The sequence below is a fragment of the Leguminivora glycinivorella genome, chromosome 19 (genome assembly GCF_023078275.1).
Source record: "Leguminivora glycinivorella isolate SPB_JAAS2020 chromosome 19, LegGlyc_1.1, whole genome shotgun sequence".
Classification (NCBI taxonomy): domain Eukaryota; kingdom Metazoa; phylum Arthropoda; class Insecta; order Lepidoptera; family Tortricidae; genus Leguminivora; species Leguminivora glycinivorella.
The window spans coordinates 13,791,978-14,080,335 of record NC_062989.1 but is presented as its reverse complement, the minus strand read 5'-3'; the positions used below and the strand labels follow the sequence as shown (position 1 = coordinate 14,080,335).

The window sequence follows — 288,358 nt, the reverse complement described above, 5'->3', positions numbered from 1 at the left end:
TTCTCAATTATAAAGGGACCGAATATAATTAGAGGCCGAGATAATGTTTGTTTTGTAATGAAAAATGTAACTCTGTAACTTTTCAATGTGAAAAGTAGGTAATTTAAAATGGTACTGTGAGGACCTAAAACATCAATAGCGCCTATAGCACATCTCGGACACTGGCGATCAAATGTATGAAAGAGACGCGTTCCTAGCACACATTCTAAGCTCGTGTAGGTGAACGCGTACCATGCTTGTATGAGTGAGATATGACAGGTCGACTGTTCACGTTTTTGACAGGCGGTAACTGTGAGATAACCGAGAGGGGGTGGGCGGCGCTTTCAGCGGGGAGCGGGAGTGGCCATACTGTACGATAGTACTCTTTATTATACTGTGCCTATAGTAGGTATTTCTAAATGATTAGGCACATTCGCGGTTTAGAAAAAAATACATCATTACTGACTAAATACCATCCATAGAGGTTAGTCGCCAAGCAGTTAACTACTTAAATAAATAATTTGCCTTGCACTGAAATAATACTGTTAGATGCAATATTTTTTTAAATATTTCGCCACTTAGGTACTAACTACAATTGAATAGAAAAGGCAGAAAAATAAAATAATTTGAGTGCATTGGGGTAATTTCGAAAGTCACATCACCATTATTTCCATTAAATAAGTAAATAAATAAAAAAATAATGTTATAGGACGTTCTTACACAGATTGACCGAGTCCCACGGTGAGCTCAAGAAGGCTTGTGTTGCGGGTACTCAGACAACGATATATATAATATACAAATACTTATATACAATTATACATAGAAAACATCCATGACAGCACAGATCAAATAATACTAGTACAGATACCTAATCCCATACTAAAAATGGGCGCCGTCCTAAGTATTCTAGACCTGTAGGCTAAATTTAATCCACACTCAAAGAGCTAGATGGCGCCAGTAGCCACGCGTGGCCAACAAAACTCTTATCAGTATCCTACGTCGAAATAGTCATCAAACTGCAACATCTTGCGACATCTGTTTTAGCTTTCACGCACTAAACCTATAACGTCACAATCGTCACATGGACGTTTAAAGTCGAACATTACTAGATGGCGTTGCCGTGCGGCTTGTATGTGTGCTCGCCGCGTACGTATAATATACTCGCTCTGTCCGCAACACATGCAAGCGGAATTGAATGAACGAGATCCGCGGCGCCCCACCCCGCGCCCCACGCCCCGCGCTCCGCGACCACGGCGCCGGCGACCTTGAGTTGAGAGGCCCCAGCCCCCGACCAAAGGATGCATTGATTTGTTAAAATTTAAAGCACTCGAAAGCAGGCGCGTAGTTAATTAGAAATATGGAAATGAATATTATTATGTAAGAAATACATAAGTATAATAGTTAAGAATGTACATGTAGTAAACATAATGAACAAAATGTAAAGTACGTATTTGATAAAACATTTTCGAGAGTAATATTTTTACTCATAAAATTGTGCAAACACTACAAACTTAATTTAAACTCCGAAACTATTTATTTTCTGAAACATGGTATGAAATGTTGTCATTACGTCCTTTTAAGTTAAAATATGCTTCCCGGTACCACAACATAGTGTAATTTAAAAATACAGATATAAAATTAATACTTCGCAAATAAATTACGACTATAAACACATAAAATTATTAAAACACCAAGACCAGACAATTTAAGCCTGGCGTCCACTAGGCGCGCCGAGTCGAGCCTTGGTAACCCTTAGGCCGTTTTTACATTATCCGATCCGATATCGGATGTCGGAAGGATTTCAATGGAAAGAATCCAAGATGGCGCCTGTAATGTATGGGATATCGGTCCGACATCCGATATCGGATCGGATAATGTGAAAACGCACTTAAATGCATGCTTTTTTTAATATAAGCATAGGTACTTATGTGTATGATAGGCGAAGGTTTCCTGTCTGGGAAAATATTTAAAAAAATATTTGACATCGATATTACCTCTAATACTAAATTAGTTGTACTATAATATATTATGTGGTTAGAAGCTAAATAGGCTAAATCATTTTTATAAAAATATAATGATTATTGGTTAATTATATTAGTATATGAAAAGTTTGACTCGGGTTTTACTGACTATTAGAAAGGTACACTATTCGTGGAACCCCTACAGTAAAATGTTTAAACTTAAAATAATTACTGACTCTGAAAAAATCAGCCTAAATCGCATACATACTAAAATCACCATTTCATCCTTAAGACGATACAGGAGGAGTTAATTCTCCATACAAACCATAGATTTTCTCTGATATCGATAAGGTTTGATTTCGCATGCATCGCATCGGTCGTGCATGTGGCAAATGTCGGAAGGATTTCAAAGGCAAAAATCAAAGATGGCGGCTTCAATGTATGGGATATCGGTCCTACATCCGATATCGGATCGGATAATGTGAAAACGCACTAACGGTTAATGCTTAGGCCGTTTTCACATTATCCGATCCGATATCGGGTGTCAGATCGACATCCTACATCCGATAAACGCTTCCGATAGTGTCGGATGTAGGTCCGATAAAAAACATTGTTCCAAATAAATGAAGTATGATTTTGTATCAAAAAGTATTTAAAAAATGTTTTATATTTAATAATTATAAGCACTATATTCCAAATATTATATTGTAAAATTAAAATAACGGCATAACAAATACTCAAGAGTGTCAGGCAAAATAAATAATTTTACATTCAATTATATCTACTAAAAGATGATAAAACTAGTATCCGCAATTCGGACCGATGCATTACAAACTTTTTTTTTTTCAATGGAAATTGTTCAACTAATTTGAATTTCGATCATTTTTTTGTCACGCACGCTACTACAAACATATACCTACATTATTAACGCACACAAACAAATATTATCGGCCGACAGCTGAATATTCTACGAACACGCGAGCGGGAGCGAGGCTGACGGGATTTTGGTGACGCAATCATAGACTAAAAAGTTAACCGCGCAGATGTGCCATTTTCATTGTTCCTACTAATGTGTTTCACCTCTAATAGATTTGCGAAATATATTTATTTCAATTTGGAAAATTATTAGGTAACAACTTACTACTTTATGAATTATGTTACTATAATATAAAAAAAAAGTTAATTTGTTTATTGATTGTTAATAGTTATTGAGTAAAATTGTATTTTTAGCACGCTCACTTTTTGCTGTTTTCCTTGGCCTGGTCATGAAAAAAGAGAACAATGGATACGCTTTGTCCAAAAAAACTGACCGCACTATATATATATTATTATATATAAGTATATATTTGTATTTTAAAGAAGAAGATAAATCTTCAAGAAAAGAGCGTACACCCATTTTAAAGGCCGGCAACGCACCTCCAACACCCCTGGTGTTTCGGGTGTGCTTGGGCGGCAGTGATCGCTTACTTTGTATTTTTTAAGTTGTAAATAAATAAATAAATAATTTTGACAGGCGGAATATAATAATGTGTCACATCTGATGGTGGACTTACTACTCTACGCGTAAATTACCGCTTCGCGCACTCCGCGCGTTTGTCAGCTTGTACAGAGTTTCCGTCTGGCAACGTCGCCTATAGTACGTAGTACATATATCTCAATGAACGGAACGCACACAATCGCACCGTTTCGTTGGCAGTATACTGTAGATAGTGGCAGCTCCATCTAGTGACAATATGCAATAAAATTTAGGTAGCTCGATACTGTCGCGCGCAGGTTGTTCACGTTGTTGCGTCATAGTCAGTAGCAATATATTACGTGATATTATTTCTTTGAAAATTTCTAAAATAATGCATTAAATTTGTGTTGTCATCGATGTTTGTATTTAATTTATAATGTACTTAATTTATGACGCTTCAAATACCTTTAAATCTATTTGATAAAAAAATAATGATCGTCAATCGTGACACTTGGCGCCATCTATGATTTCTATTTGGAAATAATTTTGCACTGTTCCGGATGAGACCCCATGATGACAGTAACAAATATCTGTGCTCATCACACAAATAAATGTCCTTACCGGGATTCGAACCCGGGACCGCGGCTTAGCAGGCAGGGTCACTACGCGCTAGGCCAGACCCGGTCGTCGTTCCATTATTATAAAAATTCCTGTTTCGAAATTACCCGAGCATCTGTGCTTCGAAATTAACCCGATGCACCCTGATAAAATGAGAAGCAAAGCGCCGATTGCTCCGTCAGTCATCCTTTAAGGTAATTTTCTTCACATTTTTCACGACAGTAGACATAAAATAAAGATTTTTTTAATACATCTGCTCAAAAAGTGCCCGTTTTTTGGCTGTTTAGCGTGCGAGAAGTTGCATTTTACGAACTAGTGCGTAAAAAGTATACGTTCCATTTTACGACTACTTACCGAGCTGTTTTCATATAAGTCTAGTTTACTACGACGGAATAAAACTATAAACATACTATTAAGTGATTAATATTTAAAACGTTAATATTTCATAATTATGTAATTGTTTACTTTTAGTCATACTAAACATAATTTATAAAATGGTTTATACTTTGAAAAACCGGTCATAATGAGTCGTGTAAACAGAACATGATTGGAACGAAACGCGTCTTCTACTGTCAAAGTAGAGGCGTCTACCATGTTTTAACTTAATGCACGTTCAAAAACCTCTATATGTTACGCGATTTGTCATAATTATTTTACGTTATTTGCAATACGTCGGGGCATAAATGGATCGATTAAATTAAAATGTAGTTGTACATTAAACAATTGTCCCAAATCGTAAGTTTGTTTTTATGGCACTCAATGAAATAAATTATGTTAGATGAATAGCAAACTCGAAAATATGCACGCAAGTTTAAAAGCTTCAAAAATACGCCTTTGAATTGTCAAATAATCCGTCAATGTCCATGCGAAAATTGATAGTTCGGATTATTTTATTTCGTTGTAGTAGTGTTTTTTCGCAACTGTATTAAAAAACGTCGTTCGTCACACGTGCGAGAATGTCATTCTTCACTCGTCCCGAGATTTGCCACTCGCGTGCCGCTCGTGGCAAAATGTCTCGGGACTCGTAAAGTAATGACATACTTCTCGCACTTATAACGAAATGTACTATTCTCGCACCTTACTGACGTATTATCAACTATTAGTAAAATATGAGGCCTATCTAGCAGATTCGATTGCAAAATTGAAAAGGGCAAAATGATAGCCTACCTCGGACGCTGGCGATCAAATATATTGAAAGAGGCGCGTTCCCAGGACAGTCTAAGCTCGTGTAGGTGAACACGTACTATGCTTGTATGAGTGAAATATGACAGGTCGACTGGTCGCGTTTTTGACAGGCGGTAACTGTGAGGTAACCGAGAGGGAGTGGGCGGCACTTTCAGCGGGAGCGGGAGTGGCCATACTGTACGATGGTACTCTTTATTATACTGTGATGATAGCATTACCACAGATCATATAAGCATTACTCATAATACTCGTGTATAAAGTATATGGGTTACCTATTTGCCTAGGGCTGTTTCGGGAAACAGTGTTAGCTAAGTACGAGTAATTCTATATTTCTGCATATGCATCTGCATAATATAGATCCCACAGTTTCAATTTTTGTTTTGCATGGAATCTTTATCGAACACATATATTATTTAAACTAGTTTATGTACCTACATTATTTAATCTATTACTCGTACTATGCTATTTTTTTCACCTGACACTTCTAGAAATTCTGAATTACGCATACTGTGTTCGCTAAATATTATTTTTGAAAAATAATTTATTCTTAGACAAACAATAATGAAAAAATATTTAAAAACTATACTTTTTGAATATATTGTATTAAATAGATTCCATCAAATACGAGAGAAAAATGTAATGTGACTTTTTATGTTTAAAATAGACAATGCAGGAAACGGAAAATCCGCCCCTAGTATTTTCCGTTTCATGCATTAAGTTATTTTTTTACCTCTTAAGTTGTTGTTTATACTTATGTTGTTTCCTGTATTGAGGTGTGCAATAAAGAGTATTTGTATTGTATTGTATTGTATAAATTTAATTTATTTCTTAAAAAATACTTCACTTATATTAGTTTGAATACTGTAATATGATGTTAAATAAAGTCTCTGTCTATGTCTATAATCTTAAATAAGGTGACGACCGCTTCTTCCTGCACAGTTCCCATTTTCCTCTCTGGAAATTGAATTACATGCACTTCATCCAGTCATTCATTTCAATTGATTTAATTTAATTCAATTCATTTAATTTTGACCCAATTCGCTCTTACCAAATTTTTAATAGTCATAAGAGCTAGCAGTATTTAAGATTCAACTTTTCTTCGCTCCATATTGTACTATAATGAGAAAATCATATTCAGATTATTAACGTCGAGTTATGTAAAAATATGTTCCATTATATAATTATCTATAAAGACGAAAATTGAGACTAAGTTTGTATAGCAGCGGTCTTTTCCCCTAATACGATCATACACAAAATGTCATGACAGCATTCAGCGGAAACCATCCAGTTTTATGAAGACCATAAGAATAATACCAATGGCTAAGCCTCGAGAGATCCTCGCGGTGTCACACTTATTATTATTTATGGGCGCTCGGGGTCTGACAGACCTCGGCAGTAGGAGAAATGGTAGGGATGGGAAGATAAGACGAGGTGCGAAAAGTCTCGAGTCAAAAATCAAACAAGTTGGGTCGAGAGTAAAAGAGTTCTGAATTTGTTTAATAATTCGTAATAAAACTAAATGAGTAGACACTAATTTGGATAAAACATGTCTAAGAACAGCCGCTAGAAAATCTATTTATTACGAAATAAAAATATGTATCTAAATCTGTTCAACTATTTAATACTTACGGGATTGCCTAAGGAATACGATACCACACAATCCATGCTCTTGGTATCTGTAGTAGGAGAAACAATAGATAAACGACCACCAAAGTACATTGAAGAGAGGAAAAATACGACTTTTGAATAGAATAGAATAGAATAGAATAGAATAGAATAGAATAGAATAGAATAGAATAGAATAGAATAGAATAGAATAGAATAGAATAGAATAGAATAGAATAGAATAGAATAGAATAGAATAGAATAGAATAGAATAGAATAGAATAGAATAGAATAGAATAGAATAGAATAGAATAGAATAGAATAGAATAGAATAGAATAGAATAGAATAGAATAGAATAGAATAGAATAGAATAGAATAGAATAGAATAGAATAGAATAGAATAGAATAGAATAGAATAGAATAGAATAGAATAGAATAGAATAGAATAGAATAGAATAGAATAGAATAGAATAGAATAGAATAGAATAGAATAGAATAGAATAGAATAGAATAGAATAGAATAGAATAGAATAGAATAGAATAGAATAGAATAGAATAGAATAGAATAGAATAGAATAGAATAGAATAGAATAGAATAGAATAGAATAGAATAAACGTTTATTCGTGAACACAGGTCAGACAAAATACACATAATAACAACAAGACAGAAAGGAATGAAGTGCCACGAAATGGCCTCATCTCAGCGTGTTGCTGGTGACTTCCAGCGCTGATCTTCCGATGAGACCATCAAGTGAGAAAGATTCACGGAGGGTAACAGACAGAAGAAATACAAAACACATACAAGAACGTGGTCAAACAGTTAAGAAAGGGTTTTGGATGACTATTCCCACGTTCTGCTAATTGAGACTCTGCCGAGAGACCAAGACCAAGCGAATCTTTCCAACGAATACATAAGTACTAAGTAGTCCATAGATGTTTCTCCTTGTATATTCGCACCTCTCGCAAATTGCCCTAACTCCAAAAATCTTGGTCTTTTCTTGTTTATAGGCACAGCATCATCATATTCTTGCCGATTTGTCCGCCTTCAATTTCACGGATTTCAAGAATTCCGTTCAAATTAGCAAATTCTCGAGTAGTCAAAGCTCTCGAGTTTCCAAACCGCTCGAGTGTTACATCCCTACAAGTAACGTGATTTGTTTGTAAAGGGAGCGGTTTCTCGGACGGTTAAGATGTACTTAACATATTTTTCTCTCTTTTCGCTTAGTAATCGAGTTTTGGGTCCAATTATTTTTTATTCAAGTGCCATGGTGGCAAATACCTAAACGCGTGGTTCCTGTGGTGGTAAGCCGTTACTTTTGCATAGGAGCACAACGGGTATTGGAAAAACAGGGTACGTAGCCAAATGGCTCAAACGCTCACGAAACGCTCAAGAAACGAAACGCTCGTAGATATCTATCTCTATCGCTCTTGCGTATTGGCGGAACAAAGCCAGACTACCTTTCGCGGCGTTTCGTTTTCGTTTCGCGTCGCAGTAATGCCATTCGGCTACGGCACCAGGAAAAAAATTGGAACGGTTAGGAATAGCTACCTACAGTAATACTTAAATTATTAGTAATAGGACTTTAATTATTGGTTAGCCATTCAGAGGTCACAATAATTTTGTTACGTCATAGTTAAGCTATGACGTGTCCAGTATAAAATCGGCTAGGAGTGGAACAACAATTAAAGTTCATGACCGTACAGTCAGCATTAAAATTATTGGTTTAAACAACGCTTCAGAAATAAGTACCATTAAAAAAACATTAGCGCGATGTAGAAATTACTGCTAACGTTACAGCGCCATCTCTCGTGTTATTTAGTATATCTACCTAATTAAAGCGGGCCTAACAAAGATAATCTATAGAAGTATATACCGGGTACCCGGTAATTAATGGACAACCTTTTAACCACCAAGAGGGCACCTTATACTGGTCTAGAAAATCGACTTTTAGGTTTAGTAAAAGTCGCCTGGTTTTCGAGATTTTCACACTTTTTAAAATTTTAGGTAGTATTAAAATTTAAAAAATTGTGAAAATATCGAAAACCGGCGACTTTTACTAAACCTTTTTTTTGACCAGTATAAGGTGCCCTCTTGGTGGTTAAAAGGCCTGTCGCCTGGTTTTCGAGATTTTCACACTTTTTAAAATTTTAATACTACCTAAAATTTTAAAAAGTGTGAAAATCTCGAAAACCAGGCGACTTTTACTGAACCTTAAAGTCGGTTTTCTGGACCACTATAAGGTGCCCTCTTGGTGGTTAAAAGGTTGTCCATTAATATCCATTGAAATTTTAAAAAGTGTGAAAATCTCGAAAACCAGGCGACTTTTATAAAACCTTAAAGTCGATTTTCTGGACCAGTATAAGGTGCCCTCTTGGTGGATAAAAGGTTGTCCATTAATTACCGTGCACCCTGTATAGTTGCCATCAGATGCATCAGGCCCCGTAGACGAATGGCGTTTCTGCGACGCCAAACGCCGTAGAAATGCCGTCTGGCTCTGTCGCGCCAATACTGTACTAATATGTATTCTGTTCCGAGGTCGTATTTTTATTAGAGTACTAAATAATATAACAAGAAATAACTAGGTACTTTTGACATGGATGGATTAAAAAATATACATTCATGTATTTGAAAATTATACGTAAATATATTTCGTTATACAGAGTGTAACAAAAATGGTGGTGATCCGTTTAAGGGCGTACTCAGTATCGTATTCTTATCCGGAAAAAGTAGAAAAAAAATTTTTTCGCTAAAAAAATTTTCACTTTTGTATGAGCCGGGCCGCGCGAATCGGTCGAATCTCCATACAAAGATAAAAAATTTTTTTGCGAAAAAAAATTTTTATCCTACTTTTTCCTGATGAGAATACGATACTGAATACGCCCTTAAACGGATCACCACCATTTTTGTTACACCCTGTATACTGCGAATCAATCCACTGACAGTTTTTTAAGAATTTAATTTACTGTTTGACCAATTGGATATGCAATATATTTTCAGATAGCCCATCGTATGAGAGAAACAAATAAGAGCTAAAATAAACGAAAAAATATGTAAACCATCCTCATTACACAAAACCGCTGGGGCTTAATAAATATTCCCCGAAATGGTAAAAACTCCCTAAAATTTGGGGAAATTTTAAAAACCACATAAATCTCCCCGGAATTCAAGTTTGACAATATCAGCCGACATTAAGAGTGGGAGGGTTTTAATTAAACGTGTAAAACGGAAGAAACTGTGCGTAGACTTTGTGTAAACGCATTGTGGTTGAGGACGCAGCGTTTTTACACCAAACAAGTACCTTTTTGACGCATTTTTGGTAAGGTATAATTGAAAAAAAAAAATGCACGGGCGCCCCGCCCATCTACTTTTCCACGTGTTTCAAGGACAAACAATCTATACTAATATTATAAATGGGAAAGTGTGTGTGTCTGTTTGTTTGTCCGTCTTTCACGGCAAAACGGAGCGACGTGACGCGATTTTTTAGGTGGATATAGTTGATGGGATGGAGAGTGACATAGGCTACTTTTTGTCTCTTTTTAACGCGAGCGGAGCCGCGGGAAAAGCTAGTAGTTAATAAAGAGAAGATGTAGTGTAGCTTATTAATGTATTGTAAAAATGAAATTTCCAAGTTACAAGATACCCTCATAATCAGATACAGGTTATTGCCCCTTATGCATGACACTTGTCTTTCACATTAATATTCTGCTATGGAAATATTTAATATAAATATTTAATATCAAACTATTTAATAGCATACGATGGTAAATCAAGTGATGGCTTTGCTTAATGCACCTAATTATCAGCCGAAGTGAAGGAGAGTTTGAGGATTATTCATTTATTGTCTGTATAAATCTTTACAATTTATGTTTTTCAGAGCTGGAAAGCTTGTTGCCATTTATTGAATAGATCGGTTAAAAAACGCGACAAAAATCCGCGTGGTTTCCCCCTCAGTGCGTACACCTAATAATTGCGATTCAGGTTTAAGAGGTGATTTTCGCCCAGCCGCGCTTTAACAAATTTATGACGCTTCATAAAACGCTGAGCCGTCTCACAGTGCGTATTACATAAATAATGTTCTTATTATCTAGCTTTATTAAAGCAAGTTTTAGGTAGTTTTACCATGTTTCATTTCTACAGTTCAGATATAAGTAAGTACCTAGTGTTTTATAGCTCATAGATGCTCATAAATCATTCTACTTCGTACGGTAGGCACAAGTATTATTTCGGTAAAACAGGTTATTCATTTACATTAATAGCAGAATCTAGACCTAGTTTCCTTGCTGTACAGTTTCAATTTCACAAAAACTCTTAATAAAATAAATAGTACAATTGCGATACAAGTGTAGAAAAGAGGAAACGAATGGCGATAAATTAAGTATCATCGCGTCTCTTTTATCATAGATTAAACATAAGAAGATCATACCATCCCATTAAAATGCGACCACCTAACAACGCGCATTACACTACACCACACATAGATGGCGCCACAAAAAAAATGTCTTGTAGCTTTCGATTATACTTGTAGATGGCGTTAAGTGTCACTTTTGACATAGATTTATGGCTCGAAAGTGACATTTAACGCCAATCCACAAATAATCGATGGCAACAAGGCATTTTTTGTGGCGCCATCTATGTGTGGTGTAGTGTATGCGCGTTCTTAGGCGGTCGCATTTTAATGTATGGGATGTATGATCTTGTTATATTTAATCTCCGACGGCCGGTCTGGCTCAGTCGGTAGTGACCCTGCCTGCTAAGCCGCGGTCCTGGGTTCAAATCCCGGTAAGGGCATTTATTTGTGTGATGAGCACAGATATTTGTTCCTGAGTCATGGATGTTTTCTATGTATGTATGTATTTATCAATTTAAGTATGTATATCGTCGCTTAGCACCCATAGTACAAGCTTTGCTTAGTTTGGGGCTAAATGATCTGTGTAAGGTGTCCCCAATATTTATTTATTTATTTATCTATGCTTTTATTTACACAGAAACGACTATCTTTTGTCCACTTCTATCGCTGATAGCTCATCGCTCACTCGCATTTGATGTGACAAGTGCCTGAAATACAATACGTAGGTATATATATAATTATATTTATAAAAAAAAAAACATTTCAGAAAACAGGTTCCATAATATGGTTAGGAGCTCTAAAACTTAATAACTATATTAGACTAATTTAGTAAGTATATGGGTATATATTATATAACCTAGCGTTATTTATGTAAAAATAGTATGTAATTGTATGTACGTTAATATATTATATGTCTATGGTTTTGATTGATATTTCAAAATTGGTCTCTTAATGCACCGCCTACAATGTTCTCTGCTTTGCCCAAAGGTTGACTGGTAGAGAATGCCTCATGGCATTAAGTTCGCCTTTTGTACATTAAGTTATTCTTTTGTGCATTAAAGTTTAGATAAATAAGCGATAAGCCCGCCTGTTGTCACCTTAGTTTGCTAATTTCATTATCTTACTGTATCTTATGTTTTGTAGTGTGCACTGTGCAATAATAGTTATTGACATCGCATTTTTTGCGTTGTAGTTTCCTCGCTATAGTGAGAGGAAAAGTTTTGTGTTACACTCGGGTGCAAATGTATTTTACTTCTCGTGTGTTAAAAAACTGGCAAGTTCAGAATTCTATTCTCGAACCACTCGCTTCGCTCGTGGTTCAACTATAGAATCCTTTCACTTGCTCGTTTTTCAATTCTACACTCGGCGTTAAAATACAACTTTGCCCCCTTGTATAACACTAGTTATTTGTTATACAAGGGGGCAAAGTTGTATTTTAACTCCGAGTGTGGAACTGAAAAACGAGCAAGTGAAAGGATTCTATAGTTGAATCACGAGCGAAGCGAGTGGTTCGAGAATAGAATCCTGAACTTGCGAGTTTTTTAACACACGAGAAGTAAAATACATTTGCACCCGAGTGTAACATAAAACTTTTCCCCTCACTATAGCGAGGAAACTACAACGCAAAAAAATGCGTTTATGACTGCTTCCATTAGTTCCACGGGTGGTAAATCATCTTTATTACTAGATTCACCTACTTTTATCAATTTTAAAGCAGTTAATTTGACTTTATTCAAGGTCAAATTACTTTACCCACTAGTGGATAAAATGAGTTTTTACCCGCTGGTATTAAAGGACAAAACACGTGTTTCCGAGCTAGTGAGGGGAAAAAAACTTTTCCCCTCACTATAGCGAGGAAACTACAACACAAAAAATGCGTTTATCACTGCTTCCAGTAGTTCCACAGGTGGTAAATCATCGTTATTATTAGATTTACCTACTTTTATTAATTTTAAAGCAGTTAATTTGACTTTATTCAAGGTCGAATTACTTTACCCACTAGTGTATAAAATGCGTTTTTACCCGCTGGTATTAAAGGACAAAACACGTGTTTCCGAGATAGTGAGGGGAAAAGTATTCTATTATTAAATAAACACGCACAACGCTATCTCTTCCTTACACTGCGCCGCTATTAGCACTACCGACATTGTTAATATGCCATCAAGTATAAACATTATGATACACCTCACCATGTTATCATTTTTTCAAAGCGCGCACCCCATTAAGTTTATCTCCCGGATGTTATATCGCGGCATTCGCGGCAGATCTCAAGTTCCGTTGCGGTTCCACCTGCAGACTGTTTCCATTTGACCACAATTGTTTTCCCATTTACCCCAGCAGCAAATAGTACTTAGTGTAGGTCAGAGGATTGAGTATTATAGAGGGTTACTGTCAAAGTAAAATGTGTAATCACAGTGCATAGACTGGCATCTCTCGATACAAGCTTAAAACTTTTGAACCTGAGTTTTGACAGTTTGGTCCATATTGTTAGCTTGATATGTGTTAAAATGTCAAATATTAGCGCCATCTAGCCGAGCGTTCCTCACAGGTGTAACGCCATCTAGACCATCGTACCTTTTTCTCTATAGACGGAGAGCTGGCAGGATTTTGGAGTAGGTCCTTGAGGCAACCTGGAAAGGTGCTCAGATGCTTCTCTGATCATAGCCAACATCAGGTCTGCAAGTCTGGCAGCTGGGGAGCGGGGCTTTATCGAGCTATGAATTTTTGAAGATTTAATTTTTTGAGGCCCAAAAAAGGTGTTTGAGGCAACCTGGAATTATTAAAAAGTGAAAATAGAGTTCCTCAGAAGTCGCATAGTATTTATGCCAGATCATTTGGCCGGGTCCTTCACCGTGCCAGAACGGTACAAAGTGGTAAAAAAATATTCCAAAAAGGTTCTTGAGGCAGTCTGTCATTTTTACCAGTGAAAGATGAGGGTCTAAATAGCCATGGAAAAATAATGCCATGACATGAGGTGGGGTCCGTACCCTGCCATTCGATCTTGGAAGTCAATTTTTAAGTTTTTCGTAAATAACTCGTAAACGGTGGCCCGCAGCAGAAAAATATGTTAAACAGAAAATATCTACATAAAATTTCCTACAAGAAAGGTTATGTACGTTTTTTCGATAGGATCAATATATAAATGGATAATTAAGTAAGAAAGTTTTTTTAATCGATTACATGCTCCGTTTTTCGTCAATACCTCGTAAACGGTGGCCCACAGCAAAAAAATATGTTAAACAGAAAATATCTACATAAAATTTCCTATAAGAAAGGTTATATAAGTTTTTTCGCTAGGGTCAATTTTTTAGTTGGAAAGTATTTTTAAATAGATATTTGGGCCGTTTTTTGTTGATAACTCAAAAACGGTGGCTCACAGCCAAAAATAATGTTAGACAAATTAATCTACATAATATTTCCTACAAGAAAGGTTCTATAAGATTTTTCGCTAGGATCAATATTTTAGTTGGAAAGTATTTTTAAATAGATTTCATGGGCAGTTTTTTGTTGATAACTCGAAATCGGTGGATTACAGCCAAAAATAATGTTATACAGAATTAATCTACATAATATTTCCCACAAGAAAGGTTCTATAACATTTTTCGCTAGAATCAATATTTTAGTTAGAAAGTATTTTTAAATAGATTACATGGGCCGTTCTTTGTTAATAACTCGAAATCGGTGGCTCACAGCCAAAACTAATGTTACACAGAATTTATCTACATAATATTTCCTACACGAAAGGTTCTATAACATTTTTCGCTAGAATCAATATTTTAGTTGGAAATTATTTTTAAATAGATTTCATGGGCCGTTTTTTGTTAATAACTCGAAATCGGTGGCTCACAGCCAAAACTAATGTTACACAGAATTAATCTTCATAATATTTCCTACAAGAAAGGTTCTATAATATTTTTCGCTAGGATCAATATTTTAGTTGGAAAGTATATTTAAATAGATTTCATGGGCCGTTTTTTGTAAATACCTCGTAAACGGTGGCCTACAGCTAAATAAAATGTTGACGAGAAAAAATCTACATAAGATTCCCTACAAGAAAAGTTCTATACGATTTTTCGCTAGAATCAATATTTTAGTTGGAAAGTATTTTTAAATGGGCCGCTTTTTGTTGATAACTCAAAAACGGTGGCTCACAGCAAAAAGTAATGTTGTACAGAATTAATCGTCATAATATTTCCTACAAGAAAGGTTCTATAAGATTTTTCGCTAGGATCAATATTTTAGTTGGAAAATATTTTTAAAGGCATATAATTAACCGGGCAACTAAAATATTAAACGGGAAGTGAAGTCGGGCATACAATAATATAATTTGGCTGTGTTTTAATATTGTGGCGACAAAAATAATATATGAGCCTCAAATATTAAGCATCATTATTATTGAAAAAACGGCAGCAAATTTCAAGCGATAAAAATATTTCCGAGGAACATTAAACAATACTTTGGCGACTAAAATAATAATTGGCACCTAGTATTGTAAAGCGTAAGATTTTTAATATTTGTAGTCATATAGATGTTAGCACCTAAATAATTATACTTAGCTCATCGTTTAAAGTAGTATTTAAACTGCGGAGGCAACTAAAAAAATTAATGGGAAGTATGTCTTTTTAAAAACACATATAAAATCATTTTTTTATGAAAACGGGTTGATGGTAGCTACGTACCGATGGAAGTCACCAGCAACACGCTAAGGTGAGGCCATTTCGTGGCACTTCATTCCTTTCTGTCTTGTTGTTATTATGTGTATTTTGTATTGCCTGTGTTCACGAATATATGTTTATTCTATTCTATTCAAACATCGTATTTGCGACCCGTAAACCACGAGTAGTATTTAAATATCTCGAATCCGGAAGACTACGCTGCGCTCAAAAACTCAGATAATTGATGTGGCTCGGAAAGCGGCCAAGTTAAAGTGGGACTGGGCTGGCCACGTCTGTCGCATGCCGGATGACTTATGGGCCAAGACTACCACGCAGTGGGAGCCCGTCGAGTCAAATCGAGGATCCGGCAGACCTCGTCGGCGATGGCGGGATAACTTAGACTCCTTTTTGAGAGACTGGTCAGTTGTCGCACAAAACCGAGAGGAATGGAAAAAGAGGGGGGAGGCCTTTGCCCAGCAGTGGGACACAATAGGCTCATAATAATAATATAAGGGAACGCGTACCATATCATTTTATAATAAGTACACAGCAAAAAGGAGTGTATAACCTTCTAATGGGTCGGTAACGCGCATATGATATCCCTTGAGTTGCAGGCATCCATAGGTTAAGGTGACCACTTTACATCAGGCCGATCGTATGCTTGTTTACCACCGACATGGTATTTAAAAAAATACCGTGATAATCGTATAGTATAATATTAGAGGTACAAGAGCAGAATTATTTTCTGCTAGCAGAAAAGTGGTTAAGGTTAGATTATTTTTTTAGTACAATATATTAAGTCCTACCAAATTTGCTATGGCATAATTCTTATAGGTACTTTGTATGAACAAAACAACGATAGCAAAAAAGAAATGAAATACAGTCCCAGAGGCACCGTTAGGTACGACGACGAGCGAAACGAGGAGGAGTGTTAGGTATTTTGCAAGCCTCATTATCAAAACAGAAATAGGAAGAAGATGGACAATTTTTTACTGCCTAAATATTATGCAAACAAAAATCTACGGAAATTCTCTTAATTTAGAAGATTATTTTGCTCATTAACATTATGCCAGCATAAGATTCGATATTATAAAATCTGCGGAACGATTTATGAAAAGGCATATTCTGAGTAAGGTTTTCCTGCCAAAAAATGAATCTTTCAGAGTGATGTTAAGACTGCGTAAGACCGACCTTAGATTCGATAGAGTAAACGTCATGAAAAGTTAAATTCATTGTATAGAGTCGAAGTTGCCAGCACTCCCAAACAACTAATTTCTTACCCATAAGTATAATATTTTGTCGACCATTATATTTTATAAGAGTTCTTTTTTTTTATTAAAATGACAGCTCAGGTGATGAGTGCCGATGTATAAATTTTAAATGTACTTTTTATGTTAATTTGGTATATAAATATTTTAAAAGAACTGTATATTTTATATTAACAGATAGCCGTTTTCCGATTAAACTGTATCTCTTAAATTGTTTCCAATATAATAATTCAGTTGCCAAATAAATACTTGGTACTCGCGTCTGATTAAAACCGTAGCCGTAATGACATTAAAATGCTACCTCATATTTAAATAATTTGAGGCCCCATTTTAGTCGCCAAACTATTATTTTTGATACCCATTTCTATGGTTATTTAGTCGCCCGGTTAAATACGTGCCATTTTTAAATAGATTTCATGGGCCGTTTTTTGTAAATGCCTCGTAAACGGTGGCCCACAGCTAAATAAAATGTTCACGAGAATAAAATCTACATAAAATTTCCTATAAGAAAGGTTGTATACGTTTTTTCGCTAGGATCAGAAATTATTACCAGAAATAATATTAAACAGAAATAATCTATATAATATTTGCTACAAGAAACGTTATGTAAGATTTTTGGTTAGGATCAATATTTTAGTAGGACAGTATTTTAAATAGATTACACGAGCCGTTTTTTGCAAATAACTCGAAAACGGTGGTCCACGGCTAAATCAATCTTCAACGGGAATAACAAACATAAAATTTGCTACAATAAAAGTTTTGTACGTTTTTTCGCTAGGATCAATAATATTTAAATAGATTTATTTATTTATTTACACAAAGAAAATTACACAGTATGACAGTATACAAAACTAAAGCACCGTGAATTTTAAATAAACATTACAACAAGTAACACAAAATTAAATATTAAATAAACAGCAAAATCAAAACATTACATACCAAAACATAACTAATAAATAACAGATGAAGGCCTAGCATCCAATCCCACACAAAACCTCATGCATTCGTCACGTATAAACGCCCATCTGCTCGCAAGAATATCAACATTAGGTGCCACGTCTAAAAACTCATTCACTATTTGCAGTGCACGAACTAGCGGTGACTTGCGGAAAAACACGGTTCGAGCGGCCGGCACCACCAGTAGGGGGTGCCTACATTCACGAAAAGCATATTTCGTCACAGGGGGAACAAATAGACGTACCAGCTGGGATACTAAAACCAGGCAATCTGACTCCCCCTTCAAAATACCACATGCATCAGACATCAGCACGACATTACGCCTAACTTCTAACGAGAAGAAACCCAACGTCCCCAAAAGGAATTTTGTTGGGTACAAGAATCGGTAATACCCGTACATTTTTTTATAAAAGAAACGCAAAAATGTTTTTTGGACCTTTTCGAGCAGCAGGATGTAGGGCACTTCATGGGGATTCCAAACGGCTGAGGCTGTCTCAAGCTTACTTCTCACGAGGGCAGTATAAAGAAGCTTTATGTCCCTGGGATCGTCAAATTCTTTGGCGTTGCGGACAACAAACCCAAGCCTGCGGTAACAGTCTGCAGCAAGCATTGTCATGTGCTCATGAAAGTTAAGGTGGGAACCTAAAACAACCCCCAAGTCCCGTATCGATGTGACACGGGCGATGGGTTTCCACCCCAGGAGATACTGCCTACACAGGGAACTACGCGCTTTACAAAAAGTAATAACCGCACAGTTGTCAACATTGAACTGAAGTTTCAGAAGTTTGTTTACAAGACTCAAATCATAAATTTATTTATTTAATCTTTAAGAAACAAACGGTCATATACTGTTAGGGCATATAAGAAAACACTAGTTTTGAACACTATTTGTAACGATTTATTGATATTTAAACAGAGATGATCTACAATACGACAATCAACGCGAATGACAGATTGCGACTGGTTTAACGTATACATGCATACATATTAGGTACGTATAGACAACAAGCTCACGGTTCTTCGCATATACTTTAATACCTCCCCTCGAAGAAGTGAGCGAATCTGATTATTTACATACATATCATACCGAGATTACGCAAGCATTCATGATGTTTCATAGCAGTCAAACCCTTCGTTAACACATCTGCTGGCATATCCTCTGTACACAAATACTTCAGACAAATAACACCTTTTTCGCACATATCTCGAATAAAGTGGTGCCTTACGTCAATATGTTTGGTGCGGGGGTGAAAATTTCTTGTATGAGCAAGCTTTAACGCCCCCTGGTTATCATTAAACAATGTCACAACCTTGCATTCCATCCCCACGTTCCTCAATACATCCTGCAAATACATAGCCTCTTTGGTGGCTTCGGAAAGTGCCATATATTCGGCCTCAGTGCTCGAGAGAGCGATAGTCTTTTGCTTACGTGCTTCCCAACTCACTGGCGCACCAGCCAAAATGAAAGCAAACCCAGAGTAAGATTTACGATCTATCGCATTTGAGCCCCAATCAGCATCAACCACACCAAATAGCGGTAAATCAGTTCTCTCATACACCAAACCATACTCAAACGTGCCTTTCAGATATCTTAACACCCGCTTTGCTGCCTTCCAGTGCTGAACATCATAATTAGTATTGAACTGACTCAGGTAATTGACAGCGTAAGCAATATCGGGCCTTGTCGATACAGCTAAATACATCAGCGCACCTATTAAGCATTGATAAGGATATTGCTTCATAATTTCATTATTCACACTTTCAGGCTTCTTCAATTTTACAAGATTATCAATAGGTGTCATAGTAGGCTTACAATCTTGCATACCAAATCGATCTAAAACCTTTTTCAAGTACATCTTTTGGCACAGATACACCCTATTTTCATCATCTCGATCAAATTCAATACCTAAACAAGTACTAATCTTGCCTAAATCTTTAATATCAAAAGCGGTTTTTAATTGCATTTTCACACACTTCAACCATTCGTCATCATTCGTGGCTAATATCATATCGTCAACATAAACGGCAATCAGCATTATTTGTTCATCTCTTTGTGAGACAAACAAACATGGATCTTGAGGCATTTCTTCAAAACCTATAGACTTTAATTGACTTACCAATTCTTTATGCCACTGAAGACCTGATTGACGCAAACCATACAAAGACTTTCTTAACAAGCACACAGTATCATCACATTCACTCATCTGTTTCTTCCACATCTTAGCTACTTCTATAATTTTCTTATCTTGAATTACTTTCTGGCTTGCTCCAATCCTTTTCTTTGTCAGTATCTTGTTCAATACATCATGTATGTGATCAGGTATTTCCATGTAGACATCTTCGTCTAATTTTCCATTCAAGTATGCTGTCACGACGTCCATTTGATGGATTTCTAGTCCTAGTTCCGCTGACAAAGCAGCGACTAATCGTATTGAAGAAGATCTTACAACTGGGGATGATATTTCATGGAAATCCTCCCCTGGTCGTTGAGAGCAGCCCTTAGCAACAAGGCGTACTTTCTTCCCTGTAGTTTTACTAGCGAATACCAGTCGGTTGCCAATAACTCTTCGATCATCTGGGCGTGGTACTATATCCCACGTTTCATTTTTGATTTGTGCTAAATATTCATCTTCTAATGCGTTTCTCCAATCAATTGCATCACTCGTCATTTCCGCTTCTTCCCAGGATATTGGCTCAATTATTGCAGTTCCTGCTAACATTTGTGTGATCTCTTCTTCATCTTCTGAATCATCTTCTGTCGTGTGTTTGTTATACTCATTCGGAGTTCTTTCCATACGTATAAGTCTTGATCTTCCTTTTCCTCTTTTTGCTGGTTCTATAAGCCTTTCCCATGATACAGTCGAACTTCTTTTTCTGGAGAGCATCCCATTACTTTTCTCATTTTCAGTATCTATATTTTGATGTATATTCTTAAGCGATTTTCTCACTCTAGATTCATCTCTCCGTATTCTAATATATGGTCTTTTCTCCTCTTGTTCTTCTCTCTCTTTTACTTGTTCTTTTTCTAAATCGATTGTCATTTTCTTGTCTTCCTCTTCATTCTCTAGAATTTCTTTATATTCATGGTCAAATGCAGTTTCCTTCATGAAACTAACATCCCTAGTTACAACAATCCGCTTATTCCTGGGATTATGTACTCTGTAGGCTTTAGATTGATTGTCGTATCCCATAAATATGCCAACTTCCGAATTATTATCGAATTTACCTTTTTGTGTCCCTTTCTCTTTGTAATAAACCTTTGCACCAAACACATTCATATACATTACTGTAGGCGTTTTGCCTTTCCATGCAGTATAAGGTATTTCACCTTTTAGTGCAGCAGTGGGACATCGGTTTCTTATATAATTGGCGGTATTCACAGCTTCAGCCCAAAAACTTGGTGGACTTCCAGCTTGACGCATCATACAACGAGCCATCTCAATCAGCGTTCTATTTTTTCTCTCTGACACGCCATTTTGCTGTGGTGTGTGTGGCACCGTTAGTCTTCTTTTGATTCCTTCCTTTTTCAGAAAATCATCGAATTCTTTATTCACGAACTCTTTTCCATTATCAGATTGCAAATTCTTTATTTTCTTTCCAGTCAACTTCTCTACGTATGATTTATATTCTTTAAATACTCCGAAGACGTCAGATTTGTTTGCAATGAAGTATACTTCGCACCAACGAGATTTGTCGTCAATAAATGTGACGAAGTATCTCTTCTGTCCAAATGATGGATGTCTCATTGGACCGCACACATCTGTGTGTATTATCTCCAGTAAATCTGTTGTGCGATCTTCACTTCCTTTCGGGAATGGTTTACATGTCAGTTTCTGACTTATGCATATCTCACATTCTGACAATTTTTCACTGTCGTCAAATGTTAAACCGTGTACTAAATCATTCTTAGCCATAGCTTTTAAGTCACGTTCATTAATGTGGCCTAATCGCTCATGCCACATATCAATCGGCTTCTTCAGCACTTCCGCATTATTAACGTTCTCTTGTCCCATTCTAACGTGATACAAATTCCCTACACGGTCGGCCTTCATATGAATCTTCTGGTTTTCATCAATCACAATAGCATCATCTTTTCGAAAATGCACTTCAAATCCATGATCAGTCATCTTTGCCACTGACAAAAGGCTTGTACGTAAATCTGGCACGTAGAACACTTTCTGAATGTCTACTAGGCGTTCTTCACTGCCTGTGTTAACTGGGATTCTAACTTTACCCACCCCAGTTATTTGCGTACTTTCATTATTTGCCAGATTTAGTTCATTTTCCAGTCGCGTAAATCCTTGCATTAGGTGTTTGTCGTTGCACATATGCCCTGTGCACCCACTGTCGATACACCAAGTCGGATTTATCTGTTCACCCAACATCGCCTCTTCGGTTGTACTCAGCATTGTCGTATATCTCTCTCGATCATCACATCGCCCTGCCTGCTGCTGTGCACTTTGTTTCGCCTTATTAGACAATTTAGTTTTACATTCTCTGGCTATATGCCCTCGGCGTCCACAACGATAACAATTTGCTTTATTTTTGTCATTGCTTGTGAAGTGTTCATGCACGATATTCTTCTGAAAGTTTTTCTTAGGAGCACGCTTGACGAACATAGCTCCCTGATCAGGTACAGCTGCGCCTTTTCTACCTTCATGGTCTTCCACAATCTTTACTTTAAGTACTTCGGTAGATGGCAGATCGTCACGCGATTCCATTGCAGTACGAAACATAGCAAATGAATCTGGTAGGCTATACAAAAGCAATATCGCTAACAATTCGTCAATCACCACTAACCCAATTTCCTTGAGTTTCTTGACCGCATCAAAAAAATCGGCAATGTGTTTACGCAAGTCGTCGCCTTCTTGCATACGCGTCAACACAAGCTTCTTTAACAACGAGGCTTTTCGCGCAGGTCCACTGGATTGATACAGTGATTTTAACTTTTCCCATATCGCATTGGAGGTTTCCAAACCGTCTAACGCTGCTAATTCACTTGGACTGACGGCTAATAAAATATCAGATTCCGCCTTTCCGTCCATTTTAATCCATTCTTCATACTTAGAATCCGTTTTTGCCGGTTTCGCGATAGTACCTGATACGTATCCCCACAAGTCATTTTTCTTCAAAATTGCTCTCATGTGTATCTTCCACGTATCATAATTATCTGCAGTTAATGGATCAATCTTTATTGTAGCAGCCATAGCGTTTTTTCAACACTATTTTTTCACTTAAAAACAATATCAAAAAAGTACGGCGAAATGAATGTAAACAACTAAGGCGAGTCCACTTTTTCTACATAACAAGCGGCGGCGGCGGCGGCCGGCGACATTCCGCCACGATTAGTCTATATCGAGTTGTTTACTTCACACATATTTCACTTTAATTATGTCCAAAACTCACAGAATCAATTGTTTGTAGTTGTCTGAGCCCAAAACCTGTTAGGGCATATAAGAAAACACTAGTTTTGAACACTATTTGTAACGATTTATTGATATTTAAACAGAGATGATCTACAATACGACAATCAACGCGAATGACAGATTGCGACTGGTTTAACGTATACATGCATACATATTAGGTACGTATAGACAACAAGCTCACGGTTCTTCGCATATACTTTAATATATACAAAAATGTCTACAATGATACTGTCTACGCTAAAGACCTACAGTTTCCTTAATTAATTATAGATGTGCTAATTTAGATATTACCTATATGTATATTAATATTAAAAAAATTACAAATCAACAACGGAGAAAACTATGACAGTTACACATGGTTTTATAAAATGTAATACTTAATTGTAAGTAAGTATATGGAATCTAGTGGTTTTAAGTAACAATGGCAAATCGTAATACTAATCATTGGAACAATCTCTTCAAAGATGTTATACTCCCGTTAAAAATATCAAAGTCTGTTAGTGTATCACATTTATTAAAAAAGTTGCAAGCGCGTCTAATAAATATATTACGGGCATAACATGTTTTGCTAATAGGGATTGAGAATAATTCCTTTCTGCGACATTTACGTATACGGGCACGAGGGACCTTGAGAGAAACCTTTTCAAGTAAGCAAGGGATTTCTAATTTTGAATTTAAAATTTTTTAAAGAAATATGAGTCTGCACAGTCACGCCGATTACTGAGAGGCTGCATTTTATGACGCTGTAGAGAGTTAGTGTAATTAACATACTGATTACCAGTTCTGAAATCAAGTGATTTTATAAATTTATTTTGGAGCTTTTCAATTCTATTAATATGAATAGAATGAAAAGGCTTCCAAACGGTGCAAGCAATCAAGTCGGCTACGGACATAGCTGTTGTATAATATTTTATAAGTTGATGAATTTTTGAAGGGTTTTCCGACACGTAATATAAAACCTAATTGTTTAAAAGATTTTTTAAAAGTATTTTCTATATGAGGAATGAATGTCAATTTTGCATCTAGTGTTACACCAAGGTCTCTAATTTCAGATACTCTACTTAACATTTTATCACAAAGTGTATTACGATACTCAATATTGTTCTTTTTTCTTGAGAAACTAATTATATTACATTTATCATTATTTAAAAATAAATTATTGTCCAAGCAATACCTTTCAAAATTTAGTAAATCCTGTTGCAATAGGTCACAGTCAGAAACATTTTTGATTACTCTAAAAAATTTATTATCATCAGCATACAGTAATATGTTTGAATATTGTATATACTCTGTGATATCGTTTATACATAACATAAATAGTAAGGGGCCCGAGTGAGAGCCCTATGGTACCCCAGAAGTTATAGATTTGTATTGTGATGTATATCCAGACAAAACAACAGCCTGAGTCCTATTTTCTACATAGGATTTTATCCAGCGAAACAGATCGCCATGTATACCGAGTCGCCGAGTCGCATAAACCTGATCAATATCACTTTGTAAAAATTGTAAGTCAGAATCTTCCTAGACCCTGTAAATTAGTTTCAAGTCGTCAGCATAGAGTAGGCATTGCGCATGCTTAGGCACCAAGGCCAGATCATTGACCATAACACCAAAGAGCAGAGGACCCAGAATAGAGCCCTGACTGACCCCGGAACGGGTGGGGTAGGCACTCGACACAAAGCATCCGTGCTGCACATATTTCCGTCTATCACGTCACGTAGATAACTAGCAAAAAGGCAAAGCAGTTTTGGCGAGAAACCAATGCTGCATAATTTGCTTAAGAGTACGTCGTTATCTACGCGATCAAAGGCTTTTTTGAAATCAAAGTACAGCACGTCCACCTGCATCCCTCTATCTAAGTAGCGCGAAACGGAATCAACCAAGGTTAAGTTAAGAGGCCTTATTCCTAAAGAAGAGCGTTTTTTGCAAAATGTAACATTTTTCATTCAAAACTATAAAGAAACTATACTACTATATTATTAAAAAAACTGATAATGTTCCTAAAATAACATATCTTAAGCTAGTTAATCATAAGATAATATTTTAAAATATGTCTTTTTATACTTAAAAAAATCAGTTTTTTCGGAAGACGTTTTCAAATTTTGTAGTGGGATAACTCGTTTAGAATCGTGATTGTGCTGTTAAATATGTTATTTGGGGTAATAAAATGATCACAATCCTATTTGTTATATCCAGCACGGGAAGCATGGTCGTGCGATAGACGATAAAATAACAGGCCGTCCCTATCGCACCTACAAATAGTGCGATAGGGACGGCCTGCTATTTTATCGTCTATCGCGCGACCATGCTTCCCGTGCTGTACGACGTAATCATAGTTTGACATTTTAAGATTTATTTGAAATGGTGGATAAATAACCTTCCGTATCTTCCCCATTTTTTCGATAAAAAGAGGTTTTACATTATGTATTTTTCCTTTAATTCCTGCCTTTATTGTAATTCTTAAATAATATTATCCTAAAGTAGAACTTCTTGTTGACATGTAAGAAAAAAATTATACATACCTTTCTGTCAACAGACATTTCGGCAACGCGTATGTGCCGCTGTTTGAATTGCAAGCGTCCATAGGTTACGGTGACCGCTTTACATCAGGCGGACCGTAAGCTTGTTTGCCACCGACGTAGTATAAAAAAATTCAGATTTTCAAATTTGGTTCCGATTGATTAAGTTTTAGAGGACGAAATAGTCGAGAGTGGCACCTCGATTGTTTTCTATAAACCTAGTTAATAAATAACAAGAGTATATTTAACAAATATTCCCTATTCGAAAGGGGGACATTTCCATTTTAGGATTTTCGCTCCTGTTGTCTCTTAACAAACTACGTAAAGAAGAAGTTTTTGTATTCAAATTTGAAGATCATTTGTTTGGATTCTGTTTTGAATTTAAATATATTGGATACATTTCTTTTTAACATTAGGAGTTTACCTTTATTTGTCAATACACAGAGATAGGTAATAAAAAAGGCTTGTATGTGTAAATTAAGAGGAAACGTAGTGGGATACATCATTGCTGCATATTAAACGAGTCGATGATAATGTAAGGTTTGATGGCTACTAGAAATGTCACGAACCAAGGGTAATTCATTAATGCAAATGAAAATTTACTTTTGTAAGACTAACATGGACATTAACATTTCTTTGTAGTTGACTGTACATTGCAGACCTTACGCGAGCATTTCTTTTTTTTGACAACAAAAAAATTTTGATTGTTTTAGGAAATTTTAGGTCAATTGTACTCAGAATCACGAGTACTTTCAATCTCACTGGGAGACAAAAAGTGTCCCAGAATTTCCATACATTTTTGTTACTTTCCTCTTTTGTTACCCTATACAACATGTACGGAAAAGATGAAGAAGATTTCAAAAAAAGTTAAAGCGCGGAAATTTAAAAAAATATACCTATATTTGCTCGGATTTATCAAATACCTATGCTTTTCAAATTTCAAAATGAGTTCAGACAAAAGTGATGTGGATGTGGATTTAAACTGTAGTAACCTATAACTGCAGTAACCTTTTCTTATAGGAAATTTTGTGTAGATTTTTTCTCGTGGAGATTTTATTTAGCTGTGGGCCACCGTTTACAAGGTATTTACAAACACGGCCCATGAAATCTATTTAAAAATAATTTCCACCTATAATATTGCTCCTAGCTAAAAATCTTATAGAACCTTTCTTGTAAGAAATATTATGTAGATTAATTCTGTATAACATTATTTTTGGCTGTGAGCCACCGTTTTTGAGTTATCAGCAAAAAGCGGCCCATGTAAAAAATACTTTCCAACTAAAATATTGATTTCTTGTAGGAAATCTTATGTAGAATTTTTCTCGTGAACATTTTATTTAGCTGTGGGCCACCGTTTACGAGGTATTTACAAAAAACGGCCCATGAAATCTATTTAAAAATACTTTCCAACTAAAATATTGATCCTAGCGAAAAATATTATAGTACCTTTCTTGTCGAAAATATTATGTAGATTAATTCTGTCTAACATTATTTTCGGCTGTGAGCCACCGTTTTTGAGTTATCTTCAAAAAACGGCCCAAATATCTATTTAAAAATACTTTCCAACTAAAAAATTGATCCTAGCGAAAAAACTTAAATAACCTTTCTTATAGGAAATTTTATGTAGATATTTTCTGTTTAACATAATTTTTTGCTGTGGGCTACCGTTTACGAGGTATTGACGAAAAACGGAGCATGTAATCGATTAAAAAAAACTTTCTTACTAAATTATCCATTTATATATTGATCCTATCGAAAAAACGTACATAACCTTTCTTGTAGGAAATATTATGAAGATTAATTCTGTGTAACATTAGTTTTGGCTGTGAGCCACCGATTTCGAGTTATTAACAAAAAACGGCCCATGAAATCTATTTAAAAATAATTTCCAACTAAAATATTGATTCTAGCGAAAAATGTTATAGAACCTTTCGTGTAGGAAATATTATGTAGATAAATTCTGTGTAACATTAGTTTTGGCTGTGAGCCACCGATTTCGAGTTATTAACAAAGAACGGCCCATGTAATCTATTTAAAAATACTTTCTAACTAAAATATTGATTCTAGCGAAAAATGTTATAGAACCTTTCTTGTGGGAAATATTATGTAGATTAATTCTGTATAACATTATTTTTGGCTGTAATCCACCGATTTCGAGTTATCAACAAAAAACTGCCCATGAAATCTATTTAAAAATACTTTCCAACTAAAATATTGATCCTAGCGAAAAATCTTATAGAACCTTTCTTGTAGGAAATATTATGTAGATTAATTCTGTCTAACATTATTTTTGGCTGTGAGCCACCGTTTTTGAGTTATCAACAAAAAACGGCCCAAATATCTATTTAAAAATACTTTCCAACTAAAAAATTGACCCTAGCGAAAAAACTTATATAACCTTTCTTATAGGAAATTTTATGTAGATATTTTCTGTTTAACATATTTTTTTGCTGTGGGCCACCGTTTACGAGGTATTGACGAAAAACGGAGCATGTAATCGATTAAAAAAAACTTTCTTACTTAATTATCCATTTATATATTGATCCTATCGAAAAAACGTACATAACCTTTCTTGTAGGAAATTTTATGTAGATATTTTCTGTTTAACATATTTTTTTGCTGCGGGCCACCGTTTACGAGTTATTTACGAAAAACTTAAAAATTGACTTCCAAGATCGAATGGCAGGGTACGGACCCCACCTCATGTCATGGCATTATTTTTCCATGGCTATTTAGACCCTCATCTTTCACTGGTAAAAATGACAGACTGCCTCAAGAACCTTTTTTGGAATATTTTTTTTTACCACTTTGTACCGTTCTGGCACGGTGAAGGACCCGGCCAAATGATCTGGCATAAATACTATGCGACTTCTGAGGAACTCTATTTTCACTTTTTAATAATTCCAGGTTGCCTCAAACACCTTTTTTGGGCCTCAAAAAATTAAATCTTCAAAAATTCATAGCTCGATAAAGCCCCGCTCCCCAGCTGCCAGACTTGCAGACCTGATGTTGGCTATGATCAGAGAAGCATCTGAGCACCTTTCCAGGTTGCCTCAAGGACCTACTCCAAAATCCTGCCAGCTCTTGGACCACTATGGCTTTGAGGTACGTTTTTATCTTAGACTTTATCCGTCTATACGGAGTTACATATGTCTCTGATTGTACTTATCTTATTATGACGACCGGTCTGGCTCGTCGGTAGTGACCCTGCCTGCTAAGCCGCGGTCCTGGGTTTGAATCCCGGTAAGGGCACTTATTTGTGTGATGAGCACAGATATTTGTTCCTGAGTCATGGATGTTTTCTATGTATATAAATATGTATTTATCTATTTAAGTATGTATAATACTCGATCCTCTTTGGTACAATGGAAACGCATCATGTTAAAATAACTTGCAGAAATAGAGTACATTCCATATTTTCTGCCAGACGTCGGCTTCTCATGAAATTCAAGCAAACATTTTTAAGAAGTCCCTAGCAATGACCAAATTTTCATGAGATTTGTATGGCAGTTACATCCTTTCGAAATAATACCAGCTGTTGAAATATTTCTATCTTACAGAATAAATAAATTATGTTTACCGTACGAATGGTACTTTTGCAAATGGAATGCATGTGAGAAGTATAAAATTACTTTCATCTAGGTACTTTTTCCATTTTTTTTTCCATTTTAAGTGACAGACAGTGGATGTATTAGAACAAAAACGTGTAAATTTTTGTAAGAAAAACGTCACCTTCAAGCGTAAATATTTATGTTGACAAACAGAGCACAGATATGCATACTTAATATTATAAATGGGAAAGTGTGTGTGTCTGTTTGTGCCCGTCTTTCACGGCAAAACGGAGCGACGATTTTTAGGGTTCCGTACCAAAAAGGTACAAACAGGAACCCTTATGGTGCGACTCTGTCTGTCTGTCACATTCCTAAATATCTCGAGAACTACTAATGCTATCAACTTGAAATTTGGAATAGTTATGAACATTGTAAACCTCTATAAATAGAAAGTATATTTTTTTTTTATTTATGAATTTTAATTGTAGAAAATGGCCAAAATGAATGGGGGGCAAACTGTAAATTTCAAGTTACTAGGTCAAGTGGGATATCGTTAGAAAGAGCGCAAATTGAACGTAAATAAACTATTTTTTATAATTTTTTTGTTGTCGAAAAAAAAAGAATTTTGAAGGAAAATGTAAAAAAAAATACCGTTCCCCCCCTTATCTCCGAAGTTTACCAACTAAAAATTATGAAAATTTTAATAAACATTGGTTTTATGCTAAATATTACAGGAAAAATATAATCGTGTTTGTATCTTGGAAACTTTTTTTTAATTCACAAAAAACTTTTCATATTTTTACTTTCAAGTTACCCACCCTTGCGAATGTATATCGTCCTTCAAATTAATACGAGATGTTACGTAAACCGTCTTCTTTCCAATAAAGTAAAAACTGTTTAAATTGGTTAACATTATAAAGAATTATCCCTGAAAAACCAACATAGTATACAGGTCGCGCAAATTAGTTAGCGAATTCACCAAGAGATGGCGCTATACACAATAATGCTCATTAGTACCTATACTTTGTCTTCTAGTCAAGTCATTAGAGTTATATGAAAACATGAGATTATTTTAGGTAGTTTGAAAGAAAGTTTGTACGGGACCCTCGGTGGGCGAGTCCGACTCGCACTTGGCCGGTTTTTTTTTAAGTGGAGATAGTTGAGGGGATGGAGAGTGACGGCTTCTTTTTGTCTCTTTCTAACCCTCCATTTCCCTAAAATGGGGGGGGGGGGGGTGGAAGTTTATATGGACCATTCCACAATTTCCGAATTTAAACGCGAGAGAAGCCGAGTTTTGTCATAGAGCAGAGAAAAATATTTCAATGTTTTTAAGTCCTGCGGCCGGAGAGCGTAAAATTTTACAAAATCTTTGTTTGTTGTTAATGTAGGCAAATGGGACAGATTGATATGTACAATCGACTGCAAACTGGATACATCTCTCTCTACTTTTTCACCTTATTAAAATGCAATAATAATCGTAGTCGACTGTACAGTAAAGTTGTGACACAAGTAGAACTCTTAAAACTATCCGGCTGATGCCTTTTTGTTTGAGCGTAAGTTTACGGAAAATACTTAAAAGAAAAATTTTATTGTCAAACAGTGAGGAAGAAAACTGAAAACCGGCAAAATCCTCTGTCCCAAGTTCCTAGTGACACGCCACACTTTCACCCTTTTCATTTCTTAGTATTACACCCTCTTAGCTTACTCGCAAGACCGCATTTCCGGCCAGCTTTCATCTCTAGGATTTACCTATCTCTACTGTCGAATTCATAATTATGTGTACATTTCTTCAGCTTAACCCGTTGCAATAAGGTGAAAAAATGTACACATATTTATGAACTAGACTGTACTGTAACTTCAAACCTTTTCACTGTGTTCTAAGTGAAAAGAACTTGTTCCGGATATCCGGAAGGGTGGAAAGTGTAACTGAGATTTATGGGTGTACCCTTCTGAGTAGGGAAAGGGAATGTATACTATCTATTCGTAATGTACGAGTAGGAGTACATATTTTATGTTTGTGGGTTTTCAAAACTTCGTTATGAAAAGTTTTTAGAACTAAATTATGTGTGAAATTTTATAGAGCTTAGCTCAAAATAGGTTCTCGTATCTCGGGATTTAAAATCCAACAATAAAATTTAATTATTAATTTCAAAAATAATTTTCGTGTTTTTTTTTATCGGGCAATTTTTATATTTAAGGTTTATATTCCCTTACAAATATCGTTGTATGTTTCTTTCATGCGTTCTTTATTAAAATCAATATAATAATTCGAATTTTGAGTTAGCACCTTCTTAACTTAGCAAGGCCATATTTCCGCCATTTCATCTCTGACTGAAATGTACTGTTAACTTTAGTCCGTTCTCACTGCGAACTTGGAACTAAGGATCAAGTTCTGTTCCGGAAATCCGGAAGGGTGTCTAATACAAGGGTGTAACGTCTGTAACTTAAACTTATAGGATTGTACGTTTGTACGTTGGTAATGTATTAGACTTATAGGGTTAGATAAACTTAGTATAGTCTGTCCGACGGTTTAAGAGCTAAAAGCCATAATAGTTATTTGTTATACAAGGGGGCAAAGTTGTATTTTAACGCCGAGTGTGGAATTGAAAAACGAGCAAGTGAAAGGATTCTATAGTTGAACCACGAGCGAAGCGAGTGGTTCGAGAATAGAATCCTGAACTTGCGAGTTTTTTAACACACGAGAAGTAAAATACATTTGCACCCGAGTGTAACACAAAACTTTTCCCCTCACTGTAGCGAGGAAACTATAACGCAAAAAATGCGTTTATCACTGCTTCCAGTAGTTCCACAGGTGGTAAATCATCTTTATTACTAGTTTCACCTACTTTTAGTAATTTTAAAGCAGTAAATTTGACTTTATTCAAGGTCAAATTACTTTACCCACTAGTGGATAAAATGCGTTTTTCCCCGCTGATATTGAAGGACAAAACACGTGTTTCCGAGCTAGTGAGGGGAAAAACTTGTTACAATGGCATACAATGGTTAACAATAGATGACTAATTAGCTTATCTTTATGGCTTTTGGCTCTTACACCGCCGGACGAACTATACTTTAATGCTTGAATGTTTTTTATTTAAGTAGTAGTTTTAGTAATTTTTTATTCACCGAGGAATGATAATTGATAAATCATACTTACGCCAGTCCCCAAGATAATGTAGGGAAAGTATGTATTGTAAGTTTGATGGAAGGGTAATTTTCTTAAATGGCAAACAAATACTGCACTAAAAATAACTTATGCTTTTACAAGCTTTTATTCAACTTGCCTTGTTAGTGTGCATCAAAATATAGAAGCTAAATTTGACCCACTTCCCGGTTCCGATTGAGTTGAAATTTTGCATACGTATGTAAATCACGTGACAATGCAATATTATGGTATCGTGGAGCTGATCTGATGATGGAGCAGAAAAGTGGTCATAGGAACTCTGTTATGAAACGTCGTATCCCGATCGAGTAAGGGGTTTTTAGAAACGTCTCGTAGAGCAGTAGGAGACTGTTGAAAGAAAGGTACAGTCGGCGATGAAAGCTTGTGCCAAAAATGATTTTTTAGAAAAAAAACTTATCTAAGTATTATAGTATGACAACATTATGGTGCCTTTGCATTATTGTAAGTTTTGCTACAAAATTAAAATATGCAGCGCTGCTGATTTGAAATACATTTGCCATATTCAAACGCATCATTTTTTTTACCAAAAAGTTCTAAAGGGATTTTCTAAATGCCTTTTCGTTTCCTCTTAACTTCGGCACAAAACCGTATTTCCGGCAAGCTTCCATCTCTGACTGGAGTGTACTGTGAACTTCAGACTTCACGCTGTGAACTCGGAACTTGTTCCGGAAATCCGGAAGGGTGTTACTGGAATTTATGCGATGGCATTGTGAAATTTATACTTAATGTACATTTGTTCGTTATTAGGCTGATATATTCAATATTAGTACTTAAATAGGTACTTGAATATGTTATTTAGTAAGTGTTTTTTTTTATATATAATATATTATCAAGCGATGATGATCTGTACTTACATGAAGGTAGAGAAGAAAAGTTTGGTGGTGGCAATATTTTCTAACTAATAATAAGAAATTTTGGAAGTTGAAAGTTGGGTACATACGTAACGGAGAAGAATAGTCTAAAATTAATAGGATGTCATGTTTTTACAAAGTTAAACAAGTTTTGTTTGTTGTCATTTAAAATAGGAATTCAAAATATAAGTAGTGCTTACTACACCTTTAAGACTGTGATGATGACGTCACTCAACTCCATTTCAAAATCAAGGTTGGAAATCGTTCAAATTCGTTTACACAGTTATTAAAAAGAAGAAAGAAAGAAAGAAAGAAACGTTTATTTGGCGTATAAAAATAAAAATAAATGAAAACTTAACCTATTACATCTTAATTTAATAACACTTTATACACCAAAATGGTTGCCACTCAGCATTTGCCGATGACTAACTAAGTTAGCCATGGCGCTGGTTTTCAGGGCAACCAAATAAATAAGTTTACTGAATAGAAACATGCAAAAATATTTACAACATGAGGGAGAGGAGGTGGAGGAGGAGGTAAAAGTGAGCTATAATTTACAGAATAACAGTATAGGTAAATGGTACTTAGAAATGTAACGAAAAGAAAGGCAAGTGTTATCATTAACTGAAATTAGACATATAATCTAAAGATTAATAAAACTAGCATAGTACGACTGCTTATGTGTTAGAAGCTGATTCGACTAAAAGGAAAGCCTATTCGGTTTATGTCCACACAGTAACTTCATAAGTGCAAAGTCTTGTGTCTCAAATCAAATTATACTCAACCAAGTACACCGAGACTATGTAATTAATAATTAACAAAGTCATTAACACCGTGTCATTAACTTTCGTCTATTTATTTCGCTTACGTATACGAGTGTATTGTAATTAATTAGATTCATGTCTCTTTTCAATGTTAACGACCTCTCACTTACTACGTACTTATTACGTGAAGAATTTTCTTTTCATTGAACTGATTAATGTTATTACCCTATAGGTAATTAATCTTTAACAAGCAAAAACGGTTACATTTTATGAGCTTAAAAAATACGTCTTGGATAAGACTTGAATTCGAGTGGTAGTCGCATAACAATACATATAGTAATAACAACAATTCATTAAGAGTTTTGAATGATTCACGGTTATTTTCATTTGACTTATAATGACCAGGATATACATAGACCGTGATTACCTTTTTGATTTTTGTCGACCTCCCGATATTTAGACGCAGGTGCATGCATCATGATCACGGATAACTGAAGAAGGTGGGTGGATGTCAAATTCAGAAAGGAGAAAGGAATTTTACAAGGAAGTGAGGAAGGAGGGTAGATCGCGCGCTGTCTACGCAACTTTGACATCCACCCGCCTTCTTCGATTTTCCGTGATCATGATGCATGCAACTGCGTCGAAATATCGGGAGCTCAACAAAAATAAAAAAAACCGGCCAAGAGCGTGTCGGGCCACGCTCAGTGTAGGGTTCCGTAGTTTTCCCTATTTTTCTCAAAAACTACTGAATCTATCAAGTTCAAAATAATTATCCTAGAAAGTCTTTATAAAGTTCTACTTTTGTGATTTTTTTCATATTTTTTAAACATATGGTTCAAAAGTTAGAGGGGGGGACACACTTTTTTTTCCTTTATGAGCGATTATTTCCGAAAATATTAATAATATCAATTAACGATTTTAGTAAACCCTTATTCATTTTTAAATACCTATCCAACAATATATCACACGTTGGGGTTGGAATGAAAAAAAAATCAGTCCCCACTTTACATATAGGGGGGGTACCCTAACAAAACATTTTTTTTCACTTTTTATTTTACCACTTTGTCGGCGTAATTGATATACATATTGGTACCAAATTTCAGCTTTCTAGTGCTAATGGTCACTGAGATTATCCGCGGACGGACGGACAGACAGGGGTAATTCTCAAAATAGTGGCATCGTACCCTGCCATCACGTTTTTGAATAGAAAGTATGCGAAATATATAATTTTTACATATAATTAAAATTTTCATAAGGAGACATTAACGTGACACATCGAGGCCAAAACATATTTTTTCAATAAATAGCAGCGTTTTACCTTACAATAAAACGCATATTAAGCGAAGTACCTTATTTGAAGCCTATTTTATTATATTTGAGAGAGCAATCCTGTTAACAGATGACGTAGCGGTTCACATATTAGCTGACAGTAGTCGCCATTATCCCCACCACCAGTTTTACCCTTCCAGTTTTATCCCCTCACCACCGGGCGGTGGCGCCTACGGGCGCCGTTTGCCTCATTGGTTCTCAAATTATAACCAAAACAAAGTTGCAATAAGTGTACAATTTACTAAAAAGGTTGCAATAATTATTTTAATTATGTACATTTTAAATAAAAACAGGGACATATCAGTATACATTGGAGTGTATAGGTGTTGGATTTTGCAACCTGAATGGTGAAGGTGATAAAATACATTAGTGAGTTAAACCTACCCTCCATGGGTGTAATAAAAGTAAAGTGGTGTATTGCAACGGAGTACTTTAGCCACTGGCGGCCTAAAAACTATAGGCTTCAAATAAGGTACTTCGCTTAATATGCGTTTTATTGTAAGGTAAAACGCTGCTATTAAGCTTCCTACCGTTATTTGAAGCCTATTTTATTATATTTGAGACCTGTCTGTGACCGCCTGGTGGCCAGCATAACGCCAATGTGATTAATTCCTCATCATTAGTGAAACTGGTGGAAACAACTAGTGCACTTAATAATCTGCGTGTGTGGGTGAATCATTTCAATTCAACCAACTAAGTGGAATCTGCAGTGATACATGTTACTATTTTTGTGAATACTGTATTTTTAATAAATCAATGTGAATCAAGTTATAAGATTAAATCTTATTTCTAAAAGCGAGTTCATATTTTTATTTCATTTCACCCATCAAATCATAATTTTCGGTATTGTCTGTTTCAATTAATTTCAGGATCCTTTATCATTATGTATCGATCTACTTCGCAAAAAGAAAGTGAAATCTTGTTGAGGCATTACAAGCCACAATGCTATTTGTCTTTATCACAGCAAAGCATATATGTTAGATCTATAGATCTCAGTATAACTAAGGCATAATACTGTTTAGGTTACGTTACAGACACAAAATTATCTTCATGGCTTATTCCTTTGTATTAATATTTATTTGAAAGTTCTTATAGTCTTTATGAGGAATCAAGTGCACTTATACAACATTTTACAAAAAACAACGGGATCTCCCTTGAAGATATATAAAATCGACTACAATATTTCCTTACTTTGTTGTTAGCATATAATGGCTAAACAATGTCAAGTGTGTACGTACAAATTTGAACAAAGGTGATCATTGCGTGATGTCACAGTATGTACATGCATTGTATTTCCAGGCCGATTTAAGTTGGCATATACGAACAAAAGACGAATTTCATGTGCCTACCTAAAGGTGAATAATAGTAGTATACAGAGCGCAGCTATTTAGGCAATAAATAATCTTTTAATTTATAAGATTTTCGTTTCAGTCCATTTTTAATATGTACCACCCTATAAGTGGTTTCATTTTGTTGTACATATACGTATTTGCAATTAGTTGGGTTGATATGGTAAGCAGCACTACCTTTGCTAATAAGTTGTAGTATAGCTAGAAAAACACTGGTTTTCACTTATCATTGTAACATATAAGTACCAACTATATCTGCTGGATACCCATTATGGTAAGATAAATAAATAACTTGGACTGTAGGCCTAACTGAAGTTTTAGTTATATTTGAAACAAGACTAAAAATAGTTCCAAAATAGATTTTAGCATTGATTTGGCCCCATAAATTAGTTATGTCACAGGCGCATAGCTCTAATATTAGTACATTTTATGTATTTTAGACGAGTAGCCAAGCAAGACACTAAATAATTCATAACTTATTTTTGTCAAAAACAAGGGAAGAATGTAGGCAGACTCGGCGATCAGTTCTTGTTGAACATTGGTAATATTCTTGCAGCAATAACCTTCGCGGTTATTTGCCTGAATGAAGCTCCCAGAATAATTAGTGTTTGATACTAAAAATCTTAAAGAGCCGTCTTTTAGCGTTAGGAGCAGATTCAAGCTAATGAAGAGGTACATGTTGTATGTACATTCTTCTAACGTCACATTTAGGATTACGGTGCATCCCTTTTCTCGAAAAGAACTTTGGCCTCCTTCTTACCCAGAGAGCGGGTTTGTTGACAAGTTGTCTAGGAAATCTAGAAGGTTCTTGATTTGGAATCGATATCAATCATTTGATTTAAAAGCCTTGTATAGCATGGCTTATTGTCGTTCGGACAGGTACCGTACAGATAAATTTTATTCATCTCTGATCATATCATACCCTATGTGGGTCATAGGTATTTACATACGGTAAACATCCAAATTGTTCTTATATATATTATACGTGGAAGGTTAAAGAATTCCAACGTTATATTCACATACAGCGGGGTACAACCTTATATATTATTATGTCCACAGAAGGAAGTGAAGTGTCTAACTCATAGGAAATTAATAAAGGGTTAAAGATCTGAGTCTTTGATGACGTGAATTTGATAGTCAACACAAATTGTCAGGTTTTTGCAAGCCAATTACTCAGTTCCAGTATAGATTACCACAATCTTAGATATTGGAACAATTTGGTTATTTACCACTTTTACCAGGCAAGCTGGATTACGAAGATTACACCCACTAATCCAACCTTTATTTAATAAGGAGCTAGGCTCATCCCGTTCCACGTGACTTGTATTCAAAGTCATTGATTTGGTGCTGGCACAGAATATATAAAAGTACAAGTACAGAAGGCTCACTGTCAACAACCTGTCAATGGACTGCATACGACATTGAGTTCTATTGCGCAGCGACAAGGTCGTCAAACTTTATGAGCCGCGAACTCGCGGCCGCCGGAATGTATGGAAGAAATGCGGAGTGAGCCGCCCTTGGTGCTGGTTTCAGCGCTAGTGCGAGCTTCACGCTGCTAGCGGAGCCGGCAATATATATGTGGTTGAAAGGAGCCATTGACCGGTAAGTTCGCTTAGCTAGTCGCTGGCGGCTGAATAGGTTAGGTTAGGTTAGATATTTCATGAATATGATGATTTGTATTTGAAATGTATATTTACTTAATAGCATGCGTTTTCGTGGTAGTAGCCCGATACGCAATAATACACAGTATATAACTTATGGTTGCTTTGCGGAAGCATATATTTATGTTATTGTAATATGGCCAGACGCTTAATTAACCACTTTGCGGGTCTTCCCTATACGCAGGGGCTATGCTAATATTCTGTCATTCCAATTTAAGTATATGTACTGCCGAAGCAAATACTACTTGCATTATCAAAGCACTTGTTTATCATATCTTGCTTACCTACTTAAACCCTGCAAAAACAGTTTAAGAATGCTGTTTACATTAATTTAAGAATATCCGGTTCCTGATAGTTCTAGCAGGGAGCTGAGTTGTAAGTTTAACACGCCCTGCGGAGGCTATAGCCGTGACGGCCAAAATCTCTTCAGAGATTATGTTTCGTTGGCTGAATATTCACAATATATTCATAATATTCACACGCCTTACGCAGGCAAATTATGAATATTATGGAATGGCAGATAAAATTTTATAAAAAGGCAAGTTCTATGATCACGCTACATTGCGCAGGCCAGGACGGGCTTGCTATATTATTGGTAATTCATTACACTAGATAGATAGTCTCATAGGCTCCTTTCTTTTATTTCGTCTGCTAGTGTAGCAGTCAAATAACAAAAAATAACAAACAAAGGCCTTGCGCAGGCTTGTTATTTGTTGGGTAAGTAGAAATACTTACACGTCTTGCGCAGACGGAAGTACGAGTAATTACGATTAGATACATAGGCTTGGCGGAAACTTTCCTATTTACACGGATTTCCCGCTAACATTTGCCCAGCCTCGCAAATGGTCTCAATGGATATCCCAAGCAACAATGTTATTATAATGATGTCTCTTTACGCCTTGCGCAAGCGAAATTATTAGAGTAGGTATTCGAATAAAAAACAAATTTCGGGTCTTTTCTTTGTAACGCCAAATCTAGGATATGAGCTGATACAAATACTGCATAGTCAACACATCTGCTTGCGCAGCAGAATAATAATAAATTTATTGCACAACAACTTGTGTACTTAAATCAGCAGACAGCTACTTACTATTTATTTATAAATCCTATTTGGATAGAAGCAAAAGATCAATAGTGACTCCCCTGTATGTGGTAATTTACAACAGAGTAGGTACCTACTTTAAATAATAATGGTTATTCTGGTAAATCTCAGACCTCACACTATAGACATAGGGTGAAATAGCCATTTTTTAGACATAGAAAAGCATGTATATCACATTACAATTTTATATCACATACGGGTGGTTTCACTCAAAATCTTTTACTTTAGCTAGAGTAGCAAATTTCCAGTAAGTCTATTATTATTATTAGTACCGGGATTTTATTCAACGCTTACACTTAGAACGATGCATCAATAGTAGGCACTCTTTAATTAAGAATGAAGAAAATAACATAATAGACCGGACCCCAATAGGGAATCCAATATGACACTAGAACCTTTACAAGTTGATACAACAAGGTTTTAAACGTGTCCTAGGTTTTATCTACTTAATCGTTAATGAATTGCATCTTAGCTTCTTGCGAGACTATCAAAATTTTGAAAGCAATCACTGTTACACGCCATAGCCTGCATAGTAATAATACTGGGGATATGCACGGAAAATATCAGGTCATAAAAATTTAAGCGTCCCTCACAAAATAGTAATCAAGTATCCTAATAGGATGCACTTTATCCTTGCGCAGGCTTGTGCAAAAAGTTTAATTACTTAGCAACCGTTAAGAACGTAAACTTTACATCAAACAGACATTTCTGCAAAATATGCTCATTCAGGAATGAGACCGCGACCATTTAACAACTTATAAATTATGACGCCTTTTTATAACTAACGAACGATTTATGAAATCGTGGTCTAATTTAAACTGTCTCAATTCTCAATGACCTGATCCGTGCTTATGGCGAACCGATTCACTGTAAATAAAGTAAAACAAATGCTCGTCGCTTACTTACCGCGACGCCTTCGCTGCGCTCGAAATGGCAGCTTATCTAAAAATATTGCGACGGACAAGGAATGTCCGTCACATTTTATTATTTATAATCGAACGGTAAAACCGTTAAAATATGAAATATTTTGTAAAATATTACATATTTTTTACTTACAAAAAATTCTAAGAATCTCAGAAATTCTAAGAATTTTTTGTAGTGAACCGTACGCTCCGAAGAACAGAACGCCAATGAGGCAAACGGCGCCCGTAGGCGCCACCGCCCGGTGGTGAGGGGATAAAACTGGAAGGGTAAAACTGGTGGTGGGGATAATGGCGACTACTGTCAGCTAATATGTGAACCGCTACGTCATCTGTTAACAGGATTGCTCTCTCAAATATAATAAAATAGGCTTCAAATAACGGTAGGAAGCTTAATATAATACTTTTGTAAAAAAAAATTAAAGAAGACCGTTTTCTACTGTACCCTGCCTTGTCACAACGCGACACTGCTCAAGTTTTCGCTCTATAGATTATTGAATTGCAGTTGTATGATAATAAAATATCGTTTTTTGTAGAGAATAGACTACTATATTCTTAAATATACGTTGCACGGGATGTTTCGATTACTTTTGAACACAAATTTTCACGTTCAAAGTTTGTCCAGCGATATTTTCTCCATATCCTGTGCGTCCGCAGTATTGCACCTCACTCACACACAGAAAGTCTTATTAAGACCCTAATATACGTAAAACACGTAGCCAGTATGGTTCTAGCCGCCGGTGTAAAGGTCTGTGTGTGAGGTGCAGCGGTCTTGTGGTTAGAAGTTTTCAAAGTGTGACGTTCGGAGTTTGTAACAGGTATGTCCACTTTATTCTGGCACGATTATTTTAAAATATTAATACGGCAGTTTTTTTACTAATAACATTTTAATGTTGTATTGAAGTATAACTATTTATATTAAAATTATGACAGTTGTATTATCAACAGTTTCGGAGATAATATCTAGTTAATCGGATTTTCACTACACCCTGTGTAACTTTATCCTGCCATCACTCTGCAGGGTAAAGTGACTGTTGACAGGATAAAGAAACACAAGTAAAAGAAAGCTATTTTGACATGGTTTTTACTAACTTGCAATGTATGTATGTATGTATATTTGTATGTATGTTGAGGTCAAATCTTGCAACCCAATTTGAAGCAAAAATTTTCAACCGACTGAGCTGAAATTTTGTATACACGCTGCGGTTGACGTTCGTATATAAGCGCCGATATGGGGCATTGGGTCCTTCGATATTGGGCAATATTCTGCCCAGCGCCGAAGCAGCCCCGACGAGGCTAGGAACCAATTTGATTAAATGTTCCTCGGAGTCCCAATTTTGCTTTAAATTTAAGCCCAAGTACTTAATTTGGGGCGCAAACGGGACCGCCTCACCGCCAACAGGCAACATTCCTATCGCTCTTGCATATAGGCACGTCAGAACCAGATTGCGTTTCGATCGGCGTATAGCGTCAACGATTGTCATTTTGGCTAGGTCGGCAGCGATCACTTTCTTCGGACAGAAGCCAACCTTACCCTCGAAAACCACGTCATCGGTCACATCATCGTCATGGCAAGTAACACCGCAAGCCCAAACAAATTAATGCGCCCAACTGTGAGCTCAGTTGCCACTGTGGCTCTCCTTATTATACTGGTACTTTCTTCCCCTCACGGCTACTATTGTGTCATCGGCATAACAAATGGTGATCATGCGGAGAAGTTGGACTATTCTGATAGCCAAGTCAAAGCCAATGCTCCAGAGCAGACGCCCAGTACCGACCCCTGTGGAAAACTGTGGGTAGGTTATGATTATTATGATCATATGCATGTGGATAAGAAGAAGAATAAAGAAGTCAGTCTTGAATTGAGCACGTAGTCTCATTGACCTGTCCCTATACGTTTACATGGCGCAGCCGGTTGGAGCACCACACTCCATTCGTCTTTCTAGGTATCTTCCTCCTGATTCATTGAGCACTACTCTATGTGCAAGGTGAATGATGATCTTCAAATAGAAAGGCGCATCGTGGAAGCAATGCGCCTATTTTATTACCACATAAGGAAGAGAGCCGAAGTAATTGACAATGTCAAGAGATACTGCGATGGCTGCCTGCCTTTTCTCTGCTACCAGACCGCTGTATTTATGCAGCGCATCAATTGCGTCTACCGCTCCTCCCAGAACCCGATCTCTGATGTTTGGGCACGTGTCTTCCAATATGCGTGCACAGCAGTAGATGAGACTTACGATGTTGCGCTCAAACATCGTGCCAGTTTCATCTAGGATGGCAATGGTACGGTATTCTAAGGGACAGTCAGCTGGACTACCCTTTTTCGAAAGGCACAGTCTGCCCACCTTCCAACGAAAATTTATACCCTCACGGAGGCAGTCGTCAATGCCACGTGGCCACGTAATCTACATCTAAGATGTTTTAAGAGCCAAGGCACACCGTCCGGCCCTAGAGTGGCCCTCATTTTAAATGCTGACCTCATTATCTCGACATCTGTTACCAAGGGGACATCAAGGAAATGAACCGACTCCTCCACTGGGGCAGCCATTGCAGGCATTACATGCACAAGCACAACTCACATTGTGAATCATGATATGTGCTTTGTTGTTTTACAAGACTGTGATTATAGGTACTTATTTATTTATTCGTTATTGCACATAAAAAATAAGTACAAATGGAGGACATAATGCCTTAAGGCATTCTCTACCAGTCAACCACTGGGTCAAAAAGAAACATTTGATACGTGCAGGCATCGTGACAGAAAACAATAATCAGATATCACTTACTATACTTCAACTGTTTTGAATAAAAAATAATGGATTATTGTTTAAAAAATATATTTTTTTTTGTTTTTGTTTCTACTTAAAGAAAGTAATTTGAATCCTAACAAAATCATAATAGTCGATATATGTTGAATTATTAGTGGTAAACTGGTTTTTTTCATTCAAACTCTCTTTATCCTGCCACGTTTTCCCTGCTACCCTGTCTATTCACTTTCTCCTGTATGTCTAAAATTTCAACTCGCCATAAGTTCTACGTTTTTACGACTATTTCATTCCCTTCCGCAAATTCCGTATCATTGATGCACTCAAAAACATATTTAAATCCAAAAAGGTATGAAAAACCATTTTCATTTTTTTCCATTAACTTTACCCTGCCGGTGCCACTTTTTTGAGAATTAACCACAGACATGGCGAAACTATAAGGGTTCCTAGTTGACTCCGGAACCCTAAAAAGGTAATCGCGGTTTTATAAGTCTATTAACAATTCGTTTAATTTATAACAAAGCAAAGCGGATCCCACGCGTACATACGCGTACATACTGTACATACAGTCAAGTGTAAAAATATGGGTGTACACATCTTACTCAAAAATATGTCCCATAGTAGCACCTTAGTCCGGTGTAATAAGAGCGTAGTACCATATTTTTGAGTCGATTTTTTCGATACTTATTTTTGCACTTGACTGTAGGTACCTATGTGTATGCACGTGAGAATGACCTAGTGAAACATCGGGGAGAAAATTCAATTTGATGGTTTCATTGATAAAATAATACATGTATCTCGTCTTAAGTAAAATTGAATCGAACGTCTTGAATGCCTTCCAAACTATTATGGTTGATAGTTCCATTTAGTTAGGCTTAGCAATAATCCTATGATTGTGTAGGACCGACCGGTCTAGATCGAGGCTCAGGGGGGTTACCATGACGTACTAAAGACGTTCAGTTTACAGAGAAAGGGACACAGCTATTAGCAGTTACATAGCTCCGTCCCTCTCTCTCAACCTAAACTGAACGGCTTTAGCACGTCATGGTAACCTGATCGGCATTCAGGAAAGGCCCAATAATAGCTACGAGTATTGTTTTTTTTTATATACTACGTTGGTGGCAAACAAGCGTACGGCCCGCCTGATGAAAGCGGTCACCGTAACCCGCCTAGATAGACGCCTGCAACTCAAAGAGTGTCACATGCGCGTTGCCACCCCATTAGAAACTTGTACATTCCCTTTTGATGTGTTAAATACACAGTAAAAAGGAGTGTACAAGTTCCAAGAAGGGTTCGGGTTGCCGACGACTCAAAGGACAATAGACGGAATAAGTCAGTTCCGTAAGTCCTCCCTTCATCAGCACACCGCACCCTCGTTGAGCTCTGGCAGCCTTACTCACCGGCAGGAACACAACACTATGACAATATGACACTATGATAATTATAATAAATTGAATGTTAAAACGATTTATAGTTATTTAAGTCATTAGAAATAATTACGTCTATACTAACATGCCACTGCATTCAATTGCAAAATTTTAATACGCGCACGTGGGTATTATATAATACACGGTGTAACATGAGAGAACCGAAAGATTTTAACTACGCATTTCTGAGGGCAAAATAAAGATAAAATGTTAAGTAAGTATACAGCGTGTGGATTCCATACGGGCGAATAATGTAACCACTTATAGTATCTGATCGCACGAATCGTATATGATAATCATTTTGTTAAAAAGTGTACTGAGAGAAAATCCAACCAGTTTTCATGTTCGTTCAACAAGTTTTTTGGTTAAAATTGCGCCTACGTGCTCTTTGGTTCAAACAACAAGCTACTTGTCATTTGAATCGGCAATATAATTTGAATCAACAAGTCGATTTTATAAAAACAACCTGACACATATTGTTTTAAACATACGTTTGGCTGATTCAAACGGATAAACCGCAACAAGTCGAACTTGTTAAATTCATAATGCAAATTTCTCTCAGTGTGTTATCAATTAAGAGTAATTTTTTTTTTAAATCTGACTAAGCGGCAATGTACGCCGTCCAACTTCATGTCAAATGACATAAACGTCATGTCGTAATGACGGTTAAGTAGGTACGGTAATTGATGTGGACGTAATACATTGCGTTCTGAATTATTATGTATGAAAAAAAATCTCATCTATTCAAAAAAAATAATAATGTAATCAGGCTCCTTAGGTCCGATACTAATGGTTATCAAAATATTCGACCGTATGGAATACACACGCTGTATGACGTCAAGCAAATTTCGCAATTTTTTTTGTGTAATTTTTTTATGTATTTTCACATAAAAAGAAAATGTTATTCGTAAAACTGGCACTTAAAACAAAATAATACTTTTTTTTTCAAAAAAAAAACTTTTTTCAATGAGTTACTAGTTATTTTTTGACATCTATCAACGTCGCTATCAAAATAGCGTTTTGTTCTGAGAAATAATAAGTAATTGTTGTTTTTTAGGGTTCCGTACCTCAAAGAGGAAAAACGGAACCCTTATAGGATCACTCGCGTGTCTGTCTGTCCCTCTGTCACAGCCGATTTCTCCGAAACTACTGGACCGATTTACTTGAAATTTGGCACACGTATGTAAACCTGTGGCCCAAAGACGGACATGTAATTTAATTAAATGAAATTTAATTACAGGGGTCACTTTTGGGGGGTAAAATTGAAAATTAAAAATCAAAGTTATTAAAAATATATTGTGTTACATATCAAATGAAAGAGCATTTTATCGGCATCTGAAATATATTTTTTTTATATTTTTTGTTTTGGTAATTTAGAAGTAATTTAAGAAAATAAGCAAAAAATTACCATTCCCCCCCCTTATCTCCGAAACTACTTAGCGTAAAATTTTCAAAAGAATACACGAGATAGCCCTCTCCCTGTAGATTACAGGAAAACCTATTAGAAATGTACAGTCAAGCGTAAGTCGGACTTAAGAGAAAAAAACTCAGATTACGAATTTCACTCACTGCTGCTGCAAGTAGTTACTAAACGTCTTAAAATTGTGTAAGCGAGTTGGACAGGTATAAAGAAATTCATTTCTGTCTTTTTCCTTTTAGAACTTGATCAAAAATTTTTTCATTTGTACAAAATGACTTAAGTTCCTACTAAAAAGGAGGCGCTTAAGACTGTTTATAAATTGACTGAGCAAAATTTTATTCAAATCGGTCCAAAAAAAGGTGTCTGTTGACGAAAACATAGAATTTGTGCCACCGAAAGCCCAAATCTGAAGTCCATTTTGCTCTATCTCTTATCGTTTCCGAGATATATACGTAAAGTCTTGAAAGTGCGAAACGTTAACTTTGCCATTATAGTCGTTCAGGCGCTCATGAGTTCTTTGTATGGAAAATTCGAAAACCGACTCGCACTTGACCAATGTTCAAATTGTTCATAGAACGTTGTGGTTTTTTTTTATTAGCAAAAATGACTTAAGCGCCTTCAGAAGTGAAGGTGCTTAAGACCGTTTGTAAGTTAAAGTTAGCTGTGATGGCTCAACGAAGAAAGAAGATTTCAATATCCTACTTATACATAGTTCATTAATTTAACTATACAGTTTTTATTACTCAAGCCAAGCGTTACGTTAGCTATTGCTATTGAAAGGAAAACTTGTGTATAAAGCTTGAAACAAATTATGGAACGCGTCTGACGGACGCGGCTGACGACCGCGACTGATAAGCCGATGGCTTGCGTGGGCGACGGTCGCGCGATGGTCGCGCGACGGCGATGCGACGCATACGAAATCAAACCTTATCGATATGGAAGTAGACGATGCGATGAGACGTGAAGGCGACGGTCGCGCGACCGTCGCCCACGCAAGACACGGCGTAAGTGTGCACAGTCTTAAAACATTCAGCGCCTCAGATTGCGGTAGGACACCATCCGATTCATCCGAACGCTCAAGGCCACGTCCACGGTTTATGTCCAATAGTTTGCACAATTCAGTGTCATATTCATTATCTAGATCGCGGCAGTGGACGGCGTTCGTCGCGTTTTTAGGTGATTATCTGATTATCGATGGACTATCGCATCGTTCTAAACTACCGCGCAGCAGCGCGAACTGAATTAAACTTATGTTGGTTGCAATAAGACGTAGATTTGTTTAAAAATATGCACACTTGCCACCTGCGGTAATAAAAATTTTATGGCTTGCGCGATGATCACATTTATTAATGTCATAACCGCCAATTACTTGCATTTGAAATTGAACTTTAATTACTAAGAAATAACGTTGTTTTTGTAAAAAAATGAAAGTAGTTTTTACTACATTGCGAAGTTTTCGTTTGTCAACTTGACGCACACATTTGCAACTAAGCGATCGGACACTTTTGAGTGTCGAATTTGTAGGTGACAGTGTATCTAGTCTCGTGGCGCCGAATGTACTTTCTAAAGTACATAATGGTTTCAATGGAATTTTAACTCTCATAAACAAATAAAATATAATTTCTTTTGTTTATAAAATTTTTCGAATAACTGAAATTGAATTCAATCTCAAGTTCAATAAGAATCAAAATTCCCTAGCAAAAATTTTGTATGGTGGGCGCCACGAGGCTCGGGAAGTTTTTGAATTGATGTTATCGCATCGATCTACTGAGGGGGGCGGTGCCTACAGTAGTTGTAGTTGTATGCATACCTAGCTCACGCACACAGACGCGTCCACTGGCGCCGCGCCGGTGTCTGCGTGCGCTCTCTGCAATGTCTCTGCAAATTCTATGCACAGCGCAGAATATGCAGAAACCACATGGTGGTCTGTGGCAGAAACTCAATAGAAGTATAGTATGAATTTTTTGAAACGAACGTTTCTAAACAAAGGTATTGTTCCTTTTGTGTTGAGCGGGAGCTTCTGTATTTGCACGCGCTAAGACAACAAGAAGCAACTGTATCCTGATAATTGTAAGGTTCAAATCTGTACAGCAGCAAATTTGAGATAGATTATTTTGGAAATGCGAAGCGATAGACCACACCGCTATAGGTGCGAAAATACAGCGCTTCTAATACTTTGATACTTGGTGGTGTAAGTATAGTACATATAGTTATAATAATCATCGGTAATATGTCAGTCTGTATAATAAAAATAACACGTTTAAACAGCGAAACTGCCAGATTAAAAGGTTGATAAGCACCTGGCACCTTAAGGTGTCATCGCAAAGTGACAATAAACACTGATAAGGTTTTTCAATCTGACCGCCATTGTTATGTTTTGTTATAAATACGGTTTACGGTTTGTTTAGTTATTTATGTTATTTTATATATCAAGACTTGTACCTAATATTTATGTAATTACTATTTATATATTGCTATATACAATTGGTGATTGTTAACAAAATCATTAATAAAAAATAACAGTGATAATATACGTGTTTCATTACTTACAGCACCACCACCAAGTATCAAAGTATTAGAAGCGCTGTATTTTCGCACCTATAGCGGTGTGGTCTATCGCTTCACATTTCCAAAATAATCTATCTCAAATTTGCTGCTGTACAGATTTGAACCTTACAATTATGAGGATACAGTCGCTTCTTGTTGTCTTAGCGCGTGCAAATACAGAAGCTCCCGCTCAACACAAAAGGAACAATACCTTTGTTTAGAAACGTTCGTTTCAAAAAATTCATACTATACCTAGGTACGTGAAGAAACATGGTAAATTAAAAATTATCATTAGATACTTATTTGCGGAGGTGTAAACAATTTCCTTCGTTTTGCCATATATCAATAATTACCTATCTATATTAAATTAATTAATCCGTATACATTACATTTTTACAATTAAGTGTATGAATTATACTTTTTATCGTACGGTCAGCTACATAAATATCTATACACCTCTATTCATTCAATTTTGAACCTTCTTCTTCAGTAATAAGTTTCGATATGTAAAGAAATTGAAGGACGATACACAGGCGGGCGGGGCGGAGACACCGCGCGCCGCTGCGGGCGGGTGGGAGGGAGGAGGGGTGTCGATGGACGATGTCACGCGGGATTCGCCGCGCGAACTCATCATTCGCGCGGTCGGCTCCCTTGGCTGCCTGCACACATTCGCTGCTGCAGGGTGCCCGGTAATTAATGGACAACCTTTTAACCACCAAGAGGGCACCTTATACTGGTCCAGAAAATCTATGGAATATGGGTTAAATTGTGGTGTAGGCGAGAGGCTGGCAACCTGTCACTGCAATGCCATAGTTTCGTTTTCTTTTAACCCCTTATTTGCCAAGAGTGGCACCTTATATTGGTCCAGAAAATCGACTTTAAGGTTTAGTAAAAGTCGCCTGGTTTTCGAGATTTTCTCAATTTTTAAAATTTTAATACCTACTACCTAAAATTTTAAAAAGTGTGAAAATCTCGAAAACCAGGCGACTTTTACTAAACCTTAATGTCGATTTTCTGTAAGGTGCCCTCTTGGTGGTTAAAAGGTTGTCCATTAATTACCGGGCAGGTGCACCCGATATATTTGTCAAGCAATTTCTGACGTAAGAAAGCGCGACTCATTCGCGCAGTCGGCTCACTCACGTCTCTCGTTGTCGTACAATCTGACATTATTCAGCTACCTTTTATCGCTTGGCTTTAGTTCGCATATACAAGAGTACCAGAGATGCGATTTATTTGAAATACTTCTATTTAAAATGCAAATACAAAATGCAAAATACCTATTTTGTATTTTGCATTTATATGCCTTTTAGTAAAAAACATTTTGTATTTTATTTGAAATACTTTTTGAGATGAATTTTGCATTTTTAATATGCATTTCAAAATGCAAAATACTTTATGATTAAATTAAGTTTAGCCAACATTACCAGTCAAACAAAATGTGAACAAATGACGCTTGTATTGCCGAATTTGACCGATAGAGGCGCCTGCTAGCCATGCGCGCCTGACTGACTAGTGTCAAATTTGACACTGTCAATGTCAAACGAAAACGAATATTATCTATGGAAAACGACGCCACTGACGTCGACGATTTAACGGATTTATTGTTTGCTGGACTGCTGGTGCTGAGTGCTAATGACTGATTTTGATTTAATTACCTACCTACTTTTAAGTGTTGAGTTATTATTCCTATTGTAAAAATCCTAAGCTATAGAATGAAAATAAATAAAGAGCATTTAGGTGATATAGGGATGAAATATAAGAACTAGATGCACAATCAACAAAATGGAGCCATGGCTCTCTTTTCGTTAGTCTAGTTTTTTTACATTATTTAAGTGAGTAGGTATAATAGGTATAATAGTACCTAAAAATAGTAGGCGATCAATAAATTCTGTTATGTTATTAATAAATAAAATAACATAACATAATTTATTGATTGCCTACTGATAAATATGACCAAAATGTCATTAATTACTTTCATTAGGTGCCATGTTATTAGACGTTTTTGTTCGGCATTGTGACTCTATTTCTCATGATTATTAATACAGAAAATAAATAAAAATATCTGAGATTTGGTCCAAAGGTATTTTATTTTCAAAAAGTATTTTGAAAATACCTATTTTGCATTTAGCATTTGAAATACAAAACTCAAAACTATTTTGGTATTTTGCATTTGAAATAGTAAATCTGAAAAGTATTTTGCATTTTGTATTTAAATGCTTTTTTAAAACCATTTTGTACATCTCTGAAGAGTACCTATAGGTACTACAAGGTCCAAGGCAAAATACAACAATAGATAATGTATTTACTAAATAATATTTTTAAATTTAAAAGTGGAAAATGTCTGCCTTGGGTGAGACTTGAACTCACGGCCTCTGAATCGATACTCCAGCGCAGACGTTTCTGCTAATCAGAAGTTAAAATTTAAATAATATTTATTTAGTAATTTCCCGCTAGAAACTTGCGTTATACTATTCTGTATACTTTTTCAGCAACCATAACCAAATTTGGATTAGATTAAAAAAACCTTTAAGTAAAACTTAGAACCTTTCAGATTGTTTTACTCACCCTTTCTGATGTTTACCATACTTACTTACCCCGTTATTCATAAACGTACACTAAAGTTATCAAGCCGATAAATTTCGTTTCCGACGGCGTATTTTTGTGATAGAAAGGGACAAACGAACTTTATCGGCTGGATACTTTAGTGTATGAATAAGGGTGTTAAAATTTATAGCTACGAAATTTTACATAAAACACCTACTTTAAAATAAAATAAAAAATGTTGAATTTGGTTAACATTATAAAAGACCTCACGCAAGCTGTGCTAATTAGTTCGCGAATTCGTCTAGAGGTGGCGCTAAACACAATTATGCTCATTAGAGAACCTATACTTCTAGCCTAGCCCAGTCTTTAGAATTATGTGAGTAACGTAAAAATTTTGTAGGTACGGAACCCTCGGTGTGCGAGTCCGACTCGCACTTGGCCGGTTTTTTTTAATGTTTATAACTCTGAAAGTAGGTGAAATCTAGAAAAGTTTATACCTAGGTATGTTATTTTGCTCTTATAATAATTATGATGAGGAATACGCTGTTAACATTTTTCAGCTTTCTCATGTTACACCGTGTAGGTATATATATCTCCTTTCTCTGATATTTGGTGGCTCGACCGCAAAAACAAACTCCGAAATTATAAAAAATAGGGCATTTTTTTTAAACATCTCTAATTTGTATAGGTAAACTTTAGATACATAGTGGATTGAAATATTCAAAACTTTGAATTGAAAGCTAACCTAACCACAAAATTAAAATTTTGAAAAAACCCCCGACCGCGACATAGTAGACCGATTTTCATGAAACTCCCGACTAACTCTGCTTTCAGACAAAAAAAAACTAAATCTAAATCGGTTCATCCGTTCGGGAGCTACGATGCCACAGACACACACACACACACACACAGACAGACAGACAAACAGACAGACAGACAGACAGTCACGTCAAACTTATAACACCCCGTCGTTTTTGCGTCGGGGGTTAAAAATTTTAGTTTTACCTATTTCCTCTAATAAAATACATACATACATACGCCTGTATCCTATAAAGGGGTAGGCAGAGCACATGAAACTACTCAAGTTTCAGTGCCACTCTTGGCAAATAAGGGGTTGAATGAAAAATGAAATTGTGACATTGGAGTGACAGGTTGCCAGCCTCTCTCATACGCCACAATTAACACATGAATTACCCCACAGTCGACTTTTACAACACCCACGGGAAGAAAGGGGGTGGTTGAAATTCCAAAATCATCACTTAAAAACGATCTTTCTTCATCAGCATCCTCCATGCGTTATCCCGGCATTTGCCACAGCTCATAGGAGCCTGTGGTCCGCTTTGACATCTAATCCCAAGATTTGGCGTAGGCACTAGTTTGACGAAAGCGACTGCCATGTGACCTTCCAACCCGAAGGGTAACTAGGGCTTATTGGAATTAATCCGGTTTGCTCACGATGTTTCCCTTCCCCGAAAAGCGACTGGCAAATCACACACTCAGGGTGGCTAGCCGAATGGCACAATCGCTCACGAAACGCTCACGAAACGAAGCGCTAGTAGATATCTATCTCTATCGCGCTTGCGTATTGGCGCGACAGAGCCAGCGGCGTATCGCTTTCGTTTGGCGTCGGAGAAATGCCATTCGGCTACGGGGCCTGGCCACGCCAAACGAAAGCGATACGCCGCTGGCTCTGTCGCGCCAATACGCAAGCGCGATAGAGATAGATATCTACTAGCGCTTCGTTTCGTGAGCGTTTCGTGAGCGATTGTGCCATTCGGCTAGCCACCTAGGTGTTTTTAATTTAATTTAATTACTTTTTTTTTCTAAGGTACTGGCAGAATACCAGCGATGTGGCTTGCCACATCACAACGCTGAGCCAGCGCCTTTTTGTACCACGACACATGTTTCTTTTTAATGTTAATTGTTTCTTTTTCTTTGGTTAGTTAAGTTAAGCGGTGTACTCATATTTCTTTTTTTTCCTGTTTATTTTAAGCCTTTATATGTTGTGGTGTGGATACGAATAAAGTTGCTTATATATCTATCTATCAAATATCAAATATCATTTCGCACATCTGCCTATCACTCTCATAAGTCTCATACCATTATAAAAGATTACTTGATACGAAATATTTTGAAAATATACTTGTTCTATGGCGGTAATGTAGGCGGCGCGGGTCAGGGGGTCCCATCCAGGTGGAGTACTGAAAACACCTGCTTTGCATACAATGCCGGGTACCGTATAATGCCGCTGATATGTTGGTGGATAGGGAATTTGTTAAAATTTCTAGAATTTCATACTACAGGATAAATAGATTTTTCACCACACCAACTGGTTGCTATTCTAAAACAGATACATAAAAAAATAAAAAATCTTTAATACATTTAAGATTTTTGCATGTATTTAATAAATAAATGTAAAGAGAACCTACTCGTTGTGACTAATAATATAAAATAAATTAGATTAGGTTAAGATCTAAGCATGTACTTTACTCATAAAAAAAATAAAGAAATAAACAGTTAATTTTTTTTTGCAAAATTGCATTTTGTCTACAATAGTGCAAAATAATTTCTTTTAATAATTTGGTTTTGATGATTTAGATAGGCTGGGGTTTTACCTATAAATGAACTTTGAATAATAATTATTGAACGGGTAAATTGATGGATTTGATTTACCTAGTTCGTACCTTGAAACCATCACAACGCTCAAGATTCCACTTTTTGAACCACTCGCTACACTCTTGGTTCAATATTGGATCTTCTCTTCATCTTTCACTTGCTCGGGTATCAATATTGACTCGTGCGGTTAAATAACAACTTAGCCCCCTTGTAAAACAAATAACTAAATCGCCGAAGAGGTGACTGAGTGATAATTGAGTCATAACTTTAGCCATTACTTAAAAATTCTTAAAATGTTAGCAACTGTGACATACAACTTGAAATCCAGCCTGAAGTGAATACATACAGGGGGTTTATTTATTTTCGAGTTTTGTGAAAGTGTCAATGAACTTCCAAAGCATATTAAAACACCCAAGATCAGAGCAAATGATCACTGGATCGTGTAATAAAATTATCATTAAAAATTGGTGAATTTCATTGCTTTAGTGGCAAAGACACAAATGTCATATATACCATAGATCAAGCAAACGTATCTACTTAGCGTGTCAAATGAACTCAGTGAAATCCACTGAGTTGTCCGTCTTTACTCGCAGCTTGCAGCTTTCGGGCGTCAATTTTTGTAAGTTGAAGTCAACCAAAACATAAAAAATGCCTCGTTACGTGATATTCAATTGCAACAACACAAAAATTATGAACAATCAAGAGCCTGAGACATATTTAAAATTACAGGCAAGAATCAACTTCAGTACAAAATTTGACACGCTCGGCCCCTATACAAATATATGAATTTGTTTCTTCTATCTAAATTAAGTTCTGTGGGCAAAGAGCACCGAGTGTGTGTGAAAATAACTGTCAAAGTAAGTCTGTAGTCACAGTGCTTCGACTGCTACTTTCCCACCTAGGATAAAAACTTTTGTTTTTTTTTGTAGATAGGTATGTCTGAAACCTATAACCAACTCATACTCATACTCATTTGTAAAGCCATTTTACACGTCAAGATTTGGAAGACTCTAAGTGCAAGCAATGTGTCCTTTCGTGTACATAATATCTATTACCGTTATCGGAGTGACTGGACTACTCAAAAACAACAAACTAAAAAATAATATTTAAAAAAATAATTCGATTTCTCCCTAGTTGGGCAAAATCTTTAATTAAATTTCAACCAAATCCTTATCCAACAGTCTTACAAAAAAATCTAAATATTTGTAATTCATATTGGTACAAGATAAAAACCGGCCAAGTGCGAGTCGGGCTCGCGCACAAAGGGTTCCGTAGCAGCAAATATAATAAACCAATAACTTAACCAAAATTACAGTTAAATCAACCTATCTCAAAAACTATAAGAGATACTTTGATCAAACCAAAAATCGTTGAAAGAGTTAATTAGCATGCATCACCTCTATTTTTTTTAGAATTTTATACCCCGTAGTTATAAAAATAGAGGGGGGGGGACATACTTTTTACGACTTTGAGAGCTGATATCTCAAAAACCGTTCACTTTAAGAAAAATGTTTTTTAGAAAACTTTATATCATTTTAAAAGACCTTTCCATTGATACCCCACACGGGTATGTACATCGAAAAAAAAATTTTCATCCCTCAGTTACATGTATGGGGGGCCCCACCCCCAATTCTTTTTTTTACTATTTAGTGTCATAATTTTGTAGCGGTTCATACAACACATATTCCCATCAAATTTCATCACTGTAGTACTTATAGTTTCCGAGTAAATCGGCTGTGACAGACGGACAGACGGACAGACGGACAGACGGACAGACGGACATGACGAAACTATAAGGGTTCCGTTTTTGCCATTTTGGCTACGGAACCCTAATAAAAGCTACACCGCAAAATATTCCCCCTTTAATCCACTACTAAAATATACATTACATTTTCCATCCAAACCATTTCTAAAGTAAACATAATCTTGCTGATCTCGCCAAGAACTAAAATGCTGTACCTACCTACAGTGTGCGTAGCCAAATGCATAAACGCTCACGAAACGCTCACAATAATATTTATTTATTTATTTAAACTTTATTGCACAATATAACAAATAAAGTACAAAAGGACGACCGGTCTGGCTCAGTCGGTAGTGACCCTGCCTGCTAAGCCGCGGTCCTGGGTTCGAATCGTGGTAAGGGCATTTATTTGTGTGATGAGCACATATATTTGTTCCTGAGTCATGGATGTTTTCTATGTATATAAGTATGTATTTATCTATTTAAGTATGTATATCGTCGCTTAGCACCCATAGTACAAGCTTTGCTTAGTTTGGGGCTAAGTTGATCTGTGTAAGGTGTCCCCAATATTTATTTATTTATTTATTCAATAGCGAACTTAATGCCTAAAGACATTCTCTACCAGTCAACCAACAGGCTAAACAGAAAGAGTAGTGGGTGCAGGCTTAAAAAAAATAGGTAACTGAAAATGAAACATAATTGTAGCAAATAATACATATTGTCAATGATAAACTACACACACATAATATGTGTGTGTAGTTTATCATTGACAATATGTATTATAAACTACACACACATAATATGTGTGTGTAGTTTATCATTGAATAATACATATTGTAAATAATACATATTGTCAATGATAAACTACACACACATAATATGTGTGTGTAGTTTATCATTGACAATATGTATTATAAACTACACACACATAATATGTGTGTGTAGTTTATCATTGACAATATGTATTATTTGCTACAATTATGTTTCATTTTCAGTTACCTATTTTTTTTAAGCCTGCACCCACTACTCTTTCTGTTTAGCCTGTTGGTTGACTGGTAGAGAATGTCTTTAGGCATTAAGTTCGCTATTGAATAAATAAATAAATAAATATTGGGGACACCTTACACAGATCAACTTAGCCCCAAACTAAGCAAAGCTTGTACTATGGGTGCTAAGCGACGATATACATACTTAAATAGATAAATACATACTTATATACATAGAAAACATCCATGACTCAGGAACAAATATCAGTGCTCATCACACACATGTAAGTTAATGTAAATTTATAGATATATATTATATATCTATAAATTTACATTAACTTACATGTGCTTACATCGCCGTGTGCCTGCTACACGGCCACAATTCAAAAAACCACTTTTTCGAGAAATCGCGTCTCAAAGTTTTGAGAGTGTAGTTGAGGCTGTTAAATAGGATCTTACTTCTTGCGTTTTAGGTCTATGAATTTGAAAGTTAGCTATTTTTACTCGGAATGATATAACCCTCCATATGATCACGCCACTTTTCGCAAAAAAAATCTTTTTTTTAAGATAAAATGCCTGAAAGACAGGTATTTAGAGTTATGGCTGTATTGCAGAAACATTTTTTTATGATTTTGAGATGCGTCCAAAATTAAACGATATTATTCGATAAAGGTATCATGCAAATATATATGAAAAAACACCAAATAGTTAAAATAATTTTCTTTACGAACTTTGACAGTAACGATAGCAATAATTATGTGTAACTAGCTTATAATTATATTACGTCATTACCAAATAATATTAATTATTTAAAATTGAAACAAATAAAACTTTGTAGCTTACGTATCTTGGTGTCACCCTGGATAGAAGCCTGAATTTCAAGGAACACCTGACCAGCCTCTCTGCGAAGCTCAAGACCCGGAACAGCGTCATTCACAAGCTTACTGGTACTACCTGGAGTGCCAGCGCAGCAACATTTCGGACAACCGCGCTATCCCTAGTCTACTCCTCTGCTGAATACTGCTCAGCGGTGTGGCTAAACAGCACCCATACTACCGCGGTAACGCCCAGCTGAACCACACTATGCGACTCATCAGAGGCTGCCTAAAACCAACTCCCACACACTGGTTGCCGGTGCTGACTCATATTTTACCTATCTAAACTTCCGCCGAGAAAAGTGCCTATTTCGTGAAATCGCCAACCCATCCACCGAGACCTCGACGCGCTAAAGGCTCTCAGACTGAAGTCTCGACTACCCCCCCCCCCAAATTGAATTCCACTAATTTGGGTTACAAGTAAGCCCCTTAGAGGCATGGATAATGGACTGGGTAGCCAGAGCTCTTCCTACAGATCTGTACGAGTTCGATACTGGAGCCCGACCGGTGTGATTTAAGGAGCCTCGATAGGTTTGGTGTTGGCTGAACCTGATTTGTGGTGCAGATGGAGATGGTGCGAATCTGGCCTGGCTGGCTGGTCTGGTGTGGCCAACCAGATCCGACGGTGCACCATATAGCCTTCGAGTGCCCCATAACCAAGTTTAGCGGAAAAAGGGCAGATCTTAAGACACTTTCGACAAATCATCATCCTCCTTGCGTTATCCCGGCATTTGCCACGGCTCATGGGAGCCTGGGGTCCGCTTTGACAACTAAGACACTTTCGACAAATGCCGTTGAATATCTTAAGTCTAGTTTTTTAATAATTTAAGTAGAGAGAGAACAACGTGTACTGACTGGTAAAAATAATTATGACCTTAGTAATGAGACATATTGAACTTGTAAGAAAACAAAGTTGAGATTTGTTTAATCATTTTGTGTAGTAGTTTCGGCGTCGGGCTGGTAATTTTGTAATAATAAGTGTGATACTGACTGTTTAACACAACATTTAAAGGGATTTATCGCAATTATCACTCAAGTTTTTAGGACGCAACTCAAAACTTACATTTAAAATGTGTGCTATACAGCCACAACTCAAAACGGCCGTCGGTTTACATGCGAACAAACTGGCAAGTGGCCGTATTGCAGGGAATCTTCTGACAATTTATGGTCAATTCCATACGGCCACTTGTGAGAAAAAGGCTCTTAAGGAAGGTTTTTGCTATGGCTCTCGAAATAAGGTCGTAAATTGAACGATTTTGAATACGAATCTGCAATAATCCAGAAAATTAAAAATTTTGAGTTGTGGCCGTATAGCAGGCACACGGCGACATATATATAATTGCATACATACGTATAGATATACTACATATCTCTTTTGTAGCTATCTATCTCTATCGCTCTTGCGTATTGGCGCGACAGAGCCAGACTACATTTCTGCGGCGTTTCGGTGGCGTTTCGCTTGGCAGAAATGCCATTCGGCTACGCGGCCAGCTATAAAATACAATGTTACTATGAGCACAATTCAGATTCAACACTTATTAAGTTATTACACTTGTCACTTGGTTTTGATATTCCTTTTTATAGGTCTCCGTGTTTGGCGCTTATCTTACGCACAAGGTACTTTCATTTATTGTTTTCATACACATAGGTACATACATACAATCACGCCTGTTTCCCAGAGGGGTAGGCAGAGATCACGGATTTATTTATTTATCCTGACATACCACTTTCGCTTCACACACTTTCATAACGTTTCTCATACACGCTCGTCGGTTTCGAGTACTTCGTCTGACCTAGCCTTTTTGAAATATTTCCCCGATTTGTTCGAGAAAAGTTCACCTAGGTCTTCCACTTCCAACTGACCCTTCCACTCTTTTTTCATATACTTTCTTCGTTACTCTCCTCTCATCCATCCTCTCTAGATGCCCGAACCACCTTAACATACACATCTCAATCTTTGTCATTACATCTACATCCACTCCACACTTATCTCTTATCACGCTATTTCTGATCCTATCACTCAACTTCACACCACTCATGCTTCTTAACGCTCTCATTTCCACGGCATTTACTTGACTTTGATGTCTTTTTTTATTTATATCTGAATAACTAGGCTACTTCAAAACTAGTTTAATAATATGAAAACGATAGGGCATAGGTACATACATATAATAACGCCTGTATCTCATAAAGGGGTAGGCAGAGCACATGAATTTATAAGTTTCAGTGCTACTCTTGGTAAAAAGGGGTTGAAAGAAATCCAAATTGTGACATTGCAATGACAGGTTGCCAGCCTCTCGCCTACGCCACAATTTAGCCCATATCCCACAGTCGACTTCTACGGGACCGTCCCCTCAAGAGACGTATGTCCTGAGGCGCGGAACGGACGTCCGCGCCACGCCGCCTGAATTTAATTTAAAAAACGTCTCCTCAGTACATTTTGTATAGAAAGGACGCGCAAGGGACGCGCAAGGGTCGCGCAAGAGACGTCTACTCTCTTGGCGCGCTCCAGGCGGCGCGGCGCGCGCCAAGCGACGCGTCGCCTGGGGGAGCGTCTTACGTCTTTCCTATCCATAATGTACTGAGGAGACGTTTTTTAAATTACATTCAGGCGGCATGGCGCGGACGTCCGTTCCGCGCCTCAGGACATGCGTCTCTTGTGTGGAGATGATCCCTACGACACCCACGGGAAGAAAGGGGGTGGTGAAATTCTTAACCCGTCACCACACGGGGGACGATAGGACAACTTTATCTAAATAAATAATATAAAAAATCTGAAAACTGAATCGGTCTGTACGTCTAGTTCGAGATCACTAATCCAGCTTCGGGGCGTAGTGTCACGTATAACGATATCTGTTTTAGTTTATAATTTCTGTAGACGTAACCATACAATAAGTTCGAAGTTTGTCTTTGGTAAAGTTTGATATGATTATTTTTGGCTCTAAGATAAGCCAACCGATCTAACTTTGAAGCTATACGCTGACCTAAAAGCAGCTTTGAAACGTTTTTAAATAATTAAGGCTATGTACCCTGCCGTCAAAAAAAATTACCAAGGTGGATCATACGAAACGTCATATACATTACATTACAGTACATTGCGATACAAGTGCGTAAAAAAGGAAGTTCGAAACGAGTGGCGGTAAATTAAAACACGACCGAAGGCAGTGTTTTAAATCGACACGAGTTACGAATTTCCTTTTCGCACGTGTATCGTACGACGTTTTTCAGTACAGATGAGCCTCCGAAGTTTCGGCCTGGCATATAATGAACCACTTCTCGCACTAGTGCGTAAAAAAAACACCATCTGTACTGAAATAGTACATTACGATACAAGTGCGTAAAAAAGGAAGTTCGAAACGAGTGGCGATAAATTAAAACACGACCGAAGGGAGTGTTTTAAATCGACACGAGTTACGAATTTCCTTTTCGCACGTGTATCGTACGACGTTTTTCAGTACAGATGAGCCTCTGAAGTTTCGACCTGGCATATAATGAACCACTTCTCGCACTAGTGCGTAGAAAAATACCATCTGTACTGAAATAGTACATTACGATACAAGTGCGTAAAAAAGGAAGTTCGAAACGAGTGGCGATAAATTAAAACACGACCGAAGGGAGTGTTTTAAATCGACACGAGTTACGAATTTCCTTTTCGCACGTGTATCGTACGACGTTTTTCAGTACAGATGAGCCTCCGAAGTTTCGACCTGGCATATAATGAACCACTTCTCGCACTAGTGCGTAGAAAAATACCATCTGTACTGAAATAGTACATTACGATACAAGTGCGTAAAAAAGGAAGTTCGAAACGAGTGGCGATAAATTAAAACACGACCGAAGGGAGTGTTTTAAATCGACACGAGTTACGAATTTCCTTTTTGCACGTGTATCGTACGACGTTTTTCAGTACAGATGAGCCTTCAAAGTTTGGACCTGGCATATAATGAACCACTTCTCGCACTAGTGCGTAAAAAAAACACCATCTGTACTGAAAAATAATTAACGATGTGGGTAGAATTCGTGTAATATTTATTTAGTTGCACGTTGGCTAAGAACGCTGGAAAGGGTTCGAAACATCGTGATCTATTATAAATTCACTAAACGTGATATAATCCATTTGCATACTTTTACTTCCCAACTACCATTATAGTAACCACACCTCGGGCACTGGCGATCAAATATATGAAAGAGGCGCGTTCCTAGCACACATTCTAAGCTCATGTAAGTGTATGCTTGTATGAGTGAGATATGACAGGTTTTTGACAGGCGGTAACTGTGAGGTAACCGAGAGGGGGTGGGCGGCACTTTCAGCGGGGAGCGGGAGTGTCCATACTGTACGATAGTACTCTTAATTATACTGTGCAGTAACCGAAGACAAAACCAAGTTTTAACTTAGTGATACCGCCATTGTTTACAAATCACCCTGTATGCAAATATTTTTTAATTGTCCGTTTTATAAACATCGTCGGACGGTGCCAACGGTCATACGAGTAGTGGGTGCCTGCCGGTGTCCACGTCCAAGGTTCAGTTCCAGTTCAGTTCTGTGAAAGTTTTGTGATTTTATAAGGTTGGTTTTAGCTTTACGGAGTGTGATAAAAGGTGTTACATACAGTGTGTAAGATTTATACGGGCGATAAATTAAAACGGACATAGAATTCAGTAGTGTTATTAATTAAGAGGTGTTTTAAAAGTTACTCTTAATTTTCACCACATATTATTAACTAGCTTCTGCCCGCGGCTTCACTCGCTTAAAATTAGAAAATTCTGGAATACTTCATACAAACTTCCACCACCCATTTTAGGGAAGTGGGGGGTTAGAAAAAGTAGCCTATGTCTCTCTCCATCCCCTCAACTATCTCCACCTCAAAAATCACGTCAATTCAAAACTGACACACTTTCCCATTTATGATATTAGTATGGATTTCTAGAAATTTTCTCAGGACCAATGTATTGTAAATATGGGTGCGAAGACAGTTAATGACATTATATAAGTGATATTAACTTGTAAAACTAACTGTCAACGAGCGCTTAACGTAAGTGTGTTTGCATTACATTGCCAGGCGAATTATTTTACATAGAAAACATTTGAATTTCAATTACAAGTCAAATTAAACACATATTAACTTTGATTAAAGTAACTTTAATCAAAGCATATTAAGAGTATAAAATAACTAATAAAATTTCGTGTGACCTATATTAGCCACCGACCACCGTTAAGAAATTCGCTCGTATTAGAATTACACACTGTTTATCTATAAATATAGGTGACTACATCCAGCATCAAATATACATAAAAAAACTAGTGAAAATGAGGATCCACGCCTTTAATTTGGCATCTGCATATAAGGATAGCGGACTAAATAAAACGTGTGACTTATTTTTAACAAGCAGAAACGTCGGCTAACGATTCTAAACATTTTTATATTAAAGGAAAAAATGGAAAAATTTACGCTTCCGGCGGGACTTGAACCCGCATCATTTGCAATCCGTGCAAGGCTCTTAACCAATTGAGCTACGGAAGCCACGCCGGACATCGCAAATCTTTCCATGCCTTTCCTTATGTACACACGTCTTGGGGTGACATCTAGCGCCATCTACCGACAGACTATTACATCTTGTAACGGCACTGGAGTCTCAAGTTATATTGAGAATTCACCAGTAACAATGTGCTAACCCATACTAAATTTATTTTTAACAAGCAGAAACGTCTGCTAACGATTCTAAACATTTTTATATTCAAGGAAAAAATGGAAAAATTTACGCTTCCGGCGGGACTTAAACCCGCATCATTTGCAATCCGTGCAAGGCTCTTAACCAATTGAGCTACGGAAGCTACGCCGGTCATCGCAAATCTTTCGCCTTTCCTTATGTACACACGTCTTGGGGTGACGTCTAGCGCCATCTACCGACAGACTATTACATTTTCGGAAGCGTAAATTTTTCCATTTTTTCCTTTAATATAAAAATGTTTAGAATCGTTAGCAGACGTTTCTGCTTGTTAAAACACAACGTGCAATAGTAAGACCGCCTCTTGTTTTACCTCTTAAGTGGTAAAACAAGAGGCGGTCTTACTATTGCACGCTTTAGGCCGGCGTCACAGTATAAAAAAGAGTACTATCGTACAGTATGTCCACTCCCGCTCCCCGCTGAAAGTGCCGCTCACCCCCTCTCGGTTACCTCACAGGTACCGCCTGTCAAAGACGCGACCAGTCGACCTGTCATATCTCACTCATAGAAGCATAGTACGCGTACACCTACACGAGATTAGACTGCGTGCTAGGAACGCGCCTCTTTCGGCTACGGCACCAGATACTATAACTGGATTCATTATTCGCTCGTATGGAATCCACACGCTGTATAAATTAATTTAATATGTACCTACACCAACATTAGTCCAATACCTGAAATAAATGATTCAATTCAATTCAATAAATACAAAATGTGTCCATGGAAATTTAAAGTTTGCTGTACCATCTACTCCATTAAAATGAATATGCCAGAGCTACTAACCTGAGCACTTTCCTGCACCCTAGCCTGAAAATGCCTTTGTCCCATGCTCGTAACCTGAAAGTGCCTTCAGCCTTTGAATACAAACGTCCTCTACGTTTCTTTTCGCAAGATGCCTAAAAGCTTTTATTTTCGCGACACTTTGCATCCTCTTCATTATAAAAGGCCAAAAGATCTTTCGTAGTTCACTCGATTCTGTCGCATATTAAAAAACTTAGAGTCGACATTTTTTTTTAAATCTTTATGAAGTTATACTTTTTTGGGGAATAATTCGTTAGGTAAGTAGCTTTCTTGCTTATGAAGGCTTTTGCGTTAATTGTCTATGTCTAAAATTAGCTGTCATTGTTTTACAATTCCAACCCTTCTGGTGTTTCGGGTATCCTTAGGCAGCAGTGGTCGCTTACCATCAGGTGACCTGCCTGCTCGTTTGCTTCATAAAAAACGCCTGATACGATTAAATGAATGATTTACTAATCCATACTAATAAGGTACAGCGGGGCAAACCTCGACTGAGGGGCAAATGTAACTGGTCCATTTTTTTTTCATGTTTTACAATGTTTGCATTATTAAATAGTGTCAAATCATGATTTTTTTCAGTAATTTCTATTGAAAGTTCACTGTTTTGATGTTAATTAACGTCCCTTAAAATATCCGTGACTAATTTTTTAGCACCTTATATATGGTAGGATCGTTCAGTGGATACATGTAGAACTCAACATCATAGTGTATAATAATAGAAGAAATGGACTAGTTACAATTGCCCCCCAGTCGAGATTTGCCCCGCTGTACCTTATACTATTTACTATATTTTACTTATATACCTTATAATTTACTTATCCATACTTTATACTTAATATTATAAAATGGAAAGTGTGTGTGTCTGTTTGTTTGTCCGTCTTTCACGGCAAAACGGAGCGGCGAATTGACGTGATTTTTAAGACGAGATAGTTGAATGGAAACAGAGTTACATTGGCTTATTTTTTATCTCTTTATAACCCCCCCACTTCCCTAAAATGAGGGGTGGGTTAGTATGGAGCATTACTCAATTTTCGATTTAATGCGAGCGAAGCCGCGGGTAAAAGCTAGTTGAAAATAGACTGGAAATATTTTTATATTAAAGGAAAAAATGGAAAAATTTACGCTTCCGGCGCTTCTCAATATAACTTGAGACTCCAGTGCCGTTACAAGATGTAATAGTCTGTCGGTAGATGGCGCTAGACGTCACCCTAAGACGTGTAAAAAAGGAAAAGGCATGGAAAGATTTGCGAAGTCCGGCGTGGCTTCCGTAGCTCAATTGGTAAGAGCATTGCACGGATTGCAAAAATGGTGCGGGTTCAAGTCCCGCCGGAAGCGTAAATTTTTCCATTTTTTCCTTTAATATAAAAATGTTTAGAATCGTTAGCAGACGTTTCTGCTTAATAAAAATTACAATAGACTGGAAGTTTTTAAATGCACACCTTCATACGTCCGAAATAGCATTGGGGAAATAAATAATGCATAAGTCTAGGGATTGTTTTTACACGATTTAAATAAAATCAAGGAATATTAATTATTTAAATGGTTCGACGTTGGAGGTCATTCACGTGTAAATAATTGGTGGTTTCGATCAAAATAAAAACTGTTATTGATGGATGTTTAGAAATAGATTTTGGTCGGTTATTTTTAGAATATACATTTAAAATGTATTTTGCTGAAGGAGAATTATCTATCCGTCGAATGTTATTGACATCTTTAAACGCCTAAAAAAACATAAAAAAACCGGCCAAGAGCGTGTCGGGCCACGCTCAGTGTAGGGTTCCGTAGTTTTCCGTATTTTTCTCAAAAACTACTGAACCTATCAAGTACAAAACAATTTTCCTAGAAAGTTTTTATAAAGTTCTACTTTTGTGATTTTTTTCATATTTTTTAAACATATGGTTCAAAAGTTAGAGGGGGGGGCGCACTTTTTTTCTTTTAGGGGCGATTATTTCCGAAAATATTAATATTATCAAAAACGATATTAGTAAACCCTTATTGATTTTTAAATACCTATCCAACAATATATCACACGTTGGGGTTGGAATGAAAAAAAATATCAGCCCCCCACTTTACATGTAGGGGGGGTACCCTAATAAAATATTTTTTTCGATTTTTTATTTTTGCACTTTGTTGGCGTGATTGATATACATATTGGTACCAAATTTCAGCTTTCTAGTGCTAACGGTTACTGAGATTATCCGCGGACGGACGGACGGACGGACGGACGGACGGACGGACGGACGGACAGACAGACAGACATGGCGAAACTATAAGGGTTCCTAGTTGACTACGGAACCCTAAAAAACTTAGTAAAAACTGACTAAAAGCTAACTATAAATTATAAAATCTGTTACACTCACTATGGTGAAATATTAAAAACAAAGTCATATTAAAAAGAAATAAATAACATTAAAAGGTTTTGATTCACTTTTTCACTACATTTTAAGCTCAAAAAGAATTATACGGGTTTAGTAAAACATTTCAATTGGTTGAAGTAAAACTTGATACTTTTTTTAATCAAGTCTAATTCTATGCCCATATTTTAATGCAACAGAGAAACTAATCTGATTAAAATGAGACCTAAATAGACTGCAATAAGAACTTAATTACATTTTATTCCTAGCAATGAAAGTAACACTACTTATGACGTGCGGACCTCAGGGTTAAAAGAACGTGAGCATATTTTATTAATTCGACTAAATCTACATTGATTACTGTAATCTATTGTGTAAATAAGTTTATTATTGTTGATTTAATGTAGGAAACAAGTAAATAACAACGCAAAGGACTAATAATGGAATCCGTAAAAAAGAAAATGGAGGTTTAATATTGAATTTTCCCATTATCAAAAGTAATAGCCATCAAAAGATTTGCACAGAAGAATTTATTTGCAAGTACCTACCAATTACAAAGAAAAATGGTAAAATATAAAACAAAAACAACAGGGTGGCTAGCCGAATGGCACAATCGCTCACGAAACGCTCACGAAACGAAGCGCTAGTAGATATCTATCTCTATCGCGCTTGCGTATTGGCGCGACAGAGCCAGCGGCGTATCGCTTTCGTTTGGCGTCAGAGAAATGCCATTCGGCTACGGGGCCAGAAATTTTAACGTTATGTGACCAATTTCGTATATTTTTGAGAAAACCAAATCTTTCGTCGCAAATTTTGTCGTCGTCGTTTCGTCTTCGTCGTCTATCGTCTTTTGTTTTCTCGAAAGCTTGAAATTTAGATATTTGCAGTTAAACTTTAGGACCCGGACCCGTGTGGTGACGGGTTAAGAATTTCACCACCCCCTTTCTTCCCGTGGGTGTCGTAGAAGGCGACTGTGGGATATGGATTAAATTGTGGCGTAGGCGAGAGGCTGGCAACCTGTCACTGCAATGTCACAGTTTCGTTTTCTTTCAACCTCTTATATTGCCAAGAGTGGCACTGAAACCTGAGTAGTTTCATATGCTCTGCCTACCCCTTCATGGGACACAGGCGTGATTGTATGTATGTATGTAAACTTTAGATACTGGCACTAATTTAAACTCATCGTTTTTTTCCTATGTTTTATGTCTAATCGGTTTCATGTGTCTCGCGCCCTATTCAGGCCCGAATTTCAGGGGACACATATCGATCTTAAGTGAATAGTTACTGTATAACATCATTATAACATGGAGAATATTTCGATTAGATGAAATTACCGGCCAGACGAAATTCTCCCAATGCACCTTACACTATAATCTACTAAAAATGTGTTTTACTAATAGTTTCTAAATTTCCTCCATAGATGGCACCGACCACCAAAGTCGAAGATCGCCTTGAGTCCGGACATCGGCTGTCGCACCCGCCCCCCGGCGATGAGGTCCTCATTTCAGGAGTGTCCGGATATTTTCCGGATTCCGACTCCGTTGTGGAACTGCAGGAGAACCTGTTTAACAAGGTATGTAAGAGTAGGCTATGAAGTCTTTATTACTGGAGTATCCGGATATTTTCCGGACCCACCCTTTGTAGTATAAGAGAACTTGTTGAAAAAGGTACAGTATAACATCAGCTGTCGCACCAGCCACCAGCGATGAAGTTCTTTTCACAGGAGTGTCCGGATATTTTCCGGATTCCGACTCCGTTGTGGAACTGCAGGAGAATCTATTTAATAAGGTATGTAAGAATACGCTTCTCCTAGGCTATGAAGTCCTTATTACAGGAATATCCGGATAATTCCCGGACCCAGGTGCTTGTGTAGATCATGTAACAGTAACAAGGTATTTTGATAACATTAGCTGTCACACTTTTCCTGGACCTCATTAATAGTGTCCAGTGATTTTTCCGGATTATGATATCCGGAAATTTTAACCTGTAACAGATATGACTATAAACGTAGTGCAATAGCAAAAATACGAACAAAGGTGTTTGTGGCCAATGATGATTTAACTCTGTTGAGAGCCTTGACTTCACATACTAATTTTCCCGTGACCAGAAACCTAATTTCCAGAATAAATTCTGTTCTAAGTTCAGTATCACATCACAAAATAATTAAATTAACCCACGGTAACCGCTTTCCATCAGGTGAACCGTACGCCTCTTTGCCACCGACGTGGTATAAAAAAAATCTGTTCTAAGTTCAGTATTGCATCACAAAATAAGTCAAAACCCAGCACGCTTTAATTTTTATTCTTTGTAGTCCAAGTTCTATTCCATCTGGGAATCCCGTTTGTTTTACCACTCATCACGGTTTTTAGTCCATTTGGCATAGGTTCAATAAGCCTATTTACAACGATCTCATTCCATTGCTCCTTTCCGTCCACAGGTGGACTTGATCTCAGGCGACCCTCGCCGTTGGAAGCTAGCTCACCCCGAAATTCCGCAGCGCACAGGCAAAATCAACCACGTGAACAAGTTCGATGCCTCGTTCTTCGGCGTCCATTACAAGCAGGCCCACACTATGGATCCCATGTGTAGGATCCTGCTGGAGAAGGCGTATGAAGCTGTCATTGATGCTGGTAAGTATTTTTGCTAAGTTTTAGGCGTAAAATGATGTGTCAATTAGGATGGGTCATTTTTAACTTTTTTATTTTCTTAGGTGGCAGTTTTTCTTCTAACAGTCACAAAAATGTGCCATTTTGTAATTAATGAGTGTACAATTTTATTTGAAATTTTTATTTTTCATTTTTTGCCTCCGGATTTCAGTTGAAGTTTTGTATTTTGTATGGAGTACGGTGTAAAAAAGGTTTAAAATTTTGAGGTTTTTTCTTCATTTAGGTATTTTCTTTGAACCTTTAGCATGCTATTGCAATACGAATCCACTGTATATCTTTATATCAGTCCACTGGTATATCTTTATAACAACATTTTTAATTAGAAGACAATACATAGTTATACTTACTCCGCACACCACACAAAATGTACTAAAAAAATTGATGAAAACTTCAAAGTGGATCCGGAGGCAAAAGATAAATTTCAATTGCAAAATAATTTTGGTAAGTTTTTGTAATTGTGCCCAATGAAAACATAATACTTTTTTTTCTCCATACAAGAGTGAGCCACCTAAAATGACCTAAGACAGATAGAGACCGAATCAAATAAGATCTAAGTAAAACAAATTTTGTGAATTCTTGATTACACCTGTCCTCTGTCTAAGTAGTAAATAGGTATTTTGAGATGGCCCTGCCAACGATGTGCTTTCTTTTTAAGAGTAGTTAGTAGTTTCCACACTTGTATCGTAATGTACTATTTTGTGACGTTTAGCCACAAAGAAAATCATCGCGATATTTACCTGAAGCGAGCAGAAAGGCACAGTTATTTCAGGCACTCTTCACTTTGTGTGCCAACTGAAGTGAACTTTAAGGTGAAGTTTCGGTTGCTTGGTGACCCAGTTGCACTGTTGAGGTACAGTCGGCACCAACAGTGGATGAATCGTGACTGAAGTATGCTAATCTAAAGACAACTTTTCTAAGTAAAGTCGATTTTTCCTTGAGATTGAAATAGTTTTTTATGCAACTAGGGTTGCTAGTCAAAAAAGAGGTTTACTGACGTTTCGCCAAAAAATGTTTCCCAAAGTTTCACATCCCAAACTATTATTCCCAAATTATCATTTCCCAAATAAACGTTTGGCAAAACAACTTATCGCAAATTGACATTTAGCAAAACTTTTTTTGGCAAGTATTTGTTTCCCAAAATATTTACTTGGTCAAATTTCATTTTACCAAATATTATTTAGTCAAAGGTATTGTTAGGCAAAATTTCCATTTCCCAATAATCCCAATATATTGTAATTAAATGGCGCACTGGAAATTTGTTATTTGATTTTATACTTTGTAGTTTGTGTCCAAGATTTGTGTGAAATAATGTGTATCTCGTACTTTTTTTCCTCCTGCTGCAAATGTCAAGGCTGCAAGGATGACATTATCACTTACATGTCCGGATACATTTTATTAAAAAGAAACCTGATGTTTTCACGACCATTATGTTCTATTAATTTTTAATTACTTTAAAAAGTAATTTCCGGTTTGCTCGCTGTCAACCTAACACGCTCCTCCTCGCTTCGCTCGTCGTCGCACCTAAACTGGCTTTGTCACACACGACTTTTCTGTTACAATACTAATAAAATTATTACATTTATGCCTTGTAATATTTATTGTCAAACGTGGCTTTGCATGGTGTAATTTGTAGAATAATTTTTTGACAAAAAAAAAATAGTTAACAAAATAATTTTGTCTAGTAATTAATTTGACAAAAATAAAGATTAGTAACCTTCTTTGTCCTTCTTGTCCGACTAAAGCACTTGGGAATAAAACTGAAATTATCATTTGACAGATTTTAAGTTAAAGGCAAATAAATCTTCGGTAAAATACGATCCCGTAGAAATGAAAATGCAAATGTCTAAATATATTCGAAATTTGCGATGTGAAATTTTGATCAAACATGTTTTTGGGATATAAGTTTTGCCATTAAAAACATTTGCGAAATAAAGTTTTGTCTAAATAAAATTTGACTAAGTAAAATTGTGCCAAATGATAATTTGACCAAACAAATTCATTGCGAAACATATCTTTGCCAAACAATACTTTGGGAAATGAAACTATTGCGATATGATTATTGGGAAATGAAATTTGACGAAAAGTTTTTTGGCGAAACGGCAGGACACCCAAAAAAGACGAGTGGCGTGAGTAACAATTTGAGGCGAAGCTGAAAATTGTTATTAAAGACGCCACGAGTATTTTTTGACTCAGTTAAACACCGTCCCATTATATACAATACTTTTTCTACGACCATTATTTTACTTATTTTTTAATAGTTTTCTAGAATTCATAATTTTCGTGAAATTCACATTGTTTCCTGTTGTTCGCGCCCTTTTCATTCATTATCATTCATATCGTCCATCCCGCTCGCTCTTCCTTATGATAGGTTCAACCTCATTTTTAATTGTCATGTCACCCGCCTCTTTGCCAAACTTCTTAAAACATATAAAAATACGTCAAGTGTCAATCCGCAAAAAGAAAGTCGTTGTCAATGGTGAATAAAAATATCCGCAACGAATTAAGTTATTAATTAATTATATTATAATAGAACGATTCGCGAGTGTGCAGTGCAAGGAAAGAGAGAACCAAGCTTTGCAAGGGTGGCCACCCGATAAACTCTCGAGACGACAACATCGGTGAGTTTGGCTCCCCATCAATCTCCATAATTTTATTTTCCGTTTTGTTTTATTTTATTACAATAGTTCGTTAGGAACTTCGTATCCGCAGGTCCTTCAACATTTCTGGTCTTCGAACCTGATTCTCTTCCCTGTTCCCCTATTTTCTCCTCATACATTCATTGCGAATCGTTCTCCTCCCGCACCGCCCGTATAAATATTACCTAAATTATTCTTACTTACTCGCTCCCGCAGTTTAGGTATTTATTTATACGTGTATAACTTTATTCGTCGCTCCGCCCTTATAAATTATTTACCTAAATATATATTATTAACCGCACCCGCAATTTAGGTATACGTTTATAAGAGTTTATCCTTCATAGGAACATAAATTGATTTACCGCATATTTAACCCTTCTCATGCAATATGGCAAAAGAAACAAAAGCCGAAAGCGTTGACAGCTGGTGTTATGAAGACGAGTTGTCAATGCTTGAAGCAAAACGCAACGTCTTCTTTGAACTCGTCCAGAGTATTTATAAAAAGTCGCTAGTTGCCGATACAGATGCAGTGAGTCGCGAAAGTTTTCTTGACGCTGCTGACACTATTGACGAACTTCGGACGGAGTTCAAAGAAGTGGTAAATGAGTACAACCGCACGCTACTGAGGACTAAGACGGCTGCTGTCCCTAACTATCAGCCGCTCATAGCCTTTGAAGATTTGTACTGCCGCATCAGGAGAGTGGTCAAGCGACTGCAACCAGCCGCACCGCCAGCCTCTTCGCCGCCTTTATCGGTGGAGAGAGCTAGACCTTCTTTGCCAACGATGGAACTGGTAGCGTTTGATGGAGACATACGTAACTGGCCGCTGTTCTACGCTAGTTTTAAATCGAGAGTGCACGACAATCTGTCACTTACCGACGAGGAGAAGCTGTTTTATTTAATTGGGAAATTGTCACCAAAAGCTCAAGCCGTCTTTGCAGGCATAACTCCGAGCGCTGACAATTATCAGCTTATTCTAGATAGTCTACTTGACAGATTTCAAGATAAGCGCACTCTTGCCTCGACTTACATGGATCAAATGCTCAATTTGAAGATTAATGGTCCCGCTTCCTCGTCTAACTTCCAGACATTCATTGATAAGTTTGTGACAGCTGCGAATGCGCTTAAATCGCTTAAGCTGGATGATTTAAGCGATTTTATGCTTATGCATATAGCTTTAAAGAAGTTAGACCAGGAAACTCTTCGAGCATTTGAGATGCTGCATCGAAATACGAAGTTGCCTACATTTCGCGATCTGTCAGATTTCATGAAAAGTCAGTTTAGGATTTATCAAAACTCGCAACCATGTACCGCCGTCTCCGCCGCCGTAAATCCATCGCGCGAAAAAGGTGTTAAGTCGATTCAACCGTGTAGTGCCGCACCTAAACTACAAAGCTACGTTGCTTGCGCGAGCACTACTAAATGTATTTGTGACAATATTGTCCATGAACATTTATTCAAATGTCCTTCTTTCAACGACTTAACGTCTTCTGATCGCTTCAAACGCGCTAAAGAGCTTAAAGCATGTATTAACTGCTTAAGCATTAAACACCGCACCCGCGAGTGCAATTCCGAGGTGAAATGTCGAGTTTGCCATCAAAAGCATCATACTCTGTTGCATTTTGACAAGAACAAGGATGAAAAAGCTTCGACATCTGATGAGTCAAATGCATCTACGAGCAACGCAGCTAAAACATCCTCGCCACCGGAAAGCACGTCTTGTAACACGTCTATCGCGACGCAAGCACTTGCAGCCTCTAACAATAAAATGTCAAATCAAGACATCTTCGTGTGACACGATTTTGCTGTCCACCGCAAAGGTCATCGTTCGCGACAGTAAGGTTGGGTGAAACGCAGGTTATCAAATGTCTGCTTGACACCGCGTCACAAAGTAACTTCATTACTGAAGAATGTTGTAGGCGCTTAGGTTTAACTTTTGATAGGAAACCAAGCTCTGTATTTGGCATTGGAAAAACCAAGAAAATTGTTAAGGGGAACGCAAACGTAAAAGTATTTTCGCGATTCGACGATAATGTCAACTTCGACGTTTCGAGTTTGGTGGTCGATCGCATCACCGACGACCTGCCGTCAGTGCCCGTGGACATGTCAGCACTGACACATGTTCATGGTCTCCCTCTAGCTGACGACACGTTGGATACGCCCGTCGCCATTGATGTACTGGTGGGTGCAACTATATTTCCACATTTGCTGCTGCCGCACATCGTCAAAAGCGAAGTGGACTATATGCCACCAGCTATACAGACGGTACTGGGGTATATTTTAATGGGTTCGGTGCCTGCTTTACAGCCACCGCGTAAATATACTTCAGCTTGTTGTACTTCCGTGGATTCCATGGACCACCTCCTCAAAAAGTTCTGGGAACTTGAGGAAGTATCCGCTCCGCCCGCTCAAAGCCAGGATGACTTTGAATGCGAGGAATATTTCCGCACCACCACTACGCGCGACGCTAGTGGTAGATATACTGTGGCATTGCCTTTCCGAGATGACGTGTTCAAGCTCGGAGAGTCGCATTCGGCTGCTAAGAGGCGCTTTCTTGTGTGTTACGTGCCGCCTATGACGATATAATTCGTGAATACGTCAGTAAGGGTTATATATCGGACGTGACTAACTCTCTCAACGCGAACACCTCTTCAGCCCTCGCATACATAATTCCTCATCATGCTGTCGTGCGTGAGGATAAGACCACTACCAAAGTTCGTATGGTCCTGGACTCGAGTAGCAAGACAACTACAGGCCTGTCGCTGAATGATGTCTTGCACTCAGGGCCCATGCTTCAAGGGGATTTATTTTCAATCCTCTTGAACTTTCGCTTATTCAAAATAGCGCTTTCAGCCGATTGTCGCCAAATGTTTTTACAGATTGGTGTTCGCGAATCGGACCGCCAGTTTCAACGAATTTTATATAGATTCCGCCCGGCAGATCCCATTTTGACATACGAATTTAACCGTGTGTGTTTTGGTATGAAGTCGAGCCCATATCACGCGCTCCGCGTCGTTCGCCAGCTGATGGCAGACGACGGACATAAGTTTCCAATGGCAGCAGCGATCGCATCGTCCTGCACATACATGGATGACGTATGCTTCAGCATTATGTCAGATGATTCGCAACAGCAGGATGAATCTGTTGCTATCGCTGCGGCTAAGGAGCTTATTGACCTATTCAAATGCGGTCAATTTGATCTTGTCAAATGGACCTGCAACTCAGAGACCGTGCTACGTGAGATACCTGCTTCTCATAGGGCTTCCGTAGACTTGGAAATAGACCCAGGAGTCTCGCAAAAGGTCCTTGGCTTGTGTTGGAATAAATCTGGCGATTATTTCCATTTCAAGGTGACAGAGCCAGATCCAACGTGCACTAAAAGGACAATCTTGTCTGCAGTGGCTCGCCTATGGGATAACGTCTGCTTAGTAGCTCCAGTTGTCCTTTACGCAAAACTCCTCATACAGGAGCTTTGGTTGATCAAATGCGACTGGGATGAGACTCCCCCGACCCATTTTGTAAATTTATGGGAACGATTTTGTTCTGAGTTGCCAAAATTGAATGAAATTCATATACCGCGTCATCTCGGGGTAGTACAAGGTTGTACTATAAACCTCTTAGGCTTCGGTGATGCTTCCGAGCGGGCATATGGAGGTGTAGTTTATCTTCAGGTCATAAACGGGAATGAAGTGACAGTTCGATTGGTGTGTTCCAAGTCGAAGGTCTCTCCCTTGAAGACAGTCTCTGTAGCGAGATTAGAGCTGTGTGCTGCTGTCCTCCTGGCAAAGCTCATGCGGAAGGTGCAAGATAATTTCGAGCCCCGTTACAACATTAACGAGATCTACGCCTTTACTGACTCGAAAGTTGCGCTCTGCTGGATTCAGTCATCACCACACCGCTGGCAAACATTCGTTGCCAATCGCGTTGTTAAGATAATTGAAGCTGTACCGGCCAGCTGCTTCCATCATGTTAGGGCTTAGAAAATCCCGCGGATTGCTTGTCGCGTGGCCTGACGCCTGCTAAGCTTGTGGATCATCCTTTGTGGTTTACAGGACCGGCTTGGGCATCCAAGCATCCATCAGAATGGCCTTTAAGGGAGCTCGATCGAGAGTCCATCGGAGAAGTGCCGGAGCTTAAGCCTCTTGCACACGCTACTACTACGGATGTGTCAGAGTCACCACTTTATTCCCTCGCGCAGCGATTATCGTCGTGGTCTCGATTACTGCGCATCGTCGTATACGTGTACCGCATCCTTAATCCGAAACCGCTCCCCACGGCCCTTACCCGATCCGACTTAGAGTTTGCTGAAGGCAAAATTCTCTCATCGTTGCAAAACGAACATTTTGTGACGATATTGAGAAAATTAAGAGCAAGATATATTGCTCACCTGCTTTACAAAAGCTCAAACCGTTCTTAGACAAAGACGGTCTAATTCGTGTTGGAGGCAGGTTGACAAATACAGACTTGCAGTATTCTCAGAAGCACCCAATTGTGCTCCCACGACGTGATCATGTAGTCAATATGATCGTTGACTACGTTCACAGAAAGCATTTGCATGCTGGTCCCGAGTCAATGATGACTATACTTAGGCTTCAGTATTGGATTCTGTCGGCTCGTCGTGTCATTCGCGACCGCATTGCCAAATGCAACACTTGTTTCAGAGTGAATCCACAATCGTCTTTTCCGCTCATGGCAGACTTACCGGGCTGTCGCGTGAATCAAGTGGATAAACCGTTTACGCATACAGGGTGTGATTATGCAGGCCCTCTGCAATATACGCCTACTCGTGGCAGAGGAGTGAAGAGTCGCAAGGCTTGGTTATGTATTTTCACTTGCCTCACTACGCGCTGTCTTCACATTGAGATAGCGACGGAATTGAGCACCGCCAACTTCATGGCTGCATTAAAGCGCTTTTTGGCACGCCGTGGTCCCGTCCAATGCATGTATTCGGACAATGGAACTAATTTTGTTGGCGCCAATTCTTATATGCGTGACCTCTACAAGTTCTTGGATGCTCATCGTCCACTTATGGAGATGGAACTAGCGGAGAACCGCATTGATTGGAAGTTCATCCCTCCTGCTTCTGCTCATTTTGGAGGCGCATGGGAGTCTATGGTGAAAATAGTAAAAAATCACCTTTGCAAGGTGATCGGTACGCAAATACTGACGTACGAAGAACTTCTAACGACGCTTGCTCAGATAGAAGCGCTCGTTAATTCCCGGCCTCTAACAGCCTTGAGCAGTGACCCCGCTGAGCCATCAGCTCTTACTCCTGCTCATTTTCTCCATACTGCTCCACTGTTGTCGTTACCTACTCCATTGGTCGAGTCAGGTAACTTACGTGAACGACATGCCCTCCTAGATAGGATAGTGCAGTCTTTCTGGAAACGATGGCGAGCAGAGTATCTGCATCAGTTACAATCTCGAGCTAAATGGACAACGCCATCAGTTCCCATCGCAATTGGCACAGTAGTCGTCATTAAAGTAGATAATGCGCCGCCATTCTCATGGCCATTGGGTGTTGTAGACGCAGTGCATCCTTCAAAGGACGGCTCAACCCGCGTTGTTACTGTCAGGACAAGTAAAGGAAGTTTCGTCCGTCCTGTCGTGCGGTTGTATCCTTTGCCTAACCAGTAATGGAATGGGTATTATGTTAGAATAATATTATTTTTTTCGCTATTATTTTACTCGAAGAAAAGGGTCATTATTTATTTATTTTATTTAGTACTTCTTTCCTTTAAAGGAACCCTTTAAGGCCGGGGAGAAATGTTCGCGCCCTTTTCATTCATTATCATTCATATCGTCCATCCCGCTCGCTCTTCCTTATGATAGGTTCAACCTCATTTTTAATTGTCATGTCACCCGCCTCTTTGCCAAACTTCTTAAAACATATAAAAATACGTCAAGTGTCAATCCGCAAAAAGAAAGTCGTTGTCAATGGTGAATAAAAATATCCGCAACGAATTAAGTTATTAATTAATTATATTATATAGAACGATTCGCGAGTGTGCAGTGCAAGGAAAGAGAGAACCAAGCTTTGCAAGGGTGGCCACCCGATAAACTCTCGAGACGACAACATCGGTGAGTTTGGCTCCCCATCAATCTCCATAATTTTATTTTCCGTTTTGTTTTATTTTATTACAATAGTTCGTTAGGAACTTCGTATCCGCAGGTCCTTCAACACCTGTATTTTGACGCGTCGGCCTCCCCTCTGTTCCTTCACTAACGCTGTCGCTTGCGTTTTTATAGTCATTTTCTATGACATATTTTATTCAGTCTCTATTGCTCTTAAGCGAAATAAACTATCTGCCCTTTACACCAATTTACTTACTGATAAGCTGATTCGCGTAATCCTCTTTTTATGCCGACAGTACACTTCCTGTTTACCAGCAAATATTCTCAAGTATATCCTGTATATCCGGATTTGTAGGTTTATTTGATTTCTTGTTAGTTTCCGCCCCAATTTCCAGTACGCACTTTGCATTGAACCGAAAGAGGGGAGTTTACATTCGGTTTATATATTTCATGTGAGAACTTATTTTATGCTTATTTTCCTGTATAACTAACTAATATGACTTTGCGAACAAAGAGGATCTTAGCCTCCAAAACGAGAGCACTCCACTACTCCCGATCCCTCGAACCGTTCACATTTTCCTACATGTGACACGGGCATTTTGGAGAAAAAAGGATTCAAAAACTTATTTTTCTAAAATAGGTAAATTTAATGTTTTTCCTACTCAGAATCACGAGCCCTTTCGATCCTACTAGGCAGAAAAAAGCGTCCTAAATTTAATTTTTCCACCTTGTTACCATTTTTCAAACACTTTGTACAGCGGTTACAAAGTGGAAAGTATGAAAAATAATATAAAATTTTGGGACCATCTGTTTGTCCTGGATCGATAGGGGTTCGTGATTCTGCGTACGAAAAACACAAAATTCACCTACCTTAGAAAAATATTATTGGTGATTGTTCTCGCGAAAATGCCCACATATGCCTATTTCTTACGTATTAATTTTAAATTCACTAGGAACATAATTATATATTTTCGATTAATTAAATTTAATGAACTACGAGTAACAAGCAATCAGACATATTTAACTTTTTTTTAACGTTGGGGAAATGCATTTACGCATGCCATCCGGTCCGGGGGACCAGGGGCGATGACGGACTAACCAGAATAGGACTACCGTCTAAAACCACCAACGAATTCCGTCTCCGCCTTGGGTGGAGTGTCGCAGGGTCACTATTGTCACTATAACCATTCCACCAGTTTACCTGCTGATGTGCAAGTTCTGGACACTTTCCAAAGAAATAGAAAAGTTCTTAGAAATTTCATGTGTTCACAAAGTGATACTTGTTAATTTTATGAAATCGTTAGTTTCAATCTTCTAATACCTATACTATAGTGCTATGTTGAATATTTCGCATTTTTTGAATGTTTCTTTCGGCGCAACAATAGATATTAATGGTAAAATACGAAATACGGTTAAAAGTTAAGTACTGGGGGGTTACCATGACGTACTAAAGACGTTCAGTTTAGGTTGAGAGAAAGGGACACAGCTATAGCAGTTACATAGCTCCGTCCCTCTCTCTCAACCTAAACTGAACGGCTTTAGCACGTCATGGTAACCCCCCTGATGTACTTATTTAACAACCTAACCAAAAAATTTTAATTTAGAAAAAACCCCGGACCGGGACATAGTAGACCAATTTTCATGAAACATGGCTAAGAACACTCCCGGCTTACTCAGCTTTCAGACAAAAAAACAAAATCCAAATCGGTTGATCCGTTCGATAGCTACGATGCCATAGACAGACAGACAAACAGACAGAGACAGACATACAGACAGACAGACAAACAGACAGACAGACACACACAGACACGTCAAACTTATAACACGTCGTTGTTTTTGCGTCGGGGGTTAAAAATGGCGGACGTTAATATTCAAAAACTTAATGTTATAGGGAAAGAAGACACCATAGCGAAACGTCGCAATCGGTTGCAAGCGTTCCTTGTCAGCTATGTGGCAAAATATATATTTAAAAAAATATTTAAAGCGGGTTACTCACGTATTAAGTCGATATAGCGTTCGACATGTTTCGAAACAAAAAACATGTTTCGAAATAGCGTTCGACATGTTTCGAAACAAAAAACATATTTCGAAATTGGATCGAAACATGTCGAACGCTATATCGACTTAATACGTGAGTAACCCGCTTAAAATATTTTTAAATATGTATGAGTCTCACGGGAGTTTTATAGTTAAAAGTGGCAAAATATGTCGCTTTCGCATATGTCTCAGACATCAAAAGCGATGTCTCTCGGACATTGCACCATGAATCGTCTGAAATAGACGTTAAGGTACTTAGTAATGTTATTGAAAGTAAATATAGACGTTCAAATTGTGTGAGATATTAATCAAAGTAACCCCAAATTAATGTGTTAATCAACTTTTATAATTGAATCGTACGAAATGTGTTTAAAAGTTTGTGACGGGCCGTCAGTTCAGACGTGCAACGATTAAAAAGTAAGAACAGGGGTTGCCTGCGTTTCGAATAAATTAATTCATACCATGCATGAAATTCACTACGAGCTTTAGACCCAATCGATACAGAGTAACATTGAAACATATATTAACTAGTTACATTTGCCCCCCAGTCGAGATTTGCCCCGCTGTACCTTATAGAATCCATACTAATATTAAAAATGGGAAAGTGTGTGTGTCTGTTTGTTTGTCCGTCTTTCACGGCAAAACGGAGCGACAAATTGACGTGATATTTTAAGTGTAGATATTTGAAGTGATGGAGAATGACATAGGCTACTTTTTGTCTCTTTCTAACGCGAGCGAAGCCACGGGCAAGAGCTAGTTATGTTTATAAAACAAGTGATGTATGAATGAATAAGTTATATGTTTTAGACAAAAGTATGAATTAGTTAATGTATTAAATGATTAAAGCCCCATTTAGATGGTACGAGTTTCTCGCCTCGAACGTACGATTATCGAAGTACGAGAAAAAATATCGATCCATGTAAACTATGCGTACGATATCGCACGAGAGGGGGCGATAATCGCCTCGCCTTTGATATTTGTATGTCTCCGTGTAAACAAAACTCATATGCGAGAATCGTATACGAGTTTATACGCTACTCAGTCGAAATGAATTCAGTAGAAATCATGTAAAACATGGTGTTTTTATATTTATAGCTAAGTACCTCTCAGTAACTGCTAAAACCAAAAATGAATTCGGCTTATTAATATTATAGAGTTAATACCTATGGGGCAAAATGCTTACTATCATTTAAAATGTTATCTAAGTTATATGTTCAATAATATCTTAAACCTCATCGCAACTAAGATTTTATTAGCTAGGTAACGCCACGGTCGAATTAATTATTTTCCCTATTGTATATTATTGAGACCGTCATAAATCATTTATAGTGTTTTTAATATTATTGGGTACTATTCAACTTAAAGTCAAATAAATCCAAGGTAAATTTACCCCATATTATAAAAAAAGCATATAATATATGTGTTTATAATTAATTAATTAGCAACTAAGCACGCAAGTTGACAGGCAAAACTCGTATGAAAATCGGTTCGCTCCGATTCGTGCGATAATCGCACGTTCGAGAAAAAATGTCATACGAGAACCGGTTTAGACGAGTCGAGAAATGTTATGGAAATATCTCCCGAAAATTCTACTCTCCGTCTAAACTATTTCGCCTGGCGATAATCGCCTGGCGAGTCTCGCATACGATACTCGTATGCGAGTTTTTATTTCTCGCACGAATGTAAACGTTTTCATACGATACTCGCCAGGCGATTATCGCATACGATAATGTCATACGAGTTTCTCGACCAAGACGGGCGAGAAACTCGTACCATCTAAATGGGCCTTAATCTTCTTTTTTAACCCCCGACGACGCAAAAACGACGGGGTGTTATAAGTTTGACGTGTCTGTCTGTCTGTTTGTCTGTCTGTCTGTGTCTGTCTGTGGCATCGTAGCTCCCGAACGGATGAATCGATTTAGATTTAGTTTTTTTTGTCTGAGTTAGTCGGGAGTGTTTTTAGCCATGTCTCATGAAAATCGGTCCACTATGTCACGGTCGGGGGTTTTTCAAAATTTTAATTTTGTGGTTAGGTTATTCCTAGTCTAAGATATTCACTTACCCGGTCGTTTTAAAAGATTGGTCTTTAATTTGATATTTTATTATATGATTCATATACCAAAAGCTAAATAACTCAGTCATTTAAAATAATATAGCGTTCCTCACGTGTCGAGCGCGTTGTAAAATTTCATCGCCCGCCCATTACAGTTTTTTATGAAATCCTAAAAAATCCCGACATTTTGTCCACGTTTTTTCCACGCAATTGTTTTTACCGTGGGCAGTGGTCTCTTTTTCGGCTTTCAAAAATATTAGGTATTTCGTATCAAATGAAACCTGTAAGATACCTTTAAACGAAATCTGAAAGGGGACAAGAGACAAGTCATAGGTACAATATCGTCACTACTTTTAAAAAAACTTGTATCTTCGTCTGTCAATGAAAAGAAAATTGTAGTAAGTATGTATGGAATGCATATTATAGACTTACTGCGTTTTAACTTTGAGGAACAGCGTGAGATACGAGATTTTTTAAAAGTAGTGACGATATCTAAGTTTTGAATGATTCACGGTTATATTCATTAAAATTATTTGTATATCTTTCCCATCACGAAACAATGGTGTTCTGGACCTTTGGGAGGCGAATCCAACGCGTAGAGGCCCTTTCGACACTTGAATGAAATGTAAGGGGTACACCGAGCGGATGTTGCCCGCATCATGGGACACACGCAGAGGCAACACCCCGCCAGGGTGTAAGGACTATTTTGAGAGTTAATGGAATCTAAAATGAACTGGGCTATTGGATGAAAGTGATGGACTAAATACTGGGCTATGGGATAAAAAACCGGACGCCTGCCTAATAAAACGGTATCCAAGAATTATTTTATTATTAACCTCCGACGCAAAAACGACGGGGTATTAGACGTTTGAGGTGTCTGTCTGCTTTTCTGTCTGTCTGTCTGTCTAACTGTGTGTGTGTCTGTCTGTGGCATCGTAGCTCCCGAACGGATGAACCAATTTAGATTTACTTTTTTTTCGTTTGAAAGCTGAGAGTCGGGAGTGTTCTTAGCCATGTTTCATGAAAATCGGTCCACTGTGTCGGGGGTTTTTTTTAAATTTTAATTTTGTGGTTAGTTTAGGTCGTTTCGAACTTTCTCTTTTTCGCAGTTGTATCGTAATGTATAGTCAACCAATTGCAACCCTAGGCCACTCTACAACTATGTCAAAATGACAAGCAGTAAGAGATTTCTTACAATCTGCTTTATAACGTCACTATGACGTAGTTCTACAGTGGCCTAGGGTTCCAATTGGTTGACTGTACTATCTCGCTTCTCTCTTAATATGCACTATTAAAATAACTACCTCTGTCCACAAACTAGACAGGCAAAAGCAGAAATCCAGCGTTCAGTGTTCCGTAAGAAGGGTTCCGTAACTTATGTACGGAACCCCGAAGTGGCCCAATTAAAGTGTCGTTTGCGGTCTAATTTAGTGCTCTCTGAACGAATGGAATGAATGGAACGAACGGGCGAATGGTTTCGTTATTGTCTTACGAAGCAATTGAAAGTATTTCAATTACGTCCTTTGTAAGGTTTTAGTTTGATTAAATTGAGATTTAGGCACTTTAAGTAAAACAGAAAGTTTTGGAATGAGTTGTAAATCAGGTTTTGGTGTTAATATTTACAATATTCTTGCTGTATTAGATAAAAATATTAATTTAAAGACTCATCGACATCAGATTATAGAGTTCTTTGGGAGGGATATGATTTTCGTTTTCTTTCAACCCCTTATTTGCTAAGAGTGGCACTGAAGCTTTAGTAGTTTCATGAGCTCTGCCTACCCCTTTATGGGATACAGGCGTGATTGTATGTATGTATGTATGATTTTGGCCACTTCCAGGCTGCGAACAGCGCCATCTAGTTTTAAGCCTAAAAGGCCCAAACATTTCAGGGGTACTGTAAGAGAGTCGGCCTATCAGTGGAGAGCATCCAAACATTTAAACAACGCTTTGAATCAATATTTTTTTATATTTTATAAGCTAAATAACAACCGTTCACTCTCAATCGCTGCTTCTATATGAATGCCCCATTGAAGTGTCTGTTTTCCTTGACGTTCTTATACTGTTCCAATTTTAAATCAGGGACTGCCAGTCAGCGACCATGACTGCTGTAAAAGGTTTCATTCTGAATGCGAAACCTCTTACATATCCCTCCCCCTTATGTTAGAAGCAGCCATTGTTCACAATACTACACCCTATCCTATCCTATTCTACCCTAACTACCGGTTGGCCCTACCTAAGCCAGGCCCCCCTACACACAAAAAAAAATCTCCTAACACCCAATAGTGACAGCCTCATTCAAGGTAGCCAACATCTAACGCTCTTTGCGTGGTTGCCTAGTCCACGGTTGAGACCGCCATAATTTGGATAGTTGGACTATAGCCAAGGTCCTCGCAAATTAGTCAGATATGGACTATGGTTAGGAAAACCAATGGCAAAAACCTAACCCCTGCCCATCGACTAAACCCTTTTATTTTGAACTTTCTGACAGCTAATTGTCTGTGGCCATGACTAGATGACATTGACATGACAGCTGTTAGCAAATTCACCTAACTTCAAGTAAAAAAACAAGGCAAAACGTTTATTTCACATGAAAAAACATAATAAATTTTGAAGATGCCGATTCTTGTTGGCGGTGGCGTTGAAGTGGGGGCTTCTCATGGCCGCCAATCTTCCCGCCGCGCCGGTTGCGAAGTGAAGTGGAGCCCGAACGGCTCATGAAGATTGCTACAGCTGTAGTGTGCTGCACGTTGGTGATGACGACGAAGTGGGGTTGCATATGACCGCCAGCCATCCCGCCACACCGTGAGCAGCTGGATCATCTGGTCATCTAGTCGGCCTTGTCTTGATACATGTAAAAGAAATGTGTATGAACGTTGTTCTTTGTAGTCAGGAAATTATAAGGGTGTTGTGACGTATTACTCTATAACTTCAAACAATTATATCTATATATTAAATATTTACAGTTTGGGGTGTGTTTTATTCCACAGTTTACATATTTTCATATAACTTAGCCTTATTGGTAGCTATAGGAAAACATTATGGAATAAATAAGCCTATCAAATAGTTTTTATTCTAATATAAACATTGCATAAATAATATGTATAGTATTCTACATGTTATATATTGCGCCAAAATAATTAGTTCTATGTGTTTTTTTTGTAAATCCTTTTTAATATTAGGGATAGGCAAATGACATTTTCTGTCACAAGTCGTTTTTCCTTTGAAATAATGTACATTTTAGTTCACTAATCACAATTATTCCGTAAGTTCTACAATATAATGTATAATTAAAAGATTGAAACTAAATTTACATTGCCTATCTAATGTAACCTACATATCTAGGAAGATTTACTGCATATGTGTATGATTAAGTATATAGGTATGATGGAGCTGATGTTCACGCAATTTGCGTCGACGCCCATGGTCACCGAAGAGGAGTCGTAGAGTTTCTTGAACAACACAATCTTGAGCGCCCGTTGCTCTGTTGAATGTCTCGCATTCCATTTTTACGTCAATTCTGCACAGCTATATTTTAACTACGGAATGGGTGATAATGAGTATTAGATAATATAAGAAGTATATCACCCGGAATATCTCGTTGTACTGGAGATGATGGTCAATATGTATTCCTTCTCTTTACAGCGTCTTAAGCTTATCGCTTGGCATGTGCTTCCTCGCGCTATGAGGTCGGGGTTCGTTGTCTGAAAACTCTGAAACCGAAACTAGGGGAAACTTTCAGACGTTAGCTCCTCCACCATGTAAGAGAGTCGGCCTATCAGTGGAGAGCATCCAAACATTTAAACAACGCTTTGAATCAATATTTTTTTATATTTTATAAGCTAAATAACAACCGTTCACTCTCAATCGCTGCTTCTATATGAATGCCCCATTGAAGTGTCTGTTTTCCTTGACGTTCTTATACTGTTCCAATTTTAAATCAGGGACTGCCAGTCAGCGACCATGACTGCTGTAAAAGGTTTCATTCTGAATGCGAAACCTCTTACAGTACGCTTCTTGTTAGTCATAATTTGGTCGCGATACTCTCTCCTCGGCGGTGGGGCCTCAATTTACGTGTAGGATATCGTCACTACTTTTAAAAAAAACTTGTATCTTCGTCTGTCAATGAAAAGAAAATTGTAGTAAGTGTGTATGGAATGCATATAGACTGACTGCGTTTTAACTTTGAGAAGCAGCGTGAGATACGAGATTTTTTAAAAGTAGTGACGATATGCGGTCGTGTATGTCGCTCCCGGATAGGCGTATATAGTCACGAGAGGCGTTGTATCTCGCATTCAGACGCTGCTTAAATCATCTGTTAAGATGTAAGACGCCTTACGATGATGAATTTGGTTTTTCTTAGAAACGCGTAACTTTCCAGGATTGCCATATAACAAACCAAACCCAACCTAGATGGCCTTAATAAAAACTCGGAAAAGTTAACCGTTTCAGAATTTTTATTAATGATAATCTCATCAGGCAAAAAAGGGATCCTCTTGGACTACACTTACCCCCTTATTTATAAACGTACTCTAAAGTTATCAAGCCGATAAAGTTCGTTTGTCCCTTTCCGACGTATTGGTGTGATAGAAAAGGACAAACGAACTTTATCGGCTTGATAAGTTTAGAGTACGTTTATGAATAAGGCGGCCCCTTGTATGTATAGTTGCGAAACTATTCCAAGATGGCGTATATTTTTCGTGAGTTGTTTCATCCGATACTTGTGATGCTGACTGAATGATAAAATGTCTACTAGAAAACTTTTGTGACACCTGACAACACTGAAAATCCACTTTCCAAATGAAAAAGTTTTGTTAGTTCTTGGATACATTTTGTCCTGGAGTCCGATTCTGATGTAACGAATTGCTATGAATTTGTAATGTGATAAACTCGCCTCGTAATAAAGGCCTGTTAAAAGCTCCTGTGAAAACTTGTTAGAAATTTCACCATCCGTGCGTGAGAAGTCGACTATGGGATATGGGTTGCATTGTGGTATGGGCGATCCGCTGGCAACCTGTCACTGAAATATAATAGTATCGATTTCTTTCAACCCTTTTAGCCCCACATCCAACAACAACGTAGCGTTGGGCCAACTGTATGGAAAAAGACGTTGGTCCGACGCGGCGTCATGCTTTGCCATACAGTTGGCCTTACACTGAGAGAAAATACAACCAGTTTTCATGTTCGTTCAACAAGTTTTTTGGTTAAAATAGCGCCTACATGCTCTTTGGTTCAAACAACAAGCTACTTGTCATTTGAATCGGCAATATATTTGAATCAACAAGTTGGTTTTATAAAAACAACCTGACACATATTGTTTTAAACATACGTTTGGCTGATTCAAACGGATAAACCGCAACAAGTCGAACTTGTTAAATTCACAATTCAAATTTCTCTCAGTGTACGCTACGCTCGCGAGACGCTAGATGTGGGGGGCTTTATTGCCAAGAATGGCACTGAAACTTGAGAATGGCGTGCAGTGGGGCAGGCGAGTGCGGGTCCACTGCAGCGTCGACTCAGGACACTTTATATGACCTGCAATTGTTTGTCATAGACGCCTCACGGCCCGCTCCGCTGCTCGCCCAATATAAGCGTCTACTCAGGTCTTACGGCCCAGCCACGACATTTGTCTAAGCGCGACAGCGGTGAGCGGCAGCCATACGTGCGAATGAAAAGTCCCATCGCTGTGTCTCGCTCCAATGTATGGCCGCCGCTCACCGCTGTCGCGCTTAGACCAATGTCGTGGCTGAGCCGTTACACTTCATGTTAAAACCAATTCAAACACAATTCTCCCAATCAGAATTGAGCTCAGTACACTCCATTAGCCACACAAGTCCCCAGGTATCAGTATATTCTGAAGTGCAAAAGTTTCTGAGGTTTATGTATAAGTTTAACAAAGAAAACCAACAAATTTATTTTATTGCTTAAAGCTCTTACAACCAACAAAAGCGAAGCGCTTTGCTTCTTCTTTTCTTATGCGCACTGCCAAGGAGTGGAATTCCTTGCCGGCGGCTATATTTCCGAGCTCATATAACCCGGCAACCTGGTAGCCTGGAAGCGCTGGTAGCCTAGCGGTAAGTCCGTGCGACTTTCGTTCAGGAGGTCGCGGGTTCGAACCCCGGCTCGCACCAATGAGTTTTTCACTTAAAGATAAAGATAAAAGATAAAGATAAAAATCATTTATTGTATAAACCATTCTACATATGGCGCCTTAACCTACGTTACAAGAACAACTTACTCTCTAAACATTTAAGGTACTAGATACTGATTACACCTAAAACCAGTTACACAAAGATAAACGCAAAAATAGATGGTGCATCAGTAGAACAAAAAAAAAATAAAAATAAACAGGGATTGTGGAAGAAACATTGGCGCCTGTGTAGTGGCAACAAAAGGACGCCACTCAGCATATGCTATGATATGAGTACCACAGCGCTGGTCTTCCGTAGCGCCCCGGGTTGAGGGGTAGCTTTAGAACTATTACCTAGGTAATGGCAAATCTATAATATTGCAGAGCACAAGAACACAGATATTGAGGGGAACAGTTGTAGTTGGAAATATGCATACACAAAGATACTAGTTATCGAAACAGTTAAGGGCAGGTTTATATAAATTTTGAGATACTGACGTGACGGTTAGGGTTTAACTTTTATGTACCATTATTATTATGTATAAAAGATATATTAAAATAATATTTAATTATAATTGAAACTGTATATTTTGGTTTAATGAGGCAATAGAAAATACGTATAATATTATATTAATAAGAATCCACGGAACGCAGCGAGCAATCTGCAGACTAAAAAGATATTTTTTAAATTTTAATTTAAAAGTGAATATAGACGTGGCATTACGAATAGGAGGAGGTATGTTGTTCCAGCATTTCGTAGCAGAGTAACGAAAACTGCCACTTATGTGCGAAATGTCATTTGATATTTGCCAGTCGCTTTTCGGTGAAGGAAAACATCTTGAGGAAACCGGACTAATTCCAATAAGGTCTAGTTACCCTTCGGGTTGGAAGGTCAGGTGGCAGTCGCTTTCGTAAAACTAGTGCCTACGCCAAATCTTGGGATTAGTTGTCAAAGCGGACCCCAGGCTCCCATGAGCCGTGGCAAATGCCGGGATAACGCAAGGAGGATGATGATAACCCGTCAACCTTCAAATCTAGGGTGAACAGGCATCTTCTGCATAGGGCGCAAAAAAATCATTTAATTGAAGTAAAATAATTTTATAAAACTAATTAGACGGAAAGAGTAGGTATTAGGTAGGTACTTACGTTAAATGGTATCGTACAACGGTCGGTCCATTTTGCCGGCTAGTGCTTATCAAGTACCATTAATATTGGCTTTGTTGCCATGGAGACCGCCTTTTACACTGTAGTGTAATGGTGAGTACTATTAAACACTTTATTTAAAAAAAATATTACTTGCATATCTATCTGTGGTAGGTATAACGAAATATTACGTAGGTAATATTGTCTTCGGTAAGCGCGATGGTTACTTATGAAATAAAACGGACGACCGGTCTGGCGTAGTCGGTAGTGACCCTGCCTGCTATGCCGCGGTCCTGGCTTCGAATCCCGGTACGGGCATATATTTGTGTGATGAACACAGATATTTGTTCCTGTCATGGATGTTTTCTATCTATATAAGTATGTATATCGTCGCCTAGCACCCATAGTACAAGCTTTGCTTAGTTTGGGGCTAGGTTGATTTGTGTAAGGCGTCCCGCAATATAAAAAAAATATATATATTTAATTTTAAATAAAAAATAGAAACTGTGAACACGGATTATATCGCGTATAATAAATTTATAATACATCCCGACGTTTCGAACTCTTTACGGCATTCGTGGCCAACGGGTCACCCGTTGTTTTATTTTAGATATATTACGTAATTAAGTCAAACCATAGCAAAAATAACACTTTGCATCAATATAAGGCACTAATCCTGATAAGCTATCGGTGATAGAATAGAATAGTACATTACGATACAAGTGCGTAAAAAAGGAAGTTCGAAACGAGTGGCGATAAATTAAAATACGACCGAAGGGAGTGTTTTAAATTGACACGAGTTACGAATTTCCTTTTCGCACGTGTATCGTACGACGTTTTTCAGTACAGATGGCTCTCCGAAGTTTCGACCTGGCATATAATGAACCACTTCTCGAACTAGTGCGTAAAAAAAACACCATCTGTACTGAAAAGGATATAAACGAACAAGAGATAGTCGCCCCCGTGTATTACACACTACACACACACTTTACCCTGTAAATACGAATAAGAAAGACTCAGATCACATGTTCGGGGCTTCGCTTCGGCCGATAATTACAAGTGATTTGAGACATTTCTTATATACTTGATTAGTTACGCTTCGGTGTGACAGCCGGCCCATTCATAAGATTCACAACGAATGATGTTCTCAACCGGACTTTTCCAATAATTAAGATCGGACGTGGGACGACTATTGTCTTGAAATACTATTATAGTTATTCCCTCCTTCTAATCATTATACATCGTGTCCTTAACGAAGGCGCGCGCCTTGACTCGCAATTGCATGGTGTTAAAGGTTGTGTTTAAGAAATCTGAGCGTCTTTCTGCATGACATGAACTAGAAACATAATGTTACTCTATTATTCTACTTAATAGTAATAATATGATGTTATGATAATTACCCGTTTCTGTTACTCATATTCTTCTTGTGTTATTGGTATTGTAGGTAGGTATTATTTTATCATGTGTAGGGGATTTATAAGGATGTTGCGGCAAAAAATATCTTTTGACGGTGGATAAAGAAGAAAATAGGCTAGTTTCCTACTCGTAAAATCAGCTTCCTTTTAAGATTTGTCAAAACGATTTGCTAATATGGAATTACTATGAAATACTGAGGAAAGGAAAGGAAATATTTCTCTTTGACTTATAAATGATAATATAAATAATAAATAAATATTATAGGACATTCTTACACAGATTGACTGAGGCCCACGGTAAGCTCAAGAAGGCTTGTGTTGTGGGTACTCAGACAACGATATATACAATGTATAAATACTTATATACATAGAAAACATCCATGACTCAGGAACAAATATCTGTGCTCATCACACTAATAAATGACCTTACCGGGATTCGAACCCGGGACCGCGGCGTAGCAGGCAGGGTCACTACCGACTGCGCCAGACCGGTCGTCTAACTTACCTATTAATAGTATTAGAAATTATGTTTAAACTCTGGTACCTATTGAGACCTGGCGGTCTAGCACAACTTTCACTCGCCCGCGAGTCGACACTTGAAGTCGCGTTTGGACTCGCGCGCGAGAACCCAAGTTGTGCTAAGCCGCCTGGTATTAATGAGAAAACGTGACATTTTTAAGTCTTCTAAAATGTACTGTACCAAATTGTGGCTTAATGAATTTGAAATCATTGTGCGTGCAGCTATAGGGAACTTGACTGTTCTTAAAACAAAATATTTTATACCATGCACGAAATAAAGCATCAGATAATTATTAGAAAAACATGGACAGAAGTTATTTTTAAATAGAATTTCTATTTCATAAGTCAGGTAGAAATATATAAAGTAACTGAATTGACCGTGACGTCACTCATTCGATTTCATATTAATTCCATATTAGCAAGTCGTTCAAATTCGTTTTGACAGTTCTTAAAAAGAAGCTGATTTGACTAGGAGGCAAGTAGCCTATTGAAGTTCATACAGGTGTCCTGACTCGACACTGCATAGGGTGTACGCACGCTAGCCCGCTCCATTGCACGCCCCGCCGAACGTTCCGCTCCGATCGTCCGCTCAGGCCTTACGGCCCAGCCACGACGTTTGTCTAAGCGCGACAGCGGTGAGCGGCAGCCATACGTGCGAATGAAAAGTCCCATCGCTGTGTCTCGCTCCAATGTATGGCCGCCGCTCACCGCTGCCGCGCTTAGACCAATGTCGTGGCTGAGCCGTTACACTTCGTAATCTTCGTATACTCCTCACGGGTGTGATTCAGACCTCACATGCCGAATCACTTATTGAAACCCCCAACCATAATGAGGGCAATTTGTTTGATCCTTAGATTGAATTCCCTATCATTGCCCACCAATTCCTTCCCTTAAGACGATACAGGAGGGGTTAATTCTCCATACGAACGCTCTCGACTATTACCTAACTAGTTTTTGAATATAGAGCAATGATTATTATTATTTTTATCTGTGTCGACCGTTTTGATTTTTTTTGATATTCTTATTTTTAAAGACTCTAGAGTCCATCAAAATTTTCCAAAAATAGCCTTATTGATTATGGCGCAAAACAGGGCATGTAGTCGAATGGCACAAACGCTCATGAAACAAAACGCTCGTAGATATATATCTCTATCGCTCTTGCGTATTGGCGCGACAGAGCCTGGCCCCGTAGCCGAATGGCATTTCTCCGACGCCAAACGAAAGCGATACGCCGCTGGCTCTGTCGCGCCAATACGCAAGCGCGATAGAGATAGATATCTACTAGCGCTTCGTTTCGTGAGCGTTTCGTGAGCGATTGTGCCATTCGGCTAGCCACCCAGACTACCTTTCACACCGTTCCATTTTCGTTTCGCGTCGCAGAAATGCCATTCGGTATTCAAAATTGGTAACAATCACCCAAAAAAACTAAACGGTGCGACACAGATTATTTTATTGTTAAAATTCAGATTCTCAAATTTCGTTACGATTGATTAAGTTTTGAAGGAGGAAACATTCGAGAGCGGAACCTCGATTTTAAAGATTTTTATACGATATCTTTTAACTGAGTTGTTCTGAAGAGACAATTTTTTTTTCGATAAATATAGTTAATTTTCCATTTTAGCATTTTCGATCCTGTAGCGTCTTAAGACCTTTCACATTAACCGCTGAGAGTAGCGAGTGGTTTTGTATTTAGAAATGGCGGAAATACGAATTGACATTTCACAAATGTAATTGGGTAATTTACTGGGGTTTCCAATATTTCTTTTTTGCCGTTTCTTTTCTTTTATTCTATTCAGGAGCGCGATTTTAAGAAAACGATTTATCGACACGTATTGTGCTGCAATTTATTAAATTGTTGGATCATTTAAGAATATATTCAGTATTTTATTCTGATTAGGAAGAAGAGAAATCTTTTGACATCAAGTGTCATTTCGGGGCTTACGCAAAAGTACAAAATATCCGCAAAACTAAGAATTTTGGTCTTTTTGGACTGGCTGACTTACCTATGTAACCTATAAGTCAGCTAGTCCCAATCATAAAGAAGAAAAAACAGGATTTTCCACATTTTAACCCAAATATGTGTATATATTTTTATAATTAAAGGAAAAATTGAAAAAATCACACTTCCGGCAGGACTCGAACCTGCGACCTCTGTCCTTCATCTACATTTTTCCTTTAATTATAAAAATATGTAATATCGCTCGCAGACGTTTCTGCATGATAAAAAACAAATCCAAATATGTGTATAATCGTGTATGTGTGTAGGTAATAATAATATTTGTATTGGTATTTTTGAGAAATTTGTATTTAAGAATGCAAATAGTAATACGGGGATAGTCAACATGATAATCGTACAATTAAGTTATGTAACTAAAACCGAAAGCAATAATAATTACACTTTATTTATAACAAAGAAATATGTCAAAGAGGGCCCCAGGGAAAGAGCTGTGGTGAATACCGGGATAACGCAAGGAGGACGTTGATAATTATAAAACAAAAAAACTCGCACCGAGGGTTCCGTACAAACCTGCAAGGTTTACAAAGTTCATTCATTACGACAATCGCGTTTATGAGGAAATGGGTAGTAAGGTTAAAATTATTAAAAAAAATATATTATGTGATGTAACTATAAATTTATGGTTTTCGTAATTTTTCCTTTATCTATGCTATAAGACGTTGCTTCGTACCAAATTTCAAGATTCTGAGTTCACGGGAAGCACCCTGTAGGTTTTGATTCCCTTGCAAGTGTCGAAAATTTGCGGCATAAACGGCTGTATCTTTTGATTGCGTTGGCTTAGAAGTTTGATTTTTTCACAGCTTCAAGGGACAGTAGACCTGAGTAATTGATATAAATTTCAGCTTCATACCTCCACGCGTTCCTGAGAAAAAGGGTCTTGACAGACGGACGGACGGACGGACAGACGGACAACAAAGTGATCCTATAAGGGTTCCGTTTTTTCCTTTTAAGGTACGGAACCCTAAAAAGTCATGTTTTATTACATTAAAATCATTTCCTATCCCACAGTTATCTTGAGCATAATCTTTGACCCTTTTATTCTCTAAACGAATATTACATATACAATCTTTGCTATAAAGTCATTCACCAAATTGCGCACCTAGAAATAAAACTCCGTCGTCTCAGCGAAACAAATTCCAAAGTAAAATTTGCATCCCCCATTTTTCCATAAAACCCCAAAGTTGTCCACAGCTATCTCCGAATCCATTAGAGATATAACTGATGATATAACTTCGTATAACTTGGTATAACTTTGTATAACTGGTGATTATAACTCAATATTGCGGACCAGCCAAGTACCATTCGGATTTCTTCATTTTATATTCGCTGGGGTGCGATTTTCGTTAGCTTTGTTTAATGAAGTCGCTTAAATGACTTTTGAGATTTGGGATTTCGAATTAGATGAAAACAAAAGATCTGGGCATTTACCATAAGGTTTTAACATTTTAGAATACATTTTGTAGATTTTTGAAGTGGAACTCTTTATAATGCGACTTCAAACTGACAGCGCGTTTTTTTTTTTTTTTATTATGGACTGATCGGCGATTGACCCTAGTCACACCTGATGGGAAGTGAAGACAGAGTCTAAGATGGAGCTCACCGATTCAGTAATAGCCTATTCACTCTACGTTTAAAGAGACCGAGGTCGTATTTCTCTGGGAACACCGATGCTGGGAGCGCATTCCACTCCTTTGCAGTCCGCATTACAAAGGATGAGGCAAATCGCTTTGTGCGGATAAATGGAACACTAACCGCAGCGTAAGTGCGTTTTCACATTATCCAATCCGATATCGGATGTCGGAAGGATTTCAAAGGCAAAAATCAAAGATGGCGGCTTAAATGCAAGGGATATCGGTCCGACATCCGATATCGGATCGGATAATGTAAAAACGCACAAACACTCAGTCAGTGTCACGTTGCGTGAAATGCCGACTAACTCAGTGCGTAACATTCTGTTAGTGTCGTCGCGCTGAACGCGACTCACTCATTCCATTCATTCACTTATTCATTCAATCAGTGACAGAACAGAAATGAATTGGAATGTGTGGGTTTTATATTTAGATCGAGTGCAAAATGAGTTTTGTTTGTTTTTTTTTTTTTTTTTCAATAATTTGAGCAAACAGCAATGTAAAATATTTAAAACTATAAAAAGATGGACGAAACTAAACTCAAAAACGTGATGGTCACTTGACAAAATGTTTTTGAGCGGATAATTATACAAGTTTACTTCATTATTCTACATATTATGTACTTCAGCTAAATGGAAATACAAACAACCGTAACTAAAACCATTATTAGAACTCAGTGAAAATTTTAATACCTTTTGAATAGTAAACTAAAATGTTGCAACATTGTAATTGTGGAAATGTTTAAATGTTACTACCTTTTAACAGATTGTAGTTTCAGTGAAATCGTTTATATTCTGCCGACAATTAATGGAATATTAAATGGACAAAAGTAAATTTCAATTAATAAACCGATTACGCACTCAAAAAAACAGGTAAATTCATTTTGTACGCTTTGAATTGCTAAAATTTACATTTAATGTCGTTAGTTTTGTGAAAAAAACATTTTTTGTAGGTGTTCGAGCAAAGTTCACTTACTACCTAAAAAATATTACATACATACATACAATCACGCCTGTATCCCATAAAGGGGTAGGCAGAACACATGAAACTACTAAAGCTTCAGTGCCACTCTTGGCAAATAAGGAGTTGAACGAAAACGAAACTGTGACATAAAAAAAAAATTGTTCAGTCGAAATTATATAGGTAACTTGTCTTATCCTTACTTTAAAAATCTTTACCCGTAACAATTTGGGCGCCAGAAATGATAATCTAATGTAATGTGTCAGTTAATAGAATAAACGGAAACGAAGAAAAGTCATCTGCTGGATTTTGAACGAAATTTTGATATTGTGGAGTATTAATATCGTTGTGGATTAGAAATTCAATTTTGGCGTATTGTTAGGTATTGTTAGGAATTGGCGGTTTGTTAGGAACGTTATTTGGATGGTAATGCTATTGATATTTCACGTTGTTTTGATAAAGTCGTTTGGGTGAGATACATTGAGTGAATGATTATTAAAGCTATATAGATAGCGTTCACTTTTAGGGCAAGTTTTATTATATTTTATATGGGATTCAATCAATCAATCATTTATTGATAACAGGAGTTACACGTCATTTTAACATTTTCTGCTTACTTAATTTAACATAGGTACATAGTAAACAAGACCAACATAAATAATAATAAGGAAATCAATAAAGGAGAATAGTAACTACAATAATCATCAATTATTCACTTAATAATAACATTAGATAGGTACATTATAGGGAGATACTGTCGAATTAGATTCTTGCAAATCATATAATTGTGCAATTAAATTATAAAATATAAGTTTTAGCAATATTGAATGTCATAGGCAATTGGAATGGAATATACATAGCTACTAGTCATTTGGGTTTAGGAATTCATCTACCGAGTAGAAAGCTTTCTCCTTCCTTAAGCTTTTGATTCCTTTAGGTTATCAGCATTTATTTTATTAAAATGTGGTCTATCAAACTTTCATAGAAAAATAAGATTGTTACCAAGGTATTCCTTTTTATATTTAATCATACAGAAATATGTAAATATTTTGACTAATTAATGATTTATAAAAGATTCCTACTTAGAAAAGAGAGAACAATTTTTTGTAAGCAATAAAAATATGTAAAACCTTATTTGATTTATTTTAAAATTAAAAAAAGGAAATATAGAAACATTCTCACCTCCTACAGGACTCGAACCTGCCACCTACAGCTTTTCCAGAGTATGAGTCACTATATGACCAACTCGACGACTGCTCCAGAAAAGCAGTGATCGCAGGTTCGAGTCCTGCGATTTACCGACATTTTTTTTTTCAATATTTCCTTTATATTAAAAATAATACGTAGATCTCTCGCAACGTTTCTGCGTGATTAAAAATATGCTTTTTTGATATAAACATCCATCCATACTAATATTATAAATGGGAAAGTGTGTGTGTCTGTTTGTTTGTCCGTCTTTCACGGCCAAACGGAGCGACGAATTGATGTGATTTTTAAAGTAAAGAATGTTGACAGGATGGAGAGTGACATAGGCTACTTTTTGTCTCTCTCTAACGCGAGCAAAGCCGCGCTCAAAAATTGTAAAACATAAAAAACTTAAAACATATTCATTCAACTTTACAAATTCATATCCATACACACAACACAATATTAAATTAAATAACTATACCACAGTATAATAAAAAGTACTATCGTACAGTATGGCCACTCTCGCTCCCCTATGAAAGTGCCGCCCACCCCCTCTCGGTTACCTCACAGTTACCACCTGTCAAAAACGCAAACAGTCGACCTGTCATATTTCACAGGGTCCATATTGGCTCATATAAAATTATTTGTTATAAAATTATTGTTTATACCGATTTGTGCTCCGAATGATCATTTCTCATAATTTTACTTATCATAATTTTATTTCATTATTATCAATAGTACTACTATCACTGTTCATAATAATCATTTGGCCGAAAATTTTTAATCATAAATTCTATACAAATATTTAATAACATTCATAATTTTGTGTTTAAGAAAATGATTTATCATAAAATTATTTTAAAAGTTTTGGGGAAGTTCTATGAAAAACTTGTGCCATTTATAGAAACGCGCCTGGAGTTTTTACAGTGACATATACAATTTACATTAAAAAGTCGTTTCTGGTTTGCTCACGGTCAACCTAACACGCTCCTCCTCGCTACGCTCGTCGTCGCACCTAACTGGACTGTCACATGTGATTTCTGTTCTGTTAACAATGATATAACGATAAATTATATTACTCGCAATCGTTATGATCAATAAGTATATAAACATTAACATTAGAATAAAATGTATTTATGATGAATGACATTATGAACATAAGTCATTCGAAGTTACGATAGTTATGAACATAAAATTGTTATAAATAATGATCGTTATAATGTAAAATTGTATGAGAAACATTTTCGGACTACCAATAATCTATATACCAATTTTATATGAACTTTGGCGCACCCTATTTCACACATACAAGCATAGTACGCGTTCACCTACACGAGCTTAGACTGTGTGCTAGGAACGCACCTCTTTCATATATTTGATCGCCAGTGTCCGAGGTGTGACTGACTGACTGTAGTATTAATTCGCTGTATGGGATATAATTTTACTTTATCTAATTCATATCGTTTCTTGTCCCCAGGTGTGAACCCCAAGGAGCTGAAGAACCAGAAGGTGGGCGTGTTCGTGGGAGCCTGCTTCTCCGAGTCCGAGAAAACGTGGTTCTACGAGAAAATGCAGGTCAACGGGTTCGGCATTACTGGGTAAGCATTTTACTACATTAATACACCTCAATCTGGTGTTTAGGGTGCCCATGGGGGTTAGTGATCGCTTACCATCAGTGGCCTATTTCAGAAAAAAGCCAATAGGGATGACGACTACATAAAAAAATGCCATTCTGTTTAGTCCGTCAGGTAGATCGTCCAAAAATACTGAACACATATTTTTCGCTTTTTCTAATTAATGAAAAAATACAAAGATATAGAGCATCAAAGTTACGGAGTGGGGGCTTGTGACGTCACTTCTAAGTAAAAATTGTACCTAGGCGTGACGTCACGCGAAACTTCAACGCACTGTACCGTCGTCATTTTTCATTTACAAGAAAAAATAAAAAATACGTGTCTAAAATTCGTTTTAACCCCCGACGCAAAAACGACGGGGTGTTATAAGTTTGACGTGTCCCACGCAAGACACGGCGTTAAAAACGGCTTTTCTAATTTAAAAAAACCGGCCAAGTGCGAGTCGGACTCGCGCACCGAGGGTTCCGTACAAACCTTATGAGGAAATGGGTAGTAAGGTTAAAATTATTTAAAAAAAATATATTATGTGATGTAACTAAAAATTTATGGTTTTCGTAATTTTTCCTTTATCTATGCTATAAGACGTTGCTTCGTACCAAATTTCAAGATTCTGAGTTCACGGGAAGCACCCTGTAGGTTTTGATTCCCTTGCAAGTGTCGAAAATTTGCGGCATAAACGGCTGTATCTTTTGATTGCGTTGGCTTAGAAGTTTGATTTTTTCACAGCTTCAAGGGACAGTAGACCTGAGTAATTGATATAAATTTCAGCTTCATACCTCCACGCGTTCCTGAGAAAAAGGGTCTTGACAGACGGACGGACGGACAGACGGACAACAAAGTGATCCTATAAGGGTTCCGTTTTTTCCTTTTGAGGTACGGAACCCTAAAAACGGAGTATATGTAGATAGAGCTACGTTTAACAGATATTATCGTGAGCGTTTGTACATTTGGCTATAACCACGTTCCCTGATAATTGATAGATCACCTAAGGACTCCAAACTTACAAACAACTTAAAAAATATCCCATTAAGCGTATAAACTATTTCTCAGTACCCGAAGTCTCCAATTATATATTTCCAAGATTTAAGTCTGCAGGCCAAGTTTTCCGAGCACCTATCCAACCTCACAATCGCTAACGCTTCGCAAGCGTATCCTAGCTAGCCGTCTCTATCACCACATCTCGGACACTAGCGATCAAATCCATACTAATATTATAAATGGGAAAGTGTGTGTGTCTGTTTGTTTGTCCGTCCTTCACGGCAAAACGGAGCAACGAATTGGCGTGATTTTTTAAGTGGAGATAGTCGAAAGGATGGAGAGTGACATAGGCTACTATTTGTCTCTTTCTAACGCGAGCGAAGCCGCGGGCGAAAGCTAGTATGTATATGAAAGAGGCGCGTTCCTAGCGCACAGTCTAAGCTCGTGTAGGTGAACGCGTAATAAATATGGTTGTATGAGTGAAATATGACAGGTCGACTGTTAGCGTTTTTGACAGGCGGTAACTGTGAGGCAACCGAGAGGGGATGGGCGGCACTTTCAGCGGGGAGCAGGAGTGGCCATACTGTAGGATAGTACTCTTTATTATACTGAATCGGTGAGCTCCATCTTAGACTCTGTCTTCACTTTTCATCAGATGTGACTAGGGTCAATCGCTGATCAGTCTATTATAATATTTATAATTTAAAAAAAAAGATGCCGACCGAAACTTTAAACCAAGGGTGAACAGGCATCTTCTGGGCGAGCTCACTCCATCGTAGGCCACGTCTTTGCCTTTGGCTAGTCTGTGGCCAAGAGTAAGCCCTTTTTTTTAAGTAGTTTGGCTCTGTCGTGCCAATATGGAATAGCGATTTAGGTAGCCTGTTACAATAACGACATTAAAGCCTTTATGAATTTTACTATGTCACATACATAGTAAAATTCATAATCAATCAATCAATCATCAATCAAAATATTCTTTATTCAAATAGGCTTACAATAAGCACTTTTAAATTGTCAACAGTGTACAATATTCATCTTATTCTAAATATCAGAGCAATTTATTGGTGCAATAAACAATATTGTTTTAAAACTACATTGATTTAATAAAATGATATCAATCTAAATTGTATAAAAAAATACTAGTATAAAAACTTCTAGAATAAATTCTAAATGTCAAAAAAATTGTGTAAAAATACATTGAATTATCAATATCATCATTAATAAGCTATATAATTAATGGTTTTCAGCAATACTTGTATCCCACAGTGTTTCATCATTCATGTAGTCTTGTGTGCTATAGTAGGCTTTAGAGATCAGTATACGCTTTACATAATGTTTAAATCGATTAAAAGACAGTTCAGTGATGGCATTAGGAAGTTTGTTATAAAATCTTACACAATTACCCATGAATGATTTTTTAATTTTATGGAGCCGAGTGAAGGGCACTGCAAGCTTATGCTTATTTCTAGTGTTTATATTATGTACATCACAGTTTTTCTTAAATTTACAAATGTTTTTATGTACATACATAATATTCTCATAAATATATTGACAATGCACTGTCATTATATTAATGTCCTTAAACTTATCTCTAAGTGAGTCTCTATGGTTCATTTTGTATATTGCTCGAATAGCCCTCTTCTGCAGAACAAATATGGTATTTATCTCTGAAGCACTGCCCCATAGTAAAATACCATATGACATAATGCTGTGAAAGTAACTAAAATAAACTAATCGAGCTGTTTCCACGTCTGTTAACTGACGGATCTTGCTCACTGCAAATGCTGCAGAGCTCAGTCTATTCGAGAGGGTAGCAATATGGGGACCCCACTGAAGTTTAGAATCTAAAGTTATGCCAAGAAAAACTGTACTATCTACCAGTTCCAATTCCTCATCCTTCACAACGACACTTGCTTGTTCATTTTTAGCATTACTCGTTACAAACTTAATACATTTAGTCTTTTTCTCATTTAACAATAAGTTATTAACACTAAACCAATTAACTACTTCGAAATAGCATTGTTTACATTTTCACAAGTTTGTTGCTGACGTTTGACTTTGAAAATAAGGGAAGTATCATCTGCAAACAATACTATATCATGGTGGGTCTTTACAAGATATGGCAGGTCATTAATGTAGATAAGGAACAGGAAAGGCCCCAATATTGATCCCTGCGGTACACCCATAGAGACTAGTGACCCCGGTGAGCGCTGTCCATTCACGTCGACCCTTTGTATTCTATCGTGTAAGTAAGATTTGACTAAATTCAGTGCCGATCCTCTCACTCCATAGTAGTGCAATTTCCTGATCAGTGTTTCATGACAGACGCAATCGAAAGCCTTAGATAAATCACAGAAGATACCCAAGGCATCCTGTGACTCCTCCCAGGCATCGAAAATCTGTTTGATTAGCTCAACACCAGCGTCGGTTGTTGAGCGACCCCGTGTAAAACCAAATTGTTTATTGTGCATTAGATTATTGATGTTAAAATGTTGCAATAGCTGAAATAACACTAACTTTTCAAAAATTTTGCTGAATGTCGGTAACACTGATATCGGTCTAAAATTAGTGGGGTCGGATGTGCTACCAGATTTAAATAATGGAATGACTTTACTGTGTTTCATAAGATCAGGAAACTCACCACAATCAACACTGTTATTAAAGATAACTACCAAGTCAGGCGCTACAATTTCTATTAAAGATTTAACACCATGGACAGAGACTCCCCAAAGGTCACAAGTTTTTTAACATTAATTGATTGAAATGCCTTAATTATATCTGAGGTACTAACATGTTCAAATACAAGGTCTCTACTACATTCTGTGACATTATCTTCTAACAATGTAACGGCAGATGCAGGTGATGAATTTAAGTGCCTAGTTGTGGAAACTGGTATATCAGTGAAGAACTTTTCAAATTCTGTTGCTACTTCTAAATTGGAATCTACAATTTTGCCATCAATTTTTAATTTCAGTTCATTTGTTCTTTGCTTTGATCGACCAGTCTCCACGTTAATTACTTTCCACGTTGCTTTAATTATATCGGAACTACTTTTAATTTTCTTGCTTAAATAATTACGTTTAGCGGTATGACAATCTAATTTAAACTGTTTCGAAAATTGTTTGACATGTTCTTTAAATTCATCACTCGCATTAAACCGCCGTTCCTCATACAAGGCATACAATGCACGTCTTCGTTGATGTAACTCTGCAGTTGCCCACTCACTAAAAACTGATGCATCACTAACCGTGACCGTTTTTGTTGTAAATATCGTATTATAATTTTCCATATATGTGTGAAAGAATGAATTATACATATCATTAGGACTCATGTTTGGAGACAGAACGGGTAGCGCCTGAACTAAACTCTGTTTCATTCTTTCCACGCGGTCCGAGGTTACTGGTACAAAAGTTATCTGTTTTTTCAAGGTATTTTTCCTAGCAGCTTCAAATACCATTAATTGACCTAAATGGTCGGACTCTAAATTGCTGATTACATTTTTTGTAATAGGAAAAATATCTGTGAAAATATTATCTATACAGGTTGCACTAGTAGCAGTCACTCTAGTAGGCTCCATAAAAATGTGGTTCAGATTACATGATTTGAAAAAATTCAACAGCCTACAACTTAATGTCGAATTTTCTAAAATATTTACATTAAAGTCGCCGCAAATAAGTAATTTCTTGCTGGAAGGCGATATTTTCAGTAGCACAGATTCCATTATGCTTTCAAATAATTCAAAATTACTTAATGGCGGCCTATACACGCACACAACAATAAATTGCTCCAATTCTACTGCACTTAGTTCTATAGTCCGTTCAACAGACATGGACACAATATCCTTGCGTTCCTTAAATTTTAACTGATTATTTATTATAATTAACGACCCACCATGTATGGAACAATCGTATCAATAAACGCTTTAATGTACTTGTACTTGTGGCATAACCTAACCACAAGATTAAAATTTTGAAAAAACCCCCGACTGCGACATAGTAGACCGATTTTCATGAAACATGGCTAGAGCTCCCGAGTAACTCAGTTTTCAAACAAAAAAAACTAAATCTAAATCGGTTCATCCGTTCGGGAGCTACGATGCCACAGACAGACACACATACAGACAGACAGCCAGACAGACAGACCGACGGACGGACATACAGACAGACACGTCAAACTTATAACACCTCTTCGTTTTTGTGTCGGGGATTAAAAAGAGTCAGATTGCGTTTCGCAACGTACTCGTAGTTTCAACGATTGTCACGTCGGCTAGGCGGGCAAGCTAAGTTTTCCGGGCCGCTTGACATTATTGGAAGCTACGGGCGCGATTTGAGTCGGAAACTTTAAACTTTGTGTGATATAAGAGCATTATAAGAGTATTTTCAGTTCTTGGTTAAAAGGTTTTTGCCAACATGGAAACATTTTGTACTTAATAAAGAATTTGTTTTTAATGATGGATGGGAAAGTGAGACCAATTTAGGCCATTTCATACCATAGACAATCCATTTTAAAAACGAAAATACTAATCAATAAGCAATGTTAATTTTTGTATTTAATACACTAAAATAAGGATTTCAAGTTCTCCAGAGATATAGCATCAAAATTTGATAATTAACATTCATTATTATGTGTAAGAATGTCGTAGAGTAAGTAATATATTTATTTATTTATTAACCCCCGACGCAAAAACGACGGTGAGTTATAAGTTTGATGTGTCTGTCTGTCTGTTTGTCTGACTGTGTGTGTGTCTGTCTGTGGCATCGTAGCTCCCGAACGGATGAACCGATTTAGATTTTTTTTTTGTCTGAAAGCTGAGTTAGTTGGGAGTGTTCTTAGCCATGTTTCATGAAAATCGGTCTACTATGTCGCAGTCGGGGTTTTTTTAATTTTTTTTTACTTTGTTGAGAGGTTCCCCAAACCTATCAACGGGGAATCGGCTCTAGCCGACCAAAAATCGCTCGTTCGTAGTATGAAGACGCTTACGCGATTCAGCGTCGATAGATTTGGAGAGACCCTAATTCACCTACAATTGGAATTGAAGTTTTAAAATTTCATTTGAATCCAATCATGTTATGGTAGCAATAATATTATCTCATAATTACTTCACAACACATTGTTTCTGTAAAATTTGGTATCAAAGTTGAACAATTTTAGGTCAAAAAACTGGCTTTTTGGTTATAACTTTTGTTTAAATTAGTTTTAATTAAAATCACTCTTGAATGTAATTACTTAGGAAAGTGAAAGGTAAATCCAAACATGTCAATTTCATGTATGTGTAAGACCCTTCACTAAAATCAGATTTCGAAAAAAGTTAATGTGTTTTAAACCATGTTTAAAAAGTCATACAAAAATAAACATTTATTTTTTTCTAAACATGGCTCTTACGTATAGAGATAATACATACATACATACATATAATCACGCCTGTATCCCATAAAGGGGTAAGCAGAGCACATGAACTACTAAGTGTCAGTGCCACTCTTGGCAAAAAGGGGTTGAAAGAAATCCAAATTGTGACATTGCAGTGACAGGTTGCCAGCCTCTCGCCTACGCCACAATGTAACCCATATCCCACAGTCGACTTCTACGACACCCACGGGAAGAAAGGGGGTGGTGAAATTCTTAACCCGTCACCACACGGGGTATAGAGATAAAAGGTTGAAGAACCCATGGCCGTTTGTCTTATAATTTTATCTGTAGTGCACATTTAGAAATTTCAACTCAAAACTTGTCAAAAATCGATGAAAACCGTGTGGAGCCCCTATGTAACTTAGTTTAGACTGTAATCATCTTAACTTCTGAATAGCAGAAACGTCTGCAATCGATGCCACTAGGCTTAGAATAAATTTAAAAGTGAAAAGAAGTTTAACACTCTTACGGTAGATGTCGCTACGGGTCCCATTGACCTTAGTAGTGGAAAATTTCGCTGGCTTGGTTGAAGTCTTGGTGGCTCAGTTGGCAGAGCGTTGGAGTATCGATCCAAAGGCCGTGAGTTCAAGTCTCACCCAAGGCAGACATTTTCCACTTTTAAATGTCATCTTATTTTCAATTTTCGCTATTGCTCTGAATTTAATAACACAAACCAACTAAACCGACTACACATCTCATTTGCGTTACATTAATGCATTTGCACTAAAACCCTTACCCGAAATCTAAAACACACCTTTTGTGTCGCTCACACTCAAATATCACCTTAAACGCGTTAAAATAAGGTGCATTCTCCAAAAGCAAAGTTTGGGTTAGAAGTTTGAATTGAATAGCCAGGGGCCTAGCCAACGGCTCAATTCGCTAACGTGTATCGTAGCTAGTTCTCCCTATCGCTCTTTGTAGTGGCACGAAAGAACCAAACTGAGGCCTGTGGCCTATTAGGTATTTATTTGACAATTGACACTGAAGATTCTGTGACTATTTCTGCGTTTCTTTTTTTTTTTTGGCCCCGGCAAGGCCAAAGGTCGCAGGTTCGAGTCCTGCCGGAGGTGTGAATTTTTCCATTTTTCCTTTAATTTAAAAATATATTTCTGCGTTGATAAGTAACAATGTTACTCAGCGTCAATATTTCCTTGTTGAACAAACTCACAGGCGGTATTGAACCCTTAAGTCTAAGGAGAGACTTCGCCTCCTTATGTGTGTTCTATCGCCTGTACAATGGGTTGTGTTCTGAAGAACTGTTTGACATGATGCCAACGGCCACTTTTCATCATCGCACCGCTCGCCATCGACAGGGCGCTCAATCACACACCTTGCAACCTAAATGGTCGCGCACCGTGCGGTTTCAGAGGAATTTCCTCCCACGAACGCCCCGGCTGTGGAAGGAGCCCCTGCCGAGGTATTCCCGATGAACTACAGTATGGGGTTCTTCAAAAAAGGAGTGTACAAGTTTCTAATGGGTCGGCAACGCGCATTAGACACCCCTTAAGTTGCAGGCGTCCATAGGTTACGGTGACCGTTTTCCATCGGTATCTCCATGGTATTAAAAAAAACAGGCAATTAACGGTGAAATGTCACTGTCGGGCGACAACAGTCCCTGTTGTGAAATATACCATAGTCGAAGTGACAATCACTGACGCTATGTGGCGATCGAAAGGTAGTCTGGCTCTGTCGCGCCAATACGCAAGAGCGATAGAGATAGATATCTACGAGCGTTTCGTTTCGTGACCGTTTAAGCATTAGTGATAGGGAGGATACGAAACGCTTACGAAGCGTAAGCGGTTGAGTGACGTTGGCTAGTTACTCTGAGCTTTTGCCTTCAAGTTGCAGATTAGTTAAAATGGTTTTATAACTCAATATGAAACGGTACAATGGAAGAGAAACTATGAATCAGAAAGTTGTATGAGCGTTTAGCGTTTTATTTATATTAAAGTTGCTAATACGTTGTTTATGAAAAAAACACACCGTAAAGGATTGTTTTAGAATTAAAAAAAAAACATACATACAATCACGTCTGTATCCCATGAAGGGGTAGGCAGAGCACATGAAACTACTCAATTTTTAGTGCCACTCTCTTGGCAAATAAAGGATTGAAAGAAAACGAAACTGTGACAAAGAAACAAAGAAAGAAAGAAAGAGGTGTGTGTTGTGTGTGAATAAAGGATTGAAAAAAAAAACATTTTTTTATTTTTAGGTGATTCCTGGCACTTAAGGCCCACTTGCACCAACCACTTAACTCAGGGTTAGTGGGCTGTCAACTGTCAAATTCCATACAAAATGGTGGGTTAACCCTCGGGTTAACTCTCCATTTTCGTTGGTGCAAGTGGCCCTAAATGGTTTTAAATAACAAAAGTGCCATGTACTTTTAAAATTAATCAAAATTTTGGAGTACCTATTTATAATTTCCCAAATACACATTAAGTACTCGTAATTTTAGATTACTTACTTACTTACTTACTTTGTTGGCACGACGACCCAAAGTGAGTCTTGGCCTCCAAAACAAGAGCACGCCACTTTTCGCGGTCCAGAGCGACCTCTCGCCAGCCCTCGTTAACGCCGAGTTCACGGAGATCTGCTTCCACTCTGTCTGCCCAACGATATTTAGGATGGCCAGCGGGACGGCGTCCAGTTGGACAACCCAGAAAGGCTCTCTTGACTGCCCGATCCTCACCCATAATAATAATAATATAATTTTAGATTAGGGGGAAAAAATGCGACTTATTTTTTATTAATGTTTTTAGTAACCTAAATTTTTGTACACACAGATAGATTTTGGTTGTAGATCCAAATGAATAAAAAAACCGGCCAAGAGCGTGTCGGGCCACGCTCAGTGTAGGGTTCCGTAGTTTTCCTTATTTTTCTCAAAAACTACTAAACCTATCAAGTTCAAAACAATTTTCCTAGAAAGTATTTATAAAGTTCTACTTTTGTGATTTTTTTCATATTTTTTAAACATATGGTTCAAAAGTTAGAGGGGGGGGACGCCCTTTTTTTTCCTTTAGGAGCGATTATTTCCGAAAATATAAATATTATCAAAAAACGATGTTAGTAAACCCTTATTCATTTTTAAATACCTATCCAACAATATATCACACATTGGGGTTGGAATGAAAAAAAATATCAGCCCCCACTTTACATGTAGGGGGGGTACCCTAATAGAACATTTTTTTCCATTTTTTATTTTTGCACTTTGTTGGCGTAGTTGATATGCATATTGGTACCAAATTTCAGCTTTGTAGTGCTTACGGTTACTGAGATTATCCGCGGACGGACGGACGGACGGACGGACGGACGGACGGACAGACAGACATGGCGAAACTATAAGGGTTCCTAGTTGACTACGGAACCCTAAAAATGGAAGTTTGAAGAGGTAAAAAACAAAAATTAAAAAGTCACACTTATCAAGGGTGAACAGGCATCTTCTGGGCGAGCTCACTTCATCGTAAGCCACGTCTTTGCTTTTGGCTAGTCTGTGGTCAAGAGTAAGCCCATTTATTTATTTATATAAACTTTATTGCTCAGTAAAAATATACAGTTACAAAAGGCGGACTTAATGCTACATGGCATTTTCTACCAGTCAACCTTTAGGCCAAACAGAGAAGACCAAAAAAGGTGCGGGATATGTAAAGAACACTAAAGACTTGATTTTATTGGACTACGTTATAGAAAAAATAGGGACTTATATAAAATACCCATTCGAAATAATAATAAAAAAATCTCATTGTCAGTCGTTTCTTCAAGTAGGTACCTATCAAAGCTACTGAAAGGCAAATTTTGTACAAAAATTGATAATCACCCTTGTTCACAGTTGCTCCCGCGCTATGTTGGCCAACCGCATCTCCTATTGGCTCGGCGTCACTGGTCCATCTTACACCGTGGACTCCGCTTGCTCCAGTTCCCTCTACGCCTTAGAACACGCCTTCAGAGCCATCAGAGATGGTCACTGCGACTCTGCTATCGTCGGCGGCTCGAACCTTTGCCTTCATCCCTACGTCTCACTTCAGTTCTCCAGGTAATATTTTACTAATATCTACTGGTGTTACTTATCCATCTTACACTGTAGACTCAACTTGCTTTAGCTCCCTCTACGCTTTAGGACACGCCTTCAGAGCGATCAGAGATGGTCACTGTGACTCTACTATCGTTGGTGGATCCAACTTGTGCCTTCATCCTTACGTCTCACTTCAGTTCTCCAGGTAATTCTTGACTAATATCTAATGGTGTTACTTATCCATCTTACACTGTAGACTTAACTTGCTCCAGCTCCCTCTACGCTTTAGAACACACCTTCAGAGCGATCAGAGATGGTCACTGTGACTCTACTATCGTCGGTGGATCCAACAAATGCCTTCATCCTTACGTCTCACTTCATTTCTCCAGGTAATTCTTGACTAATATCTACTGTTTCGGTGTTTACATCTTACACGGTAAGTACAACTTGATCTAGCTTCCTCTATGCCGTAAAACACGCCTTCAGAGCCATCAGAGATGGTCACTGTAACTCTATTATCGCCAGTGGATTTAACTTTTGCCTTCATCCTTACGTATCACTTCAGTTCTCCAGGTAATTCTTGACTAATATCTACTGGTATTACTTATCCATCTTACACCGTAGACTCAACTTGCTCTAGTTCCCTCTACGCCTTAGAACACGCCTTCAGAACCATCAGAGATGGTCACTGCGACTCTGCTATCGTCGGTGGCTCCAACCTTTGCCTTCATCCCTACGTCTCACTTCAGTTCTCTAGGTAATTCTTGACTAATATCTACTGGTGTTACTTATCCATCTTACACCGTAGACTCAACTTGCTCTAGCTCCCTCTACGCTTTAGAACACTCCTTCAGAGCGATCAGAGATGGTCACTGTGACTCTACTATCGTTGGTGGATCCAACTTGTGCCTTCATCCTTACGTCTCACTTCATTTCTCCAGGTAATATTTTACTAATTTTAATTTTTTTTATATTGTTAATTTTAAATTTTGTGAAACATTTGATTGTACTATTGATTACTATCAAATATTCTTCTCGAAAAATTCCTTGATGATCGCTTGCATACCCGCTCTCTCCACAAGTTTAAAAAAATGTATGGTTTATACAAGTATTGACTAATAAATTCAGTCTCCAACTCTTCCGGTAATGTACATCATTTGATTCTTTTCTCAAATATAGTATGAGATATTGATGTTATGTGTCTTATAATTTTGGCCGCGAAATATGACGTTTTAGGTGCGGCTAGGACAAGAGGTCGGTAATGGAATTTCATACAAATTTTGCAGGCCTATTTTTATTTTTATTATTTTGCAGGCCGCAAAGTCCTCTTTTTTTAATTTCTAGTCACTGATAGTGACATAACATCTAGGTATTTGGCCATTTAAAAAAAACTATAAGGGAATTAGAGACGTGCCGACTGCAACTGGTACAAGGCCTCGGCAATATTTGATTTTTGGTGCGTTTTGTTACAATTTTTTTCATTTTCTGTTTTATATGTTTCTGTGATGCGGTGTTATAAAAAGGGGAACGAAAATTTAATTATTTTTGCGCTACAACGCACTGTTTAGGATATACAGGCATTCCAAGTTTTTGAAAAGTTTGAGAAAAGCACTGTACTGTACTAGTTTGCCTCGGCGGGAAATGGGGTTGCCCGCCTCAGACCTATCCTTCGTCTTCGTCTATATGTCTTCGGCCGGCAGCCCCTTTTGTCCCAGCCTCTGTAGTCATGTACTAAAAACTATTTATTTTCAGATTGGGAGTGTTATCACCCGACGGCCGTTGCAAGAGTTTTGACAACAGCGCCAACGGTTACGCGCGATCGGAAGCCATTGTTGTCGTCTTTCTACAAAAAGCCAAAGATTCTAGAAGGTAATTAAGCCTATTAGGGATGACGACTACATAAAAAAAAGGCATTCTGTTTAGTCCGTCAGCTAGATCGTCCAAAAATACTGAACACATATTTTTCGCTTTTTCTAATCAATTAAAAAATACAAAGATACAGAGCATCAAAGTTCCGGAGTAGGGGCTTGTGACGTCACTTCTAAGTAAAAATTGTACCTAGGCGTGACGTCACGCGAAACTTCAAGGCACTGTACAGTCGTTATTTTTCGTTTACAAGAAAAAAGAAAAAATACGTGTCTAAAATTCTTTGATAAACTAACTGACGGACTAATTAGTTTTTTTTAGTTGTCTCGCTTATTATCGTGGTACCTCCGACATTTCGGGGATGGCTTTGTCCCTGCGTTCTTATTTTTCGAAATGATGGAGGTTCAAAACGTACCTAATTAAACGCATGTAAGTCCCGTTTTGCTAAATAATAATGAGTAGTAATACTAATAATCGTCAAAGTTCACTTAGGGCTACTTGCACCAACAAAAATGGAGGGTTAACCCGGGGGTTAACCCACCATTTTATATGGAATTTGACAGATGGTAGCCCACTAACCCTGAGTTAAGTGGTTGGTGCAAGTGGGCCTTATACAAATAACCTATCAAAGTGTTTGTCAGTGAGCCACAACTTTTTTTTGCCTGGTAACGGCACAATTAGTTTCAAAGATCACTCTGATTTTTCGTCAAACATTATTGACAGAAACTTGCTGATGCATTCTTTGCAATAAATGCCTTTTTACAATAGACACGATAAGCACAAACTTAGCGCTGACAAACGTATAATTTTTAGTTTTCTGTAGGCACTGTGCCACATTTCTTAACACTAATTTACAACAAAAACATCGCAACTGATTTTTCACGGCCTTAAATTTTCGTCCCTATTCAAACCGGTTTAAAGTTTATTTTGCTCAGTATTTTATCTGTCAGTTGTGTCGTTTTCTGACTAGATAATGTAACTTCAACGCCCGCCTCACCTGTCATCTTGAATTCAACTGTTCTCGTGGAAATGTCTCATCTCCGAATGAGAACATTGCTATTGTAAAGAAAATGTAGACTAAAAAGCTCTACTCGTATTATAGTCACAAGTTTCTTTGTATTTCATTTTTCTTAACCTTGTTTTAATATCTAAAAAAGTATGAAGGTACTTTCTCTAGTAATATTCCTTCCTTCAAAATTCAAAATAACCCCACAGATATTGTTTTCCTAATACCCCAAAAACGTTGACACTGTCAGAAATTTCGTTAAGGTTTGTCCTTTTGATTAAAGTACCAGTGCTCGACAGTCAGAGTAGATGCCACTTACAAGCTTAAGTAATTGGCAATAAATGAGACAGAAGATTTTCATCTATTGTGCATTAACGTGTCGAGCACTAGTAAATTACCTTAAAATTCTGTGAGTTCTGAAACTGCTAGAACATTTAAAAGTGCCTGTAAAGTGTCTAAGACATCTTTCTCCATTTTTGTCCAGAGTATACGCCCAACTGCTACACGCCAAGACAAACTGCGATGGTTACAAAGAACAGGGCATCACCTACCCCGCTGGGCATATCCAGAAGATGTTGCTTCGGGAGTTCTACGAAGAGTGTTCAGTGCCCCCCCAGAGCATGGAGTTCGTTGAGGCCCATGGAACTGGTAAGTGTCATATTCTGTAAACTGTGAAGGATACAAGATATTGGGTATCATCTACCCCGCTTGGTATATCCAGAAGATGTCACTTCGGGAGTTCTACGAAGCGTGTTCAGTGCCCCCTCAGAGCATGGAGTTCGTTGAGACCCATGGAACTGGTAAGTCTTCTAAATTGATGACTTCACACACATAACTGGCTTGGGAATTAGAATTATCTTAGGAGAAGTTGGAGCAGAACTCATGATTGACGATAAAAGATTTAAACGAAATATCAACCAGCCTATTCTCATTGAATGTGTCTCATTTTAATATAAGTAGCTATGCTTTATCTAAGCAACTTATATGACTGTATTGAACTATGGCCCTTGAATGATTCTCCCTTTAATTACAAAATATCAACAAGCACCTAATAATGTAGGTAGTTCTTCGCCCAATCGCTTTTGCAAATAATATCTTCCCGGAAACATTACTTCACGTCTACATCATAATCTATAGTTATGACCTTATGACTAATATACAGTGATTGACCGCAATACCAATATCTCAGAACACAAGATATATCACGGGATGAACGCAAATCCGTCTCGAATCTAGGTTACCAGCGCACTGCCAGTCGGGTTAATTAAGGTGCAAATGTAGTACATAAGCACAGTATAATAAAGAGTATTATCATACAGTATGGCCACTCCCGCTCCCCGCTGAAAGTGCCACCCACCCCCTCTCGGTTACCTCACAGTTACCGTCTGTCAAAAACGCGAACAGTCGACCTGTCATATGTCACTCATACAAGCATGGTACGCGTTCACCTACACGAGCTTAGACTGTGTGCTAGGAACGCGCCTCTTTCATATATTTAATCGCCAGTGTCCGAGGTGTGACATAAGTAAGGTACTATTTGGAATCAACAATATCAACGGCACTGATATAAACTTTCACGAATATTACACACTAGCTTTTGCCCGCGGCTTCGCTCGCGTTAGAAAGAGACAAAAGTAGCCTATATCACTCTCCATCCCTTCAACTGTCTCCACTTAAAAAATCAGGTCAATTCGTCGCTCCGTTTTGCCGTGAAAGACGGACAAACAAACAGACACACACACTTTCCCATTTATAATATTAGTATGGATTTGTATAATTATATTTATCGTTGTCTGAGTACCCACAACACAAGCCTTCTTTATATTATTTAGGGCTGGTTTTTCAATCGCCAGATAAATAATATCTGTCAGATAAATGTTAGCTGTCATTGTCATTTATACGTGTGATGAAAAGGATAGTGATAACTTTATCTGATAGATATATTTATCTGGCGATTGAAAAACCGGCCCTTATTTATTTAAATCATTACACCACACAATACAGTAGATTATTAAAAACATGGCTAAGAACACTCCCGACTAACTCAGCTTTCAAACAAAAAAAACTGAATGGAAATCGGTTCCTCCGTTCGGGAGCTACGATGCCACAGACAGACACACACACAGACAGACAGACAGACAGACAGACAAACAGACAGACAGACACGTCAAACTTATAACACCCCGTCGTTTTTGCGTCGGGGGTTAAAAATACAAAAGTCATGATATTCGCGGTCCTAAGTACACTCATCTAACTCATCTTGCTTGACCGTTCATTGAGAAAGGCCTATCTACGACATAGTGCCTTACGGCCCAGCCACGACATTGGTCTAAGCGCGACAGCGGTGAGCGGCAGCCTACGTGCGAATGAAAAGTCCCATCGCTGTGTCTCGCTCCAATGTATGGCCGCCGCTCACCGCTGCCGCGCTTAGCCCAATGTCGTGGCTGGGCCGTTATAGTGCATTTCTTTATTTTTAACAAAATTCCTACGGAAAATTCAATTTAGCTCACCCAGTGAACCTAGATAAATAATTAAAAGCAACAAAGCTTCGGGAAACCTGGTTTGTCACGACCATTGTTTATTCATGTCGAAAACAGCAATGCCAGGACTGGCAAAAGGCGATTGAGTCTACAAATTGGACTTCCGTTAGTCTAAGATCCAACTATGCTATAAATAAATAAAAATAAATACAATACAATACTTTTTATTGCACACCTCACATAGTTTACAAGTAATGCACAAGAAACAAAAACAAATAAAGATATTACACGAATTGAATGAGTCCCACCATAAGCTCAAGAAGGCATGTGTTGTGGGTACTCAGACAGCGATACAATATACAAATACTCGTACCTCCATCCTCCTTGCGTTATCCCGGCATTTGCCACGGCTCATGGGAGCCTGGGGTCCGCTTTGACAACTAATCCCAAGATTTAACGTAGGAACTAGTTTTACGAAAGCCATCTGACCTTCCAACCCGAAGTCTACTTAATTAGACCTTATTGGAATTAGTCCGGTTTCCTCACGATGTTTTCCTTCACCGAAAAGCGACTGGCAAATATCAAATGACATTTCGCACATAATTTCCGAAAAACTCATTGGTGCGAGCCGGGGTTCGAACCCGCGACGACCTCCGGAGCGAAAGTCGCACGCACTTACCGCTAGGCTACCAGCGCTAAGGTTGCAAAATTTGTGGCTTCAAGTCTACCAAAGTAAACTCTTTTTAAAAAGATCACCTCAAAGCGATTTTGTTTATACTATACTAGCTTTTTCCCGCGGCTTCGCTCGCGTTAGAAACAGACTAAAAGTAGCCTATGTCACTCTCCATCCCTTCAAGTATCTCCACTTTAAAAATCACGAAAACGGACAAACAAACAGACACACACTTTCCCATTTATAATATTAGTATGGATTAATATGGATAGTGATATGATAATACTGAGTAATGCACTGCGCTGAAGAGAATATTATAATGAAATGAACAAATAAAAATCGGAAATCAAAATACATCGTAAGAAATAAGATATCGGTTAAAAAGTCCATAACGACGTTAAAAAGTTCTGAAGAATCTAAAAGTCAAGTCTTCTTAACTCCTACCATGTTAAGTATTCCCGTGTCTACAATCTATTGGAACTTGTAACTTATGCTTATTTAATAAAGTCTATATTAGAATTAGAACGACTTTTCAAATGTAGCGCGGTACTTAAAGATGAACTATCCACACTCGAAGCGTTCGAAAATCTAGACTTTTCACAACTTTAAGAGGTTTAAAAAGGTTTCTGACCATTAAAATGTGAATTTTTATTATAAATTAAACATGAGAAAACTCACTGCTTTTTGAAAGGTGTTCTTTTAGACTACCAGGGGCCCGTTTCTCGAAAGGTACAAGCCTTGTATTACAAGTGCACGAACTGTCAAATCGTATGGGTTGTCATGGAAACACACTTGTAATACAAGGATTGTACCTTTCGAGAAACGAGCCCCAGGGGCCCATTTCTCAAAACTGAAAGTTACAAGTTACAAGCGGAAGTCTCTTTCCAACTTGTCATATTAGACAGTGACAACCACCAAACAACCACTAATGAGGAGTGTCTTTTCAAAAGGGCTTATTTCCACTTTTAACTTTTTTTGGTAAATCGAGAAAAACATAATTCCGCGGTATTGATTTTGAAATTAATATTTAATTTGCAAAATTGTAATATTGTAAGTTGACGTTAATGCTATGATTACATCAAACGCAACATGTGTACCTAAATAAATATTTAATTACCATATGTTTTTGAGAATTAAGCACTTTTGATGCGAACTCTTGGGAATTAAGCCCTTTTGTTGTGGCCTTGTAGCGTAAATGTTATTTTTTCAAATAGTTTTATTTTATTTTTGGATTTGTATTAACGTTAGTTGATATGAATGTTGTTGTAATACATACATTGGTTTATCCACATAAATAATCATTACACATTTTTCAAAATGTGTTCTAAACTTTGATGTTAATCTTTTTTTTAAAGATCAAGGCGAGATTTTTTGAACTTTTATCTCAAAACAACGCGTACTTTTCTATACTAAGAACAACTGCATTCATAGTAAAAAAAAAGAAAAAATGGAAATAAGCCCTTTTGAAAAGACACTCCTCACTTGTAAATGGTAACTTGTAGCTTCGAGAAATGGGCCCCACTCCGATCAATCTTATATAACAGTGGCCTATGACACAATAATGAAAAATGCCGCCCGACAGTGACATGGCACATCGCCGTTCATTGCCTGTTTAACAAGGAAATATTGACGGTGAGAAACAATGTTATACTTATCAACCCAGAAATATTCGTCAAAGTGTCAATGTCACTGGGGTGAAACAGTGCACAGGTCCACTAGACAGGAGAACAATCGTTAATGCTCCGTGGCAAATTATATGCCTCTTCTCTCTCTTCTTCTCTCTCTTCTTCTCTCTCTTCTCTTCTCTGTCTTCTTCGTCGCACCAATGAGAATCTACGATTGTACTTCTAGCTAAAAGGCCAGCTGCCGAAATTCAGGAGAAACATCTGAATCATTTCATTTTTTATTTCATTCATGCCACACCTTTTTTATGGCCAAAAGCCTCCCTCTTATTCTTCCACGTATCCCTATCCTCGGAAGATCCCCACCGGTCAGTACTCTGACGTGGTCTGCCCTTCGACCTTTTTTAAGATAAAAACAAATTAAACATTTCCATCTCCATCATTTAGATGACTTGCAGTCCTCAACTGTGCGTTTCTCGAGAAACTTTCTGCCTCGCACAGCTAAACTGTGGAATGAATTGTCGCCTGCGGTATTTCCGGACCGATACGACCTTCAAATCTTCAAGAAAAGAGCGTACACCCATCTTAAAGTCTGGCAACGCACCTCCAACACCTCTGGTGTTTCGGATGTCCATAGGCGGCAGTGATCGCTTACCACCAAACGACCTGTCTGCTCGTTTGCCTCCTATCCCATAAAAAAATGTGAATATCCACGCGATAGTTCCCAGGATATTCCCGCTAAAATGCACGGCTCGATTTAAACAGGGAGGCTAAACATAAACTAATTGTGTGGGCTTTGTTCGCTAAAGGGGAAATGGAGGCAAAATGGAACGCGTGGGTGTTTTTATTGTCCATGCATGAGCGGGGATAGAGGAAATAGGGATAGGACACAATTTTAAAAGGGTTATTAGATTAAGTTATATGTTGTGAAATAAAACTATGGAAATGGATTAAATCGCGTATAATGAATTTACAATTCATCCCAACGTTTCGAACACTTTACAGCATTCGTGGTCAACGGGTGACTGAGGAAATCTTACAATGTGCAAAAGCTACCCACATACAAGAAATATTAACGAATCATGACCATAAACAATTTTTAAGGCGAGTTCACACACTTTTAATAAAGCTAGTTATACAATATTCAAAAAATTAATTATTTTTATGTTAAAAAAAACAATCAATCAATTAATCTACACAAAATTGACAAAAACAAACTGCAAATGTTATATGTGTGGGCAAAAGCTGGCAGCTGCGGCCATGCCAAATACAAGTTTTCAAATTAAAATTGGATATTTTTTTTTTTTTTTTTAATACTTGTAGTTTTTTCTTCCACTTATCCTAATCGTCACCACACCTCATGTGCCCTTAAAAGATTCACACTATTTTTGTTAAACTTAAAAAAAAATAGGCCATTTACTATAGTGTGTCAAAGTACTTTCATCAAACACAATGAAGCATAGGTATTATAATATTATAGATAGGTATTGTAGAATGAAATTTACACTACAGGGGGCCGATTTTTGAATCTCACTTTCACTAAAATACCGGTTGAAAACGGTGAATTGCCTATTATTTTCAGTGACAATTTTCTGAATTCGAACGCCGTGAGACTCAAAAATCGGCCCCCAGGTTCTGAAATGAATACGAGATTGTAAGGGTCCAAGTCCTAAATGTAGATTTATAAATAAAATCCATGCTAATATTATAAATGGGAAAGTGTGTGCGTCTGTTTGTTTGCCCGTCTTTCACGGCAAAACTAGTTAGAGATAGTTGAAGGGATGGAGAGTGACATAGGCTACTTTTTGTCTCTTTCTAACGCGAGCGAAGCCGCGGGCTAAACCTATGTTAATATATTAATTTATCCCTATTACATTTTTAACATTATTGGCATTGGCAAACTTAGAAACTATTAAAAAGTTAGCGTTTAAAAGTCAAAGCTTGCTGTTATAAAGCCTTTGTGAACTGCACTCGATGCAAGAAGAAAATAACTAGAAGATGCAAAGTTTAAAGAGCAAAGTGTGGCCAATTTGGCTCGTTTGTGATGAAACTACAACATTGTTGTACAAAGTGTAACATCTGAGCATAGATTACCAAGTGTAGACCCTGTATTTCGTAAAGGTTTGACGGAAGCGTTACACATTTCAACATAGCCTCACCTAAATAGAATATTGTTTTTTTTCTCGTCTGTTTTTAATCTGTTTTTTACTATTTATGTGCTATACCTATTGTTTTTATTTTTTAGTTCCACAGTGCCTTGGTTTTACTGTTATGCTGTGTAACTTATTTGAATAATAATTAAATAGCACGACTAAAATATTTAGTATGCTTTTAAACTTATAAAATGTATTCCGCTTGTTTCGTTTTACATCATATTTGTGAAAAGAAAATTCATTCCATTTTATTTTACGACAGCCAAATTTTACATTTAATAGGCTACTTGCCTCCTAGTCAAGTTAGCTTCTTTTTAAGAACTGTCAAAACGAATTTGAACGACTCGCTAACATGGAATTAATATGAAATCGAATTGAATGACGTCACGGTCAATTCAGTTACTTAATATATTTCTACCTGACTTATTAAATAGAAATTGGATTTACAAATAACATCTGTTCACGTTTTTCTTATAATTATCTGATGCTTTATTTCGTGCAAGGTATAAAATAATTTATTTTAAGAACAGTAAAGTTCCCTATTTATCTTTTTTGATGATAATTGTTATTGGTATTGTCACAACTGCAAGGGCCCACCGTATTTAGAAGTCTTCTATCTTGCAAGATTATTGAAAATCTCACAACTCTCAGAGCAACAGGGCGGCTCTCAAAACGAAATTGCCAATGTGTTGTCATCGCTTGTATCTCTTTAAATTTGTAACACTGTCAACTTTTAGTATAATTTATTTAGTATGTCTTTACATCTCGGCGAGCTCGATTAAGAAGGAAGCATTCTATAGACAGCTGGGCACAGAAATGCAAAACATCCCAAAAGGCGACATTGTGATCTGCATGGGTGACTATAATGCTCAGATAGGAAATAGCAACCGCAGCATAGAACCTTGGATAGGGAAACATGCTCTGGGGACAAGAACCGAAAACGGTAACATGCTAGTGGACTTCTGCTGTGAACATGATCTTGTGCTTGGAGGTTTGATTTTCCCGCATAAAAATTGTCACAATGTGTCTTGGATCTCCCCAGACAGAAGAACGGAGAACCAAATAGATCACGTGATGATTAGTCGAAAATGGAGACACTCCCTATTGGATGTACGCAACAGAAGAGGAGCAGATATAAACAGTGACCACCATCTGATTGTAGCCAAAATACGCTTGAAGATAGCAAAGGTTCGAAATACAGCAACCACATCATCTCGGCGGTTCGATGTCTCAAAGCTGCAGGATGAAGTCACTAGACAGAATTTTAGCACGGAAGTTCACAACCACTACAACTCCCAGAAAGATGAAGAAATGTCAGTCGAAGACCATTGGCAACTGCTAAAAAATACCTTTCGCAAATGTTGTGATACTTTCCTAGGACACCAAAGCCTCACAAAAAAGGAATGGATATCTAAGGAGACCTGGGATAAAATAACACATCGCAAATCCATTAAAGATAGGCTTAACGCTGAAAGCGATCTAGGCACGAAAGAATCTTTAGCCTATGAGTACTTCGTTTGTGAGAGCGACATAAAACGCAGTGCTAGGAGGGACAAGCGTAAGAGAGCAGCATCTATTGCCAGAAAAGCCGAGTTGGCAGCACATACGGGGAATACGAAAGAACTTTACCAGGCCGGCAGAGAGCTTTGCAATAGAAAAGCTGCGGGACGCCCCATAGTAGACAACGCTGGAAAGATACTCGTCACGCTTGAAGAACAAATGTGTAGGTGGCACGAGCATTTTACGGAAGTCTTCCGTACTCTGGATGACGAGCTTGACGAAGGAGAAGCATTTGAAACAGCGGAGGTACTGGACATAAAAGTTGACCCTCCAGATTTCGATGAAATCTCCTGTGCTATAAAAAGTTTGAAGAGTGGAAAGGCTCCCGGAAATGACTGCATCCCGGTAGAAGCACTGAAGAGCAACCCGAGGACAATGGCTAGTGTGTTGCATCCCCTATTCATAGACATCTGGGAAACGGGACGAGTACCTGAAAGTTGGAAGGAGGGGATAATTATCAAGCTACCCAAGAAAGGAGACCTGTCCCAGTGCTCCAACTGGCGCGGAATAAACTTGCTGCCTGTCTGCTCCAAGGTGCTGTGTAAGGTTTTGCTGAACAGAATGTCGGCGGCTGTCGATTGCAGACTCAGGGATGAACAGAGTGGATTCAGAACGGGAAGGTCGTGTACGGATCAGATTAACGTTCTGCGCATGATCTTAGAACAGTGTCATGAGATGAAAGGCGAGCTCCATCTCCTGTTCGTAGACTTTGAAAAGGCTTTTGACAGGGTAAAGTGGAGAAGCATATGGAGAATACTGAAGCAAAGAGGAATACCAGTCAAGGTCATAGAAATAATCAAATGCCTTTATGAGGGATCCACTTGTCGAATAATGCACAGGGGCCAATTGTCAGATCCGATACCCGTCACCGCTGGAGTCAAACAGGGCTGTTTGCTATCACCATTGCTGTTCCTAATTGTCTTGGACGATGTGATGCGCAGAGTTACCAGTCAAGAGGAAAGGGGGCTACCCTGGGTCAATGGCAAAACCCTTGAAGATATTGATTTCGCTGATGACCTGTGCCTACTCGCTACATCACAAGACAATCTGCAGTCGAAGACCGATGACCTGGCCGCTGTCGCAAGAAGGGAGGGATTGCGTATCAACTGTGCGAAAACGAAAGCTATGCGCCTGCACGCCCCGAATGTAACGCCACTGCTAGTAAACGGGGAGCCAGTGGAAGAAGTACAAAAATTTACATATTTGGGAAGTGTCATGAACCCCCTGCGAGGTGCAGAAGCGGATGTTGAAGTTCGCATCAACAAAGCCCGCGCCGCATATGCGCAGTTGAAACCAGTCTGGACTTCCGCAGTCATCACTCGCCGCACTAAGTTAAGGGTTTTCAACTCTAACGTAAAGTCGGTCCTCCTGTATGGATGCGAGACATGGCCCGTCAAGCAAGAGATAACCAGTAGACTCCAGGTGTTTGTAAACAAGTGTTTGCGGCGAATCGTAGGAGTCTACTGGCCACGGACCATCTCCAATATCAGACTATGGGAACTGACTGGTCAAAACCCTTTAGACAAAGAAATTCTGCTGCGGAAATGGCGCTGGATGTCATGTTTTACGAAGGCCAAACAACCACCTATCCAAGCAAGGGTTGACCTGGAAAATTCCCGGAAAAAGAGGGCAAGGTCGCCCACGTACCACCTGGAGAAGCACAGTGGAAAAAGAGGCGGCATCAGTTGGCCTCGGCTGGGCGGAGCTGGAGGAGGCCGCGCTGGACCGCGAACAATGGAAATCCCTTCTGAGAGCCCTATGTCCCTGATGAGGGATAACAGGATATCATCATCATCATCATGTCTTTACATAAATACATAATACGGGGAGGGTATTCCGGGGGTTTGAACCACCCTTCCTCTTAGTACTCAACCATCAAATCTACAGAGAAAGAACAAGTTTGGCACAGTTTTCTGTCACCGCCGCATAGGTTTTGATGACTCGGTCGAGTCCTACTACGTCCCTCTTTTGACAGTATACGAAAAGCTAATGCTATATCTAGAAGAATAATCTGTGACTCGAACACTAACCTAATAATGCTCACACGGTAAGAAACGCCGCATACAGGGTATTTTGTGGTTTTTAAATAGACTCGTGTAGAAAATTATGTTCCTCGTAGTTTTTACGTGACTTTAAAAACACTATCGTCACTGCTTTGAAAAAATGTGTCGCTTAACTTCAAAAGTGGGTAAATCCATTCTGCTATAAGGTTAATTACCTTTAAGATCATATTATATTTTATTATATAATCAACCTTATAGCAGAATGGATTTACCCACTTTTGAAGTTAAGCGACACAAATGTCGTATCTCACGCTGCTCCTCAAAGTTAAAACGCAGTAAGTCTATATGCATTCCATACATGCTTACTACAATTTTCTTTTCATTGACAGACGAAGATACAAGTTTTTTTAAAAGTAGTGACGCTATGCACCCGAGATCACTATAGAAATATTATTTTGCTACAGTGTTTACAAAAGCGATTGGGTGATGAAGGACAAAATATTTATTTTTCAATATCTTTCATCACAGAAATATATTGATCCATAATCAATCTAATATTAAGGTTCGTTTGGATAAAAATTATTCAAATATCATTAGAATAATTAAGCAAAACCTTACTCAGAGAAATCAAACATTTATTGCAAAAAACACGTCATTGTTCTCCCAGTTTTTGCTACAACTCATCTAGGGATCTCAACAAAAACTTTTAAGTAGGTATGATGTATGTATATCCATACTAATGTTATAAACGGGAAAGTGTGTGTGTCTGTTTGTTTGATTAATTAAAAAACTCACGTCAATTCGTCGCTCCGTTTTGTCGTGAAAGACGGACAAACAAATAGGCACACATACTTTCCCATTTATAATATTAGTATGGATTTGTTTACTCGTAATATATTGTCTGAATACCCACAACACAAGCCTTCTTTATATTATTTATTTATATAAATCATTACACCATACAATACAGTAGATTATTTGAAGGGATGGAAAGTGACATAGGCTACATTTTGTCTCTTTCTAACTCGAGCAAAACCGCGGGCAAAAACTAGAAGCATAAATCAATCTATAATAACCACATTGTTTTTCACACAGGTACCAAAGTCGGTGATCCCGAAGAACTGGTCGCGATAGACGAGATTTTCTGCACTGGTCGGGACAAGCCACTCCTGATCGGCTCCATCAAGTCAAATCTTGGACACAGCGAACCCGCTTCTGGCCTCTGCTCCGTTGCCAAGGTAACCAATTTGAAGAGAATATACTGGTTGTGATAGACGAGATCTTTTGAACGGGTTGAGACAAGCCACTTGTCATCGGTTCCATTAAGTAGAATCTGGGACACAGCGAACTCGCTTCTGGCCTCTGCTCCGTTGCCAAGGTAACCAGTCTTTATGAGACAAGTCGCTTCTCATTGGAAGTCCAATCTTGGACCCAGTAGGTAGGCAGCTATAGCCGTGTATCGTCTGCTCTGTATCCTATATAATACAGTATGTAAACTAACGAAAACCATTTACTGTAACCCGTAAATGTCCAGGTGATACTGAGAAACTTTTACTATGGGACCAACACCCAAAACGCGAAATAAAAATTTACTCTCCCATAGGAAATACTTACTATAAAATAAAACTACCTATGAAACTGTCAGAAGATATTTTCGTGATTTCGGGGTTGATCCCATAGTAAAAGTTTCTCAGTATCACCTGGACATTTACGGGTTACAGTAAATGGTTTTCGTTAGTTTACAACGGGTTAAGAATCTCACCACCTCCTTTCTTCCCGTGGGTGTCGTAGAAGACGACTGTGGGATATGGGTTAAATTGTAGCCTAGGCGAGAGGCTGGCAACCTGTCACTGCAATGTCACAATTTTGTTTTTTTTTTTTCAACCCCTTATAGTTGTCAAGAGTGGCACTGAAACTTGAGTAGTTTCATGTGCTCTGCCAACCCCTTTATGGGAATACAGGCGTGATTATATTTATGTGTATGTATATAAGCACTGATCATTTGTCGAGACAAGCTACTCCTGCCAATCTAATCTTGGTTATAGACCCAGAGCCCAGGCCCGCCAGACCTTCCTCAAATTCTCAAGGATGAAACTTTGGGACAATGTAGAGTTCATATCGGCGGTTAATGTGTGCATATTTTCTAGTTCGGCCCATCGGCCAATTTTTTGCTACCAAGTGATGAAGGTGAAAAAAAAAAGTGCTTACTTTCCTTAAAATCTCAAGGCTGATTTTTATATATGTGTTAGAGCACGTTGTTAGAAATTGGTTATCATCAATGCCAGACCGTTTCCGCCGGCCATAACTTTTACCAGACGCGACAAAGTTGGCAAAAAACGACTCTAACTTATCTCATTTTCTCAAGCCTGATTTTAATATATGATACGCAGGGACCTATAACTAGACCGTTTGTAACCAGCCAGACCAATCGGATGGACCAAACCATCCGCCAGACCGACTTAAAGTTTCGATATGAGCATTAGTAGAATTGAAATATTCCGGGTCTATAAAAGCTAATAACTTGAATTTTCTACATTAAGCTACGTGTATATTGTATACTTGACGTAATAAGCGACTTTCAAAAATTTTACTTCTAAGGAAATAAAAAAATGAAAGTTTATATGTGGTGCAAGATTAATTTTAAGCTATGAATTTTATTTACACTGCGTAAGTACCATATGTATTTTATTATAAATATAACTTTTACCAGACGCGACAAAGTTGGCAAAAAACGACTCTAACTTACCTCATTTTATCAAGCCTGATTTTGATATATGATACGCCTGGACCTATAACTAGACCGTTTGTAAGCAGCCAGACCAATCGGATGGACCCAACCATCCGCCAGACCGACTTAAAGTTTCGATATGAGCATTAGTAGAATTGAAATATTCCGGGTCTATAAAAGCTAAAAACTTGAATTTTCTACATTAAGCTACGTGTATATTGTATACTTGACGTAATAAGCAACTTTCAAAAATTTTACTTCTAAGGAAATAAAAAAATGAAAGTTTATATGTGGTGCAAGATTAATTTTAGCTATGCATTTTATGTACACTGCGTAAGTACGTGTATTTTATTATAAATATAACTTTTACCAGACGCGACAAAGTTGACAAAAAACGACTCTAACTTACCTCATTTTCTCAAGCCTGATTTTGGTATATGATACGCAGGGACCTATAACTAGACCGTTTGTAACCAGCCAGACCAATCGGATGGACCCAACCATCCGCCAGACCGACTTAAAGTTTCGATATGAGCATTAGTAGAATTGAAATATTCCGCGTCTATAAAAGCTAAGAACTTGAATTTTCTACATTAAGCTACGTGTATATTGTATACTTGACGTAATAAGCGACTTTCAAAAATTTTACTTCTAAGGAAATAAAAAAATGAAAGTTTATATGTGGTGCAAGACTAATTTTAAGCTATGAATTTTATTTACACTGCGTAACTACATGTGTATTTTATTATAAATAAAAGAAGAAAAGTAAATTAAACTTTTTTTTCGGTCGTCGAACAAGGTGGTTTAAAATTAGTTTTAAGATCGATCCTTTTTAATTTGTGGGCGAGGGACCTCACACTATGTATAAATATGGCATATACTAATTATTACAATATAAGATAGAATAATAATCTACATCGAATATATTTCAATTTACTTTATACTTTTTTACAAAAGCATAATCGTTGAATAATGCAAGAAAAGTTGTTGAACGTTCATTTTGAATATTCATCCCCTACACGGGTTATAATAGAGTTGAAGTTTAGATTTGCAATCAAAGACGTGTTACTAGAATACAATAAAAAGCATTCTACTATTTTTAAAAGTCATAACAAATATCAGATCTATTCCAATTTTTACTTAATTGTTAGGTAATATTTAAAAACAATACTAAATATTAATAGTCACCTACTATTATTGGAAAGCTGACTTAAAAATGTGGAGTAACAATAGGTACTTTACTAACCAAGTACAACCAAATTTTACTCCGTTAGTAATTATAATAATGTTAAATAATAACTCCCATCATAACAAAATAATAGTAACATTAGAGTCTGTTTGGAAGGAGAAGATTAGCGAAATGTATGGAGTCCAATATAAAAACCCACGACTGTTCTCTCTCCGAAAAGACTAACAGAGAAAGCAGTATTTCAAGTTTTTAGCTTTTATAGACCCGGAATATTTCAATTCTACTAATGCTCATATCGAAACTTTAAGTCGGTCTGGCGGATGGTTGGGTCCATCCGATTGGTCTGGCTGCTTACAAACGGTCTGGTTACAGGTCCCTGCGTATCATATACCAAAATCAGGCTTGAGAAAATGAGGTAAGTTAGAGTCGTTTTTTGCCAACTTTGTCGCGTCTGGTAAAAGTTATATTTATAATAAAATACACATGTACTTACGCAGTGTAAATAAAATTCATAGCTTAAAATTAATCTTGCACCACATATAAACTTTCATTTTTTTATTTCCTTAGAAGTAAAATTTTTGAAAGTCGCTTATTACGTCAAGTATACAATATACACGTAGCTTAATGTAGAAAATTCAAGTTTTTAGCTTTTATAGACCCGGAATATTTCAATTCTACTAATGCTCATATCGAAACTTTAAGTCGGTCTGGCGGATGGTTGGGTCCATCCGATTGGTCTGGCTGCTTACAAACGGTCTAGTTATAGGTCCCTGCGTATCATATATCAAAATCAGGCTTGAGAAAATGAGGTAAGTTAGAGTCGTTTTTTGCCAACTTTGTCGCGTCTGGTAAAAGTTATGGCCGGCGGAAACGGTCTGGCATTGATGATAACCAATTTCTAACAACGTGCTCTAACACATATATAAAAATCAGCCTTGAGAATTTAAGGAAAGTAAGCACTTTTTTTTTCACCTTCATCACTTGATAGCAAAAAATTGGCCGATGGGCCGAACTAGAAAATATGCACACATTAAACGCCGATGTGAACTCTACATTGTCCCAAAGTTTCATCCTTGAGAATTTGAGGAAGGTCTGGCGGGCCTGGGCTCTTGATCTATTACGTCACACAATATCTGTGTAAAAACCAAAATTTAACTAGGTTTCGTCACATTTGCAACAATCCTATGGAAAAGGCTAGTACAGTATTCATTTTATAGTACCTAACATTAACATTAATACAACAAAAAATATACTTATAGTAAAATATTTATTGTAAAGAGGTAGGAAATAAAGCGTAAAGAAGTCTGTTAATAAATCTGATAAATTATTGTAATTAATATCAACGTACTTTTTCCAAGCTATACAAACTCAAACGTTAATATCGATCGTTCATAACGATAAGTTGTCATCCCAACATTACGACTCATAGACAATTTAGACTTCGTAATGTCAGGAGTTTTTGATGTCATCCGTTCGTAATTACAATTATTGATGAAAATCGTTTTAGAAATGATATATTTCGGTGGTTTTTTGATCGATTACAATACTTTTTGAGTTTATTTAAGTGTATAATACATTTTTAGTGATGGTTAATGTGCAATTCCAGAGAAAAGTGAGATAATGTTTTCCAGCAGTGTTTGTGTACATGATTGGACAAGTAAGCTTGAACTGAGTGTACTGGATAGACGAGATCTTTTGCACGAGTCGCAACAAGCTACTTCTCATCGGTTCCATCAAGTTGATTCTTGGCAACCGGCCCTAAAATTGTATATTTCTCGTATATCAACATCGATACTAATAAACAAAAGTATTATCAAACCGAGTAATACTAGTAAAATTAAATCACTTGACTTTTCACATTTGACTCCTCCACTTTTCCATTATTTGCTCCAACAAATAAAACCTTATATAGCTCCAAACAGACCTCGAGAGAATTTCACAGTAATATATTAAGGACTTAAAGCTTCGTAGAAGCTGGCCATTGTATCTTCACGGAATAATTTAACTCTTTTTCCGACCAAAAAGCTGTATAAAAAGCAGAATAATCTACACTTAGTTCCTTCTTCCACGGATAAAGGATAGAGCTAGTGAGCCAAAAAGAAATAGATAAATAAAATCTTAATGCATTGCGCTAGGATTTGCTGAAAATTGTGTACGCTCAAAGAAAATGCTTAAGCTTTAGTGCACATTTTTATTTGCTTTCTTGGATTATATTTTGCGCTTATGCAAGTTATGCAAAGCTGTGGTGAATCTGCATAAATGTAGCTGAAAATAATAGTACTTCTAACATTATAAATCTCTCTTTATTATCTACACTATAGTAAATTAAAACACGACCGAAGGGAGTGTTTTAAATCGACACGAGTTACGAATTTCCTTTTCGCACGAGTATCATACGACGTTTTTCAGTACAGATGAGCGTCCGAAGTTTCGACCTGGCATATAATGAACCACTTCTCGGACTAGTGCGTAAAAAAAAACACCATCTGTACTGAAAAAACTGTTTTTGTGAAAATAAAGTCACTCAGTGTTTATTATGACGATGACGACAATGTCCCTGTGGTCCTTTCTTTTCTATATACCATGTTGGTAGTCTATGGACGCCTGAATTCCACTTGCGCGTGCCTATCCACTAGCCGCTAAATTTCACATTCTTATATGTGTTTAAAGTGACCACAAAAACCATCTATCTAGCACCTCGGATTATGTCTCCTTTTTGCTGTGTACTTAACACAGCAAAAGTGAATGTACAAGTTTCTAATGGGGTGGCAACGCGCATGTGACACTGTTTGCGTTGCATGCGTTCATAGGTTACGGTGACCGCTTTCCATCAGCCGGACCGTATGCTTGTTTGCCACCGACGTAGTATAAAAAAAAAATGTCGTGGCTTTAACCTATATTAAATTGTTGAGTTTCTTGTTTTTTTTGCCACGTACAAAGACATTATACATTTTTAAATTAAAGGAAAAGTGAAAAAAAAATCACACCTCCGACAGGACTCGAATCTGCGACCGGAACCTGTTTTGCCGGAGCCATCAAGCTCCCAAATGCGCCATCGAGGCTTGCTGGATGTGTGCGAATTTATCCATCCTCAATTCTTTAAACGCCTTAGGGTGGCGTATAGCAACACACAATCAACACACACACACACATTATAATCAACTTTTTTCATCCCCCAGATGTGCATCGCCTACACCACCGGCTACATCCCCCCTAACCTGAACTACCACACCCCCCGCGAGGGCGTCGAGGCTCTGGTGAACGGCCACCTTCAGGTGGTAACTGAGAAGCACCCGTGGAACAAGGGAATGTGCTCTATTAACAGCTTCGGATTTGGTGGTGCCAACGCCCATGTGCTGTTGAAGAATGTGGCCAGGCCTAAGGTAAACTAAAAAACATTTCAAGCTATTTTTTCAACAGACAGAATCATAAATCAAAACAGTTCTATTTCATATTTTTCTGGTTTTGCACTGTTCAAATTCATTTGTCGCGACACGAGATCTCGAGCTCTTGGTTTTTTCAAAGAGGACAATGTAATTTTTCTTCTCTTACACAGCCTTAGGCATATCAAAAAGCCAAAAATATTGGCGGCGGCTTCATCAGAAGCCTTAACAAAGTAACCTTTGATTAATTTTTCCTCCTTTGAAAATATTTCATTTCATTTCAATCAGAACTTCTTTGACATAAGATACACTACCACCATGATTATCTGTCTATACCATTCATTCAATTTAATTTAGTTTTGAGCGGAAACGTCGTCGGAAAAAGTGGAATAAAAGTGGAAGGCCAATACAATGCAGTGATTTTTCACAATGTTTAATTTAACTCTTTTTTTTTAATACCACGTCAGTGGCAAACAGTTATACGGTCCGCCCGATGGAAAGCGGTCACCGTAACCTATGGACGCCTGCAACTCAAGGGGTGTCACATGCGCGATTGCGCGTTGCCGACTCATTAGAAACTTGTACACTCCTTTTTTGAAGAACCTCATACTGTAGTTCATCGGGAATACCTCGGCAGGGAGCTCATTCCATAGCCGGAGCGTCCGCGGGAGGAAATTCCTCTGAAACCGCACGGTACGCGACCATGTAGGTTGCACGGTGTGTGGATGAGCGCCTTGTCGATGGCGAGCGGTGCGATGATTAAAAGTGGACGTTGGCAACATGTCAAACAGTTCCTCAGAACACAACCCATTGTACAGGCGATAGAACACACAACTCAACTCAACTCCTAACCTTATCCTCCCATCAGATCAACAATGGTCTACCAGAAGACGACCTGCCCCGTCTAGTCTGCGTATCTGGCCGTACGGAGTCTGCCGTAGCCAAGATCCTGGATGACCTGGAGTCGAGGACGGTGGATGCTGAGCAAGTCAGACTATGGCACGCTATCCATGATGAGGATATTGGTGGACACGTTGTTAGGGGATATACGTTGCTACGTAAGTATTTATAGAAATAGGAATAATCTATTAGTCCAAGGCCTCCATGGCTGCTGTCGCTCTTGCTTACAAATACACAAAATAAAAAAAATATACAAATAGAAAACATAAAAAGACTAAAAATGGTCTCATATTTGCTGACGTGGTTAGTTTTAAATTGGGACCTGGCCTGACTTTTTCTTTATCTACTATGATAAAGTTACCTAAACAATGCATTAAAAATTAAAAGTTATAGATTTGACAGTCATACGCCTCGTGTTTAATTTAACTTGGTCCTCGCCAAGCGTCATCAGCGCGATACATGTTCGCCAAGTACACACTTCACCTGCCCGAGTTGTGGTCATGTTTGTCGCTTCCGTATTGGCTTACATAGCCATGAAAAACGTTGTCGCCCCACTTGACACTGCTTGTATAGTCTGTTATAGACTTTGAAGCGAATGATGATGATGATGTTATCTTAATAGTAGGCTCTGGAACTTTAATGGCTGTATCATCTTTACCAATGGACTGGTTTCAAACTGTTGTGATAAAATAAACGTATTGTTCAGGCTCGACCCCAACAAAGAGCCAGTCTATGGCCCGCAGCATGGAGTACTTCTCCGGCGTGAAGCGTCCCGTCTGGTTCGTGTATTCCGGCATGGGATCCCAATGGGCCGGTATGGCCACTCAGCTGATGAGGATACCCATATTCGCTGCTGCTATTCACAAGTAAGAAATTGTAATATTTTAATCCTTTCTTTAAAACTATCACCTTCTCTATTTCGTAAGGTCTGTTTTTTATCAGTGTTAACCAGAAATCAATGTCCAAATAGGAATTATTGAACCAATTTTCCAGAATCTCAATTGAGCATAAGCACGTCACTCTGAAAATAATAGAAAGATAAAGAATAAGAGATTTGTTATGATATACTGGACCACTTTTCTATCATTAGATATTTGATGCTGACTTAGTGGTGACGCTAAGACGTTATTTGCACAGTAAAAAGTTATCATTTTACTGTGCAGATAGCGTCACCACTAAATAGAAATCTATTATACTTTTCAGCCATTTTTCAACCTTACCACTAACACTCCTTTTTTTATTCTCAGATGTCACAAAGCCCTCGAGCCCAAAGGCATCAACCTGACCAGAATAATCACGGAGCCCGACCCAAAGATCTACGATAACATCCTTCACTCGTTCATCGGCATCGCCGCTGTTCAGATCGGTCTCACTGATGTGCTGAAGTCTATTGGCATTGAACCTGATCACATCATTGGTAAGTTAACAGTTTCAGAACTGGTTGCTCGTAGGCTCATCATACTGTAAATTTTACTTGTTATAAAACTTGGTTTGATCCAGAACAGAAAAAAATTATATTCACTTAGAGAGAGCTACGTTAATTGAACGCCTTTGCATTGATGACTGATTCATATATAATACAGCTTTTTTACTACACTGTATCAATATGTTTAGCAATTGTATTTTTGAAAATGTCAAAATCTATTTCCAGTGGGACGATCAAGTCCAAAAAATTATCAATTTTTAAAGTGGGTTTTCTGGAATCCAAGGGATTAATCAAAGTATTTTAACTCCCTTTTCCCTTATTTTTCCAAGTCTTCATAAACTTATTATCTTCTCAGGTCACAGCGTCGGTGAGCTCGGCTGCGCATACGCAGATGGTTGTTTTACCGCGGAACAGATGATCCTGGCGGCTTATTACCGCGGCAAGGCTTCCGTTGAGACTCCCTTCATCAAGGGATCCATGGCTGCTGTCGGCCTTGGATACAAGCAGGTCAGATTGCAGAAATAACAAATGTTTTTATCCTATAAAATAGGTAGTACAAACAGTACAAAATTTAGCAAAATTCTAATAGCGCACCTTGCATGAACCTCAAACTACAATTCAGTATGTTATGCTGGAACGTAGCCAAAACGACAATTATATTGTTGATAAAATTGCCAATCAAAATTAAAAAAATTCACCCAAATTGTCATTGGACCTTTTGCACAATTTGTTGTTGAACGATTGTCATGGTTGAGCCGTAATCTAAGCTCTTTTGGTTTTCTTTAAAAATCTGAGTATTTTCCGTTGCCTGGTCACATCAAGTTCTTCATCTTCACACGATGTTTCAATAAAGTGACTAGTGTCATCACAACTAATATCCTCTTACCTACTCTTACCAGATGAAGACCATGTGCCCCCACGAGATCGAAGTGGCCTGCCGCAACGGCCCTGAGTCCAGCACGATCTCCGGCCCTGCTGACGCCATGAAAGAATTCGTTGGAAAGCTGACTGCCAAAGGCATCTTCGCCAAGGAAGTGCCTTGCTCCAACATCGCGTATCACTCCAGATACATCGCTGAGGCTGGTAAGTACGATGTCCAGACCAGCTGATGCTATGAAAGAGTTTATTGGCAAGTTGACTGCCAAGGGCATCTTCGCCAAGGAAGTTCCTTGCTCCAAGAGTCGGGCATGCAGTCGAAGACCGAGTCGGCAGTATCCAATGAGGATTTACCTCCACCTCTAAAAAAAAACATATATCCCTCTAGATAGGTCTAGGTAGGATAGATAGGATAAGTAAGATCTAGGTCCAGCTGATGTCATAAAGGAACTTGTCGGCAAGCTAACTGCCAAGTTTATCTTCGCCAAAGAAGTACCTTGCTTCTCATTTCACTATAGACATATCGCAGAGACTGGTACGTAGGACTAATTTACCCATTTTAGAACACAACAGAGCTAACTATGACATCGTCTTGTTGTAATCCTTCCAAACCACCTAAGTAAGTTCTTTATAATCTGGTTTCATAGTATGACCAAAGTTTGAATAATGCAGCAGAGTTGGTTTTTAATTAGTCCATTTCATCTAGGTCCTACCCTCCTGAAGTACCTTAAGGAGGTGATTCCCGACCCCAAACCTCGTTCGGAGAAGTGGGTGTCCACATCAGTGCCACAGCATTTCTGGAACGATAAGAGGGCTGAGTTCTCCTCTGCTGAATACCATACCAACAATCTTCTGGTGAGTTGAAATGTCTATTAGAAGTATTATTTTAGAATGTTATTTCAACCATACAGCACCTAAGAGATGGCCAGGGGCGCCTCAAGCCTTCAGTATAAATGCATATAGGTATACTCGGAAAAATTCTGCTTAATAACTCAAATCAAGTAGCCGAATGGTACCGACGACTCTGGTTCGATTCCAACCTTGGGTAAACTAAAAGCTGTAGTCAGTGTTTCGTAGTATTTGGCATTTATTTATAATTAAATCAAAATAATATCTTCTTATGTTGACATCCCTAAGAATCAAGTACACTAATTTTGCATGACAAAGCGCATAACAGTTTGGAACCTTGCTCATACTAACTTGGTTTTAACTATTTTAGAGTCCGGTCCTCTTCGAAGAAGCATCCCGCCTGATCCATCCCAACGCTATCACCATTGAGATTGCCCCCCATGGTCTACTGCAAGCCATCCTACGTCGCTCCTTGAAGAAGGACGTCGTTAATGTACCACTCACGCAGAAGGGACATGAAGATAACGTCCAGGTCTTCCTTACTGCTTTGGGAAAGTAAGTCAATTATCCTCCTTGCGTTATCCCGGTATTTGCCATGGGAGCCTGGGGTCCGCTTTTGACAACTAATCCCAAGGTTTGGCGCAGGCACTAGTTTTACGAAAGCGACTGCCATCTGGCCTTCCAACCCGAAGGGTAACTAGGCCTTATTCGAATTAGTCCGGTTTCCTCACGATGTTTTCATCTCAAAAACTCATTGCTACGAGCCGGGGTTCGAACCCGCGACCTCCGGATCGAAAGTCGCACGCATTTACCGCTGGGCCACCAGCGCATTGGGAAAGTAAGTATTTTAAGGAAGTTTACCTTATGGTATGCTGCAGATTCTGCGATGCTCATTAAATGAGGATTTTCTGAACTTACTGCTCATGCTGAAATAACCTGGCAGGCAATTATGGTCGCGCGATAAATGATAAAACATATGGCCGTTCCTATCGCACTTACTAATAGTGCGATAGGGACGGCCTGATATTTTATCGTCTATCGCGCGACCATGCTACCCGTGCTGATGACAATATGTATGTCTTCACCACTGGTTAAATAACTATTATTAGGGATTGAATCCCATGGTTTTCTGCCAGTCATTTTGAGGATCTCTCTGAAGTAGGACGTCATGAATGTACCACTCACTCAGAAGGGACATGAGGACAATGTTTTTTTACGTCCGAAATCTTTATTGAAAGTGCTATTTTGCAAACGTCGCAGTAGACCGATAGATGCCGCCACCATCTAAAAAACGGCTAATATTGGTTAAAAAGAAAGGTTTTTTACGAAAAGCTAACGCAGAATTTATCGATCCAGCTTACTATTTAATGTTAATGTCAATGGCAGTCGTATTTGGACGTAATTTTGACCATTTATTAGACTGTAATGATAATGATTATCTAAATTTTAGGTATAAGTAATTATTGGCCGCAGAGTTTTGTAGTTCCTATATCTTTGTGCATTATTTTAAAGTGAAACTTTCTTTCAGACTGTACGAGGCCGGATTGAACCCGCACCTAGCCGAAATCTACCCGCACATCCAGTTCCCAGTGTCCTTGGGGACTCCCATGATGGCTCATTTAGTCGAGTGGGAGCACAGTGAAGACTGGTAAGTGAATTACTGATCTAACATGATAAAGACAGACTTATTTGACGACCGGTCTGGCGCAGTCGGTAGTGACCCTGCCTGCTACGCCGCGGTCCCGGGTTCGAATCCCGGTAAGGGCATTTATTTGTGTGATGAGCACAGATATTTGTTCCTGAGTCATGGATGTTTTCTATGTATATAAGTATTTATATATTATATATATCGTTGTCTGAGTACCTGAAACACAAGCCTTCTTGAGCTTACCGTGGGACTCAGTCAATCTGTGTAAGAATGTCCTATAATATTTATTTATTTATTTTATTTTATTTATTTATTTAAAAGCCGCCTAAGGTACGTAGCCGAATGGCACAAACGCTCACAAAACGCTCACGAAACGAAACGCTCGTACTTAGATATCTATCTCTATCGCTCTTGCGTATTGGCGCGACAGAGCCAGACTACCTTTCGCGGCGTTTCGTTTTCGTTTCGCATCGCAGAAATGCCATTTGGCTACGTACACCTGGGTGGCTAGCCGAATGGCACAATCGCTCACGAAACGCTCACGAAACGAAGCGCTAGTAGATATCTATCTCTATCGCGCTTGCGTATTGGCGCGACAGAGCCAGCGGCGTATCGCTTTCGTTTGGCGTCGGAGAAATGCCATTTGGCTACGTTCACCTGGTCTTTCGCGATCACGGCTAGTGCAACCTGGATGAAACGTTGGAGTAAAGGTAGTAATGTTATTTTTCAGTACAGATGGTGCTTTTTATACGCACTAGTGCGAGATGTGGTTCATTTCTTGCCAGGTCGAAACTTTAGATGGCCATCTGTACTGAAAAACGTCGTATGATACACGTGCGAAAAGTAAATTCGTAACTCGTGTCGATTTAAACTCGTCGGTCGTGTTTTAATTTATCGGCACTCGTTTCGAACTTCCTTTTTTACGCACTTGTATAATGTACTATTATCGCGTTCGACCCGTGTGTGTCTTTAAAAAAACGTGTACAAAACGCGAGAACTTAAAGTGTTATAAAGACAGACTTTCTGGACATGTGGCAAGCCCATAAAAAACGGGTCTCTCGCTCGTTTTTGCCCAGAACGTGCAAGTTATGGAATGAGATACGTTTCGAGGTATTTCCCTTGCGCTATGACACAGGGTTATTGAAGAAGCAGATCTTTAGGTTACTGGCAACGTATAAGTGTCTCCCCTGATGTTAATTTTGTCCATGGGCAGCAGTTAGTGCTTCCCATCAACTGAACATAGAATAAATGATAGCTAAGGCAAGAACGATATCGTCACTACTTTGAAAAAATCTCGTATCTCACGCTGCTCCTCAAAGTAAAAACGCAGTAAGTCTATATGCATTCCATACATACTTACTACAATTTTCTTTTCATTGACAGACGAAGATACAAGTTTTTTTTAAAGTAGTGACGATATAATACCGGAACAGACAAAGCCCATACAAAAAAAGCGTAGGTACCCCTGAAATGTATGGATCTTTTAGGCTTAAAACTAGATGGCGCTGTTTCGCAGCCTGGAAGTGGCCAAAATCATATTTTCCTCAATTTTTTTTGCGTGTTTTTATTGTTTATAAGAACAAATGACATACTTCTTTATTTTAATATCATGATATCACGTCATCGTATCAGGTATCATCAGTGTAGTTATGATAGTATTTAATAGGTGGCGCTAAAAAAATGAGGTACGATTCTTAGTATGGAGATTGTTAATCGTATGTAAATCATCTTTGGCTAAGGTAAAATTAATGACATATCATGGTTAAAATGTATTCATATCAAAGTAACATATTTTGGTTTATTTATTCTCGTTTGGCTACGAAATGTCTCGTTTGACCTAAAATAAACTCTCTTATTTACTTAGCTAAAAGCCGCTTTTGTGTACTGTCAAAGCATTGTAAATGAATGTTGATACAATCAGAACTCCTCTAATCCGGGCCAAAGATAACATTCCCACTAATATAATACAGCAATTTTGACATCAAAATCAGTTAAAAGGACAGAGTAAATGTAAGCGCAGATAATAGTACAAGTACAGAAGGCTCACTCCATTGATGTTCACAAAATGCCGCCATTTTAAATTCATACCTACATTAACAAAGCGACCGCACGCGAGCAGCCGACATTGAATTCTATTGCGCCGCGCGAAGGTTGTCACCAGTAAATGCGCCGCGGCCTCCGACATGTAGTTTTAGCGCGGCGATAGACTCGCGGAGTGAGCCGCCCCTTTTGTAAGTAACAGTGGTGTAATAAAAAAATAAGATAACTTACTTAGGTATGTCTCAAAATTAAAAACTAAAAATCTAAATAGTGGGATATGTAAGGCACAGTGCCTAATATGCTGGCATCATTTCCTCCCTGAATCGAATTCTGTTTCAAAATTAGTTATTTGAAATGGATTCCACTGTGTAGCCCCTATATAACCTACCTATTTTGATTTTGACGATTAAGTTAATGATACAAAATACAAGTAATGTGTGTGTTCCTACGTACATTCCTGAGGTTGTGCAATAAAGTGAATTTTTATTGTATTGTATTGTATTAAAAATATAAAAAAATATAAATATTGGGGGACACCTTACACAGATCAACTTAGCCCCAAACTAAGTAAAGCTTGTACTATGGGTGCTAAGCGACGAAATACATACTTAAATAGATAAATACATACTTATATACATAGAAAACATCCATTAACTCAGGAACAAATATCTATGCTCATCACACAAATAAATGCCCTTACCGGGATTCGAACCCAGGACCGCGGCTCAGCAGATATTGTACAAGGAGCTAATCGTTCACCTCCGAAAAATATTGTAGTAATCTCTCTCTCTCTCTCTCTCTCTCACTCTCTGTAGGTAGAAATATCTTCTGTCGCGACAGCAACACATTTGGTATCAGAAGTCTGTCAGCTGAAACCACAGAACTAGATACATAGAAGAAATAAAGTTCATCTATTTGTACAGGGGCCGAGCGTGTCAGATTTTATCCTGAAGTTGTTACTTACCTGTGATTTTAAATATGTCTCAGGCCCTTGAGTGTTCATAATTTTTGTGTTGTTGCAATTTAATATCACGTAACGAGGCATTTTTTATGTTTTTGTTGACTTCAACTTACAAAAATTGACGCCCTAAAGCTGTAAGCTGCGAATAAAGACGGACAACTCAGTGGATTTTACTGCGTTCATTTGACACGCTAAGTAGATACGTTTCCTTGATCTGTGTTATATTATATGACATCTGTGGCTGAAACAGTCAAACACGGAGTCTTATCTTAGATGATTTTAATCCAATATTTAGACTTTATACATCTTCAAAACTCATTGAATCTTCAGTGAAAAGGTTTTCAACTGAAACCTTCCTTAATGTACAAAAAATGAAGCCTTGAGCGAATCTGCAGCGAAAATCTTAATTAAATCCTATTAATAATTTTCTTTTCAATGTTTGAATATTTTGGGAGTTTTCGTTTTCTTTCAGCCGTTTGATTAAGATAATTAATGACGAATTAGCATTTATGTTTCTGGTTTGATTACCTAATTTGTTCTTTAAAAAATATTTGTACAAATAAAATATCGACTTTTGATCGATAGTTTTGGTCGCATTGTAACTAATTTAAGTGTTAGTTTCAATATTTTACGTGTGAGATTTTCGCTAAAATTCATATTTTCTGAATTTTTTTTTAATATATATAAAAAAATATAGCCCTATACAAAGCGATTCCGATAAGAATAAAAAAACAAAACATTTGAGTTTCGATAATTTACTTAGGGGCCGTCGAAATCTTTGTTGAAATTATTTTGAATCTATCTTTTAAATATATTTTAAAAGAGAGCTGATAAAATTGTACGGGTAATTTTTATACAGATATAATATAAATTGCCACAGAGGCCAAAAGTAACAATAATGAGAAATGTTACCTACATGAGTAATTTTTTTCAGTTTTATTTCCTTTAGTTTGACTGGTGTTTCAATGAACGTAATACGAAATTACTTACACGTATTCAGGTCTTGAAATTCTACGTTATTAAATTTTGCTAATTTTCTAAAAAAAAACAAATTTCGAAGTGTGGTCACTCATTGTGACGTCATGGCATGTCTTGCTATACGTCAGTTGGGTGTCTTATTAGGTTGTCAACGAGTTTGATTATTGTGTCAAGTAACAAGTCAGAATGCATTTTATTCATAAAATATCAGCCTAGATAAACAAAAAGGCGAGCTTATACTACAAAACTATCAGCCTAGATAAACAAAAAGGCGAGTTTATACTACAAAACTATCAGCCTAGATAAACAAAAAGGCGATTTTATACTACAAAACCATCAGCCTAGGTAAACAAAAAGGCGAGTTTATACTACAAAACTAGGTTCGAACTTTTTTCTCTTAACAACCTAGGTAGGGCAACCATGTTGTGACCAAAATAACAGGATTTAGGAAAACAATGATACTTACTAATGATTATTAACTAATATAACGCCACGTGACCTAACATAGTGTTTTTCACCACACCAACTGGTAAAGGCTCTCTTTGCTATTCGAAAACAGATAGCAAAGCTGCATTTTATCCACAAGAGTGCAAAGTAATTTCATACAAATTTTAACTTGATGTCTGAAGCTGGCTGGTAGAATTTACCTATAAATGATGATTTTGAATCATAAATATTGAATAAATTGATGGATTTTTTAGTCAGTATTTTGTTCGTGTTGGTGTGGTGAAAAATTTTGTGTAAATCTTTCGCGTGCACGGGTATCAATATTGGCACGTGCGGTTAAACAACAACTTTGCCTCCTTGTAAAACAAATAACTACTAGCAATAGGAAGACGATTTTGAAGAACATGTATTGTATTACGTTCAACACCCTGTATATCTTTTCTAGTGTTAATATTTGACGTACTTTAAGGTCATCTTAAAGTTTGAAACGCGCCATTAGAAGGCACAAGAATTAATCACAATTAAGTTGTCAATCAGTTGCGACTGAAATGAATAGCTTAAAGATGTCAACAACAAATAAATAGATAATTAATTTATGTCTTATCAGATGCAAAAGGAGATTAAATGTGACGTTCTATGCTTAAAGGGTCCTGCTTCATAAGCAATATGGAGGGTATCTAATCTTTATTGGAATTAGTCCGGTTTTCTCACGATGTTTTCCTTCACCGAAATGCTTCTAGCAAATATCAAATTGCTTTACAACAACATACATACATAAGTCCCAAAATAGTATTTTATACAATCGTGGTATAATAGAAAGCTTTTCAGTCGAGTACCATGTTTAGGCCACCAAGGTTGCTGAGTGGCCTAATAGTACGGTACGAGAGTGAAAAGCTTAATTATATCACTATTGTATACAATACTTTTTCTACGAGTCATCATCTTCATCATCAATGGACGAAAATATCATCATTCATGCAAGTTAAAAATTAATGTTAATAGAGTCGTTCACCGTTGTATCAACATCGAATTACCTAGCAACCAATTGTTTGTAATAACCGTATCTGATTGGCCGATAACGCGACAGATAAAAAAAAATGTGTTTCAGATGCAGGAAGATTTGCCAGGTATCGCAAATTAGTATAGAAATTGTATGAAGTTCTATTTTTGAAATTCTTACAGTTAACTAAAGTCAACTATAATGAGCTTATTATAATTGAGTCGGAACTGCCATAGAGTATCCAACACTGAAAAGTTAGCACTTATAGTTTAGTCTGTGGTGTCCTAATTGACAGATTACAGTCGATAAGTAGAAAAAAACAATTTCATTCCTTATATGGTTTTCAAATCAAATGTGTCACAGCGTAAATGGTGCTTTAAAATATCGAATCATGAACGCCTTAATAATAGATGTATTGTATTGATATTTGTGCCCTTGGCTACTCCAATTTATGTTATTACTTATTAAATATTATTACAAAATAGTAGATACTATGTTGCTTTCACTACATAATTCCACAAAAGAAAAACATTTTTTTTTTCTAGATCGTCCTAGAGTTTAAAGATTGCTCAATTCTTTACTGCCAAACTTCAGCCAAAGTAAGTTACCAGTCTGGTATCTGTCTTAGAAACCGAACCAATCTGTCAGTTTCTTTTAATTAAAACTAGCAAGTCGGGAGTTCACCCCTACGACCGGGTCTCTACCGACCGCACGAATTCAATATTTGTTTTGGAGCTATTGGTAGACCGCGATTTCAAAGTTAAAGATGAGAATAAACTAACACAGGCAGAGGTACGCCTCTATTTTTCGTATGAAATTTTTGATAAGTACATATATTAGTGTCTCATCGTCATTCGCCTGCATTGTCACATCATCATATGTCTGGGACCAATTCCTTTTCTGATTTATCGAGTTGACATAGTTTTAACACACTTTTTGTGGGATGTGAGTCATTGCGTTCGATGGAGACGGGATTTACTCGTATGATAATCTATCTGGTGTGACTGCCGTGATTGTAGTCGAGGGATGCGTCTGTTCATTTGCCGCGTACATCATAAAGAGGACGAGTGCGGTAGGTGCGTGCGCGACTAATAACGAGCGACTAATATTAATCGCAGCACATCCGTCAAGTCGCCGCAAACAAATCGCTGCCGGTGATCCGTCGCGCACACATACACATTCACACATTGAAACACACGCAATGGAACCGAATACGAGTATTGATGACTTTTTTGCTTTGACGTAGATTCAGAGAAGGTTTTTTATGCACATGTCCGATGTCCGCTAATAAAAACGTTGTAAGCTTTAATGAAAAGAGAACTGCAGCTTTTCTATATAGGTGGTCCCAATGTTCCTCCCTGGGTAACTCCCGCACCTCACTATGATATTTATGACAACTGGTCGGGCTTAGTGAATAGTGATATAGTGACCCCTAACTGTTAAGGCGATGGTCCTGGATTAAAAGTAATGGCAATTTGAAAACACTAGTAATCTAAGAAACAAATTAATACGAAAAGGAATAGGTAAAGTAATTTTACATTAGGGGCTCAGAGTTTATAGTTATTGTATTTTGTTCATTTAAACAAACTAACTCATTTACAAGGTACAGCGGGTCAAATCTCAACTGGGGCATTGTAACGGGACCATTTTTTCTATGTTTTACAATGTTTGCACTATTACATAGAGTGACCACCGGTTATTTATGGTAGTGGATACATGTAGAACTCTTCATCATAGTGTAATAATGGAATAATTGGATCAGTTACAATTGCCCCCCAGTCGTGATTTTCTCCGCTGTACCTTACCTAAGATACTTTAATTTAATCATGAGGATTAAAACCTAATATTATAATGTCACCATTCAGTCCCTAGTTACATTCGCACACTAAGTTACAAATTCGTTGATTCACTATCTAAATGTAAATTAGACTAAATGAGTTCTCTCCAAAGCACCAAAACGCGGCATTGCTCTGTTGAATCGCAATCCTGACGCCATATGCGTTTCGTAGCAGATTGCTGAATTAGAGACAAGATAATTCAATTGAGCCACGTTTTGCCTAAATTATCTAATAACAATAATTTAGGCAAAACGTGAACGGCAAAATATTTTGGTATTTATATATATCCTACCGACTGCGCCATTTAATGTTCTTCAATAAAACGATTTCATGAGGCAAAGACATATGTAACTCCGTATAGACAGGTAAAATCACAAAAATCGTACCTCAAAACCATACCGAAAAAGGTACGGTGACCTAGATGGCGATACACCTTTGGGGAACGCTCGGCTAAATGTCGCTAATATTATTATTTGACATTTTAACACGTATCAAGCTAAGAATATGGGCCACATTGTCAAAACTGAGGTTCAAAAGTTTTAAGCCTGTGTCGAGAGATGGCAGTCTATGTATGAATGTTTAATTCGACAGTAAGTCTCTATAATGCTCGATCCTCTTTGGTTCTAACAGAGATCTTAAAAATGCTGTTAAATTTAACTTTTTTTTATACTTCAAATTGACAAACTGTCCTCACCCGATGAGCTTATTTTTTTTTTTTTAATAAAAACTGGCCTGTACCTTAGTCGCACCTGGTGGAAAGTGACGACAACGCCAAAGTTGTAGCTCACTGGTTCAGTTAATAGCCTAATCACTCTTGACTTGAATACCTACACCCAGATTATATTCGGCCGGGAATACAGAATTGAAATTTTATTTAAAAAAAAACACAATAAGGTACATAATTAACCAAAGATATTTATTCTACAGGTACGTGACGTCATACAAGGCTCAAGAGAAGATGAAGTCTGGAGAGCGAACCGTGAGGATGTCAATTGTGGATGAGGATAGCGAGTACATGGCTGGACACGTTGTAGACGGTGAGATTCTTACATTTACTTAATCAGATATATCGCAAAGGTAAAAATCTCTCACAAGTATCTGTATACCCCTCTTATGGTTAAGAGTGCATGTTCAGATGTTGAGATATTGAGATATATCGTAGTTGTTCAGAACACTCGGCGACAGTTTCGTTACATCTGATGGCGGCTGTACAAAAAATCTTCTACAGTCGTTCCCTCAATGAATAGAATAGAATAGAATGCATTTATTCGTTAACACACACACACACAAAATAAACGTTTACAAATAAGAAGACATAAACAAGAAAGACGTGCTACGAAATGGTCTAATCTCAGCATATTGCTGGCGACTTCCAGCGCTGAGGATGCTGAGGCTTTTAACATTTAGTCATCCTGTTGAAGACTAAGTAGGTCCCTCCATATGCATCCGTTCCTCGCTAAGCGAATGACCTCGTGCAGTTTTGATTGCATGGGTGCAGTAATTTGAACACACCATCCACAGATGTCAAATATACCATAGATCAAGCAAACGCTTAGTGTATCTACTTAGCCCTTAGTGTCAAATGAACTCAGTGAAATCCACTGAGTTGTCCGTCTTTACTCGCAGCTTGCAGCTTTCGGGCGTCAATTTTTGTAAGTTGAAGTCAACCAAAACATAAAAAATGCCTCGTTACGTGATATTCAATTTCAACAACATAAAAATTATGAACAATCAAGAGCCTGAGACATATTTTAAATTACAGGCAAGAATCAACTTCAGTACAAAATTTGACACGCTCGGCCCCTATACAAATATATGAATTTGTTTCTTCTATCTAAATTAAGTTCTGTGACACCATCTAATAGCAAAACTACTACAATAACTACTTACTTCAGATCAAATATATGACGTGGTTCTACAGTGGCCTAAGATTCGAATTTGTTGACTGTATTAATGTTCTATATGTATGTATAGTGAGAAAAATACAAATAAAATGTAACCTCCAACACAAAGCTTTCCACAGCATAACTGCCCGTAGTTCTCAACACCCCTTAATTTCGAATTATTCACTAGTGATTCGTAGAACCTATTACCCGTCCATTTCCACGCAATAATACTGTAGTACCACTACGCTGTTTCCGATTTATTTCACAAAATGAAGGCTTCATAACCTCTAATTTACGAAGGAAACGCACAGATTATAAACAAGGGCGAACATTCAGTTTCATTCTATAAGATTGAATGTACCTCTAATAATACAATGTACTTGTACCAATGTAATGTAGCTGAATGGTATCGAATATAAAATCAATAGTTTTTTTGCTTAATTAATTTAATATCTAACCACACCTACAGTCACCGGGAATAATATCGCTCAAAAAGGCCGTAAAATATCCGACACAATATTATTTCTAGATCATAGAGGAATAAGTGGACATAGTTACGCAATAACGTTCCAATCCGTCTGAAATTTTCATTGAAATGAAAGACTTTTGTTTTTCATACAAGGTCTAAAACTTAATGACGATTTCATGTGGATTGGAACGTTATTGCGTAACTACGTCCAAGTAAGGGAACTCCATGCATCAGTAAATGCGGGTTATTTGTTGTGACATCTAGCGACAATCACGCGTCGAATAGCGTAAATTATCAGTACCACTACTCGAAACTAGGTGTCAACAGTGTCTCGCCTGCCAAAAATTTAATATGAGAACAGTTTATAACTTATATTACAAGCAAAAGGAACTGAAACCAGAATACTGATTAATACTATTGTAATATTAGCTAAAAATTGGTGAGCATTAGACTCTTCGTTCGTCGCGACATCTGTTGACAAGTAGCGTAGCAGTACTGAAAATGTACGCTATTTGACGCGTGATTGTCGCTAGATGTCCCTACAAATATATTCCTCTACCCTATTCCTCTATGTTCTAGAGCCATCACAAGAGTATGATATTTAAGCAGGTCCCTTTACTTTTGAATCCATATTTTTTGGCAGGGTTAGCGCATTTTCAACATAGTTTTCCGCATAAATTTGCTCACACTCACACTAACCTCATACGTAGACATATCAAACATGACCCGAAATACAATTAACGAATTCAAATTGAATTTAGGTTTTCACTATGGATGTCGCAGCCATTTCAATTCCCAGTCAGATTAGTTGCGGTCCAGTTCAATTATTACGGCCAGAGTTTCATTTGAACTTTGAACAGTTCTAGAACATGTTCCATTCAAGAATACACCCGTTTCCACTCGTATTTTCCTACTATTATAGAGTAGATTTCACAAATACTTACGACTTCGTGAATGAAAGGGTGTATATTCGGTATTTCTGCTCCAATTTCGGTGTCCGCTCCGTTTAATGAAGCGCGCGGTGTGAGGCGTTCAAATACCTGTTTTAGGTACGTGGAAACCAAGGTGGAATGGAAACCAACGGGCTTCCAACTATGATCCAAAATTAAGTCTTTGTTCGTGTAACTGTTAATGGAGAGTATCAGTTTAAATAAGTTTTTATAAGTACACACTAGTTTCCAAAATTATGATTGTTGTCATAGAAATTCTCGGTATTGTTCTTCCATTTATTGCCAAGATGAATACTTAATGTCTACTGGATTTCATGAGTTTATAAATGCCAGTGATAAATCAATCAAATGAAAAGATCGTCGAGTGTTGAGATCATAAATAATAAATAAATAAATAAATAAATAAATAAATAAATAAATAAATAAATAAATAAATAAATAAATAAATAAATAAATAAATAAATAAATATTATAGGACATTCTTACACAGATTGACTGAGGCCCACGGTAAGCTCAAGAAGGCTTGTGTTGTGGGTACTCAGACAACGATATATATAATATATAAATACTTATATACATAGAAAACATCCATGACTCAGGAACAAATATCTGTGCTCATCACACAAATAAATGCCCTTACCGGGATTCGAACCCGGGACAGCGGCGCAGCAGGCAGGGTCACTACCGACTGCGCCAGACCGGTCGTAATAATTGCGTAATACATTCTTAATCTAAAAGACATTTTTTCTTTTTCCGGATGTTCCAGTAATTTACGAAAATTTTGAGGATTTTCTGCAACTTGTACATTACCAACTTGTATAATATGAATTTTTCGTACTTAGTTACTAAGTTTTACGTTCATAGAGAAATAAGTAAGGGAAAAGTTGTAAATGCGAGTTATTTGTAATACATCAGTAAATGCGAGTTATTTGTATAGGCATAGTTACAGTGACATCTATCGACAATCACGCGTCAATCAACCATCAGATAGCGTGAATTATCAGTACCACTACTCGATACTAGGTGTCACAGTGTCTCGTTTGTCAAAAAATTAATATTAGAACCGTTTACAACTTATACTACAATCAGAAGGAATTGAAAACAGAATACTGATTTTTACTATTGTAATATTAGCTAAAAATTGGTCAGCATTAGATTCTTCGTTCGTTGCAACATCTATTGACAAGTAGCAGTACTGATTTACGCTAGTTTACGAGTGATTGACGCGTGATTGTCGCTAGTCTCTTCATAAAATATGGACATCCTAGTGAATTCATTATCTCTTCCAGGACGAAACCTGTACCCCGCGACTGGCTACCTCGTCCTGGTATGGGAGACCCTCGGTATGATGATGGGAGAACTCTTCACCGAAGTATCTGTAGTCTTCGAGAATGTACGGTTCCAGAGAGCTACTAACATCCCGAAGGATGGAAACTTGGAGTTTATCATCATGATTCAGAAGGGCAGTGGTAACTTTGAGGTTAGTTACTGCAGTTGAAAGTCTACTTGAAAAATATTTCTTTGCGCCTATTTTTTCTTGCAGAAGTTTTAATTTTAGAAAGGCTCTCTGTATCCTAAAAATCTTCTCGAGGCTGAAGCATAGGTTTAGAGACGATGTAGCTTTATTTAACGTTCATATGCGCATTGTAATATGCCTACTTGAAAAACAAAATTTTACATTTTCATTTCATTTTCATAAGTTCCTCTATAAGCTACTAAGAGTTTTCATTGCATAAGGGCAGTAATTCTAGAGCTCAGTAGTCATTATCTTTTGTTTTCTGTTTAGCACGTCCTGTCACCCGAGCCTCTAATTCTAACATCAAATCTTTTATTTAGGAAAATTCCTCAAATTAAAATCAATATAAAAATGATGTTGATTTTTGTAGATCGTTGAAAGTGGAGCATCTATCGTAACCGGCCGCATTTACGCCCAGAAGGACGTAGGACAGAACTACAGAGTTTTACCAGCGGTGCCAGAACTCAGCGGTCCTAACATCAAACATATGCTGACCAAGGACTTCTACAAGGAACTTAGGCTTAGAGGATACCAATACAGGTAAGAATATCAATACAATACAAATACCCTTTATTGCACACCTTGATAAAAATTACAAAAATGTAATAGCGAACATGGCAAAAAAGATGACTAAATAACAGACAACCGAAATAAGAAAAAAGACAAACCACTACAAAGACTACGTCTGACAAATATGACGAAATTAAAATAGGATAAATTAAAGAACCTGACACGAATGTGAAAAAAACGAATGTGACGATTCATGACGATACCCTATTTCCTACACCACATTTCCTTAATCTAAATGATAACGAGTTTAATTGTATATTACATTAGGTATTTTATTATCTTAGCCAAGTAGTCATACGAGTATATGTACCTACATTTTGGACTTCATAATGAACATACTGTAGATCCTAACAGTAGACACAACTGATTTGTCATTATTTCTCCAGCGGTCTCTTCCGAGGAGTCATCGGTTGCAACATCGAAGGAACCCGCGGCCGTCTCGCCTGGGTTAACAACTGGGTAACATTCATGGACTGCATGCTCCAACTGAAGATCATCGGACACGACACCCGTGGTCTTTTCGTCCCTACTAGGATTGAGAGGCTTTCTATTGACGCTTCGATGCATTACAACGCTATTTCCAACATGAACCCTGAGTCCACTAGGCAATCGTTCGAGGTCCGAGTGTATCCCGACGTAGGAGTCATCAGGTCAGTAAAAGATAATTTGTACGTGTATGTTGAGATATCTGAAGATTTTTTAAGCTAGATCTACTAGACAAATGTCAGGTATAATAAAGTAAATAAATCAGACTAGTTAAGTCTCAAATAGGAGCCCTGGGAGTCGTATTTAATAAATTGTACTTTTTATCCTTAGGTCTGGTGGTGTAGAAATTCGTGGCCTCCACGCCACTCCTATTTCTAAGAGGATACCACTTGGAGTACCTGTCCTTGAGAGGTATGAGTTTGTCCCCAACTTCGGCAAGAGCAAGATGAAGGTTGAAGACATCTTAAGAGCCGACATCCAAATTATCCTTGAAAACATTCAGACCTTCAAAGTAAAGAGCATTGAGTTGGTCGATGAAGAGTACAAGAATAACAGCTTGGAACCCTTAATCACGCTAGTTGCTGATGTCCTTGGTGACATGCCGCTAATGCAAGCGGAACTGCTGGTTATTTCTGAAGAAACTTTGGAGATGCCAAGCAACATTACTGTTGAGAATAAGAAGATTTCAGGAGAAACGAACACGGTGCTGTTTGTAGGAGCTAACCTTTTGTCGAGGCCTGACGTGAGTAAATTTAACGCTGACTCTAGAAGCCAATATAATAATATATTTATTTTTCTGTAAGTACCTGACTTTTTTACTTCTGTTCACAGACCCTTCAACAAGCCTCTTCAACTCTAAGAGACAAATGCTTCATCATCAGCCGCGAAAAGGAACGTCCCAACCCCAAGGAATACGCCGAGAAATATGACATTATCTCCATCCACGATACCGGCTGCGAATACCTGGTCCTGTTCAGAAAGAGAGTCGGCGCCAAACCAGCCAAATTCATCAAGATCCTCGCTGCTGATGACACTTACTCCTGGATCGAGCAAGTCAAAGAGGAACTCAAAGAAGGCCAGAAAGTGGTCCTTTACGGTCAAAATGAGCATATCAACGGTCTTCTTGGTTTGGTTAACTGCTTGAGGAGAGAGCCGGGTGGTGAAATTGTTTACGGCTTATTGATTTCTGATCCTTCAGCTCCAGAGTTCAATTCGGACTTGGAGCTGTATGAAGAGCAGTTGGATAAGGATATGGCTATAAATATTTACCAAGATGTAAGTGTTAACAACTTTTCTTTGTTAATTTTAGTAAGGATTATAATCCTTTATTTTAAATTTTTTTCATTACTTGTTGATGAAATGGTTTTTTTCTGTGAAAAGCCCAGTCACTGTAAAACATATGTTACTTTTGCTACCAAGCTTTCACACCTACAGTGACCATTTTTCTGTTTTCTTTATCTACTATTTCACTTTACAATTATTTACTTATTTTTTTTTTCTTTTTTTTACTTTACTTATTTCGCTGTACAATTGTAACTTTATTTTTAACCCCCGACGCAAAAACGGAGGGATGTTATAAGTTTCATGTGTCTGTCTGTCTGTCCGTCTGTCTGTCTGTCTGTCTGTCTGTCTGTCTGTCTGTCTGTCTGTCTGTCTGTCTGTCTGTCTGTCTGTGTGTGTGTCTGTCTGTGGCATCGTAGCTCCCGAACGGATGAACCGGTTTAGATTTAGTTTTTTTTGTCTGAAAGCTGAGTTAGTCGGGAGTGTTCTTAGCCATGTTTCATGAAAATCGGTCTACTATGTCGCAGTCGGGGGTTTTTTCAAAATTTTAATTTTGTGGTTAGGTTATCATTATCTTCGTCTACATAAGTATCATCCTCACGGTCAGGTGGGATTTTATTTATACCCCGGGCAAATACAACAGTAGGTATAAGGATTTCTTAAAAGTGTTAGTCTCCGGTATTTGTTTTACTCCACTTTATCTTATAAACATTTGCCCAGATCCAATCATTAAACGTAGCATTCAATTGTTTGTTGTCCAGGGTCAATGGGGCACATACCGCCACTTGCTCTTAGGAGACTTGGAGACGACCCGAGCTGAACATGCCTTCGTGAACACCCTCACTATTGGAGACTTATCCTCGCTGCGATGGCTCGAGGGGCCACTGAAGCATGATACCGTGTTTAAGGACAATGAAAGAATTTTGCTTCACGTAAGTGTCTACTGAATCAAATAGCCGTTAAATTAGAGGAGAGTTCAGACATCATATGTAAGCAGGGTTAGTTTTTAAGGACTTAAAGTATAGATATAAAGCAATTTGATGTTTATGGCGTTTATTTACTTCCATACTTTGTAGCAATGCAATTTAATTATAACAAAAAAAAACCTTGGATGGGTCCCTATACTTCTATACCTATGTACCTATTTAGAAAATGTATGCCAACCGGGCTGAATTACAGCTAGTTTATCTTGAGAACGAAATAGGACAGACTGTTAGTCTTCTCTCTCTCTCTTAACTTTCGTGAGCACTTTTGCTCCTCTCAGCATACACATCAGCAAAGTGACAGGCGTCAAAAACCATTTGAAATTGTTGTCCCTATCCAGGTATACTGCGCAGCGTTGAACTTCCGTGACATCATGACAGCCACTGGGCGCGTGACGGTCGACGCTGTGGCCCGAGGCAGGCTTGCGCAGGAGTGCGTACAAGGGTTCGAGGTCGTCGGGAGAACTAGCAAGTAAGAATACAACCTCCGTAGCAATGTAAAAGTTGCAGAATATTCTCAAAATTTCCGTAAATTACTGGAAAAGAACAATACTGAGAATTTTCCATGAAAACATTCTCAATTTTGGATACTTCTCTGCCGTTCATTGCTAGACCTCCGTAACTTGACAGTGCTTGGTCAAAGTTTGGTAGTGGATACTAAACTGATCAAGTTTAAAGCGTAAAATTTTTAAATTCTTAAAACGTTGTTCATGATAGCTTAACATATTTCGCTATTTTGTTGGTTCATTGAAGCACGTTAGCTATAGAGTTTGCTTCTCTACAGCGCGCAGATTGTTAAAATAGCATGTTAGCTGATTACCTATTCTTTGGGAGGCCTTTTAGTTATTTGTAATTTTCGTATACATTTTAGTGGAACTTCATTGGCACTCTTTCTTTGGATTTGTTTGACATACAATTTTCCGACACGGCCGTCCCAATGCTATATTTCGTGACCTAGCCAACACACTAGCTTGAAACAACTGCCTATTTATATCTTGATATTTCACAGTGGTTCTCGTGTCATGGCTATGGTGAAGAACAGCGGTATGGCGAACTTGGTGGAAGGTGATAGAGCGCTGATGTGGAGCATACCTGATGACTGGACCTTTGAAGAGGCCGCCACTGTGCCGGTCGCTTACGGAACTGTATATTATGCTATGGTGAGTCTCATTGTTTGATACTAAAAACCACATTTGATACATATATTGAAATTAGTTAAAACAGTAAAATGTGAAATATTTCGCTCGCCTTGTCTACGGACCCGAAGATCCAGAAGTCAAACCATTAATCATAACTGAACTACTAACCATACACAACCTTTGTTGTCCTAGGTCATGGTCGGACAGATCCAACCTGGTGAATCCATCCTCATCCACGCCGGCTCTGGAGGCGTAGGCCAGGCCGCCATCAGCGTGGCACTCCACAATGGCTGCGAGGTCTTCACCACCGTCGGAACTGCTGAGAAGAGGGCGTTTATTAAGAAGCTGTTCCCTCAACTTAAAGGTAGGACTACAATGCTGCTCAAAACGATCCCAATCACAGTCGAAAAGATTAAATGAGTGAAGATAGAGTCACTTAAGATGATGAATTAATGATAAAACAAGATGAAAGTCAACTCCAAGATAATGAAATTTCTAAATGTGTGCTCCCAACCCCCCTTGGCCATCGACTACGTGAACTGAGTCCATTGAGACGCTCTTGATCTTGATAATCAGAATCAGAATCCTTCACTAGATCGATCATTAGCATATTAAAGTACTTTACTTTTTGCTTTCTTGATCTAAATAACCTACAGGATAACCTATATCACACAATTTTAGAAATTGTTATTATTTATCTTTTTTTATACAGATAGCCATATTGGAAACTCCCGTGACACGTCCTTCGAAGACATGATCCGACGAGAGACCAACGGCAAGGGTGTCGACATGGTTCTCAATTCTTTGGCTGATGAAAAACTGCAGGTAAGAGTCGACGACAGTTTATTCCCTGTGAAAGTACTTTATTGGTATTACATGGGGTAACTAAACTAGTTGTTCAAAGACAAATATTTCAAATATTCAGTATCGTGTACTGATTAGAAAACTTTTAAACAAATACTTTGACCCTGAAAAATGTCAATGGGACCAGTAGTCCAAGTCGATCAATCCTATCCTCTATAAAAGGACTTAAATGTTTTTGCGTCAAAAAAAGTCTTCAACTGTCGCGAACACCATATCGAAGATACCCTTGAAATCTTCACCTACCACAATCAGCTTTGGGACATTTTTGGTACCCAGTTACATTTATTTTATGCAGATATAGGTGTTTTGAATACTTTAAATTGACTAGATCTTGTGTGATCTTTTTATACACATACCTTTTTGTAAACCAAATGATGACATTATTCTTTCCTCCAGGCCTCAGTACGTTGCCTCGGCTACCGTGGTCGGTTCCTCGAGATCGGCAAGTTCGACATCAGCCAGAACACTCCCATCGGCATGTACTTCTTCCTGAAGGAGACTTCCTTCCACGGCATCATGTTGGATTACATCTTCGACCAGAGCTTCGAGTTCAGGAGGGTTAGTAACTTCTGTAGCTTTAGCTTCATCATTTACCTCGATATTAGCTTTTGTTATTTTTATTTAAATAAAATGATTATTTCATCTGATGTTACTATGATAGTCAAAAATTAAATTAACATGACAATTTTACCGTCACATAGTTCCTAATTTGTTTAATTTGCTTCTTATGTTGCTTTAGCTTCATAATTTACGTCAATAATAAGTATTGTTTTTCTAATATCTTTAACAATAAAAGGGTCTTTAACATACCTACTACTACTATACAAACAAAGTCACCAATCAAAACACAATAAGAATTTTACCATTGCTTTATTCGTATTTTTTTTTACGTAATATATGTTCATACCGTTATCACTTACCTTTAAAGTAATTTATATTTTTGGTATTGATGGTCCTTTCACTTATGTTTCTTACATAATTTTAATACGGTTTAAAAGGTAATCTAACTTACCAAAGCATTTCAAGTAATTTTGTACTAAATCTAGTGTTTTGTTACAGAAACTGCAAGACCTCCTCATTGCCGGTATTGAGAGCGGAGCAGTACGTCCGTTGACATACTGCACATTTGAGAAGCACGAGATCGAGACTGCCTTCCGTTACATGGCCGCTGGCAAACATATTGGCAAGGTACACATTTATATGAGCAATTTTATTTAATGGCCTTACTATTGTCCTATTCTCGTGACTTAAAATGTTTTTATCGCTTTATTGCTTTAGTCTTTCTAAAATAGAAGATTGTTTCTTGTTAAACACAGAAAGACATATTTCTGATTTTCTCTCTTTCATAAGATTCTAAACTTCAACTAGAAGTGCGTCTGTCTGATAGATTAATTCTGACAGTCACGTCTCTTTCAATAAATGTTGAAGAAAAATATACTGGTCTCAGTTTTTTTTTCATTTGGTATGTATACTAACGGTTGTTCTATTTATCCTGGATACAGGTCATAGTGAAGGTACGAGAAGATGAACGAAGCCACAGGCCCGTGAAACCAGCGCCCTTGCTCGTTGACGCTGTGCCAAGGTAAGAAGCAGAGTATATCAACAGTCACCCGAATTTTTTTTATATCCATTAATCCATTACATTTTTAAAAACAAGCACGCCATAGTCAACAAATAGCGGACAGGGTGTACCCTTGTTTCGCCGACAAACTTTTCATCGAATATCATTTCATCGACAACAAATCATCGAAAGTTTAGTTCGAGTAAAATTGTTTCGAGTAATTTGGTTTCAACTACTATTTATTTGAAATTTTCTTAGTTTTAATAAATACTATTCAACTAATATTTCTTCATCGCTGATTCATTTCAAAGTACTTCAAATAGCAGAACTACAAAACATCGCAATTCATTTAGTCGACGTATTATTACAAAACTTTCTCATTTGCCGTACTACACATTTATGGATGTTTTATTCTAGGAAACTTCAAATTGTCGATTTTATCGTGGCACATCACATACGTCCATAATTAGACTATGACCATTGGCTTTAATCCTATATTAGAGTACCAGTAGGTTTAGGTTAGGTTAGAACTGCGATGCTACAACACGATGAACGGGTTTTAAAGTAGGTTTAGGTTAGGTTAGAACTGTGACCACACACAAAAACGACCAGTTTACAGAGTAAGTTTAGGTTAGGTTTTTTTTTTTTTTAATGCTACTCCTCCAACATAATCGGAGTCTATGTTTACATGTTTTGTGTTTTCTACCGCATTCATTCAATTTCTCGCTTTTATGCCTCTCGCACTGTCATTCTTCATACTGTTCTTTCTGTCATACATCATATCTTTTACTTCTTGGTTTGGGTGGGACTCCCAACTATCTATGCGTCTATACTTATTTTATTCTAGGGTAATAATGTAACTAAACACTGTTTTTATTTGATGATGTCCTTAATCTATTTTACTTGTTTTACATAAATTCCATATGTTTATAACATTATACTGAATATATTGCCTAAACATAATTTGCCTATTACGTCTTGTTCCTCTTTGCTACTACCTTTACAATGTTTGTACAATACATCAAAAACTTTTCTGTGTCTCTTCCTTGCATAATGTTGCTTATGCTTTCCTCGTCCAATTTCACATCAAGGGTCTGCTCCAATTCAAACCGCTCCTTGGCGTGAATTGGGCATTCCAACAGGACGTGACGGACTGACTCCTTTTCCTCGGGGTCACAGGCGCACGATGAACTCTCTTTGCACTTAAAGCGATTCAAGTACTCAGAGAATCCACCGTGCCCTGTTAGTAGTTGAGTGCTATAGAAGTCAATTTTCATTTTCCTCGTCAGTTTGTATGCGGCGATTGCGTCCGGGAAAAACAGTTTTGTTACTGATGCGGTTTCGCCAGTTTTGTACCTCTGGTTCCATTCGTCAAGCGTTGCCATACGAATGCTTCGTTTGACGAATGAAATCGGACACTGGTCGTAGTTTGCCTTTCTTTTGGAGTCGACAGCGGCTTGCTTTGCTAATTCGTCCGCTCGTTCATTTCCCTCCAGTCCCGCATGCGCCTTTATCCAATGTAGGACGATTGTTTTGCCTTGTTTGAAGGTGGCTGTAATATTTTTCCTGGCTTCGACTACAAGGGGATGGAGGCAATGATGATTCTGGATTGTTTGTAACGCTGCCATAGAGTCGCTGTAGATTCCAAAAGTTTTATTTTTGTGCTTCCTTGCTTCCGTGGTTGCTTCGCGTAACGCAAGTAGTTCCGCCTGGTAAACCGTGCAGTAGCTAGACAGAGCAAGTTTGCGGGTTTTCGTCTCGATTTCGCCATTCCATATTGATAACGAGGCTCCAACTTTACCCGCAATCTTGCTTCCGTCAGTGAATATGCGAGTTTCATACCCACTATTTTGATCTACATCTTCTTGGGTTTCCAGACGTACAACCTTTAGGTCTTTGCGTTCTGCAGGGTGGGGCATTTCTGCTGCTGGTAGCATTTGTTCCACCTCCCGATCTGCTAGGACCGACGGTGGTACTCCCTTCTTAGCCTCGTATAATGAAGCTGCCTCTCGGACTCGGAGGTCTAGAGGGAGCACCCCTGCCAGGATAAGAGCCGAGTTTAGGGAAACTGTGCGGTACGCCTTGCAAAGCTTCAGTGCGATCCCACGCTGAACGGTTCCAAGTTGTTTTATTATGCCAAGTTTATTGGTTGCTGGTGCCCATGCGCTGGCCGCATAAAGGATAATTGGTTCAATCGCGGCAACGTAAATTGTACGAAGCACTTCTGGGTGGAGGCCCCAGCTTGCTTTAGCTGCTCTGGATAGTCTTTTATGGATGTCCACTGCTTTTCGGCAGACATTTGAGACGTGGCTGTTGAATGTCAGCTTACTATCAATGGTGAGTCCGAGCATTTTTAGTTCTTGAACCTCCGCAATCGCAATTCCGCCCATGCTAAGTCGTGGGGTGTCAAATTTTAACTTGCGTGTTATAGTCATTGCGTTCGTTTTGTGAGGTGCAAAATTGAGTTTGTTTCTGACACCCCATTCCCGAGCATGTTCGAGGGCAGCATTTGCTTTGGTTTCTATCTCCAATGCGGAATCACCATCGACCACCAGCACGACATCGTCTGCAAATGCCTGGCAGTAGTCGCCTCTACTATCAAGGTTTTTAAGTAGTGGGTCCAGCAGTAGATTCCATAATATGGGCCCAGCAATGGATCCTTGTACGCAGCCTTTATTGGTTTCGAGACTGAATTCCTCTCCTGAGTACCTCACTGTAACTTTCCTTTCGCTCAGATAACTGTCCATTACTTTTCTCAGAATCGTGGGACACCCCTCCTCTGCCATTCTGATTTTAATCGCGGGCCACCAGGCGCCGTCGAAGGCTCCCTCTATATCCAGTGATATCAACGTGACTATTTTCTTTCTGTCTAGTTTGTTCCGGATGTACTGGATCAGTGTATAGAGCGAGTCCTCGGTGCTACGCTGGGGCATAAAACCGTACTGGCGGGGGCTTGTTTTTGGTATCAGGTAGTATTTCAGCCTACCTACGATCATTTTTTCGTATATTTTACCCATGATCGGGAGCAGCCCAATGGGTCTGTATGACTTGGGGGCTGCGTAGTTGTCCTTACCCGGTTTTCTCAGCACTACTACGGTGGCCTCTTTCCAGGTTTTAGGGAAATAGCTGTATTGTAAACATTTGTTTAGGAGGACAAGGAATATTTCTGGGTCTGTCTGGATAGCGTGGCCACAAACGTCCGAGGTGTGTCCGTCCGCTCCTGGTGCCTTTTTCGGGTTGAATGATTCTGTTGCCCATTTTAGTTCTGCCATTGTAAATGGCGGTTCGCAAATATCAATTTGGTCACTGGCGTTTACTTTGGCTGCTGCTTGCCTAATGTGCCTATGATAGTCATTGTCACTGCCTGGTGAGTCCTTCGGATAAAAGGTCTCTCCCAGTAGTTTAACCGATTCTTTTGCACTAAGGGTTTCACCATTCTTTTCTAGTGGCATATCTTCCTCTCTTTTTGTGACTCTTCCTATTACCCTGTAAATTCCTTCCCATAATCCTTCCTTATCCTGTTTTTTACAAAATTCCTTCCAGCTTTCCACTTGTTTAGGTTAGGTTAGGTTAGGTTTAGGTTAGGTTAGAACTGCGACCTACACGACAACGAATAGCTTTTAAACCACACACAAAAACGACCAGCTTACAGAGTAGGTTTAGGTTAGGTTAGAACTGTGACCACACAGAAACAAATAGTTTACAGAGTAGGTTTAGGTTAGGTTCGACCTGTGATTTACACAGAAGCAAACGTATTGCAGAGTAGGTTTAGGTTAGGTTAGAATTGCGACCCTACACATCAACGAACGGTTTATACATATAGTAGGTTTAGGTTAGGTTAGAACTGTGACCACAGACAAAAACAAACAGTTTACAGAGTAGGTTTAGGTTAGGTTAGAACTGTGATCACACTGTAACTAAACCTCCGCTCACCTTACTTATCTACTTACTTACTTGACTAACCAACATTATAGCTAACCCCCCTTTAAATATACCCCTTAAATTTGGCCTTGTGATCGTCTAGCGTGAATAAGTAGAACCCTTCGATGTGAACCGTGATAACTTAGATCCTTTAATGAGTATCAGCTGTATTTTTGACTAATTTTTTAAAATTTTATTTATTTATATTTTAAAGAAGAATAAAGGTTATTGTAGCATAATAATATAGTGTTATAGAAGAGTATTTTATCAGATTTAGGCCTAGAAAGTTATATGTGAGAAAATTAATGTCGTGATGAAGAAATTTTAGAATAAAAGTTAGTGAGTGAAACATACATGAAATAAATATTTAAAAATATTTTGGTAATCATCCGCTACGCCTTATTAGTGGTCCCGGCTTGGGCAAGGGCTTGCGATACGGTATGGGACCCCTGACCTGATCAAACCACTTTATCAGGATCCTAAGCGAGTAAGCCTGAAGGGCTATCTATCTACGAACTAACCCCTTTTTTATTTTGTTTCTTTTCCCTAGCTAAACCCCCCTTTCCCCAATACTGCTAATAAACCATAACTTCTCGATCTTTCTAATGTTTTATCGAAACACCGAGCAGTTGCTAACTTTTATAAGAACTAAGTCTACGAACTTTTCTAAGCTTTTGACTTTCCATCAGTGGACGGCGCTCGCATGCCACTGGGCCCTATAACAAACCTATGCTTTTTATTCCAAAGAATAGTTTGTTTCCCTAACCAACTTGATAGAATTTACCTTGAAAAACCAGTTAGCAACACTAAGTGTCCCGCAGCCACACCGAAAAATCAGAAATTGCTACCACAATTATTAATTTCACTCAAATAAATTAAGTAATAAGAGTTTTTAAAAATTACCAGTTTTACCACATATTTTAAGATAGTAAACACCACATTTAAAGTCCATGAAAACCATATAAATAGTAGTAGTTAAATTATTTCTCCACAATACACGTTGACCAATTATAATTTAAGACCAATCATAAAAGAACTCTACTTTCATAGAAATAGTGTGTGACTTTACCCTAGTCCTATCGTTTTCCCTACTCTAGCATATCTGAAACACAGACCATCACTTACCATAGATCTAATGTTCAGAATATGCACAAGTGTATCCCTACCATAAGCTGTACAGTTCAGCCAGCGAAGCTGAGATAGGCAACCTATAGGCTTGAGTTCTGATCCCCCCCTCTGCTTTTGCCCGCGGGCTAGGGTAGCAGAGAGTAGATCGCCCTATCCGTGTATATATCCAGTATTCTAGGACACACCAGTACCAGCCACATGAGAGACCCAGCTGCGATCAACTTTACTTAGATGTGGATCGATCACAACCGAAATCCCCAGCGACCAACGCCAGCATGGACTAGAGCACCGAGTAAATAAATATAAATATATATAGGACCCCAGCCTCAAATACTGCCGACTTCAGTGAGCAAGGATTACTCCTAATGTCTTTCGTCAATCGGGAAAGTCCTCACTTCCATCTAACAGTTGGACTCTTTGAGACCGGTGAGAAAATACGCTTTTGTAAGTATAGAAAAGCGTCCAAGCCCTCCACTTGGAACAAAAAGACCCCTAAACGCCTCTTATTTGACACCGTAAGGGAAGAAGCGCCTAGCCGGACAACAGTCTGTCACAAACAATGATCTGGCTTATAACTTTCACAAAATAACCCCATAGAAAATTACTAAATTCAATTTTACTGACCAACTAAACAAACGAGTGAAGTTTCCTTTACGTGCTATAATCTAAGCTTAGTTTTGCAAGAATTACTCCCTACAAAACCAAACACAGACTTATCTCCAAGCACCAGCCATACATCGACCCAGTCTTTGTATTGCTTGACGGCACTCATGAAACAAAGCACAGAAAACTTCACTATACACAACAATTTAAATGTAACACTACACTATAAATAGAACACTAAATTAACCCCACAACTGACAGTAAAGCAATTCCACCACAGGTCCAAATTCAACTGTACGACGATATTGTCCCCGCACAATCAAACAAAGACACAATTTCAAAGTTTACAATCACTTAGAATAATTTCCAAGTAAAAACAAACAGAGAAACGATAGCAGAACAACTTCACTCACCAGTATAACACACGAAAGCCAGAGACACTGTTAGTCTTGTGGATATTGTAAGAATCACGCGCGTCGGCTCGCTCCGACCCTTTTATAGATTCTATCTCCGACTTCCGACTTCTGACATCGGACTTCCGACTTCTGACATTCGACTTCCGACTTCTGACATCGGACTTCCGACTTCTGACATCCGACTTCCGACAAGATGGCTACTCAATCGTGTGCTTTGTTTACTAAGTCTTATGCCCTATGCATTAGAGTTCACGATTAACACACGGATGTTTGCTTATCAACACGTGCCGAGTACACGTGTTTTAGAGAGAGACAGAGCTATTGATATTGATACCTATGTAGTCCAATAGTGGAGCGATTCGCAAATATTTTTACGTAAATATTATTTTGTGGAACATTCTTATTTATTTTGTAAGTAATTTCGCAATGAAATATTTTATCTGTTACTAAATGTTACATTGAATGATATACTCAGGAAGCATAATAACCAATATTAGTCATTATTATTTCTTTGACTTGTAAATGAAATCCAGACATAATATCGGAACGTTACGCAGTTGACAACTGTCAGTGTCAGTACTTCGCCCATGCGAACGTAGTTTGTTGATAAATACGTTTTTCCAACCTGTTTTGCATCAAATAATAGTGAATTTTATGAGTGAAGACGTGACTAAACATGTGATAAACCATCAAAGATATTATTTGTTAAAATATTCAATGAAATCCCGAAGGAAATATGCACCAAAAAGTTGGTCAAGGAAAAGTTGATTCGCCGTAAGTTTTATATGTAATAACGAGTCCATTTCCTCGTCATAGACGCTTGTTCTGTTACAACACAAAAACAAACGACTTGCAGAGTAAGTTTAGGTTAGGTTAAAACTGCGACCCTACACAACAACGAACCGTTTTTAAAGTAGGTTTAGGTTAGATTAGAACTGTGACTAAACAAACAGTTTATAAATTGTAAAATTTTAGATGAAATCATAATTGAAATAATATTATTCGTAATGAATTGTATTTAATGTAAAACAAAATGAAATGAAAAAACACGAAATGAAACACCACGATATAAAGTATACTCGGAATAACTTATCTACGAAGTAAAAGTCTACGGTTTAATTTTACTTGTGTCGATTGTTCTACGATATGAACTGTCGATGAAATGAAATTATTTGAAACGTTGTCTTTGAAATAATATTCGAACAAGTGTCTGTCGGCGATTCAAGGGTAAACCAGCGGACAGGCATAAAGATCAAAAATAATGTCCACTCGTTTACTGGACGAGTGGACATTATTTTTAAATGAATAAAATTTATTGCAAATTCTAATTGGGTAGGGGATAAATGATTTAATAATGACAAATACAGAATTGTATGTTCCCTGGAATTCATTCCAAGCCAATAAGTAGACGAAAAGCTTACCGGAAGTTTGTTTTCAGATACATGTGCGATGCAGAGAAGGTATACGTGATCATCGGAGGCCTCGGAGGCTTCGGTCTTGAGCTGGCTGACTGGCTCATCATGCGTAAGGCTAGGAAGGTGCTGCTGACCTCACGCCGTGGCATTACCAACGGCTACCAGGCTTCCAGACTTCGGTAGGTCATCTTCTTCAGTCATCCTTATCATCAACCAAAAGACGTTGATATTTGAACTTTAGCAACGATCAAAAGAGAAGAGCCGTTGTTTTTTTTATAAAACCCTATTAAAATCAACTGTAAACATTCGATTGTATTCACTGTTGGGCCTCTGATATCATATTTACACGGATGACGTCCTGACATCTCATTAGTCCGATTCGAGTATAGCTTTGACTTTGGCCTTTAAAACCCTTGGTACTTTAGACTAATCATGAAGTGCGAACAGCACGTTTACTTATCCTATGGCTATCTCTTTCCATCAGCGCATGGGCAGGATACGGAGCAGACATCCAAATCTCAACCCACGACGTCACCACCGAAGCTGGTTGCGAAGAGATGCTCAAAATGGCGTTGAAAATGGGACCCGTGCAAGCAGTCTTCAATCTTGCCGTCGTGCTCAAGGATTCTATCTTCCAAAATCAGACCCCGGAGACTTTCAAGACTTCGTTCGCGCCTAAAGCCTTGGCGACGATGCATCTGGATAAATTGACGAAGAAACTATGCCCAGAATTGAAGTAAGTATTATCTTCTATTTTTATCATTTCTATACCTGCGTTTCCCTTGTGTTGTTAATGTTTCAATCCTCACACTATGTTTTTCCTTTTTTTATGTTTGGTAATTTTAATAGTATTTTAACATTGCTTATTTTGCAACTTTTGTACCGATTACCTCTATGACAATATAAAAACCACTAAGAATCTCAAATGTTATAATTACAAGCTATCAAGTAGCATCATTAAGGGAGTGAAGTGCTATGTAAAAGACATCCCTTTGATCGTGTTTACATTCGCCTTATTTATTTATTTATTTATTTAAACTTTATTGCACAAAAGACAAACTTAATGTACAAAAGGCGAACTTAATGCCATGAGGCATTCTCTACCAGTCAACCTTAAGGCAAAGCAGAGAAGATTGTAGGCGGTGCATTGAAAACAAAAGAACAGAAAAAGAAAATCAGAAATCTAAAACATACTTAGTATACTTACATCAAATAAGTAATACATAAATACATATAATTGATATAATACATAAATATAATTTAATGATATATACATATACTCATTAAACTTGTTAGATAGATACTTAATCACCTCTATCCTCATCAGCATTTAAGATAACATCACTGCTCTCAAAAGCCACATCAGCATCATTTAAGAAAACATCATTGCTGTCAAAATCCACATCAGCAATTAAAGTAACACCATCGTTGTCAAAATTCAAATGAAGCCTCATCAGAAAGTAAACCCAACCTTCTTTCCCAGGGACTTCGTGGTATTCTCCTCCGTATCCTGCGGTCGCGGTAACGCCGGTCAGACTAACTATGGTCTCTCCAACTCTGTCATGGAGCGTATCTGCGAATGGAGAAGGAAGCTCGGTTTCCCCGCTCTTGCTGTTCAGTGGGGAGCTGTGGGCGATGTGAGTATTTTAACCTAAAAATCCTGTAGATATCAGTGTAATGGAACTATTTGAATTGGATGCTGGCAAAGTCAGATTTATACCGAAATGAGATGGATGTAGATGTAGAGATACATGATCCCACATAATACTTACAATATAAAAAATGTCTCCAGTCTTAGTCACTGTTTTCTGTATACTGGAATGAAACAGCAGAAATTTATGTGGTGTTCCATGTCTAAAGGGTCCTTATGGTTTATCTGCAGCAAAGACTTATTTCTCTTGAAATTTCAAAAGAGAACGTCCTTATTTTTCTTGATGCATAAGGATCCTCTTGTAATGGAAAGCTATATATTTCGAATCAACTTAAAACTGCTGTCCGTTATCCAACTAATTTCTCCATACAGGTGGGTCTTGTAGCTGACATGCAAGACGAAGACATGCAGCTCGAGATCGGAGGAACCTTGCAGCAGAGGATCTCGTCCTGTCTCCTGGCTTTGGACAAGTTCCTGAAGCAAGATCAAACGTCCATCGTGTCATCCATCGTGGTTGCCGAGAAGAAGGCTGGAGGATCTGGTTGCGGCAACCTGGTGGACGCTATTGCACAGATAATGGGTAAATATTATGTTTTAAGGGACACTATACTAACTTTAGTTACTTGTGTATTTATATCTCGCGTCGTTTCGAAGGAGACAGGCAGTCCTTGGTCTTATGAAGTTTTGGGAGAAATTATTCCAAAATCTTGTAGCTTAGAGATTTAGAATTACTTGAAGCTCTCATTGGTTATTAAAAGTTCTGTACTAAGTTTGGCTTATTGTCTCTTCTTCAGAACTCGATGATCAATATGTCGATATTTTGATACCCTCACTTTCATTTGCTCATCACTGGATTTCACGAGGGCAAAAAATAGTACTCTTAATTCAGTTCAAATAGGCACACAGTTGTTGGGAATGTTTATAAAATTCAATTAATCAACTTGACGTTTTCACCAGGCATCAAGGACCTGAAGACAGTATCTCAACAAGTGTCTCTGGCTGAGCTGGGCATGGACAGTATGATGGCGGTAGAAATCAAGCAGACCTTGGAGAGAGAGTTCGAGATCTTCCTTACTGCTCAGGACATCAGAACACTTACATTTGCCAAGTAAGCATAACATACCTGCTTTTGTTTAAAATGGTGCAACCCAATACCTATTTCCGATTATAGGGTTCTGATTCTGACCAAAAATATTATAATTTGATACAATGTAATTGATTTAAGTTTCTGTACTATTTATTTTATTTTATTTTATTATAAAAGAACGGATTATGGGTCTTCAAGCGAATTTTCATTAATGTATCTTTCATCCATAGGCTGGTAGAACTCACAGCACAACGCGAAGCAGAGTCCTCGACAACGGCCGCTCGTCCGAACACTGCTGACGGCGCGGCAGGTCTCAGGGTTCTGATGAGGAACTTCGGTGATGAACGAATGGTTTCCGAACCCTTCATCTACATGCCGACGATGGTCACTGATGGCAATGAGGTGAGAGTCTTTGTCTATATTTGACCAGAACTTTTCCAATTTTGATAAAGGCGCTGCAGGTTGAGCCTGAGGTTGAACCTGAAGGGTTCTGATGAGGAACTTCGGTGAAGAAGGAATGGTAAGAGTGGTTATGTACCCTTCATCTATATGCCAACCATGGTCACTGACGACAATGAGGTGAGAATCTTTGTCTATCTTTGACCAGGATTTTTAACCCCCGACGCAAAAACGACGGGGTGTTATAAGTTTGACGTGTCTGTCTGTCTGTCTGTCTGTCTGTTTGTCTGTCTGTCTGTGTGTGTGTCTGTCTGTGGCATCGTAGCTCCCGAACGGATGAACCGATTTAGATTTAGTTTTTTTGTCTGAAAGTTGAGTTAGTCGGGAGTGTTCTTAGCCATGTTTCATGAAAATCGGTCTACTATGTCGCAGTCGGGGGTTTTTCAAAATTTTAATTTTATTTCCAATACTGTTAATAAGGTGAGAACTTACATCAACTTATTCCAACAGTGCTGAAAGAGAGGATCCAAAACCAACACCTAGTGTCCCTTTCGACACTTTATTGAAATGTAAGGGTCCCCCCACATCTAGCGTCTCGCGAGCGTAGCGTCGGGCCAACTATATGGGCGAAGTCTTTTCCATACAGTTGGCCCGACGCTACGCTCGCGAGACGCTAGATGTGGGGGGGAACCTAAGAGGTACACCAAGCGGATATTGCCATTGCCTGTGTCTTACATAGAACGCACGCAGAGGCAGGACCCGCCAAGGTGTAAGGACTATTTGAGAATTGATGGAATCTGAAATGAACTCGGCTATTGGATGAAAGTGATGGACTAAATACTGGGCCATTATTGAGTGGAAATCGGGAATTGTGGGAGCAACTAGATATGCCAGGATCTTCAATAGTGATTGAATAGAACTTTCAATGAAATACCATATTCATCTCGCAGTACCTACACGACGATAAAGAATGCACATTGGTTTTACGTCTTCGTAGTGCGTTGTCTCTTTCTTGCTTATGTGCCGTTAATTATCTGTTTTAAATACCTACGTTCATCGCACATTCCATTTCTCATTTCTAGCAAACTGTTTACCCACTTATTATTAATTCTACTAAAACACAAAATTAAAATTTAGAAAAAACCCCCGACCGCGACATAGTGGACCGATTTTCATAAAACATGGCTAAGAACACTCCCGACTAACTCAGCTTTCAAACAAAAAAAAACTAAATCGAAATCGGTTTATCCTTTCGGGAGCTACGATGCCACAGACAGACACACACACAGACAAACAGACAGACAAACAGACAGACAGACAGACAAACGGACAGACAGACGGACAGACACGTCAAACTTATGACACCCCGTCGTTTTTGCGTCGGGGGTTCAAAAGGGTCTAACTCTCCTCATCGATTCTGAAGTTCCATATAAATTTTAATTACTCTCACAAGTAATTCAGTCTCTGAATGATAATTTGCATCTCAGAGAAAAAACCACTCAAGTATGCGGTCTCACGAATTTATGGTAATTTTTTTCTGAAAATAACTTGTCCTTATGTTTGAAATTCGGAGTGAACACGATTTGGTGTTACTTAGTGTTTACCTACTAGATGGATGAACTCTTATAAATTAACTCAATATCTGGGCGACCGAGCTTCGCTCGGTTCTGTTTCGTATCCTTGACATGTGTCGCCATCTAGTTCAAAAATGAATAGTACCTACATCGAGCGAAAGAATTCTCAGCCTTAACAACACAACTACTCCACACGAGATGGCGCGCATTTCGCCACAAAAACTCAAATAGTGTATTTTTCTATTCGTTTTAGCCTTGCTTGACCTGTTCGCCATCTAGTGTTTGCAATAAATAGTACTTACATCGACCGAAAGAATTCTGTCTTAACAGTACAACTACTGCACACGAGATGGCGCGTGAAGAAAAACGCATGAAAACTCGAAAATTCGCGTTTTCCGGGACCTAAGGATAAGTTAGACCGATTTTTCACCCCCAAAAACCCCCACATAACAAATTTCAGCGAAATCGTTAGAGCGGTTTCCGAGATCGTCAGTGTAAATAAATATATAAATAAATAAATATACAAGAATTGCTCGTTTAAAAGTATAAGATTAGGTAGGTATGTGTTATTTTATTTATTTAAATGCTTATGAATCTGAAAGTAGGCAAAAGAAAAGTTTATATAACTCTAAATTTACTCTTCTAATATGATGAGGAATACGCTATTAAAATTATATGGTTTTCTCATGTTACACTGTGTTTATTTGTAAGGTTAACAATAGGAAGTCAACTCTCCAAGGCAACATTTTTGCCAACTTTTCCTGCTAACATGCCAGAGTATATGCCTTGTTAATAATGTTTTTAATGAAACCACTTACTTGAAGACTGACTAAATGACTTTTTGTATTGCATATTATGTATAAGAGGGCTTAAACGAAATTTTTAATATAAGTTAGGTAACATATGATCTGTGATATAAATGACATAGGAGATACCTAACTAAAGTTCAGTTCAGTGTTAGGACCTGAATATGCCTCGCTAAACTGTATGCTTCAAGATATTATATGGGTGTTAGACTAACTTAGTAACTTAGAGCTGAAACTTGTGTCATAAGCAGGATTCGGCCATACATATTACAAACGTACAATATTCGTGCATGCACTTGCCATGAACTTGCATTTTAAGTGGAAATTGTTGCCATATTAGTTAGTTCGGGTTTTATGATTGTTAGTTTACTGAGTATTTGCGCTTAGTAAACTTTTAAGTCGTGTTCGTATTGATTTTATGAATAAGATAAGATCATAACACTGTCTTCGGTTAGCGCGATAGTTACTCATGAAATAAAACCGCGGATTATATCGCGTATAATGAATTCACCCTTTGACCATGAACGCTGTAAAGAGTTCGAAACATCGGGATATACAATATTAAATTCATTATACGCGATATAATCTTTCATAGTTTTACTTCAAGATCATTTTATAAAACTGTGTGCATGCCTCTCAGTTTATACCTTTTTAACCGTCTGCAAATCTCAAGGAAGAAGGTTATCAATTTGTCAGTATGTTTTTGTTACCAGCTATTGAGGTTTTAAAGTAACAAAATTAATTTAATTGCAACAATATACTGTACCTACTGTCAGCACAGTAAATTGACGAGTGAATGTAAATGACAGATCTTCAGAGTAGACGCACAATATTGAATGAGCGGATTTCGGGAATTTTATTGTCCTGTTTTTCACATAAAACCATTGCTAATGGATCATTTATTGTTACTGTATATAGACTGACGGAGATGAACATTTTTTTTGTAATTTTGCCACACCTTAATCCACAACTATTGCTTTCACAACTGGCATGCCAGCCACGTACAAAATACTTGAATTCCAGTTCATTTGCCAGTAAGTTTGTACGCGGCTGGCACGCTAGTTGTGAAGGCTCAATAAACTGTAGGTAGGTACTAATTACTTACTAACTTGACTGGCGCGGTAACCCTAAAAAAGTGTTGACCTCCAACACAAGAGCACGCCACTTTGATCGGTCTTGAGCGGTACCGCGCCAGCTGACGCTGAGCTCACGGAGGTCAACCTCCACTCTATCCGCCCAACGATATTTTGGGTGACGGCGTCCATTCGGTCTCCCCAAGTAGGCCGTTTTGACTGCCCGATCTTCCCCCATTCTTCAAGGTGACTTAGCCAACGGAGACAATGTGCTTTGGTTTTACCAATTATATGGGCATTTCAGAATCTGGGATCCCCCAATTACCTTAAGTTGTGAACAAAAATTAACTCACTGTCAGTTTTGTGACGATAAATTAAGCATGAAATTTCAATCAAAATATTGTTTTTGTGTTAATTACATAAACTTTAAGCGATAATCTGCATTTATAATGTGAAAAAAGTACATTTTTAGACAGATTTTATGCTTAGTTGTCGTCAAAACTGACAGCGAGTTAATTTTTGTTACCAACTTAAAATTGCCGTCAATAGAAATTGTCAACAATGTAAAGTTTACATTGTAAACAAACCATTCTATAAAATATAATTATTCTACCACAATTTGATTATTTGAAAGGTTGAGGATCATAATATGATATGAATTGATCAAATAACTCATGGATTTAGCCAGCATCTGATGAGTTAGAATGGAAATTAAAGACATTTTGACTACAAGGTTTGTTTACATTGTTCACAAATTCTATTGACGGCGACTTTAAGCTAATTGGGGGACCCAAATTCTAAAAATGCCTATATGTATTTGGCTCGGCTACTAGTTTTTCAATTTCGGCACACTGTATAAAATCACTGAACTCTATACAAATTTCAGGGTCACGAAGCCATCCACGATACAGAGAACCCTCCAATGTTCATCCTTCCTGGCTTGGAAGGTGCTGCTTCAGTGATGGAGCCTCTCTGCAAAAGACTGAAGTGCAAGGTCTGCGTACTGCAGTTGGGTGTTGAGCACCCTAATGAAGATATTGAGGCTATGGTCAACAGGCTGTACTTGGTAAGTAAAGATCTGCTCGGAGATCAACTTACATAGTTCCTAATAAGGCTGAGTCAGTCCGTTTTTTTTTTTAATTTGTTGTAACTTCATTCGATCCAAACAAACCGCGCATCAACCAAGACAGTGGTGGCGCAATATCATTGCCAAAGATCTAGACGCCTGTAGGTTAACTTGGTGGAAAACGATGACCAGTGACCTTATCAAGGTCGTGTTTTTGTCATTGGTCATATCATGCGTCACTTTCGCACTTACATGTGACAGTACAACGTGGCAGACATGGTCTTAGTCCTGTTGGATAGATCGAAATGGAAGGAGAAAAGTGAAAAAAACAGCCACAGTGCGAGACAAACGCCACACCTCGGACACTGGCAATCAAATATATGAAAGAGGCGCGTTCCTAGCACACAATCTAAGCTCGTGTAGGTGAACGCGTACTATGCTTGTATGAGTGACATATGACAGGTCGACTGTTCGCGTTTTTGACAGGCGGTAACTGTGAGGTAACCGAGAGGGGGTGGGCGGCACTTTCAGCGGGGAGCGGGAGTGGCCATACTGTACGATAGTACTCTTTACTATACTGTGCAAACGCTAAGAGGATGATGATGTTAATTTATGATAGCAAATCTATCTGTCTATTATTTAACTAACTTGTCTATTTCAGACTGTGCGAACCCGGCTGGCCCCTGGAGGACCGTTCGTGCTACTCGGCTACAGTTTCGGCTGCCAGTTGATGCTAGAGTTAGCTGCTAAGCTTGAGGCTGAAGGTCAGTGAAACATACATAATTTTAACCCCCGACGCAAAAACGACGGGGTGTTATAAATAAGTTTGTCATTTCCGACTATCTGTGGAATCGTAGCTTTCGAACGGATGAACCTATTTAGTTTTTTGTTTGAAAGCCGAATTAGTAGGTATACAGAGTTTTTCTAATTTTTTAAAGTAGCCTATCTAATCTCCGGGCTAGGCAGAACAAAACACTTATTTCTTTCACTTTTTTAGCAGAGCTCAAAGTGAAAATTCATACGAAAAAAGTTACGTTTCATTTAAGCAAGCTGTGTTTTCAAATCAGTATTCAACAATTTATATACGTACATAAGGTATTATTTACATGGCACGCTGTTCAAAATCCCTCACAATATGAGGCTAACAATAAGGCCCACTTGCACCAACCACTTAACTCAGGGTTAGTGGGCTGTCATCTGTCAAATTCCATATAAAATGGGGGCTCCATTTTCGTAGGTGCAAGTGGCCCTAAGAGATATAAAGGAATTTAATTAGGTACCTACCTACATCATTTTTAGGGTTCCGTAGTCAACTAGGAACCCTTATAGTTTCGCCATGTCTGTCTGTCCGTCCGTCCGTCCGTCCGTCCGTCCGTCCGTCCGTCCGTCCGTCCGCGGATAATCTCAGTAACCGTAAGCACTAGAAAGCTGAAATTTGGTACCAATATGTATATCAATCACGCCAACAAAGTGCAAAAATAAAAAATGGAAAAAAATGTTTTATTAGGGTACCCCCCCTACATGTAAAGTGGGGGCTGACATTTTTTTTTCATTCCAACCCCAACGTGTGATATATCGTTGGATAGGTATTTAAAAATTAATAAGAGTTTACTAAGATCATTTTTTGATAATATTAATATTTTCGGAAATAATCACTCCTAAAGGAAAAAAAAGTGCGTCCCCCCCCCTCTAACTTTTGAACCATATGTTTAAAAAATATGAAAAAAATCACAAAAGTAGAACTTTATAAAGACTTTCTAGGAAAATTGTTTTGAACTTGATAGGTTCAGTAGTTTTTGAGAAAAATACGAAAAACTACGGAACCCTACACTGAGCGTGGCCCGACACGCTCTTGGCCGGTTTTTCTACTATATTTTTGCTTTCTTACAAGAGGTAGTTAGAAAATATGAATTATACAGAATTCATTACTTGATTGAAACTTAATCAAAATAGTGTAACTAGAAATAAACTGATGAACAACAAATCAAAACTGATATTGACGCCCGACTTTGCTCAGACGTCATTGATAGTGAAAGTTAGTTAGTTAACTAATAATTAACTAACTAAAGTTTAACGCTATTGTTCTCGAAGCAGCGAATTATGAAGGCTAGTCGTTGTAGTTTTATTTTCAGGCATATTTTGCGCTGTAATTTAAATTACGGAGACTAGCTTTTTTATTACAAGAGGTGTATCACAGCAGTTCTCAAAAGTTTGTACAAAAATTAAGGATTTTTTTATACCTATTTTGTTACCAACACTTTTTGATGAATTGAGATTTTAGTATCTAAGTTATATTTCGTCATTAAGATTTTCTAGTATATATATATTCTTAATTATAACAATTATGCTGTATATATCTTACGAAAGTCGACTTATATTAGGTGTCAAATAATTAGAAGTTTCACTTCAAATATTTGTGTTTCAATATTGTACTATATGTTGGTATTAGAATAGGATCAAATAAAATTTGCTGACGTGGCTATGTACAAACTTTTTAATAACTGCTGATCAATGTCATGAATACTGCAACATATTTATGAGTTATGAAATTACTTGTTCCGTATTTAAGTATTTTTTTCTTTTTACAATTATTGTTTTATATTGCAAGTGTGATGAAAGACATTGTGTTTAACTCGGGGCATAAGAATATTTGAAACTTGAGCCTCCAGGAAGCAGTCTTGATTTAACTTACTCTCGTTAGTAATATTCAACTTCCGTCCCACGTTGCACAATTTACTATTGTGCAAGCTGCATCTTCTTCGGTTTTTTTCTTCATCCATTTCTCAAGCATCGCTAACCTTATCGTATTACTTCCAACAGGTCACAAAAACGGCCTGGTCTTCTGCGTGGACGGAGCTCCAGACTTCCTCCAAGCAATTCTCACCACCGTCATCTGCTTCAAGAGCGACGCCCAACTCCAGAACGCTCTCATCTGCCATACTATGGACATCGTCGCCCCCAACAATGATATTTCCACAGCCTTAATAGAAAAACTCAGCCAAGTCGATACCATCGAAGAGAAAATCAAAACCGCAATCGAAATGTCCCCTGTGCAAGCCAGATACACACCTAAATTCATTGCTTCTGTCGCCAAAGTTACTTACGACAGAGTCAAAGTTGTTCTCAATTACAATTCTAAGGATGTCAAAAAGATTCAGGCTCCTATTGTACTTCTGCGTCCTAAAGAGAATCTTCCTAACTTAGTATGCGATGAGAACTACGGTCTTGATAAATTCACGAATAGCAATGTCACTGTACATTACTTGGAAGGTACTCATGTTACTATTATTGAGAATAAGGATTGTGCAAATATTATTAATAAGGTTTTGATCGAGAGGGACGGACAGACGGGCAAGCAGATGCAGAGTGTTACTACCATGATCCAGAGCCACAGGCAATTCATTTGCAGTTAGATTTAGTCTTTGGTTTGTATTCTTTTCATTTGTATTTATATCGTCTTCTTCTTAATTAGACATTTTTGAAGAGAGTTTGTGTTTTTTGATTGTATTAAGTAATTTATTGCAATTGGTATTTTTAATCACGAAATTTCTTTAGTCGATAAGTTTTTTAGTTAAATATTTATTGTTTTTGGGGTTAATTTATAATACTACCTTTTATAATAAGTGGCCATTTTTTTAGTTAGTTTATAAGAAAATTTAAGTTATTTTGTTCCTTTAGGTTAGCACAGTCCAAAGAGACGCCAGTACCAAAAAATATTCACTAATTAGGACTTATTTTTTATTATTGTTTTAATATTGGAAAAGGTGAATTTTGAGGTGCAATAATTAGTAAGAGTTATTTGGTGTTAAAGAAGGGATTATTAAATTAATTAATATAATAAATTATTGATTTTTATTTACTATTTACACCACAATGGAACCAATATCCCATATTCGACTTCTACGACACCTACGGGAGGAAAAGATGAGATGTTAATAAGGTGCATTGGGGTAATTTCGAATCACATGAATGCTCAGGTAATTTCTAAATCGGAATCTAGATATGATGAAAATGGTGTTTGTTATAATGTGACTTTCGAAATTAGACGACTTTCGAAATTACCCTAATGGTATAGAAATTGGAACAAGGCGCTAAAATATTCAGTCACTTCCGTGTTTAACTTACATAATTAACGTACTCACACCTATTTATTCATAAAATTTACATTTGAATACGTAGTATGAAATGATTTATATAACAATGAAATTAAAATACAAAAAACGAATAAATAATTTCAAAGGAAAAATCGAAACAGGTTAAAATAATGAATACAGTATCTTTCAATGATCTCCATGTTAAACAATCAGACAAAAATACGGACAAAACGTTTGTCATGTTTAAGCATTTTACGTCAAAACGGTGATACTTGAGAAGAAAGAAGACCTTCGTTGAATTTGGTTTGGATTAACTTTAGTTTTACTTTACTTTATAAAAACAAAAACATATACAAACTTGACAAGGTTAAGAGGGCTTTAATTATGTGAAAAATAGTGAAATCGCGACCGAGCGCTTAATCATACCGTGTGTGGTATCAAATTAAAGGGATTTTCAAGTAGTTTACAAATATGTAACATATTATAGGACTTTTTCTACTTGGTCTAACAAAATATGAGAAAATGACCAGAAATGGTAATAATTGTGACGGTGAAGACTCGTTTTCAAAAAATTGCCAAAACTATATGATAGAACTTTATAATCACTAAGGAATAAGAGCAATTTTAGTAAACGTTGCAGATTAATTTGGTACGAAAATAACTTCGACGTTATGTAGATTTTAAAAGAAATTGTTACCTATTAAATTTAGTTGATTTCTGAAAAAAAAAATCGCCTTAGCCTCGTTTACTCTTTTTCAAAACCTTATTATAATAACGTAGTCTGAGAAGATTGTAGTACAGGATAAACGTATTATAATTTTACCAGTTTCAGTATTCAAAATTGTTCAAATTTTACAAATAAGATCGACTAATTCAGCGCTATACGTGGTTTTTCCTAAACGTGCAACAGAGAAAAAATCATAATTAATTTAGTGAGTTAGTTTTCAAAAATTGTTTGCCCTTTATAGAGTATAAAGTTTAGTTTCTTTTTAATTTAATTTACATTATTTTATGTCACACCACACTGTAACAGTTATAATATTAACATAGTTTCGTTTAGTTTCAATATGACAACATTCCAGCACGCCCACGTATTGTTGGTGAAACAAAACCTTATGAAATTCCACTGAAATAAATGTTTTTGGGACGAGCCCTTTATCTCACACATGAAGAACTATTTGGCGTCATTGTATGTACGTTTTAAAGCCTGTGTGAGTAGCCGAATGCACAATCGCTCACGATAATAATATATTCCTCGTAGCTATCTATCTCTATCGCTCTTGCGTATTGGCGCGACGGAGCCAGACTACATTTCTGCGGTGTTTCGGTGGCAATTCGCGTCATTATCAGTTGTCCTTTGAAACAAACGAATACAATGTTTCGGAAACTCAGTGCAACCGGCTATTGCCGACTGTCAAGCACAAGGTCAGGGGACTATTGCCGACTGTCAAGCACAAGGTCAGGGGACTATTGCCGACTGTCAAGCACAAGGTCAGGGGACCCCCTCGGCTCCCCGCCTCTCTTACTCATAAACCCTATTCCTGCGTAGGAGTTTTAGTTAATGTCTGGGTAAATTGTACACAATGAGGCGTTAGGTCTCTCAAATTCAATAGTCTATCATTACTAGAAATTCGCTACCGTTTCAAGACGCCCGTAGACGCCATTTTATTTTATTTAAAGCCTTCTACAGCCGTTTTTCAGCCGACAGTCAGCATTAGATTAGGCGAGCAGAGCCACTAGTCCGTATTCTCATTGCTTTTGAGAGCCTTGTGTCGGTTATTTAAAAAAGGAACAAAAAATTAAATAAATATACTTACGGCAAATAATATCATATTTTCAGCACAGTCAATGTAGGTATTTTTTTTATTATAAACTGGCCAGTGACTGACCTTAGTCGCACCTGATGGAAAGTGACAAGGCCGAAGTTGTAGCTCACTGGTTCATTAATAGCCTATTCACTCTTGACTTGAACACAGATATTAGATTTTTAGGTATTTAAAAATACATGTAAACAAAATCTAACCTCAAAATGTTCCTTAGACCAGTTTGAGAGTAATAGAAAAGATTGACATGACTACTATGATTCTCGTTTGTCACTATAGTACTGTATAAAAGTGGCTTCAATTAAAATACTATTGTGCTGACCAAACCTGAGTCAGAACAAGCTAAATTACTATATAAGATTTACAAGGAATGTATACATGTATATTAACTAATTTATGGCTACTGTATAATGTTCGCGAACGTAAGGAGCGCCATAATCGCTCAGCGACTAAGCTCCTTAAATTATGATTTAAAAAAAAACTAAGTAGTGATACTTAGATCTAAGCATCATAAAAGCTTCTAGTGATTTTGACCAGCCTTCTCAAATGGCTCTAAAAGTACTATTTTTTCCGTGAAAAGAAAGCGAATGGAATAAGACTCGGCCGTAACGAAGTACGATCAGCTTCGAAGATAAATTGGCTTGGAGCCATATTGAAGCAATTTTAACCCATTTTCATAAAGAAATTTTCAGCATACCTGATTTATTCAGTTTCATTTCAATGAGAGGACTATGGTGTACTTCTTTCATCAGAGTGGCACCCATAAGGCACCCATCCACCCATTTTCATTTTATACCACCAATTCATCATATCTTATCGGCATACCCCTTTCCAACCAAAGAAATCGAGGTTTGCTGAATAAATTTTGAATTTTATCAGCTCGGGTGTAAAGGGCTAAATAACATGATTTTAGTGGTTTCATCAGTACCAACTATTTTCATTCAAAAGTGCAATTTTATGAAGTAGAACTTCATCACCGTCTAGCTTGGCACTGGTATCTTTTTCGCTATTTAGCTGAAATAAAACGGTTTTATCCTAGGTATTTGAAGTCGGTTTTTCATCCAATATAGTAGTAGAACTTTGTAAGCGTGGCTTGGCACCGTCATCAAACTTTTCACCATTTAGCTTAAATAAAACGGTTTCATCAATTTTTAAAGTCGGTTTTTCATACAATATAATGCAATAGAACTTTGTCAGCGTGGATTAGAGCCGTCTTCAAACTACCACTATTTAGCTTAAAAAAACGGTTTCAACATTTTTTCATCCTCTTTGAAGTCAGTTTTTCATCCAATAGTACCTACAGGTAGAACTTCGTCGGCGTGGTTTGACGCTATTCTTATCATCAACACCGTCTTAAAGCTATTCGCTTACTAGCGCATATAAAACGTGATGATAATTTCATCCTTTTTGACGAAAGCTTTTACTTTTTTCGATGTAGGGAACAAATCAATATTTATTTATTTATCAATTATTTTATTAAATATTTTTTGATTTGTTTTTTATTCCCGGCTTCGCCACCAGTGGGCTTGATCGCTTTTTTTAGTGTATGGTATTTTTTTCAGTTTATAATTTTACTTTTTTTTTTTTTCACGAATAAATATTTCTTCACTATTTCGTAGCTCCGTGGACTCCGTGGCAGTGTTAAATAAAGCGCCGATGGCCGGAGCTCTTTAAGTTCATTGAGTAATAAGGCAAATAGACAAACTCCAGATCGCTCTAACTAGCTATTGGACTTGGCACTTACAGTTTTTATATGCTTTTTTTAGTCTCTCTATTTTAAGACTAACCGGTTAGAGATAAGAAGATCAATTTCAGTACAGTGCAAAATAAACTTTATTTTATTTATAAATGCTGAAAAACGTTAAAATTTATAAAAACTGGAATTGGACTGATAAAATAGTTAATGCTTCGATTTTCCCAGATCTAATTTTTGACGTAGGTAGGTATATTAAAATTAAACTTAAGTACCTACCTAAATGAAAATTATATTAAGTAACAGGTACTTAAAATTAGGTTACTTAAAAATAAAAGTAATGTCAACTTATTAGCTCATTACAATTCCATTTTGCGTCAGGAATAGATAATAAATTAAAATTTTCAGAAATGTTCGAAATCATTCAAGACGATTCTTAAAGGTCTAAAATTTTACTTTTTTTTAAGTTCCTCAATTTCAGACAAATTTTAAAATAAATCCGTTGCTTACTGATCACTAAAAAACCTAGAACCAGTACAAATGAGGTCAGCTAAGTTGTCCAGGCTTAACTGTGGCTTAACTAGCTGACTGCACTGACAACTTGACGTTTTAATACTCATTAGTTTACCTGCATTTTTAAATTTAAATAAGGGTTTATACAATGTTTTGCAAAGTCGCTAACTTCAAGCTCTGATAAATCCATTATATTTTTTTACAAAATAATCATGCGCTGATCCACGGGGGATGGGGTCATGGTGGTCATGACCCCCCCTGGAGCCTAAGTTGGCCATACAAATAGACCACGTGACCCCCCCCCCCCCGGGGGCCCCGGACCTTTACCACGTGACCCCCCCCCCCCCCTGGGCACGACGCTGGATCCGCGCTTGAAAATAATTATCAAATCTAGCTTTTTTAAATACTTACTATGATCAAAATTATGACTGTTTAGTTGTTACTAAGTATATTTTTTTATAATATTAAAGGAATCCTACTTTCGATACTAGTAATTTAATTAGAAATGTTTTCAAAATTTCACATTTTTCAAAAGTTCAACCCATATGTTTCGCACGAAGGAATGTATGAAAAATCTTAATTCTCCCAAAATTCAATAAAGTAAAACAAAATCCATTAAATTTTCTGATTCATATTTTTTTCATTCATTCATTGAATCATTTATTCATTAATTCACTCATTTTATTCTCATTCAAATAAATCTCGTTATGTAAGTGAGTTGAAACGTCATCATCCGCTAGGGAGGGACCCAATTATTTATTTATTTTGGACAAACCGAGGTAAGGAGATAAAAGTAATGTGACAAGTTCTCCTTAGAGAATATTTTATTATCACGGCTACGATAAAGGCCAATTCTGATTTAAAAAATGGTTTAGTTTACATCTGGATATTTTTTTATACCACGTTTGTGGCAAACAGGTATATGGCCCGCCTGGTGGAAAGCGGTCACCGTAACCTATGGACGCCTGCAACTCATGGGGTGTCACATGCGCTTTGCCGACCCATTAGAAACTTGTACACTCCTTAAAAAAGTTTTGACCAGATCGGACTCAAGCCATTAAAACTGAAGTAAATAATGCTCAGAACCTAACTAAATACCATAGCTGGGCGTCGTTAATTAAATAGTTAACTTCGATAATCGTTAATCCGTTACTAAAAAAGTTAACTTCGTTAATCGTTAAAGCGATACATTTCTACAAATTTAACGGAAGTTAAAGTTAATCGATAATCCGTTAACACGTGATAAAACTTGAATTTTACTTGCATCAATAATCCATTATATCTATTGTATTATGTTACTGTTCAGTACAGCAAAGCCTCTCAAAACATCCCTGATAGGTCAAAACGAAATGTTAACAAATGTGAGTGTGTATTAAAACGTCCCACTGTGTTGGTTACCATTAAGGCGAGATTTACTTGTATATTTATATGAATATACTGACAAAGTGGCTTTATAGCATTCGACAAAGTGGGACGTTTTCCAGTGCACATTCACAAAAATCACAAATTATCGTTTTGAAGTGAATGTGGTCATAAATTATTATGCTCCAATTAGCGGCCCTGACACAATCGCCATGGTAAAAACCCAGGATTCACTGAGTCAATGTTGGTAAAAATCGAAGCAAAGAGAACAATACTAGCTTATATATAATTTCGTATTTTTAACGATCGACATAGGGTTTTTTCAGTAGCGTTCACAACGTGTTTTACGCTGCGCCGCTGGCGCCTGCCATGCTAGATTAACGATTAACGGACTAGGACAAATTTAACGGAAGTTAACGAATCCGTTAACACTTTTTAAAGTTAACTTAAAAGTTAATCCGTTAATCGAAATGTTAACTTCGTTAATTAACGATTAACGGATTAACGATTTAATGCCCAGCTATGCTAAATACATGCTTCATTTTTAAAATAAAACATTAAAGCTGTAGCCACGAACAAAATCTACCTGACAGGATAATTATCACTAACCATAAAAGATGTCCTTTGAAGCCTCTCATTTTAAGTCATCACAGAAAACAACCTTTTAAAAACCTATAATTTTTTCCTTATTTTTAATAACAACATAAAGTTATCAAAAAGGTTGTGGTTGTCATCATTACAAAAGCCTTTTTTCATTACCTAAGAATTTTCTAAACTTTAAAAAGGTCACATTGTATATTTATTCCAATTTGGACTCAAAAGTATAGAAAAAAGGTTGAAATTAAATACTGGCCCCAATGTGTGGGTGGAAAGATTACATCCCTTGTCCAAATAATCTGGGGTAGGACAAAGATTTCTAAAATAAGGATAAGGCAATACAAATTTCATTGATGCGCCTTCGGAGAACGTTACAACGCGATTGGTGAATGAGTTCACATCACGCGTGCACACTTGCACAGCGCTGTTACTGACAGCGCTGAACTGGGTACGTAGCCAAAGATCACCGCACCCTTATGGGAGCGCGACCCCACACAGCCTCCGCAGCGGTGACGTAAAGTGGCCTCTCACACCCTGTGCCCAAGCAGGCGGGTACTGAGGTGTCGATGATCTACGATAAGCAGAAACGCTTACGATAATATCGTTATACTATCTCTATCGCTCTTCGATCGGCGTCTAGGGGCCGATTTGGGACCTGTATGCCACCACAGAATACTTAGAAGTACATATATAAAAGTACAAGTACAGAAGGCTCACTGTCAATGACCCGACATTGAGTTCTATTGCGCAGCGAGAAGGTCGTCAAACTTGATGGGCCGTGTACTCGCGGCCGCCAGAATGAAAGAAAGTCAGAGTGAGCCACCCTGATGCCACGTCCTTACCAAGTACTATATAAGTCAATGGAGTAGAATTAATTCTTTCACGGGGCGAAACGGTAGGAATGTTTTGTCCCTTTTGTCAACATTTAATTAATTCAGCTCAGTTGTATTTAGTTTAACCCTCGAAATTATTTCGACCTTTGCGATATTATGAAAATAATGTAAATAGATGTAAATAATTTCAATATAAATGTGACGTTTTCAACTGTAAATGGCTAAGAAATCAAGACGATTCGGTAGGGGTCAATTCTCCATACAAAAGCTCTCGACTATTTCCTCCCTGGTTTTTGAAGATAGAGCAATAATTTTTTCAACACAGATTGTTATTATTTTTATCTGTGTCGGACCGTTTTGATTTTTTTGATATTCTGCTTTTTAAAGACTCCAGATCCAATCAAAAATTTCCAAAAACGGCCTTTTTTATTGTGGCGCAAAAAAGGTGTGATACTCAAGATTGGTAACAATTAACAAAAAAAGCTAAACGATCCGACATAGATTATATCATTGTTATTCAGATTCTCAAATTTCGTTCCGATTGATTAAGTTTTGAAGGAGGAAAGAGTCGAGAGCGGAACCTCGATTTTAAAGATTTTTTTGAAATATCTTTTGACTGAGTTGTTCTTAATGGACAATTTTTTTTCGATAAATCTAGTTAATAACACTTGTATATTTAACTGAAATTCCCAAGTTGAAAGGGGGGCTCCTCTCCATTTTAGCATTTTCGCTACCGTATCCTCTCTGCTTATTATCTTCGGTTAGCGCGATAGTTATACTCATATAACTTTAAAGATCGTTATCAAGGTGCACTTTTCGTGGCAAATGGTACGGTTGGCAAAAAAAACAAATACATTTAAATATTTACTTTTTTCTTAGGATTACACCTCTATGGTACAAAGCCTTTTACGCCCAACTATATATTTTTTAAAACAATATACGTCAAATGACATTAATCTTAAAAATACATTACGCGAAGTGTACCTATATTATTTTAATCCAAATAATCAGCAACGTAGCGTATCAACATCTCTGGTGGAAAGGCACCCTAAAGCGGGACGTCGCGCATCGCGGCTCCGGACGGAGATGCGGAGAAACTCGGACGTTGGTGAGTTGTCTCCGCAAGCGAGTCCGTCGCTCCGCGTCTCGCAACGAGACGCGGCGGCAGTGTGACAACCGCCTGAAGACTTCCATTAATGAAATTATCACTAGTACCTATTCATTCTGATTTGTGTAGATCATAACGCAGAGAGTAGCGTGTGAAGACAGCCTTACTTACTTGGCTGGCACGATAACCCAAAATGAGTTTTGGCCTCCAACACAACAGCACGCCATTTTGCTTGGTCTTGAGCAGTATCGCGCCAGTTTTCGCCGACGCCGAGCTCACGGAGGTCTACCTCCACTCTATCCGCCCAACGATATTTTGGGTGTCCAGCAGGACGGCGTCCAATCGGTCTCCCCAAGTAGGCCCTTTTGACTGCTCGATCTTCTCCCATTCTCTCAAGGTGACCTAGCCAACGCCCTAATACAAAGACAGCCTAATGTTACGATAGTATTTTATACAATCGTGCTACAAAGCTTTTCAGTCGAGTACCATGTTTAGGCCACGAAGCTTGCTGAGTGGCCTAATAGTACGGTACGAAAGTGAAAAGCTTAATTATATCACTATTGTATACAATACTTTTTCTAGGAGTAATATCTTCATCATCAATGGACGGAAATATCATCATTCAAGTTAAAATTAATGTCAATAGCGTCGTTCACCGTTGTATCAACATCGAATTACCTAGCAACCAATTGTTTGTAATAGTCGTCTCTGATTGGCCGATAACGCGACAGATAAAAAAAAATGTATTTCAGATGCAGAAAATTTGGCCAGGTATCGCAAATTAGTATAGAAATTGTATGAAGTTCTATTTTTTAAATTATTATAGTTAACTAAAGTCAACTATAATGAGATATTATACTCGTAGTTAAGTTGGAACTGCCATATAGTATCCAATACTGAAAAGTTAGCACTTATAGTTTAGTCTGTGGTGTCCTAATTGACAGATTACAGACGACGAGTAGAAAAAACTATTTTCATACAATTCAGTTATATTAATGGAGGTGTAGGTACTCTGAATTCCTCGGTAAACAGATTATAGCGTATTTACTCATCGGGCGACATGCCTGCGGTGCCTTAAATAGTTAATTACTTATACATTAGGATTACTTATACTTAGGATTGGCAGGTAATAAATAACATTATTCACTCAATACGTATTGTGTAAGCCTTATGGTGCTTAATATTGTCTTCGGTTACCGCGATTGTTACTCATGAAATAAAACTATGGAAACGGATTAAATCGCGTATAATGAATTTACAATTCATCCCGACGTTTCGAACACTTTACAGCGTTCGTGGTCAACGGGTGACTGAGGAAAAATTACAATGTGCAAAAGCTACCCACATACAAGAAATATTAACGAAACCATGACCATAAATAATATAGATTTCTAAGGCAGGTTCACACACTATAAATAAAGCTAGTTATACAATATTCAAGAAATTTATCATTACTATGTTAAAAAACAATTAATCAATTAATCTACACAAAATTGACAAAAACAAACTGCAAATGCCCAACACCATACAACACAAATGCCTCACAGTCTTCGTCGTGATTGTTCCATTATCAGATATACTATTAAAGTTTGGATATTTCTTGATCTCAATGGCCTCGCGTAACATTCTGGGTATATACCGCTTCTCCTTAGCAAGAACCAGAGGCTTATCAAACTTTATAGCATGATTGACTTTGACATGTTCCATGTCATGTTCATGTCCTTATGGTGCTCTTACACTGACTGTTATATAACATTTATAATAACAGCTCAGTGTGCGAGCACCGTTAAACGGGCGATATTTAAACCAGACATAAAATTAATTCAGTGTGAAGATGTGTTTTTAAGTTACCTACTCTTAATTTTCACCCCATAATAGGCTACTTTCCTATACTTAAAATGAAATGCACGAAATAAAGCCCCAAATCATTAGAAGGAAAATATTATAAGGACCTATTATATTTTATGAAGTTCTATTTAATAAGTCAAATAGAAAGATATAAAGTAAATTAGTTGACCGTGACGTCACTCCTCAGGATTTCATATTAATTCCATATTAGAATATCGTTTTGAGAGTTTAAGAAGCTGATTTGACTAGTAGGAAACTAACTAGTTTTGTAAACAGTCGTCGTATCATGTTTAGAATTTTATCACTTATCAACGTGGATAAAGCATCCGTCACGCTTTGGAGAATATGTTAGTGCCAGAGTGACAGATGTCTTATCCACACGGATAAGTGATACAATTTGAAGGATAATACGCTGGAGGTTGCGATGACAGTTAATGAAATTTGTATTTTTACAAGCTTTTATTGAACTTGCCTTGTTAGTATGTTAGTGTGCGTCAAAACGTAGAAAGTAGAAGCTAAATTTGACCCACTTCCCGGTTTCCGATGGAGCTGAAATTTTGCACGCGTAAATCACGTGACAATGCAATATTATGGTATCATGGAGCTGATTTGATGATGGAGCAGAAAGGTGGTCATAGGAACTCTGTCATGAAACGTCGTACCCCATCGAGAAAGGGGTCTTAGAAACGTCTCGGAGAGCAGAAAATGACTGTTGAAAGAAAGGTACAGTCGGCGATAAAAGCTTGTGCCAAAAATGTTTTTTTTTTTTTTTTTTTTCAAAAAACTTATTTACTTATAAGTTGATACACGTTTCTTCTTACTACCTACTTCATAGAAAGAGTAGCCATCGTAACTATACATTGAAAGCGACAGACGCCAAGAAGCGAGGAACGACGTATACGTGACTGTCATGCTCAAACACTATGATCTTGTTTGATTAATCTTTGACCGCACTCTACACCGTATTTTTTAACCGCCTTCCAAATCTCAAGGGAAGGGGTTCTCAAGTCGTTGTATTTTCTTTTGGTTATTTTTTTTATTTTTTTTAATGTTTGTTCCTCGATATCTCCGTCGTTACTGAACCGATTTTGAAAATATTTTTTTTTGATAGAATATACATTCTATCAAAAAAAAATGCATACAGATTGGTCCCATTTTTCTCAGAACCCAGTTCTGATTATGGGATCCTGAAGAAATCGAGGGAACTCCTCAAATCTGAAAGGCATACATAATTATGGTGATTTTTGTGTTTTTAAAGGAACAGCATGCATTTACGTACGGAACAGAAACATTTGGTGCAGTGGAACTCCTGATGATGGTCAGAATGGAACTCCTCAAATCTGAACGGCACATTATAGTGACTTTGGTATTTTTATAAGAACAGCATGCACTTACGTCCAGAACAGTGACATTTGGTGCAGTGGATCTGCTGATGGAGGGTGAGCCGCCCCTGGTTAGAGTTCCGTTCTGATAATCATTCTCATCTGTAAGTACTTCAGAATCATCCAAATTTCAAAATTGGTTCAGAAATGACGGAGATATCGAATAACAAACATTAAAAAATATACAGACGAGTTGATAACATAATCCAACATTTGAAAGTATTTATCACCAGAAGCCCAAAAGGAAGGCGGTTTTTTTTTTTCTTAAAAATTATATTGAATCCCGTTAACTTCGGCATATAGTTAGGTCCATCACACAGAATGGCTTAGTTAGATTTCTTTTTGTATTATTTTCTAAAAAAAACATACACCTGCGATAGATGTTACATCAATTGCTGTTGAGAAACGGGCTATACTATACGTACATTTATATATCCTTTAAAACTATCGTATAAATCTAGCTTATGCCCGCGACTTCGCCTAGACAGACTACTTAGACAGGCTAGACAGATCAGATGTAGGACCGATATCCCATACATTACAGGCGCCGTCTTGGATTTTTTCCATTGAAATCCTTTCGACATCCGATATCGCATCGATATTCCGCGGACATTCCGGCTGTGGAATGAGCTCCCTGCCGAGGTATTCCCGATGCACTATAGTATGGGGTTCTTCAAAAAAGGAGTGTACAAGTTTCTAATGGGTCGGCAACGTGCATGTGACACCCATTGAGTTGCAGGCGTCCATAGGTTACGGTGACCGTTTTCCATCAGGCGGACCGTATACCTGTTTGCCAACGACGTGGTATAAAAAAATATCGGATCGGATTTTGTGAAAACGGACTAAGTTGATGCTGATCATAATTCTGCATGACTGACAAAAACTATCCACATTAGCAGAATGTGCCGAAATTTTGAAACGTAATAAATACAAAAGTCTTGGCAAAGAACACCTTTTTGTACCTTTTGGCGTAGAAACTCTAGGTCCATGGGGTCCCAGCGCGAACAAGATGTTCACAGAAATCGCGAAGCGTCTGGTTGAGGTAACTGGTGACCGAAGAGCTGGCGACTTCCTCGCACAACGTATCAGCATTGCGAGACAGCGAGGAAATGTCCCAAGTATCCTTGGTACAATGCCTCAAGAGCCTATTTTAGACATTAGCAAGCTTTAAGTTTAGTCTTAGTTTCGTATATAATTATGTTCATGTAAATAAAGATATATCCATGAAAGAGATTTTAACCCATGTGGTGACGGGTAAAGACTACTTCTGATCCTCCATTGGGTGTCCAAAGTTGAGAAAACTTTTATTTTGCAAAAGTCAAACAAAAGAATAGTTATCCAGCTTCTAAACGTATTTTCAACGTTAATTACTAACATACACCAACTTTACATACAGGGAACGAACTTTCAACATAATCTTAGCAAAGCTGTCTTAATTATTCCAAATCTTGAAAGTCATTAAGTTTCAATCTGTGCTAAAACACACACGTCATCCTCGTGTAAAATCTTGTATGAAGACGTTTATTAATAGCCCTTTCAAATTTTCTCAAGGATGATACTTTGGAATAATGTACGAGATCGTAGCGTCGTTTAATGTTTGGATATTAGCTTAGTTCGGCCCGACGGCCATTTTTAGAGTTCCTAGTACCCTTATAGTTTCGCCATGTCTGTTCGTCCGTCCGCGGATAATTTAAGTGACCTTTAGCACTAGAAAGCTGAAATTTGGTACCAATATGTATATCAATGACGCCGACAAAGTGGTAACATAAAAAGTGGAAAAAATGTTTTATTCGCTCCCCCCCCTTTTACGTACAGTAGGGAGTTTTTTTTTTTATTTAAACCCTAACGTGTGATATTATATTGAATAGGTATTCAAAATGGAATTGCTAATATTGATATTATTAATATTTTCGGAAATAATCGCTAAAAAGTAAAAAAAAATGTGTCTTCCCCTCTAACTTTTGACCCAAAACTTTTAAAAATATGAAAAAAAAATCATAAAAGTAGAACTTTATAAAAACTTTGTAGGAAAAATATTTTGAACTTGATAGGTTGAACAGTTTTTGAAAAAAATACGGGAAAATACGGAACCCTACACTGAGCGTGGTTCGACACGCTCTTGGCCGGTTTTTTTGCTAGAAGGTATATAAAAAAATGTAGGTAACTATTTAATAATGTAAAACATAGAAAATATGTGATTTCTACGTAGGTACACAAAAGAAGAGGAAGTAAATAAATAACAAGCTAGAGAAAAAGCGACCACATCCATTTCTAAACGCAGACGAAAACATTTCTACAAAGGAACCACAACTGCCAAGGAAGATTTAAAATTTAAAACTTGGCGTTTGCCACAGACATATACTGGCAGGCAAGTGTATGGTCGTGCGACAAATGATAAAGCATCTGGCCGTCCCTATCGCACTATTTCTAAGTGCGATAGGTACGCTCGACCATACTTGCCTGCCTAGAAGAGTTAAAGACGGGATAGACATTATTAATTTATTAAACGCCATCTTAAGTTTGGAATATGTATGAACTGAAACTATGGAAATGGATTATACATTTATATCGATTATTTGCCGACCGATGATGATGATGATGGTGATGATTTATGTTTTCTATGTATATAACTATTTGTATATTATTATTTATGTCTGAGTACCCACAACACAAGCCTTCTTGAGCTTACCGTGGGACTCATTTGATTGTCAGTCAATCTGTGTAAGAATGTCCTGTAATATTTATTTATTTATCCATATAACACCTACTTAATTATCAGTTTCCATAGTTTTCTATCATGTGTAACTATCACGCTAACAGAGAAACTTCGGTGTCGTGCTTTGATTAGAGGTATTTAAAAAAATTTGGACCCGAAATGAATCCTTACATAAAAAAGGCCAATTTAAGTTAGTGTCAGAAAAAGGCATTTCGTTTTAAATTATGCCCTTGAACAAATCTACCAGTAGGAACTAAGAATGTGGAAGCCACAGAAAGTTTCAGTGTCCCAAATAAAAAAAAATAATGAAGGTCAGAATAATCACAGAAATCTTTTATTTTGGAAACAGACAATTCCGATTGCCATACAAATGCTAAGGAATGTTGATTTTGATACAAAAATGAAATTTAATAATGTTATTCAAGTAATTGAGTCAATAACTCAGTTTCTTTTTCCATGCTGTAGGTATGTGCGGCATCTATTCAAGTACACGTCAGCCCGTCAGGGGTCAACAAAAAGAAACAGAATTAAAACTAAATGTGGTGACGCTTTGAAGGTGTTTTCTTTTGTTGTGACGCACGCATTTTTTCATTCATTCATTGTGTGTGCCTTTCTTTTCCTCCGTTTATTTCAGCTCCGAACTATTCAGCTGGTGACAACACAGAGAAGAGCTATTTTAGAAACACAAAGATTTTTTCGGATACCTATCTGAACTAGGTACTATCAGCGGCAAAAGTGCATGGAGAAATTATGAATGAATTTATTGACAAATTCGCCATCCACTTACGTAGGTGATAATACAATAGTGTTGATTATGATAGTGCAATGAGTAAGTACGTTCTTTGCACATCATTCCAAAATATTTCGAGTCAAAAAAGAACTTTTAATCCACTTGAAACAGCTTAAATAATTTATCACAGAATTTATGAAAGAATTTGCTAAGGTAAAAGTCCGGGGACTGATAAAGGCTTGCTTTGCTATTCGAAAACTGATAGGAAAAATTGCATTTTATACACAAGAATGCAAAGTAATTTTATACAAACATGATGTCTAAAACTGGGTATTTGATTTAACGTTAAATAAATTGAAGTAGGTACTTTTTTTTGATCTTTTACAGTTCATATTTTCATAGTGATGTTTCGTAGTGTTGGTGTGGCGACAATTTTTGTGTTTCACTCGGTGGCAAAGTTTGTTTAATCTTCGTGCCTTGATACCCTCGCAACGCTCAAGATTCCACCTTTTTTTGACATTCCACTTTGGAATCTTTCGCTTGCTCGTATATCAATATTGCCACGTGCCTTTAAACAACAACTTTGCCCCCTTGTAAAATAAATACAATCATTCTCCCACTCATACAAAGTCACGATTGTCACGAATAAAATCTACTGTTCACAATAAAAGCCCTAAGGTACATAAGGGCTAATCTCGACTGGGGGGGCCATTGTAACTAATCCATTTTTTCCATTATTACACTATGATGTTGAGTTATACATGTATCCACTGCACACGCCTACCATATAATAATATGTATATTTGTATAACCGTTGGACACTCTATTTAATAATGTAAACTTTGTAAAACATGGAAAAAATGGACCCATGGATGGATGATGTTACTTTAATATAGGTAAATAATAAAATTAAGCTATAAAAAGTTAAAATGTCGTCCATCTCCCATTCAATAGCCGATATCTGTCGTCAACAGCTATTCATCATGTTTGTTTCTTTCTCCATTCATATCCATTCATTAATCACTTAAATTGAATTTATCTTTTGGAAACAGTGAAATGGGAAACAATTTATAAACCTTTTATAAAGCAACTAGCTTTTTCCCGCGGCTGCGCTCGCGTTAGAAAGAGACAAAAAGTAGCCTATGGCAATCTCCATCCCTTCAACTATCTCCATTAAAAAAATAACGTCAATCCGTCGCTCCGTTTTGCCGTGAAAGATGGACAAATAAACAGATACACACAATTTCCCATTTATAATATTAAGTATGTATGGAAAAGTTAGTTCTGTTGACTTTTTAGCAATTGTGCTTCGATAATAACCTAATTACACAAAAAATCCCCAAACATAGTGAACCGATTTTCATGAAATATGGCTAAGAACATACACGACTAATTCAGCTTTCAAACAAAAAAAAAACTAAATCTAAATCAGTTTATCCGTTCGGGAGCTACGATGCCACAGACAGAGACACACATACGGACAGACAAACAGACAGACACGTCAAACTTATTAAGATCCCGTCGTTTTTACGTAAAAAAGAGGGTTACACATTCAATTCCTGAAACTTTCGAAAAATATTCGGTATTCTGTCACTTTTCAGCCTAGCCTTTACTACCAAATCTACATGTCTGTATTCTGCTCCCAGTTTATCAGAAACGGGAAATAAAATATGGCGCAAAGATTTGAACTCACAATAAAATTAAAGCGGGACTTCTACAGCTGCTTAAAAAAAGGAGTGTATTGTTCTATTGACTAACTGAGAAGGTACAGAAATAAACTAAGAATAAAGATAACAACAGTACACAAATTCACAGAAATGACAAAGTTCTTGTGGTTTCTAACAACTGCGTCTAAGTACTGTTGCCGGTATTTAAATCTTCTTTATCGGACGGGAAAGGGCTATTCGAATGAATTATGTTCCGTTTTTGGAACGTGGCAATCTACTCTTAGACTTGAGATATGAAAGTATTTGATATTGTATAGTTGCAAATTTGTTTTGCATTTGACTTGTTTAATAATAAGATTGTTCTTAAAAAAATCATTTTTGGCACAAGCTTTTATCGCCGACTGTACTTTTCTTTCAACAGTCATCTACTGCTATCCGAAACGTTTCTAAAAACACCTTACTCGATGGTTATCTATATGAATTTTAATTCATTACAGAGTTCCTCTGGCCACTTTTCTGCTCCATCATCAGATCAGCTACCGTGGGCCTCAGTCAATCTGTGTAAGAATGTCCTATAATATTTATGTATTACGTTATGTTATGTTATGTATCAGCTCCATGATACCATAATATTGCATTGATTAATTTCCATATTTTTTTAAACAAGTATTAGTAGTAGAAAAACACATTATTGTACCAGAAGTACCATAAATACAACACACAAGAAAAAGAGCTTATCACTAGTACAAAGGCGAACAGTACAAGTAACGATCTAAAAACGAGAATGTCTCTTGATCGATGAAGTAACTGATAAAAGGGTTTAAAATAAGTGCCCCCGTGTATTTTTTACCAGCCCCACTTCCTTTCCTCCCGTGGGTATCGTAGAAGTCGACTGTGGGATTTGGGTTTATTTGTAGTGTCAGTGCTAGCAACTTGTCCTTGCAATATCACAATTTTGGTTTATTTCAACACGTTAATTCTTACGAGTGGTATTGAAACTAGGGCAGCTTGTGCTCTGCCTGTACTTTTTGGGAATACAAGCACGAGTTTATGTACGTACGTACGTCCAGATAGTTCTTTACTAGTCATCTAATTTAAATTCTGTTGATAAAATAAAACAAGTTTACAGTTTTATAATGCATTTATTATAACATTGTATTTACACAAGTCATCGCGGATATGTATTCACAAACTATTGTACTTATCTAAATTTTATTGTAAAAATTATCACACTAATCTAAATTACAAGTACTTAATTAATTAGAACTAATATTTATTTCAAATATTTAAGTAACGTACTTAAGTAATATTATTTTTAGCGAAGCTCCAAGCACTCTTATATATTTTATATAATAGGTATTTATTGAACAAATTGAAAAAAATATGTTAAACATTAAAGCCGTTAAATATTTTAGGGAAATGAGAAACCGACTTTTCAAATGAGTTAGTTTTGTACAAAAATAAAACAAATCGTATGGGCATTTTTAGAATGCTTTATTTAAAAAATGAACGAATCAATTTACAGGCATCCAAGTTTAATGGATAAATAAAATTTCACCTGACATAAAACTGGCCTATTAACAGACAAAAGGCAAAACCTGATAAATTTGAAGCACGATTTTACAGACTTCACAAATCTGATAAATTTAATGTAATTGGATTAATTGATGAATGATCAACAGACATCGTATTTTTTCCAGCATTGTCGCCTTAAAGGAATATACATGTCCGAAGCCAGTTGGAATAGTTTAATTAGGATTAATAACATTAAAATGATGTTTCATTGATCATCTACCTAGAAAATACATGTATGAATTCATTTATTTTACCAGGGGCGGCTCACTCCGCGATTCTATCGCCGCGCTATAAGTACATGCCGGCGGCCGCGAGTTAGCGGCCCGCTCTGTGGTGACGGTGACGAAGTTCGCGCGGCGCAAGGTAAGAATTTACAATAAAAAAAAATAATAAAAAATAAAAATATTATAGGACATTCTTACACAGATTGACTGAGGCTCACGGTAAGCTCAAGAAGGCTTGTGTTGTGGGTACTCAGACAACGATATATATAATATACAAATAATGGCAAAGAATGGCGGCATTTTATGCACATCAAAGGAGTGAGCCTTCTATACTTGTACTAATATATTCTGTGATTCTACCATGATGTTATTATTTTAAAACAAGTCCTCTCCACAATGTGTAACCTTTATCTCCAGTGTCATCCAAAATGGTTTTACAAAACAGATTCTCATCTAGAGTAAACACGACGGCGACGCCGTCTCACCGCAATATGGATAATAACAGTAACATTTACTTTTAGTATGTAAGTGAAGACGCCACAGATAAAGACTCATGTTATGGAGTACCCAAGATCATTAGAATGTACTTTACCACAGAATAATAAGTTCTATTGCTGGGCTCGGATACCGGTTAAATTATCAAATCGTTATCATTGTACTTGCGGCAAAACCGGCGCTTATATGCTCGAAAAGAACGATTTCATAAAGGTTTCGTTCTATTAACCGGTTTAGAACAAAATAAACTGGTTTATTTCGCAACATTATAGGTAATACTGTTCTAACACTTCTAACCAAACAAAACAAGTCGCTGTGTGAACGCAGGTATTTACGCGGCCCCGGGCGTCTCGCCGCTCGTCGAATAAACCGGTTTATTTCGGTTAAAATAAAGTTCTCATAACGTTCGCGTTCTTTAGAAAGTTCGGAGTAAAATCGAAATAACCGGTTTTAACCGGTAAAAAAACCGGTTCCAAGCCTTGTTGTACAGTTAAATTATTAAATATAGATGCGGATGTGTTAAAAATATGTACCTATCCACAACGTATACAAGGAATAATGTCGTGTATACATGTTTGGCACTTATTTCGCATCTGAGCATTTCTTTTTTTTTGCCATTTTTTTTATTTTGATTTTTTTAGGGAATTTTAGGTCAATTGTACTCAGAATCACGAGTACTTTCAATCTCACTGGGAGACTAAAAGTGTCCCAGAATTTCCATACATTTTTGTTACTTTCCTCTTTTGTTACCCCACACAACATGTACGGAAAATGGTAACAAAATAAGAAAAAATCCTATGGGACAATTGTTTTAACTACTAGGATTGAAAAAGCTAGTGATTCTGAATAGAAATACCATAATTTTTTTCTACCGCGGGCCGACCGCAAACGTTTGAACAATTATAACCTCTTGTCATTTATACATACGAACTTACAAGAGCGATATCGACAGGCAAGACAACCTACGTCCTTCGCGGTAGGTCCCCTGATAATATTGGTAGTAACTTAAGAATGCCAAAAACCAGCCAGTCTAGCCGAAATTAAATCGTTGACGTTAGACGCCGATCGAAATTCAGTCTGGCTCCGTCACGACATCACGGAAGAGCGACAGAGATATCGATAAATCGTGTACGTTTGTGTATTTTGCTATATACCCTAATAATATTTAAAAATATTTTAAGCGGGTTACTCACGTATTAAGTCGATATAGCGTTCGACATGTTTCGGTTCAATTTCGAGAACCTTTCTCAAGAGTAGCGACCCCGCCTTTACATGTCGAGAGCGCGACGCATACACTGATAATATTGGTAATTGCTCAAGAATCAATGGCAGACAAAGAGCGTACACCCATCTTAAAGGCCGGCAACGCACCTCCAACACCTCTGGTGTTTCGGGTGTCCATGGGCGGCGGTGATCGCTTACCATCAGGCGACCTGTCTGCTCGTTTGCCTCCTATCCCATAAAAAAAAAAAAGACACGTCAACAGCAAAATTGCCTTAGCGCTCTAAGTAGTTACATTAATAATGAATGTTTGATTTCGATTCCATTGCGCTGCGATAACTTGGCATTGAAGCATGGCTAGTTAATCGAATTGACATTGAAAGGTTAATATTAATGGAACTGCGGTTTCATATAATGGATGGTGGTTTTATAAAAGTATACTAAAAATCGACAAAGTCATCGTTTAAAGTCTGCTCCAAATAATACAATAGGAGAATAATAAAATTGGCCAAAAAGAGATCATGCCTATCACAATGACGCGTAGAATTGGTAAATTAGGTACATTTAAAAGCTTGGCAACACCGAAGGAAGAAGCGGAAGGAAGCGGTGGTGGCCTAGGGATAAGATAAGAGCGTCACTTTTGACCCGAAGGTCGCAGGTTCGAACCCGGCTCGTACCAATGAGTTTTTCTAACTTATGTGCGAAATGTCATTTGATATTTGCCAGTCGCTTTTCGGTGAAGGAAAACATCGTGAGGAAACCGGACTAATTCCAATAAGACCTAGTTGTCAAAGCGGACCCCAGGCTCCCATGAGGGTGGTTCCGGGAGGCTCCAAATGCCGGGATAACGCAAGAAGGATGATGATCTACCTCTTTTTAACCTATGTATCTCTTCTTGTCACGCCAGAAAAGTGGAAACTTCAAATGCCACTTTTTATGTTGTATCTATAAACAAAATAAATCAAAATATAGGTAGGTATACTATACATAAATTGAAAAAAACCAATTATGATCTATTATCAAACTATTTCGCTTAATCTAGTAAAGAGCTTTAAATTGAATTCAGTTTATTGCATGCAAAAATAAATTCCAAACTAATCTGCCATAAAAATTCACGTACAGTCAATATACTTCAATCGAACTGGTAATAAATATCGGATCCACTGAAATTTTAATGCTTATTTATTTTACTTGCACCCGACTGCGGGAGAATGGAGCGATGCCAACAAAATAAAAATATGATAAAAACGCATGTGAATGAAAAAAACACGATTTGTGTAAAATATTGTTTTATAAACCGATTGTTTGGGTATGCTGAATACAAAGGGTCTATTTAGACCGTATAGATGGCTAAAAAAGCTTGGTCGGGATCCAAGTATTCTGAATCTGGCGGTACACTAGGTACAGATAGTACGTACCACTTAAATTAGTCAAGGACTTATTCTGATATAATCCGCTTGAATATAGTAAAATGTTTAATTTCGCCATTGAAAAATCTTTACCCCTACCTGCGACAGTTAATGTATTTTTCATCCAGCCCTTAATAAATAACAGGGTATTGAACAAAAGCCCTTTATATGTTTGAAATAAAGTTATCAATGAACATAATGACCGCAGAATGGCGAGCGAAATAAAAAATTCAATGTCCATTATCATCAATCATTCTTATCAGTTCGATACGCCTTTCATGCTGACATGGAGGCTTACATTAAGTCCTGTAAAATGAGGGAAGTAATAATAGCAATTTTATAACAAGGTGTGTAGATAACCACCTTTTGGATCATTCGAATTTGAAAGAATGCTTTTCGGTCTGCGAACCGCCCCTTCTTAACTGACATTAAACTGGTACATAATAGATTTGTATAAATAACCAAATTTCACGGTTTTTATTGATGTGGAACGCATCCCTTACCCACTGAATTGTGATAGTACCTGGCATATACATTCTCTCTAGTTTAAATCTAACAAAACACTGTTCAAAGGTTTACAAACCCCAACCTCATTGAGTTTAAGTTTTGTTTTCGCGTGGAAACGGTGGTACGTGGATTGATTGAAGTTGGATATTTTGTAAAATCAATGGTAAGCGAAGAATGGGACTATTCCGAAACTGCATTATAACTTTCTTCGAAGTTTGCGGTTGTAAAAATAAATACGCGATTTAGTGGCACGGATGTAACTTCTTTTTGATGGTTTGTTACCAGTGTAAGTTAGCAACTTTTCGTGGAGTAAGAATGTAATTTATCTATGTTAACTTTATTTTAAGAGGGAAATGAATAAAATATATAGGTAAACAAAAGGTAACACATGTTAGTGGGCATTATTTTTAATAGATAAAAAATATCGGTATTTTTGGACATTATTTTTACAATGCGGTATATAGATTTCACAGAAAAACAATTACTCTTACAGATCACTAAAAGCCATACTGTTCTAGATACTAAATGCTTCACAAAAAAAGATTACCTTCAAGTCAATTAAGAATACAAGGCAATCTAACACGAATCTGATGTTAGAGACATGTCTGATGTTGATGATGTTTCATTCATAGCATCGAATAGTGACAGTAAAAGCAGCCAAACACAGATTTTTTTTACTTTTGAATAATGTATAAATACCCTCCCATCAGTGGTTCTTCTACTATCACCATTTATATGACCTTGAACTTAAATTTTATGGTAATAATTGCGCAATGACGCTCTATTCTGGTGCCGTAGCCGGATAGCATTTCTGCGACGCGAAACGAAAACGAAACGCCGCGAAAGGTAGTCTGGCTCTGTCGCGCCAATACGCAGGACTCACAGGAGCGATAGAGATTTCATGATACGAGCGTTTCGTTTCGTGAGCGTTTGTGCCATTCGGCTACGTACCCTGATCTTGCCACAGGCGAAAGGGAAATGAACTTCAGAGCACATACTAAGTATAGGTACATTGAGTGCGTGCGAGACGCTGGTCGTTCGCATATACACAGCCATGGAAATGCGCGTGTATTACGCAAAAACCCAATAGGAGCGTCCATCCGCAAGTGTGTGTGTGTGTGTGTATTCAATACAAATCGCCCGGCATGTATGATCTCCTTTCCCTCCCATATCTGTGGTATAAGCAGCTTAATACGGCAACTGGCATGAGAATTTTCTCATTAAAATTTTCCAATAATTTGCTGAAATTATATGAATGTTCTGCACCTTGTAAATTGCTTCTAATCTTCTCACAGACGAAAGGGTATAAGCATTTGGCTACTGTACTTCACTATAAATCTGCTGACGGATTACAAATCTAGACAAATATGAAGTTAGGGTTCGCGCAGCAATGCTCGCGTTTGTCCGGGCTGCCGAGGCGCTGCCATTTTCCCCGGCAGTGCGGCGCCACCAGCGCGTAGAACCGTGTGTTGTGACCGGACACACCATGGCCGCCGCACCGCCATTTTAGGTCACGACGAAGGGCGGCAGCTTCGCAGAGGACGCAGACTTTCTCGCCTGGAACAAATGGGAGAAGTTAGTATGAGTGCACGCTCATATTAGCTATAGCCATACACGTACGGATTGGTCCGCCGGGCAAGGCTCGGATCTAATCCGCGGCTTGCCTGGTGGACAAATCTGAGGCGGACATATCCTTGCTATTAACTAAGGTGCGATCCGGGCACATCCGCGCTACACAAACACGCGCGGGCAGCCGAGGGATCTGCCCGACCCGTGCCCGATCAGTTGGTTTTGAGCACGGGCAGCCACACACGGACGGATGTGCCTGCCGGGCACATCTGCTGGGCAGATCCGTACGTGTATGGCTAGCTATTGGGCGTACAGCAGGGCGGGGCGTGTGGCGTCCATGTCAAACAATTAAATCTCAATACAAGTGTCCTGATTCGACGCTACATAGATTATAATATACTCGCCACTCTGCTGTCACATTTATTGACAATAACTTAAGAGGATACGATACGGTAGCGAAAACGCTAAAATGGAAAGGAGCCCCCCTTTCAACTTGGGAATTTTAGTTAAATATACAAGTGTTATTAACTAGATTTATCGAAAAAAAATTGTCCATTAAGAACAACTCAGTCAAAAGATATCTCAAAAAAATCTTTAAAATCGAGGTTCCGCTCTCGACTCTTTCCTCTTTCAAAACTTAATCAATCGGAACGAAATTTGAGAATCTGCATAACAATGAAATAATCTATGTCGGACCGTTTAGCTTTTTTGGTTAATTGTTACCAATCTTGAGTATCACACCTTTTTTTGCGCCACAATGAAAAAGGCCGTTTTTGGAAATTTTTGATTGGCTCTAGAGTCTTTAAAAAGCAGAATATCAAAAAAATCAAAACGGTCCAACACAGATAAAAATAATAACAATCTGTGTTGACAAAATCATTGCTCTATCTTCAAAAACCAGGGAGGAAATAGTCGAGAGCGTTTGTATGGAGAATTGACCCCTACCGTATCGTCTTAAGTAAATATTGAAAGCGGCATTTATTGGAACATTGTCGAGAACTGATACTTCCACGTTTTTAATTGCTTATTCGAGTAAACCCCCTTTCTTCCCGTGGGTGTCGTAAAAGTCGACTGTGGAATATGTTTTAAATTGTGGCGTAGGCGAGAGGCTTGCAACCTGTCACTGCAATGTCACAGTTTCGTTTTCTTTCAACCCCTTAATTGCCAAGAGTGGCAATGAAATTTGAGTAGTTTCATATGCTCTGCCTACCCCTTTATGGGATATAGGCGTGATTGTATGTATGTATAATGGCTTGACATGAGCAATATCCTTCTGCGACTGCTTCACTATCGACTTTTCTATCGTGAGCCATAGGAAACAATCCTTCAATTTGTTTCCGGATCTTTGCACTGACAGACGTGCATTTTCGTTCGTCTAATAATCTCTATTATTATTATACAGGGTGTTTGGTAACCGGATGCAAAGCCGAAAGTAGGAGATAGTCTAGGTCATGTAGAACATTTTTAGCCATACTTGTCTTAGACAAATGTTATTTTTAAATTTTTTTTTATCGTACTTTGAAATCACTTAAATCATTTACATTTTCATGTAACTAAAATTTTAAATCGCTGTCAACTTGTTTTCTTTAGACAAAGATGTTTGAAATCACTTTCCTAGTGTTTGGTAGACATTGCACAATACGAAATAAAACAAAAAAAAATCTACCTGCAGTAAAAAAAGTACTAATTATCGATTTAGTCTGAAGTTTTGCAGTTTTCTCCGACAAATCTTAAAATTTAAATTTAAAAAAAACTAATAACATTTGTCTAAGACAAGTATGGCTAAAAATGTTCTACATGGCCTAGACTATCTCCTACTTTCGGCTTTGCATCCGGTTTCCAAACACCCTGTATATAATCTAATAAAAAATAATTGAGTCTGCCGGCGTATTATGATTCTAATTTCATCACATCCACGTGGATAAAGCATCCGTCACGCTTTGGCAAGTATGTCAGTGTGAGAGTGACAGTTGTCTTATCCACGTGGACAAGTGCTAAAATTGGAAGCATGATACGCCGGCTGAAGTAGCAAACTCCTATTAAATATTGTCTAATGAGAAACTTTTTAGCTTAATTTTTCATCCTATTGAGACTGCTTCCACCTTAATATTTCGTATTCACATATTTATTTTTTTACAGCATCAATATTAATATTTTCTTCAATATTTAAGCTTCATTCAAGTATATCGATATTTTCCTCGTTAAGCTCTCAAAGCCAGGGCAAAGCACACTTATTATAGAAACCACATTGGAAATTGGTATACACCGTGTTTTTATAGATTTCCGTTAACTTTAAAGGAAGGTTCTATAGGTGAATTACAATTAGTTTCACCCAAAAAACTAGTGTCTTCCAGTTATTAAAAAAATAAATTTAATTACTGAACTCGTGTGTCACATCCTTTACCACTTCCTGATGTTATGTGTTTTGACATGTGTCATCAAACACTTGACACGTCTTTAATGTTATTATTAAGGTCATAATTAAGGTCCTCTCACACTGATTTATTCATAAATTATATTTGAAAACGATGATTTTTTTTTTCCGATTTAACAAAAAATGATATACCGGGTGGTTCCTGATAATGAACCTAACTGAATGCCGAATTTAATAGAAAACAAAAAACACGGTGTATAATAAAAAACCACATTGGAAATTGGTATATTTAAAAACAGAAGCCCCCGAATTGTGGTCGACAGCATTAACTGAAAGCCGAGTAATTTCAGGAAAACAATTTGCAATTTAAAATTCGGGTCCAGTTTTGTGAATTAATTCAATAGTTGTGCTGAATTCTGGACTTGATGAATGATTGAAATATTTAATAAAGCAAATATGTATACAATTTTTTTTTTAAATGTCGGAAACTACTCGAAGGACTTCGATTAAATTAGATATAATTGTGGTGGCGAATCGTCTTATATTAAGAAAACGCTATTTTAGTTTTTATATAATATGTTACCAAGCACAGTTCGTCTAGCACATGTATTATATTTTACGCTAGTAACGTAGAATAAAATAATAAGCTTTATTATATATATATGTATATATATAATTTTTTTTTCAACACGTATATATTTATATAATTTATTACGTGTATTTCTAATTAAGTTGGGTTTTTATATTTCAAGGTTATTTTCATAGGAATTCTGGTAAAAATTGCAAAAAAAACGTTACAAAGCTGTATTGAAATTGGATCAATATCCGGTACCGACCAAATTTCCGGTCAAAATGTACGTTAGTACAGAAAAATCCGATTAACGAGGTATTTTTAGAACAGGATGTCACTCTCGTAAATAGAATGCAATTACCTATATGAAAGAGATAAAAAAAACTAAGAACCCGTAAGTTTTTGAAATTTTTCAAATCTATACCTACTCCATAGCATCCACGTTATTTTTTCTTTGTTACAGCGGGAGAAGAAAGACGAAAAATTAAAAAAGGATGGACTCCGTGAGATATGACTTAAAAAATGTAAGTGAATGATGAAATGGCATCCGATAGTGAGGTATGGAAGAAAAAACCGGCCAAGTGCGAGGTGTGCTCGCGTTGCAAGGGCTCTGTACACCACAAGAAGGGCTTAAGCGCCTCCTTTTTTGAACGCATTTAAGTCATTTTTCCTAATTATCGTTATTTTGAACACTTCCTATAAAATATGATATCTATTTCAATTTAAGCAATACCTTCTCTTAGCGCCTTGTAGTCGGAGTCAAGATGGCAGGCCTTCGACACCTTGGTCACTTCGAACTCCACACAATACCTGTAACAAAATCCAACTGTCAAAATGGGCACATTATTTTGATCTGGTATTCAATGTAAAAAAAAAAGAAAGAAAAATATACAATTTGAAACAGCGAACAACGAACATAATTAGTAGACGTCGATTCTGAATCATTTTGTATAATTTCTGGTTTTTCGTGTTCAAAATGGGCAATCATCAAATTAATATCAAACCACGAATAAGTTATTCGAGATCTGAATCGGGTTTTGGTATAAAACCTACCTTATAGAAGCCAACGTAAAATAATTTCCGGCTGTCTATAGGGTGTAGGGATTCCCCTACACCCTATAGACAGCCGGAAATTATTTTACTGTCTATAGGGTGTAGGGGAATGGCATGACTTTTATAAGACACGTGTAACACGGTGTATGCGGAAATAGTGTTTTTTGTGCGTTTAATAATGTAGATACCGTACAGCGAAAGTTACCATACTTAAAAATAGGTATAAAGACATCAGTGTAACTGCGTTTTTACATTATCCGATCTGATATCGGATGTCGGACCGATATCCCATACATTTAAGCCGCCATCTTTGATTTTTGCCTTTGAAATCCTTCCGACATCCGATATCGAATCGGATAATGTGAAAGCGCACTAAGTGTAAGGTATGAGAACACTGCAAGAGAAAAGAAGAGAAGAGAGGCTTGGAGCAGAGGGTTCGGCGGGTGTGCAATGGGGCGAGTGAGCGTGGGATGCAGCGTCTACTCAGGACTAGGGTTGCAAATAGAAAATAAACCAAATGTTTTTTTTTTCAGAATTATGAAAAAAACCGAGCACCATTTTTTTTTTTTTTCTAAATATGTTTTTTTTTCAGATGAACAAATAATTCGACAATAACGATTTTTCGTGAGTTGTAACGTGTTTCAATAACAATACGTGTGCCCTAACAGGGTGTCATGAATTGCCTACTTATACCTGTAACACCTTATTATGTAAATATGTTCATGGCTATGCAATAAATGAAATATGAAATAATATGAAATAACGTAGGTACATTTTAATTCGACTAACATTCAGTTTACAAACGTTTATTGGGGAATTCCCGATGCGGCGTGCAGCGTGGAGAGGCGGTGGTGTTGCCAACAGTAAATAGTGATAACTACCAACCACAGATTTCGTAAATGTTACTTTTATAAGACCAGAAATTAAAGTTATTTGATTCAATTCGTTTAATAAGTTAACATTAAGTAACTAAGGGACCCTTTAAAAAATAGGTTCTTTTGACGTCACATTATTTAGAGTCATCATCACTCCCTTGCCCTTTTCCCATTATTTGGGGTCAGCGCAGCAGATCACCTTCCTCCCTTCCTCTCTATCAGCCGTCATTTCCGTACTAATACCTTTCACTCTCATATCATTGTTCATACATTCCATCCATCTTTTCTTAGGCCTTCCACTACCATTGTATCCATCCACCTTCATATTTACCACATTCACGTTATTCATTTACGTCACATTCTTGTATCATTGAAATATTATGAGTATCGTATGAACCTTACCAAGTATCGTATGGATCAACAAAACTTTACTCATAAAGATCTGATATCAACCTTATAAGATCTGTAACCTTATAAGCAAATACTTGAAAATATGCGGTCCCGTGCCCGAAAGTTAAAAAAGGCTTCCACTTAAGAAACTTTTTGAAAGAAATGACGGTGTTGCGAACGCAACGTTTTATTTATATAGAACTTGCTTATTCCTATTGCAATACCTAAACGCCGTAATATTTATCAAGAGCCAATAGGAGCGTACCACCTACGATGTATCTCGGCCAATGAGAGCACCTAATTTAACCAACCTTAAGCAACTATGGGAACAAATCAAATTATTTTTATTTGTTAAATTTTGATTTGTGTTTGTAGGTAGTCACACTACTATACAGAGTGGGGCCTGTAACAAAGGCGAAGAATTGAACTGTAGGCTATTCTCCTTATACTGATCAACATTTGTTCAGTGACTTTTAAAAATTATGAAGTCTTTAAATTTTTAATTTTTCATACAAAATAAATATTAGCTTCAATGTACGCCATTATTATTGTCATTGACGTTGTCTGTCACACTTTAGACTTAACAGAATTCGCAATACATTACCTCTTAGAAAAAAACTTTCAAGGGTGATAAAAATCAAAATAGAAGTTATTTTTAAAAGTCGCCGAACAAATGTTGATCAGTATAAGGATATTTAGCCTAGAGTTCAATTCTTCGCCTTTGTTACAGGCTCCACTCTGTATATACATACATTAAAAGTCGAAATAAGATGTCATATGTTAACTAAAACGTGACGAGCACCACCAGTGGTGAAGGCCGGATTCGAACCGGCGTCTTTAGCAATCCGGGCTAACGCCATGAACCCCTAGGCCACCTCTCCATAGCGGAAGCCGTCGAAATTGCTCTTCTATATGTCATATTTGTAAGACTAGGCGTCTTTGACCAACTCTAAAGGCAAGCAGTAGGTTCTTGCACCTCCTATGCGAAACCTTTTTAACTGCTTAACCAAAATTTTTAACTGCTCAAATATTGCAATTCACTCTTTCATCGTCTTCGAAACCATAACCACCACTTCGATACTTAACCGTTTAGTCAAGTCACCCATTGTAAACTAGTACTACTTTTGGAAATAAATTATAGTCTACTTCATATTGAAGTTTCAAACAGTCGTCGGCTCCTGATCCACGGTGGCTACAGACGGTTTTTAGGTTTGTTTGAATTGTTCGAAACTACCGCAAACGTAAACCAAAGTCTGCTTTTCAATTCCTATTCCTTTAACAAACACGAGATTGGCAGTTTTATACATGTGCACAAAATGGTAAAATGTAGCATACATCCCCGTGCCCAGTTTAAGAATTTCACCACCCCCTTTCTTCCCGTGGGTGCCGTAGAAACCCACCGTGGGATAAGGGTTAAATTGTGGCGTAGGCGAGAGGCTGGCAACCTGTCACTGCAATGTCAACACTTCGTTTTCTTTCGACCCCCTAATTGCCAAGAGTGGCACTGAAACCTGAGTATTTTCATGTGCTCTGCCTATTCCTTTATGGGAATACAGGCGTGATTATATGTTGTAAGTAATATTCCATATAAGTGCAGTACCTAGGTTTCTGAATGTCTTGAATTTTCCAAGATCCGAGCGGTAGTCAAAAACTGTTCGCCGGCAATCTCAATATCCTTATTTTTAAGCGCAAAAACGAAAGGGTATTATAAGTTTGACGTGTCTGTCTGTCTATGTTTGTCTGTGTTTGTCTGTCTGTCTGTGTGTGTGTGTCTGTCTGTGGCATCGTAGCTCCCAAACAGATTAACCGATTAAAATTTAGTTTTTTTTTATCCGAAAGCTGAGTCAGTCGGGAGTGTTCTTAGCCATGTTTCATAAAAATCAGCCTACCTACTATGTCGCGGTTGGGGTTTTATTCAAAATTTTAATTTTGTGGTTAGGTCAGTTGTAGTATTTTCTACTTCCAAATATGAAAACCATAATAATATACGATTTCTTTCATGTTATTTTAGTTACGCACCCCGCAGCGATCGTAAACCTTGATGTGTTATAACAGTTTGGGTCTCTTGTTTGTCGCCAGGGATCGTCAACCTATTTTCGCGATGCCGATAGTGTCAAGTTTTCGGGATATAGTAAATATTGGTTAGGATCGTAAAGCGAGTTTACTCTGATTTATCGTTTAGAGGGTTTTGCTCAGCGCTATTTATTGTCTTAAAGCCAGTTGCATCAACAGACACATCAACACCACGCCAATAGTCTATGGAAATTCCCATACAAAAAATTGAACGCTAAATTCGGTGACAGGCGGGGCAGGCCTACAAGTGTCCTGATTCGTAGTCGCATACCGCTCCAAGCGTCCACTCAGGTCTTACGCTTAAACTTATAAATCAATGACACGCTTATAAATCAATAATTGAAAAATTCAATAATTGGTATCAATAATCATGTAGGTTTCTATCCTACCGAGTGCGCCAGTATTCATTAGTTTTTTTCTCTATAAAATTTTCATCTAAACTACCGTCGTTATGAGAAAGGTTAACTGAGAAAAAATCTAAACTTTATTCGTCAAGCGTAAAACACAAGTTTACGAAAATTTATAAAAACATGTTTAATATGTGGTAATAAAACATATGGGACATATTTCTAAGCAACTTGTCATGCGGCCATATTTCGAACGCTACCAAAGTATTTTTTCATCTCTTTCTAACACTACATACATCTATCTCTTTCTAACAACATGGCGGGTGCACGAAGTCCGTTAACAGCAGTGATTTATTACTGCACTGACAAATTGGTGACGATTTCGGTGACAGAGCGAGCAGGGAGAACTTAAGGGGGCATTCGGGTTATTGCAGATACTTAAAGCATAAAAATGCAAACGTGAGCGTAGGGAGCGCGAAAAATGTTCCATATTAATAATTCAGTTTGGGGACATTTTTCCCGCGACGTCGCTTGCGTTAAATTCGGAAATTTCTGAATGCGTCATACAAGCTTCCCCCCTTTTTAGGGAAGTGGGGCATTGGAAAGATACAAAAAGTAGCCTATATCTGTTTCCATCCCTTTAACTATCTCCACTTAAAAAATCACGTCAATTCGTCTCTCCGTTTTGCCGTGAAAGACGGACAAACAAACAGACACACACTTTCCCATTTATAATATAAGTAAGTAGTAAGTATTAATTTAACCTACATAGAAAGGACAAGTTGGGACAGTTGTCTGTCAGCGTCTCATAGAAAATTTATAAGCGTCCCTGAGCTACAGTCTAGATCCGAAAGGTACCAATGCGTTTTCACATTATCCGATCCGATATCGAATGTCGGACCAACATCCCATACATTACAGACGCCATCTTGGATTTTTTCCATTGAAATCCTTCCGACATCCAATATCGGATCGGATAATGTGAAAATTCACTTAACCCGTTGTCTGTTTCTGTCAATAAATTGTCATAGAATTTTTAACTTATGTTAGGAATCCTTATCAAACACAGACAAAGGCCAAACCATCAAAACTATTCATATCACAGAATTACCCTGCAATATTAATGACCCCTTCTACCAAAACATTAGCACAAACCACCATACAAATAACTATAATCTCCCAGAAAATACACAAACTCATACAATTATTTTCCTTATTATAATACAGTAAGGTATAAAATGTGTGTATTTATATTTGCACCCAGACCAACGAGGAAACTCATACAAATCCCAGTCTTGTTATATATGTAGTAAGGAACGAAATGGAATAAAGTGTTTGTATTTGCCTAGGCAAGAACAATGTGATATTATGAGGCATAAAAGCGTGAAACAGCGCAAATATTTGTCTAAGCAGCTATTTTGATTACTAAAATAGAGGAGCTTATGTTGCGAGAAATTTCGCTTTGTACAGTGTTTTTTTCTACCTAATATCTAAATTTCGTCACTGTTGTATTCCCGGGCGAATACAATCTGCGCGTTCTTAGCACACAGTCTAAAGCTCGTGTAGGTGAATGCATACTATGCTTGTATGAGTGAAATATGACAGGTCGACTGTTCGCTTTTTTGACAGGCGGTAACTGTGAGGTACCCGAGAGGGGGTGGGCGACACTTTCAGCGGGGAGCGGAAGTGGCCATACTGTACGATAGTACTCTTTAATACTGTGATCTGGGTGAATTCAAGTCAAGAGTGAATAGGCTATTACTGAACCAGTGAGCTACCTCGGCCTTGTCGTCACTTTCCATCAGGTGCGACTAAGGTACATCACTGGCCGGTGTATAATAAAAAAAAAACTTAGAAAAAAACTCGTATCTCACACTGCTCCTCAAAGTTAAAACGCAGTAAATCTATATACATTGCATACATATTACATTTTTCTTTTCATTGACAGAAGATTCAAGTTTTTTTCAAAGTAGCGACGATTTGTGTCATGACACTAAGACACTGATGGTCTCACCAAAAGCAAGTAAAGCTGAGTTTAGACGTGCAAATTATTGCTGCAAGTTTTGAGACAGAAGTATATGCAAGAAAGAGATGCAGATATTTGCCACTCACCTATAGTTGCGTCTCAAAACTTTTTTTTTTATTATTAAAACTTGCAGCAATAACTTGTTGGTCTAAACTCAGCTTAAGCGATGAGCTATCGGCGATAGAAACGAACAAAAGACAGTCGCTTCTGTGTAAATCAGTGGTGAACAAACTTTATTCATTGGGGGTCAAAAAATGAAGGAATTTTGAAGGCCATATCATATTTTGAAGTACCGGTGCAGGGCCGGATATAATCCTTTCGCGGGCCGGTCATGGCCCGCGGGCCATGCTTTGCCCATCACTGGTGTAAATTAACATGCATTAACATGCTATAAATTATATTAAGTATAACTCATGACGACCGGTGACGACCGGTCTGGCGCAGTCGGTAGTGAGCCTGCCTGCTGCGCCGCGGTCCCGGGTTCTAATTCCGGTAAGGGCATTTATTTGTGTGATGAACACAGATATTTGTTCCTGAGTCATGGATGTTTTCTATGTATGTATTTATTATATTATATATATCGTTGTCTGAGTACCCACAACACAAGCCTTCTTGAGCTTACCGTGGGCCTCCGTCAGTCTGTGTAATAATGTCCTATAATATTTATTTATTTTATTTATTTATTTATTTATTACTCATAGTCATGTTGTGTACATATAATGTTGGACTGTAATCTAGTTATTAAGTTTTTCTAACCTGTAGAGGTATTTCTTTTGTTATTTCGTTTACTATTTTATGTACCTTATGAAATAAAATAAAATAAATAAATAAGCTTAAGGCCCGGGTTCGATTCCCGCGGCTCGGCCACCATTGGGTTTTGTATTTTCTTTCGTGTATGATATATATTTCAATTTAATGTTTATAGCTTAAGTATTGTTTAGTAACATTTTAATTTTAATTATGCTATGTTAGGTAACCTAGTGTTAATTATTAGGTAACCTAGTTAATCATGTACCTATTGTAATACCGTATAGTGTATTTGTTAGTAGGCAGTGTCCGCAGCGTGCTAATTAACCATACAAAATGTGGCTTAGTTTGATTATACAGGATTTTCCACCGCGAATAGGGTTGCCACCAAAATGTTTATTTTTTATCGTCTGCCGGATCGGTTATCGGTTAGGATAGTGATACGCAAATCGTCATATGGACGGATAAAAAGTTGTTTTTTTTATAAATGATGGTTTTTTGCAATGTATGTTTGGTGTTCAGTTTATGTCCTCCTTAATGGGACGACCAAAACTCACCTAAACATGAATAGTTGAATACCCATTCCATACCTGGTACAGTGAGCTGCGAAATTGAGTTTGCCATGCACTTTTACAGCTCAATGTACCTTTGTGTATATGCGTATATATGTACTGCCGATAGCAATTTGATTTAAGTCAGAAAATCATAAGAAATAAAAGATAATGTATGGCGCTACGCAATATTTATGTGAAACAAAGAGACGATACCTATCTATACTTTTCTATTTATTTATCATATTGATAAAACGGGGGTAAATAAAAGTACTTACTACAAATAACATGCAAAACAAATTAAAACTATTCTAAACTAAAAGTTAACATCTAAACTAAACTAAAACTAAATTAAGTTCCGTTCCGGCTATCACCTGATCTAAAGGTTCCAAAAATACTGGCAGCGTTGTCGCGTTGCACAGCCAGCGAAATTTGTTGGACCAGGTAAGAGTTTCCAGTTCATATTGATTCTGTTGTGCTTTAAGGATTTTGCGAGTTTCACAATTTTTCCTATAGGCTCTTTTAGTGCCAACTTGCCAAGTTGCCAACCCTAGCGAAAATCGAATTTTGCTCGGACACGATTTATATATGAAAGCTTACTGAGTTACAATGTTGGCTTTTGTTGTTAATAATTTATAATTCATTCCCGTTTCGGTAGTTTGTTTATTTTGCGTCTCTCACGCAGAATGTCCATGTTTTGCTACTCATAAACTTTCACTAAAGTTTATCTAGCCGATAAAGTTCGTTTGTCCCGTTCTACCCCACCAATACGTCGGAAAGGGACAAACGAACTTTATCGGTGTTATAACTTTAGTGAACGTTTATGCATAAGAGGGACAAAGGCCTTAGTTGACGCATTGGTCGTTTTGGATTTCAGTTAGTTTGTGAACGAAATTTTTGATTAAGTTAAATTGTTAGTGGTTTGTAAATTTTATGTTTTATTCCATCCGTTTATTACAATGGACTATATTTATCTAATAAAATATATCGTGCCTACCGACGACGGGGAGTTATAAGTTTGACGTGTCTGTTTGTTTGTCTGTGGCATCGTAGCTCTACGTCTATGGTAGCTAACCGATTTAGATTTAGTTTTTGTTTGTTTGAAAGCTGAATTAAATAGAGTTTTAGCCATTTTTGTAAACTACTTATGTCGCGAGTTTTTACAAAATTTAATTTTTGTAGTTAGTTAACTTCAATTTCTACTATTTAATGTTTGTTCCACGGTATCTCCGTCGTTATTGGACCGATTCTGATTTTTTTATTTTTTATTTCATATATATGCATACAGATTGGTCCTATTTTTATCAGAACCTCATATCTGAAAGGCATACATATGGTGATTATTGTGTTTTTATGCATGACATCATGCATTTACGTCCAGAACAAGTGACAGTTGGTGCAGTTGAACTGCTGAAGAAGATTAGAACGGAACTCCTTAAATCTCAACGGCACGCTTATAATGACTTTGGTATTTTTAAAAGAACAGCATGCATTTACGTTCAGAACAGTGACATTAACAATAAGTCGGATAGAAATACATATAAAATCTGTGGTACTCACTCTCTGTGCGCGTTGGCCTCGGGGTCATCCGGGTTGCGCATACGCAGGTTCTTGCGGATGTCGGAGGTCGCGTTGAAGTGGCGGCTCACAGACAAAGCTCCGGGCAGGATCATCGCTGTTTCGTCTGCAACAATAAAATAAAAGCTTAAGTAAAGAATAAACAATATTTGAACCCGTGAAAGGCAGTGGCATCTGCCTCTTGCTGAAAAGCGAATTATCCCCCCCAGCATTACATATACCGTCTTACTTTTCTAATATCATGAAGCTCACAAGTTCCTGACCCTTGCTCAGAAGAATCTTTGAGTGGAGGGCCTAACTAGTGACGTCTTTTGACTAACTTGCTTATAATTTGTAGCATATTTTTGTTTGTTTTTATGAAACCTTACCTTATCTTAATACGGTTACTGTATTCTTTGCAAATAAATTCTTTGAATATTTGGAACAAATAATATTATCTTTGGGTCAACACGATGTCATTATGGATACCTCTAATGCTCCTAATACGCACGACGTTGCACCAGTGATGGACAATGACGTCCGCATCTAATTTTTAGTTGGGCGGTTCTCTAGCTTGTTGCCCTCTACACTATATGATATTTATATCTTACCTCTTTGCATTAGCATGCTATCATGCGGACATCCCTGATGCTCCTGGCACGCGCGCCGTTGCACCAGTGATGGACAATGGCGGCCGCCTCGCGCCGGCGAGCGAATGACGCGGCGCGTGCGCACCATACTGCCCGCGCCGCAGCGAGTGTCGCAAGCGGACCATGATCCCCACGGGGATACGTCGCAGTCGACCACTGGAAAGAAAAAAAAAGTTAGACAAATGCAGTTTACATTTTTATTCCTAGGAGTCATACGTCATGAGTCATTTTGACAGCTTTGTCGGTGCAAATTTCATTTTATACGTCAAATTTTTGACGTTTCCTTAACCCTTTTTGAGGCTATCAAAATCGTTGCCAACATAGCTTAGTCTGACTATAGCTCAAAGGCTGTGACGAGCGAAAAATCAAGGTAATTGGAAGAGCATAAGTGGCTTAAGGTCATCGTGGAGAAAACAGGCATATAGAAAGTTTCGTGTCAAAGACCGTCACAGGGCAAGCACTCTCGTACCTATTTCCATGTTTACATCAAGCGCTCAGTCACAGTCAAAAAGGGAGCTTAGCTCCTACTATTCTATTGACTTTGGCCGGCCTAAAGTGAGTCATGTTTTAACAGGAAAAGAAAGAGGGCGCCACCAGACTCGGCAGCAGGCGTTTATTGCGTCGGCAGCTTCGGTGGTGTGGTCACTTATGGTCGCGTATGCCGGAGGAGAGAGTGGAGAAACGCATATTTTACTCTGAATTGGAGGAGGGCAAGCGAAAGCATGGCGCGCGGACAGCTCCTTTGGTTCAAGGATGTCCAAAAACGTCACTTGAAGAGCTGTGACATAGAGCCCTCTCAATGGGAGCATTTGGCGGATCTACGAAAAGTTGACCTCGATACTAGACGCGACCAGCTCAAGGCCCGCCCACCTGCTGCCATATCTTATAATTATGTTTATGGCGTACTTATAACGTGCCCTCAATGTGCGCGGAGTTTCGCTACAAAGATAGGCTACATTAGTCATCTTCGGGCGCATGAGCGTCAAAGCATTGATTAGGAGTCGAAGTGGTCGCTATAGCCAAAATCGGTCGGACTCAATCAATCAATCAATCAATGTTGGATGATAAACCAATATAAACATATCAGTTCAAGCTGCTTCCAACCCAGCCGATCATAACTGACCTAAACTCGAGTTCCATTAATTATGACAACCACGTCTTGCCCTCCGACCTGATTTGATTGCGAACAGATGCCACAAATGTTGGGGTCAAATTACATTTGATCGAACCTCAACTGATTGCATGATGACGGTTAGATTTCTTGTTTGGGCAGCATTTTGCATTTCCTAGGTAAGCCTCGTACGTGTCAGAGATTCCAATAGATTTTTGAAGCACGCAGGATGGCACTGTACGGGTTTAAATATTCGGTTGTTCCATCAGTGTTAAGGGGCTGACATTGCGTAAAATTGATGTTACTTGCGCAGTTTTTTCAGACAAACTATTAGTCTTAGTAAGGCAAGTAAATTATAATATGTTATTATTCATTATATTTCAACGAACATAGCCGTACTCTATACACGATTTAATGAAATCGGCTCGATAGAAAAAAATTGCAAAGATTGGTCTTGAGTTCGTCATTAAACGGTTCTGTGTCGTTCAATTATTCACTTAGTTGTCTTTAATTAATATTACAATAACAAAAATATACATATCTAAAACACTAACGAAACATTTTGCACAAATAAAGCATCTTTCTATTTTATTTTAATATTTTTCCGCACTTTTCGTACCTAGCCGCCCTCTTTTAGTGACATCGCGCTCTCACTTACTCCCATACGATTAGACAGTGTACGCTAGCGTCAAGGCCATTGGGTGCTGTCAGCGTCTTAAAACAGAAAGAAAAACTAGACTAGTTACCTATTATACCAAGTCTATCGCTCCGTGTTGTTCGAAATGGATAAACTTTTTATACTCACTAGAACATTAGAATAAGCGTCTACATATTAAGCGTATCGATAGCGTAGGTACCTAGGGGAGACCGGGGATAGTTGACTATAGGGGTAGGTAGACTAAGACAACAAAAAGAAAGGATAGATACCCGAATAGTTCTTCTATCTGTAACAACAATTATTTTCATTAATTTGATTCAAACATCAAAGATATTCGAGCTGAAGCCAAAAGGTAGTCAACTATCCCCGATCCCCTACTTTTACCAAGGATTGCGAGGTACAAATTCCAAATTTGTTATAGGGAATTTTAAAACCGTGTCATTAAAGGATCGAATTATTTTAAACAAAATTTGACACAGTCTTCAAGAAATTCGAAAGAAAAAACAATAATGTCCCACTCGAAAGAACATTTCCCAAATCAGCCATCAAACTGAAATTTCCCATAGAGCCAAAAGCTATTAAAGTAAAGCCATTAATAAGAGACATCGAAATTATTAAATTTTAATTTATTCAAAACGAGCTCGGTACCGCGAATGGCCTATAAAATGTCATTTAATGACAGTTAAGTGCAATTTGTCAGCTGAGTCCCTAATGGGAAGAATTTCTATAACTTTCTGACCACTGGTCTCAAAAATAACTAGTATAAGTTGAGCTTTGAATTTGTAACAAGAATGTGTAATGAGATCATCATCATTCCCTTGCCCTTTTCCCATTATTTGGGGTCGGCGCAGCAGATCATCTTCCTCCGTTCCTCTCTATCAGCCGTCTTATCATACTCATACCTTTCACTCTCATATCATTGTTCACACATTCCATCCATCTTTTCTTAGGCGTTCCACTACCATTGTATCTATCTACCTTCATTTACCACTCGTTTTATAACACTTTCATCCCTCCGCATTACATGTTACATGTCCATACCATGCTATTCTACTTCCTCTCACTGTCTCGTATAATAAAGAGTACTAACGTACAGTATGGTTACTCACGCTCCCCGCTAAAAGTGCCGCCTAGCCCCTCTCGGTTACCTCACAGTTACCGCCTGTCAAAAACGCGAACATTGGACCTGTCATATTTCACTCATACAAGCATAGTACGCGTTCACTTACACGAGCTTAGACTGTGTGCTGGGAACGCGCCTCTTTCATATATTTGATGATCCCCAATGTCCGAGATGTGGTCGCGTAATGAGATTACAGCAATAATTTTAAATATAAAGTCTGTTCATATAATTTTGACACAACATTCTCGTTTGTTGTCAACCGCTAGAACGTGATTGGTTGAGTTTGCATGACGCACGCGATTGGTCGCAACGTACCTACCTATTCTACCTAATGATAATAAAATGTATATCGAATGAATAAATAAAATTCCGCTCACTATAGCGAGGAAACTACAACACAAAAAATGCGTTTATCACTGCTTCCAGTAGTTCCACAGGTGGTAAATCAACTTTATTACTAGATTCACCTACTTTTATCAATTTTAAAGCAGTTAATTTGACTTTATTCAAGTTCAAATAACTTTACCCACTAGTGCATAAAATGCGTTTTTACCCGCTGGTATTAAAGGACAAAACACGTGTTTCCGAGCTAGTGAGGGGAAAAAATTGCAAGGTAACTTCGACACGCCCAATACATATAATGACACTCTTTTGTCATATGTATTGATATTGACCTAACATTGTAAGCGACATCTACTGGGACTCTGTCCATCACTGGTACATTTTACCTTAGGTCCATAAACACTCCAAATACCGGAAAGGTCGGAGGTGCGTTGCCGGCCTTTAAAATGGATGTACGCTCTATTTGTAATGTAAATACATTTAGCCCTCTAAGTACACGAAATGTTCGGTCGTATCAAAAACACGATATAAATATTGATAAATGTATTAAATTGATATTTTACCCGTGTAATACCCTCTTCAAGAAAAAAGTTGTTTTTCTGACGGAAAACTGTTTTGCGGAGTTAGCATTCGAATAAAAGGAACGATAAGCGTAAAATTTCCCTTCATATTTTATGTTATCGTAAAGGTAACGATATTTATGGTTAGCAGTTATTTTTAATGTGTAATATGACACGCGTAATCATAAAGGCTACCATTTTTATTTTGCACGTGTAACGGATCTATTTTCAAAGGCTATTTACTTATTTGCCCCGTGTCTGTCGGGTCTATCTCCTGTCTACATATTTTATAAATTTACGGTAATAAATACACAAATATGTTTGACTACTTTTGGATTTGGATTTATCTGTTCGATCATTGAAACATGCAGACCATTGAGGTCTAACAGAATCGTACCTATTTTTTTTTAGCGCCACCTATTAAATACTATCATAACTACACGATGATGCCTACGTGATATTATGATATTTATGATATTAAAATAAAGAAGCATGTCATTTGTTCTTATAAAAGATTTTTAGCTACACGCAAACATATGTCTGGAAAATATGATTTTGGCCACTTCCAGGCTGCGAACAGCGCCATCTAGTTTTAAGCCTAAAAGGCCCATGCATTTCAGGGGTACGCTTTTTTGTATGGGCTTTAATGTGCCCCGTATTATATGATCCTTGATTTTGCCATGTTTATTCACATCACAATTCACAACTATCCCATTTGCCCTGTCACCAGACCACAAACCAAGTCGCATAGCGCCAGCAAATAAATCGTTATTATTTAAAGGGAAGAAAGCTTCGAGATCTCCGCTTAGAGACAATTTATGGGTGCCTCAGAGCGGGTTCGTATTCTGTACACCCTGAATTATTTGAGTCGCGCTAAGGGCCGGAATCATCTGCTTAGTAAGCAGGTTTAGCTAGTTTAAACGGAGAAAATCTTATAAAGTAAGAGATAGTATATGTTATTTAGTGATAGCTTAAGGTACATTTTTATACCTATCTACGAAACTCAAGATTCGATTAGTTTCCATCAATATCTAACTCAATTTTGCTAAAATATTTCTTGAACTACATCCACAATGATCTTTAGATAGATTCCTATATTGCGTCAAGTACTTACGTCTTTGGTCTAATACCTACTGCACAATAGTTTATTTATTTATTTAAATTTTATTGCACAAAAGAACAATTTAATGTACAAAAAGCGAACTTAATGTCATGTCAGTCAGGTCAGGTCAGGTCTACCGGTCAACCTTTGGGCAAAGCAGAGAAGATTGTAATAGGCGGTGCATTAAGAGGCCAATTTTGAAAAAGCACAGTTCGCACTTTCGAAAATACCTATACCTAACAGCATAAGCAACCCACACATTCACTTCTGATCTAGGCATATTGTATTAGTCTGAATATATAATTTATTTATTATTTTTTTATTTATTTATTTATTTGAGAAACAAACAGTCGTTTACAGATATTGTTACAGTTTTATTTCTTAAATTTAGACCTGGGAGTTCCCTTATTTTTTACATTGCAGTCTATATAAATAAACTAGTTTCATGGGTAGATTTACGAGAGCCACAGGCAATATTCTTTATTTTTATAATTATTATATTAACATTAAGTTATTCTCGACAAATTTCGCGAATCGTCCCATTGGTAGGTACATGTAGATTATAGAACTATGTGGGTAGGTTCTTAAATGTTTAAAATTATGGATACTAACATAATTGTGGACGGGGACTTCCGGTTCGGGTGCCATCTTAGCGGCATCGTGTCGCGAATAATTTCTCCTTCTTTTGCTCATTAATGTTGTTTAAAGTGTAATATCGATAGCTTATTATGCAGTAAACTAATGTTATAGTGAGAAGCTGATGAAGTTTTAATCTCGAAACGCGTTTAGCCCCTTTTTTGTCATCGACGGCCGCTAGTCCACGTGCCCTTGTAAAATCTAGCTATCAATTTACAAGTGCCAACTACCGAACAACGTCGCACTTACCGTACCAAAATCTAAAACAATTAGCTTATATCACCTTGACACTGGAAAAATAGTCCCACCAAATGGGACTGAGGCCATTTATATAAAAAAAAATTGTGTACGGAACTACCGGAAGGTGACTTAGCATTACGAAAGCAGTAATTTAAAAATTAATGACCGAAAATACATTTTATAGAATAATGAAGAGTAAGCACTCGAAATTCATGCAGGACTGGCCTATTTAATTCCCAAGCAGTTAATATTATTATCAACTGTATTTTCAAGCGAAACTCATATGATGAATTTAAGTCTCTTTGTACTAGCGGTCACTTAATATTTATAAGTACTTACTACTGTAAATTATTTTTTTATTTCGTAGCAATTTCATATTTAAATTTAATTTGAACGAAACTTAATTATTATTGAAGTTTGTAAAGAGTTCCTTTTCGTTATGAATGGTTTCAAAAAGCATTAAGGAAATTCTCATTTTATATCAAAATACCTACTTAATTTTATTCAATTTTTTTCCTAGTCTCATCAATTCAATTAGTCTTGTCACTTCAATTAGAAAAAAACTTCAAACTCTCGAGTCTCGATATTAAAATTTTCACAAAAAAATTAAAATTTTGAAAAAACCCCCGACGCGACATAGTAGACCGATTTTCATGAAACATGGCTAAGAATACTCCCGACTAACTCAGCTTTCAGACAAAAAAACTAAATCAAAATCGGTTCATCCGTTCGAGTGCTACGATGCCACAGACAGACACACACGCATACAGACAGACACGTCAAACTTATAACACCCCGTTATTTTTGCGTCGGAGTTTAAAAATAAAAGACTTCACTTTGTAGGAAGTATCCAAAGCGTCAGGAAGGAATATACCGAAAGATCTTTTACGAGATAAACTCCAGTTATAACTAGATACGAATAAAATCCACGTTAAGGCACTGGTCCCACCAAAAGCTATCGATAGAAACGAACAAAAGATAGTCTCTCCCGTGTAAATATAACCTAAATAATAAATAAATAAATATTGGATACACCTTACACAGATCAATTTAGCCCCAAACTAAGCAAAGCTTGTACTATGGGTGCTAAGCGACGATATACATGCTTAAATAGATAAATAGATAGATAGATAGATGATTTATTTCACAAAAAAAAAATTACAATATAAGTTTGCGTTTCTGTACAAAAATATAAGAATTCCCATCATGATCGTCATAAAATTAAAAACTTAGAGATAACAGGAATAATATAAATCATCATATTGTGTCCCCCAATAAGGATCGTCATTTTCCAAAATTTAACAATAAAAACAAATTAATAAAAATTGACATTAAAAATTAATTGACATAAGTATGTAAATACTTACAAATCAAAATACAAAATACATACTTATATACATAGAAAACATCCATGACTCTGGAACATAATATGTGCGTCGCTTACTTCGGTTGCTCGCTTCTGGTGAGACCAGTGCCTAATGCCTATAGCCGTTATAACGAGATACGAATGAAATCCACGTAAAAAGGTTTGAGTCGAGATAAATTCAAGCTTGTTAACTTGGTGAGTAACAAGACTTTGTAGCGTTAACTTTTTTTTTTTTTTTTTTTTTTTTATGGGATAGGAGGCAAACGAGCAGACAGGTCGCCTGATGGTAAGCGATCACCGCCGCCCATGGACTTTATTGAAGCTGAGATGATGAGACGGGTTGATGAAATAATAAGATAGTGAGAGTAAGAAGGATAAACAAACACATTTAGCCACCATGTGAAACACATTTTTTTTTTAACTAAAAACACGTCTATAACACTAAGGGCCCATTTAGACGGTACGAGAACACGCATACGAGTTTTATTACATTGCGGTATTTGATGGCTATTCAAAATTGTATGTGTTAGGTTTAAGATATCGGGTAGATGAGATCTCCCGGCCAGCCAGCTGTGCCCGGCAACTGACATCGTCAGTCGAAATATACCGATACGTGAACTGGCCGTGTCTCATTTCTCGGCACCCCTTTTCCCTCCAAAATAACAGTATGTAACCTCAACAGCCCGCAATGTAACTAAAATCGCATGAGAGTTCGCACGCCGTCTAAATCTGGCCTCAACGCTCGATATTCGTCGTCGGATTATAACGGCAAAAATTAAAAAAAAAATCTAAATGCAAACTGAGAAAACGAATCCAATTTGTACCAGCCAATTTGTAAAATAAGTATGTACCTACACATTAAAAAAATACATACTACTTTGTGGACGCAACATGTAGATAAATTACAACTTACGCCGTGTCTTGCGTGGGCGACGGTCGCGCGACCGTCGCCGTCGCGTCTCATTGCATCGTCTACTTCCATATCGATAAGGTTTGATTTCGTATGCGTCGCATCGCCGTCGCCCACGCAAGCCACGGCGTTATAAGTTTTTAAAATATCAAGCCAACCGACATCTCTGAAAACAAACTGAATACATTCAGTTGTATGGCCTATAATACCTTAGATGTTAAAGTAGGTAATTCGCTTAAACACTTACAGACTCCAACTCCGAAACAAATAACTCCGAAAATTGCACGTAAAATGCAGAAAAAGATATATCACCGACAATTTGTTAAAGTATTGTTAATTCTCCCTTAAATTACCCGCGTTTAAACCCACTGAAACACATAAGTGCAGAAATATGTCCAAAAAGATTACTACAACGCGTTCGAGGCACTTGTTACCACGAATGTACTCACGTAAGTTTCACAGAAAGAACACCTTAATATTAATATGAATTAAGTCGGAAATTGGCTGCGGGAAAACAATTCCATTTACATTTTTAAATAAAACCGCGCGAGTAAAAGCAAATTGTATTTTACGTGAAATAAAGTCTTTGTTCCAACGATAGTGTACAGAATGCGCGCCCATTGTTTTTAGTGCGAAAAATAAACCTAATACTTTACACAATAAAGTGCGAATTTGAATGTGTGTGAGTTCATATGGAGAGGTGCGTGGTAGATTAAGGATATTTATTTTCATGTATGTAATGTAGCCTTTAAATTGAGCGTAGTGTGTTTCATGCCAAGCAACTACAGTTGGTATGAAATGTTGTTGAAAAGAACACGCTTTTCAACAAACTTTTCTAGTAGCAGGGAAAACTAGTTACATATTTCACATTCTGAGTTGTTTCACATGTTGTGCTGCATTATATGAAGTTTGCAAGTAGTGATAGGAACTAAGAATAGGAGTAAGTACTTACTTACGAATATTAAATGTGAGAAACAGGCCTGGCAAAAAGGGCCTGAAAGAAAACCAAATTGTGACATTGCAGTGACAGGTTGCCAGCCTCTCGCCCACGCCACAAATTAACCTATATCCCACAGTCGACTTCTACGACACCCGGGAAGAAAGGAGGTGGTGAAATCTACGGGAAGAAAGGGGGTGGTGAAATTCTTAGCCCGTCACCACACGGGATATCAGAGTACCAGACCACGGGGGCCAGAGTACTTGCTATAATTTTCGTCTTAAGTCTATTAGTTCAGTTCAGACGCTGTTTGAATTGTGGCTATATGCGTGCCTTGTTTGATTAATAGTTAATTGACACAAGTATCAATCAAATACTTGATATTGATTAATATAACATGCGTGTTCGTTCCGTAAGATTATGTTTGCGTACAGTATGGTTTGTCAATAACTTCTGTGCCATCGGGGTGTGTGCTGTCCTTGTTTACTGTTAATAATAAATATACATCAATTCTAATATTATAAATGGGAAAGTGTGTGTCTGTTTGTTTGCCTGTCTCACACGGCAAAACGGCGAAATGACGTGATTTGGATGGAGAGTGATATAGACTACTTTTTGTCTTTTTCTAATCCCCCACTTCCCTAAAATGAGGGGTAGAAGTCCATAAGGAGCATTCCGCAATTTTCGAATTTAACGACATTACAATCAGCATGCATATTTATTTGCGTCTAGATTTTATACAATACAATACAAACAATACAAATACCCTTTATTGCACACCTTGATAAAAAAAACAATACAAAATATAGAAACAACATGAACGAAGGTAAACAACAGGCGGTCTTATCGCTAAAGAGCGATTTCTTACAAAGAACCTTATTAATTATTTACATCATTATTGAATTCTGATACATTCACACACATACATAAATCTCATCAAAATTATCCATTATAACAACGTTTTTAGTATCCGCTTACCCATTTTCCCTTTTCCCCCTTTCCCCCCTTTCCCCGTTGTCTAATTAGGTAAGAACTAATCAACGGGTAGTATTTACATTGCTAATTGTGATGGTTTTTTCGGATCCTCTTTAAAATTAGGGTTGGGAAAGACTCGAGTCTGCTTGAAGACTCGACGGCGTTTTATAAGCTCGCTAGCTTTTGCCCGCGGCTTCGCTCGCGATAGAAAGAGACAAAAAGTATCCCATGTCAAACTCCATCCCTTCTACTATCTCCACTTAAAAAAAAATTCAAATCGTCGCTCCGTTTTGCCGTGAAAGATAGGATAGGAGCAGAGCGATAACCGCTGGAGCAAGCGTGTTCTGGAGTGGAGACCGTGTCTTGGTAAACGTAGAGTGGGACACCCTCTGGCTAGATGGCGGGATGATTTGCATAGGGGGGCTGGCGGAAACTGGATGCATAAAGCAGCAGACCGGGCTCTGTGGCGTAACTTGGGGGAGGCCTATATCCAGCAGTGGACTGCAGCGGGCTGATGATGAGCAGACAGGTCGCCTGATGGTAAGATAGTCCATGGACACCCGAAACACCAGAAAGGTTAGAGGTATATTATATGATTGTCAAAGTTTAAAAATCTTTTGATAAACTTTTATTATTTAGTATCATTTTGTTTAGTCTATTCGGAAGGTCGAGTTCCGGTGAGTTACCCTAATAAAGTATTTATCTATTACAATTATAATTTCTAAAGCTACTGTAAAAACATTAGACTCTGTTTTTTTGGTTCTTCTTCTAATTTGAGTCTCAAAAGACTCGAAGTCCAATACTAAACTAAACAAAGACTCATGTTGTTTTTTTTTTAAGTTTTCTTCATTAAGACTCGAAAGACTCGAGGTAGGTACAAAGTACAACACTATTTGAGTAGAACAATGGTACGTGAGGTATGTTCTAATTGGTAATTTAGTATAATACACATAAATCAGATCGTTCACCCCTTTAAACCATTAGAACTTAAAATACTTTTTTTTAATTGTTCTCGGGGAATTATAGATGTTTCGTGCTTTGAATATTTATTATCATTTACATTTTTGGATTTAGCTATTTTTTAAAATGGGCTAATAACGAGCTTCTTATGATATGCCCGCTAATAAGTGCGTGCGGCTTTCGTTCCGGAGGTCGCGGGTTCGAACCCCGGCTCGCACCAATGAGTTTTTCGGAACTAATGTGCGAAATATCATTTAATATTTGCCAGTCGCTTTTCGGTGAAGGAAAACATCGTGAGGAAGCCGGACTAATTCCAATAAGGTCTAGTTACCCTTCGGGTTGGAAGGTTAAATGGCAGTCGCTTTTGTAAAACGCCGACGCCAAATCCTTGTATTTGTTGTCAAAGCGGACCCCAGCCTTCCATGAGACATGGCGAATGCCGGAATAACGCATGGAGGATGATGATGAACAACTGCTTATGTGTATTAGTGCGTTTTCACATTATCCGATCCGATATCGGATGTCGGAAGGATTTCAATAGAAAAAATCCAAGATGGCGCCTGTAATGTATGCGATATCCGTCCGACATCCGATATCGGATCGGATGATGTGAAAACGCACTTAGGACCCGTATGTACTTTTAATTCACTTAGGCCCACGGTCAATGGACCTCCGGAATCCTCTCTCAATCCGGACAAATTTCCAATTAAGTTGAATAATTAGAACGGGCCGCCATTAGAACCGGAATTTAATTCCGGATGTTATTCCGGTTTTTAATTCGACCTTGGAAGGGGTTTGTTTGAAATTATATTATAATTACTACGTGTGTAGATCGTGTGGTGTCTACCTCATAAAGCTTATACGAATTGAGTTAAATTTTAATGAAGGATAAACAATGGCATAATATGAAGCTGTTGAAAAATTTAAAATGGGTAATTCGCTGTTTCACTCATGACTATGGGTCACTAGCCCATACTCTGCCAACTATGCTACCAAGACATGAAGACATCAAAGGACGGCAATTATTTCCACTGAAGACTGGCGTTACTTCTGCAGGCCTAGCACATGATGGCCGCGGGAGTATGTCGCCGCGAGATAGACTACCTGTCCTTATGTCATTAATTAGACAAAGACGTGTCATCTATCTCGCGGCGACATACTCCCGCGGCCATCATGTGCTAGGCCTACAGAGCGTTACCTGTAACTATATACGTCTCCTTTGCTTACACATTAACGCACGAAATAAATCATTACATAATTATAACAAAAACATGGCCAGTAGTCATTTTTAAACCCAATTTTTGATTAATAAGTCGGATAGAAAGATGTAAAAGTAAATGAGTTGACTGTGAAGTGTGACGTCACTCGACTCGATTTCGTATTAATTCCTTCAGGGCGTTCCCTGCGCCAATGACCTTCGATTTGAATCCATTGACATTATGACAGTTTCTAAAGCCTATCATATTAACAGCATCGTCTTTAAACAAAACAGTACCTCATAATTACTTCACAGCTCATTGTTTCTGTGATATTTGACATCAAAGTTGAACAATTTTAGGGTCAAAAACTGGTTTTAATTAGTTTTGTTTTAATTAGTTTAAAATTAAAATCTCTCTTGAATAATACAAACTTTGTTTAGTTTGGAGATAAGTTGATCTGTGTAAGGTGTCCCCAATATTTATTTATTTATTTTAATTTTTAGAAAAGCCAAAGGCAAATCCAAAAGTGTCTATTTCATGTATGTAACACCGTTCACTAAAATCAAATTTCGATAACAGTGTTTTTTCAGACCATTTAAAAAAAAACTTAAAAAAATAAGATTTTTTTTTTAAATATGGCTCTTACGAATAGAGATAAAGGATTGAAGAACCCATGGCCGTTGGTCTCATAATTCTATCTGTAAGGTAAATTTATGAGTTTCAACTCAAAACTTGTTAAAAATCGATGAAAACCGTCCTTTTGACAGCTTGACGACAGAAGCTGATTGGAATAGAAGGAAAGTAGCTTAATTCTTTCAAAACCTCTTCAAACTAAAACTACTTACTGTAAATATAGTAAACGCTTTACAAAATTTTATAATGTAAATACTTCTGTAATTATTCATATTTAATAACAATACAACAAAGGCCCAAAATGTGCAATTTCATCGCAACAATGAATTTCAAAGCATTTTTGACTGCAGCGAGCGCGGAAATTGTACAGTAATATAATTTCTGGCAGTTAACGTTCAGACTTCAGACAGACTTTGAAAACTGGCGGTCGTAGCCTTTGTGAAAGTTCTACAGTCTATATTTAATGCGTTTGTCAGTATATTAATTTTTATTTGTTATTCCAGGCATCTTCTGGGCGAGCGAGCTCCATCTTTGGCTAGTCTGTGGCCAAGAGTAAGCCCATTTATAATTAAAAAAAAAAAAACATACATTTTTTTAACTGTTTTTTGTTTACTCTGAAACTAGGCGAAATCCAGAAATGTTATATGGCATTTTAGTCTTAAAATTGGATCGGAAATACGCTATTAAAAGTACTCCCTTTCCTCATGGGCACCTTGTATAATACCTGGACTGTCAAAGCCCATACAAAAAAAAGTGTGCCATTAAAGTGTATGGGCCTTTTACGGATAAAACTAGATGGCGCTGTTTCGCAGCCTGGAAGTGGCGAAAATCGTATTTTCCCACATATTTTTGCGTGTTTTTTTTATAAGAACAAATGACATATTTCTTTATTTTAATATCATTATATCACGTCAATACACATTTTGAAAAAAAAAAAGAAATTTGTACTCATCATCAGTGTAGTTATGATAATATTTAAGACGATACGATACAGGTTAATTCCCCGTACAAACGTTCTCGACTATTTCCTCCCTGGGTTTTGAAGGTAGAGCAGTGATTTTTTCAACACAGATTATTATTATTTTTATCTGTGTCGGACGGTTTTGATTTTTTTACTATTTTTATTTTAAAGACGCTAGAGCCAATCAAAAAATTTTAAAAACGGCCTTTTTCAATATGGCTCAAAAAAGGTGTGATACTCAAGATCGGTAACGATTAGCCAAAAAATCTAAACGGTTCGACACAGATTATTTAATTGTTATTCAGATTCTCAAATTTCGTTCCGTTTAAATAAGTTTTAAAGGAGGAAACAGTCGAGAGCGGAACCTCGATTTTAAAGATTTTTTCGCAATATCTTTTAACTGAGTTGTTCTTAATGGACATTTTTTTTTCGATTAATCTAGTTAATAACACTAGTATATTTAACTGAAATTCCTAAATTGAAAGGGGGGCTCCTTTCCATTTTAGCATTTTCGCTCCCGTAGCGTCTTAATAGGTTGCGAAAAGATGTGGTATGATTATTTATTTTTTCCCAACGTTTCGGCGGTTGCACTGGCCGTGGTCGCGGAAGACTGACGTCCCAGCAAAGTGTCACCGGAGATGTAAACAACACAAAACTACCCGATATTTATTTATATCAAAGGTAAAAATAATGTTAATTTATCGCGTTCGACCTGTGTGTGACTTTAAATATGTGTACAAAGCGCGAGAACTTAAAGTGTTATATGTGGTATGATTCTTGGTATGAAGATTATGTCATTTCCATATAAATCATCCTTGGTACATTATAATATATAAAACCATGTAGTGATATAATAGAAGGTAATCATTGAAGTTAATCGCCTTATGGTAAGCAATTACCGTTGCCCTTAGGCACTATGTCACCAGAAGGGTTGATAATACATTGCCGGTCTTAAAAATGGGAGTACGCTCGTTGTTTGAACGTTTGTATGTATTCCACAGTTTTTTTTATACCACGTCGGTGGCAAACAAGTATACGGTCCACCTGATAGAAAGCGGTCACCGTAACATATGGACGTCTGCAAATCAAGGAGTGTCACACGCGCGTTGCCAACCCATTAGAAACTTGTACACTCCCTTGTACATACTTATTATATACTGTATGTTTTCCTATACCTAAACAAAGTAGGTAGATATATATGTACTCGTACATACATAAAAGCCGAATATGAACGCATCACTTCCGTGGAGATTGTCGGAGTGATTGAGGAGCACTCCACACCCATAAAGCCCATAACAATGACAGATTACACATCCCAGATATTTATCATGAATTATGATGGACGACATTCCATACTACCTATGTAATATTACAAATGGGAAAGTGTGTGTCTGTTTGTCCGTCTTTCACGGCAAAACGGAGCGACGAATGACCGTGAAATTTTAAGTGGAGATAGTCGAAGGGATGGAGAGTGATATAGGCTACTTTTTGTCTCTTTCTAAACCCTCCAGTTCCCAAAAATGGGGGGTGGAAGTTTATATGGATCATTTTGCAATTTTCAAATTTTACGCGAGCGAAGCCGCGGGCAAAAGCTAGTCCTAGCTAAATACTCGACCAAATTTCTAACCCTCAACTTCTCTATAATGGGGGGGTGGAAGTTTCTATGGAGTTGTCCATATTTAATCGCAGCTTGCAGCTTTCGGGTGCAATTTTTGTAAGTTGAAGTCAACAAAAACATTAAAAACCGGCCAAGTGCGAGTCGGGCTCGCGCACAAAGGGTTCCGTAGCAGCAAATATAATAAACTTATTATGTCAATTTATACACCTGCCAAAATTACAGTTAAATCAACCTATCTCAAAAACTATAAGAGATACTTTGATCAAACCAAAAATCGTTGAAAGAGTTAATTAGCATGCATCACCTCTATTTTTTTTAGAATTTTATACCCCGTAGTTATAAAAATAGAGGGGGGGCATACTTTTTACGACTTTGAGAGCTGATATCTCAAAAACCGTTCACTTTAAGAAAAATGTTTTTTAGAAAACTTTATATCATTTTAAAAGACCTTTCCATTGATACCCCACACGGGTATGTACATCGAAAAAAAAATTTTCATCCCTCAGTTACATGTATGGGGGGCCCCACCCCCAATTCTTTTTTTTACTATTTAGTGTCATAATTTTGTAGCGGTTCATACAACACATATTCCCATCAAATTTCATCACTGTAGTACTTATAGTTTCCGAGTAAATCGGCTGTGACAGACGGACAGACGGACAGACGGACAGACGGACAGACGGACATGACGAAACTATAAGGGTTCCGTTTTTGCCATTTTGGCTACGGAACCCTAAAAATGCCTCGTTACGTGATATTTAATTGCAACAACACAATAGTTATTTGTTATACAAGGGGGCAAAGTTGTATTTTAACGCCGAGTGTGAAATTGAAAGGATTCTATAGTTGAACCACGAGCGAATCGAGTGGTTCGAGAATAGAATCCTGAACTTGCGAGTTTTTTAACACACGAGAAGTAAAATACACTTGCACCCGAGTGTAACACAAAACTTTTCCCCACACTATAGCGAGGAAACTACAACGCAAAAAATGCGTTTATCACTGCTTCCAGTAGTTCCACAGGTGGTAAATCATCTTTATTACTTGATTCACCTACTTTTATCAATTTTAAAGCAGTAAATTTGACTTTATTCAAGGTCAAATTACTTTACCCACTAGTGGATAAAATGCGTTTTTACCCGCTGGTATTAAAGGACAAAACACGTGTTTCCGAGCTAGTGAGGGGAAAAAATAATGAATACTCAAGGGCCTGAGACATATTTAAAATCGCCCCTATACAAAAAGATGAACTAGTTTCTTCTATGTATCTAGTTCTGTGGTTTCAGCTGACAGACTATGACTTTGATACCGAATTTGTTGCTGGAATATTCTTCGGAGGTGAACGATTAGCTCCTTGTACAATACAACACAATTAAAATTCACTTTATTGCACAACATCGGCCACGCCACGCTCGGCCGCCATAGAAATAGATGAACTTGTTTCTTCTATCTAAATCTAACTCTGTGTTCAAGATACATTTTCTCTACATTACATTGATAGCATGCGGTCAACACTGCGTTAATCGTATAAAAGAAGCGGACCTTAAAGACAGATATTTTTTATTTTTTTCCTTTTTACAGCTTAAATCCATTCAATAGTATTTCTTATCTACCTACATATTTTATCTACTACTTATATCCGTCATCAAAACGACATAACATGGCGACCCCGCGACTGAGAGCCACTTACCTCGCACTCACTCATAATGGGATCACAACAATGACTGATTGCACTCGTTCCACTCGTTTTTGATATATCATGCTCGTTATAAGAGATTTATCCGTAAACAAAATACTCTGCTTGGTCTAGCACATGATTGACGCGAGATTATCATGCCGCGACATAGACTACTCTTATGTCATTGATGATGTAATTTAGAAAAAAACCTATGTCGCGCCAATCACAATAGTGTGTTAGCTTTGTACGCTTGTACGCTTTATTATAATGTGGTACATGACATGACATGTCGCCAGAGTGATGACAGGTGAACTAAATTGTTGACGGATTGTTGGGCGTTTTCGGATGGTAAAAGCGACGACCGACGCACGTTGGCTTATTCGATGAAGTAGTAGTAAAAGTAGTAGATCACAAAAAAAATGTCTTGTAGCTTTCGATTATACTTGTAGATGGCGTTAAGTGTCACTTTTGTCATAGATTTACGGGTCGAAAGTGACACTTAACGCCAATTTACAAATAATCGATGGCAACAAGGCATTTTTTGTGGCGCTATCTATGTGTGGTGTAGTGTATGCGCGTTCTTAGGCGGTCGCATTTTAATGTATGGGATGGTATGATCTTCTTATATTTAATTCATAATTCATTCATGTAGGTACTTGTACATGAATGGAGGCCTATGTTCAGAGCTATAATTATTATTGAAGACTAAAATTATGCATGAGTATGATGATTCTGATGACATTCCGCTAAAGACCTCTAAATACTTAGCTTTCCACAAATCGAAATTGAATTTCAACACAACACTCATACAGTGTTAAACCTTCGAGTAAATTCCGTATTTTGTAAAGCAAATATTTTGTTGGTATTTTGCTCAAAGCCCTAGTCCCGACACTCCCGACGCGATTAAAAAGATTTTATTTAAAGCAGGTTTTCACGCATACCGATAGCTATTTATACGTTCCTTAAGAGGATATGGGAGGAACTACTCTCCATACAAACGTAGTCCTGATTTTTTTCCCTATTTTTTTAACGGTTTGATGTATTTTAATTATAGGTACCTACGTTCCTTAGTTTTTTCGCATTTTTTCAATATTGTCTAGCTATACTCTGTCAAACAAGTCTGTCAGTAAATAAGAACAGAGAAAACTATAGGTATCCTTTTCTCTAGCACCCTAAAGAAAAGGATGCATATAGTTTTCTTTGTTCTTATTTACTGACAGACTTGTTTGACAGAGTATATTATGTCCCCATGTTTTTTTTTCGCATTTTACACGGTAAAATAAAAAGGGCCGTTTAAACACTGCATACTGATTTTTGAGGTCATAATGAACAACTTTTATATGGGACCAATGGTGAAATTGCGATATGAAACAGTCAAATTTTTTTTCGCGATTTCAGCATTGGCCCCATAATAAAAGTTGTTCATTATGACCTCAAAAGTTACTAGGCTAAATTTCAGCCCTGTACAGTTAAATTAAATAACTTGTTACCATTGTATAAAACCCTTCAAACAGTTTTTCCCTCCTGTTTTTAATAATCAGTCATTCGAAAATATCAAACGTGGAGGCATAACTATGGCTATTGATTCATATACGTCGAACTATGCATAAATATTTTCCATGATGATAATATTAAAAGAGGAAAGTTTGGACGTTTGTATGTAGAGACTGTAGAGAGAGAGGAAATGCCCCTTACCTCTTAAGGAAGCTGAAAGAGGCATGAATGCCTTTACGTCTATGAACTCATAAAGACTGTGTTTTAATTGATGTTTTTTTTTTCTAAGCCCCCTTTTTATTACGGACATTTCTTACTTAAATTAAAAAGAAAATATATAATTATATATATTCTAAGTCTAAACCGTTCCGCGTAAGATTCAGCTGTTTATATTAAAATGTCGGATATTAGTGTTTGTTAACTTTACAATTTCCTAGCTATGACAGACAGACATGGCGAAACTATAAGGGTTCCTAGTTGACTACGGAACCCTAAAAAGGAAGGTTTCATACAAACTACATAGGACATTTTGGGAAACCTAACCTAGTGGATCTTGCTCAGCATCATGGACTCTATCAGCCTACCAATTTTTATCAAAATCGGAGACGTGATCCAAATGTACAAACTTAACGGGAATTGCTCATTTAATGGTCCATTGAGTTTTCAAACTGTGAAACCGCAGTAACCTAAAATTATAATAAATCTGAGAACTATCCGTTACCAAGTTATGTTCCAAAATTCCAAATTCAAAAGTCGTATTCAAAAGTAACTGGCCACAAAGTTATATTCGAAAATTCGAAACAAAAGTTGTTCGGGCGAAACGGTTCCAGCCGGTATAGCCGAAATGACATATGTTGACGCTAGATGCCGATCGAAACGCAGTCTGTCTCTGTCGCGACAATACGAAAAAGCCATAGAGATAGCTAGCAGCGCTAGGATAGCGATATTATTGTAAACCTTAGTGCGTTTGGCTAGGTAGCCAGGTAAAGTTTGATTTACGTACGTTTAAAACTATGGGGGATTTTTGAAAATGGAATTTCTGGTTTTCGTTGAGACTTTTAACTTCTTGGAGAAGTTTGGACGTTTGTTTCTTAATCTAGATAAAGCGCAACATTTATTCGGTACTGTTTCTGTTTTATCTTAAGGGCCGGTTGCATCAAACCGTCTGTCACCGTTAAAGCGTTCGCTAAATTTTATTGTATGGGAAGTTACATAGACGTCTACTGCGTGACGATGATGTGTCTGTCAAATGTGGTTGATGCAACTGGCCCTAAGAAATATATTCTTAGCCTAAGAACGGTGCGATATTTTTGAAAATAATTCTACAACAGTAGTTTTTTTTCATATACAGCGTTTAATCGCAATTTAAAAAACCTATATTTTCGAATCCACCAATAGTTTGGAATGGAAGATATTAAAAAAAACTACGCCCAAAAAATAAGCGTTTTCTTTCAGCAAAATACCTCACAGTAATTTAATGGTGGACACATTTAAAAAAAAATCAGTTTTAAGGTTTACAACCCGAAGCCACCTAAATATATGACGGGAAATAAGACTTTTTTTAATGATATAGAATTTTTGAATTTTATCTAACGTGCTCTAGAGCAAATATAACAACAGATATTTTTAAGCAGAAATGAATAGCACATAATATTTCAGATATTTAGCATATAAAAACCACCAATATATTTATATGGAAATAAAAAAATCTAAATATTTGACCGGGCAAATTAGGAACAGATAATAGTATGAGGTTGACTTTTACTGTTCCTATTTAACAATATTAACAGCATGATAATCCACCCAATAAGTTTGACCTTTATTTAATACTTTAATTTAATAATATATTTACATTTTTTGCGTGGTTTGGTTTGGACCTTAGTGTCTTACATTTAGGAATCCATATGGCAAACCACCACGCCAGTGGAGCTGGGCCGAGAGTAGGTGATGAGCCGTGTCGCATGCTTTTTATTCTGTTCTTCTATTACACATTAACGTAAATGAGGAGGCACACTGACATTTTACCCCGCCAGGCGGCGCCTATGCAAGAGTCTAGGCATGTCACTGTCATTCATATGTGAGAGAGAGAGAAAAAACATAATTATCAGCTTCTCGCTCTCACGTCTCACGGACTAATAGGGTGGCGCCATCTGTCGTATCCTTTGAGTGTTCCTCCTCATTACATGCCTATTTCTACATAAGTAATATTTTGGTAGATTAAAAACAGACGTTTCCCACCGATAATAAAGTCCAAAGTAATGTAAAAAATTACATATTTATTTTAGGCATGCGATTTGACAGTCGTCGAAAAGAGTATATACTTGTCAGTACATACATCTATCTCACGTTTTTCTCTTCTACCATTTGACAGATCTCCGTCATCTTGTGAAATGTATTCTTCCATTCTTCAGAATCGTTGAAGCAACGCTTGCTACAAACACGCGAAAGCTATGCAAAGTCTAATTTCGACCCATATGTCACGGCCAGGTATAGCCCCGGCGATTATCGTTAGACTTACAAGCCACAGGTCACGGGTTCAAATCTCAGTCGTCGCATACGTAGGTCGTAGATATTACAGCTTTTTAAATTAATTTTTTTTATGTTTTATTTATATTATAAGTTGATAAGTACAAGCTACTGCAATGACATTAAATACAAGGACGCACAATTCATAACAAAAATGTTTTAAAAATCTGGGTCTAAATTGCATTTATAACATTCTTGTTGATGCTAATAACGTTAACTTTTTATCTGCTTAGGAAAAAAATCGTTCATGCCATAAACAACTTAGTGTATAAAGACCTAAGTATCAAAATTGCAAATGGAACTGTGACACACTAAAAACTCTTTATCAAAATACCTTTTGTCATAATATGCTCAAATGACTTAAATGTCAAAGTGAATTGCGAACGAATATTGAACGAATGGAGCCGCTACCAATATATAATAAGTATGTAGGTATTAGATATTTCCAATTTATTCCATAAATAGAAATACCTAAAAAAGGCCGCAATTTTACTTCTTCATTACATAAACTTTAAAAATACCCTACTGTATCATCTTTATCTTGGTCACTTGTACTACGTTTATTACAATAAATGTATGTAATGTATGTATGTGTAAATTTCCTGACATGTCATATCTTGTTGTCACAAAGAAAAATTTACAGGGCTTCCAAGAATCTCGAGCTGGAAGGATACAAATTAAAATATTTTCTATGAAAATAATTAAATTCGACAGCAGACAACCCAAAGGATAATCGGATTTATTTATTATAGGCATTTGTTTTAAATTAAATACCAGTGGCTCTGATCTGATAGTGGGATATTCTTTAAAATTTATTTTCAAAAGGAGATTTAATGTTCGTAATGCCATTCAAATAATATTAGAAGTGTCTACGCGAGTGTCCGAATTTAATTATAGGATAGCACATATTGAAAGTACTGTAATATGGGTACAGAAGCCTGCCTATTGAAATATAAAATACATAGCAAAAAGTATAGAAAGAACTTACTACTTTTCGACTTTTTATGTAGATACCGACCATACAACTGACTCTAATTAATCTTGGTTTTCAAAAGTGTAAAATGTAGACCTAAGTGCGTTTTCGCATTATCCGATCCGATATCGGATGTCAGACCGATATCCCATACATTACAGGCGGAATCTTGGATTCGTCTATTGATATCCTTCCGACATCCGTTGTCGGATCGGATAATGTGAAAACGGTCTAATAGCGACTCAATTAGTTTTTGTTCCTTGACGGTCATTAATTTGAACTAATAAAATTATTTATTTAAATCTATACAATTACAACGAGTATTATTAATGTATTATACATTCATTTTGTAATGTAATCCAACGAAATAACTTATAGAAATATATTCTACCCTTTTTGCTTGTTTTCCGATTACTATTTAGCCAATTTTTCATTGAGTCATACCATGGACTTTCAATAGGGACTGAGCTCACACTTTTTTTGCCATAATAAATTGAACTTTATCACCGGTGCAGAAAAACGTTCTTATTAGGATAGTAAAAGTGTATTCACATGAGGGGGTCAAAGTTGGGGCTGGTGTCTCTCTCGCACGTGTGACCAGTGTTAAAGAGATTACTATAGTAGTAGTGTTTTTACCTGTATGATAACTAAGTTAATAAACTTCTTAAATGATTTTTGTATTATATCGAGGCAAGGATATTAATACCTTGTAGCGAATTGGTAAGTCATTATTATGAAGCCATAAAACCAAAGATTTGCGCAATTAAAAAAAAAACCTTTAATTCGGTATTAGTAGATTTGGTAGTAACTTTGAATATTGACTGGTATCCCCAAATAATGACAGTGATGACGTCATTCAAATAATTTTGACAGTGGCAATAAGTGCGAGAGGGACACCAGCCCCAACTTTACCCTCTCATGTGGACACACTTTTTGGCCTAACAACTCAATCTAGCTTAATAATATATAAATCTATGAGTCATACCGGACAACTGTCACTGTACATTTGTAATCCTTATTACAAGGGCATAACGTCTAGCGATGGTTAGCTAAGACAGAGTATTGCGGTTGCGGGGAGGAACGATGTTGAACCTTAGGTTACCTTCAATCAATACTAATACTGAAATACAGTTTTCGACCTTATTGCATTACATGTGTCTAATAACATTTTAAAATGGCTAGGGAATTAAATATCTTGACTGTACCTAAATTACTCACAGCATTAAATAAAATGTTATATACAACAAAAAAAAACAATATTTTAAATAAAGGGGGTAAAAAGGCGGTAAAAGAAAAATAAAATAAAAACCAAAAAAAGTTCATTTCGACTGCCGGGGATCGAACCCACGAACGACATCAGGACCGTCCGTCATTTTACGTTACGCTAGTACAACCTGAGCTATTTAAGCGATAGTAGTGGCGACGAAATATATATTATTATACCATGATGTAATGAAAATGCGGTTGAACACATGAGTCACTTTTGAAATAATGCAGGAAATTACATCGTCAATGGTAGAGAGTTTGTAGGTAAGAAGAATATGAAAATACTTATTTCAGTACGTACGTATGTGATTTTAGCGCTTCTTGGCGAGCATTTAAAGGTGGATTAATTTTTATTCTTCTTTATTATGATCCTAACGAAAAGTCTGTTCCAATTTTTTGGCTTATGTAATTTTTGCCGTGAATGTTATTCCGAGCTAGTAAAATATTGAACATCCGTCTTGTTTTTGGGGTGGTTTCAGTTTTCATAGTGTTTCAACACATAATGTATATACAAAACAACCATAACTTCACTTGTCCTTTTATTGCTTGTGTCATAACTGATTTAATTAGTCCGCTTTTTGCTACTACGAAGTATCATTCACAAAAATAGGTGGTTTCTTAATGTGTTATAAAGGTCATAAATTAAAGTAGTCGAATTTAAAACAAAAGTCCTGATTCCATTTTCGCCTGATTTTTAGTGAATTAAAATAATATTTTTTTTATTCTATTATACGTTTTTTGTCACAAATTTTGGTGGCTTAACTAAAAAAACTATTTCAAATTACCAAACTTAATTTTTGGTGACATAAAAAGTACTGTTATAGAATTAAGTTATTTTCCCAGTAGTAGCAAGACCGGATGGTTCCTAGGCTATCTGTCAAACAGTAAATAAGAACTAAGAAAACTATAGGTATCCTTTTCTCTAGCACCCTAAAGAAAAGGATGCATATAGTTTTCTTTGTTCTTAATTACTGACAGACTTGTTTGACAGAGTATATTAGTAATATTTCCTTTCAACTGGTTAGATATAAGGTGAAACGTAATAATTTACATATATTTATTCTTACTGTAGTTCTATGAGTAGCTTCTATTATTTCTTATCGTATTACTATTTATTTATTTAATTTATACTTTAACGACATAATTTTTTACAAATGTCTGTCCAATGGTTGTTAAGGTTACCAGTAGAGTATTCTTTAAGGCATTAACCTTAAAGAATTCTCTACTGGTAACCTTAACAACCATTGGATCAAACTGAAACTTTAGTACATAAATAAATATGAACTATAAATAAGTACGTGTATTCTTCTTATTTATTTATTGGAAAAATAAGATAATATAACCAAAATAACAAGCATTTCTATAATTAGATTCTCACCGGCCAATATCAAATTATAATTATAGCAATTTTTTCCTTGTCTTCCTCAATCTTGAGCATAATACCAACCTCACGAAAATATTTTCATGCTGCCATTGAGCAGAACGGTTAAACAGTGAAAAAACGTCTCAGAAAAGTTCTCACCCCATTTGACACCTCATAAATCCGAAAAACGCCTTAGCCATTGTTTTCTTGAACTCTCTTCACGATTCTTTTTTTCAAGTGACATAAGTAATGCCTGTTTCTTTTGAAACATGCCCTTTTTGTATAGAAAAGTAGAATTAGATATTTATTGCTACAATTCTTTTAAGCAGTGGAACGTCGACAACACGAATCTTAAAAGAAAAGAAAGAATGGGTGTTTATGGGTTTTGGTGGAGTTTGATGTAGGTAGTTTAATCTAAAGTTTTTTTTTGTGGATATTAGGTTTTAAGCTTTTGCGACTACTTTTTTAAATATGCCGCTTTCGTGACGCGTGACGCCAGTGACGGAGATGGCTAAAACTATAAAAGAGGACGAGCATTTTTTTTTTATTTATTAATGAGATAAAGATACCCTGAGTTATTTGCCAATTTCTGCTTCATGAAGTTTAATATTTCGGTTAATGGTTTGGAATTAAAGAATCTAATTTATTTAATATTTTTGATGATTACGTTTTATTAAGATTCGTTTTTTCGAGGTTCCACGGTTACTCAAGCCATTTAGTTTAACGCTTATCAGTCTTATCACATTTTTAATTCGTTCTTAAATAAATTATGGGGACAAAAGAAAATTATTTTCATCAAAAAGGGTTTAACCAAGAGGAAGAGATTATGCTATTATGATTGCATTTTTAATTTGCCTTGTACAATTGCTATTATTCTTCTGTAATTACGAGTTACGATTAACCAATACTACATTACGATACAAGTGCGATAAATAAGAAATTCGAAACGAGTGGTGAAAACTGAAAACACGAACGTAGAGAGTGTTTTAAATCGAGACGAGACGCGAATTACTTATTCGCACGTACCTACGCGTATCATAACAACATTTACAGTGCATATCACCATTTTGATTATTGATATCGTTGTTGCGTAAAGAGCTCCTTACCTAACAAGTGCCGTAATATAGCGACATATGTATAGTACTAATAGTACATTACTACAGAGGCCGGGACAAAGGGGGTTGCCGGCCGAAGACATATAGACGGCCGAGCGAAGCGAGGCCGGATAGGTCTGAGGCGGGCAACCCCATTTCCCGCCGAGGTATGTATAGTGCTTTTCTCAAACATGGTATGAAATAAATAAAGTCTACTGAAAATAGTAACTTTGGATGGCTGTATCTCCTAAACGGTGCGTCGTAGCGCAAAAATAATCGAATTTTCGTTCCCCTTTGGTACCCCGTATACGCTTATAAAAAAACAAAAAGTTAAAAAAAAAATTCAAAAAAAACGTAAAAATTTTTTTTTTATGAAAACGCACCCAAAATCAAATATTGTCTAGGGCCCGTACCAGTTGCAGTCGGCACGTCTATAAAGCCCCTTATAGTTTTTTTTTAATTGGCTAAATACCTGGATGTTATGTCACAATTATCTGTGTTTGAAAATTAAAAAAGAGGACTTTGCCGGCCTTGGCCTGCAAGGTTTGTATGAAATTCCATTATCTATCAATCGTCCTAGCCGCACCTGCAACGTCATACTTCGCTGCCAATTATAAGGCACATAACATCAATATTTCATACCATGTTTGAGAAATAGTACATTACTACAGAGGCCGGGACAAAGGGCCTCAGACCTATCCGGCCTCGCTTCGCTCGGCCGTCTATATGTCTTCGGCCGGCAACCCCATTTCCCGCCGAGGTATGTATAGTGCTTTTCTCAAACATGGTATGAAATAAATAAAGTCTACTGAAAATAGTAACTTTGGATGGCTGTATCTCCTAAACGGTGCGTCGTAGCGCAAAAATAATCGAATTTTCGTTCCCCTTTGGTACCCCGTATACGCTTATAAAAAAACAAAAAGTTAAAAAAAATTAAAAAAAAAAACGAAAAAAATTTTTTTTGTATGAAAACGCACCCAAAATCATGTCTAGGGCCCGTACCAGTTGCAGTCGGCACGTCTATAAAGCCCCTTATAGTTTTTTTTTTAATTGGCTAAATACCTGGATGTTATGTCACAATTATCTGTGTTTGGAAATTAAAAAAGAGGACTTTGCCGGCCTTGGCCTGCAAGGTTTGTATGAAATTCCATTATCTATCAATCGTCCTAGCCGCACCTGCTTACTTCGCTGCCTATTATAAGGCACATAACATCAATATTTCATACCATGTTTGAGAAAATACATGTTTGCGTTTATGAAACTAAACATGTACCTTACATTTTCGGTGTTTTACTATACGTTAATCGGTTCAAAGCAAATTACATCAATTGTATGGAGAAAGTGAACAGCGCCCTCTACAGTCACTTACTGGTCTAGAACCAAAAATTACATACAATATCTATGACGAATAAGCTAACAAGTAACTTACTCAAAAAAGTTAAAATTTCGTGGCACAGGCACCGGTATAATAGTTATTTGTTATACAAGGGGGCAAAGTTGTATTTTAATGCCGAGTGTGGAATTGAAAAACGAGCAAGTGAAAGGATTCTATAGTTGAACCACGAGTGAAGCGAGTGGTTCGAGAATAGAATCCTGAACTTGCGAGTTTTTTGACACACGAGAAGTAAAATACATTTGCACCCGAGTGTAACACAAAACTTTTCCCCTCACTATAGAGAGGAAACTACAACGCAAAAAATGCGTTTATCACTGCTTCCAGTAGTTCCACAGGTGGTAAATCATCTTGATTACTAGATTCACCTACTTTTATCAAATTTAAAGCAGTTAATTTGACTTTATTCAAGGTCAAATTACTTTACCCACTAGTGGATAAAATGCGTTTTTACCCGCTGGTATTAAAGGACAAAACACGTGTTTCCGAGCTAGTGAGGGGAAAAACATATTGTCGACTAGCTCTTTCCCGCGGCTTCACTCGCGTACTAAAAGTAATATTATTCAAACTTTGGACCCCTATTTCACTCCCTTAGGAGGTGAATTTTGAAAAATCCTTTCTTAGTGCTCTTCTACACCTTATAAGGAACCTACGTGCCAAATTTGGAATCTCTAGAATCAGCGGTTTCGGCTGTGTGTTGATATGTCAGTCTGTCAGTTTCTTCTTTTATATATTACTAGCTTTTGCCCGCGGCTTCGCTCGCGTTAAATTCAAAAGTTGCGGAATGCTCTGTACAAACTTCCAACCCCATTTTAGGAAAGAGGGGAGTCAGAAAGAGACAAAAAGTAGCCTATGTCACTCTCCATCCCTTCAACTATCTCCACTTAAAAAATCACCCCAATTCGTCGCTCCGTTTTGCCGTGAAAGACGGACAAACAAACAGACACACACACACTTTCCCATTTATAATATTTGTATGGATTTCGATATTGAAAGACCCAAGCTAAACTAATAAAATGCCAAGTATACTGCAAAACTTCCTGAAATCACTTTCTGTTAACCTTTGCTCGATATTTCCATTTACATTCTATCACATTTCCAGTCTACATTACATGTGAAATAGAATAAAGAAAACTTCACCCTGTGTACCTGTAGTCCGAACGCTTACCTAGTACTTGGACAAACTGCCATTATCGAAATAGTACCTACATTTACAATACAAGTTCGGAAAAGAGGAAGTATGAAAAAGAGGCGATAAATTCAAACACACAAGTGTTTTAAATCGACAAGAGTTACGAATTCCCTTTTCGCACGTGTATCGTACGACGATTTTCAGTACAGATGGCCCTCCGAAGTTTCGATCTGATAAGAAATGAACCAATTTGCGCACTAGTGCGCAAAAAAATCACCAAAAGTTACGTTTGTTCGAACAAGAAAAAATATGGCAGTTCAAACAAGTATTGTCACTAGAAAAAGTCGCGAAATTAAAATTTTCCGTGACTCAAATCTTCCGGTAGATGTCGCTGTTCCGACCCGCAAAAATCCTACATCGCGCTAACGTTTCTTCATTGTAGTTCATCCATAAAACAGCTGAAAGCAACAGTAGTAGTTACAATAGGCCTGCCAAAACGTGTATCATTCTCGGTTACGTCTTGGCAGGCCTGTTGTTACTCCAATTCAAGCGTAATAAGAGTGACACAGAAAGATGCCACGCAGTTAGCATTTAATTTTTACATGCAATTTATTTTTGTATTTTGTGCAATAAAGTTATATATTTATTTATAACTTTATTGCACAAAACACGAAAATAAATGTACTAATGATGCGCTTACCTACTTATTACCATCTAATAAGCATTCTCTTTTATTCAACCACAGAGCTAAACAGAGAAGCAAAAATTTATATTCATATAAGCAATAGGAACACACCGTTTGATACATAATACATAAGTGAAACTTCCGTCCCTTGGGCTCATTCACAGCCAATGCGTATAATTTAGACGGCTTTTTCCGTGGGTCGAATTAGCGCCCTTTTAAAGGAATGGGTTTACCCAATAGCCCGGTAGATGTCGTTGTTACGGACGGTGAAAATCCTACATCGCGCTAACATTTGTTCATTGTAGAATCTATAAGAACAAGTAACAAAGTGCCTGACATTTAAATAAGAGTGAGGGATAAGTAAGTAAAGCCCAGATAAGAAAATTTCATAACATGGAGGAAAAGTTGCTTTTGCAAATATTACAAGCAATGGGAACACATTTTTGATACGTAAGCAAAACTTCAGTCCCTTGGGCTCGAACACAGCCAGCATGTTTCGACAGATTTTTCCGTAGCTCGAATAGCGCGAACTACCAAGGGATTCAGAATATGGAAGAATAACGGCAGCTGTTTGACGTTTTTTAAATTAATTATATAAGATACTACAATGGTACAGACATTTATAAGTAAAACAACATTTTCAATACCATACAAAATTACAAACGTCATGTTATTCAAAATTTTCTTTTAAGTAATCAGTTTACCCAATATCCCGTTAGATGTCGCTGTTATGACAAGCGAAATTCCTACAACGCGCTAACGTTTGTTCATTGTAGAATCCATAAGACTTAAGGCCCATTTTGAGGTTTAAGAAGTTAGACACATTGCGGTTTATTGAATATTTTAGAATTTAGCACACCAATCAAAACTACATTTTATATTCATTTTATATTTATATTTATAAAATACTAGCTTTTGCCCGCGGCTTCGCTCGCGGTAAAAAGTAGCCTATGTCACTCTCCATCCTCCCTTCAACTATTTCCACTTAAAAAATCACGTCAATTCGTCGCTCCGTTTTGCCGTGAAAGACGGACAAACAAACAGACACGGCACACACACACTTTCCCATGTATAATATTAGTATGGATCTTTATCAGAGATCGGGTATTTGAAAAATGAAAAGAAATAATTATTCTGAACCTCACATAAGCATTAGGAATACGTTGTTTCCCCAGAGCCCAAACACAGCCGGTATCTGACGGCTTTTCCGTGGCTCGAATAGCAAGAACTACCTAGGGGATTCAGGATACGGGGGCATAACTAAAGTTTTATTTTTTAATAAGATATGTAAGGTGCATTAGGGTAATTCCGAATGACAAAAATGCTCTGGTAATTCCGAAAGGGGAATCTTAACACGATGGAAATGATGGTGATTTTTATGCGACTTTCGAAATTAGACGACTTTCAGAATTACCCTAGTGCACAGGTGCATTAGGGTAATTCCGAATGACGAAAATGCTCTGGAAATTCCGAAAGGGGAATCTTGATATGATGAAAATGATGGTGATTTTTAATTTTTTATGCGACTTTCGTAATTAGACGACATTCGGAATTACCCTAATGCACCTTAAAGTGAAGCATAACGTAACATATAGGTACCAGGCAGGTAAGCACGGCCGCGTGATAAATGATATAACGTCAGACCGTGCTTTTCGCACTATTTGTAAGTGCGATATCTCGGACACTGGCGATCAAATATGTATATGAAAGAGGCGCGTTCCTAGCACACATTCTAAGCTCGTGTAGGTGAACGAGTACCATGCTTGTATGAGTGAGATATGACAGGTCGACTGGTCGCGTTTATGACAGGCGGTAACTGTGAGGTAACCGAGAGGGGGTGGGCGGCGCTTTCAGCGGGGAGCGGGAGTGGCCATACTGTACGATAGTACTCTTTATTATACTGTGGCGATAGGGACACACCGATGAGATAAAGTGTCATATCATATAAGATGCCAAGAGGATAACAGCCTTCCATGAGCCATAAAGTCGCCATCAATAGAATTCGTGAACAATGTAAACAAAATAAATAAATAAATATTATAGGACATTCTTACACAGATTGACTGAGGCCCACGGTAAGCTCAAGAAGGCTTGTGTTGTGGGTACTCAGAGAACGATATATATGTAATATACAGGGTGGGGCCTGTAACAAAAGCAAAAAATTAAACTGTAGGCTATACTCCTTAAACTGACCAACATTTGTTCAGTGACTTTTAAAAATTATGAAGTCTTTAAATTTTTAATTTTTCATACTAAATAAATATTAGCTTCAATGTACGCCATTATTGTTGTCATTGACGTTGTCTGTCACACTTTAGACTTAACAGAATTCGCAATACATTACCTCTTAGAAAAAACTTTCAAGGGTAATAAAAATCAAAATACAAGTTATTTTTAAAAGTCGCTGAACAAATGTTGATCAGTATAAGGAGAATAGCCTACAGTTTAATTTTTTGCTTTTGTTACAGGCCCCACTCTGTATAAATACTTATATACATAGAAAACATCCATGACTCAGGAACAAATATCTGTGCACATCACACAAATAAATGCCCTTACAGGGATTCGAACCCGGGACCGCGGCGTAGCAGGCAGGGTCACTACACTGCGCCAGACCGGTCGCCAAAAGTTGTAGAATGTCTTTAATTTCCATTCTAACTCATCAGATATTGGCTAAATCCATGTTTTCTAATCAATTCATCTCACATTATGATCCTCATCCTTGAAAATAATAAAATTGTGCTAAAATATTGATATTTTATATAATAGTTTGTTTACATTGTTGACAATTTCTATTGACGGCGATTTTTTTTTTACAAACAGCATGTAAATACAAACGCTCTGAATATGAATTCAATCCTGTAACCAATTCATTATACCTTATGTAATGCAACACTATTTATACACACCTCACAAAGTTTACAATTAAGCAAGAAACACAAAATCAGACAGATTATACCGGGTGGGGTCTGTAACAAAAGCAAAAAATTAAACTGTAGGCTGTACTCCTTACACTGACCAACATTTCTTCAACGACTTTTAAAAATAACTTGTATTTTGTTATTTATCACCCTTGAAAGTTTTTCCTAAGAGGTAATGTACTGCGAATTCTGTTAAGTCTAAAGTGTGACTGACAACGTCAATGACAACAATAATGGCGTCCATTGAAGCTAATATTTATTTTATATGAAAAATTAGAAAATTAAAGACTTCATAATTTTTAAAAGTCGCTGAAGAAATGTTGGTTAGTTTAAGGAGTACAGCCAACAGTTTAATTTTTTGCTTTTGTTACAGGCCCCACCCTGTATTTTCACCCCAAAAAGCAAAATTGTAACCTAATAGCAAGGTAAGTGTCAGAATCCAAAGTACTCAGAGCAAGCGATCCAATCTGAAAGTTTAGTGGCTACACCGAATTCAATATTCGCGGAACTTCCAGGAAATGGACCCCTTAACAGTCTTCTTGGGAAAACCGGGGGACCCATACAAATGGGGTTCCCATTTTCCTCCCTGAATATTGAGATTGTAGAAAATATTTTTACACAAGTTGAAGTACACCTGAATTGCTAAGAGTGGCACAGAAACTTGAGCAGTTTAATGTGTTCTGCCTTTCCTTTTGGGGAATACAGGCGTGAGTATGTATGAGTATGTTAAAGTTTACGTAATGTAGTCAATGCTTTATCCTACGTTTATTTTATAAAACTCTAACGTTGCACGCTGTGGTATTAAAGATTAAAATACATCAAATCATACATTAGATACACGCACCCCTTCGCACGTGTACCATACTGATACGACGTTTTACAATGCATAATTAGCACCATAGCATGATATTATTCATATGAAATGCATATGAATAATAAGATGACAATCGATAGGGAGAAAGAAAAAAACATGCTGCACAGACTCCAAGTAATAGCTTTTAAGTTTAGTCTTAGTTTCTTATATAATTATGTAAATATGTTCATGTAAATAAATTTATTTTAGTAATAGCCTCCTTATTACAACACACTGACATTTTATCCGGCCAAGCAGCGGCGTCTGTGCAAGTGCATCGTCATTAATATGTGAAAAAAAAATATTTTTTTTGCTCCCACGTATGAAATTCTTTATATGTGCAATGAACTAATAAGGTGGCTCTATCTGTCATAAAGTTTGAGTGTGACTCCTCATTAGGATAAGGGCAAGCTAATGATGATGTACTATAAAAATATTTCCAATAATATCGATGTACAGGGGGAAAATGAGGACAATCTTTGTATGAAAACCCTCCCTCCTTAACAGTCTTCAGGGGGGAATCGGAATGGAATAAGTTGCATATTTGATGCAAAAATCGCAGAAATGCACGGGTGCATGTTTCCAGCGATATTATGTTGCAAACTTACTGAGTGCAATGTAGAAAGGTAATAGAGAGTTTGCAAATGGGTTTGGTATCTGGGGAGTGTAATAACAATAACAATATATTTATTTCAAGAAATACAAATCAAGAAGAAACATATTCGATGGCCCCCACACTAGGCACAGCCTGTATCGTGGGAACCTGAACCTCAGGAGAGTAACTATTAATATTAAAAGCTAGAATAACTAAAGTAATAACATAATTATGTTTATTATAACTAAAAAGTAAGAAGTAGATATTCTGTACTAAGTTACTTGAGTAACAAGCAATGGCAGCTGTATTTGGACAAACTAAGTAAAGTACCTACCTAAGGCTTGAGTACACGCTCATAATAGGAATGACGACTACAAAAAAAAATGTCATTCTCTTTAGTCCGTCAGTTAGATCGTCCAAGAATACTAAACACATATTTTTCGCTTTTTCTAATCAATGAAAAAATACATAGATATAGAGCATCAAAGTTCCGGAGTGGGGGATTGTGACGTCACTTATAAGTAAAAAATTGTACCTAGGCGTGACGTCACGCGAAACTTCAACGCACTGTACCGTCGTCATTTTTCGTTTACGAGAAAAAAGAAAAAATACGTGTCTAAAATTCTTTGATAATCTAACTGACGGACTAATTAGTTTTTTTTTAGTCGTCTCGCCTATTGAAATGTCATACAGAGTCGACGCTGCATAGGGTGAATGCACAAAAGTAGTCAAAAGAAGATGGCGATGATTTTGATAAGCGCTTCTGCAAGGATAATCCTTAAGTAGGTGATAGACGTACGAGCAAGTACGCGTACTTATGGCTCGACGACCTTTTTCGATTGTGTATCACCGTAAGTACGCGTACATTAAAACCGCCGCGCATAGTCGTCGACGATCCAACCGGTTTGATATCTGCATGGGCATTTTCGCGAAAAAAGATTCGAAAACTTTTTTTCTTAAATAGTAAATTTAATGTTCTTCCTACTCAGAATCACGAGTCCTTTCGATCCTTCTAGGTAAAAAAAGCGTCCCAAATTTAATTTTTCCATTTCGTTACCATATTTCAAACACTTTGTACAGCGGTTACAAAGTGGGAAATATCAAGAAATACGCAAAATAATAGAAAACTTTGGGACCATCTTTTTGTCTCTTGTTTTTTGTCCTAGATCGAAAGGGCTCGTGATTGTGAGTAGGAAATTAAAACATAAAGAAAAATATTTTTTGTGATAGTTCTCACGAAAATGCCCATCTTTAAGCACGCGTATTTGCTCATACGTCTAAAAAAAGTGTTCTATTTTGGATTTTCTTTACCCTTTATAATAATAATCATGTCATCTTAAGAATTTGGGCCATTTTTCCAAAGTTGTCCACCCCACTTATTTTTGGATTTGGATTTTTTATGTGGTTTCCACTCAGAATCGCGAGCAAGCTCGCCGCGAGCTGCTATCAATTCTAATAGCAAAAAAAGAACGTTTTTTTTCCATTCCGTTACCATTTTTTCATACATTTTATACGACGGTAATGGAATGGAAGGTTTGAAAAATGTATGGAAATCTAGGGACGTTTTTTTTCTCCTATCAGGGGACCGATTTTTGAATCTCGAACGCATGAATTCGCCGTTTGAAAGTCGTAATAGCAATACGCCGTTTTCCACATGGCCCCTGTACACACATGGCCAACGGTTCCACCAACCCCCTTGGCCCAGCGTGTAGAGGGCTACTTGGCCGTAAGTTGGCAGTTGGCGCTTGCGCTTGCCGGCCAACCGATTGGTGTCGGTTTTTTGTCCACACATCAAAGGATCTTGGCGCCAATGGCCAACTGCGTTTACACATTGGCGCTTCATTCAGTTGGTCGTCAGCCGTCAGAGAGGACGGTAGTGAAATATTTACGAAAATAATAAGTTTATCTATGTCAATAATAGTGTAGATTTTAGGAAATAAAATAACCTTGCAAATGTTTAATGTATTTCCTAAAAAAGATAAATGTTCTTATCATAATATTCAAAAAATTGTTAATATTTCAAATAATTTAATTTTACTACGGGGTTATTATTTTTTAATCAAATTTTTCTGTTAACGTCTATGATCTAGAATTTCCTAGACTTTTCCATTCCACGTCCATCTTTCATGAAGAGCCAATGCCAAGTGATTGGTTCGCCAATGTGTAAACAGCGGCTCTTATCTTGGCCAAGGGGTTTCACAAAGGGTTGGTGGAACCGTTGGCCATATGTGTACAGCGGCCAACAGACTTTCGAACGGCGAATTCGAGATTCAAAAATCGGGATCGAAAGACCTCGCGACTGAGTATGAATCGCGTAAAAAATACCCATGTTGCAAAAAGTGGGACAATTTTGAACAAAAAATGGCCCATTTGGTTTTAGGTAAATTGTAACATGGTCTGAACTTCCCACCCTCTCATAAAGACTGATTAAGAAGTTAACTCGCGTACCGATCGGTATTGCATTAACTGACTTGTTAAGCTGGGAGGGGGGAGGGTGGTTCATTACGGAGGTGTAATTTAATTGTTCGTTCTGATCAATCGGTATTTGTATGGTAATTAGTTGATTAAGGGTTACTTTGAGTTTGTAACTTTATTAAATAGATATATGTTCTGTTTGACGACCCGGTCTGATTTAGCTGTCAGTGACCCTTCCTGCTAAGTGTCCCGGGTTCGATATGTCCGATTCTTCGGGCACAGATATTTGTTCTTGAGTAGGTGATCGATGTTTTCTATGTACATTATATACATTGTATTCGTATAATATTTAATATCTGGGCAACCGAGCTTCGCTCGGTTCTGTTCGTCATCCTTGACATGTGTCGCCATCTAGTTCCAAAATGAATAGTACCTACATCGAGCGAAAGAATTCTCAGCCTTAACAACACAACTACTCCACACGAGATGGCGCGCATTTCGCCACAAAAACTCAAATAGTGTATTTTTCTATTCGTTTTAGCCTTGACCTGTGTCGCCATCTAGTGTTTGCAATAAATAGTACTTACATCGACCGAAAGAATTCTGTCTTAACAGTACAACTACTGCACACGAGATGGCGCGCGAAGAAAAACGCATGAAAACTCGAAAATTCGCGTTTTCCGGGACCTAAGGATAAGTTAGACCGATTTTTCACCCCCAAAAACCCCCACATAACAAATTTCTGCGAAATCGTTAGAGCGGTTTCCGAGATCGTCAGTGTAAATAAATATATAAATAAATAAATAAATAAATAAATAAATATACAAGAATTGCTCGTTTAAAAGTATAAGATTATGTATATCGTTGGCTGAGTATTCACAACACAAGACTTCTTGCTTACCGTGAGAGTCAGTCAATCTATGTAAGAATGTCCTATAATACCTACTTAGTTAGGTATTGTTATCCATACTTATATTATAAATGGGAAAGTGTGTGTGCCTGTTTGTTTGTCCGCTTTTCAGGGCAAAACAGAGCAACGAATTTACGTGATTGTTTAAGTGGACAGTTGAAGAGATGGAAAGTGACATCATAGGCTACTTTTTGTCTCTTTCTAACGCGAGCGAAGCCGTGGACAAAAGCTAGTTTATTTATATATATATACATATATATATATATATAGTGTACAACAACAAATTACTTACCGCCAGTTTGTGTTGCCTAACTACCCCACGTAATAGGGTGACGGGGTAAAAGCAGAAACAATTTCCAGCCCCCTCCCTCAATTTGATGGGGTGAAAAAATGGTTACGACTTTTAGGGTACTGCGGAAAAATGGGAAAGCTCCGTTTTTTAAATTAAGTTCCCGGTTAGTGGAACTTAATTGGGGATACATTTTTGAACTGGGAAGATATTGAATTGCGTAGTTAATATTATGACCGGCGAACAAAATTTGATAACATTTTTTTTATTTTTTTTAATGAAATAGGCAGCGAACGAGCAAGCGAGCCGCCTGATGGGAAGTAGTCATCGCCGCCCATAGACATAAGCAACATCAGCAGGGTTTGCATATGATTGCCGCGAGAGTAGGTATGTCGCCGCGAGATAGACTGTGTCCTTATCTCATAAATATAGAAGAAGACGTGTCATCTATCTCGCGGCGACATACTCTCGCGGCAATCATATGCTAGGCCTACAGGGGAGCCACTTATGCGTTGCCGACTTTTGAGTACCCTAAATACCTGCTTCTTGAAGAACCTCATATCATAGCGCAATGGAAACGCCTCAGGAGGTAGCTCAACTTGCACGTTCTGGGCAAAAACGAGAGGCCCGTTTGTCTTTGTGTTTGTTGTGTTGTTTGAGGTTGTCTATAAAATTTTAAGGAGATTTTTATTTATACTTACAGAGTTTAAAACTTGTGCCCTTATTTATTGTTTATCAGTTAAACATTAGAATGGCCTCATCAGGTTTAACACAGTTGTATACAGGGTACATTTTCATATGACACGTTTAAGGAAAAACGCACTGAAAATCTAGGTTCATTGTCCAAGACCCACAAGTTTTTTCTGCAGAATTTCGCAAAGACTTATCGACGTGACTATTAGCGACTGAAGAGCTAGCGACTTCCTCGCACGACGAGGAAATGTCGCCAGCACTGGTATAATGTCCCAAAGGCAATAAGCCTTCAGATTTTAGATAAGTACTTGTTAATGTACGTTATTGTTTATTTATACATTAAACTATTATTTATCAAGCGTTTTTACCAAGCATTAAATGTCACCGAACGTAACTACTTTCAAAATAAAGGAAAAAGGGAAATTCATACTACGGACAGGGGTCCCATTTTTGAATCTGGGCCATTCGATTTCGTGAAATTCATTCAACAATATCTCCACTACTAGCGATTTAAATCCTACTAACAGAATCGAAAACGAGTGGTCATTACCACTAGTTTTAAAATTACTACCTGTCCTTATTAAAAAATAGCATGACGTCGTTTTCCACAGACTTTTGAACGGCGAATCCATGCGTTTCAGAAATCGATCCCAGGGGGGCGATTTTTGAATCTCGCATACGGGATTTTGTCACTAAAATACTGGTTGGCAACGGTGACTTGCTTATTATTTTCAGTGACAATTTTCGAAAAATCGGCCCGCAGGATCTGAACTCAAAAGGTCACAGGTTTAAGTTTTGCCGGACGTGTAAATATTACAATTTTTTGTTTAGGTACTTAGGTACTTAAAAAGTTATTTGTACATCTACTGTAGGTACTTAATACCTCTGTTGTTCTGTACATATATCTTAATTAAATAAAGTTTATACAGGAGGAAATCTCAAGAAAATTTAAATCGAAACTCAATTAAATTCAAAGACAAACATCAACTCAATTAGAGAAATGTCAATGAGAAATTCGTTTAAAAGACAAAGACATATGTTTGCTCGGGAGTTCCATTAAACAGTGCAGGTTATTAACTTGTGATAGCAGTTTGAGTTTCCCCGAAATTATGCGGAAAGCGGCGGCCATGCATACGTTATAGCAGGGTACCAAAGTCAGGGATCTCTATTGGTTCCCATAAAGTCTTAAGACATAATATATCGTTTGTCCACATTTTTGTTAGTCAGCAATTCCCGTTAAGTTTGTACATTTGGATCATGTAGGCTGGCATCAAATTGGTAGGCTGATAGAGTCCATGATGCTGAGCAAGATCCACTAGGTTTCCCAAAATATCCTAGGTTGATTGTATGAAACTTTCCTTTTTTGTTACCGAAAATGTATAGAAATCTGGTAACAAAAAAGGAAGGTTTCATACAAACTACACATGTAAATAGGTGTATTTTTATTACTATACGGAACCGTCCCCTATTCTCTCCCACCCTGTATGCCGTATCGAATCTCGAAGGCTCGAAACAAAGTTAGCGAAGGAAGGCTTCATCGATTGTGCCTGTTTGCTTCCAATTTAACGGTGCATATTGGGACACAATACTGAACAACAAAAACACTTCAATACTGAAATATCATAGTAAAGAGTTATTTTCAACCCCCGACGTAAAAACGACGGGGTGTTATATTATTATATAAATAAATAAATAAATAAATATTACAGGACATTCTTACACAGATTGACTGAGGCCCACGGTAAGCTCAAGAAGGCTTGTGTTGTGGGGATATGTATCACTAGCTTTTTTTCGCGGCTTCGCTCGCGTTAGATAGAGACAAAAAGCAGCCTATGTCACTCTCCATCCCTTCAACTATCTCCACTTAAAAAATCACGTCAGTTCGTCGCTCCGTTTTGCCGTGAAAGACGGACAAATAAACAGACACACACTTTCCCATTTATAATATTAGTATGGATTATCGGGAGTATTCATAGCCATATTTGACGTTTATCAGTCCACTTTGTCGGGTTTTTAGGGTTCCGTACCTCAAAAGGAAAAAACGGAACCCTTATAGGATCACTTTGTTGTCCGTCTGTCCGTCCGTCCGTCTGTCAAGACCCTTTTTCTCAGGAACGCATGGAGGTATGAAGCTGAAATTTATATCAATTACTCAGGTCTACTGTCCCTTGAAGCTGTGAAAAAATCAAACTTCTAAGCCAACGCAATCAAAAGATACAGCCGTTTATGCCGCAAATTTTCGACACTTGCAAGGGAATCAAAACCTACAGGGTGCTTCCCGTGAACTCAGAATCTTGAAATTTGGTACGAAGCAACGTCTTATAGCATAGATAAAGGAAAAATTACGAAAACCATAAATTTTTAGTTACATCACATAATATATATTTTTTTAATAATTTTAATGTTTGTACGGAACCCTCGGTGCGCGAGTCCGACTCGCACTTGGCCGGTTTTTTTTATTTTAAAAATTTATTGACCGAAGTGTTAGCGAAGGTAACGGATACCTTCAGCATGGGCAGAAATGTTATCAGGTCGCAATTATCTTTGATTTAAATAAAACTACTTCTCGATTCAGTATATTTCGAAAACCATGACATTTTGCCTGTGTGGTGACGGGAAGAAAGGGGGTGCCTTTCTTCCCGTGGGTGTCGTAAAAGGCGACCGTGGGATATGGGTTAAATTGTGGCGTAGGCGAGAGGCTGGCAACCTGTCACTGCAATGTCACAGTTTCGGTTTCTTTCAACCCCTTATTTGCCAAGAGTGGCACTGAAACGAGTAGTTTCATGTGCTCTGCCTACCCCTTCATGGGACACAGTCACTAGTCAAAATCGCATAATGTACAGAGTGTATATTATATGTATACATTTAAACCGATTTAGAGCCTCAGCCCGGACATAACAACCGCCCAGGGAGCCCTATTGTCCTCTCTTCGTACTTGAGTACATTAATTAAGCATGAATATATGTTATACAGGGTTATCATCATGTTATAATATATTATTCATATTATTATTCACGAATGGGACATAACTTAAGGAGATTTTTTGTCTTTATAGCATTAGACGATAAAATCCACAATTCAGATTTTATTGACACACAGAAATAAAATAAGCCATTAGAAAATATATTATCAAAAATTGCCCCAATTATTTTGACGCAGCTATAAAACATCCACATTATCCACAATACCATAGATAGACTTGTAAAAGCATTATGGAGACTGGAGAGCTTTTGCCATAAATATAAACCCTGCTTTTATTGAATTCCGTTAACTTTAAAGGGAAGATTCTTTACAATAAATACAATTAATTTCTCTAAGAAACTAGCGTCTTAACTCTTGCGGTTATCGAGTTATTAGAAAAATAAAATTAATTACTGAACACGTGTGTAACAGCCTTTACCAATTCCTAATGTTATTTGTTTTGACATGTGCCGTCAATCACTTGAAACTAACTTGAACATTATTCTTAAGTGTCTCTCACACTAATAAATTCATTTATTATGTATGAAAATGATGAAAAATTTTTTTTTGCGAATTTAACTAAAAGTGATATACAAGATGGTTCCTGATAGGTAATGACCGTTAACGAATTGTCGAATTTAACGGAAACAAAAAAAAACACGGTGTATGTGGAATGGATAATGGAAAATTTACCAAAATATTTCAAGCCAATCTCTCAAAATATATATTTTTGTAAACCGTACTTGTAAAAGGCTGTTTGATTTCTAAATAAATAAAAAAAAAAAAAAAAAAAAAAATAATGTTTTCAGACATTCTCTTAACCAGCCCTTATAATCACGCACCCTGTATACCCGATGCAGAATAGTTTCAAATAGTAAGCCCCTAAGCCTTCCCGAACTTTCTAACTCTATTACATTCAGGTGTTACACTATTATACATTATACCCCATTCCACAACACGCCCAGTGTCCCATAAAACAACCGAAAACTTATGCCCTTCTTCCGACCCGGGCGGCTTAAGGTTTACGGGAGGGTATTAGTTAATATGCGACCCAAATTAATTGACAACTAGTTTGTGTTTTGAAGTAAGTTAAAGGAAATGGATATTAGGTAAAAAGTTTTGGGTAAAGTTAAAATTAATTGGAAAGTCCTTCACAAGGTAGGTACAGTCAGCAGCAGAAGTTCCGTAGCGGGCAAGGTGTTCAAAATGAACTTGACACGATCTTATTTTTAAGACAATAAGAGCGTGTTAGGATCATTGTGAACACCTTGCCCGTTACGTAACTTCTGCTGCTGACTGTATCAGTAAATGCGGGTTATTTGTATAGGCACAGTTCAGTGACATCTAGCGACAATCACGCGTCAATCGCGCGTCAAATAGCGTAAATTATCAGTACTGCTACTTGTCAATGCTCACCAACTACGCGGCCAACTCACTACGGCGAACGAAAAGTCGGCTCACCAACTACGGCGAACGAAAAGTCTAATGCTCACCAACTTTTAGCTTATTAATCAGTATTCTGTTTTCAATTCCTTCTGCTTGGAATATAAGTTGTAAACTGTTCTAATATTAAATTTTTGGCAGACGAGACACAGTTGCCACCTGGTATCGAGTAGTGGTAATGATAATTCACGCTATTTGACGCGTGATTGTCGCTACTATCGCTAGATGTCACTTAACTATGCCTATACAAATAACCCGCATTTACTGATGTATGGAGTACAACTCTTCCCTTGCTTATAGAGGAATAAGGTTACACGTAGGGAGCATAGAGCAGCTATAGTACAACGAGACAACCTAATTACTTAATAAACACAAAATTAAAATTTTGAAAAAACCACCGCGACATAGTAGATCGATTTTTATGAAACATGGCTAAGAACACTCCCGACTTACTCAGCTTTCAGACAAAAAAAACTAAATCCAAATCGGTTCATCCGTTCGGGAGCTACGATGCCACAAACAGACACACACAGACAGACAGACAAACAGACAGACAGACACACACAGACAGACACGTCAAACTTATAACACCCCGTCGTTTTTGCGTTGGGGGTTAATAAGACCCCGTCGTTTTTGCGTCGGGGGTTAACGCCGTGGCTTGCATGGGCGACGGTCGCGCGATGGTCGCGCGACGGCGATGCGACGCATACAAAACAAAAAAAACAAAACAAAATTGTTTATTTGGCAATATAAATTTAGTCAGTGGTACATTATACTGACCTCCACACTAGGCGTAGCCTGTATCGTGGAGGAGAATGTAAGATTAACAGAAATATTTGCGGCATTTAGTAACAACATTAATCTAGGAAACTATTTAAAAAAAAAATTACATTTAGTTACTTGGGATTTTAAATAAAGAGAATAGGCTTAAGTTATGGCTTACGATCCAAGTACATATGTAGGTAAGTTACATGCAAAAAGAATCCTAAATAGTATTTATACAATGATACGAAATCAAACCTTATCGATATGGAAGTAGACGATGCGATGAGACGCGACGGCGACGGTAACGCGACGGTCGCGCGACCGTCGCCCACGCAAAACACGGCGTAATAACATCCCGTCGTTTTTGCGTCGGGGGTTAAACATCCTAATGTTTATTTTATCGTAAGGTTTCCACGAATTACAACAGGATACTTTGCGAAACATAATATTTTAAATTACTTATAACATTTCCACGGCTTCAGGGTAATTGTAACGTGAATCGAATCTACGGTATCAAAATACTCAACACAACCCCAACTAGTGAGAATATTATTGAATAAACAACCTTATGTCTATGACATTACCGGTTCTATTTGTACACTAGTATCTTATAAGGAAATCGCTTGCTGAGCTGTTATTAGAAAATCTACTTTGATTTAAGACCATTAAGTTGAAATTAGGTTACCTCTTAGCCAGCGTTCCCACTTAAGCGTCGCGTGTCTACAGGCGCGCAACGGACGTCCGCGCCACGCCACCTGGGGCGCGTCTTACGTCCTTCCTATACAAAATGTACTGAGGAGACGTTTTTTGAATTACACCTGATTACACTCAGGTGGCGTGGCGCGGACGTCCGTTGCGCGCCCCGAGACACGCGACGCTCTGATGTGGCCGGTCCCTTACAGTTGTGCTAGATTGTTTGCTAATATTAAGAAAGACGTATATACATCTTGTTATTGCATAGAAGACCATGTCTTTATAGAAATAGGGGTCAAAATGAGTAATGCCAAACAACTGTTAGGGTACCTACTAGGTCTAGCCAGGGGCGGCTCACTCCGCGATTCTTTCGCCGAACTATACAAACAGTACAGTCGAGTTCAAAAATATGTGTACATTTCTTCATTCTAATTCGTTGCAATAAGGTGAAAAAAATGTACACATATTTTTTTTTATTTTTGTGTATTACTTGTAAACTATGTGAGGTGTGCAATAAAGAGTATTGTATTATATTGTATAAAGTCCACTGTACATGCCGACGGCCGCGAATTTATGGCCCATTCAGTGGTGACAATCTTAGCGCCACGCATTAGAGTTCAATGTAGGTAGGTAAGTATTTATTTAGTATGGCGGCATCAAAGGAGTGAGCCTTCTGTACTTGTACTATAGACTAGTTTCCTTACTTTATTTTTATGCAGTGCACGAAATAAAGCACCACATAATTATTAGAAACACATAGACAGTATTGTCTTCGGTTACCGCGATAGTTACTCATGAAATAAAACTATGGAAACGGATTAAATCTTTATACGCGAATTAAATCTTTCTTTTAAATTCATTATACGCGATTTAATCCGTTTCCATAGTTTTATTACATAGACAGTAGTTATGTTTAAACATAAGTTTCGAATCGATCGAGATATAACCGACTTCTTTGTTCCGCCGCCACAGGACCGGCGGGACCAAAAGCAATCTGTGCGAGGTTTTTTACAGGGCTATGTGCAATAAAACGTTATAATGGAACCTCAGAGTACCGTCTAGTCTGCTATTTTTTCTACCAATAGGTTTTTTTTAACGAAATAGGTCGCAAACTACTGTATATATGTATATACTCCATTTTTAACCCCCGACGCAAAAACGACGGGGTGTTATAAGTTTGACGTGTCTGTCTGTCTGTCTGTCCGTCTGTCTGTCTGTCTGTCTGTCTGTCTGTCTGTCTGTTTGTCTGTCTATCTGTCTGCCTGTCTGTGGCATCGTAGCTCCCGCACGGATGAACCAATTTCGATTTAGTTTTTTTTTGTTTAAAAGCTGAGTTAGTCGGGAATGTTCTTAGCCAAGTTTCATGAAACGAAGGGGTGTTATAAGTTTGACGTGTCCCTTTTTGGCGTTTGGCGAGTTTGAGTTTGATAAATACAATTTACCTCGACACATTTATCTCACATTTACCTATAGATACAAAGGAAAACTCCTTCGATAAAAAGTCAACACCGTCAAAATAGAAGTTGTTTTTCGGGATCGGTTGATGTTTGCCCAATTCGGCACGAAATTGCCTTCGGTACACGAGGCAGGCTTCATTTGCCTTCGATTTGCCTCGGCGGGTTTTGTCGATCAATTTTCGCGAGATAAATGGATGTCATATGTGCGTGATATGTGGACCGATATATTGTCTTGGCTATTATATACAGGTCATTTGAAGTGTGAAAGGACAGAATCATTTTATGTTAGAGTCAGACTAAGCTATGTTGGCAACTTTAACAACCCAATGCCTCACCATCTGAGCAACGAAAGGTAAACTCCGGCAGTACGGTCAAATTCGCTGCTTACTCAACTTGGTTGACTCTATGTTTGTGCCGCAAGCCTCAATTTATTTTATTAGGTGTTTACTGTTAACTTAAAATATGAGTAAAATACGTGTGGTGACGGGTTAAGAATTTCACCACCCCCTTTCTTCCCGTGGGTGTCGTAGAAGGCGACTGTGGGATATGGGTTAAATTGTGGCGTAGTAGGCGAGAGGCTGGCAACCTGTCACTGCAATGTCACAATTTCGTTTTCTGTCAACCCCTTATTTGCCAAGAGTGGCACTGAAACTTGAGTAGTTTCATGTGCTCTGCGTACCCGTTCATGGGATACAGGCGTGATTGTATGTATGTATGTATGAGTAAAATAAACGAAATTGTAATTGAAATAAATATTATAGGACATTCTTAATCAGATTGACTGAGTCCCACGGTAAGCTCAAGATGGCTTGTGTTGCAGGTACTCACTCAGACAACGATATATATAATATACAAATACTTATATACCTACATAGAAAACATCCATGACTCAGGAAAAAATATCTCATCAAACAAATAAATGCCCTTACTTATCCGCAAATAAGTAAGTATTTAGATTTTGACATGTATATTGTACTAGCTTTTTCCCGCGGCTTCGCTCGCGTTAGAAAGAAACAAAAAGTAGCCACTCTCCATCCCTTCAACTATCTCCACTGCAAAAATCTTATCAATTCGTCGCTCCGTTTTGCCGTGAAAGGCGGACAAACAAACAGACACACACACTTTCCCATTTATAATATTAGTATGGATTTGCATTTTGTAATATTATGTTATTTAGGTTGGTAAAATTTAAATTTTTTAAATGATATTACGTTGTAATTATTGTAAATATGTATTATAGTTATATAGTAGTTTAGGCATAAGAACAATTTTTGCATGCTTTTTAGTAGCTAAGTGTGCGATTCAATTTTATATTATGCTAGAAGACCCTAAATGTACCACACTTAAAGCAAATAAATATATTTGATTTCATTTCATTTCATTTCAATATAGTTTTAAAACTTCACAACCAAGTTCATATTTTCACCATTTTCACCATATCATGCGTTAGTGTCACTTCTTATTTAGAGAAATACGTGGTTAAAATCTTTCGGGTTCTGTATGAGTCATGGTGTTGTCTTGCTTGTATTATAGACTGTTTTTTATTCCAAGTGGCATAAAAATATAGTTAAGTATGTAATAAATGTTTTACCTTAGCCAAAAGCCAATTCTTAACATTCATTTACCTCGATTATTAACCTAAAAAGCGTGCCTCTTTTCAGTCCACACTGAAAACCTACAAGTATATGCCGGCGGCCGCGCCTTCGCGGCCCATTCAGTGGTGAGGACCTTGATATCGGCGATTGATATCGGCTGCTCTCTTGCGGTCCGTTTGTTAATGTAGATGAAAATTATGAAAGGCGGCATTTTGTGAACATCAAAGCAGTGAGCCTTCTGTACTTGTACTATTATATATTCTGTGCCCTCTTGCAATTTCCTCAGACGTCCCTCACAATCACACCTTCATGGCCGTAAAGGAACATTTTGCTTAAAAAGAAAACATAAATAAGGCGTATTTCGTTTATCTTGATTGCTGATCTGCAGAATACTTGGGAGAAATTTAGTAGGGTAGCAAAGACATTACGGCATTGACATAGGTAATATGTATACATTCCAAGACATACATATCGTCACTATACTTTTAAAAAATCTCGTATCTCACGCTGTTCCTCAAAGTTAAAACGCAGTAAGTCTATATGCATTCCATACATACTTACTACAATTTTCTTTTCATTGACAGACGAAGATACAAGTTTTTTTAAAAGTAGTGACGATATGTATGTATACACCGTCTTTTTATTGAATTCCATTAATTTTAAGGGGACCTTAGGTCAAATACAATTAATTTCTCTAGAAACTAGAGTCTTAACTCTTATGATTATCGAATTATTCGAAAAATAGTTTCATGACTGAACACGTGACATCATTACACTGGTCAAAAAGAGAAATAAAAAAACAAAGTGTGATGTAAAGCTGCATTTTTGGTATGTTATTTGGGGTCCTTGGGGGAATGTAGGACTATATTTTGCAAGCAAAAAAATGATGTGCTAACTTCGTAATTTAAAAAAAAAAGTAAAAAAATCTGACTTTTTTTGGTTTTTGCCGTTTTATTAAAAATCTATGCATTTTTGGTCAAAAGTTGCTGTGTAATGTTGAAAGCGCATTAAATTCCAAACAGTTTGACATCTTTTTTATCAATGTCCGTCAAATATTTTTTGAGATATGAAGCGTCAAAAAAAGAGCACTTTTCCCCTTTCTATGAAAATATTCGTTTTGCTAATATTTTGAGACAGATATCAGCAAAACAACTCAGGCTATTACATAAATTGTAAAAGGAAAATGTAGAAAATTTCAATAAGACCAAAAGAGTGCCAGTTATTTAAAAAATAGGATTATAATTGGTAATGGCCAAATGGGATAGTTTACATATATTTACAGGAGGCGTAGCGGAGAACGAATTATTATTATTTGGGGGCTGTTCAAGTATTACTCAGACACATATTTGCGTATATCAAATCAACATTTATTTAGTAAGTTAAGTTTACGGTCAGAAAAACCTCAGGATCGCCGCTTGGCGGAAAAAATATTTACGAGTAGAAAACCCTCATTAATTAAATCAGATTGTTCCGAAATTGTTCTTGTACGGACTGGTTTTTAAAGCATATCACTGAGGGTCAATAACATCGATGCAATCTCACGAGCGTTGTCGTGGACGTGCCCGAATCATAGTATTCTCCGTTTAACGAAATATCAGTACATAGTACTATATGTGTTGTATTGCACGCGCAGGTCTCTCACCGCCGCGCAGGTGTAGTCGGACCATAACTCGACAGTATACACGCTTGTACAAAAACTGAGGAACAGCTGTCTTTTTACGCTGTCACTACATTTGGCGAATCTTCTAGCCAACATGTTTGCCCTTGCTGCGGTGGCTCGCCTCTGCCTTTCTATGTCCTCCTGGTCTTTTAAACTGGACAACAAGATGTGGCCAAGATATTTGACTTCGTGTACTCTCCGCAATTGAACTCTATCAAGCAAAAGAGGTGGTACATGTGTGGTCATATGTGCTGCCTCCATGAGCATAAATTCAGACTTGTCCGGATTGTATCTCATGTTATGCTGGCTGGCGTATCTCTCGCATTCTGCAAGTAACTTACGCATAGCTCCCACAGATGGTGCTAGTAGGACCATATCGTCTGCATATGCGATGTGATTTATCATTTGCCCATTGATGGAGCAGCCAACCTCGGTACTGGTCAAAGCCTGCGACAGCCCATCCATGTACACGCTGAAGAGAGCCGGAAACATACTGCCTCCTTGTCTCACGCCACAGTTTAGCCCGCTGGCTGTGGACAGAGTTGACTTCCATCTTACTACGTTCTTCTGCTGGGAATACCACTTCTCCAGTATCTTAATAATTGGCGTGGGCGCTTTCCGTTCCCGTAGTTTATTCCACAGCAATTGGTGGTCAAATACAACTCAAGTGGACTTTCTATCACTAAAGGAGTTGTGCCATCAAGATGCAGAACCAGGACCCTCAAAAAGGAAAAGTAAAATGTAACTAATTCTGTTTTATTTTTCTAATTTACTAAACTTCAAAATTTTACTGAATTTTATTTCTTCATTAGTAATAGACTATTACTAATAGTCAAATCGATGCAAAGTTATCTTAGACAATTTTTTCAGATAAACGGATATCAAAGAAAGTAAGATCGAATATATAGCACTTTCAACCTAAAACTTTTAGCGTAAACTATTTTACCTTAACCAATCTACCAGACTCTTGGCTTCTCTATTTATAGATTTTTTTTTGTTTACCAAAGTAAGTATTTGTCTTACTGACCTTTATTTACACTAAAACTAAAGCAAAATAAATTTTATACAATGTTATATTGCAATATATATCATATCATGAAGTATTTTGCAGATATTTGTCTAAAAATATTGGCAAAACGCTACATTTTATAAATGCGTCAAGAATTAACCTTTTTTGACGCTTCATATCTCGAAAACTATTTGACGGACATTGATAAAAAAGATGTCAAACTGTTTGAAATTTAATGCGCTTTCAACATTACATAGCAACTTTTGACCAAAAACGCATAGTTTTTTAATAAAAAAATAAAAACCAAAAAAAAGTCCGATTTTTTTACTTTTTTTTTAAATTACGAAGTTAGCACACTTTTTATTTGCTTGCAAAATATAGTCTTACATTCCCCCAAGGACTCCAAATAACATACCAAAAATCCAGCTTTACATCACACTTTGTTTTTTTAGCCGATTTTCATGTAAGATTTGACCGGTGTACATGTACCACTTCCTAATTTTATTTGTTTAGTCTTGAACTTTAATTTTATAATTACGGTCCTCTCGCACTATTATTTAATTAATTTATTATGTATGAAAACGAAAAAACATCTTTTTTTTTCGAATTTAATAATTAGGTAGCGAATAAACCGGGTGGTCCCTGATAATGAATCTAACTGAGTATCGATTGAACGGAAAACAAAAAAAAGACGGGGTATAACTCCGTGTAGGTAGACAGATAAAGAAGGCATGACTATTTGTGTGTGTGTGGATTGAGTGAGCACCTTCCGAAAATAAAAAAAAATATGCTGATCATTTAGTAAAAGTTCTAAAACAATTGTAAAACGAATCTCTGAATTTGTAAAAAGATAAATCAAAAGATACAGCCATTAACATGTGCTCACTCAGTTCTCACAAACTACCAACGAAAACAGTGAATATATTCATTTAACATATAATATTTATATACTAACATTTAGTAAAAAATAGGCCAACCTACCTCTATAAATATTAGATCACCTAGTGAAGTATTAAATTTTTTACAAATAGTTTCTTATGCTCACTCAATCCTCACACTTTTGAAAAGCCGAATTTTGATGAAAAACATAAGATTTAGACCGCTATTTATGTGTATAGTTTAGTAAAAGTGAAATGGGAATTTGTAAAATACAAAACGAACCACTAACGTGTCAGGTTTTTTTATAACAAATTTTTGTAAGTGCTCACTCAGTCCACACGTTTTGAGAAAGTTAAAAATGTAAATATACACATACATAAGACACTCGAAAGTACTTCAACATTTAGTAAATTTTTTTACTAAATATCCACCATCTAATATTTTATATTCGTTGTCTGGTTTTAAAGATATTCAGACATAACTTTTCTCATACAAATGTATCAAGTAGGGTGACCACACTATGTCGGCTCCTGATTTTCCCCACCTTCCCATTGTCATATTGAGATTGGGGAGTTTGACTCTTTAGAAAGAAATAGTTATGTATTATTTTCCCGCTCCCATTTACAAATCCGGTACGCTCATCTGTTAGCACGATTAGATTACCAGGTTCTGGTTTCTTACTAGTGAAGTATTATATTCTTTGTTTCTTACCAATTATCATTCATGTCCTTTTTAATGCATGAATGTCGATATGGTTATTATCCTGACGTCGATAAAAATTACACAATACACATCATCACTAGGCCAAGAACATAACCTAAAAACAGTTTGCAGATGGAGAATTAATATGGTATTAGTTTAATATAAACTATTATCAAAATTGAACGAAACTCCCCAATCTCAATATGACAATGGGAAGGTGGGGAAAATCAGGAGCCGACATAGTGTGGTCACCCTACTTGATACATTTGTATGAGAAAAGTTATGTCTGAATATCTTTAAAACCAGACAACGAATATAAAATATTAGATGGTGGATATTTAGTAAAAATTTTACTAAATGTTGAAGTACTTTCGAGTGTCTTAGGTTCTACAAATCGTAAGATATTTACATTTTTAACTTTCTCAAAACGTGTGGACTGAGTGAGCACTTACAAAAATTTATTATAAAAAAACCTGACACGTTAGTGGTTCGTTTTGTATTTTACAAATTCCCATTTCACTTTTACTAAACTATACACATATAATAGCGGTCTAAATCTTATGTTTTTCATCAAAATTCGGCTTTTCAAAAGTGTGAGGATTGAGTGAGCATAAGAAACTATTTGTAAAAAATTAAATACGTCACTAGGTGATCTAATATTTATAGAGGTAGTTTGGCCTATTTTTTACTAAATGTTAGTATATAAATATTATATGTTAAATGAATATATTCACTGTTTTCGTTGGTAGTTTGTGAGAACTGAGTGAGCACATGTTAATGGCTGTATCTTTTGATTTATCTTTTTACAAATTCAGAGATTCGTTTTACAATTGTTTTAGAACTTTTACTAAATGATCAACATATTTTTTTTTAATTTTCGGAAGGTGCTCACTCAATCCACACACACACGACTATTTTTTGTCTAAACATCGCCGCTAAACACATACATATTAAAAGTAGGTAGGTACTCGAGGCTTGTATAGATTTCATTTTCGTGCTGTTTAAATTTAGGTATTTCTAAATCCCACAATTTTAACATAATACCGTGTAGGTGTCGCTATCGTTATCACGCAGCATATTTTACTTTGCGAATAATAAGAAGGATAATCCTTTAAAACCCGTAATCCGTTCGTTCGCCGCCATTTTTTCGCGTGTTCGAAATTGCAAATTGTTTTTATACCTAAATAAAAGAGGGCTGTTGATACGGTCTTAATATTTTTTACAGGATATTTACTACTTTTATCTACAGTTTTAGCTCTGCCTACCCCTTTATGGGATACAGGCGTGATTGTATGTTGTTGTTGTTGTTATGTTATCTATAGTTAACATGATATAATTATAGTTCTAACACATAATACTATTCAATATACTCTATGGTTCTAACTAACCAGTCTAAAAATTATTAGGCCCACTTGCACCAACCACTTAACTCAGGGTTAGTGGGCTGTCATCTGTCAAATTCCGTATAAAATGGTGGGTTAACCCTCCATTTTCGTTGGTGCAAGTGGCCCTTAGGAATCGCCAAGTTATGTCGTTTTGATTTTGGTACACTAAATATTTACTGTCTAGATTATCTGTTCTCGCCTTAGTCCGTTTTCACATTATCCGATCCGATAGCGGATGTCGGAAGTATTTCAATGGAAAAAATCCAAGATGGCGCCTGTAATGTATGGGATATCGGTGCGACATCCGATATCGGATCGGATAATGTGGAAACTACTGGAAACGCACTTACTCTCAACCGTTTCTGTTGCGGACTGTACAAGGAACTCATAACCATTCGTTTTAATACATTTTTTAATATCCTGCGGCATCTGCCTACCCTCGCTAAGTACCAGCTTAAACCGGTACTTGACATATGTTATGTGTGTAATGAAAAAACTCATCCTATGTCATTACTCCAAACATATGACTTAAATATACATACCTGCATACATACAGTCAACCAATTGGAACCCTAGGCCACTCTACAACCAGGTTAAAATGACAAGCAGTAAGAGATTTTTTAAAATCTGATTTATAACGTCACTATGACATAGTTCTACAGTGGCCTAGGGTTCCAATTGGTTGACTGGACATTTATAAACCTATACAAAGTAAACTTTAATTTAAACCGCTTAGCTGTACAAGACAGTCGTACTCACTAAATTTTACAACATCCATGCGGTTTTTAGAGAGCCTTTGTTCCAACTGTTTATTCAGTTATGTTAGCGCCTGCCACAAAAATGAAGGCAAAAACGTTGTTTACGATTGTTTTTGTCCGACCTCTCGCGGTCAGGCGTTTTGCAAACACTGCATGTTCTTGTTTTGTGGAATTAGTTTATCGTACTATTTAAATTGTATTACATAAAATAATAATGTAAACGGGATTTTTTTGTTGATTTTAGTGAACTTTAAGTTTATAAAACATACGAGTACCTAACTTTGTTCCTTGAAAATGTAATATGGAGTGGCAACGCCAAAAAAATATTGTAGAAATTTTATAAGTGACAATAACTACAGTTTGAAATAAAACTATGGAAACGGATTAAATCGCGTATAATTAATTTACAATTCATCCCGACGTTTCGAACTCTTTACACGTCGAACGTCGGGATGAATTGTAAATTCATTATACGCGATTTAACCCATTTCCATAGTTTTATTTTATAATTAACTATCGCGGTAACCGAAGACAATATTCTATAGTTTGAAGTTTATTCGTCTATTAAATTTACTTACCTGTATTTGACTTGCGAGGTAAGAAGAATTTCTATTACCATAGTAACACGATGTTCACGTACCTACTATTATTCTTGAATTACATTTGCGAGTTCCTTACCTACCGATCCAATATAGGAGTATTGAAGAAAAATGTTATTTTTACCTCACCTCAATACCGAATGAAATGAAACGTGATGAAATAGGTACCTGGTACAAGGTGGGTAAGATAGGTAATTGTATTTAGATCAATTATTTTCCCTCGGTATTTGGTACTTCCAAATCTTCCAATATAAACATTCTTCCTCAATGGAAGATTATGTTACGAAAAAGTACCTACTCATACTACTTATTATCGGAAAATTATATTTTTTTCGGTCCAAGTTCGGTAATTGTGTTCGGAAATGTCTAGATTTATCCCAAAAAATACATGTTATCAAAATCGAAAAATCAAAAGTAAACTAAAACGTTAGTTAACGTACACTGTCGTAAACTTGGGTTTAAAATGTCATATCATGTCATGTCATCATTAAGTGTCATAACTAGGTATAAATTTTATTCATATTCATATTGATATATGAATATGAATTATACAAGTAAAATAAGTAGTTATCTCTCGACCATACATCTTCTTTAGGTTTACATCATATCACTAGTCAGTAAAATCCATCATTAAAAATAATGATTCAGTCTGATCACGTCATAACCATTTAACACCTCATCCCGAATTTTTTTTTTTTTTGTAAACATCCTGCATTTATTTTCAACCAGCAACTGATAAAAGGCATTTAGTTTTGATACCCGATTTAAAAAGGTAGCGGTACATTGACCGTTATTTCTCGAGACCTCCCTTCGAAATTCAAAAAGTCTTACTAATATAGTCCTCTCATTCCAAGGAGTACAGTTATAAAAAGTATTTCATTCATATATTTTGTAAGGAGCTTACGCCCTTTGGTTTCCAGTTATACGTAAAGTTATTTCACATGCTTGAATAATGGGTGGTGAATAACTCGAACGGTCAAAGGAATCTCTTAGGGCCTAGTCAAGTTACAAATAATAAGTAGGTAATACATTTACCCACTTATAAACACAAACGTTATGTAGGTACTTAAAGCAATAAGGTGCATTAGGGTAATTTCGAAAGTCACATAATAATCACCATTATTTTCATCACATCAAGGGAATCCCTTTCGAAATTACCCGAGCATTTCTGTGCTTCGAAATTACCCTAATGGGTCTTATTAAATTTTATCAATAAGTAACTTAATTGATTCTTTAGTCTGTCTGCAACAAATCCAATACTTAAAGTTTTCATTTTTTAATTTTCTCACAAAACTCCTATCCTATGTATGTGGTCACAAAGTAATAATACATTAGCCTGTCCAGAAATATATTATGACTATTATCAAGAGGGAGGGCCCTGTGATTCTGATTTAGGTACCTATGCGGTGACAATTCTGTATAGTATGATGAAAATAGTTCTAATACAATTCCGCAACATACATGGCGCGTAGTCATATATCCTGGTCAGGCTTTAAGTGTGTAGTCGGTAAGCATTTCAAACAACACTGCTTGTTAAATTTAAAAAGAGAACTGCTTTTAAGGAATGTTTAATGAGTATGACGGGAGTAAACAAGATGGTGGACGGTGATTGGGTTCCGTTTAAAAATGGAACTGAACGTTCGATGTTTGGTTCGTTAAACCAATTAATTTTATTGTATTTTTTTCAATGTCAGACTGGATCGTTTTATAAAAATACCTAGTTATTTTAAAATAAGTATTTAGTAGTTTCATAAACAAGATTTGAAACCAGTATAAGCTAAGTTAAATAAACAAACACTCACCTCCGCAAGTCTCTCTAAAATCCGAACAGCAGTCCCCCAATTTCAAGCAAGCATGGTCACAGTAACACGGCTTGTCCGTCAAGTCCTCAATAATCGCGTTCTGATGAGCCTTCTGCACTACACAGGCACTGTCCCGCCCAGGACAGCAAAGGTTGGCGTCCCTACAGTTGTTGGCTCCACAGTTCCCCGCCAGCAGGAAAACAAAACACAACCAGTAACGGAACATTTTTGAATTTCGAACGGATTTGAGTTTCGAACGGATCTGGAAAAAAAGAAAAAGTTTGTTTAGTTTTTTAATCGGGTTTGAAATGGAAAATAGAGGTGGAAAAATAGCTTGTTTTTTAAATGGTAATTGGATTTAGTTTTCTAGTTATAACGACCTAATTATAAATACGTACCTACATGGATATAGTCATTGATATGTGAGTGTGTACGGGAAAACGTCTCACTTTGTTGATTGCTATATAGCTGCTCTGTCAGTTTATTCATATAAAGATACAAATACCTAAATCTCGCCTTAATGGTACCCTCGCCTTGTCGGTTATAACCGACAAAGTGGGACGTTTTACTGAACACACTCACATATGTTTTATTTTTTTTTATTTAATATCACATTACAACGTAGTAGAGCGGCGAGAGGGTCTCGGGAAAAGTTGATGTGACTGGAGAGTATACTGCTGACAAGTGGTATCGTTGTGATCGGTACACTTTACTGAGTACGAAATAATGACTTGTCACTTTCTCAGACTGTGGGGGGGTTAACTATGACGTCACAAAGATCGCGGTCCCGGGTTTAATTTTTTTGCCAATTTGTCTAGAACCCCTTATCCAATTTTGAAAAATGAGGTGTCGATTGAAAGTGTATAACATGCTGATTAAGATTTATTATATGTGAAAAGTATAGTTTTGTTAGTTATTTTTTAATTAACAATAATGCAAAAAATACGTTTTTTTTTTACTCTCTTTTTTGATTTTTGTGACTCAAAAAGGCAATGAAAACGGCCACTTAGCTAAAAAATATGTTATATAAATCATTTAACTACATTATTAAGCTATCTGTTGCTTTTTAAATTTCTACGATCGGATAATAAATAAGCAAACTACAACCACATACCTGTAGGCGGGGAGTACCGCTTGACACGCGTTCCCATACATTCGGCGTCTACCAAATTACACCTCGCGCAAAATTCGTTTCAAGCAGATATACCTCTAATCTTATTCATCGTAACCTATCAATATTGGTATCATTTGAAAGCACAATTAAAGTACTTTAAAAAACAATGTCAATCATTTTTTTTAAATCAATAATCGCCAGTCTGTGGTGGTTACAAAGGAAAAAGTGGGTATGCAATTTGACTGGTTTCCTAGGTTTGATACCCTAGACGAGTTTAAAAGGGGAGGTAAAGGTGACATATGGGTTTTTTCTCTGGCCTAAAAGCTACACAGAGGGTCAGGGAGAAAAAACTAGGGTTTAAGTTTAGTTTTAAGTTATTTTTTCCTTTATTTGTTGATTTTATTGTGTTAAATTTTTTGTAATTTTATCAAGGATACACGTTGGTTTCTTTTGCTAAAAGTTGCCTTTTTTATGAGAAATGTTATGAATTTTATGGCTTTTTCCGATAGAGACTAAAATTAACTTTCAAATAAGGCCACATAGTCATACTTTTACTTATATAATATTAAGGGTATGACTATGTATCAGTAGGCCACATAGTCATACTTTTACTTATATAATATTAAGGGTATGACTATGTATCAGTATGACTATGTGGCCTTATTTGAAAGTTAATTTTAGTCTCTATCGGAAAATGCCATGAAATTCATAACATTTCTCATAAAAAAGGGAATTTTCAGCAAAAGAAACCAATGTGTATCCTTGATAAAATTACAAAAAAATTAAACACAATAAAATCAACAAATAAAAGAAAAATAACTTAAAACTAAACTTAAACCCTAGTTTTTTTCTCCCTGACCCTCTGTATAGCTTTTAGGCCAGAGAACAACCCATATGTCACCTTTACCTCCCCTTTTAAACTCGACTAGGTATCAAACCTAGGAAACCAGTCAAATTGCATACCCACTTTTTTCCTTTGTAACCACCACAGACTGGCGATTATTGATTTTATGAAAATGATTGACATTGTTTCTTAAAGTACTTTAATTGTACTTTCAAATGATACCAATATTGATAGGTTACGATGAATAAGATTAGAGGTATATCTGCTTGAAACGAATTTTGCGCGAGGTGTAATTTGGTAGACGCCGAATGTATGGGAACGCGTGTCAAGCGGTACTCCCCGCCTACAGGTATGTGGTTGTAGTTTGCTTATTTATTATTCGATCGTAGAAATTTAAAAAGCAACAGATAGCTTAATAATGTAGTTAAATGATTTATATAACATATTTTTTAGCTAAGTGGCCGTTTTCATTGCCTTTTGAGTCACAAAAATCAAAAAAGAGAGTAAAAAAAAAAGTATTTTTTGCATTATTATTAATTAAAAAATAACTAACAAAACTATACTCTTCACATATAATAAATCTTAATCAGCATGTTATACGCTTTCAATCGACACCTCATTTTTCAAAATTGGATAAGGGGTTCTAGACAAATTGGCAAAAAATTGAAACCCGGGACCGCGATCTTTGTGACGTCATAGTTAACCCCCCCACAGTCTGAGAAAGTGACAAGTCATTATTTCGTACTCAGTAAAGTCTACCGATCACAACGATACCACTTGTCAGCAGTATACTCTCCAGTCACATCAACTTCAAAACTAGACGACTTTTTTCAATTCCGCCGCCTTACTAACGTACAATCTTAAAATTCAAGTAGGTAGGTACCTATTGTTTAGTTTTGGGGCGAGATTGATGCGTGTAAGGTCCCCTGATATTTATTTCATTTATATGATTCGTGTACTAACAAATTAATTTTTCACCACACCAACTGATAAAGGCTTTCTTTGCTATTCGAAAACAGATAGCAAAATTGCATTTTATCCACAAGAGTGCAAAGTAATTTCATACAAATTTTAACTTGATGTCTAAAGCTGGGTGTGGGAATTCACGTATAAATGATGATTTTGAATCATACACGTTAAATAAATTGAAGTTTTTTATTTATTTTGATGTTTTACAGTTCATATTTTCATAGTGTTGGTGTGGTGAAAAATTTTTTGTTTCACTCGGTGGCAAAGTTTGTTTAACCTTCGTGCCTTGATACCCTCGCAACGCTCAAGATTCCACATTCTGAACCACTCGCTACGCTCGCGGTTCAATATTGGAATCTTTCGCTTGCTCGGGTATCAATATTGGCACGTCCGGTTAAACAACAACTTTGCCCCCTTGTAAAACAAATAACTATTGCTATTGAATAAATGGTAAATAAAATGTTAAATTATTTGCAATTCCGTAAGTGGAAAAATACTGGCACAATTAGCCATGCTACTTGTGCAACATATTTTTATGTATGTAAATATATTATAGATGTTATTGTATTGTTAAAGAAGGTTTATATTCAAAACTATACTTATGGTCGCTAACAAGCGCTAGACTGAAACTTGCACTCTAATAAAAAATGTTACCTAGATCAAAAAATATTGAATGAAAAAACATCAGAAACACACACTCCAAAAGAAATAAATTCTATTTAGTTTTGAAGCGACCAAAAAAAGTAAGCAACTAAAAATAAAAATAAAGTAAAAAAATATATAAAAACAACACAAAAAAAGCACAAAAAGTAATTATCACTAGTGCCTCCTGTGAGGTTTGAACTCACGACCCCTGGTTTACGAGACCAGTGCTCTACCACTGAGCTAAAGAGGCTTACGTAAGCGACGACGAAATAGTGGTTCAGTTGCTCTGACGGCGTTCGAAGCATGGGATGTAGGTATACATCGTATATTCATGTATATTGGTATATTGTTATAATTGTTTTAAATAAGTAGGTATTTAGTATAATTTCATTATCTCTTGTAGTTAATTTATGATACCTTTTTTTTACTGTAATATGAACCAAGCGCAACTTAAATATTTAAAATAATATTTCTCACCCGAACCATTTATACTTTATATTATTATGTAGTCACATAAGGTAAATATGTCAATAATATTAAAAATAAGTAGATCATCATCATCAGCTTTAATTTTTTTACGCACGACATTGGCGCCTCTGGTGGTTATATGAATAAGTAAATACCTATCTATTCGAGAATAGCAAAATGCAAAATGGTGCCGAAAAGGTAAGCCTACCTACCTAATGATTTCGGTAAATCACAAAGACGAGTTATTTTTTATCGTTTGAAATATTGGATATCAATATCGATAACACGTTATTAGTCGGTAAAACTAGTTCTCTAAAAATTTCGCACCAATTTTATTTAATTGCCACTTTTTCTGCTGACGGGCATAGCTTGACAGACTATACGTACTCAATGAATCACAAGCACATTACCCCAGAAAAATGATTCATCTTTTAGTTGACAACAATATAGGTACGAGTTTTTTCCCGCGTATGATTTACTGTCAATATACTCCGTTCAATCTGTCTTGATGTCCGGTCTTACGTATGGATAAATACACTATTTATTAGAAATAAGTAAACCTGTACAAAGAAAATAGATATGGAGGAATGATCCTCTATAGTAAGTATAATTTGTAGTCACAGTGCATAGACTGCAATCTCTCCAAAGGATTAAAACTATTAGGAACTCCGTTTTGACATATTGGCCTATTAATGATAAAGCCCCGTAGCTGAATGGCATTTCTGCGAAACGAATCGCAATCGACTAGGCTTGTGTCGTTCACGAACTATGAACTGTTAGGAATAAAATCCCATCAATGACCGAAATGAACTGAATCTTTCCGTGGTCTGAGAATCGGTCTTTGCTCATTTAGTTCAGTATAGGATCGGCGAGCGCGAGCGGTTTGGATCGAGAACGAATGTGTGACTGCGTCGACCGAGAGCGAGAGCTATTTAGCAGAGCAACAAAAAAAGTCAAGTTTTCATATTAAACTTCGGTTACTTACAACCTTTCGGCCCGGAATGTTACTATCTGTGGGCTATTCGTATCATTTTGACACTATTCGGTCCCATTCGTTCTGGGTGGCTAGCCGAATGGCACAAACGCTCACGAAACGAAGCGCTAGTAGATATCTATCTCTATCGCGCTTGCGTATTGGCGCGACAGAGCCAGCGGCGTATCGCTTTCGTTTGGCGTCGGAGAAATGCCATTCGGCTACGGGGCCTGATCTTTCCGACCGCAGTGGTCGCTGGTCTGACTGAACGAAATGAGCAAAAGACCTAAAAGAGCGAACTAGTTCGTGGGAGCGATTGAACGAGATCGGAGCGCTCCGATCAACGAACGAAACGGCACAAGCCTACAATCGACACACCACCGAAATGTAGTACCTTACTCTGTCGCGCCAATACGCAAGAGCGATAGAGATAGATAACTACGAAAAATATATGAAATACAAAATAATTGATTCAACATAAATGGTGGAGGGTAGAATAATTTTCTGCCAACAAATTGCTGTGCAGTTTGGCAGATAAGCACAAAACTTTACGCTTAGACAGGTCTCCACGGAAGACCAGCTTCAAGTTACGTGGTAGGTAACTTGACAAAATGCTGAGGGGAGATGTTTTCAGTGACGTTAGTATAATGCCTATTAATGTGTATCATAGATCATAGACGTAAGGAATATTGTTAACGTCCTGAATAAAAATATTTTCCCCTCACTAGCTCGGAAACACGTGTTTTGTCCTTTAATACCAGCGGGTAAAAACGCATTTTATCCACTAGTGGGTAAAGTAATTTGACCTTGAATAAAGTCAAATTAACTGCTTTAAAATTGATAAAAGTAGGTGAATCTAGTATTAAAGATGATTTACCACCTGTGGAACTACTGGAAGCAATAAACGCATTTTTTGCGTTATACCTAGTTTCCTCGCTATAGTATGTATGTATGTATGTATGTATGTATGTATAAACTCTTTATTGTACAAAACACAAAACACAAATATGACACAGGATAGACAGTACAAAGGCGAACTTATCCCTTTAAGGGATTTCTTCCAGCTAACCTTTGAGTAGGTGAAATGTGATGAAGAATGGTAGACAAATATAGCACTTAGTACAACAGTTTATAGGAAAGCCCATAAAAATATAAAAGAGACTAAAACAAAAAATAATAAAATAAAATTGGAATAAAAGGTACATCAAATATAAAGAATATATAACAATATATATAGTAAATAAATATATATTTATATATAGTATCTATAACTAGTTACAAACAAGTCATCCATGTTCCGATAGCCACAGCTTTTTTAACTGCCCCTTGAGCGAGGCAACGGACTGCGATTTCCTTAAGGACGGAAGCAACTCATTCCAAAGTTGAACCGCTCGCACTGCAAAAGATTTACTATACGCATGGGATTTATGATGAGGTGTTGCCAGTGCAAGATTAGAACTAGAACGTAGACGATGGCCACTACCGTCCGCCATAAATTTAAATTTTTGTGAAAGATAAAGAGGAGACGAAGGATTAAACAGAACATTAAATAGGAGAGAAAGAATATGCAGATCCCTGCGACGGCGGATGGGAAGCCACTTGAGTTGACTGCGAAAGAGGGAAACATGGTCGAATTTCTTTAGCCCGAATATAAATCTTATGCACACGTTCTGGAGGCGTTCAAGTTTGTCAAGCAGTTCCTGTCTTAGATCGAGAAAAGAAATATCGGCATAATCGAGAAGAGGAAGTAAAAGAGACTGAGCCAACATAACCTTAGTCTGATGCGGGAGGAAGTTCTGCAGACGCTTGAGGGAATGTAGAGAGGCAAAAATCTTACGACTTATTTCGGAGACTTGAGGGTCCCATGAAAGCGTTTGGTCCATAACAATACCGAGGTTTTTGACAGTGGAAGAGAACGGAATCGGAGTTCCCTCGAACAATATATCTGGTAGAACCTGGTGAGGCAGTTTGGAGATGGAGTAAGGACTACCAATGATTATTGCTTGCGACTTTGCGGTGTTAACTTTCAGCCCAAACGATGATGCCCATTCACTTATTGCTTCCAAGTCAGAGTTAATTTGGCCTACTAGAGAACTGACGTCGTCAAGGTTGGACGCTGAATATATTTGTAAATCGTCCGCATAAAGGTGATACGAGGATTTCAAACGCTTAGTAATGCTATCAATAAAAATGGAAAATAGTAATGGTGACAGTACACCTCCCTGGGGGACACCGGCCAAAAGTTCAGTCCATTCGGAGACCTTGTCATCAATCCGGACTCGCTGCCGCCTCCCAAAAAGGTAACTACGGAACCAGGACAGAGATATAGGGGAAAAATTAAGATTATTAAGAAACGCAAGAAGTATATCGAAGTCCACCGTATTAAAGGCACTACTAAAGTCCAAAAGAACCAAGATAGTGACCTTTTTATTTTCAATATTATAACGAATATCGTCAGTGACCTTAACCAATGCTGTGACTGTGCTATGCCCGGGGCGGAAACCCGACTGAAGTGGATTAAAAAGGTTATTTTGGTTGAGATGTGAAGTAAGGCGTCGATTAACAAAGTGTTCAATAAGAGAATAGGCAGAATAGAGATAGGACGAAATTCGGAGATAGAAGAAGGGTTGGAGACTTTTGGGAGAGGAATTACACTCGCTATAGTGAGGGGAAAAGTTTTGTGTTACACTCGGGTGCAAATGTATTTTACTTCTCGTGTGTTAAAAAACTCGCAAGTTCAGGATTCTATTCTCGAACCACCCGCTTCGCTCGTGGTTCAACTATAGAATCCTTTCACTTGCTCGTTTTCAATTCCACACTCGGCGTTAAAATACGACTTTGCACCCTTATAACAAATAACTATTTCTTTCTTTCTTTACTGTAAGTTTTCTTTTCTTATAATGAAAAAAAATATTATAGTAAGCGTTTCGTGAGCGTTTGTGCTTTTGGCTACGCACAGTGATCAACTGATCAAATTGAATCAAACTTTCTGGGCGAGCTCGCACCATCGTAAGGCCACGTCTTCGCCTCGGCTAGTCTGTCGCCATGAGTAGGTACTAGGTACCACAAAAATCATCATCCTCCTTGCGTTATCCCGGCATTTGTCACGGCTTATGGGAGCCTGGGGTCCGCTTTGACTAACTAATCCCAAGATTTGGCACTAGTTTTACGAAACCGACTGCCATCTGACCTTCCAACTCAAAGGGTAACTAGGTCTTCTTGGAATTAGTCCGGTTTCTCGTCACGATGTTTTCCTTCACCGAAAAGCGACTGGAGCACATATCAATGACATTTCACACATAAGTTTCGAAAAAATCATTGGTGCGAGCCGGGGTTCGAACCAAAAAAAAATGTGTTAAAATGGTTAAATAAGTATAATCAGCGTCGCAAACCTCACCGAGGTGTGGTAAAATGTTTTCCGGCGGAATATATAAAAGTACTTACTAGTTTCACGTACCTACTTACATTTTGTGAGGTAGCGTAATAAACAGGCACTTTATTACATTTCACGTATCTTCAATTCGCTGACAGCTGTCATCTCCATGCTATATAAGCTTCACCATAGATTAAAATGCGACCGCCGAAGAACGCGCATACACTACACCACACATAGATGGCGCCACAAAAAATGCCTAGTTGCCATCGATTATTTGTAGATTGGCGTTGTGTCACTTTCGAGCCATAAATGTATGTCAAAAGTGACACAACGCCATCTACAAGTATAATCGAAAGCTACAAGACATTTTTTTGTGGCGCCATCTATGTGTGGTATAGTGTATGCGCGTTTTTCTTCTTCTTTAGTCGTTCCCTCAATGCTGAGGATCGTGACATCCTGTTATTCTGTTGACGACGACGGGGTGTTATAAGTTTGACGTGTCTGTCTGTTTGTCTGTCTGTCTGTGTGTGTGTGTGTGTGTGTCTGTCTGTTTGTGACATCCTAGCTCCCGAACGGATGAACCGATTTAGATTTAGTTTTTTTTTGTCTGAAAGCTGAGTTGGTCGGGAGTGTTTTTAACCCCCGACGCAAAAACGAAGGGGTGTTATAAGTTTGACGTGTCTGTCTGTCTGTCTGTCCGTCTGTCTGTCTGTCTGTCTGTCTGTCTGTCTGTCTGTCTGTCTGTCTGTCTGTGTGTCTGTCTGTCTATCTGTCTGTCTGTCTGTCTGTCTGTCTGTCTGTCTGTCTGTCTGTGTGTGTGTCTGTCTGTGGCATCCTAGCTCCCGAACGGATGAACCGATTTAGATTTAGTTTTTTTTTTGTCTGAAAGCTGAGTTGGTCGGGAGTGTTTTTAGCCATGTTTCATGAAAATCGATCTACTATCTCGCGGTCGGCGGTTGTTTCAAAATTTTAATTTTGTGGTTAGGTTATAATGTACGGGATGGTATGATCTTCTTATGTTTAAGAGGGCTTTCGTGTTAAAAATAGTGAAATCGCAACCGAGCGCTCGATCATACCGTGTGTGGTATCAAATTAAAGGGCTTTGCGAGTAGTTTATAAATATATATCACATTATAGGACTTTTTTTACTTGGTCTAACAAAATATGAGAAAATGTCCAAAAGTGGTAATAATTGTACCGGTGAAGGCTCGTTTTCAAAAAATTGGCAAAAATCAATAATAGCAATTTATAATCACTAAGGCATAGCAGCAATTAAAGTAAACGTTGCAGATTAATTTAGTACAAAACTTACTTCGATGTGATGTAGATTTTCAAAGAAATTGTCACTTAATTTTAGGTAATTTCTGAAAAAAATTGAATTCGCCTTAGGCTAGTTTACTCTTTTTCAAAAACTTAAAATAAAAATCTAGTCTGAAATGATTGTGGTACAGGATAAACGAATTATAAATTTACCCGTTTTAATATTCAAAATTGTCCAAATTTTACAAATAAGATCGACTGATTCAGCTCTATACGTACGTTTTTCTAAACGTGCATTAGAGAAAAATTCATAATTAATTTAATGAGTTAGTTTTCAAAAATCCAGTCTTATAAAAATCAAGATAATAAGATGCTCTACCTGGAACTTGAATTAAATAAATCTATTGGATAACGGAAAGTGTAGTATTTCACCGACTAAAACTATCGATTTTACATTCTTTTGACGTTTTTTTTTGAAAGCAGCCTTAATCTATGGCTTCACATATTGTATTGATTATGACAGCCTCACCCGTCGAAAAACTAACTCGTACTTACTACCAGATAGAAGTTCTCAAAGCCAGTACAAAGGATTCGACAGAACGGACCGTACGTCGGCCTATCTCAAAAAATCAATCACTGGACATTGACAAGTGGCTCGACCTTATCTGTCAAGTTTAGGTTCGATGCCCGATGAGCTGGTCCTCTAGCCAAGACAACTGTACAAACCCCAGAACGGCAAACGGTACAAACTGTCAGTTTTGTGACGATAATTATTAATCATGAAATTTCAATAAAAATATTGTTTTTGTGTTAATTACATCAACTTTAAGCCATAATCTACATTCAGAATGTGAAAAAAGTAAATTTTTATACAGATTTAATGCTAAATTTGTCGTCACAAAACTGACAGCGAGTTAATTTTTGTTAACAACTTTTGGTAACTGGGGGGGGACCCAAATTCTGAAAATACCCAGTGGCGCGACAGAGCCAGACTGCGTTCCGTTCGCGTAGCGTTAACGATTGTCACCTCGGCTTCGGCTGATCCCTTAATCGCCACAAAAAGTCGTATGACTCATATCGGAGCGTGTGTTTAAGCCTTTACGGCTTAAGTGTGTGTGTTTTCAAGGTGTTTGACCCTTGGCTCCTGTTTAACAGGTAAATACGTTAAATCCTTAGTGAAAAACTGGTTCTGTCTTGTACAGAAGTAACATAACATAACAATAACAGTAGTACATTTTTTACTTGTATGATGTGTCAAGTCTATATTCGTTCTAATAGATTTGTACTAGGTACTTACACTATTTATTATACCTAATTGCTGGTATTTTAACCTATTCTCATAACAACCGATTAACAGATAACCTAACTATAGTGATTGCTAAATCACTAATTAATTAACACCCTAAGAACTACACTGGCTCGGCAATGCCCTCGCATTCCACATGTATCCTTCACTTCACTTATCTCCATAGTCCAGCCCGCGGCCATGATACCATAGATAGTGACAGACCGTGAACAGATACTTTCCACGGCTTTGCCGCCAAATACAAAAGCACACGAGACAGTGACAAGTATGCTATTTAAGCTTAGCATACACTACACTAACCACAAAATTAAAATTAAAAAAAAACCCCGGACATAGTGGACCGATTTTCATGAAACATGGGTAAGAAGGACACCCTGCACAAGAAAGGTTCGTTTAAAGGTATTTAATGTAACTTACGAGTGCTAAAATAGCACGATAAGTCATAATAAAGTCTTCATAACAAAGGCACACATGCAAAACTTATTTTACCCTTTTTAACTCATATGTTTCCTTTGAGCCACGTTTTGTGTTTTTTTGCCGCGCGGGAGCGGTTCTCCGAATGCAAATATATCGGAATGAGTTCGTGGAGGTCGCCTGCAATATATGGAGGAATTCCGATTGGGTTGCAGATTAAACGATGGTACCAATACTAAGAACCACAGTATAAAAAAAAGTTTACTATCGTCCAGTATGGCCACTCCCGCTCCCCGCTGAAAGTGCCGCCCATCCCCTCTCTGTTACCTCACAGTTACCGCCTGTCAAAAACGCGAACAGTCGACCTGTCATATTTCACTCATACAGGCATTGTCCTCGTTCACCTACTTACACGAGCTTAGACTGTGTGCTAGGAACGCGCCTCTTATATATTTGATCGCCAGTGTCCGAGGTGTGCTAAAAACTATTCTCCCTGAGCTGTTCCTCTTTTTGGCAGATCTGCAGGGTTAGCACATGATTGCCGCGAGAGTATGTCGCCGCGAGATAAACTACCCGTCCTTATGACATTAATACAGATAGAAGAAGACGTGTGATCTATCTCGCGGCGACATACTTCCCGCGGCAATCATGTGCTAGGCCTACTGTATTGATGTTTATAACTATGTGACTTTGGATTTCTTTCAACCCCATTTTGCCAAAAGTGGCACTGAAACATTCATGTGCTCTGCCTACCCCATTTATGGGATACAGGAGTGATTATACTTCTATGTATTTACCTATGTATGTATGTAACTAGATACTACGTACGTTTAACTTCAATACTACTTCGAGAGAATAACTTAGGTGGGTAGGTAGTAGGTACCATGTGTATGAAGTTTCTCGATTAATAAATGATGAGCATAGACGGAGCTAGCAGTTGTGAAGATTGTTTGGAAGTTTTAGATTAAATACTTATCGCGCTAAATATTAAGAACGCTAATTACTTAAATATGTTTTGGGTTTATTTTCTAAGAGACGATTCACTCTCCACGCAAATGTAAAAGTACTCTTTTGATATAATATATTGTAGTCTGAGGTGTGACTTGGCTTGGCGAGTGGTCATATACGAATTATTATATTTGATGGCTAGTTTCTGCCAGCAAGCCAAATTTTGGAATAATAAAATAAGCCATAATATAATTTGTATATGAAAACTAGCCAAGTCAGACCTCAGACTTTCTTGGTAAAGTTATTGGAGCGAGTAAAACTAATATTGAAACATCAAAATCAATCCCAATTAGAAACTATCCAGACTTATTGAGTAAATATAATTGGTTACGTATAACTGATAAAGGGTCACCCAATGTCACAAGCGAAAACTCGTTGACACGTGTGTGCCATGATTCTTTTATAATGAGGAGGCAAACTCAAAGGTTATGACAGATGGCGCCACCTTAATAGTCAATTGCACTTGCATTGCACAGATAAAGAATTTCATACGTGAGAGCGAGAAGATGATATGTTTTTTCTCTCTCTCTCACATATGAATGACAGTGACATGCCTAGACACTTGCACAGGCGCCGCCTGGCAGGATAAAATGTCAGTGTGCCTCCTCATTATTACACTTATATAACCAGTCAAAAACATTTGAAGTGTGGCAACATTGCCTTACCTTAAAACACGGGTAGTTGGCAAAATAACATCATACTACTGGCAACACGGCGATATGGTTGCAATTATACTTGTGTTTCGTCCTCGATATTAGTAATTTAGAATTATAGAACACATTGTAGTTACGCGGAAGTGTAGCCACTCATCACTTGTTTAAGGGAAAAATTGCCGGTGCTGGCAATCCCCCTCTTTTTTTTTTTTTTTTTAACGGTTTCGCCGGCTTGCCCTGGTCAACCCTCTTCATTCGCATTTTAGTGCTCAACCACTCCACTTGTTAAGTTCGTGATTTCGACATGCCGAAGCGAAAGAACGAGGAAGAACTTGAGTTGCTAAGAAAACGCTTGAAGCAACTCAAAAAAGATATCAAACATGTACGTCGTAATAAACGATCTTCCTCGTCCTCTTCGAGCTCCACGTGTTCACAGTGCTCCTCATCGGATTCATCGTCGTCGGAGGCCGCGCCATTGAATCCGGATTACCAAAATGGTTAGTACTCATAACTACCCACTTATTTTTAAAAAAAGTGATTGGCATTTCTATCCAATATAATGCAATCAGAGTAGTCTATAGGACTATTTCGCCGCATTATAATGGTGTTGACTAAAAAGTAATTGCATTCAGGGTAGTCTATAGGGCTATTCCGCTGCATAAAATAAAAACCTTTGTAATCAGATCAGTCTAGGGGACTGTTTCGCTACAAGGTTTAAGCTATTTTGTTGCTCAATGATAATGCATTCAGGAGGTCTATAGGACTATTCCGCCGCATTTTAAAGATGCATGTACTCAGATCAGTCTGTGGGACTGCTTCGCCACATGCTTTGCTACTTTTAAGTGTGCAAAATAATGCAACGATTTTGTTACTTGATTAGTCATGGGTCGACTGTCATGTTTCCAGACCGACCTGATCCGGCTTACGACGACCCGCCGCCGCCGCAACCACCGCAGCTTGAGGACCGCAGAGAAGTTGAACCGATTGCCGACGAGCACCCTCAAGCAAACGCTGGCCCATCACACGCAATCGCTGGTCCATCACATGCAATTGCTGGTCCATCACATGCAATGCCTGCGTGTACAAATCTGCCACCTACCAATATTAATGTGGATCCCATTGAAATTGAGGATGATGATATCTGCCAGGCAGAGATATTAGAGATATTGGGAACCGATCCATCACTGAGTCAAGAATATGGTGACGATATTAATAAAGAAGTGGCTCGCAGATTTGAACACATAGCCACGTCTGGTTTGGAGAAACAAGCAAGACAGGAGCTGTTAGAAAAATATTTAGTACCCGCAAACTGCGTTAAGATCGCCGCCCCACAGCTGAACGCGGAGATCAAAGCAGCGTCTACGGAAGCTGTCATAAAAAGAGATAAAGCTATTGAGCTTAGACAAAAACAGATCGCCGCAGCGATTACAGGTGTAGGACGTATACTAACATCTCAACTAAAGTCTAAGGATAATAACGTTGCTAAAGACCTAATGGACGTGGCACGCTTACTGTGTGATATACAATTCTGCGAATCAACAACACGCAGGAATTTTACGTTATATCCGCTAAAAAAGGATTTCAGAGATCAATTAGCAAACACAAAGATAGACAAATATCTATTTGGTGAAGATTTGCCAGAAACATTAAAAACAGCTAAAGCTGTATCAAAATCTAGTACAGATATTAAGGTGGACCAACAAAAATCAAAGCAGCAAACAACGCCTAAGTTTCCGAAGAATTTAAACTGGAAGACGGGACCCTCAGCTCGCAATCAGCCGAAGGGTCCGACACAGAAACAATATCAGTCTGCAGCATCGAGCAGCCGGCGCTACGGCCACGGGAACTCATCGCACAGGTCGTCGCATCGGGCCAAGCACAGTCGCCGGCGCTAGATCCGGTACGTTATGCTGGCAGACTTGCTGATTTTCATAAGCAGTGGTCACTGATCACAAGTGATCAAACGATATTATCCTGGATCAACGGATACAAAATTATTTTTAACCAACCGGTGTATCAGACCAATAGTCCAGCTGTTACAAGTGGCTCATATTCTGAAAGGAGTAAATTTTCAGAATCCATCAATAATCTTTTGTCCATAGGAGCAATTTCAGAATGTGAGCCTACCTCAGACCAATTCATATCCAGGGTGTTTTTAATCCCCAAACCTAATGGAAGCATGAGGTTTATTCTTAACCTAAAAGAGTTAAATAACTTCATCCAAACTGATCATTCTAAACTTGAAGATTTACGTACGGCCTTAAAGTTAGTTTCTAAAGGCTGTTTCATGTCCACACTAGATTTAAAGGATGCATATTTTTTAATTAAAATTTACCCTGACTCGAGGAAGTACCTAAGATTCATTTTGGATTCAAAATTATATCAATTTAATGTACTCCCGTTTGGGCTCTGCACAGCGCCTTACATATTTACAAAATTGATGAAACCTGTAATAAAATTGTTATGTTCATGCGGTTTCGTATCATCGATTTATCTTGACGACCTTTACCTGATTGGTGAATCATATAGGGAATGTATAAATAATTTACAAACGACAGAATCACTGTTGAAATCCCTGGGCTTCATTATAAATGAACAAAAGAGTAATCGTATTCCAGCTACGTCCTGTAAATACCTGGGTTATATAATAGATTCCCAAAAATGGCAAGTCAGTTTGCCAGTCGAAAAGAGAAATCGAATAAGATATGAATTAGAATCTTTGAAGCTCCTAAAGCATTGTAAAATAAGAAGATTTGCGCAATTGATTGGTCTATTAATATCTGCTTGTCCAGCCGTGGAATACGGTTGGCTATACACGAAACAAATGGAACGTGTTAAATTCTTAAATTTAAGAGGCCATGATAATTTTGATAGGACCATGGCTATACCTGATTCTCTTCATTCAGATTTCGATTGGTGGATTAAGGCTCTTCGCTATTCAAATCACCGTATCAGAGATGACATATTTTCAATCGAAATCTTTTCTGACGCTTCTACGACGGGGTGGGGCGCAGCGTGTGGTGAACAAACGGCGAGTGGCCTATGGTCCCGAGAGGAAAAAGCCTTACATATTAATCAGCTGGAACTGCTAGCTGCTTTTTTCGCCCTGAAAATATTTGCCAAAGATTGCTACAGATGCCAAATACTTTTACGAGTCGACAACACTACAGCTATATCTTATATAAACCGTATGGGGGGTATCCAGTACCCCCATCTCACAAAAGTGACTAAGGATTTATGGCAGTGGTGTGAGGCTCGTAAAATTATGGTGGTTGCGTCTTACATAAAATCATCTGATAACACTATTGCAGACCAAGAATCTAGACGTTCTCACCCAGATGTAGAATGGGAGCTTTCCTCTTCGGGTTACCAATTGCTGATTAAAGAATTTGGTCATCCTAATATTGATCTTTTTGCAAGTCGCATTAATAAAAAATGCGACATGTACGTTTCGTGGAATAGAGACCCAGATGCGTATGCATACGACGCGTTTACCATAGAATGGGACGATTTCTTCTTTTACGCATTTCCACCAGTGTCTGTAATATTAAAAGCTTTAAGAAAAATCATTTCCGAAAAGGCTGAGGGTATCATGGTAGTCCCCGATTGGCCTACACAACCATGGTACCCTTTGTTTAAGCGCCTTTTAGTATCAAAATTATTGAGAATAGATTCTAAATTCGCAATAATATCTGATTCCAGCAACCGGAACATCCAGTCGAGCGTTACCCTGGTTGCCGGAGTTTTGTCAGCACGTCGCTCCTGCGGCGGTGCGTCCCGCAGTCTGCGGTGAATATACTGCTAGCATCATTATCGGACAACTCGATTAAGCAATACGATGTGTGGTTTAAACGTTGGTTTGATTTTTGTCTGAGGAAGAAAATTAATGTATACGGTCCTTCAGTACCAATGATTATAGAATTTCTAACAGAAATATTTAACTCAGGAGGAAAATACGGCACAATCAACAGCCATAGATCCGCTCTCTCGTTAATATTAGGACAAGTGACCGATGATGATCGTATAAAACGGTTCTGTAAGGGCGTTTTTAGGCTTAGACCGCCTCTGCCTCGATATAACGTAACATGGGACCCGGCTAAGGTTCTTAATTATTTAGGGTCATTTTACCCAAATGAAAATTTACCGTTCAATCAGCTATCAATGAAATGTATAACTTTACTCGCCCTTGTTACAGCGCACAGAGTACAGACGCTGTCAAAAATTACTATTAGTAATATAGTACATCTTCCTGATCAAATCATAATTAAAATATCTGAAATTATAAAAACATCTAGAGTTGGTGTCAACCAGCCAACTCTTTACTTACCTTATTTTGAAGAGCGGCCTCAAGTATGTCCTGCTCGAACGTTGATCGCATATATTGATAAAACTAAGGATTTACGTAAATCTGATTTGCTTTTCATAGGGCTTAATAAGCCACACAATTGCGTTAAATCTCCAACACTCAGTCGTTGGATAAAAACAACTCTGAAAAATAGTGGAATTGACATCTCCATCTTTTCTTCGCATAGTACAAGACATGCTTCTACATCTTTTGCTTACAAAGCGGGCGTAAGTTTGGACGCTATTAGAAAAACTGCAGGATGGAGTGGCAATTCCACTACCTTTGCTAAGTTCTATAACAGAACTATTGTAGACATTAACAATGATAATAACGCACTTGCTAGATCATTATGTTTGTCGTGATTGATAATCATGTATGTGTAAGGAACACAATCAAAATATGTTATGTTATAAGTACAAATGTAATTGTGATGTACTTAATAAATCAGTATTATTGAAATTAAGATTATCATTTCTGATATTTCCTGCATACTCTCAACATCTACAATGTGTTCTATAATTCTAAATTACTAATATCGAGGACGAAACACAAGTATAATTAATGATTAAACGAACTTACCTGTAAGTGAAGTTCGATCATAATTATACGAAGGGTTTCGTCCGAAGATATTAGTAATGCAGTCCCGCCCACCCAGGTCCCCAGGAAATATCAAAATGTTTAGCTCTAAACTAAATGAAGAGGGTTGACCAGGGCAAGCCGGCGAAACCGTTTAAAAAAAAAAAAAAGAGGGGGATTGCCAGCACCGGCAATTTTTCCCTTAAACAAGTGATGAGTGGTTACACTTCCGCGTAACTACAATGTGTTCTATAATTCTAAATTACTAATATCTTCGGACGAAACCCTTCGTATAATTATGATCGAACTTCACTTACAGGTAAGTTCGTTTAATCATTAATTGGTGGGGACACAACACAGAGGAGCTAGACAGGCTCGTTAGTTGGGTCGAGAAGGGTGGGGGGAGAGCATTAAATAATATATCTGTGAGAACACATCATAAGATTAGTTCGTATATTGTATGTGAGCATTTTCGGAATTTATTTTTTATTATTTTTATTTAATAAAACATCTTACATAGGAACTTAAATGTAAATACAATGTCCCCCAAAACTGTTTACACAGTTTGACTGTGGGATCTGGGTGAGTCTAAAGGTACATAATTATAATTAGTTGTCATGGTAATGAATACAGAATAAGTATATTGCCAAAGATGGTTAGGTAGTTCACAAATAAATGAGGCATCTAAATTTTGTCTAGGTAGTGTTTGAACAAAGCCCTCTTAAATCTATTTTTGTTTTTCTCTGTTCTAATAGCCACAGGTAAAGAGTTGAGTAAATAAGGTAAGCGTTTTTTAATGAGCCTATCCCCATAGTAATTGCTTACTCTGGGGACAGCATATTTACCTGCAGCTACAGATCTGGTGTTATATTGTTGGCTCATTTCAGATAAGTTACTCTCTTGATTGCCATGCTGATTAACTAATAATAGATACTTGTGTTTAAGAGTGGCTGGAAGAATTTTACATAATTTAAATAACTTATAATAATCATTTTTATATTTATTCTTAATTTTACTGCTCACTAATAATTTGGGACCCCTTATTAGCGTATATTAAGTTGTTAACAAAAATTTACTCGCTGTCAGTTTTGTGACGACAATTAAGCATAAAATCTGTCTAAAAATGTACTTTTTTCCATTCTGAATGTACATTATCGCTTAAAGTTTATGTCGTTAACACAAAAACAATGTTTTTATAGAAATTGCATGCTTAATTATCGTCACAAAACTGACAGAGAGTTAATTTTTGTTAACAACTTACGCTAATTGGGGGTTCCCAAATTATGAAAATGCCCATGTTCATAGAATTTTCGTTAGGTACGTAAGTTATAATAATCACGGCGCAGAAACCAGTTAAGTACCTAAAATAAAATATGTCCCGAATTAGACACGGGCTCCGATTTCTCATTTATAAAGGTTGAGTATTTGTCTGAAATTATTAAAATTCTATATTTCTCCTCGCGATACCACGAATTGATTCCCTTCGAAATTATTAAATTCTATATTTATACGCTGTCATCAGGGTAGGATTAAGTGATTTCCTTCGTGAATTATCAACAAAATGAGTTTTTTTTTTAAGGAAGAAGGGGTCAAAGTAAGGGGGAAGAAGGTAAGAAGGGGGGGAGGGTTAAGGAGGAAGAAGGTTTTTATTTTGACAGTTCTGAAATAACAGGCTGATCAGCTAATGTACTACTTACTACTTTGTGCACTTGGGGATAAAAGCACCATATTGTAAAATAAGTATTTTTGATTTTACTCTGTATATAATCGACAACCTTTTTGCCTAAAAACACATTATTTATAACAATATCTTCATTGATTGTATCAAAAAGACAATTTATATTAATTCTGCTTGTAATATCGGGAGAAATTACAACCCCTCTCTGATTACGAAGATCGGAAGATAATCTAATCTACTTAAGACCAGATTAAAATTTACGGTAATTCGATGAAAACTTTCGGATATTGCGGATGACATTAAACCTCTTAATTATGAGTTATTTCAAGGATTGTGTAATTTAATTTTAGTTAAAATAATACAGCTATTGTCTCATATTACTTCGTTTCCTGTGTTGTAATAATTACCTTTAAAAAAAATACCCTCCAGGATATCAGCAGGCGTAGCACACTAGTGGCATATAAAAACCTTATAAATAGAGTGAAAAGGACGTGCTGACTTGGTATGCTTTATCACGCGACTGAGCTTACTTGCCAGATGGTGCTCTTTGCCAGCCACAGACCAACCCCTATAGACATCCATTACAAGACTACTCGCGGTCGCCAGCCTTCCTAGTATTTGCACTGATATAAGCGCGGGCGCTCGCCGTGCCCGATCAGTAGCGACCAAGTAACAGGGAAAGCAGCGCGTGTTTTTCGCAGTAAAAAAATTGAAAAAGGGTATTTTGATGTCTTAAAGATGTCCACCTGTAATGTGAAATGGTGTGGAAAGGTAACAAGAAACTCAAATTTAAAAACAGACGTCATTACATTCCACATAAAAGTCATATTTATAATTTATTCAGAGCCGGCATAGGTCAACTTACATTGGCCACTTACGCGTCAGTAGAGGTCCCTTTCATCTGGCGCGACTGCCCGCCGTCCTTGAAACGGCCAATCACAGCGCGCTTAACACATTCCCCGCCCGCTCCTCGCACCCCTGGCACTGGTGACTCGTATCGCGAACAAAATATACAAGATTGCTACTCTATAGGAGGTTCTCTGTGTTGCCAGCACTAGTGCGCAAAGTGGTACATTTCTATTTAGACCGAATCTTCAAAGGGCCATCTGAGCTGAAAAAGTCGTAAAAAACTCCATTCGATCGTGTTTCAATTTTGTCGCCACTCGTTTCAAACTTCCCCTTTTCTGCACTTGTATTGTAAAATCCTGACCTTACTCAACAGGGTCCGTAATACCGTAATACGGACTCCGTATAATCTTAGTCTATGCTCAAACTAACCAGACCAAACTAATTCCATAAAACTAATATCCCAAGTTTGATAAGCCTTGGCTAATTTAATTACTAACCGAAGCAACACGTCACAATTAGGCGAAACTTTGTTAATACTTTACTATATCGCTTTTATACATAATTACACGCCTATATTTCTAAAAGGGGTAGACAGAGCAAACTGCTCAAGTTTTCGACTATTTGTTCCCCCAAAAATTTTAACCAATCGGAATGAAATTTGAGATAATTTTTAGATTTAGGTACTTTGACATTTAGAGACTTTAAGTACATAGGTGCAGTCAACCAATCGGAACCTAGGCCACTGTAGAACTATGTCATAGTGGCGTTATAAATCAGATTGTAAGAAATCTCTTACTGCTTGTCATTTTGACATGGTTTTAGAGTGGCCCAGGGTTCCAATTGGTATAGTTTTAGGGATGGAGTGATATAGGCTACTTTTTGTCTCTTTCTAACGCGAGCGCAGCCTCAGGCAAAAGCTAGTATTATAGAGGTATAATTTAAATATTAAACTTCCAATAATTAATTTGTGAGAACATTTCGTCCCCCGAATTAATTTTTACGCAAATCTGCTAAAATATTTCAATATCGTTAATTCTAATTTCTCCAAGTTGCGAAGTTGTGAAACCCTGGCATGTAACAAGCAAGTCTAACGAGCAAAATCATTGCCTAATGAGGTGTAATGCGAATACAGAGTTTTACAGTAACTTCAAGTTTGAGCTATGTGTCAAAGAGAGTCATCAAGAATTGAAAAAGTCATAAAATATCGGTGTTTTTTTTCTGCAGCTGAAATCTTAAAAGTTTTTTTTTATGAACATACAACATAACATACTTACAATCACGCCTGTATCCCATAAAGGGGTAGGCAGAGTACATGAAACTACTAAAGCTTCAGTGCCACTCTTGGCAAGTAAGGGGTTGAAAGAAAATGAAACTGTGTGATTTTTTATGAAATAGTTATCAAACGAGCAGGCGAGCCGCCTGATGGAAGCACTCATCGCCGCCCATGGACATAAGCAACATCAGGGGAGCTACTTTTGCGTTGCCGACCTCTGAGAACCCTAAATACCTGCTTCTTGAAGAACCCCATATCATATCGCAAGGGAAACACCACAGAAGGTCATTTTACAACTTGCAAGTTCTGCCGGCGTATCATGCTTCCAATTTTATCACTTATCCACGTGGATAAAGCATCCGTCACGCTTTAGCAAGTATGTCAGTGTGAGAGTGACAGATGTCTTATCCACGTGGATAAGTGATAAAATTGGCAGCATGATACTCCGGCTGGGTAAAACTCTAAAAACGAGCGAGAGACCCGCTTGTTCTTGGTTTGCCACGTGTCAAGAAAGTGAGGATGAACTTTGTTTCTTTGGCGGGAGGTGCGGTGATAAAAGCGCGACGGTGGCACCAAGTTTCTTAGTATGGAGGATACTATTTATATGTACCTATCAACCTATCAGCAGCGGCCGGTTTTAGGCAAGCCGATTCCCATCGGCTTGCCTAAAACTGATTACTAGTAAAGTACCTAATGTTAAGGTAGGTTTCTTTTAGCTTTGGCCTAGCCTAGCAGAAATTTTCACCAGCCGCCACTGGTACCTAGGTATATGTCTATTAAGGTGAAATCACATCATCGAGCCGCATTCTTTTTTTGAGATCGCTCGTTAGTATGAGGGCGTTTTCACATTATCCGATCCGATATCGGATGTCGGAAGGATTTCAATAGAAAAAATCCAAGATGGCGCCTGTAATGTACCTACGGGATATCGGTCCGACATCCGATATCGGATAATGTGAAAACGCACTGAAGACGCTTACGCATCGGAAAGCTGAAAGCATGTTTATAACGAGCAATTTCCTATACACAATATGAGACTCGACGGTGAATATGCTGAGAAATGTGACTTCACCCTAAGATAACTTAAATACCTATTTTTAATGTACAAAAAATATTACAGTGTTTGCATAAGTTTTCTTCACATATAAACGTCACTTTGGTTTTGACACTGAATCCATATTGTTTGTAGAATATTCGACGTATTCTGACATTATCTTAACGTTCGCATCGGGGCGTACCTATATAATTGTTTCG

General features: G+C 37.4%; 3 protein-coding genes and 2 non-coding genes across 9 annotated transcripts in view; 3 read left to right on the top strand and 2 right to left on the bottom strand.

The window, feature by feature from the left end:
• Positions 1-62,090: 62,090 nt before the first annotated feature.
• LOC125236250 (fatty acid synthase) lies at positions 62,091-173,296 on the top strand. Of its 5 annotated transcripts, XM_048142936.1 has the most exons (40): positions 62,091-62,181; positions 67,914-68,066; positions 68,931-69,123; positions 98,435-98,555; positions 108,802-109,005; positions 110,737-110,853; positions 112,341-112,504; positions 123,443-123,585; positions 129,444-129,647; positions 130,516-130,705; positions 131,254-131,413; positions 131,795-131,964; positions 132,329-132,480; positions 132,873-133,056; positions 133,556-133,704; positions 134,069-134,253; positions 135,227-135,346; positions 143,538-143,647; positions 147,205-147,395; positions 147,802-147,971; positions 148,388-148,651; positions 148,818-149,229; positions 149,319-149,762; positions 150,530-150,700; positions 151,093-151,223; positions 151,761-151,911; positions 152,083-152,254; positions 152,603-152,715; positions 153,151-153,312; positions 153,814-153,942; positions 154,257-154,336; positions 161,822-161,977; positions 162,283-162,534; positions 163,282-163,435; positions 163,822-164,029; positions 164,407-164,557; positions 164,767-164,938; positions 169,275-169,454; positions 170,116-170,218; positions 172,275-173,296. In XM_048142936.1, the coding sequence occupies exons 2-40, from the start codon at positions 67,914-67,916 to the stop codon at positions 172,865-172,867; spliced, it is 7,278 nt and encodes a 2,425-aa protein (XP_047998893.1). In that variant the 5' UTR covers positions 62,091-62,181; the 3' UTR covers positions 172,868-173,296. The 5 variants fall into 5 exon arrangements, with proteins under 5 accessions (XP_047998893.1, XP_047998896.1, XP_047998897.1 ...); XM_048142939.1 differs by lacking the exons at positions 62,091-62,181; positions 67,914-68,066; positions 68,931-69,123; positions 98,435-98,555; positions 108,802-109,005 and adding an exon at positions 109,161-109,189; XM_048142940.1 differs by lacking the exons at positions 62,091-62,181; positions 67,914-68,066; positions 68,931-69,123; positions 98,435-98,555; positions 108,802-109,005 and adding an exon at positions 109,517-109,557.
• On the top strand, positions 105,507-105,579 carry Trnad-auc. Its single transcript has one exon. It is a non-coding gene; the product is annotated as a tRNA-Asp (tRNA).
• A 22,346-nt stretch (positions 173,297-195,642) lies between the features above and the next one.
• Positions 195,643-288,358, bottom strand: part of LOC125236363 (somatomedin-B and thrombospondin type-1 domain-containing protein) — a 127,476-nt gene continuing 34,760 nt past the window's right edge. The window contains exons 2-6 of the mRNA XM_048143143.1: positions 265,354-265,615; positions 209,996-210,190; positions 209,388-209,511; positions 200,499-200,575; positions 195,643-196,808 (exon numbers count right to left, since the gene is read on the bottom strand). Of these exons, the coding sequence (XP_047999100.1) occupies positions 196,609-196,808; positions 200,499-200,575; positions 209,388-209,511; positions 209,996-210,190; positions 265,354-265,579 (822 nt within the window). The 5' untranslated portion in view covers positions 265,580-265,615 and the 3' untranslated portion in view covers positions 195,643-196,608. The remainder of the gene's footprint in view (positions 196,809-200,498; positions 200,576-209,387; positions 209,512-209,995; positions 210,191-265,353; positions 265,616-288,358) is intronic.
• On the bottom strand, positions 269,104-269,175 carry Trnat-cgu. The gene has a single exon. It is a non-coding gene; the product is annotated as a tRNA-Thr (tRNA).
• On the top strand, positions 279,376-282,217 carry LOC125236362. The gene is made up of 2 exons (XM_048143142.1): positions 279,376-280,283; positions 282,086-282,217. Exon 1 carries the CDS (start codon positions 279,454-279,456, stop codon positions 280,276-280,278), a length of 825 nt encoding a protein of 274 aa, XP_047999099.1. The 5' UTR covers positions 279,376-279,453; the 3' UTR covers positions 280,279-280,283; positions 282,086-282,217.

Excerpts from the sequence above, each read along its gene's own strand:
- LOC125236250 (XM_048142936.1), top strand. The coding sequence starts at position 67,914 with ATGGCACCGACCACCAAAGTCGAAGATCGCCTTGAGTCCGGACATCGG. Across the intron at positions 123,586-129,443 it reads GCCTCTGCTCCGTTGCCAAG|ATGTGCATCGCCTACACCAC; the intron begins GTAACCAATTTG and ends TTCATCCCCCAG. Across the intron at positions 169,455-170,115 it reads TGGTCAACAGGCTGTACTTG|ACTGTGCGAACCCGGCTGGC; the intron begins GTAAGTAAAGAT and ends TGTCTATTTCAG.
- LOC125236362 (XM_048143142.1), top strand. The coding sequence starts at position 279,454 with ATGCCTGCGTGTACAAATCTGCCACCTACCAATATTAATGTGGATCCC.